This window comes from Siphateles boraxobius, unplaced genomic scaffold (assembly GCF_051911475.1).
Source record: "Siphateles boraxobius isolate OS27281-9 unplaced genomic scaffold, OSU_SipBor_1 20, whole genome shotgun sequence".
Lineage (NCBI taxonomy): Eukaryota > Metazoa > Chordata > Actinopteri > Cypriniformes > Leuciscidae > Siphateles > Siphateles boraxobius.
This window is the reverse complement of record NW_027508811.1, coordinates 16088147-16374730: the sequence shown is the minus strand read 5'-3', so window position 1 is coordinate 16374730 and position 286584 is coordinate 16088147. Positions and strand designations below refer to the sequence as shown.

The 286584-nt window shown below is 38.1% G+C and overlaps 6 protein-coding genes and 1 long non-coding RNA gene across 14 annotated transcripts; 4 read left to right on the top strand and 3 right to left on the bottom strand.

Moving 5' to 3' along the window:
* The first annotated feature begins 5511 nt into the window (after nt 1–5511).
* khdrbs2 (KH domain containing, RNA binding, signal transduction associated 2) lies at nt 5512–61625 on the top strand. 2 transcript variants are annotated; one of them, XM_077237137.1, is made up of 9 exons: nt 5512–5746; nt 21151–21278; nt 35880–35996; nt 40655–40801; nt 46650–46777; nt 48434–48632; nt 56642–56724; nt 56847–56905; nt 60595–61625. In XM_077237137.1, exons 1-9 carry the CDS (start codon nt 5656–5658, stop codon nt 60690–60692), a joined length of 1050 nt encoding a protein of 349 aa, XP_077093252.1. In that variant the 5' UTR covers nt 5512–5655; the 3' UTR covers nt 60693–61625. The 2 variants fall into 2 exon arrangements, with proteins under 2 accessions (XP_077093252.1, XP_077093251.1); XM_077237136.1 differs by lacking the exon at nt 60595–61625 and adding an exon at nt 60031–60136 and having other exon boundaries at nt 5556–5746.
* Nucleotides 61626–62571: 946 nt separating this feature from the next.
* LOC143745191 (uncharacterized) lies at nt 62572–76029 on the top strand. Of its 2 annotated transcripts, XR_013205947.1 has the most exons (5): nt 62572–62621; nt 69503–69621; nt 74286–74390; nt 74635–74708; nt 74974–75314. It is a non-coding gene; the product is annotated as an uncharacterized LOC143745191 (long non-coding RNA). The 2 variants fall into 2 exon arrangements; XR_013205946.1 differs by having other exon boundaries at nt 74635–76029.
* A 45230-nt stretch (nt 76030–121259) lies between these two features.
* prim2 (DNA primase subunit 2) lies at nt 121260–202147 on the bottom strand. Of its 4 annotated transcripts, XM_077237131.1 has the most exons (15): nt 202046–202147; nt 201516–201667; nt 201322–201434; nt 200746–200840; nt 199969–200089; nt 198785–198880; nt 198362–198499; nt 163748–163815; nt 161495–161567; nt 160466–160651; nt 132694–132820; nt 130732–130814; nt 127614–127720; nt 127116–127184; nt 121536–121674 (listed from the first exon to the last, which is right to left on the bottom strand). In XM_077237131.1, exons 2-14 carry the CDS (start codon nt 201658–201660, stop codon nt 127124–127126), a joined length of 1413 nt encoding a protein of 470 aa, XP_077093246.1. In that variant the 5' UTR covers nt 201661–201667; nt 202046–202147; the 3' UTR covers nt 121536–121674; nt 127116–127123. The 4 variants fall into 4 exon arrangements, with proteins under 4 accessions (XP_077093244.1, XP_077093245.1, XP_077093247.1 ...); XM_077237129.1 differs by lacking the exon at nt 127614–127720 and having other exon boundaries at nt 121260–121674; nt 202046–202146; XM_077237130.1 differs by lacking the exon at nt 127614–127720 and having other exon boundaries at nt 121260–121674; nt 201812–202059.
* Nucleotides 202148–209467: 7320 nt separating this feature from the next.
* il22ra2 (interleukin 22 receptor, alpha 2) lies at nt 209468–212469 on the top strand. The gene is made up of 6 exons (XM_077237125.1): nt 209468–209549; nt 209725–209857; nt 209991–210169; nt 210362–210528; nt 211064–211233; nt 211618–212469. Exons 1-5 carry the CDS (start codon nt 209468–209470, stop codon nt 211211–211213), a joined length of 711 nt encoding a protein of 236 aa, XP_077093240.1. The 3' UTR covers nt 211214–211233; nt 211618–212469.
* A 201-nt stretch (nt 212470–212670) lies between these two features.
* map3k21 (mitogen-activated protein kinase kinase kinase 21) lies at nt 212671–234964 on the bottom strand. 2 transcript variants are annotated; one of them, XM_077237123.1, is made up of 11 exons: nt 233314–234957; nt 225815–225995; nt 224107–224255; nt 223405–223580; nt 221914–222154; nt 221580–221702; nt 220995–221099; nt 220300–220450; nt 220024–220118; nt 216657–217349; nt 212671–215554 (listed from the first exon to the last, which is right to left on the bottom strand). In XM_077237123.1, the coding sequence occupies exons 1-11, from the start codon at nt 234074–234076 to the stop codon at nt 215181–215183; spliced, it is 3051 nt and encodes a 1016-aa protein (XP_077093238.1). In that variant the 5' UTR covers nt 234077–234957; the 3' UTR covers nt 212671–215180. The 2 variants fall into 2 exon arrangements, with proteins under 2 accessions (XP_077093238.1, XP_077093239.1); XM_077237124.1 differs by lacking the exon at nt 220995–221099 and having other exon boundaries at nt 233314–234964.
* Nucleotides 234965–237218: 2254 nt separating this feature from the next.
* On the top strand, nt 237219–259436 carry pcnx2 (pecanex 2). Its single transcript, XM_077237128.1, has 34 exons — nt 237219–237639; nt 238109–238308; nt 238514–238628; nt 238842–238878; nt 239475–240542; nt 240613–240757; nt 241653–241795; nt 241914–241992; nt 242086–242221; nt 242405–242547; nt 242630–242783; nt 242870–242902; nt 242988–243159; nt 243247–243357; nt 243476–243567; nt 243749–243858; nt 243953–244055; nt 244733–244825; nt 244980–245130; nt 245212–245353; nt 246706–246883; nt 247115–247238; nt 247803–247932; nt 248369–248427; nt 248632–248847; nt 248925–249178; nt 250295–250528; nt 250751–250854; nt 251597–251741; nt 251841–252071; nt 252210–252484; nt 252572–252732; nt 253048–253469; nt 256282–259436. Exons 1-34 carry the CDS (start codon nt 237487–237489, stop codon nt 256417–256419), a joined length of 6051 nt encoding a protein of 2016 aa, XP_077093243.1. The 5' UTR covers nt 237219–237486; the 3' UTR covers nt 256420–259436.
* A 1552-nt stretch (nt 259437–260988) lies between these two features.
* rgs17 (regulator of G protein signaling 17) lies at nt 260989–286286 on the bottom strand. Of its 2 annotated transcripts, none has more exons than XM_077237127.1 (6): nt 286093–286286; nt 284014–284242; nt 272911–273041; nt 265875–265949; nt 265332–265563; nt 260989–264665 (listed from the first exon to the last, which is right to left on the bottom strand). In XM_077237127.1, the coding sequence occupies exons 2-6, from the start codon at nt 284014–284016 to the stop codon at nt 264480–264482; spliced, it is 627 nt and encodes a 208-aa protein (XP_077093242.1). In that variant the 5' UTR covers nt 284017–284242; nt 286093–286286; the 3' UTR covers nt 260989–264479. The 2 variants fall into 2 exon arrangements, with proteins under 2 accessions (XP_077093242.1, XP_077093241.1); XM_077237126.1 differs by lacking the exon at nt 286093–286286 and adding an exon at nt 285131–285221.
* Nucleotides 286287–286584: the final 298 nt, after the last annotated feature.

Sequence of the window (286584 nt, the reverse complement as noted above, 5' to 3'; positions counted from 1 at the left end):
GGTTTGGGGTTGTCAGGATACTGCAGACTCACTTTTTAACCCTGCTGGCTGCGTGGACTCTTATGGCCAGGGGCAGAGCCAGCAATTATCTGCTCTGGCCTTCATTATCACAAGCCTGTATGCGCTGTCCTAAGATTTCCTTAACACGTTTTGCCTGAATGCTGGACTTAATGAATCATAATCTTTAAATGAACACTACCGAACAACTGTGCCCACCACTCACACATGTTCTACTGCTCGATTTAGGCCTAACATATATTGTGCTGTAATGAATGAAAAACCATGACCAGTGCCTTTAGACCCCTGACTGCCACAGGCTTTGACCTGCGAAAACAAAGTTTAGTAAAATTGATAGATAAAACAGTGCTTGAATTTGTTCTGTTAACAATGCAGTCCTGCTTGACTAAAGGTGCGATCACAAAAATAAGGGCCATGGTCAAAACAAAAGTTTTTTTGTTGGTGAGTACAGTAAATTTGCATGACTAACTTGAACATGAGTCCTCACGCGAAACTCACGGTTGTGCAGATTCGTATGGGAATGGCTTGTGAAATTTCACTAATTAACGGTAAATGTGGCCGCACATTAACATTCGCAAAATATACATTTGGAATTATGGTAATATCAGGCATACAGTTAATTCTGATATAATTCTTGCTTTCTTAGTTCATAGCCTTTATTATGTTAAAATATATATTTTTTAATCCCTTGCGAAAACCTATAAAAACTTCACAGGGACATATTCAGCTTTGAGGTAAACCAGAATGAATCAAACTCTACAAATAATGCATATTTAACTTGACTTATTGGTCTTGTGTCTTTAGATTGTCATGAGATCTTTTCTTAGCAAAAATTTTATTTTAATTTTAGAATGTAATGAATGTTTGATTGCATTGGCTATTAAGATTGTCACCTGACCTCTATCAATTTCAGTGGCAACAAAGTTTTATACAAACAGAATGTCCTACAAACTAAGACAGTTACCAGCATGCTGTTTATAGCATTGTCTCAATAGCTCTCTCCATGGATCTGGGTAGAATGGATTGCTTTGTGTGAAGAGAGCTTGTAAAAATAAATAAATACATAAATCTCAAGCGAAGAAGCAAGAGGTTGATGTGACACAAGGGCCTGAGATGTCATGTGATTCCTTAGTCCTCAAATTGAGCAAAACTTAATATCCCATTACCCTGTTTCTTCCCCTCTCCCGATTTCTCTCCCAGTAGTGCTGCTTAATAATTCACACTGTGGGCTATTGCATTTCCACAATCTGAGACTCTGCTAAAATACCAAAGCTGGTTACATTCACTCACAAGTGTTTGAGAAGCACAAAACTGCTTCATGAAATCTACCATAGCTCTACTTATTTTGACTAAATAATAAAGATTGATTATTCCTAACACATGGTGCTGTCACAGCCTTGCAATTCATCTTGTATTTTCCCCTGCATTTTTAAAGTCTAATTATCCCTCAGTGCTTAATGTGTCATCAATCCATAATGAATGACTGGATCGTTTAAATGTTTGTTTTTTTTTCTGAAAAAAGTGCCAGAAAAACAACACAGGAGACATATTTGATGGTTGACGGTCATATTTTGAATATTAAAGGCTTTCTCTAAAGTTTTAATGACAGATATTTTTATTTTGTTTTTAAAAGATTATTTATGAAAGCTAATATTTGTTAAATGCATCACTCTGCCAATTAAAAACTGTCCCAGCTAGTGTTGATGATATACAAGGCAAAGTGACAGCAGGGAACAAAAACAAAATTGCAAACAGCAAATTGTGTGCTGGCCTGAGTTTGTTTTGTGCTGTAAATTATTGTCTGCCAACAGGATGAAACCTCTGAATTTCAAGTGATAATTAAAATCCAAAATCATGATCAGGTTCCTGTTTAGCTAATGCCATGTTTAATAAATGTGCATATTGTCTGGCCTTATAATATGAAGGTTTTTTTTTTAATAAATGTTTTTTTTTTTAAATTTTATAAAATTAACACTTTTGGTGCTGTGTTGAGTCACTGCTCATCCAATGTAAAACCTGGGTCTTGAAGCAAAACCAGTTTAGAAGCAGTATTATCTCCTGTTGTGTTATTTTTGGCCACTAGAGTGCTGCAGAAAGCCATTCTTATTAGTTGAATACATGATGCAAAAGAGCAAATTATGCCAAAGTGTTAAGTGTAAGTACAGAGGTTGCTCTAATTGTATTTTTATTTGATTTTATTTATTTATTCGTTTATTTAACAGGGACAATACAGAAACATTGCTATAATTTCAAGCAGCCCATGCTACACACACAGGCTTCTGACCAAAGGCTAATTTGCAGCCCCAGATAGGCTTTTTTAAACAACAATAAAACAATAATAACACACAAAACTGAGCTAAAAGTAAAACATATCTAACAATAATAAAAGAAAGATAATTTTCTTGACCAGTTGCCTCAGAAGTTCAATATTAGCAGCATTTATTTATTTATTTATTTATTTCTACAGTGTCTGGTATGAACATAAAAGTGATCGGAAATGATTGATGGTGTGGTGTTATATAATAAATACCACAATATCATCGTAAATTGACATCCACTGATGTTCACTCCAACCTACAGTATATCAAAATAAAGACTCATTTTGTAAAAATGAGGACACACAGTCAACAAATTAGCCTAAGTGAGACACTTTTGATGTATCAAAATCTTTTGATGAAGCAGTAAACTCTTTTTCATCTTGTAGAAATGCAACAAAAGAAGCGTATATCATAGCAACTGACAGCTTTTTCCCTTCAGAAGCGTTTCATTATGTTGAGTGGTGAGTGATGTATAGAAGGTGTTGATCCTCCACAAACCCTTATTTCTTTTTCCTCAATCCCTTCTCATTCACTACTCAGAATCAATATCTAAAACCCCCAAATCCATTTGATTATCCTATTGCCAAACTGATTCCGTCCGGAGTGTTAAATTGTAAAATACAATATGGACCTGTCAGCTATACATGAATTGGAAACTGGAGGAAACTAAGAACCCAATATAGCCTATACATGTATATATATATTTTTTTCCGTCTCTCTCTCACCCCCCCCCCCCCCCTATCTATATATATATATATATATATATATATATATATATATATATATATATATATATATATATATATATATATATATTTTATAAAACAAATGTGGACCATATATTTTTCACAGGGCCGTGCACAGGGGCCGTGCACTGCCCCTCTGCCCTCATCGACTAGGTGCCCCTCTTCCCCACCCCCACCGCTCCGCTCAAAGCATTCCGCTGATTCCGCTAATCCGCTCCAGGTTTCCCCGCTCGCTCCGCAGCATCACTCACAGTATATTTGTCTGCGCGGCACTCTCTTGAAACTGATGACCCTTTCACACAGGCAGTTTAGTTCGGAACGGTGCACGGTTCACATGAAAAATCGCTAATGTGAACGCTGTCATGTGGACTCGGGTGCGCACTGGGGTACCGAACCCGAGACTGCCTGGAGGAGGTGGTCTGAGTTCGGTTGCTCCATACCTGTGCTGCGGTTCGCGTGCATGTGAAAGCAACACGGACTTGGGTGCGCACTTGTTCAGGAAGTTAGTTAAAATAAAATACACGTAAGGGATGAAGATATACCTTGGATACGAGCTAGAGTGAGTCTGCAGTGTATTCGCGCATAGTGCGTGCAATCAGGGCAACAAATTAATGGAAATCCACTGTCTCCTCAAAAGAGTCCAGTTGCAAACAGCGGGAAGACAGTAAACCTGTGCTGTTTACTCAGCTAAGCATAATAGCACCAAATTAATAAAAAACACAATATATTGACCCGCGTCGTGTTTTCTATCATGCGCCGTGCACGTTTGCAATGACGTAAGATGCACGCAAACGCACCAGAGTTCGATAGAATCAAGTTGAGTGTGAAACCAACAATCGCGCTCGGCCTCGGACCGCAGCAAACGAGCCCAGTGTAAAAGCATCACGAAAGCTGTCGCATGAACAGGTAGGCTATGCAAGACAGTGGTTGAATCTGCGAAATTATTCCTTTTTTTTTGTATTTATGTCAGTAATGTTTTGCTCTTGGTCTCCTACTAGTGCTAACAACTTGTACAACATATCTACGTTCTTAGAATTAGCTGCTTGTCTAATCAAATTATTGTACTCTGATCAGATCTAATACCAATAACAAAATTTTCTGTTGTTGGCACACTAGACAAAGTGGTATGAATAACACCCCTGGTTAGAGTATTCTCCTGATAAAGTCTAAAATGTATTTGAGCGTGTGCTGTCTTCTCTTTTAATTGTATATTTTGTAATAACTGAATAATTTGTGTTAACAAGCAACCACCCCCTTAGTGCCCCTTTTTTTTGGTTTAGGCCACTGCCCCTCAAAACGTCTGTGCACGGCCCTGATTTTTCAGCTTGCAAGACTTGTTTTGTGTGACATATTACACTATATTATTTTTGCATAAATCAAATATTTTATATATCCATGAGCATGCTTTATTTAAACCCATTTTATATAATGAATTATTTTGGATCAATCAATATTCACATGAGATATTTTGATGTTTTACTTTTTGATTACTTATTACAGATGTTTTATTTTATTTGTAGCACTACCACTCAACACTCTCTCTCTCTCTGCGGACCAGGATTCTGTAATTATGTTCGCAGTTCACAGGCAGACAGTAAATATGACACTTGGGGTGCAGATGTTTGCCAACAGCATGTAATCCATTCAGTTATTAATTAGGCAAGCTGGTCCTGTCCCTCTTCCTCCTTCCACTGAACCCCCCCCCCCCCCCCCCCCCCCACTTCTCTGTCTGCGTCTTCTCTACCCTTCTCTTCTGTGTCTATCTCTCCTTCCCCCTCACATGTGCTTAGCTGCTTGGCTAAGTGTTGTGTGTCTGTTTGCGAGTGTTTGCACTATCTGTGACTGTCTGTCACAACAGCTTAATCCATGTTGGCAAACTGAGGCAAATGGGAAATCCACTGATTAGTATTCATGGCCGTTAGCAAATTTCCCTTCCAACTCTGCCGTCTGCAATGGAAAACTTATGTTTGTCGTGGATATTTATTATTTTGCATTTCCAATTAACAAAACATTTTTTTTACCACTATTCATAGTATGAACCTTGTGAAGAATGATCTCCATCATTTAATGTTGATTTCAGTAGCCAAATCATAACAATACTTGCATATCCTGTTCACATACATTTGTCTGATGTCTTTCCAAAGCAAATATGCAAAGGATATCCAATGTAACTACTGCCTGAGAGTAAAAAAAAAAGAACTGATTTGCACAGAAGATTTGGTGTTCAGAACCATGGACAGGGGTGACAGATCAGCGGTTAGTTTACAGAATGTCCCCAAATTTAATCCTACACACAATATCTGACATTTGCATGCAGTTTGCTCTCTGCCATGACCAATCCAGATGTAGATGGGCGGAGTGAGAGTACAGATTTGGATTCTGAGGTGGGGGGTTTTACATGAGACTCGAGGAGATGGGTACACTGCATTGATATCTTCCACGTTGTGCGCGAAAACCACACGATCCCTCCCCGATATTACGCAGTCTATTTAAACGCAACCACACACCCATTCCATCACTCACCTCTGTGTCGTCTCACCTGCACTCGCGGTGTTCAGGAGAGGAATCCAGTGATGGATCAAGACAAGTACCTGCCGGAGCTCATTGCCGAGAAGGAGAGCTTAGACACGTCGTTCGTGCACGCGATGCGCCTTCTCGCGGAAGGTAAACTATCCTTTCTTCTGCCATCATTTTTAGGCTCGTATCTGTTTGCTGTTTTGTCGCTGCTGTGCATTGTTTGTGTCGCTGTCGCGTATACAATATACATTAATCATATGGACGCCTGTTCTTGAACCATGTAAGAATGAATCAGGCGTGTCAGGTGTTTCATTTATGTTTTCATGAGGTCATTTAGTTAGTAAAATAAGGGAATAGTCATCAGAAAGGCTTGTCTTTATAAATATTTTGTGTGTGTGTTATGTTAGTGTTTTCCAGTTATTTGTAGGCTATGCTCAACTTCGTCCGATCAGAAATTAGAAGCAACACCTTTTCAAGCACCACAAACCACAAAATATATTTGGCGGTTGTTCTTCTGTTCATGCCGTTCAAAAAGTTCATGTGTTTCAACGATGTGTCGCATCTTAATTTATCACAGAAATGAAACCCTGATTTCAAGCAAAGGCAAACGTGTAAAATAGGAAGCGTCTGCGTCACATCGTTGAAGCACATTAACTTTTTGAACGGCATGAACTGAAGAACAACCGCCTCATATTTGGTTTATGGTGCATGAATAGTGTTAATGTAGCCTAATACTAATTCTTTTTACAATTTATATGATGTTATCTCTCATCTTTATTTAATAGCCTAATCAATATGCTAATTATATAAATGACTTCCAGGGAAGTCTGGTATTTTGAAGCAAGTTTTTTTTAAAGAAATGAAACGTGCTAAATTATTAAATGAAAAAGTAATTTGCATAACAATAATAAATACAATTTGATCAAAACATTAAATACAAAACAATCACAACGTTATCGACTTGTAATGCTTTGCACGTAGGCCTACCGCCCAACCCAGCGGGTTTTTTTATTTATTATTACCTCATCTGCCTAACGAGCTTTTTTGTTGTTAACGTTGTATTTGGCTATGCCTAATTTTATTCAAACTCTGATCATAAGCTACTGATACGTTTGAAAACCAATTTTCCAATTATGAAAACACTATGAACTTGTATGAAAAAAGAAAAAACTTTTACTCCCCTTGGGGTAATTCTGCCTTTAATTAACCTCTTAGGTTATAAATATGCTGCTCTGTTGATCAAATGTTAGCCTATCTCTATTAATTTGTTGTCCAGCACAGGGAAGTTGCTTAAATATTGCTTTGCCAACCCCATTTTTCAAGAGTGTAAGGTTATAACGACAACCAAAAATGGTAGCATTGCTATGATCTGAAAATATTATAGTTGGGTAAGATAAAAGCAGTCCTTGAAAGCTCATCAGATAGTAAGCAGAGTAATTAAGAGGCAATTACGGCTATTACAAAGTACTCACACTGGCTCAGATTATCTCAAGTGCAGGGAAGCACAGTGGGGTGCGTGCTGTTGAATAAGCATGCTTAAACGACAACCGTTTTAACTGGTCTAGGTTATCAGGAAATTGTAAACATTTTCAAACTGTAAACTTCAGTTTGTTTCTTAGAAGTGTACCTGCAGCACATGCATCTGTTGTTTTGTATTAATTCTTGAAGGTTAGATTCATCTTCTTTCAAAAACAAAAAAACATTATTCAAGCTCATGATATGGCGATGAATTTGATCAGGCTAGTAATCTATTCCATCTGAGAGTTGGAAAAAGAGTGAGCTGATAACTAAGGTTCTGAAGAATTGGAAACTAAATCTGGCTGTGCATTCTCAAGAAGGGAAATGCTACCAGGGGTTTCTGTAACAAATGTGTCCAGTAAACAACCTCAAAATGGTGCAAAATAATTAGCAGTAATCTTAAAAACAAATCAAGATATGGCTCTTCACAAAAGGGATAATAAGTCATTTGTATGCTATCTTTCAAATTAACTAAATTGGCCATGGTTGTGAAGTCACCATTATTCAATCTGAATATTTTGCCTCTGCACAAAAAGGCTATTGAACTAGAATTAATGGTAATTAGTGGCAGTCTAGTAAAGATACTTAAGATATTTAATTGAAGTAGACACCCGCTGTCTTAAAAGACTTAATTTGTAGTCCTTTGCCCCAAGACATGCAGAAAAACAGTTTGTGTATTTATTTGAATCTGATTTTCTTGGTTATATTTAGCTATTGTAATGTTCAGAGTTATATAATCACGTCATAATATAAAGTATGCTATTTACTCCAAAATACATAAAAAGAAATTTAAAAAAATTACTGTATTATCTTTCACGTTGGTAGCACATTAGTAAGACTGTTTCAATAGTGGCAAGGATTAAAAAAGCAAACCTTGTGGTTCGTTAAATTTCATGCTGAGCTACTGGTAGCCTGCCAGTGTTCATCCAAGTACATTTTTTATTTGTTTCAGAATGTCGAATGATAGTACACTGCATGTACCTTTAGGGCCAGAGAACAGTACAGCCGACCAGAACATGGGTAGGAAATGATTCTGGCCCATGCTCAGGGAACATTTTAACTTGTGTTTCTTGTTAAAGATTTAAAACTCTACACTGTTTTGTTTGCTGTACATTTTGGGATATTAAAGGAATTTATATCGAATACTTTGACTCTCGACATTTCTGGGTTTAAGAAGAGTTCAGGCAAGGAGTCTCTCACAGCTTAGTTATTTTGGTACAAAATTTGTCACACCCTTTAAGAGGGAAGTGATTAATATTACAACTGCGATCAATACAAGCGTAACTTATCCTAAACACCAGGCGGCCTGGAAACAACTGACGATTAAGCACTGGAGCTAATGGCCCGTGCCTGCTGTGTAACTCTAATGTCTAGACCTCTGAAAAGACACAATTCCCGTGCAGTATATTCACTGTGAAAGAACTTGCGCAAATGATTAGAATGGCTAATTTTCTATTTTTTTTATAATGTGAAAAAAGAACTGATACTTATCAGCATATATTTTAGTGCAATAAAGCAAAGTGATTTTTTTCGAGCTACAAAAAAATGAGATGATAAAATGAAGCTTTTGATAATCTGCTCGACTTTTGGCTGTTATCTAGGAGATAATTTGACTTGCAAAACAGATATAACTGGATCACATAATAGAAGATGGCTTTTTTCAGTTAATCTGTATATTGGTATCTAAAATAGTAGTTCAAATTAAAATGCCCTACTCATTATAAAAAAAAATGCATTAATGTTTTGTGATCAAGCCAAAAATGGCTAGTTTTAATATTTTGTGGGCTCTGTGATGTGAGGTGGGCAAATAAAGGGCAAGTCATTGACAAATAGTTTTACGGTACATCATCCGACCATAGGCCACGTCCACTGGCATTCAATGTACAACTGACACCTGGCACGAGCGTCGCCTCAATAGCAAATAGAACCCATTATAATCACTGACTGTCTACACTGGATTCAGTATACAGGTGCCCGTTCAATTTCTGACGTTCTCCACTTGTGTCTGCTGACAACAGGAAACATGGATGAGTTAAAGAGCGTTCACTTCGACACGTCCTGTTTAAATGGCTCATTTGCCTCAATGTACAGACTTCAGAAGGACATTCACATGAGAAACGAGTGGATGGTTTAGTTGTAATTGCATCCTGGATTGAGTCGGAGGATTATATGTTGGTAGGTAGCATTTGACTGAAGATTGTTTTCTAAACGAGGCACAGTGTAATGGAAAGTTCGCAAAGAAACATTTGTTGAAAGACAAAGCCAATTGTATTGGATCTGACTACATCACAAACTGTAAGTAAACAATGAGATAACGCTTTGTCTGTAAATGACAGTTTTATATGAATAATGTTTTTAAAGCTTTCATACTTTGCAATGACGTTAGCCAATCATAACAGTCGCCGTTTTTTGAGCCGACCCATTAAAAACGGAGCATTTCAGACTGAGGGTTAGAATGAAGTTTGAAAATAATATTTTTTTTTTCCTGCATATGTCTATTTGTTTTTCTTTGTGCCAAAAACATTATTAACATTATAAATTAATGATTAATAAAAAATATGTGACATAACCCCTTTAAGTTCATGATATATTATGACTTATAAGTGATATAAGCAAAATGGGTTGACAAGTTTGTCTCAGAAACTGCAGAGAGATAGGGGAAGTTTGACTGAAGGAGATTGTTTAAAGTTTATGCATCGTCTCAGTCCATATGCTTTGATTTCCAGGTAAGACAGTCCTCTTCAGAGAACCACCAACCTGGAATAAGCTGTTCCTCTTGGGGGAACAAAGAGAATGCTTCAAATTCCAGTCTGTCATTTTGATCTTGTAAAGCACATTGCTGAATTGCTTTTATAGAGGTGACTTGATGCAAACTACTTACTTTAGAAAAGGACAGACTGCTACTACATCCACTTCAGAGTCCGTTTTTATAAAATAGAGCCTTTTGCCTCATAGGGACAAAAAGTGAAGCACAAAAAAAATCTGCTTAAATTAAACTGCTTATAGGAATGGATATTACAGGTGGTTTTAAAGATGAGGCAGGATTTTGCGGAAATGTTTCCTCCCTTAAGAACTTTTCGATACGGAGATGAAAACAAAATGTTTAAATCAAAATGCTTTTATTTGATTTAAACAGCTGGTCATTCATTGCTGGACAGATGTTTGTGGTAGATGGTGACTCAAATGAAAAGTGGTACAATTTTTTTTTTTATCAGAGAATGCTTTTACAGTACATATATTATATTAAGCTTTTCCACAACTGTAGTGATTAAATTGTGGTTTAAACAACAGTAATATACGACTCTTAAGGATTGCTGTGCCTGATAGGGAAAATTCTTCCACTACATCTTATATAGAACAGCATGAGTGTCATATTTCAGTAATCAATCATAGTCTATCATAACCAAGGACATAATATCTACAGATCTGTTAGTATCTCAATGGCAGTTGCTCATCTGGTGCATCACTAAGTGGTAGTATGAGATTTGGAATCGGTTTTTTGCTCATGGCAGCTCTACAAGACTACAAACAGTCCCAAAGACCTTCACAAAGCATCTTAAGGTGTGATGTCAAAGAATGCTTTCAAGAGCTCTCAAAAAGTACACTGTGTACTAAAGCGATTTTTTTGGTACTTTTTAATGCCAGATGGTGATACAACATCTACCAGCAGAGGCTAATGGGGTTAACCAACAATTTATAAAGCATTTTTGCTTCTGTCTAACAGAGATTCATAACCCATTGCTTTGAGTTTAGTGGTTGTAGAATAACTGCACATATTTGCAGTCCGTATTAACCAGGATTTTCAAGTGAATCTATTTCTGTTTGAGGTTTAATACACACATTTATCGTAGGTCAAATGCTTCCAGATGTCTTAAATTACTGATAATGAATGCAGTTGATCAAACGTGTGATCTAGCAGTAACCTTGTACTGACAAAATGAAATCATTATGCCAGAGAACTAAAGATAAAATGAATGTTTAATGATATGTTTCTTTCATAAGCAGCCTTTTAACTTGATTTAGTCCACCTGCAGAATAAATATGACCTGCGGATTGCATAGTCACAGACATTGATAGACTAACTATCGCAATCTTCCGGACATTAGTATGTAGAGTGCGAGCTATTTAAAATGGGTATGTTGATAGGATCAGCTGTTCCTAACAGCTTCCCATTTGAAACCTTATCAAGCCACAGCTCTCTATCACAGAGTAATCATGTGCAGGCTAATAGGTTAATGCCAGCTACCTTAATATTTTGATAAATATGTTGATGTTGTTCCACAGCTGAAATTGATAGATGGCTTGATACCCTGTTCTAAATAATAAGGGACGTGCCAGGTCTCTTTTATGGTTTGTAGGCATTGGAGGCCACAGGAAGACATAGCTGTGAGCTTCTAGAATTGTGATTCTAAGTTTTTATTTTTATTTTTGATACCTCCTCTCAGGCTTATAGATGTAACAAACGATTGCCAGCCACCTCACTGTATATTTGTGTCTCAGCATCATGATTCTTTAGCATGTTGGCTTCCTGGTGTGGTTGGCTGTGAAAACTGAATAATGATGCCTTCGGAGGCAGTATTTGGAGGTAAGAAGGCATCAAGGAGGAACAATGAGTAACAGTCCCTTTATCCATGTTGTTTTTTGAAGCCAGTGTAGATTTACATCCTTTGCTGTCTAAAATATCCCACAATCCTGTGCGGTTCAAGGTTGGTGGAAAGAATAATGGAGTGGCTGAAAATAGTTCCGAATTTTTCATTTTACAATTTTTTTTCAATGTTTGTATACATTTCTTCAGAGAAAAAGGTACAAAGCTCACTTTTTAAGCATTACTTATGAGGTATTGTCTTTATAAATTTCACCAGGATATTTTTAACACGATTTGAATTTTCCCTTGGTTTTCTCAGTAGCATAACTGGCACAGGCAACTTGTGTTTGCTGTGAGATATACGTACAGTGAAGTGCACTGTATAGATTGTGCCTGAAACTCCAGCTGGAACAAAGGGTTCCCAAGTGCCTTTGTTTCTCTGGCTGGATGGCAGGTTTCTTTTTCTTCTTGCTGTTGCAGCAACACATTCTAAAAATGGGATGCCTTTACACTTGCTCTGAGAGCCAGCGAGTAGCAGTCTCATGCGAGCGTGTTCGGGGACTTGATGAAATATCATTCTTTGGGGAGAATGGGAGAAGGCTGACAGCAGATTCGAATGGATTTGTCCTTGTGCTCCTGGAATAATTTGCATGTGTTTGCTCATATGGCAGATGTTAATGTGCACTTTGCCAAATGAAAATGGATTAAGTATGTGATTTAATTTTTAAATATTTGTTGGGCTTTACACAGGTGAAGCAAATGTGTGGGATCTAAAAGCTTGCAGTCTCTGTCCCTGTGCTCTTCTCAATGCTCATCTGTAGTGCTGTGTGAAAGGAGACTGAGCAAAGCTGGAGCAGACATCATTTGGTCTTTTTAGTGCATGACAACCACACACTCATTTTCTTATTCATGCATAATATGAGCCCCCCGGCAAAAGTTCAATTAAGGAATCTTCTTATGATTGGGGAGCCATTTAAGAGATTTGCTAAAAAGCATGTCAGAATGATTTTAGGCATGTTTGTGTTTTTGTCTCTGTGTTACTGTTATTGAGATCTTCAAAGCTGCATGAATACAGTCCAACTGTCTGCAGTCTGTAATATGTGCAATGTATGTTTAATGAACAATTAGTGAGTCTTTTCTCAAATGAATGTATGAACATGAGAACACTTTGTGTGTGTGTGTCTGTGTGTGTGTGTGTCTGTGTGTGTGTGTGTGTGTGTGTGTGTGTGTGTGTGTGTGTGTGTGTGTGTGTGTGTGTGTGTGTGTGTGTGTGTGTGTGTGCAGTATATCATTCAAAAGTTTGGGGTCAGTAAGATTTTTGTTTATGGAAGAAATTAATGGTCGTATTCAGTAAGGAAGTATTAGATTGATTAAAAGTGACAGTAAGACATTTATAATGTTACAAAAGATTTCGAATAAATGCTGTTCTTTTAAACTTTCTATTATGAATCCTTGATAAACGTTGATAAGTTTATCATTTGCATGTTTTTTTAAGCCTTAAATAAATATTTAAATATTCAAGCACAAGAAGAGCAAAAGAGAACTCAATTTAGCTCTCATGGGCTGTGCGAGCAAATACTGAATTGTGTTCTTTTTCATGTCATCTTGCACTTGAACAGACAAATTCACTCAAAATTGTCAAAATTCCCATCTTTGCAAGTATCCTAGCAAATCTAGGTGGTTATGTCTTAAGTGAACATAAACATTTGCGGGGGGGGGGGGGGGGGGGGGGGGGGGCGCATGTGTACAGTATCAGTATTGGTTCCATGCATTGTCTTAAATTGTCAGATGCAAAAAAAAAAATTGGGCCAGTAGAAAAAAACCCTTAGCGTCGAGCCCTGAAGGATCATGTGACACTGAACACTGGAGTATATATAAATATAAAATACCTTCTACCTGCTGGGTGAATTTGACATTCTGGTGTAAACAGGTCTGTTTATTATAGCTGATATTTTTAAAACATGATTAGATGATAATTACATTTAAAAAACCCTTTGTAATACATTAACTCTCCTGATTCGTTTAGCGCCACTCTAACTTTGTTACGGCCCCCCGAAATGTGCAGAAACCAACTGTGTTGGCATCTGTCAACCAGTTATCCTTTAGACCTGACAGTTTATTTTCCTACTTATTATAAGTTCAGAGAGCAGGGGAGAGGAGTGATGCAGCACACGTCAGGCTCACTTTTATTCTAATTATGAAGCAAGACAGGATGTTCTTTACTGTGGAGGTTAAACATTACCGTTTGGTGTCTAGAAACATCCGGGAAAAACCATTATCATTCACCCTGAATTGTTGTGTTCAGCCAATACAAAAAATTTGTTTCGGAGACATGAATGCTTAATGCCAGCGTTAATATTTGACTTAGAAGCATCTACAATCCCAAATCAGAAAAAGTTGGGACATTTTGTAAAATGCAATAAAATCAAGAATCTGTGATTTTTTTAATTCTATTTAACCTTTTATTAAAGGGTTAGTTCACCCAAAAATGAAAATTGTGTCAGTATTTACTCGCCCTCATGTTGTTCCAACCCCGTAAGACCTTTGTTCATCTTCGGAACACGAATTAAGATATTTTTGAAGAAATCTGAGAGCTGGATCACTCCTCCATAGGCTTCTTGAGGGAATGAACTTGCCGGCCTCGAAAAGTTATTAAAGACATCGTTTAAATAGTCCAAGTGACTACAGTGGTTCAATCTTAAGTTTATCAAACGACGAGAAAACTTTTTGTGCGCAAAAAAACAAAAATAACGACTCACGTGTACGTCACACGCATCACCCACATGACCAGCGTCGGCCAATAGTGAGCCTTCATGTGACGTAGCTCTACGCTATTACATTAAGTTAACTGACTAGAGGCCAACAGAGACGGGAATGTATAGTTGAAATAAAGTCGTTATTTTTGTTTGTTTTTGCGCACAAAAAGTAAAAAAAAAAAAAAAAAAATTTTTTTAAAAATAATTTTTTTTTTAAATTTTTAAAATTAAATAAATAAATAAAAAGTAAAAGTAAAAAGTTTCCGCAAGTTTTCTTGTCGCTTGATAAACTTAAGATTGAGCCACTGTAGTCACTTGGACTATTTTAACGATGTCTTTAATAACTTTTCGAGGCCGGCAAGTTCAATCCCTGAAGAAGCCTATGGAGGAGTATGGAGGAGTGATCCAGCTCTCAGATTTCATCAAAAATATCTTAATTCGTGTTCCGAAGATGAACGAAGGTCTTACGGGTTTGGAACAACATGAGGGTGAGTAAATACTGACAGAATTTTCATTTTTGAGTGAACTAACCCTTTACCTGACAAAAGTACAAAGAAACGCTTTCCAATGTTTTCACTGACCAACTTAATTGTATTTTGTAAATATGAACAAATTTAGATTTTGATGGCTGCAACACACCCCAAAAAAGTTGGGACAGAGACCAAATAAAAGTGAAAGTTTGTCCAAATTAGATTATCCAACTAATTTGAAACAGTCCACAATGAGCAGGTTATTGGTAATAGTTGAGGGTATCATGTTTGGGTGTAAAAGTGCTTCTCAGTCTACTTAAGCAAAGATGGGTCATGGCTCATCACTTTGTGCCAAATATCATGAGAGAATTGTCAAACAATTAAAAATCACATTTCTCAGTGCAAGATTGCAAAGCATTTATGCCTTTCATCATCTTCCATACATAATATTGTCACAAGATTCAGGGAATCCAGAGAAATCTCAGTCTGTGTTGGGTAAGGCAGTAGACCTCTGTTGAATGTGCGTGACCTTTGAGACCTCAGATGGCATTGCACAAGATACCATCATGCTACTCTGTCAAATACAGACACGTGCTCAGGAGTAATTTGGAAAACCGTTTTCACTGAACACAGTCTGACGCTGCATCAAGAAATGCCACTTGAATCTCTGTTACGCAAGGAGAAAGCTTCTTTCTTTCAGTTCTATGTGGAGATGCCGGCGAGTTATCTGTGCCTGAGCTCATCTCAGATGGTCTAGAAGACTGTGGACATGTCTGCTGTGGTCAGATGAGTCCATGTTTCAGCTTGTTTTTGGAAAAAAATTGACACAGTGTTCTCAGTCCCAAAGACGAAAGGGACCAACCAGACTTACACCAGCGACAGGTGCAAAAGCAAACATCTGTGCTGGTATTGAGGTGCATCAGTGCAAACGGTATGGGTAACTTGCATTATTGTGAAGGTACCATTGACATTGAGGCATGTATTTGGATTGTACAGAGACATAAACTGCCATCAAGATGACATCTTTCCTGGGAAGCAAGACAATGCCAGGCCTCATTCTGCACATGCCAAAACTGAGTGGTTTCTAGACACTCTGCACCATCGAATGGATGTGCGTGCCTGTTTACTGCAGTCAAGATATGTCTCTTATGGAAAATGTATGACCCATCACGAAAAGGAGAATCAGGCAATGATGAACACAGACTGTTGAGCGGCTGTCTTTTATCAGACAAGATTGGGCAAATATTCCACTAGCAAAACTCCAACAATTAGTATCCTCAACTCCCAAATGATTAAAAAGTGTAATTAAAAGGAAAGGTGAAGTGACACAGTGGTAAACATGCCTCTGTCCCAATTTTTTTTTGCAGCCATCAAAATCAAAATTTGTTCATATTTACAAAATACAATTATGTTGGTCAGTGAAAACACTGGAACACTTTTCTTTGTACTTTTGTCAGTTAATAAAAGGTTAAATAGAATGAACAAATCACAGATTCTTGATTTTATTGCATTTTACAAAATGTCCCAACTTTTTCTGATTTGGGGTTGTAAGACGTTTTTGTGAAAAAGATTAATGGTCCAGTGTGTTGAACTGTACGACATGTAAATATTACCTCTGACTAAACTATAAAGAAATGTCTACATTCCCGCTGGGCCAGTAAGGTTAATTAAGTAATGTAAATTAGGGTGATGGATGATGCAAGGTGATGTATGATGGGGAAAGAAATGAAAAGAGAAGAGGTTTCTAGTAATGTCTTGGGTTTGAGATCGGGAGAAGATGGAACCATCATAATATTCAGAAACGGAAATGAGTTTCCCAAACTCACCTGAAACAAATATTATGAAGCCTATTGTAAAATCATAGTGCTGGGAAGTGACATGTTCAAACATGTCAAATTATAAAGTTTTAAATGGCAAAATATTACATGAAGATCTCACTCTCTGAATATGCTGTGTTTGGTGGATAGTGTTGTGTCTGTGTTTCGATCTCTGTTATCCGTTGACTGCATTTACATGCACAAGAATATTGATATTAATAAGAATTTGATCCTATTTTGACATTTTTCAGCCAGCTTTGTGTTGTTATGGTAGAACTGTGTACACTTTTCCATGTTACCTGCACCCATATCTCCCAGTTTATTTGTCAGCTAAAGACTTTACAGCTCCATGACTGAAAGTGTCCAAATTGGGTTTTTATTACAGATCAAGCATATCCTTCAATGTGGGATTTTCATTATAAACTTATGTTGTCTTTTCTGAATGGGATTGGTACTGTGATTATTTTCCATGTTACATCCAAGGCTGGTTTGAGTAACATACAATTAGCCCAAACTAGTTTACACATTTTTCACTTTTGTCAGTTGCCTCCCCCATATCCTGTCAGTCATCACTTTTAGCTAGATTTAATCATTCTTAAAATACAACTTGGTAGCTTTGTATGAGTGTGTCAGGAGAGCGCAAAGCAATTGTGCACTGATTCTGTAACAGATTACAGAGGAAAAAGTGAACAACAAAGGAATTGTGAATAACTTTGAAATGATTTTAGGTTGACAAATACATTTTACTAAAACGAAAGGGTGATTTACCTCCCTTTTTCATAGCAGTATTATCCTAATGTGGATGTTTTTGAATTTCCATTCCTGATCAAGAGGTCAGATGATGTATTTTACAATGTGAACGTCATTTTAAGTTTCATTTTCCAGCCAGCAGGATGTTATCTTCAGGTTTTCAAAGTTCACTATGGTTGTCTTTTTGATGGATTGTTGGAAAAATGTGAATCAAGGGGTGCAAAATGTATTATATATTAGGGAACAATACTGTGGGCTGTGGCACTAATACCGGTAATATTCATACCAGCCTGTTTTTTTGGTCAATTTGTGGTAATGGATCGACCTCAGATTGTTTAGGCCCAAAGGTCTTTTCACATTTTCGTTTGTCTTAGAGAACATTATTATTTGGATGGATCCAGCATCCAAAAATTGGTTCAAGCAGAACAAGGATCATATAATTCAGTCTAGAATCTTCTTGTGAACTACAGCCGTAGAGAAACTTCACATATCCCTTAGATGTGTGAATAAATTTGACAAGTTTCATTCTGTGATGTGCACATTTTTCCTGCTTATTGAAATGTCAAGAGGATAGAATTTACAAGAATTTGTGCAGCGAATAGATTTAGCAACTTTTTTAATAGAGATTTTTTAAATTTGTTTTGGATTTGAATGCTTGAAGTTTTTTTTTATTTTTTTATCTTTGTTCATGCGTCGGTGACCGTATAGGGCACTCCTTAAACAAGCTGGGCTGAAGTTTTTTTGGAAGTGTGTAACAACAGATGCCAGAGAAAGATTCCAGACCAGAATTTAAGCTGAATCTTCCCTAGTATGCTGCGATACTCATTCCACAGGGCCACTCACCCTTGAAATTGTTATGTGTATCAACTATAAGCCCATTTGTGGACTTTTTGGTCTTTTACTCACTCAATAAGATCAGATGACCATATCCTAAAAAGCACCAAGAGACTTTTGTTAGTTAGGGTTGTCATGCATGCTTGCATGGCATACTCAAGAGTCAAGAGATGACTTTTTATAGTTTTTAAGGCCATCCAAAATCAATGAAATCCAAAAACACATGAGGTCTTACGGCACTGTTGTTAGTTTCATGTTGAATTTGTTTGTTTTTCAGCTCTCTGGCAGTTTGTATGATGCAAAAAGTCAAAGGAATACAGCAGCTTTGTATTTTGAGTGATCAGATATTTCCTGTGCAAATAAAATAGCATTCCCTGTGCATTACAACGAAATACATTTGCAGTTACTAAGTCTTACTAAGGCAGTTACTGAGGTACTTTTCATGTTTTGAATACATATATATTCATAAGCAAGAGGACAAAGAGCTTATACTTTCCTCACATTCATATGCTACAGTTTATGTCTATTTTTGCAGAAACAAATATTATTTCAGGATGTGTCCATAGGCACTTTCCCTAAAATCATTTCTCAGCATTTCATATTGTCAGGTCTCCCTTTTATGGAAGCTTGTTTCCGCCACAGAATATAACATTTTAAAAGATAATTGCCACTTTTTATCTCACAATTGCGAGTTTACATCTCACAATTCTAAATTTTTATCTCAGAATTGCAAGTTTATAACTCGCAATTCTGACATCTTTTTTCAGAATTGTGAGATATAAACTCTCAATTGCGAGTTATAAAGTTCAATTCTAAGGAAGAAAAAATTACCTTTTCTTCTGAATTGTGAGCTCACAATTCTGACTTTACAACACGCAATTGCGACTTAATATCATGTGATTCTGTCTTTATATCTCACAATTGCAATTGCGAGTTTATATTTCACAATTCTGACTTTATAACACATAATTGCAACTTTATAACACGCAGTTCTGAGAAAAAAGTCAGAATTGTGAGATGTAAACTCGCAATTGTGAGAAAAAAGTCTGAATTATGAGATAAAAAGTCGCAATTACCTTTTCAATTTTTAGTTTTTTGACGGAAACAAGCCTCCATATTTCCAAATATGCCTCATTTTCAGCCTGGTTTGATTTCTTTCATGCCTCTCAGCTAGAGAAAAGAGTAAGACGACAAGAAGAATGGCATCCTCAGGACAAAAAAATTGAAAATGCCTCATAAATCAATAATTAGAATCAACTGACTTTTACTTAAATCATGTCATTGTTTACTTTTGTGATAAAATTTTCAGCCCTTTCTTGCTGTTGTCCTTTTACTTACAGCCGCCTGAGAGTAAGTGTAAGGGCACGACCTCTGTAACTCTCCAATTCATGGATCGCCTCAACCGGGATCTGAACTCTTGTTAGTGCTAGAGAGTTAGAAAGAAGATCTTCAAGAGAAAATAGGTTAGGTTTAAAGCAGTGGTTCTTAACCAGGGGCTGGCTGAAACCAGGACACCGGGTTCCACTTGGAGGCCTTAGCAAAATTCCAAGTGGGCCATGCAGATATTTAAATTGATAAATTATTTTTAATATGTTAAAATAATCTAAATGCAAATGCTAAAAATAAATACATAAAATCAAGATAAACAATAATCAAGATTATCTTCTCTTTATTGAAAACAGTTCTGCTATACAGAACATATCTTCTAACCACAAAATTAATCTTAATTAATTTTAATATATCAATAAAACGTTTAAAAACAAGCAACTCTGTCTTAATATTGGAAATATCTTTCAATACTGAACTTTGAATATTGGGTTGGACAACAGGGGGCATTTGAGTCAAAAAAGTTGAGATATCTATCGAAATGCTGAAAATTGTATTTTTAAAAGGCACAAAGTTGCCCTACCTTCTGATTTTCAAAGATTGTTGAAACATGTTCATTGTGTTGAACTAGGCCTACACCTGTGGTTACTCTAATAGGACGCCTAGGTTAATCCTCTGTTTTTGCACATTATTCTAAAAGATTATATTATAACTGGCAAATAATTGTTTTCAAGCTATGTATTGCAAAGCTTTAAGACAATAAGCAGTTTATTTAGAAAAAAATAACATTCTGCGATCATTACAGAGGAACCATACAGAGAGAAAGTTTCCTTTAAATGTATAAGAGGACAAAGGGACCCATTCAAACCAAACGCTCCAGGACTTGAAAATGCATTGGGATGAAATTCAGGCTGATTCCTTGCTGCTACATGCATAGAAGTGAGAGTGAAACAATATGGTTTTCTGCAGATATAAGCAGCTGAGAGTCTCACCAGAGGGGAGGTGAAAAATAATGGTCTCCCTTCACCTGCTGACTTCCCTTCCCTTCCTTTTCTCGCTCCATGTTTTACACGAGTTGTACAGGTTCATAATTCTCAATTCTGCTGAGCATTAATTTAGCAGCGACAGAAGGGGTTCCCTGGAGGAAGCCAGGTGACAGCTTCATTTCAAGCCTCTTTAATGTTGTGTGGCTGCTAAGTCTCCAGCTCAATTCTCAAAAGCACCATAAAATTCCTCAAGCACAAAATATTACAGTTTTGCGCAGCAGCTTTTCAATTTGTGTTTGTCATGCGAATGAGGGCTTAGTAGGCTTACGCCGTCAAGTTACGTTGATACGTTCTACGCAGAGTGTTTATTTAATTGTTGTTAATAAATGTTCCACTGGAAGCTGAGAATATCTGAAAGCCTTTTTTTTATGTTTTTCCTGATTTTCTGGGTCGATCAAGGCAAATCTTGACATTATTTGACCTCAACACTTTGTTTTTCTTTCATTTAGAGATTGAAAAGTTCGAAGGAGACGAGTTGAGGAAGGATGGTGAGGTGAAAAAATACTTGGATATCATCAGCAACAAAAACATCAAGCTATCAGAGCGCGTGCTGATCCCGGTGCAGCAGTATCCTAAGGTAAGTCCTCGGTGTTCCATGCAACGTACAAAGGAGTGATGACGTGAATGCCAAACCTATGTAATAGTCATATGGAGATCAGAGAGGATCGAAAGCAATTCATTAAGTTTATGGGATCACTGTGCTCTTGGTAATGACTTAATGTGTTCTGTATCTGGCAGGAGCAAACTAGATGGTGTCAGAATCTGATTTGTGCTGCACTGCAAATCTGCTGTTATTTACACCTATTTCTGTCCTGGTTCCTGGCTTTCTCAGAGTAACAGGCAAGCCACAACTGTTTATAGCTGTTCAAACATTATTCTGCCTCATCTTGTAATCAGGATCAGGTTTTTTTTTCCCTTATTACCAGCTGGCATCTCATGCATCTGTTAGGAAATTTCAGCTTCTCAGTGCCAATAGAGTTGCATTTTATTAAGCAACATGGTCAGTTTTGGACCAAGTCTGTTGATTTTATTCAGTTTTATTCACATTTAACAGCTGAGGTATTTAAATGTGCCATAAAATAAGACATGTAGTGTATTTAGCGCTTGGTGGTTAAGTTTGATTTCCACTGATAGTTAGATTATAGTGATTCAGTCATTAAAGTTCCAGAACTGCCTGGTTCGATTCATCTGGAAACAATATTACATGTTGCACATCACATTTTTGCCATTAATAGTAAAGTCAGTGCTATATTTTAAATGGAAACAAAGTTTGTATTTTAGGTAACTGGTTATTTACTTCAGACTACTCTATCGTTATCACGTTCGGTGCACACGGCACTCTTTTATTTAGCATTGTGCTGCTTTAAAATAATGCTTTGAAAAGGAGTGGAAAAAGCCCATGAGCATCACACAGACGGATCCATAAAGCTTCTGAGCTTCTCATATGCTCTCTCGTTTTTTACTGTTTCTGCTTTAGGAAATGAATCCCTGGAGCACTAAAATGCGCAGACTGTTTGATGGGTTTAGTAGATTTGTGCTGTCGAAAAAGAGTACAAAGAACACGCCTTAGGTTTAGATTTTACATGTCTTGTTCGAGTTGTAACAATGGCTTTTTGTTTTCCCAAATCCCTCTTTCCTGAGGATCTTGGCTGCTTTGTAGTTATGGTAATTTTGTGGGAAAGTTCTCTTGTGATATTCCTGGAATGTGAGAAATATCTGTAAAATGTCATCGCATTGATTAATATTAAGTGTAGTTTATGTAATTTTTTAGGATATTACTTTACATATTGTTTTTGTTACAAGATAAGAGGGTGTATTTTCTCGCACAAATAAGCAGATAAAAGATGTGTGAAGAGTTATAATTTTCAGATTCAAGTTTTGTTGCGAAGCGTGACTGCACAAAATAGTGTCAATGCATGCAAGATTTATATTTTTTTTATCTAATCTTAGCAGCTTAGGTTATTATTGATCTGAGACATGACAATCGGTCAATCGGTTATAATGACATATCGGTATCATATCGTTATTGGCCAGTATATGTTTTTTTATTTATCTGTATGTCATCTTATTTTTACATTTAGATGACCTTTGCATTATAATTCACTTAGTTAATCATTAAAAACACTAATAATTTAATAACACTTTTTTATTTTATTTTGAGCAAATCTCAGATTAAATAAAAAAAATTCTTACTGTATGTTATAATGTTGTGATGCTAAATACACTTGCAGTTAATTTATACAAATGTGTGTTGTTTTTAAGTTTTATTTTTCAATTTATTTCGAAAAATTTGTAGAGTTTTAAAAATATAGAATTTTAATATCAGCCATATATCATTTATCTGCCATAACATTTATCGAATAACAAAATATAATACAAAACAAAATAACGATAAGCTTATTGTGTCAGCGCATTTAATATCAGCTCATCCCTTAAAATAAGTCCTGCTAAGAATTTTTTTTTTTTTTTTTTACTTGTCATTGCAGTTGATACAGAGCTTGCAAATACAAGCCATTTCTCTGGTGTAGACATGGCCAAAAAAAAAAGATTAGCTTAATACTCAAACCACCTCACCTCAAAATCAGTTGATCAATGAACTTGTGGACCATAACAGATAATAGCTTATAGAGTCTAGACTTTATGTTATGCTCTCTGTTACAAATCCCCAGGATTTATCTACGTGCAGTTAATTAATCCGTGTGTGACGACAGCGCTGTCTCCGAGTTTTGTTTAATCATGCTTGATGAGACCGTCTCCAAGGAAGAGCATCTCTGCTGCAGCTCAGAATAAGTGAGCTGGAGTCGATATTGGGTTTCTTTGATCCTCTCATTAAATCAGGCTAACTTTAGTTAATATATTTGCATAATGAAGAATAGGCCTTGTGGACCTTGAATGGCAGTTTGTTTTGTGTCCTTTTTTCTTATTTGTTCTAATGTTTATATTGACCTTGACCATAAATTCCTTGTAATTAGGAATAATTATTCCTCTGCATCGTTTCAGATTGAGACTTTTTATGTGTTGCTCCATTGCTTTGAAGACCTTTGTTTTACATGACAAGATATTAATTGCACATCACTGTTGTGCTATAATGCAATGACGTGTTCAATATATATTAATGGCACGTAATTTCCCCCCCAAAAAATTATCACATATCACTTTATTTAACTATTGAGAAATATGAAAGAACAATTCACGCATTTACAGTAGCACTGGCAGCAGGCTCTGAAATTCACAGGCTTCTCTGTGCTGAGAGAGTTTGACAAGGTTAGAGAAGACAGAGGAACTAAAACTTAATTCTAATTAAAGAATGCTGTTTGTTTTCTATGATTTGCATCCATATTGTCCACAATGCCTTTTATTAATTACACAATTCAGAGGCATTATGATCTTGAATGGAGATAGGTGGATAGGTGGATATCTTATAGATAGATAGGTGAATTGATTGATTAATTGATTGAATATGCACCTCACTGATTAAAACACCACATTATGTATGGGAATTGGGAAACAAGGGGTAATTGTAACATTTTTAACATTTTCTTTCATAATTCTCAGATCACTACTAATGTCTGTTTTGGTGTACAAAACTACATTACATTACATATTTTTTTTAAAAAACTGTGCTATTAATGAACTTATAATGAGAAAAACTATCACTATACCTTTGCATGAACACAGTTAAAAGGATAGTTCACCCAAAAATTAACATTCTATCATTTACTCACCCTCAAGTTGTTCTATCTAAACCTGTTTGAATTTCTTTCTTCTGCTGTTTAACGTTTGATAATCACGATATTTGATAATACTTCTATCACATGTTTCTGTTTTTCCTTCGCCTGTGTTTTGATATGGAGATTCTGTACTCTTTCAGAAGATGCGCAATAGTGCCCCCGTCTCTATAACAATGAAAACATGGATTGCCGGAAAATCCAGTCAATGGCGGGATAACAGTTAAATACAATTACCGGTAACTTTCAGTATTATTTGAGTGAAATGAACTCATTTATTTTAGTTAATTTCACTGTTTCGTTTTACAGTGATATGGAAAATTCACAACATGAGCACTCCTTTTTTTCAGTTAGAGAGGGTACAGGGTAATGTGGCACACTAAAAGTTCTCAATCATATGGGATGAGACTTGTCTCATCCCATATGATTGAGAACTTTTAGTGTGCCACATTACCCCCAGTCTCCTCTACATCTTGTTGGGAGTACAGTTTTCGCTACTGTATACAGTTTCTGCTACTTTTCTCAACAGCAGTGCAAAATATGAAAAGACAATGCAGAAAAGCAGAGCGCATTGGGCAAAAGACAAAACTTGCAGTCCATTATAACATCTACAAAGACAGCCTCCATGCTTTCAATATGGAACTAGGCAAAGCTAGACAGACTTTCTTCTCGAACATTATAAACAGCAACTTAAACAACACACGCATTCTTTTTGCTACTTTAGAGAGACTGAAACCCCCCCAAGTCACATTCCCAGTGAAATGCTCTAGGACAGCAAGTGCAGTGAGTTTGCTTCCTTCTTCTCTGAAAAAATCCATAATATCAGAAAGATGATCAGCACATCCTTGAGTTGCGCTGGGTCAGACAGATCAGACCACAACCTGAGAAAGTAGTCACTATGTCTGATTTCGAAGAAATTTATGGCAAAATTTTGGAAGAAACGCACTTCCCACATCTTTTTTCAAAAGTGTGTTAAACTGTTTAGAAGCAGATCTCCTAGAAGTGGTAAATGCCTCACTTCTCTCTGGGAGTTCTTCAAACTCCCTGAAAACTCCAGTTGTCAAGCCCATCCTGAAAAAGAGCAATCTGGATAAGACCATATTAAGCTACTAAAGACCGATCTCAAATCTTCCTTTCATAGGCAAGATCATTGAAAAAGTTGTCTTCAATCAGCTGAACAAATTCTTAAGCTCAAATGGATACTTTGACAATTTTCTATCTTGTTTCCGACCGCACCACAGTACAGAGACCGCGCTCATAAAGATAACAAATGATATTCGCTTAAATACTGATACAGGCAAATTATCAGTGCTGGTACTACTCGACCTCAGTGCTGCATTTGACACTGTCGATCACAACATACTTCTTGACAGGCTGGAAAACTGGGTCGGGCTTTCTGGGATAGTCCTAATATGGTTCATGTCATACTTAGGAGGCAGAGGTTATTATGTGAGTATAGGAGACCATAAGTCTGAGTGGACATCCATGACATGCGGAGTCCCTCAAGGCTCAATTCTTGCGCCACTCCTATTCAACCTGTACATGCTCCCAATGAGCCAAATAATGAGAAAGAGCCAAATCGCTTACCACAGCTATGCAGACAATACACAGCTATACTTAGCCCTATCGCCTAACGATTACAGCCCCATTCACTCCTTGTGCCAGTGCATTGATGAAGTCAACAATTGGATGTGCCAAAACTTTCTTCAGTTAAACAAAGACAAAACTGATGTCATTGCGTTTGGAAACAAAGATAAAGTTCTCAAGGTGAATGCATACCTTCACTTAAAGGGGTCAAACAACTAAAAATCAAGCCAGGAATCTTGGTGTGACTAGAGTCAGACCATAGTTTCAGTAGTCATGTCAAAGCAATAACTAAATCAGCATACTACTATCTGAAAAATATTGCAAGAATTAGATGCTTTGTTTCCAGTCAAGACTTAGAGAAACTTGTGCATGCTTTCATCACCAGCAGGGTGGATTATTGTAATGGATTCCTCACTGGCCTTCCCAAAAAGACCATAAGACAGTTGCAGCTCATACAGAACGCTGCTGCCAGGATTCTGAGCAGAAGCAGAAAATATGAACATAAAGCACAACATAAATATGAAGTAAAGCACTTTGAATTACCATTGTGTATGAAATGTGCTAAATAAACTTGCCTTGCCTTACTGTATTGAAAAAGTCAGCAAATATGCTTAGTTGATGTGGATGGTGTCCACTAAATGTTGAATCACTGGATATTTGTATCCTTGCTACTATTACTCATACAACTCTTCTTCCTTATATCTCTTTGCATAGATCTGTATATAGCGGTATTTCATTGTGACATCACAAAACTACACACTGTTTTCATTTTTCAAAAGTTATCTGAATGTAAAAGTGTTTGATTTACCATACTTTGCACAAAAGCAAAGTCAGTGGTTTGCAATGAAATATAGTCCCTGCTGACATAGACCTCTGATACCTGTGAGCACTGAGTGTTTCTCTCTCTCTCTCTCTCTCTCTCTCTCTCTCTCTCTCTCTCTCTCTCTCTCTCTCTCTCTCTCTCTCTCTCTCTCACACACACACACACACACACACACACACACACACACACACACACACACACACACACACACACACACACACACACACACACACACACACACACACACACACACACAGACAGAGAGACCAAAAGGGAGGCCCAAGAGATGAATGGGGTACCTGCATCACCATCTATTAAAGTCAAAGACACGGTCGCCATGGAAACCACTGTATTTGGATTTAAAAGATGGATTTGGGCAATCTATCAAAGGGCATATCTACACATCTGAGCATCGCTGCAAATTTGTTTTATGAGTGTCCATGGGTTTTTTCCCATTGGTAATAGTGTTTTTTTGATCAACAATATTCAGAAGGTATAACTGGGACATGCGGATAAACATTTTGGTAATCTTGCTTTACACTGTAGTGTACTTCATTGTGTTTGCAAGGGTTTATAAGGTAGCCAGACCGCCTTGGCGTCTGATTTGTCAGATGATTGTAATTAAGACTTAGCAAATGTCCTTTGGGTACATCTGTTTGTGCAGAGACTCATTAGAGGCACAGTTGATGCTATGCTTATTTGGTGCAGTGCACACTGATGAATCAAAATGGTACGGAGAGTGTGTTATGTAGTAAGCTATGCTATCATTCACCTGATTCCATTGGGCTGAACTTTAAATTGACAAACACATGTCCAGGCAGCAGCACATGCTAGTGGTGCAAAAAAAACAAAAAAAGTAGGCGGTTACTGCCTGCCCATATTTTCAGCTGTTTTCTGATTTTTATGCTGCATTATTTCAAACCCATGTCAAATTGTAAGCTAGAAATATTGTTGATCCTAGTTGAATTGAGTAACATGACAAATATCTAAAGAAATATTATAGGTAATAGATAGAAGGGTATAATAATGTTTACATATACAAAGTGTGTGTGTGTGTGTGTGTGTGTGTGTGTGTGTGTGTGTGTGTGTGTGTGTGTGTGTGTGTGTGTGTGTGTGTGTGTGTGTGTGTGTGTGTGTGTGTGTGTTTGTGTGTGTTTGTGTGTGTGTGTGTGTGTGTGTGTGTGTATGTGTATCAGGGGCATGCAGTCCATATGCTGCGGATGCTCTATACCCAAGCCATTAATATTTACATGCTGATTAAAATCAAGACTTTAAATTACTATAAAATCAATTGTTTGAGGTGTACCATAAAGCTTAGATTGTAAAATGTTGGTAATACGTATGTAACTGTATGTCATTTATTTATTTGCCGAACTGCGGTAATTTTTTAAAAAGCTGCCAGTTCCGGAGGGTTTTAGGTAAGCGGATCCACAGCTGCTTTGGTGCCTAATATGCTCTGTTGTTATGTATCGTCACCATTGTCCTGCATTCTCATTGGTTTGCTGGAAAATGGGGGATTTCATGCGCAAGGAAAGCTGTCGCTCACCCAAGAGGTAAAATGTGCTGTTGCTGCTAGATCTTGATCAACGAAAATCTCATTGTATAAGATACAAAACTAACTGGACTATTAATCGAATGGCAAAAAAGAGTGTAGTAGCTAACACTGTCTAGAGCGAATGCGAGCGTCTCTCTTTTAAACCTCTTTCATAGGATCTGCACCGGGGACATTGTGTGTGTGTGTGTGTGTGTGTGTGTGTGTGTGTGTGTGTGTGTGTGTGTGTGTGTGTGTGTGTGTGTGTGTGTGTGTGTGTATGTACATATGTATATGGGTATATTTATCACATATCTTGTAACAGTGATTATTGGATGTATTATATCTAATTTAGCATAATAATAATAATAATAATAATATAGGCTATGTTAAATTAGATGTTGTTATATCTATTAATCAATGTTAAAAAATTCCCTTTGTTTTTGTTTCTATTTTACATTAAATCTACAGTATGTTGCTTATCATTTACAGTGTTGTAAAGAAAATGAACACATGAGAACATGTTTTTAAGCATGAATTGTAGTGTTTTTCTGCATTATTACATTGAAATCTTGAATTCCGAATTCACAATTCTGTTTTATTGATGTGGTAAACTTCCAGCTTTACCTAAACCCTTCGTCAAAACCCAGGAGCAACAAGAAAAGATGCCTACAGATCTACCACTATGGTTTGCCTTTATAGTTCTGAAAACACAATTAATCCGTTGAGTAGTAACGTCGGTGGTTGTTGTCCCTATAGATTGTGGCTTATCTGTCTCCAGTTTTATGACCTTTACATGGAGGTGTAGGCAAGCTCTGCACACAAAGATAATCGAATTGTTGTCTTGTTAAAGAATTCCCTAGTCCCAAAGGCCGACCAACCTTGTCAAAGGTGTTTAACATAGATAAGCTGCTGAACAGATTCAAAATCAAACCGAATACAGAGGGGGAAAATAAAAATCAACAATAGTGAGGAAGTTATGTCTTCTTAATGAATTAAAAGCCTGCTGAGGCACGTTTATTTGTTTTCAGGAAGGTTATTTATATAATTGTAAACATGAGCTCGGATAAAATTGTTTTCTTGCTGTGCACAGTTGTTGGTTCAAGATTTGGAGAGACAGGAAGTCATGGACAGAAACACTGAGCCTATGGGAATATGGCTTCTTTCCTAATCGGTTTATGAGGCTTATCCCAGTATGTTTCAAATGACCAACACCCCACAGGATAACACACTCACTAAGCAGCCAGCGGAATGATGTTGGTGCCATAATCTTTAGCAAACAAATATTTTTGCACTCGGAAAACTTGTAAATGTGTGACTTTCCAATTTTTTGACCTTTCCAGGGCATATGTTTGTTTTAAGAGCTAACACCAAAGGAACATGGGAAAATGTAGTCTGGGGAAGAGAGTGGATGCTTCTCATCTGTATGGGTAGCACTCTTTTAACCTGTCAGCCTCCTGACTCTGAGATGGTCTTAATGTGCTGTTTGTTTACCCTGCATCTGTGCTGTCAGCCCCAGAGTGTCAGAGCTCAATATGGGTTCTTTAATGCAGGGGATCCATCATCAACTTTACCTCAGGCTGTTACCTTTTCTAGAGCTGTACAGAACACAATGTTCAGTATGTTGGAACATGCATTTTTAGTTTGATATCATACGTATTTGTTATGCATTCTGTCTATGTGCATCTAATTTGCCACATAAATATGCTTAAATATTTATATAATAATGTTGTAAAGTAAGTAGTTTTCTGCTTTCTGGCAAATATTTATAATTTCTTAAGCAGGAGCACATTAAATTACTCAAAAGAGACAAAAAAGACTTTTAAAGGTTCTATAAACTAATGTTATTGTTTTAAACTTTTGAATCATAAAGCATATACATTAAGCAGCAGAACTGTTTCCAACATTGATAATAATAAGAAATGTTTCTTTAGCATCAAATCAGCATATTAGAATGATTTCTTAATGATCATGTGATGCTGATGACTGGAGGAATGACTGCTGAAAATTCAGATTTGCCATCACAGGAGTAAATTACATTTTTAAAATTTTAAATAGAAAGTTTTTTTTTCAGTTGTAATAATAATTCACAACATTAATGTTTTTACTGTATTTTTGATCAAATAAATAGAGCCTTGAGCATGAGACTTTTTTTTTTTAAGCCCAAACATTTGAACAGTAGTGTAAATATATTCAAATACTCTATATTGGTCATTATTACAAAGCCCTTTGTCTTATTCTGGTGTTAGAGGTGAATATTGATGAATATTGCCCACTATTAAAGCTCCCTCTTTCTGCTAGCTCATTAGCCTCCACTAACAGCCAACACTGGCTCTATGACTCTCATCTCTATTTAACACCATAGCACTCTGCCACTGTTTAAATCATTCTCTGCTAATACCCGTGTCCATTGACTGTGGCCAAGCCATCTCTCCTGGCCATTATTACATCTCTCCCAGTCTTAGTCCCCAATAATAATCCTGTTATCAGCCAGTGCTAGACCTCACTAGCAGCACAGCTGGCTACACTGGCAGTAGTCATCTAACTCCATCTGCGGATCTTATCTGGTTTCACAGCTTATGGAAAGGGTGCTGTGTTTCAACCTCCAACTCAAACTGCACTAATGGTTATGTTATGTTTACTTCGCCAGCTTTGACTGGCAGCACATTTTGTCGTGAAGCCTTAGGAGTTTTGTGCCATTTTTTGCTGAAACAGCCTTGAGGATATTTAGAAGTTTATTGGCTCTAGACATCATAGTCATTTATAGTGGATACGATGCAGACTGTAGCTGTTTCTGCAGAGTCTATAATTGCAGGTTTAATTGCCACAGTCTGAAACCCAAATCCATAAGTAACACGAGATGGCATGTGTCTTCTGCTTAAAGGGGTCCTATTATGCTTTTTTTATACTTTTAACTTTCTTTAGTTAATGTTGCAGTTTGAGCATGAAAAAGGTCTGCAAAGTTCCAAAGCACAAAGTCCACTCCAAAGAGAGTTGTTCTCCATATCAGTAAGCCCTGTTTCTGAACTCCTTGAAACGCTTTGTAGTCTTCGATTTTCTTACTATATACACATCACAATTTCCCTCATTTAAATAATTCCCACCCAAGGCATATGCAAAAAAAAAAAAAAAAGGATAAAGTCTGGTTAAGTTGCATTAGTACTGTGTTGTCACGATGTCCAAAAGTCCCTGCACAATTTGTGCTTGTTAAGGTGTTTTGGGTTGATCAACTTGTTCTTGACTGTAATTTTTTGGACTCTAACTGATAGGACAAAACTGAGGGTGGTGATGGCGCAGTGGATAAGACGTATGCCTTTGGTGTTAGAGACCCGGGTTCGAATCCACTGTGAGACACCAATGTGTCCCTGAGCAAGACACTTAACCCCTAGTTGCTCTAGAGGCGTGCATAAATTCTGACATAAATAGGAATTGTAAGTCGCTTTGGATAAAAGCGTCTGCTAAATGAATAAATGTAAATGTAACTGATACCATAATTAGCGTAGTTACTGTAGTGTTTACAGCGCTGAAACTTGCCGATTATAATAAGGGCTGTTACATTTCTGTAACACACACTGTAAGTGGTAGTAGACCAATCACAACAGACTGGGGCCGGTCTACCAGTCAGAGCAGACTGTGCTTTTTGGAAGGCGGGTTTTAAAGAAACCAAAACATTAAATGACACAAGCATATTCTAGTAGACTGCATAAACCAAAATGTATGAACCTGTAAATGAGCAAAATTGGACCCCTTTAATCTCTCTTTAGCTCAGTAGATCATATTCAGTCATTGTAAATTGGCAGCAGATTGAAACTGTGGCTGTGTCCCTCAAGAACTCCTGTTCCAATTTTTTTGATGTGATGAGGTTCATCAAAAATAGATGAGTATACTATTGTTTTTTTCATGACAAATAAGACTATGTACATTTGCTGAATGAAAGTGCAGAATAAAATAGGACTTAGATAACTATAGAGAAGCAAATTGCATCAATTTGCATCTGGTGAGATTGGGAGAGTAGAAGAAAAATGTTCTAGAACAGCACTCTTATGCACCACAAAATGAAATGCAGCATTAAGTGCACAATACATAGAGGGTCGGAGACAGATTTTAAACTCTTGAGACTCTTTCTGAGGAAGTTTGAATTAACAAGCAAAGCTGGTCTTAGTGCAGGGATTCTCAACCTTATTTGGTCTGTGACCCATTTTTAAGTTCCAAAATTCTTAAAAATCCCCACGTCAGAAAACTTGACGATTTCACAGGCGTAATTCCTGGCAAAAAAAGGAGGGTCTATAATACCTGGAGAGAGCCATCCACTGGCATTCCTATTCATGTATATGGTAACTTCTATTCTATTCTATTCTATTCTAGTTCAACCAAAATAACATGCCAAATGTTATCTATGTTTTTGCAGGGTAATTAAATATTAGTGATTATATTTGTTCCTTGAAAGAAAGAAAAAAGAAAGAAAGGAAATTTCATGTGCATGGTTACGTTAATCCTCAATGGCGAAATATTCTTTTTGCCTGCATATTGTGTAGTTACAGCATACATGACGAGTCAACAGAAATGTCTCCGATAGGATGTCTGTCAGTATGTGACGATGGTAAAATTGTGTCTGGCGGCGATCATGCCAATATGAAGCTGATCAAGAGCTCAGTGGTCTTGAATGGCTTCTGAAAAGATTTTGACAGAGAAATCAATGTAATGCACATCAGCGTGCGCTGAGCACAGGTGAAGGTCCCTGTCAAAGGGACTCAAGTGTGAAAAGTCATTTGTTCAGCCAGCCACACACACACTCTAAACTCACTGCGGGTTCCAAAAATAAGGGATTCTGCATGACAGCACAGTGAATAGGCTTTTTAAGTTATCAATAAACACTGCAATGCAATGCATGCTTTCCCAGGATTTTTGCAGTCATTTCAGAAATATACTCTGATCGAGGCTCTAGAAGTGTGGATTAGTGATCTATTCTCCATCACAACAGCACACCATGTGTACTTTCTTAGAAGTCACATTTGCTCATAATAAGCCAATGCGGTTTGACAGTTACGCCTCCAGTTGTCAGGTTTATCATCCTCAGCCTGTCAGTGCTGCATAATGCCCATCATTCTGTGGCCTGCTTCTGCCGGGGACTGCGAGGGACAGCTTGCATTGCTTCAAACCTCATCCAGCACTGAACTGTGCCCCCTAATAAAGCCTAAATTGCCCACCATGGAGCAGGAGAGTGACTCCAGACATTCATTAGCTTAATGAAAACAGGCCACTCCACTGCAGCCGCCCAGTGAGCATCTTCACACTGTAGCTGAGGCAACCATCTGCTCCGAGGCACCCAGCCAGTTGCAGTGTATTCCTTTCATACACACCCCACTGGAGGGGATGTAAACAGCACACCTCCACTCCGAGAGAGTCGGTCAGCGCGCTTTGGCGCAGTGCTGCGGTGTTGCTAAATATACTGCCCTACCCACACCTCACCCTTTCACCTGAAACTGTTTGCATTTGCTTTGTGGCTCCAGCCAAATTCAGTGACAGTTCTTCTGCATTCCACCAGCTAGAGTTCCCTACAGCTGCTTCTACAGCCTGGCTGGGAAGAGCATGTGTTGAGGAGTTTCCAGCCATGTGCTACGCAGGGTATGTCAACATGTGTTATACCCAACTGTTTCATTCTGGCCGCCACAAATCAGCTAACCTTTGCAAATATTTGAAGGGCAAATTCACTTCCCTTAGTAATGTCTGATTTACTGGTCTGGAAACTAACAGCAACTAGTAATCAGCCATTTCTCCACACATATTGTTCCACACATAATGCTTCATGTATGTTATAGTTATGGATTGTCACAATTGTTGACTAGTCATACACAACCTATATTTATTTATTGACTTACACATTTTGCACTATAAAATTCGGTCAACTTTAAATTCATCACCATTACAACAGCCATGCACACAAAGATATTTTGCCAATTTCTGGACATTTTTTATCCTGTTTCTTAATGTTTTTCCCATTTAGTGTGTGTTTTGTAAAATGGTGTGTCAAGTTCAATATAGTGAAAAATAGCGAGTGTATATTCTCTCTGAATATTCTCTAAATATGACAGTGTTAATGTATTTGGTCTGATGGACTTGCTAATGCCAAACGATACACTGACACACTGCTGTGAGTATGTAAGTAATGCTGTTGCTGTATGAATATGCATACATAAATCCCACAGCAGATCTAGATAGGTGGAGCTAGGGGTGGTGGAGGGTTTCAGGGGAACTCTGATAGCTCGCTGCAGGGCTACCCTACAGCAACCTGAACCAGACTATTTAAATGTTGAGCAAGCAATCTCATTGGCTGCAGGATCAGCAGAGGCCAAAAAGTTTGTGCCATGTGGTAATGATGTGATTTCTTGCAGTACCTATCAGCCTGCACCATCTAGAGTTTTATGACTGAACTAGATACATGTGTATATGTAACTGATAAAGTGTAGTGTAACTGGTCATGGTATAGTATAGTGATGACCAGAAACAACAATCTGTTTAAAGCATTTTCAACATCCAAAAGATCACTATCTTATTCTGTTTTATTGTCCTAAGTAAAGACAGTGAAAAATGCCTTTTTAAAAGGTTTCTCAAAAACATATTAAATCTAAAGTGAATTTAGAGGGGCTGCTGGCTAAGGGGATTGTGGCAATACATCAGAAAAAGTGATGAACACGGAACATGAGCAGACAGTGATGAAGTGACACTGTTATAAAGGGAATTTGATGCACCATTTTATACAAGGGCACTTTTTCTTACAATGGCAGCATTTATTGACTACTTAAGATTTGTTGTTATCATGAGCATTAGACAATCCTCAGCAGCCCGAATCTGATTGCAATGTGTAAGACTCTGTAATCCCTTGAAGATACAGTTATATGATGCACAGATGTGAGTAAAATAACAGAGAGAGGGTGAAAAAAAATCAGATGACCAAGTGTTCTCAATGACCGCTGATCTGCTGTGCTACCCAAATGTTAGTTGCTGCCCCAAGGCAGTTGCTGGATAGCTCATCATCTGGGTAGTATTACTTGAATCCCCATTGGAAATGAACTCATTACGTTATGCCTCATTCAAGCTTGGACTTCTGGATCGTTTTGAAGATCCCTTTTGGCATTTGGTACATGTTATAATATCTCTGAAAGCAGTGGAGCCCAACCACTGACCCCAAACATCGATTAAACACATGAGTGGCTACAGTGCCCTACAGAAACAGGTATAGACTCTCACATATTTTTTAATTGTTTCTGATAAACTTTTTTTAAAAATGTGAAAAACGGCGGAAAAATACAATTGATCGACGACTGTCACGGATTAAATTTTAAACCAAACAAATAATTTTTCATTCTCTCACTGTAACTGGTTTTGTGCATGATGAGAAAAAACAAATGTTTTATTTTATTTTATTGACTGTGAGGTAACTGAGGCAACCGTCTAAGAAGCAGGCACTGTGAGAGACCAACCTATTGCCCTTTTCTCTCCTTATTACAGTTTAATTTTGTTGGGAAACTGCTGGGGCCCAGGGGCAATTCCATGAAAAGATTACAAGAGGAAACGGGAGCAAAGATGTCCATCCTCGGCAAAGGTTCAATGAGGGATAAAGGCAAGGTAAGATGACAGGCAATAACTCTCTTTTTTCGCCATATATACTGTATAAATGTAATGTTTCATTAATGGTTTGGGAATTGTTATTATTGACATTGATTTGTTTGTAAACGTAAATGCCATAACTAAACCAGCATATTTTCAGATATTAAGGTCCAGATTTACTAACAGCTTGCGCCAGCGCAAACCTTCTTTTGGTTTTTAAAAACTACTGTCAGGATTTAATAAATCTATAAAACTAAATATTAGCGCTGAAAAGGCGTGGACAGTTGTTTTTGCGGCTGACCTTATTGGATATGCATTTGTAAGAGTTTCCATTTAGACGCAAAAATTATGGGAGGAGTGTATTTAAATGGATGACGCAAGGTGATTTTCCTAAGGTTTGCTGGTCAATTTACTGGTATTTGTGCCATTATTTACTGCACAGAACTTTCTATTCCCATTGGCGCTTTTATGGGATTGTGCTCTCACGCTAATTTGCTCTGTTTAGTAAATATGGCCCTAAATATCTAAACTATGTATGGCAAAAGCAAATTACCTGCATTTGTCTATGAGAAACTAAAATAGCTTCTATGGAAGCCTATTTCCACCACATAAGAAAAAATAAATCTTACTTTGGTAAATCATAATTATGAGTTAAAGTCATAATTAAAGATTTAAAAAGAATTAAAAAGTCATAATTGTGATTCTTTTATCTCATGATGACTTATCTCATAATCATGTCATTACCTATTTTGTCATAATTGTTGCATTTTATGTAATTTATTAAAGCATATTTTTTTCCTCATGTGAAGGAAATGGGCTTCTAGAAGCTTGTACGTGCCATGCGCACACTGCATTTATTCCAGAGCAGAGTGCTTTATCCCTTAAATCCTGTAAACCTTTCATTTCTGTGAGTTTAACAAGCATCAGAGCTGACAGAGCAAAGTGTGAGAGGACGCTGAGACTGAAGATCATTACCTGCACATATGCCCTATAGATAGAGGGGGAACTGCTGTTTTAGCATTTACTGACGTTGTACACATTCTTAAAAAGAGAACTATACATCACACACAATATCACAAATAATAGCACACTGACCTGTGTAAAGTACAGCACATGGTAGGACTAGCACAATAACTGGATGATATTTGCATAAAAGAGTAGTTTACTAATTTCATTGTCAATGTTTTTCGCCCATGACTGAGTGGTTAAATGATTAAACATTGACTCAGAAATTGTGTAATTTGGCTGAAAATAAAGCCTGTTCTCTCTCATTCAGCTCAAAAGCTGTCATGAAATGGTTTGATTAGCACATTTTTCTTTCTTGTGTTGACATATTTCCTATTGAAACAGAAAGTTGTGGACATATAGAAGAGCTTTAATTCGGACATTGCAGTAAGGTGTCTGATAGGCTGATGAAGATATAATGAGGATATATGCCTGTTAGTGGAACATGTACATTTTTTTCCTGATGATTTTCCTGTGCATTTTACTACATTTAAAAAATGGTATCAGTAAAAAGATGACTTTGTCAATGAATTAGCAATAACACGTGGATTAAAATCCACAAAACTCACAAATCCAAAATCCACAAATTTCATAGTGTCTTTGAATGTTGATATGACGACAACTCAGACTTGACAATAATCATGTTAACACCCTAACAGGCTTATGTTTTGTGTTTTAGAAAAAAATGATCCGTGTTTGTTTGGAAGATCAACTATATCCCTGTTATAAAGGAGCTGTTGAGGCTATTCACTATATGGATCTTTCTCAGTGGAACTATTTTATACGTGCTTTGGATTGAGCGGTGGTGAGTGAAATGTTCAGCCAAACAGCTGCCCTAAGAGACATGCTGGTCATATACCTAGCCAGAGAATCGTTCCAAATTTAATATTTCTCGGTTTGCTGCTCCTATCATCTCATAATAGGCCATCCTGAATTCCCCAGTTCAATAAATTGTTCATTTTGATTAAATTTTTTATTGAATGTAACTCCATTGAATTAAAAACATTCATATCAAGCAAATATTAGTTTTCTTTCATAGTGTATGAAATAGAATAATTCAATAAGCAAAGCGAGGATGTGTGCTACAGCGATTTTTACTGCTGTTAAGGGGTGTAGTTAGGCACAAATCAGACTTACTTTTATCTCCTCTTTTGCATGCACACATACAGTACATACATGTGTGTCTCCCTTGCGTCCATTTGCATCGTCGCAAACTACAATCACGTTGTGCACGCTGCCCCTAAGTTTACCATTATCTGATTTACATAATTCCTTAAGTGAATTGTGTGCTCAAGCAATACAGATAGCATGCAAATAAAATATTATTTTATGGCTGTAATCCTTTCTTAATGAATTACTACCCCTCAGACTTTAAACATACATTATGCATATTGTTTAAAATCTGTCGTCATTGCAATAACTTCATAGAAACAAACAAGACCAATGTCTTATGATCTTATTGACAATTGTCTTATATTGTTAAATGCTAAAAAGGTGTCCAAAGAAACAAATGAGACAGGAATATGCATTGTTTTTTTCCCCAAATAGCTGTGTGGGGTTTCTACAAGCAGACAGAGTGTTCTTCTTTAAGCTTTATAAACACACTTTTCACTGGAATTTCACACTCTTAACAATGCAGATGAACTGTGGTCTGAAATCTATTTAAATTTATGGCAGAACTCAAACAAGAGCCTGTTGGATTGTTTTAAATCCCAGAGGCAATCATTAATGCAAACATATTCCATTATAAAGAGTCACCTTGAGCTAGTACAGGTTTGTTATACATATGAAATTAAGAGTCTGCCTTGCATCTTTATGGCCATAAATTTGTCTGTGCAGTATCTGAGAGTCCTACTGAGGTCTTCGTATAAAAGACTCCTCATCCAGGGTTTAACAAAGCAAAAAATATTGCATTTGGAATGATTCCCTGGCCAGGTAAATGAACAGCATGTGTCTGAGTGCAGCATATTGGCAGGGATTTGGACATTACATTCACCACCATGCAAAAAGACATTTGTGTATCACAAATCTTAATCTGGGGATAGAAACAAATATTATAGCAGAAACATTTAACTCATATACTTCATTTTTATGCAAGAAAAAAAAAGCCTGTGTTTATTATGGCCAACATTGCTTTTTCCATGCCTTTTAGGAGTAGATTTTATTTAGCTCTATAAGATTTTGTTTGAAAGTTTCAAAACTGAGCTCTTTAACTCCGTAGGGGTACTGGATAACTGTCAAGCTTATAAGTGTCAGATTCACTATTTGTACTTTACTGGAAATAAATATGAGGAACCCTTCATTTTGTCATATTTGAAGAGGATTCTGCTGTGCTTAGACATGCTTACTTGAGTGCCTTTTGAAAAGCATCTTGGGAGACAGGCCTACCTTTTTTAACAACAGAACATTTTCTTCGTGAATTGACATGAAAGGAAAGTTAAAGCTTTCAGACTTGAAACCGAACAAATGTCATCTGACGAACAGTTTTCCAGGGCTGGAAATGAGGCTGGGGCCTTTTCACCATCTCCTGCCTCCACTTCTGTCTGTCTGTCCATTTTTAAGTCAATCTGGAGACACCCACAGTGCCAACGCCTACACACATATATTTGTGTCTACTCACAAAATTACCATCTGAACCATCTCATCTACACAATTCGTCAGCTGGCGTATACCGGAGACAAACAAAATATGATTACGCCTCTCAGAAATGTTGTGAAAGCTTAAGTGTCTCCTGACCTTTTGTCCATGCAAAGCATGATGGAAAAAGTGCTTGGGTTACTTTGACATGATACAGAGATACAGAGAGGCATCAGTAAGTGTTTATTAAAGCTGAAGGGGCTACAAGGGCCCGTATCAATGATCAGGCTTCTATGTCATCAAAGCCCTTCTGTCTTTAAGAAGAAGCCACAGCCGAACAGTAATCAACACAAAACAGAAATGCTGTCTGCCGTAATTACAAGCTTTCTGAAGTTTCAAGTTTTGTGAAGAGCCACAGAACACCTTCAGCAATCAGAGAGAATTGAAAAACCGAATACCTCTGTGAAATATCACCCTTTTTTGGCTTTTCCAATGGCAGGATTTAATCAGAAAGGTGACAATGTCAATTTATTTCTGACAAAAAGCCCTCGGGCAGATTTAAGCATAATGTTTTGAATCTACGTACCCATTATCTGTGTTACAGAGTAAAGGTGTCGATAGGTTCCATTGTTCACCAAAAAAAGACTTTTTGACATTTTGTTGAAATACATTACAAGAACATCATAATCTTAAAAAGAGCTTCTTTCATAAGGGGATAATTCACCTAAACATTCCCATTCTGTCACTTTCGTGTTGTTCCAAACCTATATGATTTCATTTCTTTTGTGGAACAAAAAGATTTAAAAAAAAATTGTGCACACAATGAAAACCAAGGTGCTCCAGTGTTGTTTTAATAAGTCACTCAGTCAGTCAGTCAGTCAATTATTGTTCAACAAAAGTCATACAGGTTTGAAAAGACATAAAGGTATACGTAAATGATGGTGAACTATCCCTTTAATGCCTTTCCAGTTCACTCTCAGTTCAAAATATGCATAATACGGTTTGGAGGAAGAAAAGCTCTCTTCATCTAATTCATTAATGATATGATTAATTCTTCACACAGAATTCCTGACTTGATGTTTTTCCATCTCTAGGAGGAAGAGCTGAGAAAAAGTGGAGAGGCGAAATACGGCCATTTGAGCAATGATCTTCATGTTTTGATTGAAGTTTTCGCACCACCTGGAGAAGCCTATTCCCGCATGAGCCATGCCCTGGAGGAGATTAAGAAATTCCTTGTTCCAGTAAGTTTATATACGTGAATTCCTTGAAAGAGACGGTGAGCTGGAAGCCAAGATGAGATGAGTACACTGCTAAACTCTATTGCTCTCCTGCATGCATAAATTTGCCTATGTTTAGTGCAAGGGGGAAAAGAGATTATAGAGTTATGCATATGATTATATATAAAAGAATTGGATGTTGAATATGTTGGAATTGGCTGGAAATGCTGTACTGCTAGTTTCTGAAAATATCTTTTCAAAATTAACTTCAATCGAGGTTGTGAATTTTCTTAATTTTATTTTATGTGTGTGTGTATATATATATATATATATATATATATATACACACACATATATATATATATATATATATATATATATATATATATATATATATATATATATATATATGTGTGTATATATGTATATATGTGTATATATATATATGTGAAAATTGGACTATTTTAACAATGTCTTTAATAACTTTTTGGGGCCGGCAAGTTCAATCCCTCAAGAAGCCTATGGAGGAGTGATCCAGCTCTCAGATTTCATCAAAAATATCTTAATTCGTGTTCCGAAGATGAACAAAGGTCTTACGGGGTTGGAACAACATGACTGACAGAATTTTCATTTTTGGGTGAACTATCCCTTTAAAAAAATTGTATCTCAGTTTCCACAAAAATATTAAGCAGCACAACCATTTTCCACTGTGATAATAATAAGAAATGTTTCTTGAACACCAAATCAGAATATTAGAATGATTTCTGAAAGATCAAGCGAGTTGCTGAAAATTCTGCTTTATATAAGTATATTAAAATAGAAAATTATTTTAAACTGTAATAATATTTCACAATATTATTGTTTTTACTTTATTTTTGATCAAATAAATGCAATCTTGGGGAGCATGAGACTTCTTTCTAAAACAATAAAAAATCTTACCGACCCCAAACTTTTGAACAGTAGTGTATACTCACTAGCTTGTACTTGTTAGTAATATTAATAATTAGTGATAGTGATTTGACGCATTAATCACCTTTGAGAGCTCCAGGACTGACCTTGTCTATGCACTATAAGCAGGGGTATTCAATTAAAGTTACAAGGGGTCTGGTCTCTATCTTTCTCAGCTGAGGTCTGGACAATTTTTTTTGGAAGAGTTATAGATTTCCATCGGGGAAGCCGTAGTACTTTGTTAAAGACAAAAATCTTAAACACTCAAAATAGTCATCAAAGATATCTTGGGCCCGAGAGCCAAAGTTGTCTAAGATCTTAAGAAAAGTATAGACCGTTTTTATATTTTTTTCAAAGTAATAAACTACTAAAAACAAACAACGTACATAATCTAATTATCAAAACTCTCATCATGAGCACAAAACAAAGTTAACTAGTAATTTTTTGAAAAAAGTATTTTTGTCTTCCCTTGCAATCTTAAATAATTTTCCAAATTATAGCATTGTTTATTATGAAATGCTCAAAACATGGTTTTGTTAAAAGGTCGGAGTCATCTTTATGAATATGATAAAAATAATTGTATTTGCTGCATTCTTGTTTTCTGCAGTGTTTTAGTAAAAATATCTATTTTGCTGCTCACTGTGATTCTGTGATTGTTTTGACACAGTGCTCACTTTAAACTGTAGAAATGGTAAAATGGTGCAATTATGTCCCACGGTCCGGATGGAACCAAGCCGGGGTCCGTTTCGCCATTTGAATACCACTCCTATAAAGTCTAGACTATAAACATTAATGAAGCAGTATGAAGTGTTGGCCTCAGGAAGGAAGTGCTCAAGGTGAGATTCCCTATATTTGCCTCTTGGGCCACATCTTTGTATCATCCACAGCACTGATCTGGTTACATCCTCCATATGAATTTCTGTCAGTGGTGAACCATGTTTTATCTTTATGCCCACTGCGGAATACCAATTAGATAAGTTTTCAATCTCAATTGATCTGTTCCAAAACATAGTGAGCTAACTCTGTAGGCACGCTTCTGACATAATTATGATGCCTCCTTTTTTCAGCCAAATTCTAAGGAACTGCGTGTATCCATTTCAGTTAGCATGCTGCAATAAAAGCAGCTGCGTATGTAGGCAGCTCATTAAGGTTTGAAGCTAATGTCTTGATGTCTTTCCTTCTTTGAATGTGTTTATACATTTATCTTTGTCAGAAAGCTTGATTCCTGTCAGGATTAAAGGACTGTGCTGGCATCTCAAGATGGTGCACTTTGAAGTGTTAATAGTATCCAGGCAGCCATGTGAATTAAAATATTTCTTGATATTTCACAGCATTTGTTTTATAGAGACATGACATTACAAATTCACTATGGCCCATTTGTAATTAAGAATTTTGCTATGCCTCTTAATTCCACTGAAAACAAACCTTCATGCTATGGCACACATGACATTCTACTCAATTGTGTGCTTCTGACTTTGTTGTAATAGTTTCAGGAAGCCCTTTTCTGTTACAGCATCACAATGCCCTTGTGCGCAAAGCAAAGTCTATTAAGAAATGTTTTGCTGAGTGTAGTGTGGAAGAATTTAACTGACCTGCACCAAGCTCAGACCTAAACACCTAGCCACTGTGACTGGGATGAATTGGAATACAGACTGTGAGCCGGAACACCTCACTCAACATTATTACCTGTCATTTGTGATGCTCTTGTGTCTGGATTGGAGAAAATCCCAACATCCATGTTTTAACATCTGCTGGGAAAAAAAGCTTTTAGCAAGGGGAGACTCAACTCTCCAATAAATGCTACAGTTAATAAGATTTTTAAAGGGGTCCTATTATGCTTTTCCACTTTTTCAACTTTAGTTAGTGTGTAATGTTGCTGTTTGAGCATGAAAAAGATCTGCAAGGTTACAAACCTCAAAGTCCACTCCAAAGGGAGATATTATTATATTAACAGAATCCCCTTTTCAAGAACTACTAAGGAATTTTTCCGGATCTTATGAAGTCACAATTGTACCAATTTAAATAACCCCAGCCCACGGAATACACAAAAAAGGGGGACGGGGCCTGGTTGAGCTGCATTGGAGAAGACATTGTTCAAAGAGACACTGTTTTTTCCAAAACTCATTTGTTTGGCCTTCCTAAGGTTGACGAACTTAGATTGGTTAAAACTTATTTCCCGAACATTATAACCCCAACGTTTATTTTATGGATAACAACTTGTTTTCTGTTGCTTTTGTAAGCTCTCCCTTTTGTAAGACAGTGGCCACTTCTTAGGACAATTAACCATGGTTTTGTGATCGATTACTGTTTGTATTACCTTAGTTTTTCCGACAAATATCACGATTAAATGGTGGTTAATATCGTATCTGTAATGTACAACAAAATTACAAAAAACATACCTCTTTGAAACGTCCTGTGAAATCCGTGCTTGCAAAGTATTTGTATGAAATCCGTTCTGAATGATCCTCTTGTTCGTTAACATTGTCAGGGTCTGAATCAGCTCGAATTGGTTTGAAATTGACGCCATCCTCTATATTTACACTAGAGAATACCTTGCAGCTATGGAGGGGCGAGACATTTCTCGAATTTGTTTGTAAAAACCTATATCATTTTCATACAATAAAGCTGCACACAGATTATCTGTAGCTCTGGATTAAATTGCACTATGAATTGTGAAGTTCCATTGAATGAATTTTATAATTCCAGTTAAGCAGTGGTTAATATAGTATAAATATGTCTTTAAAAACCAAACGAACAAAATGCCTTTGTAGCCTGGACTACTGATAGGCCTAAACTTTTGTTGATAAGGCCTACAGAAAGCCCATTATGTGAATACGATAATGCAGCCTCAGACATTGCCTAAGAAAAAGAGTGAATCATGCAAAACGCAGCATCTTTAGTAGGTGTGAGTTGGTTCAGAGTGCCTCAGCGGCAGAACTGTACGTCTATTGACTGTAGTCTCATTAAAAAGGAAACTGGGTAACGGATTTTGTAGGAGGAAGTCTTCTTCATTTACCATTAATACATGAGATGATGTAGACACTCGTACAGAGACTGACCGGCTGACTGTACGCAATTTTACCTGGTGTTTCTAAGACTCACTGTTTATATCCTGAATCAATTCATTACCGTTTTTATTAAATCTGATTCAGAACCTAATTAGCTTCACCATGAGACACTCTACATAAGGAATCCATCAGAATGCTCATTACATCTGATCAGTATAAAAAACATTTCTGTCAGTCTGTGTTTTGCCCTAATTTCTCAAGGCAAAGACGGTTTAGGTGCTACAACATGGACTGCCCTGGCAACAGCTAATGCTGATCCAAGCACAAAATCCACCTCACTTACCCACACCTCCCACCTTTCAACCTGGTATAGAACTATCAAAATTCCTAACACTGGGTCTTGGATTTCTTTGGTGATTGTCTCTGTAGCTACTAAGAGGGTCTTCAGAGAACTGTGGACGGATCACCCCTTAAAAAATCATTCTCATTTGTCCTGTTTTACCAATAAGCACTGTGGCTGCTTGGTCTACACTGATGGATGGATATTTGTGTAGAGTTTTAGTGAATGCACTACTATTTAAAAGTGTGGGGTCAGTATGATTTTTTTATGAAAGAAAATAATGTTTATTCAGCAAGGATGCATTCAATTCATCAAAACGAGACAAGAGATACTGTTCTTTTATTCAAAGAATCCTGGAAAAAAATGTATCATGGTTTTTACATAAATATTAAGCAGCACAGCTTTTTTCATTATTGTTAATAATAAGAAATGTTTTTTGAGCATCAAATCAGCATATTAGAATGATTTCTGCAGGATCATGTGACACTGAATATTGGAGTAATGGTTGCTATTTTAAATATATTTAAAATAGATAACAGCTATTTTAAATTGTAATAATATTCACACAGTAAAGATGTGTTGACTGTATTTATAATCAAATAAAGGCAGCCATTGTGAGCATAAGAGCATAAGTAAAAAATCTTACTGACCACAAACCTATGAACGCTATATTTTGTTTTCTTTTTTTCACAGTCAGATATTTCTTAACGAAAAATCCTAACAAAGCAGTCAAGAGTTTGTTCTTCTGACCATTGCAATGTAATATAATATTTAGTATATATTTTATGTATGTAAAATCTACAAGCATGTCCATTTAGTGGACACAGAAGCAGCTCTAATTTGTATTGATTGTTGAGCATATCTCTGTGGAAAGGCCTTCCTCCTTCAGCTGCCATGTCTGATATTTGCCTGTACACCGCTGTTGTGCCAAACAGGAAGGGAAATAAGTGGCTGGTGGAAATGAGGCTCCGTTTATCTGCCTGTGGCAGCGACATGATAATAAAATAAGCGGTATCCACTCTGTAATCGTCCTTGTGATTCAGGGCCCTGTCATGTTCAATCAAATGAGAGAGGGACTTTATAAATGCAGAAAGTGGAATTATTCTTTCACAACAATGCACTGATAGCTGATGTCAAACAAAGTTAATAAGCCCATGCTCTATTATTCTCCTGCCTCAATCATTCCTCTTACTCTAAATGAAAGATATGTGTGCATCACAGTACCTCATTCTACACCATATTTTCAGGGTGTGTTGGTATGCTAAAATATTTCTTGTCCTCCACATCTGAAAAACACGCTAAAACAGGTTTAATTTTTTTAATCCATATTTTTTGTTTGAAGTCAGCAAAACTTTCTGGCAGTATATTTAACATTCCCGGCCAACATTCTGGTTGTCTGGCAATGCATTTAATGCTCAGTTGCTTTGACGCTGGTGTCTGCAAGATGTGCATCCAACTGGATCATTTATTTTGCAGTGGTTGAAGAGAAGCATGTCAGATGAGATTCACATACAACACCTGTGCCTTGGTATATAAATGTGTTTTTTATGACAGGTTTGTTTTTTTCCTCCCACAGGATTACAATGATGAGATCAGGCAGGAGCAGCTTCGTGAGCTCTCTTATTTAAATGGTTCAGATGACCCAAGCCGAGGAAGAACCACGCGAGGACGTGGCTTACGTCTGACCTCCACAGCCTCCACCCGGTACAGTCGCTTCACCTCACCACCCCTCTGAAGAATCATAGAAACCTTAAAGGAATAGCTCACCCAAATATGACATAATTTATTCACTTTCATGTCGTTCCAAAATTGTTTGACCGTATTTCTTCCAAGGAACACGAAGCAAGACATTTTGTAGATTCTTAAAGACATAAAAATCTGATTTCATTTAAAATAATATGATAAAATATCACTAAAAAAATTCTCAATCAGTGTTTCTGATGAAACCAAAGCCATCCAAATGTACTCCAACCGCTTTAACTCTGACTGTTAACAATTCTAACAATTCAAAACTCTGACTGTTAACAATTTTGACTCACAAACATCTGCGCTCTGTTGGATCATGAAAGTGCCCTGAGGCTCAGTGTTATTAATCAGGTTAGCAGGTGAAGCTTTAATTGTTCTCATCAAAAGCATAACTTATATATACCATCATACATTATTTAGACCTTCTTTAATGTTTATTTCATAAATTCCACACTGCACTTGTTCTGGCTTGCTGGAGCCTCTGAAGATCCCTCTAGGATTCTCCCACAACAACGACAGCTTGCGTTACCTCAGGTAGTAATAATAGATTCAAAATATGATATTTCTGTTTACCGTTCCTGCCGGATAAAGCTATAAAGTACCTCTTCCACTTGATGTGCTCCTTGTGGTGCCCTGAGAAGTCATTACCACACATCAGCATGGCAAAAACAACACTGATGAGGCCATTAGTCTCTGTAGGGTCTTTGGATTTGGACAGACTGAATTTGGATCTGGACAGACTGAAACATCTGCCATTCACCAGAGTTGCCAACTCCATCTGCCATGTTGCATCTGTAATCAGGTTGAATATTACTCTAGAAACAAACAACTTTACCCATTGATTCATCCTAAAAACAGTAAAAGATCAAAATAAAGCTGTCTCTCATCGTAGTGAATGAAACAATGTGTTCTACAGGTCGGGTTTGGATGCAATGCTTCACTGCCACTGTTATAGTGTGTAACCAGAGTAGTGCTGGGAAAGAAAAGTGAATATTGCAATAGCTTTGAAAACTCATGGTTCACAGGGCTTTAATAGGCTGTCTGTGATGAAAACACTAGCTAACAGCAACCCACTATTATAGCACTGCAGCAAATGTCTTCACACAAAATGCAAATTTTTAATCAGTAAACACTGGTGTTGTGCTGCACTAATGTTGCATAGTGATGTCTCTGCATGTGGTTCTGCATTACGGTTATATTACGGTAATGTCAAACAATTATGGGTAAATTTGGTGATGGACTACAGTCAAATTAACACTTTTACTGAAGTGCCTAAGATAATGGCTACACTGTAAATTGCATATTCAGAAGAATCAAAATGATTACACATTGAGCTAAATTGAGCTAATTGTAGACAAACTGTTTTGAATATGAAATTGAGATTTTTTTTAATGCCATTCAATTATTGACATTATTGGATTATTGGTTCATGAATAATTTTTTTTTTTGTATTTTAGCTCAATATTAAATACGCACACATATAAGTAAATAAATAAATAAATATATTATACTAATACAAATTTTTATTTTCATAAAAATAAAATATGCAGTACAAAAACAGAAAAATGCTACTTTGTGCTTAAAATCCTATCGTTCCATTTCCTTTGTTTTTAGAGGTCGAGGAGGAGCCGCTCCACCCATTCCTCCTGGACGAGGAGCAGCAGCACCCAGAGGAACTGTGAGCACGCGCACCTCCGTCACCACACCAACACTAACCAGAGGAGTCTCTGCACCCCGGACCAGAGGAACTACAGGGACCCCTGGATACAGAGCCTCTGTACTGCAGGCCACACACAAATCATATGATGACTACGTAAGTGAAGATTCATTGTTTTTAATGTTTTTTTTTTGGGAGTGTATACGTGTTTTAGTTAAATGGGGTGCATTTTCTACACCAAGAAATTGGTGAACATTTGCTGATGTTCTACTGTATATGACCAGAGTTGAGTTGATATTTATTACTGGAAGTATTGCTTATACACCCACACAAACACATATAAACACGCTCACAAAATAAAAGGCTTGGCAGAAGAAAGGTTTATGAATCCTTAAATCAAATCCACTGAGGTATATGGGCAAAAACTCAAAGTAATGGCCTTTCTATTTACCAAAGGTTGATGAATCAGTGGAGACAGAACCCATTTTGACAGATTGAATGCCTTAAGATGTTAGTCCACATGTTCACATACTGTAAAGAACAGCCATGTGGTGCAAAAATTATTTGAGGGTGGCAATGAGTTTGACTATCACTTTCAGTATTATAATTATGATTATTATTAAAAATAGTGGATCCTTTCAACACCTCCACATTGCAGACTTTTTGCACCCAGGTTATTTTTGAGAATTCTCAGCCAAGTGAACGTCGAACTCCAACCTAATGAAAAAAAGCAATATCTCATGGACTAGATTCCCTCTGAGCTTTTGCCTAATGCAAAAGTCCTATATGTGCAGCACTGTGGCAGATTGGTCTGTCTGCATGGGGAAATGTTAGAGTACAGACTCATTACCAACGTGAATTGAGTTCTGCTGGAGAGCCTCTGTATTACTGGATACATGGAAAACGTGGAAATATTTCTGAGTAATTGGGTCTTGGGTAGGCAGGTGGAGGAAAGTGGACCAGGAAATATTTAGTTCACTAGGAACACCATTCAAAATATAACCTTGCCCATCTTCAACCTCAGGGATTTTTGAGAATTCCAATAGTTATTTGTGGAAATATGTTTAATAGTATACATATCTTCATGTGTTCTATAATTTTCTATACATAATACACGCATAGAGAGAGATTTGAATCTGGAAATTACATCTTGTATTAGCTTTTCACATTTCATTGATAAGAATAATTTGATAGGATTTAATATCTTTTATGAATCATATTAAATGTGCGCGATTAACATAACAGCAGAAAAGTTATATTACAGTAATATCAAACAATCATGGGAAGGTTTGGTGCTGATGTACTAACTAGATAATTAAAACACTGTCGATTGCATAATCATAATAATGAAAATTCTTCTAAATTCACAAAGACCCAACCTGTTTTAAATATTAAGTTGAGTTTTGTTTTGAATGCCATTAAATTATTGACATTGATAAATACTTTCTGCTGTATTTTATTTAAATATGAAATAAATAAATATAACATATATGAATAATTATTGGAATATATAAATAATTAGCTTGGTAGACTTGGAGAGGATTTTTGTATGTTCAATAGAAAGAGTCAGTTGGTTTTTTTTTCTTGATGGATTTGCTGTCTGCTTTTATACAAACTTTGCTGTCATCCAGGTTTAAAATGTATCAAATGAAAGACACATGAATATCCACTGCTGTTTGGCAGTGTTCTGCTCTTTTTGTTGGTGAGCATTTGAATCCAGTTAATCTGCTCTTATGCATCAGCCGAGCCGTGCCAGACATCCTCCTCCTCTCCCTCTCAGCACAACAGCTTTACTCAAAGATCACAAGTGCTTTCTCAGAGGGCTCTCCACTCTTCTACAAACCAGTCCGACGCTCCTCTAGGAGCTGACGCCCCTTTTCTTACCACAAAATAAACAAACCTCTGAATGTGGCTTAGTAGAAAACTAGAGGGATATCTGTGCTCTAACATTTTAAAATAATGTTCAAAGCTGCTTGTTGATTTGCAAATATCCAGTTTTTCTTATCCTTTAGCCGTTGTTTGTATGTTGTTTGATGTTAAGATACTTTTCCTATCCCATCTTAATATGCAGAGTGGCAATAAGTAATTTGTAGGTGAGTATGCTGAAAAGTGTAAACACTGAGGATCAGTGGCTTTATCAAACATTGTTTTATTTGCTTGATTATTCTGACCAGCCCGGCATAGCAAAAGGGTCTCAACCAATGGTGTTAGATTGGGGGTGGAGCTATCTACTTATCTTGATCAATGGCAGATGGGGAAAACTGTTTGAGAACAATAATTACTTTTTAAGTTCGCTTGGATAACGCTAGTGTTTAAAGGGATAGTTTGGTTAGATGCCCTTGTCTTTTCCATACATGGAATTACATGAGGGTCAGAGTAAATGATGATAGAATTTGTTTATTTTTTCATTTAAACTAACCCTTTAAAATAGGGACTATATGCTCCTGAAAACACCCTAGAATTTTCCATTCATAATATACTGTTTTAATGTACGAACTGTTCAAAAACCCAATTAAAAACCGTACAGAATGTATTCCAAGGTCACAACAAGCTCAGTGTGGATAAATAAATGAAAAGGGTCAATGACTGTGAAAGAAGACTTTGAGTGTCTCGGATATCACTGTAAACCTCTTAGACACACAATCACACACCACTTCACATGGCAATAGGCGATTCAACGTGCAGAATAGAAATGTTGCAAAAAGGCTTCACTCGCACAGTTCTCACAAGCTTCTCACCATGGCTGTAATTGTTTTTTAACAATGGGCTCGCTTACACCGCTGACTTGACATTTTTGAGGTGAACTAATTATTGAAATGGAATTCTTCATGCAGAACTCCCTCGTTTAATAAAACAGATGTACGACATACACCTCGAGAAGAAGTTTAATAATTTCCTGCTGAAGAGAAGCATGTGAAATGCCTAGAGGCTCTGCATATCATTTCAGGTCTAAGAGCTGCATAAAAAATAGCACAGAAAAGTAGAACTTTTGCTTTTGCTGAAAATATCTTGAGTTATGTGGCTTGCAGTGGCGGTTAAATTGTTGTGTACAGTGCATACAAATATCAGGCCTTATGCTTTCTGTGAGCAATGGTATATTTACTGGTCAGTGATTACTGAATCAGAGCTCCTTGTCGTGCATAAATAACTCCTATTAAACATTATTGCGACATGATTCGCAAATGTGAAATAGATTGCTCCGTTACACGAATTGCGGCATCTGAAGGTTAGAAGTAATAGCCTACTAGTCTGTCATCAGCTTACTGAATTAGTTATTTTATCGGGGTGATTGTAAAAGTTTATGTAACAAGTAATAAGTGCTCCTGTATTTCTACTGTGAGATCTTTGGCAATAAACAGTCTTAGTTTATTACAGAGCTCCCTGCATACATTTCTGCTGCCACCTTCTTAGTACTGGCAAACGACTGTGCTTTCAGGCAAATCCTGTGCTTTCAGGCTTCTCTAAATTGTTATTTTAGCTCTATAAATATTCATGTGGTTGTTCTTGAGTTGGTGGAAAGAAAGTGTCTTAATTCAGTGAGCTGTTATCATATATGAATATACATATCAATTATTTGCATTTCCAGGTAATATATTTTAATTCTGTGTGTGTGTGTGTGGGGGGGGGGGTAAATAAATAAAATTGAAACCTGACTCCTGTCCACAGACAATAATTTGCTTGATTAAATTACTTGGTATATTGTTTTCCTAAAGTAAGGACTGTGTTCTGTGAAATCTGTTCTCTTGAAATTTTGTGCTCTTGAATATGTAATGATTTCTCCACATATGGATCAACACATGGTAATTGACATATTTGTATGGGGGAACTCGGAGAGCAGCTGTTTTAAAAAAAAATTTAATCAGATTGTCGTGAAATCACAATTAAATTTTACATTGCTCATGTTCATATAATAATAATTTTACAAAGAATTTACTTGTATTAGGATTATTAAATTCCAATGATCCAAGTTTATTTAATATACCACTTAATATTTCCTAAAGGTTGATCGTGCTGTTTTGACTATTGAATGTTTACCTTAATGCAATGAATTTAAACACAGACACAATTTGACACCAATGATAAGAGCATTATGCTCCTTATTCTTATAAACTGTGGTTGACTGAACATACTTAAAGGTAGGGTAGGCAATTTTCAGAGAGGCTAGCAATAGCGAGTTAGCTTTGAAACCAGAAGATCCCACCCTTCCTGTAGAACGCATTCCAAAGGATGAATTCGAATCACAAACTGTTTTAAGTATAACGTCATGGGTTTCCATCTCTTGCAAATTACAGTAGTTATGGCCTGAACGCAGCATAAGCTCTTTGTTTTGGTTCAGGTGGCTGTTTCAGTTGTGGTGTTTGCGCTGACATCTGTCTAACTCTGCATACCATGAAACGTGCTGATGAAGTGTGATGTCTACGCGAGCAGGGTGCGCAGAGGTATGGAAATACATACGTTGACAGGCAGGTTGGACATCATATTGGACAAACATTTTATGGTCCTATGACTTCCACAGGCGATATACATTAAAATACATTTAGACCACTTAACTCAGCTATCAGGATGCGAAGAGATTTTCAACCAGCATTACAAAACAAATTCTGGAACAAATCGCCTACCCTGCCTTTAATTTATCATTAAATCTATTAGTCACTAAACACCATCATTTGAATTGCAGTTTCATATAAAATTGATGTGCAATAAAATCCCATTTTGATTATGTTTGAAAGAATTATGTGTCCTTTTAACATTTGCAACAATCAGAACGGACCATTAGATATATATATATCTGGGTGGTGATGGCGCAGTGGATAAGACACATGCCTTTGGTGTGAGAGACCCGGGTTCGTATCCACTGTGAGACACCAATGTGTCCCCGAGCAAGACGCTTAACCCCTAGTTGCTCCAGAGGCGTGCGACCTCTGAAATATAGCAATTGTAAGTCGCTTTGGATAAAAGCGTCAGCTGAATGAATAAATATATATATAATATAAATATATATATGGCCTGTTGAATGTCAGTATATTTCAGACTGCTTCATCCTGTCTGGCCTTAAGCACATGTTTGCTCATACTTCAAACTGAAAGTATTAGGCCTGAACAATTGGTTGATAAATAAGGGGTAGACAATGAGACTTCATTCAATAAGCAGATGGAGCCACAGCGAAAAAGCGTTTTCGACCATTCATTTTCTTTTGCTGCTCTCCAGTGAGGAATCATATTCAGTTGCCGTCCCACACAGGGATCAGTCACTGTCAAGAGGTGTTGGTGGTTGTCAATTGATAATGAAGCTGAGTATTAAAGACCTTTGGCTGTCTGCTGTATTAATTACTCTTGCAGTGCTCTCTACCACTTGATTTATTTCCTGTTAGCTTGTTCAATAGGACCAGAGTTAATTGCTCTTTTAAATGAGTGTTGAAATGTAACAATCAAGCACCATTAACTAGAGCTTGCTCAAATTATGCGCAGTGGCTTGTAAGTGCATGGTAAAGTCATGAAGGTCAGACACAAGGACCTTTTAAACAGCACTTTGTTATTATACAAAGTAATATACTATAATTATACCCTGGTCACACAGTGTTTGCATAGATGTGCCAGGCCTCTGCATACTGTAAGATCCAAAATAGTTTTAATATCTGAAATTTCATGTAGGTGTTTTCATGTGTTCATATCGTAGTATGTCACGTTATTTTTGGCGTATATTTTTTAGGAATAGTTTTGAAGGAATGGTTCCAACCCTCATATCTTTCTTTTTTTCAGATTTTCTTTCTGGATACAATTAGTTCATTGCACAGATCGTAACTTGACATGATGATGAGTAAATTATGATAGAATTTTCATTTTTGGGTGAACTTTTCTGTTTGGTCATTAAAGGTGCAATGTGTAAAAAATTTGAGTATCTATTAACAGAAATGCAATATGACATCCATAACTATGTTTTCATTGGTGTATAAAGAACTTACTTAATAAACCATAATGTTTTTATTACCTTAGAATGAGACATTTATATCTACATAACCACGGGAATCCCCTTCTATGAAGGTCGGCATATTGTGACCTCATGTTTCTACCGTAGCCGACAGCGAACAAACAGCACTACAGAGCGCGTTTTGTAACAACCTTGAAAGAGAAGCAGCAGAAAGCTAGAAGCTAGCCATAAAAACCGTGAGTAGTGATTTTTCCCTTGTCAGTGGTGTAAAATATGTAGTTGGATTGTTTAATGTAACTTAGTTCTTCTCCCTCGCTGTGTTATGGCTTTGCTATGTGGGGATAAATGTGCTGCACGTTCGTGAGACAGCTGATTAGTAATCTTGTCACTGACCGTAAAACAGTAACGTTACAGGAATCACCAACCCGTCGATCTTGGAAGCATTTTAAGTCGATCGAGAAGAGTTTTCAAAATCAGAGAAAAAAAGCCTATTGTGTGTAGAAAATGGTGTCTAGGGGATGCGGAGGCGCGCGCGCTGTTACAATCATGCCATTTTTGCCGCGCGCACCTTTGGGCTCATGCGGACGCGTCAAGTTTAAACAAGGCTTTACGGTTTAACCAGCTCAGCCACAGTAACAGCTCATATTGAGCCAGCTAAACTTTTACTTTCCTGTTAGAAACAATATATAGTTGCATAGTTTCATGTGATTCTTCTCCCTCGCTGTATTATGGGTTTGCTATGTGGGGGGAAATGTGCTGGTTACGTTTGTGAGACAATCAGCAGATTACTATTATTATATTATATATTAAGACCCTTGATCCTCACCTGACTATGGCTTTGTAAACTTTATACATAATGTGGTTTATAATGGACTGTGGTACCGAAACAGTGACAATGTTACACACTCTTGGCTTACTCTGGCTATTCTCTGCTGTCTCAGACGACGATATGTTTGTCCAGTTTCAGGCACCGTAGCTTCTTCGAAAGGGAGGGGTGAGCAGTGGGCTGAGCCCTCAGTGCAACTCGCAGCCGAACCGCTAGATGTCGCTAAAAATCACACACTGCACCTTTAAATGTCAAAGCAGACAAAAAGGACACATCTTCATTTTCATGAGTGTTAAAATGGAATCTGTTCCTTCCGCTCTTGATGAAATGACCCTATTAAACGGGTAGGTCAGCCACTACCTCTCACTCTTCTGCTAAAATGTATTTCCTCAGAGAGTTGTTGGTATTAGTGTGATTGACATGTTCTGAAATATGCTATTAAATAGTAAAACATGCTGCCTCTTCAGCTGTATACTCTGCTGCTTAATATATGCATAGCACTCTATCAGGAGGCAATGTTAACAAACCGGTCAATTAGTGTAAGAGGACAGAACCCTGACCCTATTAGCAGGAGGAAAAACTAATAGAAGGAAACTTGTGCTTTAGATCTCCTGAACAACTTAATCCCTGGCATAATCCATGACTTTCATTTAGTCTAATCCTTTCATTTAGTCTAACAACAAAATGGAAACACGAAACTGTATGTTATGAGTTTGCATTTATGAATAATTTGGAGTTTACCTAATAGATAGTTACTTTAATCAATCCAATATAGTGTCATAGCGCCATTGTTGTAATATTGTGTATTATTTGGCATGAATGAAACACTGTTAACAAATCAGACACAAGGAACAGAATTATCATTTTATCATTTATATTACTACACAACTCTCTGGAATACTTCATTCTGGATTTCCATCGGACCAAAATATAAAGCCAGACATTAAAGCACAGTCAGACCATAAAATATCTGCTCATTCAGTATATGGATGGTAATGATAATAATTCCTCTCAATATCAGTGATGGCTCAACAAGAAAAAAAAAGAAGAGTAAGAATAAGTCTATGACACCAGACATGACTCATGTAGGATCTCTTGGACATGTTATTATGAAGTTTTAATCTGTTTATTGTTTCTTTTGTCTGTAATATTGAATCGACCTAAGCATTATCCACTTGTCTTCAGACATGGCAAATGAGACAATTGTCGCTTACTGATCAATATTTTCTGTTGGACATGATTCAACTGTGCCAGCCCACCACTCTCGGAGTATATTTATTAGAGAAATCCTATTGCAGTGTAATTAAACATTGATTTTCCAACCCTGACCAATTAGAGCACTGCTTTGAGATGGATTCAGACCTCTTACGTCTCCCTCTGTGATTACTCTTTTGTGTTTCTGTTATTTCAGGGATATGATGATGGTTATGACGGGGAATATGATGACGAGAGTTATGAGGGCTATGATGACAACTACAGCAACCAGTCGAAAAGGTGCAAATTTCATTTCTTCAAAGACATTTTGTCACAACAAAATTGTCACAAGCTAATTAATGCGTATTTTCACTTTAAGAATCTGTCAAAATGTCTCATTAGAAATATATTTTCTCTTACAGTGTCTCAGAATATTATGAATATGGGCACGGCAATAATGATGAAACCTATAACAATTATGGTAAGGAGTTTATCTGATCTACAGGTCTGCTAAAGCATCATGACTTTCATTGCAAACTTTTTTTTTTTTTTTTGCTCACAAGGGAAACTATTAGCATTTTAGGTGAACCATTTTGAATGGTGCACCACAAAGAGAAACATCCTCTTTGCATAGCAGTAGTTCGCGTAGCAGGCGGGCTGAAACTCAGTCATGGCACATTGCCCACACCAGTGAGAAACCTCTTTGCCTCATTCATTTTCCATATTGCTGTTAAATGTTTCAGAGCTAAAGGTAAGGAAAAACACCTAGCGGCATTCGCCAGTTGTTAAATCACAGAGGCCCAGAGCACAGCAGCTGCCATCTTACCTTACTAGTCTGCTTCAGGGCTGGGTTTGTTCACTTGAAATCATGGACCAGAGCCAGTAGAGAGCTGGAGGCGTTGCTGAGGCCCACCAAGAGAGTCAGAATGGCCTTTCAGCCCATACTTTGCCTTTGAATATGTGCCCTCTCTGGATGATATTTGATGCAGGATTCCCTCTGTTCTTGGCATAGACTGTTGTGTTCTTCTGATGCCAGTTTCCTGTTGTATGCATACCTGCTCATCCATTTTGCATTGTGTCAAATTGTGCAATAGAGTGTCTCTGTGAAAAGGAATTATTTGATATTTTGCCACCTTTTGACTTGAAAACAAGATGTTATTGTGTTACAAAAGGTTTTGCTTGTTAGGCATTTAGGATCATATGGATGTCTGCTTCCAGAGTAAAAAAAAAAAAGAAGGTAACTTGTGACTTTATATCTCACAATAGCGAATTCGTCTTGCATTTGTAACTTCATATTGCACAATGTTTCTTTTAGTCTCACAGTTGCATCTTCGTTTCTCCCATTTGTGACATTGTTTGCAACCTTATTAATTACTGTGTGTTCTTATATCTCATAGTATAATTTGCAATATGCAACAAAAAAAATGTATTTGTGAGATAAAGGGTTAATTCACCCCAAAAATTCTGTCATCATTTACTCACCCTCATGTCGTTCCACACCAGTAAGACTTTTGTTCATCTTCGGAACACAAAATGAAGATTTTTTAAGGAAATCTGAGAGTCTCTTTCTGTCCCTCCATTGACATCCTGCGTAACTCCCACTTTCAAGCCCCAGAAATGTAGTAAAGACATTGTTAAAGTAATCCATGTGAATCCAGTTGTTTAAAGGGACACCAGGCAAGCCTGAGTGTTTTTTTTCTACGAAGCTCCCCCTAGCTCCCCCTGCTGTCTGGTAGTAAATGCTTTCAAACACACTGTCCTAAAAACGGACTGTTGTTCCTCCCCCCTCGCCATGAGCAACCCAGCTGATCAGCTGTCAACCCTGCTGAACATGAACCGGCTATTTCAAAACCAGTTATGTCTACCGAGGTAAGTAAAGCAATATTTTCTTTTCAACTGATGGCGATTTTTTTTAATTGTGTTGTCATGCATACTAGTATTTTTACCGGGAACGAACGATATGAACGAGGCGACATCAGGCCAAGGGAAGGGGTGAGGGGAGAAATTGTGTCGGTGTGTGACCGTTTGTGTATGTGTGTGTTGTTTGGAGGGCGGGAGGGGGGAGGGGGTTGGGGTGTCACTAACAGTAACTTGATAAGCCCACGTAACTTCTATATTTGCAAACAAGACGGTGACAGAAAATATTTTGAGTCTGGGCTTCGTTGTAGCTGAGAGGATTTGTAGCATGTTATGGATCAATACAATACAGATCGGTGAGCCATCGGCTTCTACACTCTGTAGCCAAATAAAAGCAAAGTAACACCTGGATAACAAGCAAGCTAAATTAGACACATAGAAGGGCTAGATCAAGCCAAAATCTCCGCTAGCCATTTAGACACGGGTAGGATACACCGGTGTCTTGATTTGAAGAATTTGATATCTATTTATTTGCGAACTAAGTTACACAAATAAAACCGACAGAGGAACGGCCAAACAACTAACGTTACAGAAAACAAACTTGTTTGCTAATGACAATGCTAACATCAAAGTTATAGTATAGCGTACTAGTAAGCCGGTAACAGGCAGCGATCATAATCAAAACCTTTACAGACAATAGCAAACATCCTGAGGTCACAATTACTTGAAATTTAAATATTAAACAGTTTATTCCAAATATACTTACAAGTGCAACAGCAAGAAGGCCAGGTCAGCATCCGTTTTGCAGGCTTCTGTTTCTCTCAGTTCTCGCCATTCTGAAAAAGCCGGTCCGATATTTACTCGAGTCTGACTTCTAGCTCGGTCAGTCTCCCGTTTCCTCTTTCGTTGGTCCTCCGACAAAGATTTCCTAGCTTTCTGCTTCTTTTTTACAGGCTCAGCCATAACTCTATCTATCATTGCCCTTGCTTACAGCTAGTCGGCACTTGAATGGGGGCGTGCCGTCAAGCAATTCGTTACATCGCGAGACCTGATATCACGCTATAACTTCCTGACGGCGAGCCCGGCGGCCTGCAGGCCCAAAGTTGCAAGTGAGTTTTTTACGTTCTCAGGCACCAGGGGGGTGCGAAACCACCTCCATTCAACCCGAAATAAGTAATATAAACATTCCACTGACTCCGAAGCTGTTCAGTTAAGGTAAAAAAAAGTTGCCTGGTGTCCCTTTAACCTCAATTTTATAAAGCGACGCAAGTAAACAACTGGAGTCACATCTATTTTAATGATGTCTTTACTACTTTTCTGGGGCTTGAAAGTGGTAGTTGCGTAGGCTGTCAATGGAGGGACACTAAGCTCTCATGATTTCATCAAAAAGATCTTCATTTGTGTTCTGAAGATGAACAAAAATCTTACGGGTTTGGAACGACACAAGGGTGAGTAATTAATGACAGAATTTTCATTTTTGGGTGAACTAACACTTTATCTCACAATTACATGTTGTATTTTATTTAATTTTTTTTTACTCAAAGGCGGAAGCAGGCTTCCATAGGATCATTGTAAGTTGGCAAGATCAGTTTTTCACAGTGAGGAGGATGTAAGGGGAAAACATATTAAGTATAATGTGAGTAAGGGAGGGCTGTTTACGTGGTAGTGAGTATTACACAGAATACTGAAATGTAAGGGATTTTGTCATGATGTATAATGTTTTTTCCTTCTTTCTCGGTGAAATTGTAGTTAGCAACAATGAAGGTTAAGGTTCTTTGCCCTGAAGGCGGGCTGATTGTTTCCTCAATGGCCCAGCGATCACACTCCGAGAACCTAATGGAGCATCGGCTCCCAACACATACTGTATTTAAATGACAGCAGGGTCATGCTGTGAGCTCAGCCAGGATTTCATGCCTCATCTGCTCAGCCTTTGGTAACTGATAATTAGGGCAAAGTGACATTGTATATTTCTGAAATCTATGATAATGGACTGAGGCGAACATGCTCAAGATGAGATGTGTGGAACGGAGCTCTAATTATTGAAATGTATGTGTAAGATGAGCAGCTGGTGCTCAGTTTATAATTTTGTAATGCTTAGATCAAGAAAAGCATTAAAAATTGCTAATGTCACATGGAATTACATAGCCTTAGGATATCCATCCCTTGATGAATCTTCATAGCATTGCATTTCAGTCATTTAAGGAGGCTTCTCTACTTCTCTACATATCACTTGTGTTAAATTCAAATTTCAAATGAAGTTTGTTTTACTTAATTATTAGTTTTGCATTTTTTGTTGAATCATCTTACTTTTAGCTGAAGAGGACTGGATATCATCCCGGCCCAACCTCAAAGCTCCAGCATCAAGACTTAATCGAGGGGGCTACAGAGATCACCCCTATGGTAGATATTAAAGGTGCTCCAGATCATGTGACCTCCATACAATGCAAACCGCATTTACTAGGCCTAAATAATATAAAAAGGGATTTTTAAGTGATAGGTCAACCATGTTTTTAAACTCATCCTAACCTTGGGTGGGGGGATGGGAGATACATGGTCCCTTCTTTTCTTATCTGAAACTGTTGACTTCTTTGTAACCATATGAGTTCTGGCCAGAATTTGGCAGTGTACTTTTGTCACTGAATGCTCCTTCCTTTAGTTTTCCATTGTTTGTCCCCCAAATGTAAAGCATGGAATTAGCTACACATTGTGCTTCCCGGATTTTGGGAATCTTTGCGTTAAGGAAAAGTGTATCGCCACAGTGAAAAGACTCATTTTGTACATAACATCTTTCTTAATAATTCTTGATTTGATGATGGTAAATACTGAGTTTGTATATTTAATTTTGATATCAGTATTGGGTTTGAAAGCAATTGGCTATGTATGTAGCCACATCCAAGTGCTTTGCTTTGTGTGTAGCTTGTATTTGTACATAAAAATGTAATAAAAAGGATGTAAAGCGCCTTGTGCAAGCTTCTCTAAATAGGTGATTATAATTGTTAAACTTGTGTTGCTATAATTTGTTAATAAGGATGAGATCATTTTTTTGTAAAATTAGATTAGGTACGTACTTGTTTCTAGTACTAATTGCCTGTTTTGACCTGAAATGGCTAATATGTTGTTTTTATATATATTTAACCAAGAAAGCCACAAAAAGGAACCGTAGATACGTTGTCAAGTCATTTTGTGTAATAATAGATAAGCTACATTAATAGAATTAAACTTTGTTAAATAATTTTTAACATTAGCTCTAAATTGTTCATTGACTCTTGATTAGTCATTTAAATGTTTAACATGTTAATGGAAATCAACTGTTTAGATCAATAAATTGAATCTTTTTTAACACACTCTTTAAGCTTCAGCTTATTAAACAATAAGTCGGACTGACTTGTCTGCACTAACGTCACTCTGAGAATGATATGGAGATGCAGGAGGTAAGAACGTCCCCATATTCCAATAAGATGTTCTAAGTGCCTTCAGCCTTTGGTGTTAACCACTGTAGACAAATGTGAATATGGCTGATATTCACACTCATATTTCATCACTCACAGGAGTGAATGTGATCCAGTTAAATTGCTTTATCACTGCTACCTACAGTATATTTTCTTCTGTTATTTATATTAATGAACATCAGAAGGTTGCATTTTTGTTGTAATACCAATGCATTTAAATATCAGCACTATTGAAGGCCCCATAGAGACCTAAACTCTTTTTTGTGACTATTAGAACTGAATGCTGACTCGTATTAAGACTTCGAAAGGATGACTAAACGTTAAGCAGGTAACCCTAATAATAACACTAATGTTGCGAATGCCAGTCATAAATTAAGTTATTTATACTTCAAAAAGTAAACCTGCCCTCACTAACCCCAAATAAATGCCTCGGCCCTCTAAATCCGCTAATTAAGTTAACTAGTGACACCAAAAATGACTTACTAACACATAAGAAAGAAAGAAAGAAAAGGCAATTAACAATCCATCTTTTAAAACAAGCTAAAACTGATCTTTAATACCTGTCCAGCTAAACTAAGCTTTTTAACCAGAAACGCTGAAAAAGATGGTTGCTCTCAAATCATATTCTGCTCTGACAGCTTTTGTCCAGCCCCACAAATTGGTTTACTTTTTTGATAGTAACATATGCTTTGTCAAACTGTTTTCAATTCATCTGTTAATCGTGCATGCGAGTCTACGTTTGTTTTGACTTGTAGTCTCACTCATTGTCTCTTCTTCATTTTGTGTATTATACAAATAGTGCCTTAAAATCTGTATCTTAAATACGATTTATCCTTCCAACAGGTACCAGTGTCTCTGTGAGCTGAGATGCAGTGGATTGAATCAGACTAGGTAAGCTGCAAAAGTGTCTCTACACGACAAGTGCATTCAAATATAGTTTAGTTGTAGCCTATATATTTGATTTTTACTGGGGTTCATTACAACCTCTTGCTTAGACACAAGTCCATCCATTTTCCCAACGTCCCGGGCCTTAAAGGGATCATATGTTGCGATTTCTTGTTTTCCTTTTTCTTTAGTGTGTTATGGAGCTGTTAGTGCAATCTGCAGAGTTAAAAAACTCAAAGTGTCAAACCTAAAGAGATATTCTTTGTAAAAGTCAAGGCTCAGCCATGCCTTCCTAAAACGCTTCGGTCAAACGCCCCCACAAATCTACGTCAGTGAGTTACGGTAGAGTTTCATAACACCACCCAAATGTATACTCAAAGAAATAAGTTGGAACTTTTATTTTTGCTGTATTATCTCGCTGGGTTTGCAAAGTGAAACTTGCAAAGTCAAACCTTTGTTTGGCTTTCCAAAAAAGGACACAATTAGAAAACAGTGCTTAAGCTTTATTTAAAACACTGGTCCAGAACAGTACAACAAAGATTTTCGACTGTGTGCTGCGCTTTTTTTGGAGGTCTGTTTCCAGAACCTGGGAGAGTAGCTACAAGGCCAGCTGTGCACAAAGGCTGATTCTAAAAAGTTGGGAAATTCCATCTTTGCATATACATTCAATTCATTATAATCAGTAATTATGTCCCCAATTAAATAAAACCTTACCAATCTGATACGTTCTGGTCCAGTCGCGCTGGCAAAGTTGATCGATCATCTTGGTCATCTGCATTTTCCGGCCCAGATTCGGGATCAAATTGATAAGGTTGTACCGACATTATCACCTGTCATTAAGTTTGGGAGCTGGAGTTCCACATATGGTAAGGGGCGTGACATTTCCAAGGTTATTGGGCCAATCCCAATGCACTGGCCAATCAGAGCACACCAAGCTTTTCAGAATGATGAGCTTTGAAAAAATCGACGCGTTTCAGAAAGGCGGGGCAACAATAATGTACAGTATGTGTAAAATAATTACTTTTTTTAACCTAAAACATTGCATTAAACCAAATACACAAAATAATGTTCTTTTTAGAACCATCATACACCTTTAAACCCTTATGGAAAATAAGTTTACACAAGTCTGCTATTAGTATATTCTTTTAAACTAAAAAATATTTTCATATTTCATTCTTTTTCGAACTTTTCATTCTCAGAAATATACTTTATATACTTCTCAGAAATATTCTTAAAATTGCACGTAAGTATACTTGACTTAAAGCTGCCGTCGGCAACATTTTTTTGATCATATTCAGTGAAATCGACACTATAATCCGACAGAACAACATATATAAAGTGGTTTTAGAAAAAAAAACGAGCTTCTAACTCCACCTGGAGCGTGTTATTTGTTTTGCAAAAATCCACCGCTCCCAGATCATCGGGTCCAATCAGCACAGGGCGTTGTGAAATCTGACTGTCAATCACAGGTCGTGCACACGCCACCCTTCATGCACGTTACAATCACATGCACACGCCTGAAGTTTGCGCAGTAATGAAGAGTGTTGGCGGAAAAGATTCCAATTCCTCGGTTAACCTCAAGAGCTAGGGGGTCAAAAACAACACAGGAAAAGAGAACACCTACTGAAAAGAAAGAAGTAAAGAAAGAAAGCGACCGTGCCCGTAATAAAACCAGGATCAACATCGGATCGGCATTTGAAAGGTGGAGAGATTTACGTGATTTAATTGGGTTCAAGCTGGATGCAGAGCTTGCAACATTTCTTCTCAACAGGTAATTGTGCTTTATCAATCAGTTAATGTTACTTTATTTCTTAGTGTTATGTTAGTAATCTAAGTATGTTTGCCCAAATGTGTTGGTATGGATAGCTAACGTTAGCACTTTTTGGGCAGGTTCGTTAGCTTAATTTGCACTGAAATCCGTGTGAACGTAACGTTAGGTGGATAAACATGTCCAGATGAAGGGATAAAGTTCAGGTTTTTTGGAAGAATCAATGCTACTCTATCTTTCTTACGAGAGTAAGAACAGTAGTAAAGCTACTGTTATTGTATTTGCTATCTGACTAGCTCCAAATACTCCATGGTGTTGATGGATGCTGATGAGACGGGCGCGTAAAATCTGTTGCACACGCACTGACGAGCATGAACTCGGTGGGAGGGTATTCGTTGATAGTGGGGGAGGGACATGAGAGTTGTAAACATTAAAAATTTTGCCTAAGTCCACTCAATCTGCCAGACTTGCCGACTGCAGCTTTAAACTGACAGAAAAGTCTAAGTATATTTGGCCTATAATTGAACTCAACCTTTTGATCGAGATATACTTAAAAGTATAATAAAGTATTCAAAGTATACTTGGCTTGTAGTTGTGTTTAATCTTTTGATTGAGTAGGATATTAAATACTATACATTTTTTCACTTAGATTTACAGGTCAAGTCTTATAAACTTACATTGTTTGAAAAAATTGATTTATAAAGAAAACAGATATTTTTTGTGTAGGCTAGTCCACTGGTAGTGTTCTAATCTACTTAACTCTTTCCCCGCCATTAACAGAGTTTTCTGTCTATCTGTGTTTTCACTGTTATACGGTAGGGGGGTCGCTATTACGCATCTTCGGAAATAGTACAGAATCTCCTGATCAAAACACAGGTGAAGAAGGAGAAACAAGTGATAGAAGGTTGCTTACTTAAATGTAAAATAACGCAATCATCAAACATTAAGTAGCAAATAAATCAAAACTGCGTAACGTTACAGAATTAAATGTTGAACCCATGAAGAGGAAACGACCGTGAAGCTTTGGGGGTGTTGATGAACTCGATCTATTCCATCGGTGTTTTGATCATCATTCTAAATCCAATCCGGATGTAGTATTTTGACAAAAAATAAAAATAAATAATTTTCAGCTGTTGCTCCATACAGCTGTTGCTTCTTTCGTGCTGATAAAAAAGGATGCATGAAGCTATAATAAAATGTTTTTAATTGAAAGAGTTAAAGTAAAGATATATTTTAAGTATAAAAAAGGAATAACTAAATAGTCTTTTCTCACGGCAAAGTATTTTTGGTTAAATTCAATACATTTTGTCACATGTATTTACTCGTTATTTCATCTGACTCCATAAATGAAAAGGGTTTTAATGATATCTGTGCATCATTAAATGTGAGCGAATGTTTTACTATTCTTTTTAAACTCTTGAATGAAAATAATTTCAAAGTCAATTAGAATAATCAATATAACAATTTATTATGTCAGGTAAATGTATCATTACAATTTCATAATTAATTCAAAGAAAATCAATGCAAAACATCAAATGCTCTAGAACAAAGAGGAAAATGTTTCCCCGACAAGAAATACATGAGGCAGAGAGACTCGGCTCTCGACCTCACGGGCTGATCTGGATACAGAAAAGAGCCGCGAGCTCTCGCTGCATTTCATTATATAGACAATGGATATTTGCATTCAGAGGTAACACCTTTTGAGAACAGGTGGGCTTGACCATCCCACCCTCCTTTGTGTGCATGTTATCGCTACTCTTAAAAACCTTATTACCTTTTGTTTTACTTATTTGGAAATGAGACATTTGTACCAGTCGCACTGAGACATTTAAAATGATATCAAACAATGAATAAACATGGAAAGAGGGAAAGAAATGTAAATTAGCACAAGAGTGAGTTCCAATGGTAATTTCCTTTGTTTTCTCAGAGTGGCCCTCTCTTAAAGTCCTTCCAGATTTTCCAGTCTTACAGTATAGTTGCAGTACATATAAAAAAAAAAGTTTACTCTAAGTTTACTACTGTTACACTTAAAGCATACTAAAAGTGTACTTATATACTAAAAAGTGGACCAATTTACTCCCAAATAGTATTAAAACAAGTACACTTACAAGTTTACTTCTAGTTTATTGATATTAGTATGCTTGTTTATTGATATTAGTATGCTTATTACATAAAGTATACTTAATAATATACTTTGACTTTACTTAAGTATACTTAATTAAATGAACTTGAAGTATAGCCTACTTATTTCCTTGTAAGGGTAGGCAGGGAAACACCCTGGGCATATGGATTATGGAAGTTATTTAGCATCTGTCATGCTTCATCGGAAACACCAAGACAGTACCTATATGTAGTGCAGAGCTGTCTAGAGCAAGAGAAAACAATAAAGCAAACAATTTTATTTCAGAGTTAGGAGCATGCATTAATGTTTTGTTGTGACTGTACAATTAATTAGCCATTTAGCAAGTAACACAAACATCCCTTTAGGTTAGCTTGAAGACAGAATCCCTCTCAGTATGAAATAGACTTGTGAAACTATGCACAGATTAATAGCACACACCACTAAGATATTAAGGGTGATAGAATGACCTCGAGTGAAATGTGGCCTTCAGGAACAATGCTTTGAACATTTGGGTAATTAACAACTTTTTGTATTAATTACGATCCCAACATGTGGAGCATAACAGCAACAAGAGACTAAAACACAGTGTTCTTTTAGGATTCATTTAGGGGGGTTTTTTTGTTTTGTTTTTTTTTCTGCCAGAGCAGAGCAATTATGTGCATCAGAAACAAAACAAAACAAAATCAATTAACGCAACCTTTGCATTATCATTTTAGCGTTTTCGAAGATTCAAAGCTTGGAACTAGTTATTCTATTAATTTTAACCATCGGTACACTCTTTTGGTTCTCTTGATGGATGGAAGTCTTTTGTAGAGGTCAGCCATGTTTTATAGTCTAATTAAGGACAAGACAGGGACATGCTCAAACAGATGCACTTTATACTCAGAGAACCATTTGTAAAGCAACAAAGGATGATTGAATCGCTTAGGCCTATCAGATGGCTTACTTTAGAATGGAAAGGTGATAGGAACGGAAACAATGACGAAGATGTTTTAGCTGCATTAACACTGCTGTGGTTTTTGATCGTTAATGGTCTGATCGAAATAAACTATTCAGCTGCTACATTTAATTTGTGTAAAATAGCATGTCATTAAATATAACGAAAAATTGATTATGCATTATTTAAATAATATTATGGTATTTTTGTGATTTGTGGACAGGTTTGACTGAATGGCTTTAGGCTTGCTGATTAAAATGGGCAGTGTCTTCTAATCAGTGGCACACAGGTGGCAATTTTGCAGTAGTACCTGTGGCTTGAACATGTCAGCAGTGGATTTTGAAGCTTGGATTTATAGCTCATTTGTCCTAAAACACTGTTCCCTAGTGAAAGAGTGTGCAGGAGGTCTGATAATTCGACTGCAATGCAGTGAATTAATGACACTTGTTAGTAACAAGCAACTGGACTTTTTAAGCTTTCTGTTAATCTGGTCTTGTGTGATGCACAATGCATTTTTTTTTCTGTGGTGAGGAAGAATGCATTTATGATGACAATAACAGATTAATATGACTTTTTCAGCTGGGAGACTGTAATTCACACACAAGACATTCAATTTGCTGTCAAATACTAGTGGAATTTCCATCACTGTTGAAAATCACTGTTGTTTTCTGTGACAGTTACTCATCATGTAGAGAGACTGAGATGGAGAGTCATTTGAACAAAAAGGCTTTAGACTTGTCATCACATTTCTTTTCGTGTGTAAAGCCGTGGCCCAAACAGCAACTTTTAATATAGCCATGATATTAAAAACTAAGGGGACTTGCACAACAATCCAATAACAAAAATGGTAATTGCTATATAAACACCTTCCTTAGCTATTGGCAATTTTGTTAAGATATATTTTTTTAAGATTAGCTACAGTACATTTTATTAACCTCTATAACTTGTCTGTAGCCCTTTAGCATTCTACATAACCATCAGTAGCATAAGGATAAGAATATCAACATTAACCTATATTTTAAATCAAACACATAAATATGCAGATTTAACCATCTTAAACACAAGTATGAGTTAAAATGACTTTGTCAGGCAGCATGGTGCTTGAAGATGTTGAATACGCGCTGGTTCTGTAATTCAGTTCCTATGGGTTTTTAACACAGCAGGATAGCCGACAAACAAATGTTAAGGACACAGAGTTTTTAACTGTACAAAAAGAGAAACCAACAATCTCTGATTTTTAAGTAGTGTTCAGACCTTTGGAATGTTAGATGTGCAGTCTGTTGTGCTTTCCATCTTTTCAAATGTAGTCTTATTTTATTTTATACCCTTGTGATGTTGATATCCCACAACGTCAGTGTAAGCAATTGTTCAAGAATTAAAAAGACTTGTACAACTCGGGCATGAAAGGGTGTGCGAGCCTCACGGCCTAAGCCTCTTCAGAGGATCCTTTTGGAATGAACGTGTATAATGGGAAGAGATCAGTTAATCCAACCTCCATTACTTTTCCATAATCAATGATCAGTCCAGACGATGTAGAGATTTGAAAATAAATTCACTAAAATCTTTTAAATTAAGCTTGTAGCTTTCATTTTAAGCCTGGGAATGTTATGTGAGATGTAATCATTACCTACTTTAAACCTTCGAGCAGTCAGTATGGAGGAGAGTGAAAGAAGATACAGCTTTTTCTTCAGTAGATCATGAATCATAAGCAGGGTATCAAAATCTTTTACGAACAAAACAGCTGAAACAACCTCATGATGTAGCTGGTGACTAAGAGACCTCTGAGGCGTTTTAGGCTACTCATTTTTTTTTAAACTACCAGAATGTCAGACAGAATACACTGGTCATATTCCTGTTGTCTTCAGGCAAGATTTTAGACAGAAATATTATCACTGAGGAGGGTATCACTATCATCAGCTGCTTTCCCAACCCGAGTCCTCCCACGTATCCAGCTCTCTGCCTTTTATGCTGCCAAGTGTAGGATATCCCTTCTCATCCTCCCCTTAAACATTGTGTTTGTTTAACCTGAGTAACATCTATTCTCTTCCTTGTCATTGCAGGCGCTTTGTAGTCGATATGTGGAGCATGATAAGACCAATCAGTGAGAAGTGAGGGGGCTCCGTCTCATTTGGCAGAGGAAGTGCTTATAAACAGTCTGTGTGCAGATGCTGTATGCCTGGTAAGTTGAGTATTGTTTTTACTTGGCTCTTACAAGTGTACAGAAAGCTTAGTGAAGAATAAGTAGACTGCCTTACTTATAGATAGCCGTAGTAAGAGCCTAGTGTATATCAGATTATACAACAGTTTATATATCGTTTATGGTGTTCATCCACACCAATGCACAATAACGTTCTGGGCCCGGTTCCCCAAAATGTTCTTATCGCTAAGTAGTTCTTAACCTATTCCTTAACCTCTCTCTTAACGTGATGGCATGATTCCCGACACGTTCGTACGCTAAGTATATCTTCTGTAAGTCACACTTTCGTAAGGTTGGTCTGGACCATTCGTAAGCTCTCTCTTAGCGTTGTTTGAGCTCAAGACGCTAGTCGCCGCCACTGTGCAGCAGTCTTTAGAAATCAGCGCAGCGCAGTACAAGTCAAACTATGGTATGTTGACAATGTTGAGGCTCAAAAATGATTTTATGTTATGGACATTTGAAGACTTATAATAAAATATGTTCGCAATGGATACAGGCCTATTTATGAAGTTGACTTTATTTGGTATCAGAACTAATATGGTGGTAATTAGCCTACGCTATTTCGTAATGTCATTAAAGCTTTTAAATTGGCAAACACTTTTGATAATTAAAATCTGGCAAACAATTTGGCTCTAAATGGCTAAGATCTATAAATGGGTAAGCATGGTGGTGTCCAGTAAGCGACCAACTATGGCAGCGATCCAACGTGTCCTTGTATTGAATCAAAGACGGCGCCGTCCGCAGAGCCGAATGTCAAAAAAGTCAATTTTTTTATTTGCCAAAACTTAAGCCTTTTGGACATTTTGCCTGACGTCCTGCCAGGACCTTGGTGTGCCTGATCCGGAGGCAGCCATCTTCCTTGATATGTCGCTCCATAGCTCTTTTTTGTTGCTGTTGCACAAGTTATTCCGAAACCTGGAAAACAGTGTCACCTTGTGCAAGCTCACCTCGTCCAGCAAAATTTCAAGTTCCTCTGACGAGAAGCTTGGTGCCCTTTTTTTTATGTTGCTTCCCTACCATATTCAGTATCTAACTCTCTCTCTCTGTTCATTGTAGATGGGTTGCTTTTTATTTAAACAGAAGTAACTGCAGCTGCTTGCCAATCAATTATGATTGTAAATTACCTTACCATTACAGTTTTTTCCAACTGCTTACACACATTTTCACTTCACACACAAAATGCAAAATGCCTAACATCTCCTTCAAAAATGTAACACTGCATTCAAAATGCCATAAACACGTCATAAACACATTGTATTTTTCAAAAAATATAATTTTCTATTCAGTGCAAAAGCCGTATACAGGGTTTTATAAATACAGAGGTCCCAAAAGTGATCTTGCTAGGGGGTTGCTCATATTATTTTTCCACTGTAATTGTCAAAGAACTTAGGCTATGTATATCTGTGTTAAATAGGAATCCATTGCAATAAAGTTATTCTCATTCTCGCCACAGTATGCAATATTGCTCTCCTCTCTTATTTCCCTCTCCTTCTCTTGTGTTTCTTCTCTCAGTCTCTTTATCTTTACCTGTAAATATCCCCTTCCCGAAGCTGAGCTTTGATTGATACAGTCTTTGCAAACTGATTATTTATGTCGTTGTTTAAAACTTCGATCGTAAAACAGCTGTTTAGTTTTGCCACGTACATCTTATCTCCTGAACCGTCGCGTTGGGATTCGCACGCGGCTCGCGCTTCTGTGAACATAAATCATGCTTTGATCGGTCACCTCAAACATTTTGACATATCATAATTTGATAATTTAATTAATAGTCTATATTTTACTGATAACTTAAACTATGTTAAAATAAATGTTACTAGGATAATTTGAGGAATGTTTCATTTGCATAGAACGTGTTGTCTTTCTCAACGCCGTAATGCACCTTCGCGTGAAGTGCAAAATCATTCCTGAGCAATCGATGCAAACTAATTCAGCACCTTCACTTGGGACAGCGCCTTTGTAACGTCGAATGTAAGAGGCAGCGTGCTAAGAAGCTTCCTAAGGGACACTTCGGGGAACACACTTAGGAACCTAAACAACTTTGGTAAGATATATCTTTCGAGTCTTCTTAGCTCGCTAAGAGTGAGCGTTATTGGGGAACCGGGCCCTGTTAAATGCTCAAACTCAGTCAGGGGGACTCTGATTGGTTGTCAAAGTTCTTATCTTTCATCAGCTGGAAAAATTGTTCTGAAAGAGATTCCAATGATATTGTTTATCTGTGTTGTTTTCATTATTGAGTCTCAAAGAATTAGAATGATTATTAAAACGTTACAGTTATTGTCCTTGGCATGAATGGGCATTCAGTTCCGGTCTTCGAATTTGATTGGATGAGAGTCATTCCAAGAAGGCTAATAAACATCCCAGCAGCCCTGGGACTTTGAAGCACTCCACTTGTCCATGTTTGCATGTTCCAGGTAGACAGACAGTCATTCTGTGGAATAATAGTGTGAATTGTTCAACGACTCTTTCTGTAGGTTTCATAGATACGCCAATAGGAGTGGATCATTCATTAAACTGATTTGTTCAGGATCAAAACAAGTGTCTGTCTTTATGTGTGTCATTGAAACATTCACTCAGATGATTAGTTCAAACACTACTTTGACTTCCTGTGTAACTATTTTAGTTGTCGCAGGCAGCAAGAATAGACAAAGTAACTGGCAATATTGTGTGTAAAATGTGAGTTACTAAATATTATCATCGACAATATTGCATTGTAAAAATATCACACCCGCAATGATTCTATCAGTCTGAATATCAGCGCGACCCATGGCCGAATCACAGCTGTGCTTCGAAACCACAGCACTCTTGATCGTGTGTTAATGAAATATTCTATTCAGCATGCTAGACACAATGTAATTATCCTTTAGTTTTTAATGAATCTCAATTAGCAGTAGTCCCACTCTTCTCATTATAGAGAACTTTACTCTTCATTTAATAAAACACTCCATACGCTTTAGGAAGACATGCATTTGTGACTTATCCTGTCTTCTCTAGTGAAAATCACAGTCCGGAAGTCCCTCTTGAATTCCAGCATTATTGGTGCTGTTTTGGCAGACACATTACACAGAGCTATTCTCATGTTGAGCTTATAACTGTGTGAGCCAGGGGCCACATTCCCAGAGTGCCTAGCGGCTGTTTGTGCATTCAGAGTGCAGCGAGCCTTGCCGTTTTCACCTGTTTTCTTGTAATCATTTTTCCACTCACCCATTTCTTCATCTGTTTAATTCTTTGCAAATTACAGCTTTTTTAGGAAGTTAATTGTTCTGCAGTGATTCAAGGACATTTGAAAACAAGACAAGCAATGATTAATTTAAAATTGAGTGAAATCTTTGTGGAAAATGATCAGGGAGGTCTATAATACCCGGAGAAATCGATCCATATAGCATCTCAAAGGCAGTTGCATGTGCTGTGCTATAATGAAGTTATACTATTCAATATGTTGCTTTCAGCTTTTTAATTTTTTCAAAAAATGCTAATAATTGTAAAGTTAACATGAAACAGAAGTTGCGATAGTCTTTTTTTCCCTGTTGTGACGTACAGTATATCCGAGTGTAATAGCTTCTCGAACAAGAACAATGCAGGGCAGGACTTGATTATGTCTATCAGGAATTGATCAGATCGTTGGATCAATGTTGTTTGCTAATGCTGTGATCTCATGTGAGTGACAGTTTGCCCTCACTCCAGCAAACACGTCATTTTGATTAAAGATTAGTTTCCTTTAGACATTCCGTTGACTATAAATAACATTGCACCTACATGTGTGTATATATACACATCTCATTAGATTATTAGTTGAGTATTAGTAGACTGGTAGGGTTAGTAAAATACGTTGACATGTACTTGCAAAGTTACCTAAATCCAGTAGAATGTATGTTGGAGGACCATCAAGCAGTCTACTAATACTCTTGCATAGTCAGCAGAATGTCTAAAGAGGACCATCAAAATAAAGTGTTACCTATTAATGTGCATGGATAAATCATTTATAATAAATAATGCAATATTCCATTAAAAAAATAATTGTCCATTTTGATTTCATGGTGACTTTAAACCAGCATCCCTAACATGTTAACCAGCCAAACCATAGCCCCTTTGAATAAAGTGCTCTATTGCTAATAATGAATAATACTATTTGTATTCATGATTCACTTTAACAAATTAAATTTAGTCTCATGTAGGTATTTTTTTCTTCTTCTTTTTTTTTCGCACCAAAAGCAGTGAAGATTGTGTTATGATTGAAGAGTCAATTAATGCAGTCAGACTGAAAATTCGGAGGTTTGACAGTGATACAATGACACCATCTGCTTGCAGGAGTGCACTTAAACTCTCTTATTCTCTGCCATTATGGTTACGCTACACACTTGGCAAGTCGACTAAGGGATTTGTTCTGGAAACCAAAGATAATTGCAGGGCTGTAGACAACAGCTTCCAACTGACAGACGTTTGTCAAAGTAACTGTGCTTTCTCTAGGTCACTGCCAACATTGCTCGAGATGTGTTTCCGCCCACAGTGTTTGAGCTGTCTTACTTGTATGTGATAATGTTCTTCTATTGGGAGGTGTCAGTGAAAAAGCATAAGTGTAAAAGTGTACCAGAATTAGTGGTGTTTGGAACTCATAAAATATATTACTTCTCTCCATTTTCTTTCCCCAGCAGTGTTGAACTTCTCACTTCTATGGATCCCACAGCCCTTCAATAGAGCTGATCTCGACAGAACATCACTGCAGGGCACAGATGACCACTGCGTATCCATCTTGTGTAAGTCACTCTATGGACACACTTGGTTTGTGACAGATGGGAAAGGACGGCATGAGAGAGCTTTAAGAAATTGCAGTAAAATAAAATAAAAAGCTCAGGTACTGTCTGGTATGTATTGATAGATAATGGTAGAATACAGTGCTGATCTATTTGTGTTTCGCATCATTTTTATCCATTAGAAATATACATGTATGTCTTTTGAGTGACACTAAGTTAAGATGCATGTTTTTATTGTCTTTTTCAGCTAAATGAAAGCTGAACAGGATCTTATGAGGCTCACATCACTCCTAGATTGGTTCATTCAGACCACCGTAGAAGGTCCAAGAAGATACATTTCTTAAGCTGTATCACATCTTAAAATCCAGTTTGAATTCTTCAGAGATATGGTAATACATTGTTAAGATTAACATAGCAACATAAGGCATGCCACATATTGTGGTGTAATATAAGGCTATGTTGATCTTAACATTGTTTTCAGGTTTAAATTACAGCTAAATCCTTTCTCATGCATAATGTTGTGCTGTAAGGTCTTGCATTTTTTTGGTCATATATCCTCTTTTCGCTTAATCTTTTTATCCCACAGGACAAAAAAAGGACATAATTGGATTAAATAGCTGTTGAAGATGGAGTATATTTTGTCTACGCTATGTCACCTCAACGACAGCTAAATCGGAGGGTGTAACATGGTGCATTAAATCATGATAGATATACAACTACTTGAAACTAAATACCTATAAATATTTTTATGCCACACAAACAGTTCTGCTTGTTTTTTGGTTATAGAAGCAGCTTGTTTCTGTGCTTTCTGCCATTGTGACATCTGTGAGCCGATGACTCAGTTTGCTCTGCGTATGTCACTTCTAGCAATGTTGAAATACTGTGCTTTCAAAGCCTGAGGCTTCAGAAATTATTTAACAGTTAAACATAACATACAGTAAATGAATTTCACACAATCTCCAGCCCAAAACTCTTTAATGACAAACACATATTCTCATTAATGCTTTGAGTTCCTCAGCTGGATGTGTTTCTCCTTGCAATGAAAATTTCAAAACATCCAATCATGTTTTTCTGAGTGGCATTTTAACACCGTCTTAAGTGCCCTTGAGGTTATCAGCACAGCTCAGACAGAATTTTAAAATTCAATTTTCTTATGACTACAAATGAAACAATATCATTTTGAAGAATGGGGAAAGCAGAATCGTCTATAGGCGTAAGATTTTACATTTATTTCCACTGATGCAATAAAACTATAATTGTTTTTATAGTCATATATAAACAAATCTTTTTCATCCTTGTACTGCCAATTTCACTCAGCTGTTTTCAGCAAATCTAGCATTTCTTATGTGCTGATAGAGAGAATAAAGTGATTAAAATGATTTTATTTCATTTATTTTGATCACTTATCAGACCGGGTAATCTGACTCTGTCACTCTGCCACCAATAATGGGACATATGTACTCATATGAACCACAATCAAATTATAAAACTCTTCATGATAATGCTACAGTAAGAAAACATGTTCTATTAAAAATTTAATTATCTCATGTAATGTAATGCGTAGAAGTAACACTGATAAAATCCTGACCAGCAACACAGTTTTATACTTCACAGTACATAATAAAACTTTACAACACACCAATGTATGATGTCTTATGACGACTTTATTTCAGTTCTATCTATGGGACGTTTACACGACAACGATGTACTAAAAAGGAAACGTTTTTTTGCTTTTTTTCACATACAGACGGCAACGTTGTCAAAACTATCACCCGTTCACACGGATCCGCGTAAACTAAAAGCGTTGTATAATGCATGCCATGCCAGTCGTTGTCACTTTGTAAAGAACCACTAAGCGCCTAATAGACTGAGCATGTAATAACCATGTCACAGTTATCACACATGTACGGTTTTGTAGTTTACACAGAGACGATAATGGTATAGTTAAAAAAAAAAAAATCAAAAGTTTGAGTTTTCAGGCCCCCAAAACGCTGGTGTCGTGCAAATTAACGGCCATACATTTTCCGTTTTTAGTTGAAAACGGTGTCGCGTTAATGGGCCCCTAGACTTGGGCTTCAGGCTGAGATATTTACGCAACTGTTCCCATATTGCATTGTTCTGCTTCAACACTAATAAAACACACCTGAACCCCATCAGGCTTTATAGGTTCACATGGAAATCACTGGCAGGTGTGCTGGAGCAAGATCTAAACTGCATGAAAGCAGATCCCAAGGCCTTATTTAATATTTGCAAATGCCTATTTTCAGTACTTTCAATTTTGGATCAAAATTGTATCCAAGGGTGTAGACAAATTAACAGATGTTTAAAATATACCCCTCATCCAAAGTTTAATATTAATAGTTTAGAAAATGTATGCTGGGTTTTGTGTGCCAATTTGTGTTAAATATTCACGCAGTCCTCCACTTTCAAAATGATTAAAAGTGGAATGAAATTCTAAATAGTGAAATGGTTAACATGCAAAAATATGGAAGAATACTATAGAAGACAATATTTGTTTGCTTGCATATAGGAAAACAGGCAAAGAACTGCTGGATTAAAAAAAAGAATTGTCTGGAATTGTTTATTCATTGAAAATACTGAATAATTTTGCAATTAAAATTAGAAATCTTACGCTGGATTTATATTTTGAAACGATTTCATAGAATTTCATATTGAATGTATCTTCTAGGAACAAATCAACTCAAGGACAGGGGAGCATGTATGAAGTGTAAACTGGTCTGACAGGACTAGCTTCCATCCACATCCACACTACTACGTTTTAGTTTAGAAACGGAGAATTAAAACGAATACGATCTCCGTCCACACCAGCGTTTCAGCTGCGTATTAGAACTGATCTCCGTCCACATTAAAACGACTGAAAACGCGGATCACATCACCATTCACCTACACTGGGCATGCGCGTGCCGGTGTAAACAGAAAACAGATTGACTATTCCTCAGATTTCGCTGAGGTTGATAAGTGCAGATCTGGAAATTCAAAAGTTTTCGCACCATTCTTCAGGAACTACGACTTCATTGATAAAATGATCTCACCATGCGCTGGTTCTTCCCGGCTTAACCCAAAACCGCCGCTCCATGTACGGTCGATACCGCCGCTGTACACGGAGTCACAGATCGCTGGAATAATAGCTTGCCTCCGGCGCATGTAGGCAGTTATAGCATTGTAAAATGCAGAATTTACTTGCACTAACGTAACTGGTAGTCCAGGCTGTTGTTGTATGTTTTCTTCCGTTGTATGACACCCAATCAGAGAGCCGAGCGTGAGCCTCTGCGTCATCGTTTCCAAAGTCCTCCGTTTTGACCCGTCTACACTAAAACGCCCTCCGGAGATTCAAAACGCAAAACGGGGTCGGCAGCGTTTCTAAACTTCTCCGTTTTAGATCTTCGTTTTTGCCATTTTAGTGTGGCCGGGAGGTGCAAACGTAGCAAAAGGTCTCCGTTTCTAAACTAAAACGTAGTAGTGTGGATGGGTCCTCACACACAAATGCTTGCGAACATTGTGAGCTTGAGTGTGCCATCATTAAAGTGTGCAGCAGACCCTGCTGTGACTTTCTCTGAAAGTAATAAATGGTGTGCAGTGCAGTGCCAAGTACAAGCATGTCCCTTCATTAGGCAGCCAGGCCCACCGTCGACATAAGGGCCAGATGTCACAAGGGTTCTTTCCTGCACAAATCTGTCCCCAGCAGCAGAGATGTGGACAAAACGAGAAGCCCCTGTCTTACGCCGCATATGAGGGCCGTTGCTGTGACAGTGAAGAAGCGTGTCTGATGTCTGGCATCTGGCAAGTTGGAGCTAACACATGGAAAAGGCTGCAGTGATGCTTTGAGAGGTGCTCTGTCAACTGCAATGTTCAGGGATTTTCATCATGTCTGGATTATTACTGCAAGGGGGAAAATCTGTTTCTGAATGTCTAGTTATATTGCAGTGCATATTCACCGTTTAAATGGCTCAGCTTTATATCCACTGCAGCCACCATTTATGAGATTTCCAGTGTATAATATCAACCCCATCACTATAGGAACCATTTCACTTACCCTTTAAGCGAATAATGTCCCATTAATTTTTTTTTTGTATATATTTAAAAGGGAACATATCACAGCTCCTTACCTAGACAGATAAAAACACAAAAACTTGTTATTTAAGAAATCATTAATCCACCACAACTTTAGGACATTACTAAAAAATAAAAATTCCAAAAGGGGGGGTTTGCAGTGATGCCACAGAAGATGCATTTGGTTCCCCAAAGAACATTCAGTGAACTGGTCTTAATAGAAATATTGTTCCCTTTCGTTGTCACTCCGAGTTACGTCGGATGACGACGAATGGGGTTTCGCTTAGAAAGCCTATCAACTTCGAGTATTACAAAACGAGCCAATGGCAAAGAAATGCCATGGGTCTGCGGAATTTGCATGACGTAACTCCGCCCCACCTCGTGGGTATAATAGGAGGACGCCGGCAACAGGCAGATATGTTTTCGCTTCGGAGCCAAGTGTAATTCTTCACTCCTTAAGCTATCTCTGATTGTCAGCTTCTTACGAGACGAGCAACTCTCCAGTGTTGGTGTGACGGCGATCTCCCGGCGAGTCACACTTCCTGCTTATCTGAGCGTGGTTTGCCAGCGAGTGTGTTCTCCGCGGGCGCTTCAGCACTGAGTTTCTCTCACAAAAAGAGCTTGCACGCGGCACGTCTTTTTAAAGATGCCTCGCCCGTGCACTTCTGGTTGCGTCAGCTGGTGTCTGACTCTGATGGGCACGAGCGCTGCTTGGTGTGTTTGGGCTTTAATCACGCTAAAGCAGCGCTCGTGGATGAGTCATGTTCTTTCTGTGGGAACATGACTATCGCAACACTTAGATCGAGACTCAGTGATCTCGCAAGAGTGAGAGTCCCCTCATCCACACCCCGATCTAGCGCCTCCTCGAGAGGCTCTACTTCGGCTGGTGGCCAGGGTGATCTGAGGGTGACTGTGTGGAACAAAGCACCGACTATTCGTCCGTGCCCCGCAGCACCTTCTCCAGTGTTGCAACCCGCGAGCGTTCAGGGGATCCCCGTGGGACCGTCCTTTGAGGTCCCGCGGGTGTCCTTTGGCGCTCCAGAGGAAGATGCGATGTCAATCGCAGCATCACAAGGCGGGTCTGATTCGTCTGGAAGTGACGACTCGTCACAGCTGCCACCCTCGGGTGTGAATACGGCTGTGGCCCAGTCCGATCCAGAGATGACGGCCATGCTTTCCCGGGCGGCTGGACGATTGGTTTTTGGGTGCAGCTGCGGCTTCCCGTCCTCAGCCTGCCCCAATACCTTTCTTCCCGGACGTGCATGATGAAATCTCGAAGTCCTGGAAGACTCCCATGTCTTCCCGCGACCGCTCGTTGATTTCATCCGCCTTTCCTCCCCTCGATGGGGCAGCCGCCCGTGGGTACACTGGGCTCCCCCCGGTTGAGCACTCTGTTGCGATGCAGCTGTGTCCTCAGAGTGCTTCTTCTCGCGGCGAGCCTAAGCACCCATCCAAGGCCTGTAGGTTCTCGTCTACCCTAGTGGCGAAGTCCTACAGAGCGGCGGGACAGGCGGCTGCCTCTTTGCATGCCATGGCCACTCTGCAGGTCTATCAGGCCCAGATGCTAAGGGACATGCACGAGGGTAGGACGGACCCAGGGCTCTTCGATGAGCTGCGCGCCGCCACTGACCTCGCCCTCCGGGCGACGAAGGTGACCGAACGCTCCCTGGGTCTGGTGATGTCCACAGCTGTGGTCCAGGAGAGACACTTATGGCTGAACCTGGCTGACATGCGGGATGCTGAGCGCTCTCGCCTGCTCGACTCCCCCATGTCCCAGGCCGGCCTATTCGGCGGTGCGTTGGAGGACTTCGCCCAACAGTTCTCCACCGCCCAGAAACAGACTGAGGCCATCAAGCACATTCTGCCCCGACGGCCCGCTGCTGCCTCCACCCAGCCGACCGGGCAGATCCCTCAGTCTGTTCGCCGCCGAGGGCGCCCTCCTGCGGCTCCCGCCCCTCCTGCCCGGCCCAAGCAGCAGCCTCCACCCGGGCCCGGTCACGGAGGAAGCCGTAAGAAGGCGCCCCAGCCCTCTCCAGCCCCGCCCCCCGCTAAACGCCGGGCCAAGCGGCGCTCCTGAGACGGGCTGCTCAGGGACGTTGAAGGTTACTTCTCAGGAGATGGTAGCAGGACCACTCCTTCCCCCGGTGGAGGGCTGGGGGAGAATCTTTTGTTCTCCACTCCCTGCTGCTCACCCACGGGTGGGCAGCACCCTAATGTGGTTAAAGAAAGAAGTAACATTTCCATCCCTGAGCACACAGAGTTCTCGGACGACACGGTGCGCCGCCCCCGAGCCGTGCATCCCTCGTCCCCCTCTGTCCCAGAGCCGGTTGACAGTGCGCGCCGTCCCCGGACCGTGCCGCTCTCTTCCGCCTCTGTCGCCAGCCCCCTGGCAGAGCAGACCCCCGTGGAACGTTCTTCCTTCACTGGTCTCCTCTGTCAGGGCGCGGTTAATGACTGTGCCCCCACACCGGGCCGCTATGCCGTCCACGTCCGGGCCAGTCATTCCGCCCTGCTGCACCATCGGTGGGAAGTCTGTGGTCCGTATGACCCCGCTGGTACAGTTCTTGGGAGCCTGGCTAGAGCTTCCCCTCCTGTCCCGACGGGTCGCACGGACGATCAGGCTCGGCTACGTGATTCAGTTCGCGCGGTCTCCTCCCCGCTTCAGGGGAGTCCGCTCCACTTTGGTCGGTGGCAATGCCCCTATCATGAGAGCAGAGATCGCCACCCTGCTGGCGAAGGGTGCGATCGAGACCGTCCCTCCGGCCGAGATGAGGACCGGCTTCTACAGCCCGTACTTCATTGTCCCCAAGAAAACCGTAATTGGATTACGGCCAATCCTGGACCTGCGTGTGCTGAACCGTTCCCTTCACAGGCTGCCGTTCAAGATGCTCACTGCCAAACGCATTTTCGAATGTGTGCGGCCCCAGGATTGGTTTGCAGCAATCGACCTGAAGGACGCCTACTTTCATGTCTCCATTCTCCCTCGACACAGACCGTTCCTTCGGTTTGCCTTCGAGGGGCAGGCATACTAGTACGCGGTTCTCCCTTTCGGGCTAGCCCTGTCTCCTCGCGTCTTCACGAAGGTCGTCGAGGCAGCCCTTGTTCCCCTTCGGGAACACGGGGTTCGCATCCTGAACTACATCGACGACTGGCTGATCCTAGCTCACTCTCGAGACCAGGTATGCGAACACAGGGACCTAGTGCTCCGGCACCTAGCTTGTCTGGGCCTTCGGGTCAACTGGGAAAAGAGCAAACTTTGCCCCGTGCAGAGGATCTCTTTTCTCGGTATGGATATCGACTCGGTCGCCATGTCCGCGCAGCTTACGAGCGAGCGTGCGCAGTCACTGCTGACTTGCCTGAGACAGTTCGAGGGCAAGAGTACGGTTCCACTGAAACTCTTTCAGAGGCTCCTGGGGCATATGGCATCTGCAGCCGCGGCAACGCCGCTCGGATTGCTTCATATGAGACCGCTTCAGCTTTGGCTTCGCGACCGAGTCCCGAGATGGGCATGGCAACACGGCACCTTCCGAGTAACAGTTACTCCGTCCTGCCGTCAGACCTTCACCCCATGGTCGGACCTCAGTTTTCTACGGGCCGGAGTGCCCCTGGAACGAGCTTCGCGGCACGTCGTTGTAACGACAGATGCCTCCTCCACGGGCTGGGTGCCATGTGCAATGGAAGTTTTCTGAGCTTTCTGAGTCAGAAGCATCTGAGGTCGCTTCATGCCATTTATATCCCCGGAGCCCTGAACTGTGCAGCCGATGAGCTCTCACGGCTTCAGCCCCTCCCGGGAGATTGGCGACTCCATCCCCAGTCGGTTCAGCTGATTTGGGACCAGTTCGGGGACGCACAGATAGATCTGTTTGCCTCTCACGACTCGACCCATTGCGACCTGTATTATTCCCTGACCGAGGGCACGCTCGGCACGGATGCACTGGCGCACAGCTGGCCGCGGGGCCGCAAATATGCGTTTCCCCAGTGAGCCTTCTTGGGCAGACCCTGCGCAAGGTCAGGGAGGACGTGAAGGTCAGGGAGCAGGTCATTCTGGTCGCGCCATACTGGCCCGCCCGGACCTGGTTCTCCGAACTAGTACTCCTCGCGACAGCACCTCCTTGGCCGATTCCCCTGAGGAAGGACCTCCTTTCTCAGGGACAGGGGCACCCTATGGCACCCTCGTCCCGATCTTTGGAACCTCCACGTGTGGCTCCTGGACGGGACGAGGCAGGTTTGAGTACCCTACCACCAGCTGTGGCGGCTACCATCACTTCCGCTAGAGCGTCGTACACGAGACACGTCTATGCGTTGAAGTGGAACCTCTTCATCAACTGGTGCTGTTCGTGCAAGCCGGAGATGTTCGATTAGTGTCGTGCTTTCCTTCCTTCAAGATAGGCTGGAGCGAAGGCTGTCTCCCTCCACCCTTAAAGTCTATGTTGCCGCTATTGCCGCACACCATGACCCGGTCGAAGGTAAGTCTGTTGGAAGGCACGACCTGATCATCTGGTTCTAACTGCCCTGCGGAGTGCTCCCTTTGAGCCGTTGCAATCAGTGGAGCTTCAGTTCCTGTCTATGAAGACAGCGCTCCTGGTTGCATTGGCCTCCATCAAGAGGGTGGGGGACCTGCACGCATTCTCCGTTGACGAAGCGTGCCTGGAATTTGGGCCGGCTTACTCTCACGTGATCCTGAGACCCCGGCCTGGATATGTGGCCAAGGTTCCTACCACTCCCTTCCGGGACCAGGTGGTGAACCTGCAAGCGCTGCCCCTGGAGGAGGCAGACCCAGCCTTGGCACTGCTCTGTCCAGTACGCGCCCTCCGCGCCTATGTAGACAGGACGCAGTGTTTCAGACCAAAACCTCAGACCAGCTCTTTGTCTGTTATGGTGGGAAGCTGAAGGGAAAGGCTCTCTCCAAGCAAAGGTTGTCTCACTGGATAGTGGACGCCATTGCTTTGGCATACCAGCAGCAAGGTCGACCGTGCCCCCTTGGTGTGACTGCCCACTCCAGCCCGGAGTGTGGCATCCTCTTGGGCTCTAGCGCATGGCGCCTCGCTAACAGACATCTGCAGAGCTGCAGGCTTGGCGACACCTAACACATTCGCCAGATTCTACAATCTCCGAGTGGAGCCAGTGTCCTCTCATGTACTAGCTTCAACCAGCTAGTACTGGACCCGCTCAGGTGTCTTCGCTTGCTCGCCATTCCACTCCACGGACTGGATACGTGCGATATTCTCCTCAGGTGAGCTTCCCCGAAAGCCCTGAGTTCCTCCAGCACTCCTGACGTTGGCGTCAGTGTCTATTGCCTGTGCGTCGGCTAGGTGCCCCCCGTGTGCATGGTCCCTCCCCTGAGCGACCCCCACGTGTATTTCCACTGTAAGCCTCTTGAGCATGTGTCTTTCCCTTGGCAAGCCACCTTGCCACCCCTGGGGTTGAAATATTCCACCTGCGCCTGGACACCCCAGTGTTCTCCATGTCTCCTTCGGGTCACATGTGTATTCTCTAAGTCCCCCCCTCTGGTTTGGCAGTAATTGCATATTTCCCCTGAACTGGGATATGCTCCCCAGTGTACCTTGGTATTCCTGTGCTAAATAGGAGTCCTTCGTCCGTGCCAGTCTCACGACAGGGATCTCAGATTTTCGCAGGGCACTGGAAGACAGCTGAGAAGGTGGCGTGATTAGACTGGTAACCCCATTCGTCGTCATCCGACGTAACTCGGAGTGACAACGAAAGGGAACGTCTCGGTTACGTATGTAACCCTCGTTCCCTGAGTAGGGAACGGAGACGTTACGTCTGCCTGCCACTTTCCGCTGTACCGCGGGGATCGCCTGAGCTCAGTCTTGGCTCCTCAGCGAAGAAACATATCTGCCTGTTGTCGGCGTCCTCCTTTTATACCCACGAGGTGGGGCGGAGTTACGTCATGCAAATTCCACAGACCCATGGCATTTCTTTGCCATTGGCTCGTTTTGTAATACTCGAAGTTGATAGGCTTTCTAAGCGAAACCCCATTCGTCCTCATCCGACGTAACGTCTCCGTTCCCTACTCAGGGAATCAGGGTTACATACGTAACCGAGACGTTTTTCTTATTGCGAAGAACCTTTTAATCTAAATAACCTTTTTTCACTAATCTTTTGTACGATGGAAAGGTTCCATTTTTGGTAAAGTGTCTTCATGGAACCATTGATGGCAAAAATATCCTTTTGTTGTTTGAGTGTATGACTGCTTACATTTACCAGCCAATCTTAACAAATGACGTTTTCATGTTGTCTTAAAGATATAGGCCAACTCTTTAACTGCCTGTTGAAATCTGCACATGCACATGACGTCACCGTTTTCACAAATGTGCGTTTTTGTAGTTTACTCTGAGACGACATTATCGTTTTCCAAAAAAATAAAGTGTTTTCAGCCCCCCAAAACACCATTGTCGTGCAAATTTACAGCCGAAAAGCATACATTTTCCATTTTAGATCAAATTATCAAAAAAAACTAATTTAAAGGAAAAGAAAAGCAGACGGAAACTGCTAAATTAAATCACCACTGTTTTGAGGTGCAAGGAACCTTTACAGTTTTTTCTGAATTGCTAAAACACTAAACCCGATTCTCTAAACCAAATTCTCAATAGTCTAACCCAATTCGTCGAATAAATCACTCTTTCTGTAAAACCTTAAACAAGTTCAGGCAGTTAGACACCATTTACAAATCTCATGCACTCTTTTTGCAAAACTCTAAACACATTCTCACTCACACAAACACGTTTGGCACTGTGATGGACCCAGCACAAGACGTGATGCTGAGGCAGAATAAATCTCTCACTGAGTTTGATTTTGCAGTTGCACAACTCATTTAAATGTGTAACTAACAAACTTTTCATTGAGTTTTTTTTTTTTAACCTTTTTGGCTTTTGCAGTTGGACGACTGTATTTTTACAGTATACAAGTGCTGAATATACAGACATTTAGTAATGTTCAGTACAATACTAAAAAAAAGCATCACATTTTTTTTTAATGATGAGGTTACAGTAAGTGCTTACGGAAGAGATGAGTTTTCAGCTGTCTATTGAATATTGTCAAGGATTCTACATTCTGGATGTGAAGGTACCATGAGTCGTTGCTCATTTACCAATCGTAGGCTTCTGGCAGGGATGGGATACTATACTATACACAGTTTATTCACCTTACTACCTTTTTTTTGTTATTGCTAAATTTGTTTACTGTTACAAAATATATATATTTGTTTGTAACTGCATGCATTGGATGCTGTGTTCTCCATTTTTTCTTTGTTCTCCATTGTGTCTAATGAATGATTTGTAGTGTTTATATTTTGACTGGCTGTGTGTATGATCTGAAAGCATTATTTGGATTTGAGGGTTTGAAAATGTGTTTGAGGCCATTGTTTGATTTTGCCAGGAGAGTCAGATGTTCTCTGAATGTAGTTTGAAGATTTGGTTTTGTGTTTAAGCTTTTGAGGAAGTGGGTACTGGTTTTGAGAAATGTGTTTTAGCAATTCAGAAAAACTGTAACATTATAAATTGGGCTGAAAAAAAAGAGGAATATGATCCCTTTAAAAGCCTTTAAAATCATGTCTCTCTTTTTTTGCTGTCATTGTGCTTTTGAGCAAAAAATAAATAAATGTTACGGTACAGCATGACGGGGGATAAAAAAAAATTAAAATACATTTTTTATTGATTAAGGTGAGAACAGAAGCAATGGGATATCCAGCTCTCAAAATATTGATTAAAAAACTGAACTTTTAAGGTGTGCATGGCGAGTGGAAGAAAACAGTGCACTAGATCAAACAGTGTACTTCCTCCTGCAAGGAGACAGCTACCTTAAACACTAAACAGTCAATGTCATTTGATGAGCTAGTCTTATCTCAAAACAGTCTCAAATGAGAATTTCAATGATGAAACAGTTCATCAGAATTCATCTTATTTTCTTTTTTGGGTTCTGGCAAGGACCAGGCTTGTTGTGAGGATGTAAGGATGAGCTGACAGCTCAAACTGGTTAATTCCTGCACACGTTCTGACAGTATAAAATGTAAATCCGTCTTTCCAGAATTTGTACTATTTGCTACCAGCACAAATGTCAGCGATTTATAACTGTTGAGCTCAGTGTAAATTGTAATTTTCCAGACTGCAGCATCCTATAAGCAGTGTTTCACATTCTATCACACTGCAGAACTATTTAGTATAATATAACTCTTTATACAATCTTTAAAGATGGAAATCATATTTGAGAGTTTTATTACATTATTCACAATATAAATGAAATAGCAATTTATTAGGAAGTATTCCATGTGTTCCCTCATTTTATACATTCTCTAAATGTTTCAAGTTTTGGAGGGAAATGTTGATTTAATTGATAATAAATTTCACTTTCTATCTTGTTAGTCGTGTGTAATATTCCTTTAATTAACAACAGCCACTTCCTTAATGACATCATCCCTTCGGAAGTGACATCATTTTGGTGGGAAAACAGCACAAACATTAACATTAAGTATATCAGTTGATTTTTTGAATTCTGTGATGTTTTGTAGTGAAAGTTTGTTTCTCTTATACTTTAAAACTTTCTTTTCCATTTGATAAAAATGCTGAAATGGTTGTAATATTAAAACTATTTAAAAAAATCCAAATAATCTTGAAGAAGACTAATTTTCAATCAGTGCATCACTGAGCAACTTTAGATCTTTTTTCATCACCTTAAGCGTCTTGTAAATTTTATTGTCACTGTGTAAATAATCACACTACACATTTCAGACATCCTACAGATAAATGCATATAAAGTATGTATTGTATTATAATTTGTGACATGAATGCAAGTTAGTTATATTGCCACAAGGTTACATGAGTCTAAATCTCAAATACAGACATCAGAGCTTTAGCATTTCCTCCTCAAAATCTCATAAAGTTCGTTCACACTCTCATGCATGTATCTTCTCTAATAATGATCTACTCAGCCTTTTTCCTTTTGAGTTAATCAAATAAATGAATTATTTAGTAGGTTTCAAACCCCGGACAGAGATTTGTTTTAAAAATGCATATAGCACTTTATTACAGTTGTATTAAATCACTTTTGAACACGCAGGGGTTTAATACAACAACACGTCCCCTCTTCCTTTAAAAAGCCAAGAGCATATAAAACATGTTTCATATCATCCATTATGAAATATATTAGTCTTGTTATTTTCTTTCCACATGATAATAAAACCCACAAATCGGAGACATTTTAGAGCCACCCCAACATGGACTTCCTTCCAACACTATGCTTGCAAATTGTTCATATAGAGAGCACTTCTGAGCAGTTAGTACATGAAGGAAAACCTTCTCTGGTTTGTGGTGACAGCTGCTAAAAATAGGCTGTTAAATCTCACTGTAGTCAAGGACACTCCAGTGATTTACATAAAAGCAGAACTTCAAACATGTCACTGACAGGGGTAATTTCACAAAAAAATTCAAGAATTTTTGGCTCACACCTTCTTACCAGCAATGTACTTTTCTGTGAGAAGAAGATAAAAATTGAAAAAGAGCTCGGTGTGTGTTCCAACACACTGGCTACATTTGAAGGCACACTGTTATCTTCTAAAGCAATAGCAAAGTTTCCTGAATGGAATATTTTATAACACATTTAGGAGAGCTGCATGTGAAAATCTTCGCTTTTTCCTGAGATTTATTGCTCTGCTGCACATCTGAAATGAGAAGAACCTTGTGATAAGATTCAGTTAGATTTTCACCAGCTGTTCATCATTAAGGATTCATTCTCATATGCAGCAACACCACATGAACCAACACTCACACATGTAAGCATCACGCATTAACATGCCTTTATCCATCGCTAATTAAAAGCCTACTGACATTTGTTTACTTGTCCGGCTTCTGGATTGTTTTCTATAATTTAAATATATTTTACTGAACCATTAATGGTTCTATAGTTCAGGGGCATCCACTATGATAAATAGTTCCAATCCAGTTATTATAAATATATATATGTTTTAATTAAATGTATTGTTCCTTCATTAATTTTAACCCTCTCCTGTTGTTTGTGATTTTAGACCCGAAAAACACATGTTTGAATTCTTAAAAATCATTACTTCACCGGAATGGTACAAAACTCTGGGACTTTTGTGACAGTCGCTATGTGACCACAAACAAAATTGTGGACTTGATTTGAAAAAGCTAAATGATGTTGTTCGCGGTCAGAAATGACCACCACTGGAAATGAATGGGAAATACAAAAAAAATGATTTAAAAAAAAGAGCCATGATGAAGAAGAAAAAAACCCCACAGCAGTGAAGGAGTGACGCTCTAAAATATCAAGAGTGCAAAATAGACACATTACAAAATGTGTTTCTCTGTTTTTCACTGTAGTAAACTTAATGGGAAAACCTACACTTCAAATTAACATTTCAAACAAAAACTATCTAAACCGTGACAAAAAAGTAGTCTTTGAGAATGTCTTGTAATTTAGAGAATGAGACCAATTTTATGGAGCTTAAAGGGATCGTTTACCCAAAAATGAACATTCTGTCATCATTTACTCTCTGTTATGTTGTTCCAAACCTGTATGGATTTCTTTCTTCTGCTAGACACAAAATAAGATATTTTGAAGAATATGGGTAACCAAACAAGCCCAAGGCCACATTGACTTCCATAGCAGAAAAAAAACACTGTGAAAGTCAAAGGGTCCCATCAATTGTTTGGTTACCCAACATCTTATTTTGTGGAGAAGAAAAGAAAGAAGACAGAAATTAATACGAGTTTGGAACAAAATGAGGGTTTGTAAATAATGACAGAATTCTCATTTTTGGGTGAACTATCCCTTTAATAGACATGGTCACTATGAACTACAGTATACTGTATATTAAAGGTACATGAAGATTGTTAAAAAAAATCTTTTGTGTTCAAAAGAAAATATAAAAGCAAATGGATTTGGAACATACCTCTCTTTTTTTATTTTGTGTTTATTTAAATCATTCATTTGAGTACAATCATATAGTATATTTCAGGTTACATATAGTGCTCAATGCAATCACAATGGTCTTTACAAATACAGGTATGTACAATTACCTAATGTGTTTTAAATATAGATTGTACTCCAGGTTTGTTCAATTGTTTCAAAGTATAACTTTTTTCTCTTTTACAACAGAAAATAAATTAAATAAAGAAATAAGGGCACAAAAACAAAAAATAAAATAAAAGGGTAACTATATACATCCAGGGAGAGAACATGTGTCCTAGTTAGATTCCATCCTTAACAACCTCAAATGACTTATTATTATAATCTCAAATGACTTATGAGAATTATTATTACATACACAAGCAAACATATATTATTAACATATATATTATACATTAATCTTCATCTATTTAAGTATAGCAACAAAATCTGACCTTTTTTCTGATACATATTCAACCCATTTCCTCCATTTTTCCAGAAAAAATTCTTTCTTCAAATTAACAAAAAAAGTTATCTTTTCCATCACATAAATCTCAATGGTCACATCGATCCAGTCATCTAATGTTGGTCTCTCTTGTTTTAACCATTTGCGTGTGATTGCCTTCTTACTGGCTGCCAAAAGCACACCCATCAGGTATTTATTATTTGCTGCTACTATATCTGGACATACATAGCCAAAATACAGTAATTTGCATTCTAGAGGTGTCTCCTCTAAAAATATGTTCAAGAGCATCCTGTATTTCTTTCCAATATTCTTAAACATTCCCAAAATATATGATAATGGTTTGCTTCATTACATCCACAGTTTCGCCAGCATTTTGGAGTGTTATTACTGTATTTGGCCGATTGTATTGGTGTTATAAAATATCTAAAAAAAAAATTCCAGCAGTACTCCTTCCAATTTAGTGACCTAGTTGATTTCCACTGAAATTTCCATACAGTTGACCACTCTTCATCAGTAAAAATTATTCCACTTTCTGTCAACCATTTCTCTTTGATGTAACTTGTAGAATGTTTTTCCATACTCATTAACTCTTGTATATCTGAGAAACTATCGTATATCTAATACCTGATGTGTATGCCTTCTTAAGCAAGTCTATTAGTGGATTCAAATTGTCTTTGAGTTTTCCTTTTATTTTTTTGTCATTATAGCTTCGAACCTGAAGGTATCTATAGAAATCTTGATTTTGTAGTAAAAACTTTTCCTTTAATGCTTGAAAGCTTAAAATTTCACCTTTCTCAATGATTGTGCAGAAAGAAGTTATTCCCTTATTAGTCCACAATTTAAATCTGTTATCAGACTTATTTGCAGTGAAGTCTGAATCATAGGCGATCCATTTAAAAATGGAAGTGTATTCCAACAAATTAAATTCTTTTATCACAGTTGCCCAAACATTTAAAGTAAGCTTTGTCCATGGGTCTTCAAGGTTATCTATATATTGTCGTAAATTATTATCTGCTAATATTGTTTGTACAGGAATATTCTTTGTAGTACGGAACATACCCCTCTTAGTAAAAAAATGACATAGCATCCCTTCACTGAGAAGACTCAAGTAGCTTAAAGTTTGTAGAGACACATTTCAGATGCATGCACCCTTCAAGAGCCATGCCCTCACTAAAACTACTGTTTTAGTGGAGCTGCTCTCAATATTTCAACATTGTCTCAGCTAAAAGTGTGTTACAGCATAACTAGGTTTGATCCTAATGCCTACGGACTGCTGTGACAAAACATAGAGGTCAAATTAATTCATGAGATATATAGAAGGGTAAAAATAATGATTGTGCGTTCATTTAATTTGCTTTGAGACCACGGAGCTTTGAAAATGACATGAAGAAGTGTGCACACACATAGAAACCAAAAACAGCACCCATGCCAGTCAGGATAACAGCAACTACAGACACTCCAGACACAGGGGGGGGGGGGGGGGGGGGGGGGGTTGGTGGTGGAACTGTAGTTAAGCAGAAATGCATTTCCAGAAGATTTAAAAAAAGATGTAGACAAAAGCCTCATAGAGTATAGATAAATTACGTAAAGCACTCTCTTCTCTTTTTTTAGAGGGAATTTGTTTGGAAACCATTTCAGAGAGCCTCTGGCAATGGTAGTCCCATGCCACAGTCCAGATATCAGCAGATTATTACTTGCTCCGCCGAGCTGCTTTTGTTGATATGTGGAAATTCCCAGAGGGCAAGCGCCATAAGCTGTTGAAGTCGATTATGAGCTTGCATTGACCTCACCTTATCAACGTGGCAAGCCCGGCAGCCGTGTTTGTTTGGCTTTTGTCTCTTGTGAAAACACTGCACCTCAATTTCTGCAAGGAACAGAAGCGAAACCTCAGGGACTTCCAGACAGAGACACTTTGACAATTTATAACGTCTCTTCTCTCCTTTCCATTTGCTCATGGACTTCAGATCTCAAAAACCAATTTACTTTGAATTTTTTTAGCATCATATAAATGAACAAGAGGTCAGAGGGTTTTCTTTGTGTGATGAAACTATGTGGTTGGCCATTTGGTGAAGTAGTTGTCCTTTTCTCTAAATTTTTTACCTAAATATCTAATCTGAAGAGTCAAATCAAATGACAAATATTTGTCACAAAACTGAAGTAATTCACCTTAAAATTAAGTGGAATCATTTTCTGAGGCATAAATTCCAGTGATTGCACTGGAGATAACTTTATTGAAGCCTTGTCCTTGAGGAGGTGCTTAGGCAAGTTAGACTTCAGATTTGTCAACCTAAAAACTGTCCTGAAACAGTCTTTACAAAAACAACAACAACAACGTTTTATTAGTTATTTGTGCTCCTGGAGTGAGAAAATGTGCTCTTGGTATATCTCTTATTCTGTGGCTTAATTTCTTAGCATACCTCTTATTTTAAACTTGGAATAAATGACATGGAGAAATGTCTACTTAAAAGCTAAAAGAACACCTGCAAGGGTGAACAATTTATGGGGGCCTTTGGGGGTCTCGTTTTATGAAAGAACTTGAGAGTTGTGCACACCCGGCAATGGGAATAATCAACTCAATTTGAACAGAGCGAATGGAACTCAATTGACCGGTAATCTTTTCTGCTTGAACTATCTTCTTGACATTACCAATGTTATTCATCTAGCAATGTCAAGAGGACAATTACCGCTCTTTTCTCTGTTATCCAAACCGCCGATGAGGACTTGAGAAAAGTGAGAAGAAATTGAACATGTATATGCAAATCGTAAAATCACAATCAGAGATTCTGACAGAAAGAGGGATGTGGATAAGCGCAGGAAAACATAAAGATGTCAGGCTTTTGTCTGTCTGTCCAAAAAGATAATGATATAGAGGGTCTTAGGTGTTATACATTTTCATCAGCTTAATATAAAGTGTTACGCAGGAGGACGAGCTTTTCTTTAGCTAGCCAAGTTCCTCATTATAATTCTCCATACCAGCACTGCAGAAGTCCTTGTGTTGACACAGAACACATGTCAGGACAGGAGTGATAAAGTCCACCTCCCAGAGAACTTGAGCATGAGATCCAGGGAGAGAAAATGTTCATTGCGGCATATACACCACCGACGGTGCACAGGAACAATTGCTGTTCAACAAAAGCATATAATGACTCGCTGATTTTTGATTCACTAGACTCAACTCCGGTGCTTCATTCAGAGCATATTTAAGGAGATCTTTAAAAAGTCATTTTCCTCTCAACAAGATTTAATACAAAAAAGATTTCTTCACTATATGTGTTCATATTTCAAACTATACACAAGACCCTCTGCATATGTTCCTGGTAACGAGAAAGGGATAATGAAGGAAAACAATTCAGATACAACTTCTGATATTTTAAATTATAGGCAAGAATAAATCAATAGGGTTCCTTCATACAACGATTGCATTCTTCATGGCAGTTATAATGATAAGCTGATTTCATCAAATAGACAGTTAAATAAAGCAGTAAGGTTATTTAGAAACGGCGTTAGTAGGTGTATTCGCATTAATCTGCAGACTGACAGTATGATGTACATTAATACCACAATTGAATTAGTGAGTCTGTCAATCAACCTAAAAAAATATGAAATCAGTCAATTTACTTTTTAGTGCTAGTTTCATGATGCTGTTGTAAAAGTGATTTGATCCTAATTGTTAGATATTTTTGTAGTGTTTCTGTTTGCTTTTTTATTTTGTAATTTACTTTGGCTATTAGATGGTGCACATTTCTCCAAGACGAGGGGACAAAATCCAAATGTGGTTATTTATCTTGTTAATTGGAGCACTGGCTCTCTTATGGGTGCCTGTAATGCTGCTTTAATTGGTTGTTGTAAAGGTCATGAAGGAGATGTTCTCCATCTGTAATGTTATATGCAGATTTCAAATCAACAGCAGTTAGTGAAGATTTGGTGTATTACAATATGCTTTCTTAAGTCTGTTCCTCTTTCCTCACACTCACAATGTCTGTCTCCAAAACTTTTCTAAAAATGTCTTGTACTTATTTGTTTGAATCTGTAGAATTAAACAGCAGAATTAAAGAAACATTTTTGGGATAATGTTGATTACTTTATAAAATAAATGGACTCCATGATGGGCTTAGTTATTACAGTTTTATTGAAATAGGAAAACAACAAGAGGATGAGTCAGGTTTGTGATCATTGAATATTTTTGTGTTTTGTTATGGTTTTATAATTTTGGAATTTAATTTGCATAATTTGTATCATTGTGTGATGTCTTGTAGTATGTATATTTGGGGATATTCTGTAGTATTTTGGATTGCAGTTTTTATTGTTATGTGATGGATTATATGTCGTAAATATTTTACAGTTTTGGGGGGATTTTATCATATGTAATGATCTTTTGGTATGTAATGTGATTTGGTACTCTCCTGCTCAGGGACAGTAGATGACATTTAGCTTTGTAGCTAATTCTGGGGCAGTTTTTCTGTCAATTGTCCCTGTCAAATAAAGAATTAAATAAAATAAAGAGGAACATGCCATAATATATCACAACATATGCTCTCAGATGCCACCTCCGTTAAAACGGTTGGTTTCAACATTCTTCCAACACCATCTAATAAGTATAAACATTACACATATGTGCAATATTGTATCCTGTGATTATAATATCAAAGCTGTCAGCTAGGATGTCTGGTAACCTTCATTTAACTGAGGATGTAGACATGTTTATGAGCGTTCCGTCATGTTTTACATGTCATAACAAAATTAGCTGGAGATTTCTTTTCTTTTTTTATTCTATTCAGATATGCAGTGGCTGTGATGTCTATTGAAAATATTCCTTCACAGAGATAAACAAGTAACCAGAAAGAAAGAAAACATCTGTTGTTTACTTTGTTAAAGGTGCAAGGTCTGAGAGAGAAAAAAAGCAATCACACCTCCATCCGACCGCTGTGACGGTCGCCGTCTTGCCATGGAACTGTTTTTTTTTAAAAGACTTATATTGTGATGTATTAATTTACGGACACAACAAGCTCAACGCTGAGCTCTGAACATATCAGCACTGATTTCCTTTTTTCTTCTTCTTTTAATCTATCAATGTCACAGGGCAGTCTGTGGGATTATGGGTAACTGGGTAACACACAGCCTCCTGGTGCTTATCTCTGCTCCACTTAAGTCGAGCTGACTCCCCTGCTCTGTGTCGGGTTCAAACAGACACAGACACAGGCATCCCCAAATCCCAGCCGATGAAAAGAGAACGAGGAAGGCACTCAGCCAGTTGATTGTCAGAGCCATTATGTCTTCTCAGCATCCTCTAAGGACTCCACTCTTGAAATTCACTCTATTAAAAAGAGCCTTTCCCTCCTCCATTTTCTTCCTTTTGATATGTCACGCTCTGATGTAGACCTGGTTTAATACATGTGACGGTATTCACTGCAAAAAGAGAAAGAACATTTTCTATACCGGTGTTTTGGATGGCAATGTTGTGTAAATGGAGAGAAAGCATCTACTCTGTGTACTGTTGTTTGAACTGGGCTGGATGGTTTTAAAAGCTGATCATCATCAGGGTGGGAATAATTCAAACGAACGTTCATCACACACGGCTAAGAATCAGGGACAGGCAGGCCGCTGCTACATCGCCCGCTCTTCCACTGCTATTTCTGTGTGCATCACATCACATTCCAATTAAAATTAATTACATGCCCAAAAGTGAATCTTTAGGGAAAAGAGCCACTAACGGGAAAATGTAATCAATTTCACATGTCCTTTCTTGAGCTGTGGAACTCCAGGTTATAATGAAAGGAACTTCTCTTGGTGTGGTGTTGTATTGCTGACAGACTGTAACAAATTAGAGCATTTTCATTCGGATTCATGATGTCAAAATATGGCAATGGCAAAAGAAGAAAAAAGCAGCAAATTTTAATCTAATGTCACAGGAGAGCAATATGGCACAGGGGAGCAAAAATAGAAAGGATTTAGTCGACAAAAAAAGAAAATTAATTTCACTTTTGGGTTATAATCTGATTTGGGATCAGGTTAATGGATGTTAAAGGACCGATCTGGTACCACCTGAATCAGCAGATTCTCTGGTTTAATTTGATATATAGCCTTACATTTACTTAACTCTACTTTGGAAGCCCATTTGCTTTCATTTGTGGACCCACAAAGACTGAACAAAAGTGTGCAAGCCAACATTTTGCAAAATTGTGAACACACACACACACACACACACACACACACACACACACACACACACACACACACACACACACACACACACACACACACACACACACACACACACACACACACACACACACACACACACACACACACACACACACACACACACACACACACACACACACACACACACACACACACACACACACACACACACACACACACACACACACACACACACACACACACACGCCTTTCTGAATTAAAATTCTTAAAATTAAATATAGGGTTGAAGATGGGTAAAGGGTTTGATGGGGGTTGGTATAAAAATTGTGTTGAATAAGTACATTTGAGTATGAAATTATAAACTTTCATCCATGTCTTCTATAGTGTTATGATTACATTACATATACATTAAAATATGATAATAAATAACAGCTTAACAAGCTGTTTTGTACAGGTAAAATAACTGGAAGCAGATGACATCGGAAGCCTTGCACATTCAAGATAAAATTAGCCGTGTCCACTCTTACATTGAAAATAAGGCGGATATAAATTGTTTTAATTTCGTCAATTATGAAAACAAACTGAACCTTTCCTTTAAGTTTGATTCCTCTCAAATCTCTGTTCCAGATGTCTCCTTCTGCAGGTTTAATGGGTTCTGACAGCAGCGCTGCAGGTGAGGCTCACTGAAATGAGAGAGTGAGGGAGTGAAGTTAATCAAATGTGCCGGGTAGGTCATTTGGTTGAGAGGTTAATGAACCGAACCCCTGCGGAATAATGAACAGTTTACATACAGCCTCAATAAGTCCACTCCCACTTTTACTACCAGCAGGGTTTTTTTTATCATTTTTTTTAAAGTCCCGGGCTGCCCTCTCTAATTTCGTCAAGTGGGCTTCAGTGCTATGAGCGTTTCATGCAATTTGAGAGTGACAATGGCATTTTTGGTCCTAGGACTGTTATCAATCAATTAGCACTTCCATTCCACAGAAGAGGAAGAAGACAGCAGTACTGCACTGTGGGCAAACCTGTGCTACATGAAGATGCTCCTGCAGTCCTGTACAGAGGCCATATGTGAAAGAAATTAACACTTTTATTCAGCAAGGACAAATTCAACTGATCAAAAGTGACAGTAAAGACTTTTACATCGTTATAAATCTTACAGATTCCAATTGAACGGTAATGTAGAAGGAAAGAAGGAATAAGGAAGGAAGGAATACATTTTAGACAGTGTAAAATGAAAGTAAGAAAGAGACATTTTAGAAAGTGAAAAATGAAAGTAAGAAAAAGACAGACATTTTAGAAAGTGTAAAATATTTGAAAAACAATAAGAGAAAACAAAGACTTTATAGAATAAAAGAAAGAAATTATATAATTTAAGTATGGAATGAATGACTGAATATTAAAAGAAAGAAAGAAATAAGACATTTGAGTAAAATAATTGTAAGAAAGAAATAGAGAGAAAGAGACATTTTAGAAAGTATAAAATGATTGAAAGAAAGACAATGATAGAAACCAGATGGGATTTATAGAACAAAAGAAAGAAATTATAGAATTAATTTAAGTATGGAATGAATGAATGAATAGAAATTAAAAAGGAAGAAAGACATTTTAGAAAGTTTGAAGATTGAAAGAAAGAAAATGATAGAAAACAGAGCAAATTTATAGAGAACAAAAGATAAGAAATGATAGAATTAATTTAACTCTTTTCCCGCCATTGACGTACATTTTCCATATTTTCAACATTATACAGTAGGGGCGCTAGGTTCTGAAAGAGTACAGAATCTCCTTATTAAGAGACATGAGAAGATGAGGCAGAAACAAGTGACAGCATATGTAGGCAGATGCATATGTGAAATAACGCAATCATCAACTTTCATCCATCTAATTTTTGATCACCATTCTGAATAAATCCAATAAGTTAGTCTTTGACGACAAAATGATTTTCTCAGCTTTTTGCTCAGAATGTTGCTTTTTTTATGAAAATTACCCAGATTCAAGTGATAATAAAAGAATTAAGCTAGAATAAAACGGGTTTTTTGTTGTTGTTTAAAAGCAGAGTGTTCGTTCTTTTGATATATTGCATGTTCAGATATTACAACAAAATATTCTGGCGGCATACATTTTTGTGAAAATGATTAAAAAAAATGCTGGCGGTGGCTGGCAACTTTTTTTTTAAACGCTGGTGGAAAAAGAGTTAACTATGGAATGAATGAATGAGATTAAAAGGAAGGAATGAAATAAAAACATTTTAGAAAGTGTAAAATGATTTAAACAAATACAATTAGAGAAAACAGAAAACTTATAGAGAACAAAATAAAAGAAATGATAGAATTAATTTAAGTATGGAACAAATAAATGAAAACAACAGAAGAAAGAAAGAAACAAGGTTGATTTCTCAGGTGAACTGTAACAGCAGGTGATCTTGCAGGAGGACATACAGTAACAGTCATTAATCTGAATGCAGCACAAACATCTGTTTTGCTAGTGAGGATTATGGCTGTGCACTTTGGCTGGAGCAGCTATTCATTTCTTTATCCTTTGTGTTAAATCACAGCAGTCTGTCTCTACAGCCCAGAGCAGTGTCTAAAGGTGAGCAGAATGGATGAGCAATGTTATTGGTCCGTTGGGCTTGAAGTGATCATCCTCAGAGCGGCTCACAGGCACTGTTTACTCTGGGTCACTGAAGGGTTTCACTGCCTTAGTTATATGCATGCACAGTTGCTGATGCTAGTAAAACACTTTATTTTACTAAAACACTACTGTTGTGTGTTCATTATTAGGGTTTTAAAACTCTTTGCTAATTGCTTTTAAGGATAAAATGTATAATCAAAACCTATTTTAATAATTTTTGCTTTTAATTAGTTTTCCAAAAATGCTTTTCAATCTCCCTTTATGACCTTTTATTTTGTTCCACAAAAACTGACAAGCAGTATATTCTTTGCCGTAAACCACAGGCCACAGACTGGAAATCTTGCTGTCAATTGAGAGCTGTTTAAAACACCACCAGCAGCTCCTATAATGAACAATACAGAGATGTCGATTAGCAGACAAATATTCATAAATCAGCATAAGCGAGCATACTTTAGCACATCAAATCAAGGGCAGGGATAATTAACCTTTAGATATGGAATACAGTAAAGCTCCTCAAAAAAAAACTGTGTTTTTAGGTGGATTAGATTAATAACAGACCTCTGCTCCTGTATGATACTGAAATAACCATTCAATGCACTTTATTCATAATACAAGAGTAACAGCCTTAAGTTGAAATATGCCACTACTATGGGCTCTTTCAGGCTATAGAACAACTGTAAAAATGATTTCCTCATTTTGGCACTGAAAAAGCTATCATCTTTTCAACTGTACTTAATTGTAGATGCATGCTTTTGAGCATTGTGAGTAGAGTTGGGACAACTCCAATATATATATATGTATATATATATATATATATACACATATATATATATATATATATATGACGTCTATCTAAGCCAGACGTCATAAAGGGACACATATAAACAAACAAAAAAAAAACAGCTTCTCTGAAGCCATGTTTAAAAAAAATAACCCAGAAATGAGTAAAATGCAAAGATGGACGATATAAAAGTTGTAAAATTCTAATCTAATATATATATATATATATATCGGCAGCCCCCTTTCAATTAAACTGGCCCCAAACCACAAGTTGAATTGGAATTTAAATAACATCTATAAACGTTCGAATTTGCTTTTTACATTAAAGATTACAGTCATGAATTTCAACTTATTTTAATTGTGCTACATTCAAATTTGAAATGCAATTCTGCATACTGTTATTGCATACTTCACTCACATTTTAGGCCAGGCAACAAGCCATTGGCTTCTCATGAACAATGTATACTTTGACTCACCCTCAAACACTGTTGTTGTAGCAGAGGAATGGTTCCTCCGCCTGCTCGACTACGTCGAAAGTAAGCGACTGAAAGGGAACTTCTTGGTTACGTATGTAACCCTCGTTCCCTGAATGTATGTAACCCTTGCCACCATTGCTGGACCACCGCTGACTCCGAGTTACGCTCGGCTCCTCAGCGAAAAAGCAACTAGTGCGTGCTTCCTATTTATACCCACGCCACAGGGGCGGAGCTGTATGATGAAAATCACTCACACCATTCCATTGGCTCGTTTCAATAGTACTCGAAGATGACTGGTTCCCTGGCGTGATCCCAAGCAGTCGACACGTCGACTACGTCTCCATTCCCTCCTTCAGGGAACGAGGGTTACATATGTAACCGAGACGTTTTGTTTCCGATAGGGAAACCAATCACAACAGACTGGGCTGTCTGACCAATCAGAGCAGAGTATGCTCTCGGAAAGGAGTGGTTTAGAGAGACCGAATCTTTTATTGAACCGTTTCAGACACTGTGAGAATAGAGGTGATGATGCAATGTATATTATGATAAAAATCAATTGTTTTTTGACCTTGGATTCATGTAAACCAATTGTAGGAGGCATCTAAAACAAAATTAGGAGGCAATAAAATAGCATAATAGGGGCACTTTAAAGCATATATAGGTTGTGTGATTGTAATTTCAGTTTAAAGCAAGCTAATGTTTGTTTATTTTATTAGACTAGAACCGCAGGAAACATGCCAAAACCTGTTTGTTGTGCACTACACTGAATGAAAAATAGTTAAAACCAAGACTCCCATGGGAGAAGTGTGTCTGTGCAGGCCTGGTTTTGAGATGACACATAAACCGAACCTCATGAGAAAGAAAGATGAAGGAAAGAAAGACAAACACAGAGAGAGAAAGGAAAAGCACACGCTCCTGATGAATGGGGAAACACAGAGTAGCTCATTTGTTTTCTTGTTCCTGCAGCCACAGCAGGGCATCTTTGGGGATTCACAGAAACCCCCTACTCTCAACGTAACATCACAGTGATACTGGCACACAACTTGTTATTAGAGGTATTTGAGGCATATGCAACTGGCATTATGATGCCAGTCTGCAATGAATTGCCAGTGTCTATCTCAGAGCCTGCAAGAAACGAGTGGGAGGATAGAGGGAGGAGACCACTGCCAGCCTGATGCATCGTGGGTGCCAGGGGGTATGGTGGATCCGTGGCTGTTCGTTTTCTTTCCTGGGAATAGACGATGTGCCCTATTGACCTCTGCTTATGCCACTCTGCGCAAAATGTGCAGAAAATAAAGGCTTATGGATGAGGAAATCTAATTACATCCCTTGATTATTTTATTGCAGCAGTAATTTCAGACATAAATCTTATTGGAAAACTTTGAAATATACCTCTGAGGATGAAGTGAGAGTCTTTTATGTTTCTGAAATCTGCAATATCATAAAGTAACAAACTACCGTCAGAATCCGAATCGTTCCGTTCAACTGGTCGAGTGAATTTACGACTTCCTCCCTGTCATTTTGGAACTAATTATTTCATCATTAGCATATCTGAGCCTATAATTGGGTGTTAGCTGCCTATTAAATTTTGCACATGAACATTATCTGTGATAAAAAATAACTGCTAAATATCTTTTGTCACTCATCGCGCAAAATATAAAATTTTTATGCTGTTTGTCGTCACGAATGCCTGTTCAGCATGTGAACAACAATAAATAAATTACAATGCAAATTAATGCAATTAACAATTCTAAACACAAGCTATAGAAAGTGAATTTGTCACCATGAAACATAACACTGCAGATATTTTTTGTCCTAAATGCCACATTATATAAAAGTACATTTTACATACGTATTTGTGATATGATCTTATGTTACTTTAAAACTAGCCTATCAGATAACCTGTTAGATTTCTAATTAACCTAAATATTCTGCCCAAAATGAAAGCAAAAATGACATACATTAACAAGTGTTTAGTATGCAAGCTAATAAAGTGTATGCATGTAATGACACACTTAGTGAGTTTATTCAGATAAATACATTTTCATATTGACAGCAGAGGCTGCATGCAATAAAGGTAATTGCTAAGGTCTCCATAGTTAAAAATAAATTTAATCAGGGATAATGATATAGACATACAAAAGACACTGTGAACACCGTCATCAAACTAGTCTAAAAAAAGATCACATTAGTCCAGAAGCGCATGACCCCTGCTGAACAGGACAATTACTTCCTGTCCAATTGCACCATTTCTTAAAGGTCTGAACAGGACAGGTAAGAGATTGCCTTCTCAAATTTGGTATTTTCTTGTTTGGAAATTGTTAAAACGTGGTTGTTATTTCTCAAACACAGTGAATCTAACCATTATCATTCTTAGCATTTACAAGTTATTACAAAAATGAATATTCATTGCTACCCAAAAAATTTTGACTTTTTTTTTCTTTAAACATTCTCTTCACAACAGGCTGGCGTGCCAAAAACAGCCCGGATATATAATATATTAATATACTAGGTAATATTGAGGAAATGTCCCATTTAAAACTGATGAACTCATCGTCCCGGATGTCATGAAAAATTGAGTGTGTTACTTGGAGGTGCCGGGAGGGAGTTGGAAGGAACGAGGCAGTAGCTCAGAGCTCTCCCATTAGACGTATAAGTGACTCATTTACACCAGTACAGGTTACTGACACTCTACTCTTCTGTCTGGACCACTCATTTGTATCCTCTGAGACATAAAAAAGGGGGGAGGGGGAATCAAGGGCGTTAATAAGTTCCCAATGCCGCTGTCTCCCAAGTTCATTTGCATTTTTGGAACGAAAAATACACACAGAGGACTGAAGTATTACCAAGGCTTCAAACTCCCACTAGCTTTTTTTTGTCAGGGAAAAAAGCTATCCTCCATAATGGCCTACTTCCTACATGAGTGCAAGCCGTTCATTCACTTCACAAAGAAGAAACAAGTGCAGCATAGACTCAAGAAATGCTCAGGTTCACAAAGTCATTTAGTTTTGTTTAGTACAATTATTTGTAGTTGGAGAAGGATTTTGGTGAAGTTTGGATGACCATAATGTACTGTAGCTGTGATTGTACATTTTTCTGAAAGTCTTTCTACAACATCTAAAATCAAGCACTGTGTTACATTTTTGGAATAAAAGGACAGAGTTAATATAATTAATATAATATAATATAACATAATATAATATAACATAATATAATATAATATATTATATCTCATTTTCCTCATCTCCTTTTCCTCATGTGATTTGAAGTGCATTTTTTACATGTACTGTAAAATAATATTTGATATTTTTTCAACTTTGTGCACTTTTATGTAGAAGTTTATGTTGGTAAACAAATATTATTTTACAGTACATGTAAAAAATGCACTTCAAATCACATGAGGAAAAGGAGATGCATCTAAGGATGGTTGGTTTTGTATAAAACCTTCAGTTGCGATTTGTTTGATGGAGGTCACATATCTTGAAGTCTGGCCTTGTGAAATCTACTCCTCCTTTATTCCATAATTCATTATAATTTCAGCAATATTTTTCAAAGACAAGGTGTGCCATGGGAGATGGTGAACTTTGCTATTGGCATGCATCTTCGTCCTTCTAAACAAACACACTACCCCCTTTCTTGGCAGGCAGTGCAATAATCTATCAGTCCAGGCCTAGATTATAAAAGAAACACATGACAAGGTCAAAAACTAATTTTCAGAAACAGTTGGGCTCCAAATAGAGACGCATAATCTGTCCGTGCAGCGCTAAAGTTTGGCTGCCATTTGTCCATTGAGCTGAAGAATGCTTTAAATGGAAAAGGTCATGACATTGTACAATTAATAAATTGGGGCGACTGTAAATTTGCACTTTTCTCCCTCATGAGAGTTTGAACTGCCCATCCGGTGGGATGGCGCCACATTAGCACGAGCTAGTGTGATTAATGAGTATGGATGGCTACGGCACCATGGTTTTGAGAGACATGGTTTTTGAGAGGGAAAAAAAACTTTCACCAACATCTTGGAGCTCATTTTAAATGGAATGTTTAAATACGGGGTAAACGCAATCACGCATTTGTTGGCATACTTTGACAGGGACTTGGACAATAATTGCAAAGCATGTTTGAGAGCTATTTGGCATGCAAGAGAATCAAGTCCCAAAGCTCTAGCCTGACAAATTCAATTCATGAAGAGCATCTCAATGCACTATATTTAGTAAAACATTTCCCATGCGATATGGGGGTCTAATAAATGTCTTTGGGTTAGAGACGTCAAGCAAACTTCAGGGACCATTCAATTTATGTAAGACTAGTGAGTAACTCAATGCAATTTTAAATCAACGCACAACAAAATTAAACCAATACGTACGGTCGAAAGTAGAAATTTTCAGAATCCGCAGTAAAGCCATGTACATATTATAGACTTGATGAAAAATGACCCCCTCTGGGCTGCTATTCAGCATTAGAAATCCAAAGGAAATCACTACAACTGCTTGTCTTCATGGTCTAAGACTGAGACTTAGAAATTCATAAATGGGTTTTGATTCACCTTCTGCTTGGATTTTTATTAAGCAGAACAATACCTTCTGAAATCCACATGCTTGTAAATAGAATATTATCACTTTCCCAGTTTTCTGATGGGAAGATCACACATTTTGTGCTTGAAGGAACCCATTAATCTAACTGTGTTTCTTTAGGACCGCAGATGAAATAAACTGATATGATAGGTAGAGAACCAGTTGATCCTCTTTGACATTCATTTGCAATGTTTATTTAAATTTAATTTAATGTACAATCTGCTTTATATAGTAGGACAGAACCCAGGAATCACGAACGAATGAGTAATGATCGAAAATATCCTAAAATGACACGGTTGCCATCCTTGCATTTCATTCAATTCTATTCAGTCTCTCAATGGGCCTTATTATTTCACACGTACACATTCTGTTTTTCAGCTACTGTACACAACTGCTTAATACAATACCTGCATCTCTTCCCAATAACTATGGTAATAAAAATACGTGTGCATCCATGGATAATCACAGCAAACAATAAGATTAATTATGCGCTTCATACAGTAGATCAAAGTAAATGGATATTCTTTGGGCATGTGTTTGTTTTGAGGCAGTGAGATGATGATGTTGCTGCTATTGAAAGAATGAGGAGGCCATGGAATGATCACTCTTCAGGAGGAAACAGATTAGAGAGAAGTGTGTAATATGCAGCTTAGTATGAGCATGTCATTTCAACTGCTCCATTGTAGTCACGTTACACGTAGCTGGAAAGTTTGGATTACAGACTTTGAATGGATTCCTCTATTGCTTGATATCACTTGTTTATTCCACAGCTCCCTGGAATACTGATTGACCACATGTGACATTCGCAGTCAGGTGTTGACACTCACGCCAGTTCATAACTTTGACATTTTGGTTTTCAACAGATCTGATTACACCCCACTAAGGGTTAGGTTTAGGAGTGGACCTTCATGCTTATTTTTTCTCTCTTAAAATCTTATCTTCATACAAATCCAGTTGTACAAATTCATACAAAATTGCCAACATTTAAAATAGCTCACAAGATGGGAGTTGGTCAGATATCAATATAAATATATAATATATGCAGTTGTAAATGGGGAATAATGTATAACACCGGGCAACAAACCGGTGCTACTTTCATGTGTCTTGTATCACATCATAGCCTTGCTCTCCCTTTTTGCATCTTGTGTCTCAGTTATTGATTGTAGTAAAAATGACTTCAGTGTTAATATTACTATAATATTGTTGCAAAGTCAATTTTGTACATAATGAATTATATTTTTGTGGAAACTTTAAGATATCAAACAGGTCAAATAAAAAAATACATTCATATTTCATGTCCATTAATTTATTTCTTTGATATGTAGACACATATTAAGTGCGATTCGCTTCAGGGTCTGTATTTCTTTTGTATTTCTCTGTATTGTAGGGTCTGTATTTCTTTTGCAAAAATGACCTACTTACATTTCATTGGTATTTGCAATAATTACCTACTTACATTTCATTGCTATATAGCATCCAAAAATACAAAATTAGGTCATACTCCAGTGGTGGTACTGTAAATAAGGTGTTCTAAAGTAAGAAAAGATGAACATTTGGACTGCAGCACAATCATTTCTTATACATATTGGATTGTATTACTTGCAGTAGCTGTAACTTGCTCAATGCCTCTATAGTGGTTCAGATGTAACCTTCAGCACTTTAAAGTCCCCCTGTAGTGAAAATCAAGCTTTTATTGTTTATATGTCTATATGATTTTTTTTTTCATATGCTTTAAGACAAACCATGTGCAAATTCATAAGTCAGCACCATTGCTGAGTATTTTCTCCTTAAAACTGAGTGAACCAAAGACAGTCTCAAAATCGTGGTTTGAAACCGCTGGTGTTCAAACTACCTTGTAACCAATCAGGTCAACGTGTGATCGGTAACGAGTGGATCTCTGAGCTGGTGTGAGTGAATGGAGGTGGGGCTAATTTGCATATTCATAGAACCGTGTATAAATGAGGCAAGGGTGTAGGGATACATTTTAAGGCATAAAGAAAAACATTTTTCAAGGAAAAAATATTTAAATATTTAATTTTGGTGATCAAAGATGAGTTTTAAGGAATAAAATTATTGACTACAGGGGACTTTAAATACCTAGACTCTACAGATGCTTAGGACTTCAGTGTGGCTGAGGAAATGGGCTACAATACATTTAAGCTCGTTCCAAAGATTTAGACTCATCATCGATGTGCTGTGCAGATCAGAGCATCACGCCTAACCAACCACCCCCAACGCCAGGCAACGACAACTGCCGGCAGAGGCTCTAGTCTGACTGGCTTTTCTACCAGCAGTGCAGGCTGTCACTGTCACAGGCATTGTCAAAGACATGATCAAATACTCTTCCACTCTGCTGCCTGAAACACACACACTTCTCTTCCCAGCACCCACATACATTGAGACGAACTGTCAAAGAACCAAAGATTAGTAGATGCAACTCACAGCACACTTATTGTTATGCATGGATTCTGAGCAGAGAAAAGGTGAATACATTTATGAGGAACCACAGGAAGAGAAAGAACATCAGTGTGATGCGTACAATTCATTCAAGACCGGAAAATGCACCGGAGGCCCGTGCTAATTAGTCAATGTCCAGACAGATTAGGTACAAGGTGGAGTGTAGAAGTGGTTGCAGGATATTTCACATCAGTTTAATAGATCAACCCCCCACCCCACCCCAACAATCCGACAAGGCAGGATTCGTCTATAAATTTCATGCACCAGTAAAAGCAATTTAGCTGTGAAAATACACCAATGTAATGAGGAAAAAAAATGAGCCTGAATCTGTCATCTGAAAATTTCTTTGTTTGTTCAGTTTTTTTTTCTCGCTCCTTCCATACCCAGAAACTGTAGATAAGAAAAACAGGGCCAAATACCTCTCAGCCCATTCCAATTTGGAAATGTTTACACACCCATATTTATTATTCATAGATAGGACGGTTTGTTTGTTTGTTTCGAAAGACAAAAACACAAAAACCTACATGATAAACTGTTTTACCCTTTTCCGAATATCCTATGCCTGAGCATGGCTAAAGCACAGTGAATCAAAACACTTCTGTAAAAATGCCGGTCTCCATACTTCATCGCTAACACCAAGGTGGAATGCCTGAGAATACCAAATTATTCCCTCTAGGCCACAAACAACTTCCAAAAAGTGCTTATCTATGACATTTCAAGCTTACTTTCTGCAAGATTAGAGGTGGAGAAATTGCACTTCGAGTCGATAAAAGCTACCACAAAGAGTCCTACACATCAAGATAAGGGAGGTTGCTACTGGCAGAGCACAGGAAACCATAGAGGGCTTTGTCCATGAAAACAACAGAATGCTAAATAATATTTTAAATGATGGAGCCACAGTTAGAGGCTTTGTGGTCATGAGTTCAAAGTAAACAGCTGCACAGATGGGTTTAATCATTAGTGTTACACCCCTTCTTGAGCTGGAGAAAAGAAAAAAAAAGAAGCCTTTTCAAATGATATAACACAACATGAGATTCCACTAAACCTAAATTAATAAACTTGACAAACCCCCTGAGGCTTAAACAGTCACCTTTTTGCCTCATGTAACACCACAGTCCTGTCAGTATGGCTCAAATACCCAGTCATCAACAGAAATGTTTCTTGACTGATATCATGCACAAGATTATAAAGCAAGCACAGCTGTGTCTCACCAAGTACATTCCTTTCCTTTTAATAGACACCGGAACTATTTTGTCTAATCACAAGTTTCAAGAGTTTTGGGTATAGACTGTGTAGCCTACGTTATTTTAAAACGTGATGGACTGGACCATTAATGTTTTAGCGCCACAAACCGGACATTTCAATTCAGAACTGCAGTAGCTAATAAGTACAAACTCCGCAAACGTTTCCATATTCACGTTCATGTGTTCCGGAAAAAACTAAACACACTTTTAGCGCCAGCCACTCACTGGACATTTAACTTAGAAACTGTCGCGAAACGTGATAGACGCAACAGCGTTTTGCAAAAATGTTGCAACAGGTATGCTTTTCGAATAATGTTCAAAAAAGCAAATCAAAATTCTTGGTAAGTTCTTACTGCAACATACTTTTTGATATTTAATGGGACAGCTGCACCCAAAAATCTGTCATTATTTACAGAATTTAGTTTCTGCTTTCTACTGGAGAAGTGGGGGGGGAGCGGGACACAACCTAACGCATTTTGACTTTCTCCATTTCACAGTATTTGTCTCCATACAATACATCACAGTATTTATTTTTTTCTACATTAATTCCCCACATGTGCAGTACATTTTCTGGTTAATTGTGTAATAAGTATGTGGTTTTGTTTCATTAATACAGCTTAAATACTTAAATACTCTCGATTTACCCTGAAAGATTGGAAGTGAAATGTGACAACATGCCCCATAGGTGGGGTACGTTGTAACATGACCATATTACAGCTTAAAATGTAATCTGATCTAATCAAAAGAATTTACAAGAAATATTAAAATATTTTCAAAATAAAATACAAATATTACGTTTTTCATATAAAAGAATGGCATTTTTTAATAATTAAAAATAAAAAAATGTGCGTTTGACAACAAACACATCGCAAATAACAGGTATTCAGCATAGTTCAAAACATCAATTAATAATTAATCATTTCTGAACATTGACTTTATTCGCCTTTTCTCATGGCTTCTCAATAGAATTCATAAAAGTATAGAATAGAACATCATAGTTCTAATAGGGGCACATTGTAACGAAGTGTTACAACATGCCTCACCTGCACAACTGGGATTTAAACCCGGCAAATGTCTTCTGCTGGTTTTGCTCATTAAACAATCATCTCAACTTTTAAATAACAGATTGGAGATTAAAATAATTTCAGATTTGTCTAATTTTAAATAAAAACCAAACACAGAGATGAAAAATGAACGCTATTGTTAAATAAATGTTCAGTGATATTTTCCAAAGATTTCTGTATATTGGCACAATTTTTTCTGTATAGTGTTGATATGGAACAAGTAAATACACTAAGTTTCATCATGCTAGAATGTGTGGAAGTATTTAAAACAAGTGTGTTACAACTAACCCCGCGTTAGGTTGTGCTCCGCTCTCCCCTAAGTCATACAGGTTTGGAATGACATGAGGGTGAGTAAATGATGACACCATTTTTATTTTTGGGGAAATTATCCCTTTAAAGCTATTGAGATAAAGGTTGAAGAAAGATTTTGAGTTCCGAATGTGTAGAGCTAGAGTAAGTAGGCTACTTCTGTTACCTCATGTTGCCAACTGCATCTGTCCCAGTCTCAGGCAGGCCATTCTCAGATATTAACCTCATGAAAGACTGACAAATGGAACTAATTACCATCCTGTGGCAGGAGACCATTTGGTGTCCACAGAGAAGGACCGCATGCTCTGCACCCTTCAACTCATCAAGGTCATGTTTTATATAAACCACTGGGCAGGGTTCATTACAGAAAGTTCCCTATCAAATACAGCACGTCCGTCGCTAATGCACCCAAATGACTGACAGCTGACTTATACATACCTAAAAAAATACGAAAGCATAGGAGAAAGAATGTGGTTCTAAAAAATAGCATAACAATTAGGCTACATTTCACTCAACTCTATACACTTGTAAATACACGTAAACCAACAAAACCCATTTATCTCACTTTCCCAAGATTAATGGACAGAAATGATCCCTACATGCAGGCAGGTAAAAAGCATCACCGCTTCTAAGCACGGACAGGCACGTCATTGAATACATTAGGTTTCATTTCCTCCATCATATGCACTATCCTCAACTGGCCTCACTTCCACAAAGCATTTGAAGCATATTATGTGCAGAAGATATGCTTGATAATGCAGGGTTCAGGGTACATTCACCAATCAGAATTAAAACTAAGAATGCCTTTTTAAATTTGAATTAAGTTGAAATGAGGTTGCAAACAGGATGTAAAAATGTATTCATACACTGCTGTAACTATTTTCTTTTTCAGCATATTCAAACATTTTATATTCAAAAGTTTGGGGTCAGTAAGATTTATTTTTTATTCAGCAAATATGCATTAAATGGATAGTTCACCCATGAAAATTGTCATCATTTACTCCCCCTCAAGTTGTTCCAAACATGTATGAATTTCTTTCTTCTGCTGAACACAAAAGAAGATATTTTGTAGAATGTGAGTAACCAAACAGTTGATTGACTCATTGACTTCCATAGTATGAAGAGAAAAAAAAATGCTATGCAAGTCAATGTGTGGCGACAACTGTTTGGTTTCAGCAGAAGAAAGAAATTCATGTCGATATTTCGATGTCAATATTTATCTAAATACAATATGGTGGACAGTTTTGTAGCGAAATGAAAATATTTTTGTTTGAATGGATTGTTTTGTCAGTATTAACGCATCTAATAAGTAGAAATAAAAAGGCTTTTTTTCTTCTTACAAAACCTATTTTAATTAGATTCTTCTGTTGTGTGACAGTTGAATTCAACATCCCGTGGCAAATTTCAGCACATCAATGAACAGGAAATACATTTTTACATGTTGAATTTAGGTCAAATTTGCTGTAATACGGCTAATGCCTACAATCTCATCGGCTATAGTGAAAGCAGCACCAGTGCACTGGTGTAAGAGGGTATATGGCTTTCTCAAATGCAGTCAAGCTCTACCAAATATAAAACATGAAGGTCTCTTGCTGTCAATACCCCAGCTGTGCACTACTTATATCCAGATGCATATTATTTTGCACTAATCCCTTGTCTGTCAGGCTCCATTTTTAAACTCCAAAGCTAATTTAATTCCGCTAGTGTGCCATGGTGAAGGAATGAAGCAAAGCCGGCAGTGCAGCTCTACTGTCACTACATGCTTCATAGCCCAACACTATGGCCCGAGGTCGGATAAAATAAACCTCATATCTAATCAGTCTGTCATAAAGCATGGGAATAAAATTTCTTTTGCTTTCTCCATTCAACATCATTACTGTTAAGACTGAATGCAGCAATACAATGTTTTCAATGCTTTGAGCTTTTGTATTGCCTGCAATTCAAAATGAAAGGGGTATAGGTGTTACACCACTAATCATTATGCTTCGTCATGCATTGAACTGCAGGGGAGTTATTCTTTTGAAAGCAGATTGTTGGACTCATCAAATAAACGATTATGTCAACATAGAGAGACCACGGGATGTTTTAGTGATTTGGGGTTAAAGGGATAGTTCACCCAAAAATGAAAATTCTGTCAGTATTTACTCACCCTCATGTTGTTCCAACCCCATAAGACCTTCGTTCATCTTCGGAACACGAATATATATTTATTTATTAACCCAGAATAACAAAGTAGTGTGCACACATTTGGAGAATAATAATTGGGCTGAAACCATATGCACACTCAAAGGTAAGAGCATTCATTAAATTTGTCCCTTAATGGAACTATTACTTGTCTTTGCCCTACCAAGGGGACGCATTTGCATTCACAATGCAGGTCTAACTCCACGGTGCCTCTAATTGCCTCTAAATTTAGCATGTTGGCTTGTCCAGGGCACACAGTAAGAAAGAGAAGGCAAGAACTAAACCATTACGGAGGTAGCGAGAAGTAAGGCAATACGAGGAGGAGGGTTTTGATCATGTGAAGGACATATTTCAATGTTCAAGGACGTCTTCAGAAGAAAACAATGTGACTGCATAGCAATGGCACCGCCACAACAGACATTTAGAAACATTGTTTGTTGCATGCAAAGAACAAATGCTGCTCCACTTAATGATGCTTGACATTCAAAATAAATGTTCATTTCAAGCGCAATTATGTTTAAGAGTCAGAAGTTAGGATGAAGGGTTTACAGATAGCTTTAATGTGAGCACTGAATGGAAAGCACCTCCTGTGAGGCCAAAATCAACATCCTTCATGTCCTTGAGGATTTGCTGTAATATAATATAACTCCGCTTTCCTTCTTCCTCCAGCATGAGCAAGGAAGAGGAATCAAGGTTTTTCATTTTACATTCAGATTTGTCATTTAACCCTTTAGGCGCCAGAGGTTTTTTCCTAAAACGTTTGATTTTGACATCTTAATTTCAAAAGGCTATATCTTAAAAATGATAAAAGATATGGACTTTCTGTAAATTAGAGAAATATTAAGGATGACCCAAAGTTTATGTAGGGATTACACTTTCCCATCTAATTTGCATATTATGATGTCATATGGTGGCGGCCATCTTGGATTATAGAATTTTCATGAAAAGTCACATATTTAAATGATAAAATGCAGCACTTCTTTCCCCCCAAAATGTCCCTCACCTTCTGTATGCTATATTGCACAATACTGAATGCTCATGTAAATAGTAAGTAGTAAATAAACAGTGTAAATCATTACTAATAAATGGTAGAAACAAACCGAATGCATGGTTGGCCTTTTGCTGTAGAGATTTTCCATTTACTATATACAGTAGGCACTCTGATTCCATGTATGGGGCACATATATAATTCATATGACACACAAACACAAGTAGACAAGACCTGTTTAGTTCAAAAGCTCACTCGCCACGGCAAGGCACAGATCATGAGTGAGATGACGAGACAAGACGAGAGACAGTTGAGACAAGACAAGAGACAATGTTAGTATTTTTTTTTTCTTTTTGTGGTTTTTGTTGATGTTTTTGTTTGTTTGTTTTTTTTAGCTGACAAAGACGCACACATCACAAGGACATGAACACACAAAAAAGAACACATATTGTACACTACTAAATGGTCAGGGAAATAGATAGTAAATCAACAGTGTAAATCATTACTAATAAATGGCAGACAAAAAAAAAAAGAATTTATGTAGCAGGCCTTTTGCTGTAGAGATAATGACTCTCTATCCATCCAGGTGACATTTCTTGTAGTGTTTCATGGTGTGGTACCTCTCATTGCAAGGCACAACACAAAGACCCACCCCACACTGCCTGCACATGTATTTTGTCTGACGGCGGCCTTTAGGGCGGGTCCGATCAGAACAAACTACACAATCTGGGTAACCATCAGCCTGGCAGATAAAGTGGCGCTCAGTGAGTCTCTGTGGCAAGTCTCCCAGTGAGGACGACTTTCGGCCTTTGTTGCTCTCTTTCTTAGAGAAGCCTTCCAGTAAAGCAATGATGACATCCTGCACGAAGACTTTCAGGGGCTTGTGAGGAGCAGCAGTGCAGCTGCAGTAAATGATGTGGGCATTCACCATGCTTACACTGAGAATGGCATTGAAAATTCTGTGATACCATTTCCTTGACCGATGGGGAAAGAGGTAGGTCTTCATTCTCTGGTCTGCTGTGTCGACACCCCCCATGAACGAATTGTAGTCATCAACACAAACAGGCCTATTTATCTCCCTATAGCCACTATCAGTGTGTTTGGTCCTGATGCGCTTTCTGACACATGTGTTGGAATGCAGTGTAGAGAGCATTGTGAGGCGCTTTGTATCATGCCACGCACAAGCTAGCATTTTCCCCTTCCTCATGAACACTGGGTCATCTCCCTTGCTCAACGGTAACTGTTCACTAGTGAGGCCCTTTGGCATCCCCTTCCTCTTACTGCTGACAGTCCCACACAAACCCGAATCATTGCTTGCCAGCTCATCTGCTATGGCTGGCGAGGTGTAATAGCTGTCCATGTACACCTCATGCCCTTTCCCTGTATACGGGGCCATCAGCTCACGCACAATAAGGTGTGTAGCACCGAAATCGCATGCATTAGGCCTACTTTGTCCAGTGTACATGGACCACTGCAGCACATAGCCTGACTTGGCTTCACTCAGAACAAATACTTTGTAGCCATATTTGTCTGGTTTGTTTGGGTTGTACATTTTTAGTGTTGATTTCCCTTTGAACGCAATGGTCATTTCATCCAATGACAGCTGCTTAGATGGACCATACATTTCTGAAAACCGGGGGATGACCAAATTGATGATTGGGCGGATTTTGAATAGCCTGTCATACCCTGGCTGACCCCTGTCAACACACTCCTCATTATTGGTGAAGTGAAGGAAAGACAAAATCATCTCAAATCTATTCCTAGACATCACCTTGCCAAATCCAGGTGTTGCTGTTGGCCAATATTCAGCCCAATAATCCTCCAACTCTGACTTCTCTATCAGACCCATACTCAAATGCAGAGAAAAGAAGGCTTTCATTTCACTAACAGTTACGTCAGACCATTGATGAAATCTGAAGTGTGGATGGAGTTGATGGGAGGCTAAAAACTGATGGGCGTAGCGATTTGTCTCATTTACAAGTAAATTCCAGAAATCATCAGAGAGAAAGAGTGATAGAAAATCTAGGGGCGAATTGGCATTGGAGAGTTCTCTTTCCCCCAGATATCCATTTGGCTGATCAAAGGGCTTGATCCAACTTTGGTACTCATCCTCACTGGCCAAGTACTCAAAGCCGGCATTCCCATCAGCTTGCGATAGACTATGCATAATAGCCCCTCTGCCCCGTGTCACACCGCCTCTGCTCCTGCTACGAGCAGCGCGGGCAGATCTGCCTCGCGCGCGCGCCGAGTGTGCACAGCTCGGACTACTGTCATTGTCATTTCTACTTCCCACCCTGCCTCCACGTTGCCCCCTAACTGTCCTATGGATACTTCGACCTCGTCTAACATACCCAGTGGCATTAGACAAAGTCTCCACCACAATACTGTTGCCGCGATTGCGGGGAGGCACACAGTCAGAAGACAAAGCTACATGGCTAGCGCGGTAAAAATCTCCCGCCTCATTCCCCACAACACTAACACGGCTGCTGACTTTGCGATGAACACTCCGACCCCGGGAAACATTGTTCCCACCGCTGACATTGGGCAAAGGACCATCTAAATTGGGCAAAGGATTCACCGTTTGTGCTTGGTGTAGGGCTATAGTTTCACTTTCAGAATCACCGTCATCTTCTGAAGGCAAATATTCCCCTTCAGAATCAGGGTCCGCGAATAAAAGACCCAACACATCATTGCGGGTAAGCTTTATTGATGCCATTAGATAATAATAATTATAATAATAATAATAATAATTATAATAATAATAATAATCTAATGCAAATACTCGCTGACTTTGACAATATTGCTCTGATAAAATGTCTCACTCTCACACTAGCTCCGCTTTTTTTCGCACTGATTCAATGAGCTCTAGCTCGAAGATTTTGTATAGAAGCATGACGTTTTTTTGAGTCTGGGAGGAAGTATGACATGTCTGCCATCTAGTGCAGGGGAGGTCGAACGAAATTTGACACCCTATTTGACAAAATCGGCCGTTTTATTCAGTGCCGCATCTTGTCGAGTAAACTCGACCGTGGCGCCTAGAGGGTTAAATGAGAAAAGTACAGCTGGTTCAGTCTGAAAATCCAAAGTATTTGGCACTTAAATTTCGCCCACCTCATCTCATCCGCTTACTGTATTGTTTTTATTTTCTACACGGACAATCAAATAAAGCAGTACCTTGAGGCCAAATGAGCAACTGAATACTTTTGACAAGTCAATTATGCTTACCAAGGCTGCATTTATTTGATCAAACACAGTAGAACAGCAATATTGTGAAATCGTCTCGGTTACGTATGTAACCCTAGTTCCCTGATAGGGAACGAGACGTTGCGTCAAGCTGTGGGAACGCCTCTGCGTGTGTGCGTCATGAAGCACGTATGGAATCAGTCCAATGGAGAGACGGAACGTCATAGGCGGGTGACGTCATCGACCAGGAAACTATAAAGCACCCCCAAAACACAAGCGCGACAGCTTCTGATAGGCCTGAAGGAAGCGCTAACGGGCATGCTGGGAGTATGGCAAAACGACGCAGCGACTCGTTCCCTATCAGGGAACTAGGGTTACATACGTAACCGAGACATTCCCTTTCAAGGGAACTCGAGCTATGTCAAGCTGTGGGAACGCCAATACCCTTGTCGCCATAGGAGCAAATGACCGTCATGTGGGAACTAGCGCACAGAGGACGAGAGCACCTGCGCCCCAGGAGTGGAACTTAAGTCCAATTCATAGAACTTAACAAATGTATGCGGTGAGGACCACCCAGCCGCATCACAAACATCACTTAGCAATACTCCTGACAACAATGCTTTAGAAGCAGCCATACTCCTAGTACAGCCAAAGGTGAAGGCTGACCAGGAGACTCATAAGCAAGTGAGATGGCCTCAACCACCCACTTGCTCATTCTCTGTTTAGACGCGGGACACCCTTTCCTGTGTGGCCCAAAGCACACAAATAATTGTTCTGATTTCCTCCACAGGGCAGCTCTGTGGACGTAAGCGTCTAACGCCCTAACCGGGCAGAGAAGGTTAAGTTTCTCCTGATCTGATGACACAAAAGGAGGAGGATAGAAAGCCTGCAGCACTGTAGGTCTAACCGCATTATTAGGGACCTTAGGGACATAACCTGGTCTAAGGTATAGAAAAGCCTTAACCATACCAGGCGAAAACTCCAGGCACGAGGGTGCAACCGACAGGGCCTGCAGATCTCCGATTCTCTTAAGTGAGGAGATTGCAAGCAGAAAAAGAGTTTTATACGTGAGAAATTTCTCAGAAACTTCCTCAATAGGTTCAAAGGGGGCCAAAGAAAGGCCCTCTAGTACAATGGCCAGATCCCAAGTCGGCACCCTCGTACGAACTGCAGGCCTCAGCCTTAAAGTGCCACGAAGGAAGTGAGTTATAAGTGGGTGTCTCCCAAGAGAAACTCCACTGAAAGGGACATGGAAAGCAGCTAGTGCCGCTACATACACCTTTAGTGTGGAGGGGGATAACCCTGCAGAGAAACGCTCCTGCAGAAGCTCCAGCACTGCACCCACTGGGCCGTTAACTGGGTCCTGCCTGTGTTCTACACACCAAGAAGTGAAAAGTTTCCACTTCAGGGCATATAACTTCCTCGTGGACGGAGCTCTGGAGTGAAAGATGGTCTCAACAACCTCAGTTGAGAGACCAGATTCTATGAGCTGGGCCCCCTCAGAGGCCAAGCCCACAGTTTCCACAACTCTGGGCCGGGGTGAAATATCGTACCGCCCTCCTGAGAGAGTAGATCCCACCTGATCGGAATCTCCAAGGGAGAGCCGTCCAGAGATATTAGGTCCGCGAACCATACTCGGGCCGGCCAGAACGGGGCTACTAGAAGTAGGCTGACCCCGTCCCGGCGAACCCTCTCCAGAACTCCTGGTAGCAGAGCAACCGGGGGAAAAGCATACAGACGTGACCTCGGCCAAGGCTGTACCAGAGCGTCCAACCCCAGAGGGGCTGGCTGACTGATGGAGAACCACAGATGACAGTGCGTTGTCTCCTTGGAAGTGAATAGGTCCACCTCGGCGCGACCGAAACTCAACCAAAGGAGCTCCACCACCTCGGGGTGGAGCCTCCATTCCCCCGGCCTCGGCCCCTGCCTCGACAGGGAGTCTGCTACCACATTCAAATAACCAGGAAGATACATAGCTCTCAGAGACCGTAACTTCCCCTGGGACCACAGGAGGATCTGACGGGCCAACTTGTAAAGTGGACGCGACCGCAGGCCCCCCTGATGATTTATATACGAGACCACCGACATGTTGTCTGACTGAACTAACACATGATGACCTCTGAGGTCTGCTAGGAAGTGTATCAAAGCTTGGAACACCGCCAACATCTCTAGACAATTTATATGCCATGATAGATGATGGTCCTGCCACAGACCTTGGGCTGGACGACCACTCATGACCACCCCCCACCCTGTGAGGGAAGCATCCGTCGTTAGCGTTACGCGACGACAAAGAGCCCCCAACACAGGCCATTTGGATAGGAACCAGGTTTCTTTCCACATGACCAGAGCACGAAGGCAGCGCCGCGTGACTTTGATCTGGCGGAGGGGATTTCCCCTCAGGGAGAATCCCTTGGTCCGGAGCCACCACTGCAGTGGTCTCATGTACAACAGGCCGCAAGGTATAACGTTGGACGCTGCTGCCATCAGACCCAACAGTCTCTGAAACTGTTTTACAGTGAGTAGCTGGCCTAGCTTTACTTGTTTCATAGCTGAAAGAATCGAAGCGATGCAGGTCGGAGAAAGTCGCGCCCGCATCGAGATCGAATCCCAAACGACACCCAGAAAAGTGGTCTTCTGAGAAGGAGATAATAAACTTTTCTTTGCGTTCGGCCTCAACCCCAACTTTCTCATAAGAGCGAGAACATCATCTCGATGCTGAACCGCCATCTGCTCTGTCTGAGCTCAAATCAACCAATCGTCGATGTAATTGAGGATACGAATGCCCTGAAACCTCAGGGGCGCTAAAGCTGCATCCATGCATTTCGTGAAAGTGCGGAGAGATAAAGCTAGGCCAAATGGAAGAACCTTGTACTGGTACGCCTCGCCCCCGACGGCGAACCTCAGGAACTTCCTGTGTTGTGGAAGGATGGAAATATGGAAGTACGCGTCCTTCAGATCTATCGTGACAAACCAGTCCTCGGATCTGATTTGTGACACGATCTGCTTGATAGTGAGCATCTTGAATTTTAGCTTCCCTACCGAGCGATTCAACAGGCGCAGATCTAAAATTGGACGCAACCCCCCATCCTTCTTTGGAACGATGAAATATCGGCTGTAAAAACCTGACCCCAACCTGGGAGGAGGAACCCGTTCTATAGCCCCCTTTTGAAGGAGCGCTTTCACCTCTTGTTCCATTACCAGAGCCTGCTCGGGGCCCACCACTGTGGGCAGAACCCCTCTGAATTTTGGTGGATGACACCTGAATTGGATAGTATAACTCTTTTTTACTGTGTGCAGAACCCACTGAGATATTTTTGGAAGGCTTTTCCAGTCTGCCAGAAATACTACTAAGGGTACCAGTCTCTCGAGACTGGCCTCTGCTGTAACTTGAGCAGCAAACGCAACGCCCTGTAACGGCGCACCAGCAGGGAACGACTGGCTTAACTGCTCTGAGACCCTCCTCAGAGTGGGTTTGCGTCCCTCGGGAAAGCGCTCGCTAGGACCGTCTGTGCCCCGGCATGAAGGCGGGGTTGGCAGAACGGGCCCCTGAGGGCACCGAAGAAGAGCGGTTACCGTGTAATGCGGTGAACACCTCTCTCCCACGGCAGGGACCATCCTCACCCTTCCTCTTTGCCGAAGCCTTCTTAGCCATAATAACTGTCCTCAGATCAGTTTTGCCAGAAGACTTCGGCTGAGAGTGCCGCGTCTGGTCCCACTGTTTGGAAGGGGGAGCGCGAGACGCGACACTCTGCTTCTGTTACGCCCTATGTGAGGAGCTGACTGACGGCCTGGACTGCTCCCGCCCAGCAGTACCGGGGACATGAATTTTAAGAGGCATAAATTTCTGAAACGCTGCCGACTGTTTCTTCTCTTCCTGAAATCTATCTATGACAGTATTGACAGAATCACCAAAAAGACCATGAGGAGAGAGCGGAGCGTCCAAAAGAAAAGCTTTGTCTTTTTCTTTCATACCAGAGAGATTTAACCATAGATGCCTCTCTGCGGCCACCAGGGCTGCCATAGTACGGCCCATTAGCTTGGCCGACTCCTTGGTGGCGCGCAGAGATAAATCTGCAGCCTGATGCGGTTCGCGAACTACGATGCTTAATTTAGAAACAGCACGAGTGAGCACCTCCATAAGCTCCTCACTTTCGGGAGAGCGAGATGGCGAATCATCGACATCTCCCGCATTCAGACTAACAACATCCAGATCCTCAGAACTGGATAGTTGCCGTACTGGGGCCTCAGTTCGGGGGGAAGAAACCGCAGAGCGTGCTTCCGAACCCGAGACTGAGGCACTGGATCTAACAGGTAAGGGCTGGGATAGGGCAGAGCCCGTCTCAAGCCCCGCTGTTAGATCCATCTGCGATCCCCACGAATGATGTCGCCGCTCAGCCTCGGCCTAAGCGGGACTCTCCTCAAAGAGTGATCGGCGGGAGCGGAGCGTTCTAAGAGGCAAACGCTCGCAATGCTCACAATCAGCCCCCTCGAGAGCTGACTGGGCATGCTGCACTCCCAAACAAACACATAAGATGTGTGTATCCCCACTCATTAAATAGCGCGAGCAGGGAGGAACACACTTCTTAAATTGTTGTTCGCTCGCCATTGTCTCTCAATATAATATATATATAGTTTTTTGAAATAGTGAAACTCCTGCTTAGTGACAGACAAAAACACTTGAGATAGATCCACATATAGCGATTACTGAAGGCAAAGAAGCTGTCGCGCTTGTGTTTTGGGGGTGCTTTATAGTTTCCCGGTCGATGACCTCACCCGCCTATGACGTTCCGTCTCTCCATTGGACTGATTCCATACGTGCTTCATGACGCACACACGCAGAGGCGTTCCCACAGCTTGATGCAGCTCGAGTTCCCTTGAAAGGGAAATTACAATTTAAAATAACTGTTATGTATTTTAATTGATTTTTTTCAAATGTAATTTTTTCTTGTGATTGCAAAGCTGATTTTTTTTTAGCATCATTACTCCAGTATTTAGGGTCACATCACAATCTTTTAGATTTGCTGATTTGTTGCTGAAGAAACATTTCTTATCATCAATGTTGAAAACAGTTGTGCTGATTGATATTTACTTTTTTCAGGATTTATTATAACAGCATTTATTATACATATCTTTACTATCACTTTTAATTACTATAATACTTTCTTGATAAATAAAAGTATTACTTTAAAACTAAAAACTTCTTAAACTGACTCCCAAACTTTTGAAGGATAATGTATGTCAAGACATCACTGTACCAGCAGGAAGAAAGAGACTGAGCAGATGTTCATTACACTGATTACTAAATAGGTGGAGGTGAGTTATCAGTGCTGGTTATAATTAAAATAAAAAGTAAAAACAGAAAATGCTTTTATGAAAAATGAAAGTTATTTATTATATTCAATTTAAAAAAAAACACGTAATCTGAAAAATTATCTTATCACCACAAAGATAAGGAAAATACAACCAGATCAAACTTTTTGAACATTGGAAACAATTTATATCAAATATAATGAATGCAAGTAAGGGCCCTATATGGTGTATTCATCCCAGATTTTAAGTTCTACAAAATCATTCATCCTGGAAGAAGGAATCTAAATCCCCCATCTCCTCATGGGCCTGTTTGGAGCTTTCCTGAGATGGACGGGACATGTTTGATGGATTTTCCTGGCTTCTTTGTGACGTTTCAACTTCTTTCTTGATGTCCCGGCCTCCACCCAGAAGCTTATGACTCTCAGTGAAGTACTGGTTAGGGTGATTAAGAGAAAACCCAGCATCCTCAACCTGTAACAAGCAACAGAGTTTAGTATGCAAATTACTATAGCTGCTTTTGTGTAATAATGTGTATTTATTTTGTAAGCCAAGTTTGAATAACTGCATTGAACCTGGAACATTAAAAGGGTACACAGGGAAACTTAGGCTCGTAGCTTCCATTTAATCTCTCCTTTCTTTCAGCCTTGTTTATGGCAAAGCCTCTCACTGATGGATCCCTGAAAGCTGCATTGCAATCAGAACGTTGCACAATCCATTTGTTTCTAAGTGCAGAGGATATAGCGGTTTAATTATGCTTCAATCACAGCACGCCCCTGATACTCCTCATGAATCAAAGTTTCAAACCCATCTCCCTGAATCGAGTCCACAGGGGTCTCTGCGGTAGTTAAGCTGTGGACAGAAAGATCCATTACACGGATCCATCTCAGAGTTAACGCATTACTGTGGACTAGCGACTCTGTGCCAAATGAAATATGCATAAACATGAAACAATCGCAGCCGAGGCCTAGAGACGGATCAATTCAGCGGATGCGCAACAAGCTCTCCTTCCAAAGTCCACCTTTCTTGCCTCCTCCCTCCTTTTCATTATTTTTTCCTTTTCTCGATTGTTTGATTTATTGCGGTAGTGTAAATATTTCATCAGAGAAGTATTACATTTTGACCTTTAAATAAATGCTGCCAGGGAGGGAGGAATGCGAGCGTCTATTTGTTATGTGTCGCGGATGTGAAAGCGGAGGGCACATATGGCAGTGATTAAAGTCTCCTATGCTCGAGTTCAGCAAGCGTGTTTTTGCAGCTAAGATTGTTGCGGCATCGCGTATCAGATGTAAAGGAAGGCGAGGTGGTGCGGATCCACTGATGCCCCAACAAGAATGTTTTATTGTGCCTGTTAACGTCAGAGCTTTCATCATTCACCAACCCTAAAATATGAGTCATGAATTTCAGAGATGTGATTTTCATTGGGGTTGGTGGGGGGGAGGGGGCAGTTTATCTTTCAAATCCTGTTATTGCTGGCTGTTCATCAAGGAAGCCATCTTATTCATTTTCCTGCATCATAAACCGTTCGCACTGTTTGGCTCGGGGCTATTAGTCATCAGCAATGACCCTAGTCCCGAGCGCCCCGGGGCCACGAGCTAAATGATGCCCTTGGACTGCAAAGGCGCTGCCGTTTCACCGGGAGCCATTAAAAGCCATTATATCCTATCAATGACACTTTGAGTGCATTACTGCATTAAAAGAGGGGTGGCGCAGACACAAACACTGTTATAAAGCTTTCTTATTGAGGGAATAAATCTAGACGTGCAAGAGATTAGAAATTTATACACACGCTCTTTGATTTACTCATCTCGACATTGAGCTAAAGCTTCAACAACAGCAAGAACATCAGCAGATTTGAAGTGCTTACGGAGATGTGTGCGAGACTTTTACTCAATAGTGTTATTATTAATGAAAACTAAAACAAATCTAACACAACTGACTCAAATTAACTAGTTTACTACAGTTCAAATGTTTTTTATAATAAATCTGTAATTCAGCAAGGATGCATTAAATTGATCAAAAGTGTCAGTAAAGAAATTTATGTTACAAAGATTTCTATTTCAACTAAATACTGTTATTTTGAACTTTTTATTCATCACAAAATCTTTAAAAAAATATTAAGCAGTACGACTGTTTTCAACATTAATAATAATAGGAAGAAATCATCATATTTGAAGGATTTCTGAAGGATATTGTGACACTGTAGAGCGAGGCGGTTACTACATTACCCCGCTTATTACATGGCTACCTACCAAATAAATCAATAATTTGACACAAAAGGAGTTTATCGATTTAAAAACGATTGTATAGACCAATTTCGAGCCGACGTCACAATTACGTCACGGCGCTAGCTGGAGGCAAAACAAAGGGAAAACTGCAGGCGGCCAATACAAACCAGCACAGATTCGGCTACATACTAAGGAGATTAAATTACTATTATTATTATTAAATGTCATCTTGTTGTGTTGTTGGGTGCAAGAATCAATGAAAATGAATATGCTGTATCTGGAATTTTTATTTCTAGAAAATATTCACATCATTAAAATTGCACCGTAATGTCACTCTTTACATTGACGTCTTCTTGGCGCTGGCTAGGCAGAACTGCGGATCGTACCACACAAGTCTTGTACATGACAATTCATCACATAGTTATAGGCATCTAAAGATTTATATGACCCCAGTATGTCTTTACGTTTAGTTTCTCCATCGGATAGGTGTAGGACTGAGCCTAGCGTTAACGTTAATCCAGTCAGATCGTCCATCCATTGCCTGAGCGTGTACGGGTCAGCCAATCTGGTTCAGTCTGTTAAAATTAACTTTTGCAAATAACAATCGCGGTCCTGGACAGTGAGTGACCTTGCACATTAAGATAAAATCGGATTTTCTCCAGTCATTGTTAAAAAACAAGCTAACAAAACTTGCAAACTAACGTTAGGGAAGCGGCCAGAGGGATCATTCTGCAACCACCTAAGCTCCGCCCACAGAAAAACGTCACCATGTTTACCAACTGAAAATGGGTCTATACAAACCAGCACAGATTCGGCTACATAATAAGGTGCTTAAATTACTATTATTATTATTAAATGTCATCTTGTTGTGTTGTTGGATGCAAGAATCAATGAAAAATGAATATGCTGTATCTGGAATTTTTATTTCTAGAAAATATTTACATTAAAATTGCACCATAATGTCACTCTTTACATTGACGTCTTCTTGGCACTGGCTAGGCAGAACTGCGGATCGTACCACACAAGTCTTGTACATGACCATTCATCACATAGTTATAGGCATCTAAAGATTTATATGACCCCAGTATGTCTTTACGCTCGGTTTCTCTATCGGATAGGTGTAGGACTGAGCCTAGCGTTAACGTTAATCCTGTCAGATCGTCCATCCATTGCCTGAGTGTGTACGGGTCAGCCAATCTCGTTCCGTCTGTTAAAATTAACTTTTGCAAATAACAATCGCGGTCCTGGACAGTGAGTGACCTTGCACATTAAGATAAAATCGGATTTTCTCCAGTCATTGTTAAAAAACAAGCTAACAAAACTTGCAAACTAACGTTAGGGAAGCGGACAGAGGGATCGTTCTACAACTACCTGAGCTCCGCCCAAAGAAAAACGTCACCATGTTTACCAACTGAAAAGGGGTCTTTTATTTCCGCTAAAGAAAATGGTCCGTTCCGTCTCTACGGTTAGAATCCATGGCAACGCTCTGTTTTTCATGGCAACGGTGTGTTATACATAGCAACGGTCTGTTATCAAGAAATAACAAACCGCATTCTACATTAGAATTCAACCAAGCCATGTAATAAATTAAAATAGAAAACCATTCGGGTGTTTTGTGAGCGGAGCCTAGTGGCAGAAAATTACACTTCTGCATGGAAGCCACGGAATAAAAAAAATAAAAAAAGTTAATTTCAACCTATCACACAGTTCTGATTTCTCACAATTCTGATTTATATCTAACAATTCTGAGAAGAAAATTCAGAATTGCGATATATAAGCTTATTTGACTATTTATATTTTCCCACACTTGTTACCACTGTTTTTCATAGCCAACCGAACCAAAAATCATACCAAACAATAACTTTTGAATGGTAGTCTATATTTAATGTGGTCCCAAATTAATTAAAAACATGTTATATTATAAAATTTAAAAATGGCACAGATAACACTGGAGTGTGAGATGTGAAATGTAACAACATTAATTTTTTTAATGAATGATATGATATTATCTATGAATGATACCATCTAGCGCATTAACTTTGGCAGCCCTAAAATACTGATACTAAAAACAAAATAAAACTTAAAACTAAAGCTAGAAAACTAAATAAAAAAAGAACTAAAATCAACAATGATCAATTAAAAACTAAGTGAAAACACAATGAAATTAAATAAACTAACAACTAAATTAGTGAAAAAGTAACAACAACAACAAAAAAAATTATAAAAACCAATAAAATTGCTTCTGGTAGATGGTGAGAAATGGCTTCATCATGACTTTACCTGTTACTAAAGATTTGCCATTTAAAATCCATCTGGTTACACATTGCTGACAAACATCTGAAAGGTTTACCAAGCTCTCTCATATCCAAGACTGTCTTCTTTCCCCTCTTCACATTAACCTGTCACCTAGCAGATAGCGTCTGTTTGCGTGGCGTTGGTGTGTGCACATTTTCATTCTCAACCTGACAGCTGGGCTGCTTTTTTAGCCGAGGGACAGGGCATAGGTGTCACACAGGTAATCTTGACTGACATAGCTCTGAAATATTTCTCTGCTTGGCAAAAAATAAATAAAATAAAATACAGAAAAGTTGCTGCCAGAGTCCTATCTACCCCCTCCAATTTAAAACCAGGAAGAAGAAATAAGAAGAAATCTATTAGATAACCATTTAAATAGAGCTGTAATCCTTTCCTTTCTCAACCAGCTCTGACACACAATAATACCCCTGTCAAAGAAAGCATATTGAAACTGCAAAGCCCAAGTCAAATCTGAGAGGGCAATCCAAATAGAAAAAACAAAGATCCAGCACATTTATCATTTGATTTTAAAAACAAGTTTCAGCTCCCTTACCTTGAAAATATGACTATTATATCTGCCTTAAACATGTTAAGAAAATGTTAATGACCCTGAATAGACAATGTGTATCTAGCCTTCACCAAAAAAGCTTTAGATGAAACAATTTGTATATGTATCTTCTTACAAAAATATAAATGAATTCCCATTCCTTTGGTTTCTGAGAGAATTACACATCTGTCCAATGAATACTGTATATTTTCCGGAACAGAGATCGGCCAAAATAAAACTAAAAACCAATTGCCAGTGGTGTTTGGAGAAAAAAAACATCTGCTCCGAAATATATTTTGAGGTTGCACAGACTCAATTTCGAGAGCATATGCAACCAAAATGGTTGCAATTGAGCCTTGTTGGTGCATTACCATTTCCATCAGCCATGCTGAATTGATGTTATGAATAAAGGAACACTATGACATAAAGGCCCTGTCCCAAATGCCACCCTAAGCCCTCAAATGTCAAATGGGACACCCTACGGGACTGTGGACTTCTCTGACACAAGCAGCGGTCACCGCAAATCTGCAAATTCACATCAAGTGCGGCATTTGGAACAGAGCCAAAAACGACATTATACAGATTTATGGCTAAGTATTAAATGTACAGCAATCACCCATGTTGCTCATAAATAGTATATTGCTCATAATCGTGGACACCACATATCGGAGGGAAAATTAATCTTAAAATGCTTTGCAAAACACTACAAATTAAGATTTTTTTAGAGGTCAGCTAAAGACAGTTGTGTCTACAATGGTCAGGCTCTGTAAAGATTTCTCAGGGCTGTCCCTAAGCTGACAAAAGCAGGGCCAATTACAGCAGGCCAAAATGAAAAGCATCCTTACACTGTGTGTCAGCTCAAAATACTTCTGGCAGGCCAGCTGATAGTGCATTCCCTTGACCAGCTCCAGAACCTGTGAAAGAGAGAAAGAGAGATAGAGAGATATAGAGAGAGATATAGAGAGAGATATAGAGAGAGATATAGAGAGAGAGAGAGAGAGAGAGAGAGAGAGAGAGAGAGAGAGAGAGAGGTGAGCGGTTGGGGGCCCGAGAGCACAGTTATTATGAAAAAAAGAGTCTTAATTATTTATAATACATTTACATGTATGCTCCAAAAAGGTATCTGCTTACATTATTAAAGACAAAATATTTAGAATAGAAAAAAACAAACAGTGAATAGCATCAAATGTCAAAAGCACATTGAACATGTGCTATTACCATGTGTTTCATATCCAGAGAGTACCTGGGTATTCTTTAGCTGAGATCTTTATTTACACCTTCATTCTAATGTTTCTCTAGCATGATTAGATAGAGATCAGCACAAAATGGAAAAAGGCACTTACATATTGCCCTGTAGAGGTTGTGAAAACCAAAATACTGACGGAGAACTCGAAATGAGTTTTGCCATTCTGACAGATAAAAAATGTATCTGGTCTAATGTGCTTCCATACTTTAGAAACATCCCCAAAGTAAACATGAAAAAAAAGGCATATTAATGGTATCTTAAGAATTAAAATAAGATAAAAATTCAGCCTCAAAGTCAAAGTGAGAGATAATGATTATTTGTAGCACAGTGTCTCTATCACATATTCCGTGTGTAGTTAGTTTACATTAGTGTTTATGTTCTGTTGAACGTCAGAAATTTTCCCAGACCACCTCTGAACCCGATCACGAGTCTGAAGGCGCATTCATATCAGGCTTTTAATGTGGTCGTGTCACCCAACTGCGCAACAAAGGGGGCCAAAATGTCAAATTAATATCTAAGAAGTCTTTGATGAGCAATAAAGATGAATAACACCATTAACAACGCATTGTGCTATTTTTGCTGAGACAGCACGTTTATGAGGTTTCAGGTGAGGAACAGAGGCAAAATGGCATCAAAGAGAGATGGAAAAGTGGTTACAATCTGCTTCTCTTTCCTTTTCTTTTTTGCTCAGACCTCCCCTCAGGTGATACTTTTAACACCATGTATTCTCTGTAGTAAAGTATGGCATTCCACCTTAGCTAACATCGGCAAGAGCAGAAATACATAATACATGAATTTAAAGGTGAGAGACAACACCATCCAACACTAACTCGAAGCTCCGGAGACTATGGCTACTGTGAAGCAATGGTAACATATACAGCAAGACACCAGCTAGGGGTTCGACATATGCTGTGAAAAACAAGATAAAATCAAGATAATAACATGCATTACACATCTAAAACTGCACTCTTTTGACTTGTGGAAATTTGTGAGTTTGTCTTAAAATATTTTATTTAAGGTAGCTGATTTTCAGACTTTTAAATCTAATTAAAACTATCAGAATAAACATTTAAAAAACAGAGCTTGTTGCCAATTAGATTTAAAATGATTGACAAAAGAACTAAACTTGTTTCCCAGAATTACCACAAGGTTGGGTATCAGGAACATTTATCAACATAACTCAAAACATTATAATATAAGAAAAATGAATCAGAGTTTTAAATCATTTCATTGAATTGATTCACATAAATGACTTGAACAGCACCCTCTTTGAAACAGAAGTTTAAATCAGAAACAATATGCAATATTCAGGATGTTACTTAATTTATTATTGCTAGTACAACTATTGTTAATATAATGTGAATATTAAATACATAGACAATATGTCATCCTACAACCTATGCAAGTAATCATCACACTTAAAATGCAATTCCTTAACGTAAACCTTGGAGCTCAAAGCTGCACCGTACACAGATTGACTTTGTTCTGACTGCTTTATCATACCTATCACTTAGTAACTTAACAGCAAACAATCAGACAGCCACAACATAAGGCTATAATTTCAGGGAATTTTTAAGTATTACGAAGTGGCATTGAAAAATGTTGGGATTAATTTCATAACATTAATTATGTATACTTACATTATGTAAATTCACACATACGTGTGAACTCTACATGTTCTCGCTGCTTCTTGCACTGTTTGAACTGTGAACCCAACATGCGCTCCTTTAATCTGCACTTCCTGAGGTAGGAGTCACGCTGTGAAGGGCTCTAACTGTGAGTGAGAGAGGAGAGCTGAGTTTTCTATAGTAGCTCTCCTCCAGACTGGAGTCTCGCCCTTTTGACTGTAATGTCACTTTGTCAATAGACAGGTTGACTGAGAAGGTTGACGTTCTGCATTTTAATCACCCTACTGGCCAGGCTTTTCACATTTTCTGAGGTTTTTAATTATCCAGCGCACTGGGCTGGCTCTGCAGCGAGAGGGCCACGTGCTGCGAGAGCTCCTGGGGTGAACATCAAGCTGTTGCTTCACACGCCCACAGGTCTTAGAATCTGAACACTGAGAGTGTATAAGGACACTGCTTGGGGTCTCCAATGAAATTATGAATTTAATTGGATTGGAAACGTGCTACCCTTGGGCTGGCATGTCGGACTGCGTTAGGCAGCCATCAGCCATTTCCCTCAACCGCACGATGGGTGGTAGTGGATGAGCCATGTGAGAAAAAAAAAAGCACACCTTACTGTGGAAACATGCAAACGATTCTCAAATAGCTAAAAACGATTTTCATGCACCTCAAACTATATGCTTTATATAACTGAAGTTCAAAATATATAATAGCACATCAACATTGTTAAGTACCAATTATTTTTTAATACATTTTCAGTTCAAACGCACCCCACCCCCCAAAATAAGAATAACGAATAAATATGCAATATAAAAATATCATATTTTGATTTGATATCATTAATATGACAGCTACCTTTAGTCATCCACTAGAAATCTTAAGAGCACAACCAGAGATAGTATGCAGCATTTGACTTCATGAATATATTCTTTTAAAGAGCCTTTTAAAATTGAACTTAATGGCCTTATTAAAACCAACTCGTTAATTACATTAGCGTCAAAGGATTATAACTCAATGAGAACATTACAGCAAGGCTGGTCCATCTCATTTCACTGCCTGGCCCGTTGCAGCTGCTTTAATGTGTGAAAAAAAAGTCAGCTGAAATGACTTTTAAGTGTACTTTAAAGAATGCATCAAATCACTGGATACAGCAAAGGTCAAAGTAATCAACACAGAGAGCTGAAGCTGTCATTACACTGGAGAATCCAGAGCGTTATTTCTTTTTGTCATTAATATTCCAGAAGTACAGCAGGTTCATTAATATTCCAAAAGTACTGCAGGATGGGGCTTTCAGGGATGCCTTGTTAAAAATTAATTTCACCATTTTTCTATGATTATTATACAATCGTATCATTTTTATTGTCAAGCTAATGTCCTTTCTATACAATATTTGGTAGATTTTGTTTGGTCTGTGGTTATGTTGAGGGGAATTTACACAAATAATTTTTAATGCCAGATTGTTTTAAAAAGCCCTTTACACTCTCAATGACACCTCACTTAAAACAGACCCCCTTAACTCACTGGATACCCCTCTGTATTTGCACATCGTGCTGAGCCTGCTAAATAGTGTGTTTTAGTTGTCGGACAAACCTGATTGATCCCACTAAGGGAGATTTTATAGGACTGCAACTTCTGTTTCAGTAGCTCAGGGTCGCTGTGGCGGAATGGACACCCTGTGAGGAAGGAGGAGAAAAGATGGAGAAAATGGGTTTACAAGCATCACAAACAGTCCAAACCATTTTGTTCTACTGGAAAGTAGGAACACGGACCCACGTGTTTTTTGTGACCTTGAAGGCCACTGCTAGATGGGGATACTAGTTGTCGGGTTGTTTCCAAAAAGGGAGCTAAATTATTCATACTGTATGATGGTTCATATCAAGCCTGCCGCACGAGCCCTGAAAAGTGAAGCCAAAGCGTCTCGATCGCCCCCCGGTGACTGGTCCTAGTATATCTCATAAACCCCGCCTCCCCATGTTATTCAATGAGACGTGAGACCAACTAAACAATTAAATTACACTTCACATATCTTTTTTCCAAAGATAGTTTCGGTCATTTACTGTAGTTTGCATCACGCTGATGTAATTGCAAGTGTTTGTTTTTAAAATAAGTTTGTTTTTAGTTAGTTATTTGATGCTATAAAAACAGCACTGTGGCGTACATGATTGACAGCTGTGATTGACAGGTTCTCTGAGCAAAGTAGTCACTGAAGCAACAACGGACTTTTTTTCGGGATCTTTGGAGGACTGAGGAGATTGGAGCTTTAAATTTAATATCTACATTTCTATAATTAATTATTTCACACCGACATAATGGTTTGTTCTGCAGCAGAGACGCGTGCCTACGATAGATTCAGCGAAGTGAGGGCGGGACCAGAGCGGGACGTTGATTTCGCGGCTTTACTTCCTGCTCACTACTGCGCATGTCTGGTCCCGGAAATCGCAACTGCGCAGACTCAAGTCCCAAGATGTCAGCGCCATATCAGGACAATGCCGGTTTCACTTCTCGCCAATGGAAGCGAGCGAAGGGGCGTCGTCCATCTTTTTTTACAGTCTATGGTTCAAATAAGTATTTTTGCAGTTATGATCATGTAATCCTAGCAATTGATTTTGAAATTTTAGAAAATGTAAGGTCTTTCCAGGTATTTATAACCCTCAATTGAATTCATGCACCAAAAGACTACCAGCAGGAAATATACACACACATAAATCACACACATAAATAGAAAGTTCAATGACAAACATTTATTTGAGATAGACATTTTTTGTAAAATTATCAAATGTTTAATGTATTTCCTGTCATTTTTAAATCAACTGAACACATCCTTGCTAAACAAAAATATTAACATCTTCATTATATATATATATATATATATATACATATACAGTGATGTGAATAAGTTAGGACACCCATGCTAAAGTTGCCTACAAAGAGGAATAAAAAAATCATCTTTTGGAAATTGATCTTAATGCCTTAATTGGAAAAATTAGGAAAAATCCTACCTTTAGGTACACCAATTTTCTTTGTGTATGAATAATGTTTCATAAATAAATAAATGTTCTTCCTTAAAATACAGGGTGCATAAGTCAGGACAGAGGCAGGCAGATTTTTATTTTTAAAAGGCTCTAGGTATGGTGAAGGGAATGTGATGATGTGGGGATATTTTAATTCCAAAGGCCAAGGGAACTTTATCAGGGTGCATATTATCCTGGATCCATGAAATAACTGGCCTTTAAAAATAAAAATCTACCTGCCTCTATGGGAATTTAACATAGGGGTGTCCTGACTTATGCACTTATACTCAACATTAAGTTCTCAGGCCTTCATAGTAAGCAGAACAGTGATGCTCAATTCTGAATGGATTTCACCTATTATGTGCATTGCTAAAAGCAGGTGTTATCAGTTAGGCAGCATGGACTTGGGTATTTTTTAATAACTAATTCAAGACCACCTGCGTACTAAACAGTCTTTTAATTCTCTTCACTACAAAACTAAACATGGGCCTCGGGGGACCGATCGCATATAAAACCAACAGTCTGGCTCAGTAAGACTCACCGTGGTAGTCGCCTTGGCTGGGTGGGTTTGACAAAATCACCTTCATGCAACTGTAGGGGGTGTAGTCAGTGCGCTTGCCTTCCTTCCCAAACATGTGGCGGACGCTGTAGGCATATGCTTTATCAAACTGCAGAGCAAGACAAAGACGAGAGAGAACAAGAGAGAGACTGTGAGTTTGAGGGAGAGGACAGTAAAGCATGCAAGAAGAGGGGTAGGAATGGTGGGGAGGTTGTGGGTGAAACTAAGACATTGTCGTACATCAAGTGGGTTGTGGCAGGGCGTTTTCCGCTATGAAATATAGAGCTATTAGCAGGGACCTGCTGTAGCAGTGTCGCCAAAACCGCAGACAGCTGTGACTGGATTATGGATAATGTGGCTGCTCTCTCTATATCTCCCATCCCCCGTCTCTATTTCACTCTATACACACAAATCTCATGTCTCTGAGGCATCGCCATCAAACCAAATCAAAAAAATGAATGCATGCAAAGGAAAGCCATTCTTGTTGAAGAGCTACTACCTCAAGCAGAAATTTAAAATAACAGTGTAAAAGGTTAAAAATAATAACATTCTAATGTGCAATTTTCAACATATACATTTTTATTACAAATAAACTACGTTCAAATGTGTGGCGTCAGAAAGAGGTTTTATGTTTTTGAAAGAAATGTCTTATGCTCACCCAGGCTGAATTTATTAAATACAGTAGTATCATGAACTCTATATACTCAACTCAGCTTTATTTATAAAGCACCACTAAAAACAACAATTGTTGACGAAGCTGCTGTACACTATATCAAATATCATCAACATTTAACACCATGTACATCATAATTTACAGAACAGACCAGACACAGCACAAATTAACTACAATTAAAAGCCAAAGAAAAAAGGTAGGTTTTGAGTTTTGATTTAAACTCATGCAGTGTTGAGGAAGTTCTCTCTGACTCTCTGTGGTCATTAAAAATCCCAGGATGTCCTTCGAAAGAGTAGGGGTGAAACCCCAGATTTTGCCCATTGGCCTGTCTATGATAGCTTCCTAATCATCCCCATATATATATATATATATAGTCCTTAAATATATATATATACACTGATTGGCTTCATCACTCTGTCTCCTTTCCACCAGTAAGCTGGTGGGCTTTCTGGCACAATATGGCTGCCGTCGCATCATCCGGATGGATGCTGCACATTGGTGATGTTGAGGAGATTCCCCCTTCTATGTAAAGCGCTTTGAGTGCAAGGAAAAACCCTATATAAATGTAACGAATTATTATTATTATTATTAGTTCTAATAAAAACAGGTAGGCTGTTCCAAAGTTTCGGTGCAGCAACGTCAAATTATCGATCTTTCAGTCTTGCCTGAGGAACATTTAACAGTCTCTGGCTGGATGACCTAAGAGACCTTTTAGGATTGTGAACAGATAATAAATCGGAAAAAAAGAGCAACAAGACTTTAAAATCAATTCCATAACAAATTGGGAGCCAATGCAGAGATATCAGAACTGGAGTGATGTGCTCTCGTTTACACACACCAGTAAGGAGCCTAAAAGGTGCATTTTCTACCATTTCCAGACGGTTAAGAGATGCTTGGTTAATACTCATATAAAGGGAATTACAATAGTCAAGCCTTTTCGAAATAAAAGCATGAATCACCCTTTCAAAGTCCTTAAAAGAAAGAAATGATTTTACTTTAGCTAGGACTCTGAGATGAAAAAAAAATGGTTTTGACTACCGTACTAATCTGTGAGTCAAATTTGAGACCACTATCGAAAAACATGACAAAATTCTAAAAACATGTTTGATCCCAGGTGTATCGTCAGTGTAACAGTGAAATGAGATGCCGTGTTTCTTAAAAATTGAACCCAGGGGAAGCATATACAAGGAGAATAAAATTGGAGCAAGAATAGAACCTTGAGGGACCCCACACGTAAGAAGAAGCTGCATCCGAAGTAAATTCACCAATATTAACAGATAACCTTCTACTATTAAAATAGGATTTAAACCATTTAAGAGCATTTCCCTGAATGCTCATCCAGTGCCCCAAACGAGAGATCAGAACAGAGTGATCAATCGTGTCAAATGCCACACTCAAATCTAGCAATAGCAACTTTATTTATATAGCACAGTTAAAGCAACACTATGTCGTTTTTGTGGTTTTTGCTCTCGGGTCCCGCTACAGTTGGGAAACAGTATTGTTTTCTACTACTGTCGTAAAATCTGTCATGGTTACACCAGGCGATACACGTGTGCATTTGTTGACAAGCCGATACTGTCTTGACTCGCGGGCTGACTTCCAGCGTTGCGTGTGAAATGTCTTCATCCCAGGTACATTGGCATAATTTCATGGGTTTTATTTTTTTCAAACGTAAAAAGATCGCGTAGCTCACGTTTACAAGCCAGCGTCATTATAGTAGCCTATTGTCTACTGTTTTACATAACGGATATGCTAATTCAATTCAATGTTTGTGTGGAAGGCCATATATCGTCAATATTATAATATCAAGCTACCATAGATGAATCTCCAAATTTGCATAGCCTGAGGCAAGACACTTTCACCAGAAAAATAAATAAACAAACATGATTATCAGCCTGCAGACATTAGGATAGTTATCCTGAAAGATTATTTATTATAACCATCGTAAACTAGCATGTTAGTGTAGCTACCAGATTGATAATTCACTACTCTACTAGCATTACTTGATTCATGAAGATAAATGGAGGACCAGATAGATTCCGTAACATGGCCAGGCCATGTTATTCAGCCTTTTACATTTCGTGCGGTAGTCAGCTCCCTGACTCCCTGGTTTATTTATAAATGTATAAACACTTTATAGATGACTGACTGCTGCGCTTGTGACAGGGTGAAGCATAGCACAGAACGAGCATAGAGAGAGAGAGACACACTCTCACCGTCTTCAAACTGTCTTGCTCTCGCTCCAATAGTGATCCTCGTCCAGTCTTTTAATTTGTCACTCTCCCTTTTTCTTTTTTTAGTCTCCTCTGACAAAACCTTTGCCTTCTTCCTTTTAGTTGTTGCTTCGGTCATGACAACAACATACAGAGGGTATCAAACGCTAGTTGGGCTCTCACGTCAGAATTTGAGGAAGTGACGTATGCCGTAAACCAGTCGAATTTTGTAGTTTTTTTTTGTGCTCGGGTTACTACCCGAAGCCTGAAGTTACATAGTGCCAGTAAAAGCGATACAGACACTGTCAGGCTACGGCAGACGTGTCATTCAACCTATTGTAAGTCGATGTACTATCTCAAGGGTCTTGGAAATATATAATGAAGGTTGAAAAACGACATAGTGTTGCATTAAAACACCAAAAGTTGACCAAAGTGCTTTACAATGTAACAGAACACAGAAGGAGAAAAAGATCTAATCTGAAAAAGGAGCATAACACAGGCAGCACATATAGTAAAATTATCACTGATTAAAAGCTATTGAAAACAGATGTGTTTTAAGTTGTCTTTTAAAATCCTGCACAGTAGCAGTATCTCTAATATGTTTAGGCAAACTATTCCAAAGTTTAGGCGCTGCTACAGCAAAGGCGCCATTTCCTTTTTGATTCGGATGTGTCCTGGATATTTTGATTCGCTGATCTCAAACTTCGTCCAGTCTGATATTCAGTTAAAAGATCTGACAGATAGTCCGGTGCGAGTCCATGCAGGGATTTGTACACCAATAACAGAATTTTAAAATCAATCCTATAATAAACTGGAAGCCAGTGCAAGGAGATCAGGGACAGGGTAGGAGTAATGGGTTCACGTTTTTTAAACCCCATTAAAAATCTAGCAGCTGAATTTGGAACTTTTTGTAAACGAGAAATAGATGACTGACTAATTCCCGTATATAACGCATTACAATAGTCAAGGCTGGATGTTATCAAAGCGTGAATCGCGTTTTCAAGGCCTTTAAACGTCAAGCATGATTTCATCTTTGCTAGATTGCGTAAGTGAAAAAAAGTCAACCATGTTTTAAGATCTAAAAGACAGGCCATAAGAGGTTCTAAGCCATTTTCATGTGACCGTGGCAGATACACTTGTACATCATCAGTGTAGCAGTGAAACTTAATATTACATTTCCTGAAAATATTTCCCAAAGGAATCATATAGAGAGAAAATAAAATAGGAGCAAGAATGGAGCCTTGCGGCACACCACACATGATCGGTGCTGATCTAGAGGAACATGTCCCGATCTTCACTACTATGCTTCTACCAGTCAGATAGGATTTAAACCACTCCAGGACCTTCCAACTGAACCCCCACATACTCCTCCAAACGTGAGAGCATCACTGAGTAATCAATTGTGTCAAAAGCAGCGGTTAAATCTAATAAAACTAACATAGCAGAATTTCCAGCATCAATAAATCATTAAAAACTTTTACAAGGGTTGTCTCAGTTGTGTGGTGTTTCTTGAAACCAGACTGGTAGACTTCACCGATCTTGTGTTCTTGTAGAAAGTTATTTAATTGGTAAATAAACATTTTTTTCTAAAAATCGTAGATAAAAGTGAAAGATGAGATACCGGTCTGAAATTAGCCAGAACAGTCGGGTCCAAATTTGGTTTCTTTAATAAAGGCTGCACAAATGCCTGTTTCAACATGTTTGGAAATATCCCAGTATCTAAACTTTTATTTAAAATTTTTGCAAGGTACCAGGCCCAATCACCTCAATAGTTTCTTTAAAAATCCACGGAGGGACCACATCGGAGCCTGTGGGTTTTAATTTACTTACCACCTCTTGTAACCCCTGGAATGTAGCCAATTCATATCGATTAAAAACTGCAATATGCCGAACAGGACTTGATGGTTTTATAAGTCATCGGTGAGAAATCCAATCTAATTGCCTCAATCTTAGAAATAAAATAATCAAGAAAGTTCTCACATTAAGTCGGGGACAGAATTAAATTTACCTTATCAGAAGGGTTTACTACAGTATTAATAATATTAAAAAGTGTTTTCAGATTATCCAAATTTTTCTCTACAAGTTCTATGAAATATCTAGATTTAGCTGATTTTACAGCTCTCTGAAATTTTGTTAAAGTTTCCTTAATGTTAGAAAAGATTTGAAGTTTAAGCTTTTTCCATTTTCTTTCCGCCTGCCTGCAAGCTTATCTACAGCGCCGCATCTCATCATCATTCAATCAGGGATCCGACCTATTTTTACGATATTTACTTTTTAAAGGAGCCACTGCATCCAACACATCTTGACTGATCTTGACTTGATCAAACTGATACCAAAATCATTGGTAAAGTCCTTATGTTGTTTAGGTGGCCTATATATGACTGCTGTTGCCACTGGGTTATCAATGTCCAATATAATTAACTGCAGTTCGAACGACTCATATTCCTCGGTCACTATTTTTAAAGAGAAGTTTAACTGTAGATAAATAGAGGCCAACCCTCCACCTCGGCCAGATGTATTATAAAACTTACATTTCTGTGGTAGAAGTTCAGAAAAAGGGCTTATTTCTCCACTCGTGATCCATGTTTCAGTAATAAACTGAATGGTTATTTACCACTGACCTTGCGTTGATCAAGGCAATCCTCAGTTTTACCGGGTCCTTGTTTAGTTGAGATATCCGACGCAAGACCTAACATTGCACTCTCTCACACCACCACGGTTAAGTCGAGGCGGGCGATAAATTTGCTGCAATCCAGACGAGGTGGGAGGAATCAGAATGTTCCAAGCATATGATGGTTCCAATGAACGGCGTCTTATGAGATGACAGCAGTCCATTTCATTGATAGAGAAACTCCGAAAGGTATACCTCTCCCGATTTTTCGCAAGAGTAAGCTTGATCTGAACAGCAAAACCACCTCCTTTTCCTCTTCGCCTTCAGCGTTTCCTTCCCGTCAGCAAACACGGCACACGCCGCAGAAAGGGAGGCACGGAAGCCAGCAGTGGTGGTGGAGTGCCATAAGCACCTAGCGAGTCGAGAGTCAGTAAAATATTGTTTAAAACTTTTACCAATGCTGTTTCTGTGGAATGTTTTTTCCTAAAACACTTCAAAAATCTTGTTTTTATTCAGAAAGCTCTGTTGTTGGTGAAACACTATTTTGCCTAAAATTAGTCAGAACTATTAGGTCTAAGTTTGACTTTTTGAGAAGTGGAGAATCATGAGCTGAAGAGGAGATATTTAGCCGAATATGTCTCATCTTATCCACAAAAAAAAAAAAAAAAAACACATAGCCAGAGACTGTGGGGTAAAGACCAACAGATGGGTTAACCGCAGCATTTATAGTGAAAAAAAAATGCTCTTGGATCTTTTCAATCAGATCTGAGAAATACTTAAACTTTGCTGTTTTCACCACTTTCCACTGTACCAAATTGTCCTCAAGCACACACACAGTCAGAATGAATGGCATCCTGGTAAATATGATCAAATCAGATTGCAAATCAAAAACAAATCTGCATTGTTTATCCTTTTGATCTTTCATTAAAAAAAAGTATCAAAAAACTAACCATTTCATTGCAGCAAAATAATTGAATTGGGGGTGGTAACTACCATTTTCCTCACGCAGTGCAACACATCTCCTTCACATAGAGTTGATCAGGTTCTTGATTGTGGCCAGTGGAATGTTGGTCCACTCCTCTTCAATGGCTGTGCGAAGTTGCTGGATATTGGCGGGACCTGGAACACGCGGTTGTATACGCCAATCCAGAGCATCCCAAACATGCTCAATGGGTGACATGTCCGGTGAGATGCTGGCCATGCAAGAACTGGGATGTCTTCAGTTCCAGGAATTGTATACAGATCCTTGCAACAGGGGGCCGTGCATTATCATGCTGCAACATGAGGTGATGGTTGTGGATGAATGGCACAACAATGGGCCTCAGGATCTCGTCACGGTATCTCTGAGCATTCAAAACGCCATCAATAAAATGCACCTGTGTTCGTTGTCCATAACCCCATCGCCACCATGGGGCACTCGACCCACAACGTTGACATCAGCAAACCGCACACCCACACGACGACATACACACTGTCTGCCATCTGCCCTGTACAGTGAAAACCGGGATTCATCCGTGAAGAGAACACCTCTCCAAAGTGCCAGACAACCATCGAATGTGAGCATTTGCCCATTCAAGTCGATTACGACGACGAACTGCAGTCAGGTGGAGACCCTGATGAGGACGACGAGCATGCAGATGAGCTTCCCTGAGATGGTTTCTGAAAGGTTGTGCAGAAATTTTTTGGTTATGCAAACCAATTGTTGCAGCAGTTGTCCGGGTGGCTGGTCTCAGACGATCTTGGAGGTGAAGATGCTGGATGTGGAGATCCTGGGCCGGTGTGGTTGCACATGGTCTGCGGTTGTGAGGCAAGTTGGATGTACTGCCAAATTCTCTGAAACGCCTTTGGAGATGGCTTATGGTAGAGAAATGAACATTCAATTCACGGGCAACAGCTTTGGTGGATATTCCTTCAGTCAGCATGCCAATTGCACGCTCCCTCAAAAATCTGTGACATTGTGCTGTGTGATAAAACTGTACATTTTAGAGTGGCCTTTTGTTGTTGCCTGCCTAAGGCACACCTGTGCAATAATCATGCTGTCTAATCAGCATCACGATATTCCACACCTGTGAGGTGGATGGATTATCTCGGCAAAGGAGAAGTGCTCCCTAACACAGATTTGTGAACAATATTTGAGAGAAATAGGCCTTTTGTGAACATAGAAAAAGTCTTAGATCTTTGAGTTCAGCTCATGAAAAATGGGGGCAAAACACCAAATGACACCATGCCATTATTTAACAAAAACTAGGCCAAAATGGAAAAGCCATGTGTGACAAACTAAGTACACCCTTACTGATTCCATAGGATTTAAGAGGGTAAGTAGCAGTCCAGTAAGGAAGATTATTCACAAGTGGAAAACATTCAGACAGTTGTCAGTCTTCCCAGGAGTGAACGTCCCAGGAAATTTACCCCAAGGTCAGACCGTATATTGCTCAGAGAAAAATTGCAAAACACCCAAGACTCACCTCAGACTCTACAGGCCTCAGTTAACACGTTAAATGTTAAAGTTCATGGCAGTACAATTAGAAAAATACAGGACCAGTATGGCATGTTTGGAAGGGTTGCCAGGAGAAAGCTTCTCTCTAAAAAGAACAAGTCAGCACGGCTTAGGTTTGCAAAGTTGCATCGGAACAAACCTCAAGATTTCTGGAACAATGTCCTTTGGACAGATGATACCAAAGTGGAGATGTTTTGCCATAATGCACAATGCCATGTTTGGCGAAAACCAAACACAGCATATCAGCACAAACACCTTATAACAACTATCAAGCACGGTGGTGAAGGGGTGATGATTTGGGCTTGTTTTGCATCCACAGGACCTGGGAACCTTGCAGTCATTGAGTCGACCACAGACTCCTCTGTATACCAAGGTATTCTAGAGTCAAATGTGAGGCCATTTGTCAGACAGCTAAAGCTTGGCAGAAATTGGGTCATGTCACAGGACAATGATCCCAAGAACACCAGCAAATCTATAATAGAATGCACTGGTCCAGTCAAAGTCCATACCTCAACCCGACTGAAATGTTGCAGCGGGACCTTAAGAGAGCTGTGCATAAACATCGAACATCATAAATAAAAAATAAAAATAAAAAAATAAATAAAAAAACATGAACATCTCATGCGGCTATTATAATACAAATTAAAAGAGACGTGGAATCTCCTGTGAGCATTACTGGGTCTTATTTGTGCTTTGCGCAGCTCTTTCTGTATGTGAGCTGTGTACATCACAGTCCACCTTGAGAAATATGCTGTATGCTTAGGAAACCATTACACTGTTTGCATTTGATGAGGGTCAGTGCATTCAATCTCAGGGCTGAACTCAATACACCAATCATGTACACTCTGGTAACTATCCAAAAGGGTAACCTAGCCCCCTGAGCTGGTTATGTCTCAGCTAAGAGATGGAGAGAGATTGGAGAGAGTAAAGACAGCAAAGAGGGGAGACAAAGAAATAGCAAGTAATAATCATCCACATCACTAAGATGCCATTACCATAGTAATAAAACCTGTGAACTTGACAAGGTGACTATCTACAAGGCTGCAATTAAACAGGCTATAAAATCAACTTACCCCATCACAAATTAATGACATGATGGGTCTATAGATTGAGGCAGCCCCTCCACTTTTGATATCAGATCTATTTTGTTTTGTTTAAGAGTGCACATACAGGAATTGGGCTAAATGGGAGTTTGCTAAAATAATAAATAATTTTTTTAATAGCCCTTTGACTATTGGGTAACATAAATCCAACTGTTCGCACTGCGCAAGCATCAAGCACATCCCGCTGTTTAACATCAAGCACATCCCGCACTATTTTCTCATTGATGCATGTCCAAAACAAAAACATTAGACTCAAGCGCTTTGCTTAAGACAGACATATGCAACTTTTTTTTCATTAATATAGCCTATAATAAGAGTACTTCATTCTATTATCAAATGAGTAAAGGACTCAAAACAGTGGCAGGAATTCCTCTAATATACACAAATTAACATCTGCTGCAAGGAGTACAGAGGCAGGAATTCCTCCATTAAACACAAACCAAGATCTGCTGCAAGGAAATGCAGTTTCTGATGCCTGTACCGAACTGTAATGGGCAACGTAGCTCCTATGCAAGAAAAAAAAAACACGTATGCTTCAGAATTCTTTCTTTTTAAGGTTTGCATCTTGTGACATAACATCCTGTTTTTGGTTCATTTAGATGTCTTTGGTCTGTGTTGAGTTCATATTTCAGTCGAACCGAACCAGAGTTTGTTTGCAAGTAGACCAAGACCCACCTTTTCAGGGTTCTTGGTCCGCTTGTTTGGTGCACACTAGGGTTCAATAGTGGTCACACTTATTCAAATGAACCGCACTAACAGGGCAATCGCACCAGAGTGTTTTCATCAAACCAAACCTGCCAAGTGTGAACAAACCCTTATATGTATGATAGACCTATTTAATAAAATAAAAAAAGTAAATCTTTCGTTTTTGGCAGTGGACGAAAGCAGAGCAGAGCCAGCAGTGGACGAAAACACGGAGGGCCAGCAGGTGACTAGAGCCCAGAGCTACCCAGATGAAGATTTTGACCTACGGTGGAATTAATGTAGGGAGGATTCACAGTGGAGCCACGAGCTTGACCGAGCAAGGTGATGACGTGATCGTTGGTGACCGAGGTGGAGGACTAAGGCGGAGACAGAGGGAAGGAGGAGCCTGATGGAGCTGATGGTGGGAGGAATAAGTCAGTAGCAGAGGTAGAGTGGCAAATGACGAAGGTGGAACCGGAGGGACCAGGAAGCCTGTTAGAGCCGGAAGGACGACGGTCCCAGGTGGGACAGAGGGAACGAGGAGCCAAGGTTGAGGCAACTGGTTGATGGGCGAGGTGGAGTAGTGGGCTCAGAGGCCCGAGGCAAAGCCAGGGGATCCAAACACCAAGGTAGAGCTGGGGGCCAGGAGGCCCGAGGCATAGAAGCATCGCTGGGCTGAGTCGGCAGAGGGGATGGACGGGACCAGCGGAGCCGAAGCAGAGGAACTGGACGGCTTACTTGGGTGAGGAGAGAGTGGGAGGCTGGGTGGACCATCAGTGAACAAAGGAGACTTGCAGCTGGGTGGAACCAGTGGCGACGAAGAAGACTTGGAGCTGGGTGAAAATACTCTTCTAATGACCTCATGTTCTGAATCAGGTGCATTAATAATAATAGAGGCCTGTGATGTCAGTAGAAAAGTTGTAATGAATGTGCATTAAGAAAGTAAATGGGGTCAGTTTTGATTTCACTCTGACTTTAAATGTTCACAGAGAGGAATCATCATAGGGTCCCCCACCTCACAGAAGTCTGGTGCTGACTCCCACACTGTCAGGCAGTAACCTGCCAGCTCTTTAGAATGCAACTAATTACTGTATTAATGTCAACTGCCTCTCCTTTATGTATGCCAATGCACATCTGATCCATTTCATATCCGTTCCAAAGTAAACCTGGAGAAAATCTGTACCAAAATAAACTGAGTTAATCAGTCCTCATTTGCTGTAGATTATAAAACAGGCTCCTGGCGTGACCTGTTCCTCAATGGTTTCAGGCTCATCTCATTCGAGATGTTTTCTGGAAATTAACTGCTACATTATTACACTTGAAAGCTCCATCACTTCATAATGCTGTTCACTGAATGGGAGCAACAGGACCGGGAATTTGAAATGTTTCGGTCCTGCATTTTCTTGTTAATTATCATTTGATTCCTCTGTAAAATATGAATTAAATATGTTATAAATACAAAATGTTCAGGTAAATGTTTAATTGTAACTCTCACATTGAAATGTATTAAGTACATTTAAATGTAAATTTATTTACATCAATAATTATTATTTTGGTTGATCCCAAGAATTTTTTTTATTACAATTTACAAAATATATTTACAATATATATAAACATAATATATTTTGATTTAGTAAAAAAAAAGAAAGAAGTAAAGTTAAAAACAAAACAAATATCTGAAGTATGTTTGTGGTCTAACACTATATTCCAGTTTTCTCACACATTCAAGAGTGAGAGATCCTGGATATGGTCATAAAGGCACTGAGTTATTGCATGCATTTTCCTACAGTTGTTCAGAACCTAAAAATTGAACTGGCCAAACAAAAAGGAGTATAAGCACTTTGCGACAAAGGCTAGTAAAACTCGATTTAAGCTGCGACAGTCCACCCACTGTATTGAAGAGCTCAGGAGAGTGTCGAGTAGGTGATTATATTTTAAAAAAAAGAAAGAAAAAAGAAAGTCTGGCAAAGCTGCTAAATCACAGCTCACTGAATTCATTATGTGTCCTGTGGGACTACAGATAACATCACAGGAAATCTCTCTCTTTTTGTCACAAGCACACGGATGTATGTGCAGCAGACGGATCTTAGTATGACCATCGGCAAGGCGTTTTTTTGTGACCGTAGTAAAAGTCCATATTAAATTGACGCCATTGATGCCAAAAAGTGGCCAGAATGATAAAAGATACTGACTTGCTACAATGAGGTAATCTCTGAAAATGTGAAGTGTATCACAGCAATGACAACAGTGACAAATGTACATAAACCTATTGAAGTCCAAAATCACTGCTCAGGGTGATACAATCAGAATTTCATATCTCTGACAAAAGGCAATACTTTGTATTCTTAAGAAATGGAGTGTGGAAGGGAGTGAAACCCACTACAATTTCTTAAGATTGCTCTGTAAAGGGAACAGGAAAATGTGTGTTCAAAAGATGGATGTCTCGGTAGAGGCATTAGGCACAAACCCAGATGAAAAGAGAGGTTGGGACTAGCTCTGAATCTCAATGACAACCATGACTAAAGTGCCATAGATTTACTGTTGCTGTACTTAGCAAACAATTGCAATTGTGCACATTTTTCAAGTGTTTATTGTCCCATACAATTGTTGTGTCTCTTATTGTACGGATGGATGGATGGATGGATGGATGGATGGATGGATGGATGGATGGATGGATGGATGGATGGATGGATGGATGGATGGATGGATGGATGGATGGATGGATGGATGGATGGATGGATGGATGGATGGATGGATGGATGGATGGATGGATGGATGGATGGATGGATGGATGGATGGATGGATGGATAGATAGATATAAATAGTACAGCTGTTGAGATTAAAGTGAAATGTGAAAATTAATGAAAAGTGATGATTTGATTGCGGTATTTAGATTGGCTCACGTTGTATTAGATTTTTTTTTACATGTTTTTTGCATCAGCAGCACTGGGCAGTATAACCAATTGCACTGGTTTATGTTGAACTTATGAATGCAACGGCCAATCAGGGGTGTTTAGATTTCATCCCTAAAAATGCCAGAGTTTTGTTCAGGGAGCAGGCTAATTTTCTCATTATAAACAACAAAGCCAGATACAATACAAGCAAGAGATTCATTCTGCAGTGTAGACCACCTCATATATATTATATATTAGTATATATTAGTTAAGTCTCGTGTACGGCCTCATTTACCCTAACTGTCCACTTGTATTAAACCCCCTTGCTCCCAAACTTTTCAACAGTGTCAAGGCCTGAGATATCTCGCAGGGAACGAACAGAATATCATCCTAACCAATAACTGTTCTCTACTGTTTGAATGCATGCATAATGATGTCTCTTCACAGTTCCTGTCCTGCATGTTCCTCTGTTACTCACTAGCTTTTTTCTGTGTCAATTAGCGCAGTTAAGCTATTGTGGCACGTGCAGACTTGACTGAGTAAACAGCATGAACATTTAGGGGCCTGAGTGATTGAGAGGATCTGGTTTTCTCTAGACAGCGTGCAGGAGGAGTTGCGGGTCCCTTAGGGGCCCAGCACTCTAATTAAACAGGCAGATGCTGTGGGGGGGGGGGAGAGGGGGATGTTTCAGACAGCCAGACCGGTAAACAACGCAGCCACTTTTGTCACCATTACAGTTGCTTGTAGAGCGGTTACCTTTTTGACTCTAGGAAGGGGAATCAAATTTTTCCCATAAATTATGCTCCTCCGTTCCCTGAGGGAAACATTAAGAGATGGAGGTGAGAAAAAGAATGTGAGAACGTAAAGAGGCACTGAGACAGGTTTGAGAAAGATTCTCATTACTCCTTGTCAAAACACCTCGATGCAAACCACAATCTGAGACGGAGACTAAATGATACTTCCGGCCACAGTATTTCTTGTGTTTTACGATTACAATAAACCAGTTTAACTTAAAAAACAATACAATCAAATGTTTGCAAGATAGAAATGACCCACAAGAGCCAATCTGCGGGTTTGATATTGTTCCCATGTGTTGCAAATCCACAAGCTGGACTTTCTGGTGCTGAGGTCACTGGTGGATAATAATAATAAAAAGGCATCATGGTTCAATTAAATAGAAATAGGGAGGTGCGAGATGCCCCGCTCCCAGCATCCATCCTTTAAGCCCCCTCAGCATGGGTGAATAAGCCAAACAGTGATTCATGCGCATTAAAGGTTACTGGCAAAATGCTCAAACGTATTGTAATTACCTTTGTCTTTTCGTGGAATATTTTGCATGCTAATGCTCTTTTAAAGCAGATTATTCACCCCATGCGAATGTTAAATGATTCAGCGCTGTGTAAAGACTAAAAATGACTAGATGTACTTTAGAGAGAATCGAGATGACCTGCTATGTAATTATTTTAAATGTTACATCTTTAAAGCAACTCATGGCTGTATTACTCAGAAAGCAAAAGCTTTTTGTTATTGATTAAAGTCTATAATCAGAAGATAGATCATCTCTGGAGAAAAACGAAAGCCAGTTTTAAATCTTAAGAAGTTTCTCACTTTTGTCCTTCCTTTTTGTAGTTTGTTGAATAAAATACAAACAACCCTACTTGAAACTAGCTAATTAGTGAGGGAATGAATATTTCAATAGGTTACTTAAATAAATAAACAAATTAATGAATTAGTAAATATATAAATATATATATATATATATATATATATATAAAATGAGGGACAGTTCTTTAAGTGATATGTGTCTGGTCCCCGCTATGATAACAATAACTTTCTCAAATGTTTACAGAACAAGCGGGAACCCAGTGTGCCTGTATCTTTCTCTATTGCTGTTCGATTACATGATAGAAAGTCTAAGGCCTTCAAAAGCCGTACAGCAAACCCACCTAATCTTGTGCATATTACACGACATACTAAGATTGCTGTGGGGACAAAAAGTAAGACTATTAAGTTAGCACTTTTAAACATCCGCTCACTTAAAAATAAATGACTTCTAATCAACGACTTAATAACCACATACAATCTGGATTTTATGTTGCTAAATGAAACTTGGCTAGAAGACAGCTGCAGTGCAACAGTCCTCATTGAAACAGCCCCTCCTAACTTTACTTTTATGAGTGTCTGCAGAGCTGTCAGAAAAGGCGGAGGTTTAGCTGCTCTTTATAAAGATGTCTATCAATGTAAGCAAATATCATTTGGGAATTACCCGTCTTTCGAATATCTTGGTATTGTGTTAAAAGGTGCTCCAAGCATTTTACTTATTGTTTACAGGCCTCCAAAATACTCTCCAGCTTTTGCTGAGAACTTAACAGAACTGTTATCAACAATTTCCTCAGAGTTTGACTGCTTTGCCATTGCTGGAGATTTTAACATTCACATAGATAATGCAGAAACCAATATGGCAAAAGAAATCAAAACTGTTTTAAAAACTTTTGATCTGACTCAGCATGTACATGGACCCACACATAATCGTGGACACTCTAGATTTACTTATCAGTAAGGGTCTAAACATTTCATCAATTGTTATTAAGGATGTAGCACTGTCTGATCATTTTTGTATTTTCTTTGATATATTGATCTCTCCTGCCATTGAAGCTAGATCTGTGTCTGTCAAGAAGAGATGCTTAAATGAAGACACTAGTGTACTATTTATGAAGGCTATATCTTTAACACCAAGCATATCTGCTGACTCTGTTGATTTTCTCATTGATTCTTTTAACTCAAAAGTTAAGAGTGTCAGGGTTCTACGCTAAGGTTTTTCCCAAGGAGCACATGTGCTCCTAAATTAAAAAATCTAGGAGCACACAAAGACATTTTGGAGCGCAGTGAAAAATGTTCAAGCAACAGAGTTTAACAAACTGTTTATTATATATATATATATATATATATATATATATATATATATATATATATAAACACAACGTGTGTGCTCCTTCTCTTTCTGTTCAACTATGGTGTGAAACCGTCGTTTTGATGCAGAAGTATAAATCACACTTTACAATCACTTTAGTAAAACAGAACAAGGGGAACGTGTTGCTCTCAGGAGGAGGAGCACATCGGCACACCTGTGAATCTGCATCTTTCACTGCAGAGGCTTTTTCCACAACATGGAGGAGAAACTAGTTTAAATGAGAGTATTAGTATTTACTAGTATTAGTCAACTAAAACTAGACTAAAAATAAAACAATTTAAATGACTAAAATATAATGGGTTTAGTTCATTTGTAATGCATTCATTTAGAATTTCTCTAAAATGTCCAAACCCATATACTCCCGGAGAAAACATCTATTAACCTGTTAATATGAATGATTTTAAAGTTTGAACATGCAATACATATACAGATTTAACTATTGTGACTTAAAAAAATATCTTAAAATTAAATAAAACCACTTTTCCTAAAGTAGAATAGTCTTCTTTCAATGAATGATATATGCTTTCTTTATAACTACTTGCATACATCATTCTTTATTATTTCAAGCAGCAGACATATTTATTTGTAATAATGAAATATAATGAATCCTTATCAAAGCTATTAACGAGCAGTGAATGCCTTTCTCTTTTTCTTTTGTTCCTTGATAAATATTAAGGACACAGACTGCATTAGGTTTATTACTCACTGTCACTTTAAGACATCGGATCATGTCCAATGACATGCGGATCCAATTGCACTGATGCACATCCGATTCACTCAAAACTGTTTAAGACTTAACCTACACAGTTTACTGCTGCGTCCCTATTCGCATACTATCCGTCCTAAATAGTATTCGAAAATAGAATACTCTCCAAAACGGACATTTCGACAATGTTGTGTATTTGTCCATTCAGACACGAAAGAGAGCTAAATGCAGTCCTCGCACTTTGTGTGTGTGTGTGTGTGTGTGTGTGTGGCTGCACGCTTCGAGTCGAGTGTGTGAGCACAGAAAACTATGCGTCGTCGTCACTCTCATTCAGATCTATATGGCTACTCTACTCATTCTCCCAAACGTTTACATTTTTTAATATTTCATGAGATATGCAGCGCATGTGAACCCATGTGCCGCTGGTAGATCAGCAGCACGTCCCTAATACTACAGGACAAATATGCGCATCTACAAACGCAGGACATCAGTTCTGACTGGATCGCTTCCCAAATCGTCACTATCTAACATTTTTGTTTAGTTTTTAATCGTTGACGAAAATGTCAATAGATTTTCGTCATAGTTTTTGTCATTCAAAACTAGTTTTTATTTAGTTATATTCTCGTTTTCGATTGTGGTAGGTTGTAGTTACTCGCACATTGTGCTCGTAAATCATTTTTCCAGTTCGCACGGATCGATTTTTAGGGGCATATGCGAGCAAAATGGTCGCACTGTAGAGCCCTGAGTGTAATTGATGATATTGCTCCTCTGAAAGTCAGGAAGAAGAGTGACAGACAAAAAGCACCTTGGAGAAACTCAACAGCAGTGCAAAATAAAAGACAATGCAGAAAAGCAGAGCGCATGTGGCGGAAGACAAAACTTATTACTATCATTATAACATCTACAAAGACAGCATCCATGCTTTCAATAAGGAACTAGGCAAAGCTAGACAGACTTTCTTCTCGAATACTATAAACAGAAATATTATCAACACGCGCACTCTTTTTGCTACTGTAGAGAGACTGACAAACCCCCCAAGCCAGATTCCCAGTGAAATGCTCTCAGTGAGAAAGTGCAGTGAGTTTGCTTCTTTCTTCTCTGAGAAAATCAATAATATCAGAAAGGTGATCAGCTCATCCTTGAGTTGCGCTGGGGTCAGGCAGATCAGACAACAGCCTGAGAAAGTAGTCACTATGTCTGATTTCGAAGAAATTGATGGCAAAATTTTGGAAGAAACCGTACAGCACCTAAAAACATCAACCTGCGCCCTTGACGCACTTCCCACATCTTTTTTCAAAAATGTGTTACACAGCTTAGAAGCAGATCTCCTAGAAGTGGTAAATGCCTCACTTCGCACTGGGAGTTTTCCGAACTCCCTGAAAACTGCTGTTGTCAAGCCCCTCCTGAAAAAGAGCAATCTGGATAAGACCATATTAAACAACTATAGACCGATCTCAAATCTTCCTTTCATAGGCAAGATCATTGAAAAAGTTGTCTTCAATCAGCTGAACAAATTCTTAAACTCGAATGGATACTTTGACAATTTTCAATATGGTTTCCGACCGCACCACAGTACAGAGACCGCGCTCATAAAGATAATAAATGATATTCGCTTAAATACTGATACAGGCAAATTATCAGTGCTGGTACTACTCGACCTCAGTGCTGCATTTGACACTGTCGATCACAACATACTTCTTGACAGGCTGGAAAACTGGGTCGGGCTTTCTGGGAAAGTCCTAATATGGTTCATGTCATACTTAGGAGGCAGAGGTTATTATGTGAGTATAGGAGACCATAAGTCTGAGTGGACATCCATGACATGCGGAGTCCCTCAAGGCTCAATTCTTGCGCCACTCCTATTCAACCTGTACATGCTGCCAATGAGCCAAATAATTAGAAAGAACCAAATCGCTTACCACAGCTATGCAGACAATACACAGCTCTACTTAGCCCTATCGCCTAACGATTACAGCCCCATTCACTCCTTGTGCCAGTGCATTGATGAAGTCAACAATTGGATGTGCCAAAACTTTCTTCAGTTAAACAAAGACAAAACTGAAGTCATTGCGTTTGGAAACAAAGATGAAGTTCTCAAGGTAAACGCATATCTTCAGTCTAGGGGTCAAACAACTAAAAATCAAGTCAGGAATCTGGGTGTGTCTCTAGAGTCAGACCTTAGTTTCAGTAGTCATGTCAAAGCAATAACTAAATCAGCATACTATCACCTGAAAAATATTGCAAGAATTAGATGCTTTGTTTACAGTCAAGACTTAGAAAAACTTGTGCATGCTTTCATCACCAGTAGGGTGGATTATTGTAATGGACTCCTCACTGGCCTTCCCATAAAGACCATAAGACAGTTGCAGCTCATACAGAACGCTGCTGCCAGGATTCTGAGCAGAACCAGAAAATATGAACATATCACACCAGTCCTCAGGTCTTTACACTGGCTGCCAGTTACATTTAGGATTGATTTTAAAGTATTATTACTGGTATATAAATCATTCAATGGCCTAGGACCTCGATTCATTGCAGATATGCTCACTGAATATAAACCCAACAGATCACTCAGATCATTAGGATCACATCAGCTAGAAATACCAAGGGTTCACTCTATGCATGGCGAGTCTGCTTTTAGCTACTATGCCAGCCGCAGCTGGAACCAGCTTCCAGAAGAGATCAGATGTGCTCCTACAGTAGTCACATTCAAATCCAGACTCAAAACACATCTGTTTAGCTGTGCATTCACTGAATGAGCACTGTGCCACTGTTCGTCCGACTGTTTGCACTGTATTTTATTTTATGTTTTAATTACTCTGATTTCATTTGATTATTTCTGTATTTTATCTTTTATTCTAAACTGTTTTAATTATTCTCATTTCTTTTGATTATTTTAATTTCTTCTATGTAAAGCACTTTGAATTACCATTGTGTATGAAATGTGCTATATAAATAAACTTGCCTTGCCTAATCATCCTTAACAGGGGAGCATTCAAATAAAAACAACACCCTTATTATAATGTGTATCATAACCAGGTTCAATGCAGTAAAGCTATAAGATTAAAGATTTTTGCATGTAAATCTGAGTTTCTGTCCTAACCAGCCATGGCAGGACATTTTGTCAAGTTTAGACTATTTCTGTGACATCACACGGGATAGCCCCACGCCTCTATGAAATTACTGGACTCAAACATATGTATCTAGAGATCAGAATAATCTCAGGAACTTGGGCCAGTTTTTTTTCTATCCACCTTATTTTTCATGCTTCCGTTGTCATCCGCTTCCAGTTATTTTTAGCTCTACAAAAAATCTTGGTATGCTGCTTGATATTGTAAACTGGTATTTCTTACCCTATTATTTTAATGTAGTGGGTTAATTATAAACACGCTGGTTTGTAGCGCAAACAGTTTTACAATTTACTGCACTTTGTTATTCTTCTCATTATTTCCCTATGGCGGCTAATGAACCGGAAGTCTCACACATTCACAGAAAATAGCAAATACGGAAATCTGCACAGGTGTTTGAAAACATGTAAATACGGTTTGACTTCCCTCCTCCATGACAAGTAGCTGTAAATACGGTTTGACTTCCCTCCTCCATGACAAGTAGCTGTCAGAAACAAAGTTGTGCAGAGCTTTGTGTATCAGGGTATTTCAGCTCTTCTATAAACGATGCCTACTGTTAGAGAGTGAATTGCATTCAGATTTTCAACCAAACTTTCATAATGAACATCTGTGTTGGTGTGAACAGACCTTAATATGACAAATACTGTATAGCTTATATACACACATTATTAGCCAGTAAAGCCACATGTATGTGTCCAGACTCTTCCTCATGGCTGAACAATAGAATATCTTGTGCTCAAGATGTGTCCCTCGGCAGTGGAGAATGGATATGTGTGAGGAAGTCTAATGAGAGTCACCCTGGTGCACCTCACATTGTGCTACAATCAAAATGAATGTTAACAGCAACCATTTAGCTAGAGAGGCGCATGGAAGGCCATATCAGCCTGGCCTTAGCTGGCCCTGGCCCTCTGCATGAATGAGACACCAAACAAAGTCCATGCCACTGATATGTAGCAGGTGCTATAAGGGTTCCTATCTCCAAAGAGCAATCAGATTGATAGATCAGCCACAGGGTAAACAGTAATTTATTCATCCAAAAATCAATGACTCGTGACAATATTTTGTGTGTAAACCATTTTAGTGCTGCATGCAGAATGCTGTCAGGTGATTACGCAGTTGCTTGTACTATAATTATAATCATAATTATTTATCATGATTACTATTGCTTTACTGTCAACTGAAGTGAAAAGTAACACATTGCACATTATTAACCCTGGAACAAAAGAGATCTGGCAAAAAAAAAAGAAGAAAAAAGAAAGAAAGAGCATTTTATCAAACCACAAGAGTTCTTTTTTACTCATCAGGGGGTGCATAAAAGCTGAACTGGATATACAGCTACCGTTATCGTTAAGTGTATCTAAATGGCAGCATCTAAATGCTAAAGCAGAAAGGACTAGAAAGCTGTGAAAGGCAAAACAACATTGAACCAACTGCTTCATAAAGAAACGCATAGATTAGTCTATCTGCGACCACCCACACCCACTACCAAATCAAAACATGTGGTCCAGTAAGATCTTGCCACGGTTGTTTATTTGCTAGTGAAAGTGGAATGCTAATGGGAGCTTTGTGCAGTCTGATATCCTTGACATCTCGCATACATCACTCACAGAGTTGCGACCTGCATCCCACAGACTCCGCCATACGCTAGTTCGTAAGGAAGGCTGCGTTCCTTGTGAGTAGGTGAACTGAGTTCCACCTGAGAGGGCAGACTGAGGGGGACGCAGCCACCCTGGAAATGGGGCACTTTTGTGAGTGGCAGTGCATGACCACCAGAGAATGTGTTTTTCTGGATGTGTTCTTATATTAAAAAAAAAAATGTTCACCTCCTGACTTCTTCCAGAGGAATGGTTGGTGGCTAAGAGAAGGAATATTTGTAAATGGAGATCCTCTGACTGAGTCTGTGAAAGTGGCTTAGCAGTAGTAAAAGTAAAAGCACCTCTGAACTCGAGCATGTTTAGTGCTGGGAGTGTAGCATGGCAAAATGTTCTGTGCTTCATCTTTAAGCAGAGGCAGCACACTGTAAAAAGGTTTTCTTACACAAGGACTGTATCCAAAAAGATTTTAACAATTTGCACCATTACAGTAATAAAAAAACAATGTCAAAATAAATTTAAAAAAAGCACTAAAAATCTATTTAAATTTAACAATTTATTCCTGTGATAGCAAAGCTGAATTTTCAGCATCATTACTCTAGTCTTCAGTGTCACATGAACCTTCAGAAATCATTCTAATATGCTGATTTGGTGCTCAAGACACACTTTTATTATCAATGTTGAAAATGGTTGTGTCTTTTTAATATATTAGTGGAAAATGTGCCTTTTTCAGGATTCTTGGAAGGTTCAAAATAACATTTATTAGTAACATTTAACAATTCATTTGAAAAGATACAATGAAAGAAACGCAAATGTCTTTTTAATGCATCCTTGCTGAAATAAAAGTTCTCAAAAAAAAAGAAAGAGGGAATCTACTGATCCCAAACTTTTGAACTGTAATGTAAATGTTAGATAATGAGGATTTAAACTTGCTTCTATGTAGGGACACATGGATGCTGGATCCGATCACAGCAACTCAGGCCACAGGCAGGGAAACATCCTGGACGGATAGCCAGTCCATCCAGGGTTGAACTACTTTGGCATTCCCATCCAAATTTACTCATTCATTTCTATGCTCATTATATCTGTACTTGAATTTTGCTTTAGGGAACATGTTCAGAGCAAGGACAAAAACAAAGAACAAGGAACAGAGGATATGAATATTAGATTTCCCCGCTTGACTGAGCACAGAAATTTCAGATGGTTTTGCACCACAGTACTTTTAATATAACAAAATTGGCCTGGATTTCGATTTTCTGAAGGCCAGCCATTGCTAACCATTCTTGTCCTGCGAGTCCTATTTTAAGCTACTGCTGTGGAGGCAAGTGTAGAAGCGAAGCAGCAAGAACTGGGATAGCGCTTGAATACACAGCTACAGGGCATTATATCACAAGAAAATGTAATTGCTTTGCATGGGGGCACTGGTCTTTACATGTAGGGTGGCATGTGTCCACTAACTTCATCTACATACTGGAATAGGATCAAAAAAAGGGTGTGTAAAGGTCAGTAAAAATGAATTTTTAATATTTTTAATATAATATTTAATGAATTTAGACGGAGTATATGCAATACACTGGGTATATACAACAGTCGGGTTCTAGAAGTAAAAATCCCATACATATTCTCCATAGGGGAATTGATTTTTAAACATACCAAAGATAAACCTGCCATTAGCTCTGAGGTTGTTAATCAATATCATAAGCTTGTTGAAGCCATCATTCAACATTATTTCTACTTTTTATTAAAATAATTGTTTAACAGCGGAATTCCTTGTGAATATGATTAGGGGCCAAGCACTAAAATTGTGGAGGCCCCTATTGAAATCATTGGCATTCTTATTCTTATTCTTCCGCTCTGGAAGTCTATGGCAGCCCATAGAACCGCTTGCGGGAAAGTTATGAAATTTGGCACACTGATAGTGGAGTCTGAAATGTCACCATAGCAAATTTGGAGTCTCTAACTCAATCCATTTAGCACCACTCATGTTTATGCTAATAACTTTTGAACTGTAAGGGCTAGAAACAAAATTCTTTTTCCTCTGATTCCTTAGCTCACGACGATTCGATTGCATTTTCCGTCATGAAAATCTTTTCGCCATTTTGAATTCTCAGAAAAACCTACTTTTTCTAACTCCTAGGGCGTTGCTCCGATTTTAACAAAAGTTGAATCAGATCTTCTTCATACCATGACAACAAAAAGTTATGGAATTCAAGTTAATTCGTCAAACCGAGCTTGAATACCGCGCAAACTAATTTTAAGAGGCGCTTTCAAAAACAGACTGTATCTCCGCAACACTTTATCGTATTCAGACTAAACTTCATACATGTCATCACAAGCATGACCTGAGGCTACATGTGCGTTTCAGCGCAGCGCCACCTACTGGTCCGGGGATACGAAAAATGGCTATTTTTGGTTATAACTTCTGAACAGTTTGTCCAAAAATCATAAAAGTTAGATTCGACTCGTTGGATTCAGGGCGTCATGCCGAGTCGACTGATATCCAAATTTTCCATATCAACCATTTAGGGCATCAGCCATTTTGAATTTTGTACAAAAATGCTATATTTTATGAAGGCATGAACGTATTGTTACAAAACTCAGTATGGGTCATCAGTACGATGCCCTGAAAGAGCCTGAGAAGTTTCGAACCAGCGCCACCTAGTGGAAAATGAAATTTTCCAAATGCTTATAACTCTGGGTGTGGTTGACTTATTCTCACGAGAGTCATCTTCTAAGGTTTCTGAATCCTTGCCGAGTCCAACGATACCAAACATGCTAGGTTTCGCTTAACGGTTTATGTAGCGTTGTGATTTAGTGCTTACAAAACATTTGCCAATATCTTCCAAACCGTTAGACCAATCGAGACGAAACCACCATAGGAAGTTTGGAAACATAGGTCGTTGGCAAAAAGTTATCGCCCAAATTACAAAATATTAATAGTAAGTGGCAAGAAAATGCAAACAAAGTCAGGTGTGGGTCATTTTTTATGTGTATACATATAAATGTCTATAACTCCAAAACGAAATGAGATATTTTTTACCAAATTTGACCTAGACATGAATGGGTATTGGTGATACCCATTATGGTATTAATGGGAAGACTAATTAAAATGTACTTAAATAACTTATCAACTTAAATATCACTACTTTTTGTCACATCACATTCAAATTTGAAATGACTTGAAAACATGATATGTGAACCAGTGTGGACTTTGGCTGCTCATTTCAGAACATTTCATTTCCCCTGTACTCCACTGTCTTTAACAAATAATTGTTTAAAATCTGTATGGGAAAATTATTTCCAGAACCAAGGCTGCTATAAAAGTCGATGGGAACACTCAATTACATCTTGCCAATGGAGTTAACATTCGAAGAAACTTATTTAAGTTTTCCTTTGTTGAAGGTATGAATACTCGAAAAATGAATGCATTATGCATGGTTATATTGTTTGTGGTTATTTGTAGACTTTGTGTTGCATAGGTGTTTGGTAATACATTTCCCATCTTGTCTGTCCCTCTTGATATTTTCTTTCATTGCTTTTCGAAGTAAACTAAACAAAATCTTATTTCCTCCATTCTACCATTCTATTGAAAATTACCAACATCTTTCTCTCATTTTGCTACACAATGATGTCACAGTATATTGTCCGCCATTCATCTGTGACCAAGTGAATGCAGAAATGGACAGATCCATTGTGTGGCTTTATCGTTTTAGATTACTTTAGAAGCTGATATTCACCTCAATTGCAGACAAATCAAAAACTATCATGTTGTTCCAAGTACTGAATTGTTCAACAGACAAGCTGGGCTAAACTTCACCCACTGTGCATCTACATATAAATAACGCATTCATCAGAACACGGCAAAAACCGTTTCAGGGTATTTGTTTGCACTCATTGTAGTGGTAAAATTGAATCATGTTGCCTTAGTCCAAACATTTACTGAATATTAACTGCTAATATTAAAGTATGGATGTATAGCATAATCTGAAAAACTGAACTACTAAAATGCAGTCCTGTAACAGTCATGAACACTTTACATCCTTCCAAAGGATCTACATAGCTTGTAGAGTTTCAGGAGATTTCTCTTGAAGTTCTGCCATTGACACAAAAAATATGTCAGTGCTTAGCAACACTCCATCATTTGAAATTTCTTAGACAGTCATATCTGAGCTGCTGACACAAATACAGTCTAATAAATCCTGTTATGCTTTGGGGGGAAAAATGAAGGAAAACATTTAGGCACAAATTCTCAATGGTGAGCATTTCATCAGCTCGATAACAGGAACAGTAAGATATTGACAAGCATATTTACAGACCTTTTAAGACCTGCACAAATAAACTGAACACCTTATGTCCATACAGAACAAGGACCTGTGAAGACCAAGTTGGTCAGTTTGCCAATATGCAAAGTTCATTGCCCGGTTGTATAAATCAGCTTAAGTGTAATTTTCCCTAAATACCCCTTAGGTTACCCATAAACTTAAACAGTGTTGCAGAAAATAACACTTAAATGTTACTTGGTTTCTTTAGGTTAGAAAAAAACTACATAAACCCTTAGAATTTACCTTAAGTGTCTATTTTTCACTCAAGTAATCGCTTAAAAACAATTATGTGTTGCATGAAGCCCCTTAACTGTCATTTTCCTAAGTATATCATAAGGCTTAAAAAACTTCACCTTAAGTGCTACGCGGAGTGAACAGGTTTAATCCAAGTCTTCTAACAAGACACGATTGGGAACTTTATATGACAGATTTTAATTTAGGCATTTATTCTAGAGATGCACCAATCGACCAGCCAGGGACCAGAACCGGCCGATTTTCCATATGATCGCCCCAGACCAGTGATCGGACGGTCCCATCTCACGTCTTTCCCATTTCGAGACGGACAGTTTTTTTGCCAGAGGCAGAGGTGTAAAATTCAGGTTCAGAAAGTAAAAGTCCTCCTCAGTATTTTGTTCCAATCACCTGGATTTGCTAATTAGCACAGTTTTTCAGCCAGTGAATTAATTAGTCAAACTAATTAGTGAAATCAGCTGGCTGAATTCATGGGTGGAATAAACATATTACTTTCTGAACCCTGGGCTTTACACCTATGGCCAGAGGTGCCGGCAATAACGTCAGCAGCGCATTCTCGCTCTCTTCTCTCTCACGGCAAAATGACACACACCCTCTCAATTGTCTCATTTGCCCTGGTTAAATAGTGCTTGTACTGCGCACAATTTTACTAATTCACGCAGGCTTCGCGCTCACACAAAAAGCATGCGCACCACTGATCTATATAAGCGGCGCATACACACATTAGGCAGCCTCTTGAACAGCTCGCAAGTGCCAAAATGAGTGGATTACTGGGCTTAAACGGTCAAATACACACAAAATTGTGTCAAAATTACCGCCTTCGCGAGTATTCAGTGAAACACAGTCAGTTTTGGAAACCCATTTTGTCTAAGAGTATTTTGGATCTGTGCATAAACTCTTAAAGTGAAGGTAAAGAAGGTAAAGATAAATACAATAGAACAAAGATACAAATAAAATAAACAGTGCTTTATTTTTTTCAGGTATGTCTAACATTATACAGGTACAGAAATTGAATAACTAAATGTGTATTAACACAGCATAGTCTTCACTGTATACATTAAATATAATTCATCTTTGTTAAAGCTACAAAAGGGATTTTCTCTTTGTATTTTGTTGTTTGATTAACATTAATGACAGACAGCAGCAGGAATATTAGGCTACTGTCACTTTAAGACAAAATGCACAGATCCAATATAATGATACACATCGGTTTTCTTTCTCAATTTGTTTACGTTCACGTAAGCCATAAGCGATTGTGTTTATGAGGATACTCACCAAGACGGGCATTTTCACATAATTGTGCGTGTATGTGTCTGTTCAAGCACAATAGATATGGAAGAGAATGGAATTCTGTGTTCGCATTCTGCATGCCCACAGAAAACCACTTGAGTTCCAAAATGAGTTCTCTTGTCTTCATGCACTAGAATGTTTTAAAATCACATGCTTTTCTGGTCTGTACGGATCAACTACGATCCCTATCCTTGACATCGCACATCGAGCGATGTGACTATTGCGGATGCACACATTGCGATATCGCTGGTAAAACGATATATCGTGCAGCCCTAGTAATAAATGATTCTGAGCCGGTACTGAGTAAGCTCTCATGAGACCGATGATTGCATCAAAAGTTTGCTCGAAAGGGCAGCCATTCTCAGGTAAGGACATGAAATCCATTGGTTTCTCTTTGATTGAGCATCAGTTGGGAATAAGCATTACTTTTCAGAGCACAGGGAGGAGGGAAACATCGGTTTAAGATTGGGAGTGTAATTTTCTTGTTTAATGTACCATGCGCAAAAAATATGATCTCGCATGTTCCTCTAGAATTGTAATTAAAGACACGACGGAAGGGTGGCAAATTATCTCCAGCATCAGAATAGGGGAGCTGAATAACTTGGCCTTCTAATATCTTCTCTCGTTCATTTGAGTGACCCTCTCAAGAGTTATTGAGGGATGAAGAAGAGAATGACATCAGCAGAATCAAAAGTGCAATACCAAAGAATTGCTACAAACAAACAAAAAATATTCAACTAAAGTAACTGTCAGGGGACAAAAGCCTGCGGAAAAACCAGGACAATGTAAAGAAGTACGAGCTGAAGTTGAAGAGTTACCTTGTCTGCATCAACTTTCCCTTTGACAAACTCTGACCTCCAGAACTGCAAGGCCTGTTCCAGAGTAAGACCAATGCCCTTGAGGAAGAGGCCATACTGCATGCGCCCACCGTGCCGCAGGTGGTGGTTTTCTCTCAGTGCCTTGTGGAGATGCCTCATACACAGAGGAAAGGACTTGCCCGAGAGCTGGTGGAAGTGAAGAAAAGAAGAGTGGTTATTGCAAATGGCTCGTTTTATAAATCAGCCAATTTTAATGTGCAGACAGCAATCAATCAAAAATACTCTAAAATACAACAAACACACAGATCACAGGTCCACTGTGAACAGGAAACGACCATGACACAAATCACAGTCAATCAAGAGAAATTGTAAATGTACAAATATGTGTCACAAATGATTAGGACAATTGCTCACATTTACATGGAATAGCTTTATCGAACCTGGTTAGGATGTGGTAAAATAATGATATGAGGATTCAAAACGGAGGCACTGATTAAAAACGCCTTTGTTTTAATGCAAAGGCTTTGATTACAAGAGATTTCAATGCATCCGATAATGTTCAAGTAAAAGCAAAAAATGAAGGACAAAATTTGCATGTGCTGATGAGCCACTTAATTGGAAACACACACACACACACACACACACACACACACACACACACACACACACACACACACACACACACACACACACACACACACACACACACACACACACACACACACACACACACACACACACACACTCATTCCTTAGAAACATCTGTGCACATGCACTCCAACCACTAAAGTAGGACATGCTCAATGTCCTAGTAACTTGAGAATTCCAGAAAAGGAAAACTTTAACTTGAGCACAAGTCTCAAGTGACAAATATAAAGCAAACAGCGGTACAGGCTACTGAGACCAAATAAAATTTTATGCATCACAATCTTGCTAAATATTGCTTTGCGTACATATACATGCACATATACAGATAGATAAAAACATATAGAAAAATAATGCAACTTTGACAATAACTTAAGTACTTACTGAATCAATCTGCTCCAGAGAAATTTTCCCAATGTTCTTCTGAATGCTATAGTCATGACCCACATAGGCATGGCTACAACAAAGAATAAGGGAACAAATGATGAGAGCCAATCACAGTGGAAAGCACAAGGTCAGAGTAGAAAACTGACTAACACGCACATTATTCAAATGTATTCCTGTTTTCTGGAGAAGGAACATTAAACAATGCACAGCAAAAGACATGCCTTGAAACAATACAGATTCTGCAAGACGCAGACCTGACGCTCACTTAACAATTATAGAAAATTGATGAATCTAATGCCGAGGACACACTTAACGACTAGCTGAAACATTCTAAGACTGAACTGAACACACTTACAGACTGTTTTCAACGACTTGAACAGATTTTAAACCGACTGAACGCAACTGTCTCTGACTCAATGTGTTTGGGCATGATCAGTCATAAGTATCAAATGACATTCATAATCGGCCTTACAGTGGTTTAGAGTGTCCCCGGCTTAAGTTGGAGGCAACTTTGTTAAAGGAACATATATTTTTATATACAAAAAATGTGAACACAAAATTTTTAACCACTGAATCAAATTTCATATAATTTCATGCATTTTATTTTGAGACACCCTCATCTCACTTTCATAATACAGGAGAAAAAGTACTAGACCTTTGCATTAACACCACATTTAAGATCCTCTATTTAGGACGAAATGTAGTGTTGACAAAATTGCAACAATATTTCACAGTATTACCGTTTTACTGTATTTGGATGGCATAAAGGCAAGAGACTTAAAAAAAAAAAAATCTTACCACCAATCTTAAAACCTTTTGAACAGTAGTATTTATCTTAATACTGGGGACAAATATAGAGTAATAAATATTACTCTCATTCATTCTCAGTAATGCTTTTTAAAATTGTTAATAGAAAAAAGTAAATAACAATTGTGCCACCCTGTCATTTCATAAAGTCACAGACTGTTCAGCTGAATCAACAGAAATCCAGTAACAGACATGCTGAAATCATGATGATGGCAAATACTACAAAACATTTGACATTTACATAAGAAGCACATACAGGAATGGGACTGATGCAAAGAAACAGATACCTTTAGGTCTGGTCAAGTCAAGTCACCTTTATTTATATATAGCGCTTTTTACAATACAGATTGTTTCAAAGCAGCTTTACGGTGATAACACGAAAATAATGCAACAAAGTTTGTTTCTGCTGTACAGCAGATCTAAAAGAAAATAGCATCATAGTCCAGCTTAAGAAAGTTCAGTGATGGTTCATTTTTGTTTTAGAAAGTAATTAATTTATATATATATATATATATATATATATATATATATATATATATAGCTTCTCTGGAGAAAACAGTGATGTCATCGTCCAGCTCAGTTCAGTTCTCATGTAATGGTGTCAATGCAGGCAGATCAATAATATTGTTGAATATTAAGTGTCCCCAACTAAGCAAGCCAAAAGCCAAAGGCGACAGTGGCAAGGAACCAAAACTGGTCCTACCAAACAGTGCCTCATTCCACTGAGGCTGTGTGTGATGGTATGCATAATTAAGCATTTCCAGGTCCTGCTCTTTGCACATTCCCTCACTATTCAGCTCCACGCCGGCCCTTCAGACCCTCTTATCTGGCCTGCCCAGTGCTGACAAAAAGTAAAAGAGCCTACTAGCCAATCCTCCACAGCCACAACTGTCGCCTCTAAAGACACATTCAATTAAATGCTCTCATTCAGAGTCCATCAAAAAGCAAATGAATTGACTGCTGGGAATGCTGCCATTGTTTCCCTTCATGTGAGCAAGTGGAGGGACACGTTTGTCCATGCAGGCCACGTGGCCAATGACGGAGAGGCCCAGCTTTTATCTACATTGGTATCCCCGCTTGGCTGCAGCCAAAATGCAAGCCCAGGTTCACTCGTGGAAAACACTTGGTGCATCATAATGGGACTGTACCAAGACCATTAATGAAATAGACTGAATAGAAACGAGCAAGAGATAAAGAAAAGCAGTTCGAGTCACTTTGTGGAGTGAACCGTTTGATCTGTCCTCAGCAGGCCAAGGAAATTGAAATAACAACTCTGTGATTGTTTTCAATGAAATTATTTTTCAAAGAAATAAAAAAGAAAAGCCCTATGTGGATGTGTGCAAAGTTACTGCCTTAAATTGTAGCAGTTGTATTAAATCACAATGCCATAAAGAATAGTTTTATGTGAGAAGAGATGAAGATTTTTCTAATGATGTCAATTACCTGAGGTGGCTCAAAAGAGGCTGGAGTCGTTCATCAGACTGTACCGCTGGCAAGGACCGTGCAGTCATCTACAAGAAAAAAAAACTGAATTACAAATAAATTAAGTAATTTTACAGCGGTGCAGTAAAGTAAATAAAATAAAAAAGTCAATAACTGGAGCAGGAACTATGAATTTATCCAAACAGCATAACGCATAATATCCCTAGGGTAATAAAAAGTACCCAATGACCAGAAAGACTTTTAGATGCCCAAAAGATACATCAAAAAATATTACTTCAAAACCGAATTAACACAAAAGAAACAAAGTGGAAAAGTCTTCTTTAGTAGTTGAAATTGTGTCAAATAAAATCTCAGGGTTGTTTATCAGTAAATAATGTTTTTAAACATGTCTACCACAAGATCATAAATCAATTTTGCCGCTGAAGTGGCAGGATATCGGTTAACTGAAGCAAAACGGAGACAATGATGAAGAGACATAGAGGTCTGAGGATGATCAAGCTATCGAGACTGCAGTGAAACTGCAGCGTAGGCAGCAAATGTTCCAGTCCAATGACCACAGACACACAACCTTTAAAACTAAATCATCCACCATCCAACTCCACAACACGGTTTCATTAAAACAAATGTATCAAATGACGACATTCATGGATTTAGAGGAATAAAAAGGATAAAAAGTTTAGCAGTGTAGAAAAAAATAATTAGGAAAAAAAAAGCTCAAATAAAGAGTGCCAAGACTTGTGCCAGGGTTTTCAGAACAGTAGTGTGTGTGTAATCCTTCTCAAGTAGGCCAATGAAGGAAGCTTGACCATTTTTAATTATGTTTTTTTTTTGAGTGATTAACTATGTACTGGTAATGCAAAACCAAATTTTTCTCTTTTACTTGGTTTAACACGACTGAGGTGCCCTTGAGCAAGGCACCTAACTCCCAATTGCTCCGAGTATGTGTGTCCACAGTTTGCAGTGTGTGCGTTCCCTACTCAATACTCCTAATGTGTACACTAACTTGGATGGGTTAAATGCAGAGGACAAACTCCGAGTATGGGCTGCCATACTTGGCCTTCACATAATTCTCTCTCAGTGTAATACAAGCGATGCTTTGTCCGCAGAGGTTACCAGGGAAACAGCTCTATTACTGCAGTTCCATAAGTGACACCTACTGTCAGAGAGTGGATTTACATTTTCATTCAGCTTGTCTGCCATTTTTGGTCAGACCAATGCGAAAATCAGACCAAATATTTTTAGTAAATTCTAAACGGTATATAAATTCGAAAAATCTCTATGTACAATGGTTTATGGAGCAGATAAAATGCCCATCATTTATTATTTTGAGTGATAATATTTATTAAAAAATATTTAAGGGCTGAAATGTGAGGTTAATCATTTTAAAAACCTTTTTAGTCAAAACTTTATAAGCATGTAGTACCCTAAAATGTTGTTGCAAGTCACCCAAGCAATGATTTTTGTTAGTTTAAAATTCTTCCATTGCTGTTAATGTTATTTTAATGTTTAGGCAGACAAAAAATCCATAGTGCTGCTAATTTTATTTGTTGTTTGTTGATTTGCAACATAAAACTTGGTGAAATGATTTTAGTGAGTGTATCAGTACTTTTTGAACATTTCCAGCATATCTTAACAATACCGTGATATTGATATCCATGATCATTTTACTCAATATAATGGTGATATGAAGTGTTCGTACTGTTTCACCTCTAGTGGGGACAATGCAAATTTTGGCAGGGCCAGTAAAAAAAAAAATCCTTATCAGTAATGGTTGAATTAATATTATTCCAAAAGCCAGAATTTGACAAAAATATCATGAAACAGAGAGGAAAGTACTCCGCTATTTATTAATTTATTGATTGCCTTTTCTGGGCAAATCTGACACTTCTGAAAATCAAATCGTTTGAAAATAAAAACTCTATCAAACAATTTTGTGCTTTTGTATTAATAATAATGATAATTAATAATGTGTTACATTTATATAGCGCTTAAAGCTTTATACTCAAAGCGCTTTACATAGAAGGGGAGAATCTCCTCAACATCACCAATGTGCAGCATCCACCCGGATGATGCGACGGCAGCCATATTGCGCCAGAACGCCCACCACACACCAGCTTACTGGTGGAGAGGAGACAGTGATGAAGCCAATCAGTATATGGGGATGATTAGGATGCCATGATGGACAGAGGCCAAGGGGCAAATTTGGCCAGGATGCCAGGGTCTATACATCATCAAGTGAAATCCAAACCACATAACATTGGAGATAAAAGCTCAGTGCAAACTCTTTGTCAGATGGGAAGCAGCTTTCAATTTCATGCTCATTTAATGAGACACTCCCAGTAATGTCTCGTCTCTGTCCTCCATGGCCATGAAAAGCCATTACAGAAACATACATCGGCCACGACAGCTCACTAACGGCAGAGAGAATGAGGCACAGTCATTACGCCACAACAGCCATGTTGGTGATCCAGATAATTGGCAGGAAATAGAAGTCAGAAGCAGGAAAGTGGCATAGAGGGCCGCCGTGCTGAGGGTCAGCGTACAGTGCTGCAGAGAGCCTATAGAGAGATGAGAAACATGGTGGCAGTGGCCCTGAGCCAGATCCCTTCTGTCCATTCCTGAGCATGAAAAACACTTTCAGTTGAGCCTGTCAGGTATATAAGACGTTGATAGAACGCTAGATTGTGGAGCCTGATGTGATTTTCACAAGGTCATACCCATCACTTTACTACTGCAATGCAAAGCAATGCCATGTGCAAAGAAAGCCAAGCATATTAAAACTTTTACTTACTGCTAATATACATGCAGTGCAACCAATACTGTATCCTGAAGTTCATATAAACTACACATCTTCTCTTCAAATCGTATTCCTGAACATATGGCACTGTGGAATACACTCCCACATGGTCACTAACAAAGACTTTTCTCTATTAGCAACTGAATTAAACTTGAAGTAATTATTAATGGAATATATACTGTATATCCCGGAAAAAAAATCTGCATCAAAAACAATGACGCAAACAAATAGCCTACCTGTATCAAATTCAGTAGTTTATAGTAATTAAAATTGTAATACCACAGCAAAATCCAATATGGTACTGAAATCATTCCAGTATATAAAGTCAAATATTTATTTTAATATTAACAAATTCAAGTAACACTGGCGTGTAGCGTTCAAGTAGTTCCCCTTTAAATGCTATTGCATTCATTTGTTACAGTAATTATTCAGTTAAACAGTCAGCAATAAAGAACCAAAACACATAAAAACTTAATTAACAGGTCTGTTAGCACATCTTAAAAGCAGGCTGTTCAGTTGTATTCACAATGTAAGGTTTGAACAGATATGATATTTTAAAATGTTTCTGTCCACCCAGTTTACATTCACATAAGACTGTTTACATTAATATTTCACTAAAGGCACATTTGACTATTCACACACACACACAGCTGCATTACAGAAAGACCACATACACAGGAGTGTTTGAAAGATTAAAAGCCGCCTGTCAGTCAATAATATGACCAATAGTAGGGCTGCTTAATTATGGCACAATTACTTTGATTAATTCTGAGATCAGGATTATTTAACACAATTTCCCATCCACTTTTAAACTCGGTCACTTAACTTTTTTTTTTACATTATTTTTGACAGTGGACTTTGAACTTAATGTAATCTAGTTCAACAAAAACACAAATTTAACAAAATTAGTTTAGCCCCAACTAGGCTTGGGCGGTATCCAAATTTTGATACCGTCAATCCTCCTCCCTATTTTACCGGGGTATACGGTATTACCGTGACTAATTAAAAATTATGACATAAGGCTCAGACAGCGTCACCAAACTGTTGGCTTGTGCCTACACTGTTCAGAAACGGAATACCAGATCGGGCAAAAAAAAAAAAAAAAATTAAGGCCAACCCGTGCACGTTGTGTCTGATGACGACATTAAATGTAATTATGAGCCGGAGCCCTATTAAGACTCGACTATTTTTAATACGTGGGTCGTTATAATATGGTGGCGCCAAATAATTTTCTAACCCAGGTGCTGAGGGGGTGGTAGATATAAATGCTATTTATAAATGAGCAAAAATGGGACAATTAATAATATTTAATTATTTTAATTATGACAATTGTATTCATTTTATTAATTAATTTAAATTAAATTAACAAGCAACAAGCAAGAAGTGCATTTGTAAATCCGGTGACACGCGTCCATTGATTTTTATTAATACAACTTTTCTGTAAGTGCTGCAAAGATTAAGTTGACGATCGCCATCTCCTAGTGGACGCGCATATATAGAGAGAAATGCAAATCATGGATTACATAATCAGAAGGTATTTCCTTTTTCTTTTCGTTTTGAATTGTTTCGTTTAAAGAAATTGACGATTGATATCTCCGTAGTGAACGCGCCTATAGAGAGAAATGCACATCATGGATTAGTAAGAGAGTATGCTGCCTATATTTCTTTTCCTTTTGAATTGTTTCGTTTAAAGAAATTGACGAATCGCCATCTCCATAGTGAACGATAGAGAGAAATACACATCATGGATTACATAATCAGCGAGTGGCCTATTTCTTTTCGTTTTGAATTGTTTCGTTTAATGAAATTTCAAGCTTTATTTAGATATCTGTCATGTCTGTGAGACATACACTGAGTTTCGGTTAATTTATGATGAGATTTCAATGCAAGTGACGGCGGCGCGCCAGCGCACCATCATGTCATGATGTTGTCTGCTATATTTGATTCTTATTTATTATTGGTTGATAAAATTTTTTATTAAAATTAAGATACAATTTATACAAAACGAAATTCACTTTAAAGAAATGCCTTTTACAAAATGAAACTTAATTAAGTGGTCAATGACTGACTCCCGATGCATCCCATCTTACTCGTGCTGTTCAGTTTTCATTATCAACGTAAAAAAAAAATAACATTATAATATTTTAAAAAATATAAATTAATGCGCTTATTTAATGAACTCGGGGCAAAATGCATCTTCGCAGCAGTGAGTGGGTGGTTGTTTCGGAGATACGACATTAGGTTAGGGGTGTTTCCATCTCTCGCGGTCACCTTTTTTATTGCAACATTTACAAATTGCCTCATCAGTATTTACCGCCTCTCCCTTCTCTCTCTCTCTCTTTCTCCTCCACACTGTCACTTGATGACAACTACATAAGCATTTTTAGGCATTGAATAAATTATATTTATATATTATATATAAGTGCCGGTAATGACGGTATTGAAACTGATACCGTTGCTATTTTAAGACCCCGCGGTATACGATATTACCGAAATACCGCCCAACCCTAGCCCCAACCAACAGGTTCTATATATTTTTTACCTTTAGTATTAGCTTGGTACTAAAGTACTAATACTTTGACAATACTACTGGGCTTAAGAAATTCTGATAATTTACTAAATACTTTTCCACACAGAATGTGTACACAAAATGTGTAAATTAATAAATATGAAATTTAGCTTTATTTTATTATGAAAAAAAACACAATAATAGATATGCAAAACAATTCCATATACACAATTACATGAATAATGAGGCCATAATGAATGGAGATGACTAACTTGTGGTTTATGAATATTCTTGGGACTAAAAGGAAACAGACTAAACATATGCTTACCATCTTTCTGTCTGGATTAAACAACATGCAGACATTCCTCTACAGAGAGATAATTGCAGCATCCCCATCTTCTTCGAATGGAATTCTTAATAACCACTACAAGGAAATCAGGACACCATCTCAAAGAAATAAATTCATGTCAGTCCCCTTAACACGAGAACCTAAATGGTTAATTTTCTGTTACTTCACTCAAGTAAATCAGAAACACAATGTTTACAAATTAAACACTTTGTGGAGAGTATGGTGAAACTTCCTTTTTAACTGATTATCATGTTGGTTGCTTGAGACACATTACTAGGGAACAGATGTCGCAACAAAATATGCTTGCTGAGACAAATACGGGACAACTGGAAAGACAACTCCCCCATCAGGTCACAGCAAACAATGCAAGGACATCCTTCAAACAAACTCCAGCTGAGCAAATACAGTACAGTGTGTCCTTGCATACAGAAACAGCATATCTGTAACTTTCCATTTATGTTTGGATACAACATCACCACCTGACAGGCTACTGAAAAAAACTTATCAAACATGCCAACTTGAAGCTTTAAGCTTGAAAAATTATATGCAAAATTAATTTACTTGAGCTGGTGTCACTTCAGTATGGAAGCTTGTTTCCGCCATGGAATAAAAAAAATAAAAAGGTAATTGCGACTTTTTCACAGAATTGTGTGATATAAACTAGCAATTGCGAGTTATAAAGTTAGAATTGCATTATATAAAGTCACAGTGCTTAGTCACAGTTGTGAATTTATACAAAAAAACTTTTTCTCAGAATTGGCACACAATTGCAAATTATAAAGTCAGAATGGTGAGATATAAACGTGCAATTCTGAGAAAAGTAGTACGAAAGCCCTCAGAGGCCATGGATAATTATTTATCGAGATAACAATAGTGTCTTTTTTGTTATCACGACTTTAAATAAAAATAAAACCTAACTAACCGCAATACCAGTTTATAACTTTATCTAATGAACATCAGTATTAGTTTAACAATGAACTAGTATTAGCATTAACTGATATGATTAAATATCAGCAAAAACTAAATTATATCGAAATCAGTAAAGCTTGTTAAATCAAAATTGGTATCACAACTACAAAATCATTTGACTTTCACCAATAAAAATATAAAGAGTAATTTTAAATCAAATCAAGCCTTCTCTCTGAACATGTTGTACTGACACATGAGCTGGCAAAGGAAAATGTAAAATTGTCCAGACAGGAAAAGCTAATGAACGAACTGGTCCAGATGGTGATTCAACTGTGATGAAACATGCAAGACCTAATTGAGAGGCATGCTATGCAGGGACTTTATCTCCTGGATCGCACTTGTGCACACTGCTAGAGGCTACGCAAAATGGCGAGAAGACGTTGCGGCTAATTGGCATCATTGAGTTCCTACGGAGGCTTGTTGGGCTCTCTGAGGAGTGGCTAGTCACTGGATTTAGCTTGTTAGCAAAAGCACAAACAGCTTCTCTATGCATAAGGAGTCTGGAGATCTATAGTGTAGGGAAGGTACAGTCATCGCACAGCATCATGAGCGCAAGAGGCCAATTTAACAAGATTAGCAGCGTGTACATCGCATACTGATATCCTGAGCAGGTTTTATCGATGTAAAGATTACTGATGAGATTGTCACAGGCTTAATGACAGGAATTAATCGTTTGACAGGAAATGTCAAAAGACATGTGAATTCGATGTATTTGTTTAATATACTTGCATTTTAAATCGACAAAAATAACTGAACCGGCGCACGCGCGGCTGGAGCATTCCAACTCGGCCATGCTAGCGGACTCTGGCAAGGGATTGCGACGTGTTGTTTTTAAAAAGAGTTGAGTAACATTTGCTTAAGGCATCATTTTTGACCTATAATATTCTGTTATTGTTTGGTGACTACGATGATAAAGAGTCATACAGCGTTAAATAGCTAATTAAAGTGCTTATACGGTATACGGTAAGTGTATGTTCATTGCAAATTATTATTTGATTACTGTATTCTTAAGTTTTTATTAGTAGTTTTTATTTGGTGGAATACATTGTTCTCATTTTCTGTGACCTAATGTATATCAGGTGAGTTTATTGAACAAGAGAGTTTCACTTTGATTTGATTTCACACTTCCACCAGTCATTTAAACACACTGCAAAATCAACAAGAAATTTGTTTTTGTTTCACAGAGTGTGACAGAAGAGGCAGTGTTTTCTAGTGGCACATACAGTATTTTATTTCTGTGTGTGCAACATCTAGGTATAATAATAATAATATTATCTGCTAATACCAAAAACATTAAATCTGATTGGCTTACATTGGTGACATCATTTGTACATGATATGCGGCCCGTGAGACTTGCACTTGGACCATTGTGCGGCCCAGTGGAAAAAAAGTTATCTAATGCATAACCATTGCATTAGAGGAACTGTCTGTCTTGCGTGTTGTTTTAGTTTTTCAACAAACCATATTATACCTTAGATGCGCCTTCAGATTTGAGAGTTTTTTACAGAGAATCTTTACACCCCTAATATACATACACAACTTGCATTTGATTTTGTCCTCATATTAAACTCTGCTTTGGGTTTAAAGGGGAGAAATTGGACGACTGCCATTTCATACAATTTTATAAGCAGCTTACAAAAATACATTACTGAGAGTAGAAACTCAGAGCAAACCTTATGAAAGAATCACATGGTTCATCACATGAGAGAATGGCTTAATTTTCATGTCTTTAACGTCTTTATGTGGCACATGAAAGAGTCAAAGACCTTGGAGAAGACAAACCTCTCAAAACCCATAAACCTGCAACCACAATAACATTTATGTGAACGGGCAGGCTACTCTGTGCAAGCTGCTTAAATCCTGAACAGCCACGCTACGAGCTTTAAATGTTTGGATTCGATGATAACATTGAGCAGACCTTTCCGCATGTTCCTGAAGATGAATCAGTGTAAAGCCATAAATCAGAAAGCCCACTGTTGCTTTCATAAATCCCCAGACAGGCCAAATTGAGTGTTGGATTAGTATAGTCTGGAGCAAAGCTGCAAAAGTCTTCTCCCCTTTGTTGGCGGAGACATCCGCATCTTGATAAGCAATCAGCAATACCCAAACTGACCAGATTAACTGGAACCACTGAGGGGAATCTGACCAGCAAAGACACAGAGATGAAGGATGCATGTCTAACACAAGGTAGCTTATAAGATTTTTAAAAATTATATAAAAAATAAAAAAACAATTAAGCACTGTTACTTAAATGTAACTTATATTGAAATACAATGCTGTAGCTGTCTAGTACTTTAAAATGCATTTGAGAAAATGTAGAATTTGTTTTAGTCCCTGCACTCTTTAGGTACATTCTCATTTACCATTATCTAGCAAATTTTCATTTGTGAACTCCAGTCACTTCAATAGGAATCTACCACAACAAGTTGAAAAATTTACCAGCGCAGATTATTCAATGGGTTCAATTGCCGCATGGATTGAAAACACCTTCTGTGTGAGCTGACCTTCATATATATTGACAACAGACAATGAACCTTTTGTCCCGCGTATTTTATCTAGTGTGATCACACCTTTATGCTGTGACTTTTCCGCTTTAATTAAATTATAATAATGATAAATAATGGTTGAATCTTTTTATCTTTCCGTTCTCAAACAGTGATCAATAATATTATTATTAATAATATTATAATTATGCAACCGGTACAACAATACTAAAATGTAATATCAGGGTTCCCCCTAGAATCCTCCAACTTAAATTCAAGGCTTTCTAAGAACTTTTTAATACCATTTCAAATGAAATTCAATGTCACCTTCGTACCCATTCCGACAGAAGAATGAGGGGAAAATGTCAAATCTGTATACATTTTAAACCCTAGAAAATAATTATGTACAACTAGGCTACTTGAATTAAATAAAACATTTTATTTAAATTATCAGTAATATTTAATACATACGCAACAGCGTTGTAGCACGCACGTGTGTGTAGGCCAGTGTTAATTTTGGCAGCCATTTTTTATTTAGTCTTAGTCTTCATCTTCAGACGAAAATGCTTATTGGTCTTAATCACATTTGAGTCATTTTGTTTTTTTATAGTTTTAGTTGACGAAAATTCTTTGCATTTTTTGTCAACCTTTAGTCAAACTGCAGTTACTTTACTTTTGGTAGTTATTTTATAAGTAGTCTTTAGACAGAAAATGTCATAATTATTCTCTCTAGGCCAATTCAATTAAGCTTGTGAGAAATTATTGACATTGCACTCTTTAGTAGTAGCACTTGTGCAGTTCTACATAATTATCCCTTTTCCTATGTTCCTAAGTTCCCTTTTCCTTAACCAATTTTTTAGAGTGCCGTACCCCTGGAGCGCCCTCTCTTCCACTTAGACTGCACTCACACCTTTTCCATTAAGTGACAATATTTGCCCCCTTTAATCAATTTTTCCATTTCATTTTGTACCTTTATAATACCTTTAAAAAAGAAATAATGCTTTAAATAAAACGTGACCGAACACAGACCGACTGAATGACACTTTAATTCAAGTAGAAAATCTTAAATGAAGATCTTCAACTCCAGCTTGTCTGTGTTTTCAGATCATCCGCGCTTCTTCAGGAGTGTAGAGAGAGCGCGCACACTGTTGCCAGATACTATTGAAAAGACTGGGTAGAAAACATGTTCTTTTAACAGAAAAGCTCTGATTTGGGTTTAAATTAGGGCTGAACGATTATGGAAAACAATCTAATTGCGATTTTTTTAACCAATATTGCGATTGCGATTTAATATGCGATTACTTTAAGTTCTTTACCTTCTGTATTAGTCGACAAAGACAAGCAATAAATCATTGTACAGTAGGGATGGGAATCTTTAGGCAGCTCATGATCCGATCTAATTTTTATTCTTATTAATTAATCTTAACACTTAAAATATCTATTTAATTACATGTGTAAATACATACTTTAAATATATATATATATATATACACACATACATTTAATTAAACCAATTACATGTTAATAATTTTAAGTGGGCTATAAACTAATATAGCTTCAAAATATAAAAGCAAGTAAATAAAGAGGAACAAAAAAAAACATTACAAGCAATAAACAAAGAGTGCTTTCAGTATTTAAAAGTAGGCTGTCTGAACGTTTTCCATTCAAGAGCTGGAGTGATTTTCCCCCTATACGATAAGCTGCATTCACACTAATGCACATATCTCTTTTGAAATTGTAAATGTGGTTTGTCCTATTGGTTTAAGATATAACTGACCGTGTTTACATTAATTTCGCGTCAAAAGCATTTTGAGATGCAAGTACATTTAACCAATGAGTCGCTCACAGCCGCATGCACAAGCACTCTTCACAAAGCACGCTTAAGTATTTTAAAATGAAAGCAGCTTTCTCAGTGATTTTCATAATTTTAATATATAAGGCAATTGCATTCCAAAAGACATAATGCCTTTGTGGAGAATTTGTTAGGAAAATTCCGGCGGCCAAGACGCACTGCATGAGTAACATCAAATTGGCAAAACCTGTGCAATGAAGCCCGCGACTGTCCTTGTAATTCGCTTAAACCCCGAACTTTATGTAAGCTTATTTTTCAGAAGGTTCGAGCGGTGTGTGTGTGTGTGTGTGTGTGTGTGTGTGTGTGTGTGTGTGTGTGTGTGTGTGTGTGTGAGAGAGAGAGAGAAATTAGAGGCAAGCAGAATACGGTTGTTCTCTTTCATAGGTTCACTCAACGCTGCGGAAAGCGCAGTGGGATATTCTCTGAATGTGCCGATTGTCTGAAGCCTTATAGAATCACGCCAATTCATTGGCTGATGGCGTCCGCGCGATATGGCTCCGCCCCGACGCTCTTACGTCGCATCATTACATATTCGCGCGCGCGCCATCTGCTCCTCAGATTTCTCTACCTTCAGAGCGAAGCGGTCACGTTGCCCTTCGCTCGTGATTTTTCTGAGCTACAAATACATCTGGATTATTCTCGGCGCTTCTGCGACTGTTCAAGCGGAACTCTGTTTCTCCTTACTGTGAAGTTGCCATGGATTTCAGACGCTGTACTCCGCCATGTGCTCGTTACATCGCTAACGACGACCCACACAGTAAGTGCGTTAAGTGTTTGGGTTTTTCACATGCACGTGAGGCAGTTATAGGATCGTCTAAATGCAAATTCTGTGAAAATTTGTTGCTCAAAACCCTTAAATCGCGGCTCGCGGTCTTTGAGAGGGAATCATTCGTCTCCCCCTGTCGCGCTCCCGAGGCCTCTCGAGGATCCGCGACATGGGGTTCGGATGTAGAGCTTGAGGATGTGGAGTTCGAGCAGACGAGCCCTGCTCTTTCTCTCCCTCCCTCCCCTCGGCACGCGCGAGGCATGCCAGTCGAATTTTCACACGATTATTTGCGCCCCAGCCCGGGAGCACGCGACGCGGTTTCTTTCGGGCTGGAGGATATACTTTTTACCGAGGCTTCCGACTCCGAGGATTTCGGGCCTACTCTCGCCGACGAGGTTATCCCGCCGAGCGGCCAGGAAGCGCGGCCTACTGCGGCCTATGCGGAGCTCGTTGACGTGCTTTCGCGCGCTACGGAGAAGCTCACTATTGATTGGCCCGACGAGCCACGTGAGTCTCAGTCGTTGAAACTCGACGAAAGGCTTCTCAGTGGCCCTAATTCTAGGCCTCAACGGAGGAAGCTGCCATTTTTCAGTGATCTGCATCATGAGATTTCCAGATCCTGGAAGCAGCCTTTTTCTTCGCGCCTCACTAATGCGGCTGCTGCTGATTTCACCAACCTGGTAGGCTCTGTGGAACAGGGCTATTCAGCCATTCCGGCGATTGAGGAAACTTTAGCCGACCATCTTGCTCCGCCACCAAGCATACCGCACGCGCTATAGGTCGCTCTATGGCTGGTTCTGTTGCGGTGGAGCGCCACTTGTGGCTTAATCTCACGGAGATCCGTGACAAAGAGAAGGTTTTCCTCTTGGACGCCCCCATTTCTCAAACGGGGTTGTTTGGTGAGGCGGTCAACACAGTGGTTGAGAAATTCCGCTCCTCCAAATCCCAATCGGCCGCGTTCAGACAGTTCATGCCCAGGAGGGCTAGGGAACCTTCTGCTCCCGCCCCGGTGCGACCCAGAGAACGTCCCTCTCATAGACCGGATTTCTCTTCCAGAAGAAGCGAACCAGGGCATCTCCCACCTACCACGGTTTGGGGAGCCCGTGGTCGCCCGTTTCCCCGTCAACGGCCTCACAAGCGCCTCCAGTTGAGGCGGTCCGACAAACCGACTGCTCCGGCGGCCCAGAGCCGTTCCTGACCTTCCGGTCAGAAAAAGGAGAGCTCCTCTGCTTCCTCAAGGTTGGGTCAGACCGCACAAGCGTTTCTGCCCACCTCCCAGCTCTCCTTTCCTTGCCCTGTCACCTTCGCCACTCAGAGTGTCTCGAAGTGCAGGTCATATTTCACCTTCTCTACTCAGTCTGGTGCGGGAGGAAGGAGACGCTTTCTGCTTTCTCCCCTCACCCCCCACACTCTCTATAACTACCGGCCGCATCCTCGGAGGCACTTTCCGTTTTCCTCCGGAGCAGGCGGATCTGGTCACCATGACCCCAGCATCGATGCCTCCCATCACGTGCCAGGACGCAGATGGCCCTCCTGCACAGTCAACCTCTTTACTCCAGGAGCGTCAGCACGGCACCCTCACTCAGGTATGTCGTCTGCATTACAACATCCCTCCTCCTCTATCACATTTCCTTCCAGAGTGGGAGCGCTTACCAGGGGTATCGTCTTGGGTTCTTCGCACAATTCGGTTCGGCTACACTCTTCAGTTTTGCCGCAATCCCCCCTGTTTCAACGGGGTGTTTCCTACTGTAGTAGACAGCGCCACTCAGGCTTCTGTACTTCAGCAGGAAATCTCTTCCCTCCTTCTCAAAGGAGCAATAGAGGAGATTACTCCAGGGGAAACCGAGCGGGGCTTTTACAGCCGTTACTTCCTGGTCCCGAAGAAGGGCGGCGGTTTGCGTCCCATACTGGACCTCCGCCGACTGAACTTCGCCCTTTACAAAGGGAAATTCAAAATGTTGACGCTGAAAGCTATCATATCTCAGATTCGGCCAGGGGATTGGTTCGTGACGATAGACCTAAAGGATGCTTATTTTCACATCCAGGTTGTTCAGCGACACAGGCAGTTCCTCAGGTTCGCCGTTGGAGGAAGGGCGTTCCAGTACAGGGTCCTTCCCTTCGGCCTATCTCTGGCCCCGAGGACATTTACAAAGTGCATGGATGCAGCTCTGGCCCCATTGCGGCTCCAGGGCATCCGTGTTCTAAATTACCTAGACGATTGGCTCATTTTAGCCCAGTCCAGGAACCTAGTGGCCCACCACAGAGACATCGTTCTGAGTCATATCCAGTCTCTCGGTTTGAGGTTGAACTCGGAGAAGAGTGTTCTTGCTCCGGCTCAAAGCACCGTTTTCTTGGGGGTGCACATGGATTCCGTTCTCATGCAGGCCCGCTTGGCCCCTGCACGGATTTCCAGCCTGATGACATGCTTGGCTCGTTTTTTTGCTAGGCCATCATGTGTCTGTGGGCACCTGCCGCAGGATGCTGGGCCTTATGGCCGCGGCCTCCTCCGTGCTACCGCTGGGCCTACTCCACATGAGACCCTTCATGTGGTGGGTGAAACTCTCAGGGGTTCGACCCTCCGGGTCAACCCTTCGCCTACTGAAGGTATCGCGCAGTTGCTTTCGAGCCCTGTCAGTTTGGCGGGACCCTCTTTTTCTTCGGAAAGGGATCAGCATGGGTGCGGTATCTCGTCGCCAGATGATTACGACGGATGCCTCTCTCACCGGCTGGGGAGCAGTTTTCGAGGGCAGACCAGCGTGTGGGGTCTGGACCGGAGAGGCTCTCTCTTGGCACATAAATTGCCTGGAGTTAAGAGCCGTTTTTCTGGCTCTGCATCATTTCCTCCCTCTTCTGGAGGGTCACCATGTCATTGTCAGAACAGACAACATGGCAGTGGTGTCTCATGTGAACCGGCAGGGAGGTTCTCGGTCGCGCACCCTAGACAGGCATGCGCGTCACCTTCTCCTGTGGTCTCAGAGCAGATTCCTATCTCTAAGAGCGGTTCATGTCCCAGGGGTTCTGAACCTCGCGGCAGATTTTCTGTCGAGACAGAAACTCAGATCGGGGGAATGGATGTTGAACCGCCAGACGATGGCCCTGATCTGGGAGGTTTTTGGAGAGGCGGAGGTGGACCTCTTTGCATCTCAAGAGTCGTCCCAATGCCTGCTTTGGTTCTCCCTGAGTCCCCCGGCCCCATTGGGGATAGATGCGTTCGCTCACCCTTGGCCAACGCAGAAACTCTATGCCTTCCCGCCCATCAAACTGATCCAGGCGGTCTTGGCCAGAGTGAGAGAGAGCGGAGTCCGCCTCCTCCTGGTAGCTCCGTTCTGGCCATCTCAGCCATGGTTTTCGGAGCTAATTCCTCTACTGGAATCTTCCCCCTGGAGGATCCCGGTCAGGGAAGATCTTCTGTCCCAGCTACAGGGCAGGATATGGCATCCTCGCCCAGACATGTGGAAGCTGTTCGTTTGGCCGATCAGAGGCCGTCGGCATTAAGCTCTGGTCTCCCAACTGACGTTCAGGAGACCATTGCGAGTGCTAGAGCCCCTTCTACAAGGAGATTATATTCTTCCAAATGGAGGGTGTTTGAGACTTGGTGCTTAGCACATGATAGGAGCCCAGTTAACTGCCCTGCTGGTTCAGTACTGGAATTCCTGCAGGAGAAGTTTGCTGCTGGAGCAGCCGCTACCACTCTCAGAGTTTATGTCGCGGCTATTGCAGCGCATAGGGAATCGGATTCCCCTAGGCAAATTAAGGTTAGTTTCTGCCTTCATGCGTGGGGTGAAGCGCCTGAAACCGGCTCGCTCCCCTAGAGTTCCCCCATGGGATCTTTCTGTTGTCTTAGAGGGTTTGACGAAAGCCCCCTTTGAGCCCTTGGAGTCAGCTCCGGAGAGGATTCTGACTCTCAAGGTTTCTCTTTTGTTAGCTTTGTCCTCATTAAAGCGGGTGGGAGATTTACAAGCTCTTTCTGTTAGCGAGTCTTGCTTGGACTTTGCCCCTGGCCTGGTCAAAGTTTCCTTGAGGCCGAGACCAGGGTATGTCCCCAAGGTTCTTTCCTCAACTTTCCGCTCACAGGTAGTTAACCTTAACGCTTTCCACCCTCCTCCATTTTCGTCTGAGGAAGATAGGAAGCTTAACTTGCTCTGCCCAGTTCGTTCTCTTAAGATATATGTAGACCGCTCAGGCGATTGGAGGAAATCTAACCAGCTTCTGGTTTGCTTCGGTGCTAGCCGCCGTGGGCTTGCTGCATCAAAGCAGAGGATTTCTCACTGGGTCACAGAGGCTATCTCGTTGGCTTACGAGGTGCGTGGCTTGCCTTCACCTCTTAGCATTAAAGCACATTCCACCAGAAGTGTAGCATCTTCTCAAGCTCTTTTCAGAAGAGCACTTTTGGGGGATATTTGTGATGCGGCAGGCTGGTCCTCTCCGCACACTTTTGTAAGGTTCTATAGCTTGGATCTTGACATGACCCCGGGTTCCCAGGTTCTTTCTGTTTGAACTCATTTCGGTCGTTGTTTCTTTTATCTACCAGTTATAAAAGCGCTCTGGCTTGGCGAGTTTGGTAGTCCGTTCCCACTGCGCTTTCCGCAGCGTTGAGTGAACCTATGAAAGAGAACGTCTCTGGTTACTTGCGTAACCTATGTTCTCTGAATAGGGAACGAGACGCTGCGTTAGCGGCCAAGCTCCTCGCGCTGCTGACAGTTTCTTTTCGGCAGAGAAATCTGAGGAGCAGATGGCGCGCGCGCGAATATGTAATGATGCGACGTAAGAGCGTCGGGGCGGAGCCATATCGCGCGGACGCCATCAGCCAATGAATTGGCGCGATTCTATAAGGCTTCAGACAATCGGCACATTCAGAGAATATCCCACTGCGCTTTCCGCAGCGTCTCGTTCCCTATTCAGAGAACATAGGTTACGCAAGTAACCAGAGACGTTTCTAAAGCACGCGCAGCGTCATCACGCATCCGTGTTTAAAAACTAAGCTCAGATTCGATTCTGAAATTCTCTGAATCGATCCAGAATTGTTGGAGAGAGAATAAATAACATAAAAAATACTGTTCTTTCCTGTATGCCAGACCTATGCGTAGCGTGCCAAGTTGATGCTTGATCTGCAGACTGCTTTTCTCTCGCGTGTCACATGACCAGTGTAATCGCAGCTTTTGCGGTTACAAAATCGCATTTCATCATATCGCGATATTATCGCAAATGCAATTAATCGTTCAGCCCTAGTTTAAATTATTGAATTAATGCATTTGTGGCCACAGCAGATTAAACCGACACTTTCCCATTTCAGACGACAAAAAAGGCTTGGTTACTATCTTGTTCTGTACCTCACTTGCTTAGTAACCATAGTAATGGATGCGCACGCTATCGCTTTTTCTGCTATGACGTGGAGCGCGAGGTGCAACCAGCGCTGCATGAATTTTGAATTAGCCTACATTAGTAACAGTTAATTTTGTTACGGTATGAACTTAATCCTAGGAAAGGCAAAAAAATATATAAAGACCTTTGTAATGAAATCCAAGACTTTGTATACCAAATTCAAGGCTTTTAAGGCCTTAATTTGAGATGATCAAATTTAAGACTTTTTCAATGCCTTTGAGGGCACCCTGAATATGATTTGTTTACCTAAGAAACATTTTTGCTTTCTAAAATTCAATTCCAAAACATTTGCGGTTGAAAAACCTCGCAACTCCATTTGAGCTTGATTTTGGAATAATGTTAATAATATAACGTTAGACGCAAGTGTCTGACCAAACAGAAAGCCACAATACTAACTTTGACAACAAGGTGTTTAATCTTTTTAATCAAGGTGGGTTTTTTTTTATTCCTGAATAGTAACAGATCGACACTAACTTTAAGCCGGTTTCAAAACGAGCTGGATAGGATCTGTCATGGAAACATATCCTCGGATAAACTCCTGCGATCCACAGCTAATGCGAACACATTGTCTTGCGACTTGCATAGCATGACTTGACAGCTGAACGTGGGCATTTCACCCATTTTGGATGCGTCAACGGCACATTTGCAAAGGCCGTACTACCTGAGTTCATGATTGGTTGACTGCCAAATTAAAATCTTAAACAGAACGATAAAATAACATTATTAACTGGTTACGGGTAATTTCAAATTAGCGTTTCTGTTCAGAACTTTTAAAACTTGGTTTCGTTTTCATTTTTATGTTCCTGGTTTCGTTTTCATTTTTATGTTCCTGTTAAAATTTTGTTTTTGTTCCTTGAACCTGTTCAGAGCCCTGATTGAAATGCAGCTTAATACATGTTCTGGAGAGCTCACTCATACCTGTCGATTTCTAACAGCATTTGGATGAGAATTTTGCTTTAAGGACTGACTGGGGAAGCAGAGGGCAAAATCCTCAGCTCACCTTTCTGTTAAAAAAGGCCTAAAAGAAATAAAACCACATGAACACTGGAAACCCACAATCCCTCCAAAGAACGACCATTAAAGGCTTTTTTTAAAGAATTACTTTACAATGAGTTCATTAGATGAGCTGGTTCAAATGAGCAAGGAAACTTTTAACCCAAAAGGCAAGAGCAAGGAAACTTTTAACCCAAAAGGCAAGCTCCAAAATTACAAGCTGTATATCTTAATAAGCTTCGCAGGGTCCTTGAGGCAGACGCAGATATAATTCAGCGGTAACCTTGGTGACCAGCATCACACTTGCTGTGTAAGCACAATGATCTCAGGCACTTTCAATAGAATACATGTGCTGACTTCAAGAGCCTTTCACAAGCTGATTGATTGAAAACACCGGCTTCTCTTGTTAGCGTTACAGCAAAATGTCATTCGATGCAAATTCACTGGAGCTCAGGGACAGTGGCAGAGTTGCAGAGTTGGCGTTAAAACTTGGCAATCCACACAGCCGGCTGACTGCTGTGAATTGATGCATGGTGCTGGATCATTTACTTTCCTTTGGTACGCATAGATCACTGACTGGCTTTCCAAAAAGGATCCAGAGTATTTCAACACAAAAGATACTTTGTTGACACTTCAAGGATTTTAAAACTTTCACATTTTGTGAGGAGACCAGCACTGCCATCTGAACACTCAGATCAAGGGGTCATTTCTCTTATATAAAAATCTGAACCGGCCCGACTGGTCCAGTAGAAAAAGACCTTAGCATTGAGCCCTCATATATTAAATTTGACATTTATTACATGGTTTATTTGAAGATTAAATTAAAAATGTTATATATTTATAATTAAAGCCTATTAAATTAAAACATTTGAAAGCTTTAAATTACACTTTAAAGTTGAATGTCCATAATTAATGTATAATATTTAGAAAAGAAATCAATTTAATAGAGACATCAGTATCAGTACTTATATCAGTGATACTGGCCTTCATTCAGTGTTTAGTAAAAAGATGCCATTAAACAAGTATTAAAATATACTGTCTATGTTGTTTTTACATTGTTTTGGAGATTGAATGTGAAAGCATTACAATATAGAAATCTGCAAAAGGGAATATCAAAAACTTTACATGTTAGGTGCAATTAATCACGATTAAATTACAGGAAAATATGTGATTGATTAGTTAATTTTTTAATCGATTGACCTTCACTAATAAAGACATTTATATGGTTAAAAAAATCGTAACATGTCGACAGTTAAATGGAGATCGATGACAAAAGCCTGAAAACTGATGCAAATCGGTGCTTGCTCACTTGAGTGATGATTGCTATGTATGAATTTTCAAAGACTCACGAGTGCACAATAATTGTATAAAATCTGATAGGACAGAACAAGAAAGGCTATTAATAATCTTTCTTTGCGCAAAAGTATTATGATATGATTATGAAAGACAGTTATAATACAGAAATATATACAGAATATACAGAAATACAGTGTGGCACAAAGTGCTTATGTGCATCCTGAGCGCAGAATGATGCGCTTGCAGCAACACGGAGTCACAGCGCGCAGCTCTTTGAGTCCGCATTGAAAAGTTCAAAGCACAAAGGAAAGACATATCGATGCATAGTGTATTATACCGTATCTATCTATGCAATAGTTTATTCAGCCTTTTCTTTTAACAGTTTTAAATTTCAGTTACTGTGCGCGTGAAGAACGATTATAGTGCTCTCCAGTGTTGTGATCTAACAGACACATGGTAGAAAGGAACATGATTAAGTTACAGCAATAAATTCCAGCAAGATAAAGTCATTTTATGCAAAATCATAGAGGTTTATCTACAGCTCAAATATAATGATAGTAACATTGAATCATCTTGGAGAGAGTTTCATCATGTTGACTGTCGTAACCGAACGCGACGTGCCGTTTGAATGCTGAATGGAGAATGACTGACAGCCGCAGCAGAGGGAAGAGTCTATGTGAACTTGAATTTAATGACTTAAATATTCATTTCTATCTCACATTATACTATAGAATGGCTTCAGAACACTTATAATATAGTGCCAAAAACTTTATGGTGCTTTATAATGCTTTTGTGGGGCTTAATAATAACACAGAATAGTGTACGCACAATATCGGATTTGGATCGGCCTCGTCTGACCGATACCCGATCCGGCCAAGAATGGCAGTATCAGATCGGTGCATCCGTAATCATAGTTGACGATTACAGCATTTCACCAGATTTGTAATGAGACGCGTTTGTAAACTTTTATTACGCCACAATTAAAGCTTGACTGTTTCAGTCAAAATAAAACTCAAGGATTGATCTCTTGCATGTATAGAAATTAGGGAAAAACTAATTATAAAGTTTAATTTATTTTTAAGTGCATTTGTTTTACAATATATGGCTATTACTGGCATAGTAATAATATTATAACATTATTATTGCTATTATTATTATTATTATGCTAGTATTATGCAGTGTAATGTAGACTGAGACACTATAAAGAGGTTTGAGTCTCCTTTAAAGTTCAGGTACAAGTCAATGCACTTTTTCTTTGTTCAATTTTCACACTGAATATAGGTTGGAGCTCTTAATTTTGAACTCTCAAAGATGCACCAGATTTACAATTTTACTTTAAAATGTACAACATTTTCTTCCTAGAGGGACCGAGGCCCACCCATCACAGTTTCACAAAATCCTCTGGGAAACACTGCTGCCCCAAGAACATGGCCCCCTTTCAGTTATCACTTATTACATTCATGTTGAACCCAGATGGTCCCAATTCACACACTCTATTCGATCTGTCCTAGGAAAGATAAGGGCTGTGTCTGTATTTTGTACACACTGGCATGTACTGTAGAGTTTGTACTGAGGCGAGTTAGTGCGTTTATCTAACATCATCATCTTCTGTCCTTAAGCATATTCAGTGTGATATGAAAAGCAAACAGTGATACAATTCCAGCCTCCATACACTGTGCAGTTCAGTGGACTTGACTCAATGTGTGACCAGAGCCATGAGGTACTTTAGGAATGAACAGACTGAGCAAACTCAAAGGTTATGTCTCATTGGAAGTCAATTTTACATTTCCCTTGATGCCATGATCTGACATGTTCACTTTTGGAAAAACAGACCGGCTGAAGGGAAGGAAGTTAGAGCAGTGGTTCTTAATCTTTTTGACTCCAATAAAACAAAATGAAATAAGAACAAAAAAAAAAATAGTGAATGAGTATAAAACCACACTAGATATAGCTGCAATCACAATTGAACTATGGCTAAGCCACGCCCCCAAACGCGATCAGCCAATCACAGTGCGCATAGCTACCCCAATACACTCGGACATTCTCTACTTCCTCGTCCATTGAAATGCATTGCAGTTAGTCAGTTTTCATTCGTTTTTATCTGTTTTTTCTTGTCATTTTAAGTTTAAAATGGTCAAACGGTGTGCATGGGGTACACGCAATTCCGACACTAGGTATCCCGAGAGGCTGGACGACGGTGTGTATTTTTTACCCTTTCCCAAGCCACATCTCAACCGAGATAAGTGTCTGGATTAAGTTATGCGGTAGACCACAACACCAACTAAACGTGGATTAATTAAACAAGGCTGTCTACATCTGTTCTAAGATAAGTCAACAACATATTTGAATGTTATATTTAACATCTCTAACGTAACTTTGGCCTAACATTAGAAAACGTTAACGTTAGCTTTTAGCTTCATTAACGTATCTGTAAATAACCGAGATAACAAATGTTAGCTATGTTGTGCTGAATGATTCATGTAAATACTGTTGCACCAAACTAACGGAGAGGTACTCTTGGTAAAGATGGTAAAAAGGCTTGTCCTGGAAACGTATGCAACTTAAACCTGTAAATATTTATTTTGGATCATGAAGCATTAATTAGATATTGAAGCACAGCATTGTAGACAACTTTCTACCAAAATATAATCTATGTAATCTTTCTGTCTCCAAAAATCATCAATTGCCTCCTGTGAAATGTCTCCTGCTGTGACAGCTGCCATAGCGCCTGTCACCGAATGTTGACTGTTTGTCCGAGTGAGTGGAGGGGGCGTGGCTTAGCCATAGGTCAATTATTCAACCCCCTCGACCTGCAAGACATTTTGCTGTCAAGAACATTTTATGAAAAAGAAAAAAAAAATTCAACAAAGGCATCAGTAAACTATTATAGAAAGAATATTAATACAAATTTTGAATAATTCGGATCATTTAAGTTAATGAAAAATGAAAATCAAATCTTGGCCCATTCCTCGCTTGAAAAAAATTTGTTACCACTGCTTTCTGCAAATTCCACCAAATATTTACAATAAGATGTAAATCTGAAGACTGTACAGGCCACTCAAGAACATTCTACAACTGGTCCCTGAACAAAGCTTCAGTAGATTTAGATTTACACTTTGGGATGGCTGTCCTGCAGGAAAGTCCATTGAACACCAAACATCATTCTCTACACCAAAGGCATCATCACCATCTTTGCCAAAATGGCTTGATACTTCAAATAAAAAAATGTCTTTCATAGTCAAGATTCCCACTTTCTGCAATAGCAAAGCACCCCCATAACAGACTGGACCGCCTCCATGTTTGACCATAGAGATGGTGTTCTTCTGCACAGAAGCCTTTTTGCATCAGACATACTGCTGATCCATGGGTCCAAAAAGTTGCTGTTTGGTCACATCACTCCATAAAACATTCTTCCAGAACCCCACAGGTCTATCCAAACAGATTTTAGCATATTCAAGTCAGCTTTTTGTGTTCTTCTTGGTCAAGAGTGGCATTCGGCAAGATGTCCCAAACTGAAGACCATTCTTATCGTGTTCATTTTATACTCTGCATTGAAATGTTTTTTCCTCCTTTCATCAGGTCATCTTGCAAGTCTTTGGCAGTAACTGAAGGGTTTTTCTCCGTTGCTCTGATCAAACATTTTATTACCCTTAATATATAATATACTCAAAGCTGTTTGTCACCAATATTAATTGAAAACAAAAGAGAAAAATGACTTTTGCTGCTTTAACAGATTCAATCAAGATTAATCAATTATATTTAATTTATTAAGTGAAAACTATCCAGTGTGTTATTTTACATATGATTATTCAATGTCTGTACCTGAATACTGTTAAATTTACCTGAAAAACAAAGCACTGTTTATTTCATTTGTATCTTTGTTCTAAGCATTTATCTATGCTTGTAATTTGTGTATTTGTTTCTATGCAGATGCACTTCCCTACAAAATGACCCCAATCATCCTAGAATGATTCATTCTTTACAAATAGAGCTAAAGTAAAAACAACCAGCATACTTGCTATGCCCCTTACTGCTGAAACATTTACATAATATTTAGCACTGTTTTTGCTCTTTGGAAATTAAAACTTGTCATTTTCAAATATAGAGTTCGTAAAATGATATTGCAATATCACACAAGCAGCACTTTTTGGTAAACAATTTCATCTATAATGAAATTCCTATGACTTATTCTGAAATGGCAGAAAGATAATACAAAAGATATATACAATTCTTGAAGCAATCTTCTTGGCTGAATCCATCAATATGAGTGGAAAAAAAAAACATTACATGACTATCTTATCATCAACAAAAGGCAACATCCTTCCATTGAGGTGTAAATAATGTCAAGCTGGTAGATCCAGCATCAAACCAGAAATAAAGATGCTAATAAAAAAGCAAAAAATGCAATTACCCATTCATACTTGAGCAGCAATCTGATGCTGTAACAGACGTATGAGACTTTGTGCAATAAGATAGTTTGAGAGCCCATCTAAATACTGTCACAGCATACTGAGAGATGAAGCCTTTAATATTTAAACATCAATGCTTCCCCCTCAAATAATTACAACCCTAAAATATTTATATTCAAGTGCCTTTCAAAAGCCCTGGCTTTTTGTGAGAGGAAAATTGGAAAATTGAAGCGACAACCGCATTTCACAAGTGGGTGGTGTTGAGAGGCGCACAGAGTGTGTGAAGCGTTCTTCTTGGAAACATTTCACCTCCACAAAGAGAAAGACCTAACTCTGTACTTTTGCTGCCACTTCATCATTATTTAACCATCCATCATGCGTCACATTAACATCATCTCAAGGATTAAATAGAGAAACTATCTGTAAAATGCATGCAATAAAAATACCTTAAATGTTAGTCCAGTCCATAAAAAAAAAGAATAATTCACACATGACCATTATCATCGTAATGATGAGCCCCATTAATAATTCAAGGCACATTATACTGTATAATGGCACAAACATAAAATAGGTGGAACATTCCCTCATTTCTAATGGAACATTAAATACATCACACAAATAAAATCCTGTTAATTGTCAACGTGTGCTTCTCACAACAGCTGTGATATGAGACTGACGCCTATGCACCAGAGATATGTATAAAATAATTATTGCTTTTGCACTGTGGATTTGTTTTTACAAAACATGCCTGAAGGCTCCATTCTTCCCTAAAGATGGGAAACTACTTAAAGTGCTCCCTCCTCTGCATTTAAGCGAGATGGGAGACACAGAAGACTACAAGTGGAGCTTTGATAAATGCATGGAGCGCTCACATCATTACATACAAGACAAGAAACTTGCTGACAAGAAACCCAAATCAATCTTGTTATCTGGATCCCACAAGGAGGTCATCTCTCTCCTCCAGCATTCATCAGAACATTTGGCACAGCCCCACTGGACTGGACTGCAAACTTGTGGGTAGAACGTGAAAAAATTTAAAATAGAGAACTTGATGTGTTTTCAATTACACATTTACTCCACAATGCCTCATGATATTTGGTGGAAAAGGCCAGTCTAAATTTATACAAGTGATGCCTTTCCAGTTTGATGCCATTATACAATGCAAAACCTTCTTCTTAGTTTCTCATCAATGTTATTTGGCTGGTGTTCCAGATGGGAAGTGCACAGTTTGTACACCTTTTACCTGCAATAAAAATAATTGCTGCACGAACTAGCACAAAACGGCACAAGATTTTAAGGTTTTTGGAAGATGTCTGTTGGCAAAAGCTGAATTTTCAGCATCAGTACTTCAGAAATCACTCTAATATGCTGATTTGCTGCTCAAGAAACATTTATTATTATTAGTATCAATGTTTAAAACAGTTGTGCTGCTTAATATTTTGTTGAAACTGTGATCATTGTGATGCCTTTATGTAGAGGTGTTACTTCCAGCCCAAGTTATGAGCTGCCCACCAGGAATCTTCCCCATGGCCACTCCGTGCCTGATGAGAATATTCCTATATTATTAGTTACACACCTGACCATCTGTAGAACTTGGTGGCATCATTGTATTCACTCTCGTATCTGAAGCCCTGACAGGGCTTGACCACAGTACTCAATGTTATAAGTAATATACAAACACACACACTTTATATCTGCACTCCATGTATAGTCCAGCAATGTCTTTTGTGTGTGTATAGATACACACAGATTTACACAATTGATGGTGATTTGCACTTAAGTTGGATCCTTTCAAAGTCATTCAAATGCGTTTATCCATCCATTAACGGTCTTGTTTTAATTTACTGTTTAATGCACTAGCAGACAGCATTATCACATGGCTGCATATATAATTTAAGTTAATTTACAAGCCAATGGATTAATTTCCATGAGGGAATTATTTCATTTCAAATACTTGCCTTAATTAAGATACAGTGAAATATCGGTCTATTCAGAGTGAAACAGATACTCACTGGTTTGAACCGTGTAAAAAAAATAATAATAAAAAAACGCACACAAAAAGGGTAAATCCCCAAAGCTTTATTGACTCTAGTTGTTATTTGAGTCTCTTCCGCATTGATCAGATAATGAAGCGAGGAATGCATCAGCCCTTTGTCTGGACACACAACAGCCATGCTTGCTCATTAATCACCTGAGACGACAAGGGAAAAACAAACCTTCAAACTGTTCGAGATGGCCTTTCTGTTACGGAAGGACTCAGCATGATTGAAAGTTTGACATTGCCATGTTTTCCGCATGTGTCCATCCATCCATCGGCACCTCCACAACCCTAGCCAGACACGCCAGCTACAGCCAAATGGCTAAAATTACCCTCTAGATTGACAGCTTCGATTGAATTGTTGGTAGGCAGAGTGAAAGTGCCTGTGTTTTTCTACTCTAACTTGGTGACACTCAATTAGGTCAAGCTTTGGTTTCTAAAAGTGTGTGATGCCTAGCGACAAGGTATTATATTACAACCTGGTGATAAAAGAATCACTTCACAATCTTAAACGGAAGAACCTGGAGTCACTCGGTGTGGAAAAACTGCTAAAAAGTTGCCATTTACAATTGAATCACTTGTGTCAAAGGTATTGAAGGCATAACATTATTGTGTTACAGTAAATACAATTAATAATAGTAATACTATTAGTAAATACAATAGTTGCACTGCAATTTTGACCAACAGAAACTAACAATGACATTTTTGGTTGTTAGTCGAAAGAGAAAGCCGGCTGAAAACCAAGCTGTGTGATAAAGCTCTGTTTTAATTGAATCTAATGTAAATGCAAATCATGATGGATAATATATTAACAGAAAAGAGGTCACATTTATGGCTAATACAACAAACACACCTCTGTACACGGCGTGTTCAGGCTCTCAGAAAAAAAGTCTATGAAAGCATATTGTAGTCACAATGACAAAGTCAGGGTTTTCCCTGGGTCAAAAATGGTCTTTGGTGGTGGCGGACAAATACTGTCATCCAAACACACAGTGTAAGTACTCTACCCATGTGAACTGCGAGCCCAGTACTGACAATAAACCCAAAATAAATGCAAAGAAATAGTATGTAATATTCACATATACCATTTACTTATTAAATGAGTCCACTGTCAGGACAGATCATAAAATAAAGTGCTTAGAACTATTATATTGCCTATTTAAAATCTGTACATTTATTTGTAAAAAGTGACTGATTAGTTAGTAATAAAATGACCAACAGTCGCACCAAGACTTAATACACAGATCCCTTGGCATACAGTATCCATTGCTATGGTTATCACTGCCAATCGGGTTCAATTGCGCATTTAAATACGATTGCCAATCCAGAAACTTTGCAATGTGAAGTCAGAAGCATGAAAAATATATATTTTATACATAAAGCGAGCAAAGATCGCAGCCATTATGATCACTGAATCTGTCAATTTCAACACGAGGTTGAATCTTTCATCGAGTTTAAACTTTGTTGGTTATAAATTAAAGGGATCGCGAGCATGCAGAACTCGCGCTAAACAAAAAGCAGTGTTGAGCAGATTCTGACTAATTAAACATCTGATTGGCTACTGCATTCACATGTTCAACAAATGTCTGTGATTGGCTACAAAGTTGCAAATAGAAAATATTGACGCTTTTCACAGAATGCTCACACAAACATTCAAGGGAGCATTTTAAAGCAGCTGGTTATTAGCGGGTCCCTGTACTTCAGAGCGGCAGGTATCGTCACATTATGTGATTGAATAAATCTTCGGCTGAACAGATTCATTTTGGTAGCCGCCAAAATATTTTTAATGCAGGAAAACTATTAATATATTGCAAAAATAGCATTACAACTTAACATTTTATATTGTCATATACTTAGATTATTTCTTTTGTGGCAAAAGAATAGCATTTATTTGAAACTTTCTGTAAAAATGTTTTTACAGTCACTTTCAATCAATTTAATGCATTCTTGCTGAATCAAAGTATTAATTCTTACTGACCCCAAACTTTTGAACAGTAGTGTTTATCAGCAAACAGCAACCCGCATGAGAGCCTGAGAGACTGAATAAGGGGAAAAAAGTTAATCCCATTCTGTCAGCCCTATGACAGAAATGAATTAATCTAGCAGTCTTCGGTTTGTGTAGTTTCTCTTTGTTTTATAAAGACAAAAAAAGTATATTAAGGGGAAAAGATGTTTTAGAACTTATTTGATTACTTTCCAAATTATTTAAACAGAGTTAATTAAAAATGCATTAACCGTGCCAAATTAATTAAAGTAATAACTCTCGGATGAACCCACAATATTAACTTTCAAATAACTAAAACACTTGTGTCAGTTTCCCTCTCACAAACACTTTCTCTAACGATGAAAGATTTTTGCATGCCCCAAATTGCAGGTATCTATTTTTAAAATGTGAAACTTCCTTAGGCTGTCTTTCACTGAAACAGTGGGAAGTTTCACTGTTGTTTCAGTCTAAAACTAATGAATTGTAAAAAGCTTAGTTTTAGAATTCAAAATCCTGCAAATCAAGGTAAACACAAAAGATCAGACAGCAGAGGAAACTTATATTTTTAGGTTCATAATTAAAACTTGCTCTGCTTAATGAGAAAAGAAACACTAACATGATCAAGTCAGCAAACTTGGCTAGTGATTAAATCTAGAAAACATTCAGAGAACATAACTATAACTAATTACCAAATATTTTAACATTTTCTGGAGTACAAGCACCAAATCTTAAACTTTTTAAAGAAGCAAAACTTATGGACAGCCAATGGCTATTGTAAGAGATCGTCAGGCACGTTGATGGAACCGTTACTTTTCCGGGCTAGTGCTGCAATGTAACTACATCATACATTCGTAGAGAATGTATGCGTTTTATGTCATACAAGTTTAAACATTTGGTTTCCTGTTATAAAGTAAGCATTGTTGTTGAAAACAATGTCAATTTAAATATCACCAAGATAATGTTAACTGGGTAATGTGGGTGAGGTTTTGTTGAAAGAAGAGGGTCAGCTAGAGGGTTAAAAGTTACAAGTTAAAAGTGCTGCACAGTGTGACGTCATCTGCCAGCAAAAGTGTGGTTCATTACTTTTATTAATTTACATTTGTTTCATTGCACCTATTCACTATTTTTTGGTAAAAATCTGAACAACTGGCCAGACCAGCAAAAAAATATATATATTATTGAGCCACAAAAAAAGAAATCATAGGAACAGCGAGAAAGTCAAAAAGCTTTAAACCAAACCTCATTACCACTATGACAGAAAAAGAATTAGTGAGATGGGGAAGTCTTTAACATGCTTTATAAGGATCAGGCTAATAATAATTTACGTCAATGGACAGTCTCATTATATTAAAGGTCTTATTTTCAAAGTGTTGAAAATTTGCCAAGCGAGCCACTTCATCCATGATGACTTTTGAACAACGAGAGGGAATTACATTGACTTTGATGGAAATAGCGCTTTAAATGTCGGACCATAAGCCGCAGCTCAGCTTTGATTAAGAACGGATTCCCATGCCAGACGTTCTGTTTGTTCGTCATGGACACAATTAATTCTACATGTCTACCTTTGTATTTCACCACGTTTTGCTGGCTGGTGATCGCTTTTTTGAAAATCGAACATGACCTATGGCTTTTAAATTGTAATTGGCAAGTTGCCACTTACCTGCCAGGGGAACCTTTGAAACTTTCAGACAAAACCAAGTTTCAGCAGTTTTTTTAATAAGTCAATGAAACATGAGGAACAAAAACTAAAATTGCAATGTCTACCATTGAGGACACAGATCAAATTAATTTACAGAGCTATTTATAGGCCTTTTAGATTTATTGGATACAGAATAGAGAGAAAGGATAATAATCAGGAGACATTTGGAAAAAAAATTGACCCATTGCAAAAAAGATTATATAGCTGCACGCAGCCATTACGGGGCCAAGCGCAAAAGACTATAAGACATGCCAACATGGCTGGGAGTGTCAGACCAACTGCAGCAAGGAGCAATTAGGAGACATTTTAAGAGGATTTTGGGCAAATGGCTGAAAAATCATATATCAAGTAACTTATAAGATGATTTAATGGATTATCACTTTCGACCTATAGATGGCGCAGTTACGAAAAAAATGTGATTTAGTCAGGGTGAAGTGAGAATGACACATACAAAGGTTGGTGTCAATATGTCAGATCATTGCTGATATAAAGCCTGAATAGTCATTTTGGCATCATACCTCAGATTTGCTGCTGTGGTATACGAAAATCGTTTTATCTATCCTCACAAAATCCATAATTTTTAGTCGGCACGGTCTGGAGATGATACGATTCGATTTTGGTGAAAATTGGACAACCCGTCTAGGAGGAGTTCGAAAAAGTAGGTATTGAAAGAAAATCAAGATGGCGGACAGGAAGTTCCCGGCGCGTTGCAGATCAGCTCAATCCGAACAATTGTAGTTAAAAAGTATATATATATATATTTTTTTTTTTTTTTACCTATCGTTTCGCTAGATAAGACTCTCTTCCTCAGCTGCGATCGTGCACAGCCATTTCAAGCACTTCAAAGACCTTTAAAACTGCATTGATTTGGACTTCAAAATGTTGGGTACCATTGATTTTTATTTTTAAAGGCCAGTTATTTTATGGATCCAGGATAATATGCATCCTGATAAAGTTCCCTTGGCCTTTGGAATTAAAATAGCCCCACATCATCACATTCCCTTCACCATACCTAGAGATAGCTGGTTTGATTTAGATTGAGAGATGATCTTATGGAATGTGCCCCATGCCAATCTCTAGATATGATGAAGGGAATGCGATGTGGGGCTTTTTTAATTCCAAAGGCCAAGGGAACTTTATCAGGATGCATAGTATCCTGGATCCATAAAACAACTGGCCTTTAAAAATAAAAATCTGCCTAACCGCAGTCACTCCGGCCGACAGTGACATCACGTGCATAGTACCCTCTAAAAAGTAACTACATATATTTATGGCTTGTAGTTTTCAACAATTTTACTGATGTTTCCAAGATTATCATAAGTTATTTTATATTTTATCATAAGTTAGTTAAAAATGGTTTAGAGCCAAAGTTAGAAAACCTGATCAAGTCTGGTCATCTTTTAGCTCACATAACAAAAAGAAGAGGAAATTAATGCATTTTCTCACTTATGGAAATATTCACCTGTAACAATTGCTGGTCAATGGCAGCTCTACTAAAATGGTCCTTCAGAGCTACACTAGGTGATGCCTGGTAAAGGACTTTCAACCAGGCAATTGATTTCAGAGAGTCTCTCTGGAAATGATTTCGAGTATCATAAAAGACTCGTTCCGGGACTGATTTATGGAGTCAGCAAGAATATGAAGATTGACACATTTCATTTTCTTCCCGCTTGGCCATCCTGAACGCCATCAAAAAGGAAATGTGCAGGCAGCATATGTTTTCATTATCCAGGATGGATTAATGCGCAAGCTTATAAAGCTTCAATGTACTGGCAGGAGAGAGATTGTTTACTAGCGGTGTCCGTTCACTGCTTCGGTCGGACAAGAGCTTACCGAATAATAATTGAAATGACTTTTCTCAGAGAACATTCAGCCAAAATAAAACCCATCCCACCAGCTGTCCAACTGTCTGGCAGATTCACTCTGATGGCCAGCCTTGACGAGATGGCATGCAGATGACAAAAAAAAAAAAATCTGCCAAGCTGAAAGATAATTTACCATGCTGAGAAGAGCCTCTTAATTTTGCATCATCCATCTATGACAATCATAATATCCAATATTCAGGTGTGAGACAAAACTCAGAAACAGTACGGCACCGTTCCTATAAAACATTTTCAAATAACACGGAGTGTTCAATCCCAGAAGTTCAAGAACAATTTATGCAAACTACATGCCAGAACTAAATGCACAAAGCCCGTCTCTTCTCCACTTACCAGTGATCAACCGAACACAACCGCTCCCCGGTTTCAATTAAAATGCCCAATTAAACCCAAGCTGGGCAGACTAATGTTGTTAAGTAATTCAAGTTCACAAAGCTGCCCGATTTATTATTGTTCCCAATATCCTGTGCACATTTTAATTTCTCCAGTTATAGCAGCAATTAAGCATTCTGCTGCATTGTTTACCATCACAGAAACTCTCATTCGAATCTCAGATATTAATGGAGTGAAGATGACAAACAGGCGGATATTACCTTAACTGCCATTACACTGTTCTGCACAACGGATGAAATATTTAAACTGCGCTTCATATTTAGAGTGTTATTTTATACATAACCTCAAGAGATAATGGGTGAACTCATGCTCGCCAAAACCTTTATGGAAAAACTGAGCACTGTAGAGCTTTAAACTGCTTTACCTTCACAAAGTAGCCTAAACAAATTGAAATATTTTTATCTCTCATATGCTCAACAAGGCTTACATTTATTTGATCAAAAATACAGTAAAGTAGTAATATTGTGAAATATTAATTAAAACTTTAATAAATGTTTTAAATCCTGTGACAGCAAAGCTGAATTTTCAGCAGCCATAACTCCAGACTTAAGCGTCACATGTTCTTTCAGAAATCACTCAAATTCTTAGTTTTCAGTCATGTGATTTGCGCGGAGACCTAGAGGGCAAAACATTCACAGAACTGCAGCACGTCCCAAAAGAACAACAAAAGTGTGTGAACGATATGCACATTTTTCAGTATTTCAATCACAAAAACAGCAGGACATTCTAAAGCATTTGACGTGAAAAACACTTAAAGTGCCTTGCACTGAATTTGGTCTTTTGATATCGCTGTAACATTTGATTAATTTAATGCATTCTTGCTGAACAAAATATCCTACTGACTTCTTACATGCAAATGTAGCATATGAAGTGCAGTGCCTAACTATATTCCTATTCAAAAGATTAATAAGCCTGTATGATCCTGTGATTTTTTTAATGTTTGTGCTTGTGCTGCTGAACAGAAGACAACAAGTAAGCACCAAAGGCTCATGTTACACATCAATTGAAAAGACCTCAATGTGCGGTCTACTGGGCATCTCCTGACACACATTACATTTACATGTGTTATAAATATGATGCAAGGGGAGAAACTCAATGGCAGGAATATAAACACAGGCCTTGTTTTTCCAAAGGATAATAGCATATCGCAGGGAAGCACATTTTGCTGCCATTTGGCAAGGTTAAGGGAAAAAATAAAATCGAGTCGCCTCCACGGTGGGTACAGCAATCTTGGCAGGAGCTAACAGAAAAGCTGCTTTTGATTTCCTGACCAACAACCCTCCCCGTGACCTCCTCCGTCTCCTAGCTGCCTTTTAATCTCCGTCTGAGGGTGGAAATGACCCATGACTTCTCAGTGTGTGCCATCAAGCACTTTACGTTAAACCTCTCCAAAATATCATCTCTGACGCCCACTCTTCTACAACTTAAAAAAAAAAGCAATCTCATGACTGCTATAACCTCCCCATCGCGTTACCTTTCTAGTCATCCAAGACCACCTTAATGCAGCTCCCCCATCAACTCTAACTGTGAGCTACAAGCTTTATTTCTGTAGCTTACAATAACTCCCCATGAACCCTTCAAAAATAGGAAACCTTTGAATTTTAGTAAAGGAACAGTAAATGTGGTGTTTGTATATATATAATTAAATTCAGATTGAATCTCAAACCATTCCAAATCTGGTATAAAGTAACATCCCTCACGATAATGCCTTCCTTTGGGTCATTATCAAAAACGAGGTGACCGTGCTTTTGCGACTGCTGGCCCAAAACTCTGGAACAGTCTGCCTCTCTATATCAGACTGGCTCCCTCAGTTTCCATATTTAAATCTTCTTTAAAGACTTTTTTATTTTCTCTTGCTTTTAATTCTCCCTGAGTGTTATTTGCTTATTTTTATGGTCCTGTGCATCATATCTTCTGCCTTATACAGCACTTTGGTCAGCCCTGGCTGTTTTAAAATGTGCTCTATAAATAAATATTGTATTGTATTTTGACCCAAAACTCATTTTTTAAAATCGTTAAAAAAATAAAATTAAAATAAAAAAAATCAGAGTGGTCCAAGACCTTAGGACTTTTGTCACACTTGAACCATGAATAATTTTTTTTATATATAAAAGCTTTAATTAAAACTAAAAAATGCTAAATCTTTACCAAAAAAAGATTTTATAATATCTACATGTGTATCTGAATGCATACTGAACAGAAGAACTCAAGAACTGACTTTAGGGCCCAGCGAAACAGCTCATTTGCTCTTCATATAGAACCATAAGGCCATTAGTGGCAAGAGTTATGAAATGTGTTATATATATTTATTTATTTTCCACAAGAGGTCGGCAGAGACACCCAAATTGACCCAATGTGAGATATTTTGAGTTGATTTAAGATGGTTATTGCATGTACTGGATAGTTATTTTGAATATAAGTTGAAGGTGAAGAAAGTTCTTAAATTATATTTATTGATAAATCTAAAAATTAAAAAGGTACCTAAACAAATAGAAAAAATATTTAAAAAATGGAATGATAAGCTTTTTGGACTAAAAAAGAAAATAAACAAAAGTATAATTTTAGGCCTTCTGGTCATTTTGACCCACGAGAGAAATTGTTGTGGATGTAGGGTTAAAGTAACATAGCACAGGCCCTGTTTACAACATCAATCTCGGTCAGCTTTTTTACATTTCTAGTGATCACTGATTGGTGTGGGAAAGGTCTCAATTTTGTGACTACCGGTATATACATCACTTAATTCCTCAGTGTGTCATTGCACGCACCATTTAAGAAGCATCGATAACATTGGACTCAAAATAACCAAGTTACTTACCGCAAGGGCTTTGGACAGTCTTGTGCGGAAGTCATTCAGAACAATCGTGACAATTTCATTGTGGGGAATATAAGCATTGCCAGCCAGCAAGTAGACTTTCCTTGTGCGCACTAAATCCAGGGCATCCTGAAATGGGACCTTTGACACAGAAAAATACTTTGTTATTTACAGATATTTTAAATCTATTGCACATCCGTAATATTGAAGTGTTACATCTTATGCTTACTTCAAAAGATTTACAGGCAGGTCAATTAATAATGTTAGACAAACACTTATAACCCATAGAACATGCATTATAAACTTTAATGATTTGAAGTGGATCTTTCAGCATGTCCTCTTTTACAAAGTTTCAGAGACTCAGCATGAAATGGCTTTTCATAACTCTGTACCACTTTTATAATTAGAAAGTTATAATTATCTTACTTTGAAGAAATCATATTCTTCCACTGTGATTCCACTTAATCCATAACTGGAGTTGATGAGCTTGTCTTTTAAGCTTGTCTTTTCCTCTGCACTAACCTGTTAAGTGAAAGGAAAAAAATATATATAGCACAGTTGACCGACATTTAGTTTCAAGAAACTAAAAGAGATAAAGCAAGGACAACATTCGGCGAAGAAAAAAGCATTTATCACCACAATTCAGAAATCAACTTGAAGGAAAACAGATCATGGAATTATCATGTAAAAAGGTTATGACAAAACATATAATTTAGCATTTATTCAGTGACATAATGGCATTAGCGTTTATTTACAGCTACAAAACAAGCATTTAGGCACCGCTCTGAAATCATATTAGGAGATGAGTGATATTTTAAGTGTAGAACAACTGCCCCCTACAGGACTGTATGTGAAAACACATTTAACTTCCACTGGGCCCTGTACAGGTCTAAAACATCAATGATCATGATGGAATCTTTCAAATTAGAAAGTTAAATCAAGGTTTTAGCAGGGACGTGTACTAAACAATTCCCATGTTTCAGTTGCAAGACAGAAGGAAGTGATCTGTCAGTAATATGTTGGGAAGCTGGAGAATCACAAGAATTCTGAATCAGAAACACCTACAGTCCAGATGAGAGAAATAACTATATATTGTGTCTGTAAAAATACACACTGCAAACAATGGTAAAAAAAAAGAAAAAAAAGAAAGAAATAAAAAGATTAAGAATAGATATAGTTATAGTAATTACTTTTCAGGTTTATATTTTTGTAATCTAAATTAAAGGGTTAGCTCACCCAAATATAAATCATTTACTCACCCTCATGTCATTCCAAACCAATGAGACTTTCATTCATTTTCAAAAGACAAATGAAGATATTTTAATGAAATCTGAAAAATGTCTGTCCCTCCGTTGACAGTCCACACAACTACCACTTTGTCATTTCAAAAAGCCAATAGAGAGATCATAAAACTAATCCATATGAATTGAGCAGTTTAGTTCAAATTGTCTGAAGAAACACGATCGCTTTATATGATGAACAGATTAAGGCTTTTAATATCAATTAACGTTTGTTTTTGGATGAACTAACCCTTTAAATGAACAATTCAAGTCAAGGAAAAGGCATTGGTGAGGTTTCAACAGTGAGATTAATATGTAAAATAGCCTCACCGTCTCGTACTTCAAATTATTTTTATGCAAAAAGTCAGTCTTGTAATTTGAAGAAAGGTCATTGAACCGGTAACGGAAAAGATCCATTTCCTGTTGGATAAACCATCGCCTGAGGTCCTCCCTAGAATTAAATAAAAGTATAAGGCTTACTTTATACTTTAATTAATGTTCATTTCAAAATTTGTCTATACATGATCTTCAATATATACATTTTAAATGAATAGGGCTCGGGAGTAAACCCCAGCATAGTTGAAGCCATTATGTTTAGCTTTAACTAAAGGCAAACTCCCACTACACAACTTTTGGACTGATTTTGCTGCTGACAGATTTACCTGCGACAAAATCCTTGGATCGCGGCCTAATTGAGTATGAGGTCTCTACAGAACAAAAGTGGGCTTTTCTAAATTTGTGGGTGTTTTCAAGCTTGTGGGTGTTTCTATATCATGCAAAGAAAATTATGCCCCTTACCTGACCCCATCCCTAAACAACTGTCACTGTGACGTGAGGAAATCAGGTAACGAGGTTGAAAATGCCCCTCCATTTTGGCTTTGCGCACCGATCTGGTAAATCCCATTAATGTCCTGCAGAGAACTATACTTGGCCAAATCGGCTTGTCTTAAGATTATTAATGCCTATACACATATTCATAGCATTCAATTTAGCACACTAACAAAGACAGATTAGAGTAAATAAGATACAAAAATACAAAATTAAGATAATTGGCCATTTTAATTTTTGTTTGTCTGTATCAGTACCTCCTAAATTAAGAATACTTACGTCTGGCAATAAGCCAAGCGTAGAATGAAATGTGAGATATGGTCTTTTCTTCTTTTCTCATATTCAGATGGTCCTCCTTGAACCTTTTGGTCAGCCTGGGTTATTAGGACAGATTGTTGAGAGGGGGATATAAAATACATGGAGTGCACTCATTTAAAAAGAGTTTGCGTTAAAAAAGAATTCAAAGACAAAGTAATCTTAAAATTAATAATTTTTCTATGACTAATGACCAAAGCATCATAAAATGAAAATATATTCCCTCTTCTTAATTTGAGGAGGTGTAACATTGTATTGGGTGTGGGATAGTTTCATTATAGACTCATTAAAATCCAACATCAATGAAGTAATGCCTGTAAAGAAGAAAAATATTTTTAACAAAATGTATTAATTCGGCTGGCACACACAAGTGCTGAATGTCCCGTGTCCGTGTAGTGTTGCAAAATAAAATGTATGCAATAAACATTAAACAAAGCACCACAAAATCTCAGCACCACTGCATCCCCGTAGGCAAGTAAGTGAGTAAATAAATAAATAAATAAATAAATAAATAGAAGTGTATATGAAGAATGTCCTCACCAATTCCGTCCTGATTGGGAAGTTTAGACTTTTAAATTCAGTTTCCAATTTCTTCTTGTACTGGTCTGAAGTTTTCACATAGCTCACACCAAGATTTTCCACAGTCTTGAGCACTTAATTAATTATATAAATATATTAGAAGAATATTAAAATAGTTCTCATTTAAAAACACCTGTCCCATGCAGATGACTCACATTTCAACCTCTCCACTGCCAAGGTTTCAAACTCGGTGAGAGAGATGTTGTCCAGCGGAGGCTGTCCGTAGAACTGAAGACAGTGATCATACAGATCATTCTGAGAGCTGCCGATCACCTTCTTTCTTCTGCCTGGAAACTGCATTGCAATTCTGGACACAGTGTTAACAATAAGATTACAAAACTGGATAATGTGACATGTTTTAAAAACATTATGATCTGATCAATATGAAATTATTAATAACGTTAGACCTATAGCAATTCAATGAGAAAAGAGGTTGACGATCAATACATACACAGAAACAGACCCACATTACAGTAACGTTACAGCTCGCATGTCACTGCAACAATAATTTAACGTTACTTAAATAATGAATTATAACTTGATTCACGCTAAGTTAACCAGCTAACACAGTCCATAGTCTGCCAGCAGTCAAAGTCCTCATGCGTATTTAACGTTAAAATACGTGCATGCCAATATTTTCATGTGTCTTTACGAAAAACACATATTTACTACAAAACAAACTCACACTTTAAAACAATCGCTGCTTGTCTCTTCCTGCGCGTGAATCCCGCCAAAGAGCTGACGTTCCAAACAAAGCGCGCCTATATGACGTCACTGTCAAAATTCACCAATCATCTTCTGCGTAGGGCTGTTTCCGGGGGCTGTTTTGTCCTGTGCTTTATGGTGGTGTAAAGTCAGAATCATTTCCGCTAATCGGTTCTTTTGAACAGCTCGATTCAAAGAATCAACTTAAGGTTAAAAAAAAATCCGACTCAAGCTACTACTACTAGATCAACCATCCTTTTACATCGTGGCGTATTAGTTTTCCACGTGGTCACTGTCGTTCAAATAAAGCCATAGTTATGACACAAAACTGTCGTACACTAAAGTTGTAAACACATTAGGGACGTTTTATTTGTAACATTCCTGTCAGTAACTTTCGCACTAACAGTCAATTGTTCGGTTCAACCCAAATGCTCACTTTCGATTCTCGTTTTTTGGTAACAAACTCAATTGATTCATTGAAAAGATTCTACTCAAAAGACCGCATTTTTGTGAAACTTGTGAGATGTAGGCTAACGTTACATGATTGAGATCTTCTGCTGTGAGCAACAACTACACTTTGACCAGCAATTAAGTGTTGCCTGTTTTATGCACAAACTTATTTATCCTTTACTTAAAATGGTACGTTTTAAAATACCTTTTTAATTTTCTTAGCTAATGTCACTAAGGAATACCTTGCCTCTAGCTAGACTATATGAAAAGGGTTTATTTGAAATGCAGTTATGTTTGTTTGTTTGTTTGTTTGTTTGTTTGTTTGTTTGTTTTCTGAATAGAAAACAGCATTAACTTGAGTAAAGCTGCTTTCAAGAAAAATTGTGATTCCATTTAAATGATTGTAATTAGTATTGGCTACTAATTATAGAGCACACAATTGTCCATTTTACATTTTCGTGTTTTTTCCCTCACTTTTTTGTGGTCACAAAGTTCTTTCTAGCTCTTTTCATCTTCATGCATCTGTAACATGTTTTTGCTGAAACTTTTTATGATGCATACTATCTGCTATTGTTGTAATCAAATAAGAAAGTTTGGGCATATTCCATAAATGCACTCCATAATTGCACTGAAAAAAAACTCCATAATTGCACTGAACAAAAATATAGGCATACTGCTTGTCAGGTACTGCACAAAAAAATACACTATAGTAAGAGATTGTTCATTCTGAACAAAAAGACACTTACTGTACTTCCTTATCCTACCCACACATGCCATTCTGTAAACATGTGACTTGTGTGACTAAACCAGCTGACTGTATCATTCTTATCAATGGTTCTTGTGAGAGAACTCATTGTGCTTTCACCTCTCAGGCAGAACGGCTCAATGCTTTCTTCCAGAAGGCCTTGCTCTAAATCACTCTATTTGAGCCAGCAGTTTTGTGTCCAGAACTTATTTGTTTAGACGTCCTTTTAATATTATTTAAGATCCAAATACAAATGGATCTGTACGTTCATAATTTGTAGCCTGCTTGAAATACCAGCATCTGCCCAAGTTGCTTGATAGCATGCAGAAACACTTGCTCAGTGGGATGTTGCTTTTGGCTTAGACTGCCCTCCATGGGCTATAGAGTAGTAGTGTTTATTTTCTTTAAACGGTCTCCTCTTGAAAAATAAATATTATTACAAATGTAGCATTATGTTAATGCAGATAGGAACTAAAAGAGATTACTGGCATTGTTGGAATATGTAATTGTCAACAATGATTACATGGATATTCAGCAGGCTGTTTCGGAGCTTTCATGGACCTGGTGAGAAACTTAAGTATTTGACACATACACTAACATTCAAAAGTTGGAGTTTGTAAGATTAAAAAAAAATTAAAGTCTGCTATGCTGCACCAAGGCTGCATTTATTTGATCAATAATACAATAAAAACATGATAAAGTATTACAATTTAAAAGAACTGCTTTCTATTTAAACATATTATAAACTGTAATTTATTCCTGTGATGGCAAAGCTGAATTTTCAGCATCATTACTCCAGTCTTCAGTGTCACATGATCCTTCAGAAATCATTCTAATATGCTGATTTTCTGCTAAATAAACATTTCTTATTATTATAAATGTTAAAAGGATTTAATTTCAGGATTCATGATAGATTAAAAGTGTAAAAGAACCACATTTATTTCTATTTTTAATTATCAATTTTATGCGTTCTTGTTGAATAAAAGTCTAAAATTTCTTTTAAAAAAACGTTTTAATGGTAGTGTAAGTTTAATGTAAAAGTAAAGCAGATCCAAATGAGACTAAACAGCAGGGGTGTAAATACTTGAGTGATACTTCATGCTTATTATTTTAAAGAACTAAGTAATTTACTCAAGTTCTATTGAAACCGAAGACTGTGCTTTTACTCAATTACATTTCTATTTCAAGTCATTGTGACTAAAATCTTTTCTCTTTTACTAAGCTAACAATCTGATCAAATTACAATGCGAGCTGAACTTCTACAGCCAATGACATCAATTTAATTCTAAACTGCATCTGGACACACCTGAAGACATTTAATTAGTCATCACAGCACAATCTGACCGAAAACTATATGTTTTAATTGCAGACTTTGATGAAGATGGACAAACTTAACTCAATATACACATGGTCGACAATCAGTACTCAACTCAAATCTTAACTAAAACCATTTGCTCAGTTTAATATCTGGTGTGTCCTCGAGCCCTAAAGTCATGCAGGATTTTTTGAGAGACACTTTTGATACTATATATTCAATCTTTTAGCGATTTGTCAACACCGCATGTGTCAGTCAGTGTAAAAGGGCATAGAACAAGGAAGTTCAAGCACACAAAAAAATCTGAATGTCAAGCACTGCGAAAGCCTTTTATTATCTGCACATTCATTATTCATGGGAAAAAAACACATGCATTTTAATAAAGAAGGGAGGATATGCAGAGATGCAAAGGATGTTAATGCAAATATAGCGCACTATTTTAATAAATTACATAAATTTATTTGAAAATCACTTGTTCCTACATACATGGTTGATAAATGCATGCAGATAAAGAGATGTGCTTACGTTCACTCTTTTGTTTGTTTATTTGTCCATATGGTAAATGTAAATCATAAAAGTGAAAGTGTGAATGAATAAAATGGTAACCAGATTGCTTCAATATGATTCATGCACGATATTTTTAACTTTGTGAACTTGCATTTTTGAATTACGGTTTAGGGAAGTAACTGGTAACACATGACACTAAAGTGAGACACAAGATAGCACATTTCTGCAGTAATTCCTCAAAATGCAGTGACTCAAAAGCAGTGTACAAATAATTTTTTGCCAGTTCTTTTGAGATTTCTTTAACTAAAGGCGAGGGGACATACAGTAGCCTTTGTTGTTCCTGGGAAATGATGTCAAGGGAAGCCTATAAGTGCTCACTGTGAGTACACCAGAGAGGGGGGTAAATCTGATGGAGGAAAATGGGGAGAACAACAGTGTGGGGCAGGGTCGTCTGAACACAATGATAATGAAACCATCATGGCAACTGGGTCAAAGGTAGTTTGATAGACCAACAAAAAGAGTCTTGACCCTTCCCATCTGGAAGCCCATCAGTGAATGAGCACATGGTGGGCATATATACAGGAGCTGAAAGACACATGACATCTGAAGGCAAATGTTACCTCAGTCTCGATTAAAGAGTAGTATCATATAGCAAGGTGTATGTTATTTGAGCATATTTGTGTTCTGATGGTCAGTTAGTGCTTTAATCTAAATTATTAAATTATATAAACTTTCAACATTTCTTCACCTTTGAAACAAAAGAAATGTTGAAGTTGTATTGAATGTACTCTTGTATTTCAAATCTTGTTATCTGCGCCTGCAAAATAAATAAAATGAAATGCCACTTAAGTGTAATAAAAACATTAATGTCAATGTTCCCTAATACACCCAGACATAAAAGGTGTGCTTTGTTATCATGTCTTGTTAACTGTCAATTCCCGGCAGTGGGAAACTTGGCATGCTTTTCTAACAATTTTAGGTTCCAAATTATTTTGTAAAATATATATTTTCTTTAAAATAAAAATGTTTAGATCAGGGCATTTGCTTCACAGCAAACTTAAATGTCTAGTACCTTTTCACACTTTCATTTTTGGAGGTCTGTATTTCATGAATTACAATTTAAGTTCACATGTATGCTCAAAAGGGAGGTGACATGTAACAGGTTAAATCATTATACTTTAATAATCTTTTTTTTTGTGCCTTAAAGAAGTACACTTATTTTGATTTGGGACCAACATATTAAAGCTTACTAGTAACTTGTTTATACAGGTCCTTCTCAAAAAATTAGCATATTGTGATAAAGTTTATTATTTTCCATGATGTAATGATAAAAATTTAACTCTCATATATTTTAGATTCATTGCACACCAACTGAAATATTTAAGGTCTTTTATTATTTTAATACTGATGATTTTGGCATACAGCTCATGGAAACCCAAAATTCCTATCTCAAAAAATTAGCATATTTCATCCGACCAATAAAAGAAGTGTTTTTAATAATAATAAAAAAGTCAACCTTCAAATAATTATGTTCAGTTATGCACTCAATACTTGGTCGGGAATCCTTTTGCAGAAATGACTGCTTCAATGCGGCGTGGCATGGAGGCAATCAGCCTGTGGCACTGCTGAGGTGTTATGGAGGCCCAGGATGCTTCGATAGCGGCTTTAAGCTCATCCAGAGTGTTGGGTCTTGCGTCTCTCAACTTTCTCTTCACAATATCCACCAGATTCTCTATGGGGTTCAGGTCAGGAGAGTTGGCAGGCCAATTGAGCACAGTAATACCATGGTCAGTAAACCATTTACCAGTGGTTTTGGCACTGTGAGCAGGTTCCAGGTCATGCTGAAAAATGAAATCTTCATCTCCATAAAGCTTTTCAGCAGATGGAAACATGAAGTGCTCCAAAATCTCCTGATAGCTAGCTGCATTGACCCTGCCCTTGATAAAACACAGTGGACCAACACCAGCAGCTGACATGGCACCCCAGACCATCACTGACGGACCCCAGTCTTCCTCCAGACTCTGGCACCTTGATTTCCGAATGACATGCAAAATTTGCTTTCATCCGAAAAAAGTACTTTGGACCACTGAGCAACAGTCCAGTGCTGCTTCTCTGTAGCCCAGGTCAGGCGCTTCTGCCGCTGTTTCTGGTTCAAAAGTGGCTTGACCTGGGGTATGCGGCACCTGTAGCCCATTTCCTGCACACGCCTGTGCACGGTGGGTCTGGATGTTTCTACTCCAGACTCAGTCCACTGCTTCCGCAGGTCCCCCAAGGTCTGGAATCGGTCCTTCTCGACAATCTTCCTCAGGGTCCGGTCACCTCTTCTCGTTGTGCAGCGTTTTTTGCCTCATTTTATCCTTCCCACAGACTTCCCACTGAGGTGCCTTGATACAGCGCTCTGGGAACAGCCTATTTGTTCAGAAATTTCTTTCTGTGTCTTACCCTCTTGCTTGAGGGTGTCAATGATGGCCTTCTGGACAGCAGTCAGGTCGGCAGTCTTACCCATGATTGCGGTTTTGAGTAATGAAACAGGCTGGGAGTTTTTAAAAGCCTCAGGAATCTTTTGCAGGTGTTTAGAGTTAATTAGTTGATTCAGATGATTAGGTTAATAGCTCGTTTAGAGACCCTTTTCATGATATGCTAATTTTTTGAGATAGGAATTTTGGGTTTTCATGAGCTGTATGCCAAAATCATCAGTATTAAAACAATAAAAGACCTGAAATATTTCAGTTGTTGTGCAATGAATCTAAAATATATGAAAGTTTAATTTTTATCATTACATTATGGAAAATAATGAACTTTATCACAATATGCATTTGATATATGCATAATTTTTTGAGAAGGACCTGTATATATATATATATGTGTGTGTTTGTGTGCGTGTGTGTGTGTGTGCGTGTGTGTGTGTGTGTGTGTGTGTGTGTGTGTGTGTGTGTGTGTGTGTGTGTGTGTGTGTGTGTGTGTGTGTGTGTGTGTGTGTGTGTTATTTCTATATGTGTGTGTGTGTGTATATAATTCTCAAAAAAATATATTAATGTATGTTTATGCACATATATTATTTAAACAAAACATTTATCTTAGATGCAATTAAACGTGATTAATCCTTTTGACAGCATTATTTACATTTAAAGTTAATATATATTTTAGATTAGCTTTGAATATAAGTTTAAACTATAACATTTACATTTCATTGAAATTAACAAACATGGAATTACATACCAATTTACATAATGTTCCACTGTCAAACTCTAATTTCAGTGGAAATACATAAATACCCTCCATTGCAAAATGGCAACAGGTAAAATGTGGTATTTAGCTGGTAATACGTGACACTTCGTCATATCAGACATGCAAATGCCCTTTAAAAAATAAAAGTGAAGTGAAAAAAACAAAGGCTAGGGAACTGCAGTGAAAGGTCAGGGTCTTAGATAGGTCGTACAAGCAGGTAGATATATTTCAAACCATACATGAAAGAGGAAATGTGGTTACTCCGTTTCCAAAAAATAATGTAGGTATCAGCTGATCTTGTCTTGGTATCTGATCTTATTAAATTTATAGTGCATGTATTTCCCTTTCCTATTAAGAGCTGCACTGTGAACAGGTGTGAAAGAACCAGTGCTGTGATGTATAAGCACAAGATAAAACCACTATTTTTGTTTCCAGTCAACTCATGCTTTCAGTATTGCTTTAATATGACTTCAGCATTTTGTCCACATCCTTACAGAGGAACTATTTAAAATGAAATGAAACTTTTTTTTCCTAATACAATAGTTTTGTGAATGTATTGTTATGGCTTTGGATCGTCATAAAACATATTTGATCAATGAACAACTCTCATCATGATAACATCTAATATTGAATATTATTTACAAAAGATATTCATTTATTGTACATATTGAAGTATTTAGACATCATTGATTCAAGAAAAAAAAATATAATGGCAACACTTTACAATAAGGTTCATTAGTTAACATTAGTTTACAACATTAGTTAGCATGAACTAATAATGAACTACACTTATACAGCATTTATTAATCTTAGTTAATGTTAATTTCAACATTTACTAATACTTTATTAAAAGGTTGTTAACATTAGTTAATGCACTGTGAACTAACATGAACTAACAATGAACCGCTGTGTTTTTATTAAATAACCTTAACAAAGATAAACAAATGCAGTAACACATGTATTGCTCATGGTTAGTTCATGTAAGTTAATACATTAACTAATGTTAACTAATGAACCTTATTGTAAAGTGTTACCAATATAAGGTAATAATATGCACTGTACAGGATGACACTGTACAGAAAATGTATGTGACGTAAGCAAAAAAAAAAAAAAGAGGAAATTGTGAGGTTTAAAGGTCTCAGAGATGAACAGCCAAAATGCCTTTCATCATGTTTGCCCTGACTGGACCTCAATGGCTGGACCTTGTTTTAGTGATGTCCCTTCTCTGTTGGGCAGAATGTAAGTTCAATAGCTTGTCTCTTGCACTGTAATTGAGCGCTTTTAATATTACCTGCAAACTTTTTATACTAACAATTCTTTAGCTTCAAATCAAGCTTGGTACAAATGAAGTCATTGGCAGCCTGCATGAAAACAATGAACCATCCATGTGAAGTTCCACTTTACTGTCTTTAAGGTAGTCCTTCTCAGCAGGATGATATGGCTCCCCTCGAAGTACAATTCCATTCTTTGGACTTCAGAAATGTCTTGCACTGGAAACATCCAAAACAAGCTGCCAAAAACCTGAACTATTCTGTTCAGTATAAAATGTAAGCGTGCACAACTTTCTTGTCAAAAATTTAAATTATGTTTGCAACTTTAACTTAAGATAAATGGTATGATGAATCCTCACATTTTTGTAGCAATGGACCTTTTCATATTGGTGACCTCTCTTGATTTTAGATACGGAGACAAGGAGTGGACTAATTCTGATCACTGTCAAAAAATCCACAAGCTGGAGTGTGACCTGAGCCAGGCGACATCAGATCCCAGAGAATGGTACTATGCCCGGGTCCGTTCCCTCTCCCCTGAGGGCTTCTCATCATGGGTCCTTAGCCACAGGTTTTATCCTCAGTGGGAAAGTGAGTATACTACATTGTTTTATTTATAATTCTAGTTTATAAATTTGTCTATATCTGAAATGATCTTCTATACAGGTAATTTGGTTGATGTTGGAATAGAGGTGCCAATCGAAGATTACACTAAGACCTTTGTGATGGCAATGGCATAACATTACCTCGAGTCCTCACCTAATAACTTTCTCTCAATTACAGCCAGTTTCAGCCCACCCCAGATAAAGCTGACTGTGACAGGACAGACCATTAAAGTACAGATCCGACCTCCGAGGACACCACTGCGAGGACAGAAGGGCAGAATACGAGTGACAAAACTACAGAAACTGACTTTCAGAATATACTTAATGCACAATGGCGTAGAAGAGGTAAGACATTATAGATTTAAACATATCACACAGTCAAGAGTGGTGTTGTTCAGATTATATACGCAACTTCAGTTCAATAAAAAATACAAAAATAATATTGAATATTAAACAGTATTGCCAGTTACTTTGTCTGATTTGCTGTATGACTTTCTTTCTTCTGTGGAACATATTTTAGGAAATGTCTCAGAGTATTTTTTTTTCAAAATAGAATGATCATCAAATGTTTTAGTTCTTCAAAATATCTTTTGTGTTCAACAGAAGAAACAACTATTTAATATTCTGATAGAACAAATGATGGGAATTAGTTAAATTACCTGGGGTTTTTGTTGTTGTTGTTGTTTTTACATTGTAGCAAAAAAAAAAATCTGCATAGGAAGATTAACATGTGCAGAGCAAATTGTGCTTCATTTAGCCTATTTCCAACCTGGACATTTTCTGGCCGACTGCCCAGTTAATATTATGATTATTATGAATTACTCCAAACTCCTCAAATTCAGCATGCTAAACCTTCACAAAAATCATCTTTCCCAAACAGGAAGTTCATGAAACAGACAGTTGCTCCAAGGAGCTTGTGATTGAGTCGCTACGTCCGAAAACCACCTACTGCCTTCAGGCTCTGTCCGTTACTCCTCGCTCAGGCCGCAAAAGCTCACGGAGTTCCAGCACATGCGTCAACACTCATTGAGAGTTTAGTGTCTCCCACAGGTAAGCCTTACGTAACATGTGATATGGTTTCTTTAGTAAGGGGAACACCTGTGATAAGTGATGGTGTCCATGACAAGTTTCCGCCTTTGTGCTTTCTCTAAGTTGCCTTCTGGGCATTGATGGTTGTTAGACAAAAAGACGGCAAAGTGAGCACAGACACGCTATTTGTTATTCGAGACAGAGATTGCACCCTTGAGACCCTCAGATCAAGTTCCAACCACCTTAGGATAAATGAGTGATTGTCTACTTTCCTAAGAGTTTCAAATCTGAGAATGTTGAGTGTTCTCTTCTGACATATATAAGATGCACTAGTATTTTTGATACTATATTTAGAGTTGCCATATTATTTTTAGTTTTGATTATAACTGTTTTATCTGCCTGCAGGGTGAGGCTGCTTCTGGACCTTTATTCAACATGAAAATTACACAAATGCACACTACATAGTGGAATGTCTGCAAATGTTCACCAAGGTCATGTTTACTATAAGACAGACTATAAGCCTGGCCTAGCCTTTTGGTTAAATTAAAGCTGATGTGTGTAATTTCTGTTCCACTAGCACAATCAAAGGCACTGTCAAAAATAATGATTGTTCGCATACAGGTTTCCTGAACACTCATCTTTTATTGGCCAGACAAACGGATAGTCCCGCCTCCAACTCACACCCTGGTTTGAGTCAACAGCAGTGTGGAAGGTGGAAATCAACAAAGAGCTTACTTGAAGTAATTTATTATTTAGTGAGGGTAGGAGACAGTACTTTAAAGGGTTAGTTCATCCAAAAATAAAAATTCTGTCATTAATTACTCACCCTCATGTCGTTTCAAACCCTTAAGACTTTCGTTCATTTTCGGAACGCAACTTAGGATCTTTTTTATTGAAATCTGGGAGCTTAGTGTCTCTCCATTGACAGCCTACGCAACTACCACTTTCAAGCCCCAGAAAGGTAGTAAAGACATCATTAAAGTGGTAAATTATGTTTTTTTTTTTATACAAACAAAGCACTCAAGTTGCTTCATAAAACTGAGGTTAAACCACTGGAGTCACATTAATTACTTTAATGATGTCTTTAATACCTTTCTGGGGCTTGAAAGTGTTAGTTACGTAGGCTGTCAATGGAGGGACAGAAAGCTCTCAGATTTCATTAAAAATATATCTTCATTTGTGTTATGGGTTTGTTCGTTTGTTCATATGGGTTTGGAAGGACATGAGGGCGAGTAACTAATAAAAGAAATTTCATACACACTTCAGCTTTAAGGCTAATGACTGTTGAAAATAAATATATGAACTAATAGTCATGTTTAGGGCTGAGCAACGAAACACCAGACAGAAGTAGTTGAACATGATACACAATGATGGAACACAACAATACACAACAAATAAATGTTTACAGCACATGACAGAAAATAAAAAGTAAAGAAATGATGAAAAAGAAACAATGCCTAATGTTGTATAAAGGTTTTATTGGTCACTTGTGTAAAGTAAAATAGTAGAATTTGATAGAAATGAGATGATTCTGGGCTCAGCCCTTTTATTGAGCCCTCCTGGAGCAAATAACCAGTCCGCATTTAGAACTGAACAGCTTTTAACATTAAATTGGTCACATGGATAAAACATTAGAATAACTGAGCTCAATACAACATACACTGTGCAGACACTAAAAAGCAAAACCAGTCAAACTATTTGCAGTGCATGTGAACCATGTAACAATCTCTCAAAACCATTTTACAATACAAGACTTCAACTTTAGTGAAAAATGAATATTCTGTTGCTTAATTCCAAACTAAAGGTTTTCTGTCTTTTACACATCAGTGTCCTTCATGTTTGGGAATCAGTCCAAATGAAACTGCTTTAAAAGTTTGATCTCTGCAGTTCTCCGATAACAGGAGAAATGATTGTTCTTGGACAATAACACCAAATTAATTCCTCAAAAACGGGCATCATATTATTGTTACTTCATCATAAAAGTAATGTTCATCGCAAGACATAAAAAAGAGGCACCACAATGTCTCTTGAGTCCTTTGTTCTTATAAATCTTAATGTGCAGTTGTATTTCTAAACTAGTAGTTATCATTTCTTCTTTATATATAATAACAGTATAAATGTAATGAACAATCATCATTACATGACTAGAAAATTCCAGTGCTACACAACATATTTTGTTCTTCCTTTAAAACATCTCCACATACTGGTTATTTTTAAACAGGAGTCATTGTAAAACCCTGTGATCTTTTATGAACAAACAGCACATTTACTCTGAATATAATTACCATAAATACAGTAAATCATTCTAGTTCACAATACAAGGAAAAGCTTTTCAATACTGTATGCAAGTTGTTTCTCAAACACATCTTCACCAACAAACTAAGGGTTTTAGTACTCTTCCATGTGACAGGCTATAACCACAAAATAATGTTTCAATTTGTTCAATAGTGCATGTTCCAAGTCAGTCTCCACATCTTGAAGATACAAAACAGTATTTTCAAATGTCACACAGAGAGAACGGAAAAGCAAGATACTGAACTACTTCTAGTCTACAATAGACGATGAACAAGTTAATAATTCAGTCTTCTACACAGGGTAATGATTGAGAAAACTGTTTGAAAGACTAGCAGCTAGAAGAGCATTGGGGTTTTGCGGCAGCAGTTTAAATCACTAAGAAACAGTATAATGCTGAAGTATATTTAAAATAATAACTCTAAACATTCTGTGAACCTAATGCAGCTTAAACTCAAAATCAAGCTACTCAGATGGTAACCGTTTTAAGCAGCATCCTGGTGCTTCAATTCATTTATTAGTGGATTAAGTGAAACTTGAAAAATTTGAATATCGCGCAAAAATTATAATTTTGATGATTATGGCTTATAGCTTACGAAAACTTCACATTCAAAATCATGATGAATACTGTTCATGAACACGATATTCTAATTTTTCGAGTTTCACCTGTATAATGTGATATTTAACAACATTAAATTAAGTTTTTTAAGGAAAGGAATGATCTGTAAATAAAAAGCATTAATGATAGACCCCATCAATATAGTTCATTCATCACTATTTGGCAGTATAATGCGATGTTTATATATAAAAATATATTTATACTGGATATTTTTGCTCCCCATTAGGGTTTGATCAACAATACTGCCATAATTAGTTATGCAATCTAAAATATATAGACATGTATTCACTTCTAAAAGACATAATTAGTACAAATGAATTTGAATTAAAGCTAAAAAAGGAGAGAGTCCATTAGGTGGGTATCCAATATAGCTTTCAGGGGGGGGGGGGGGGGAAAGAAGAATGTTAAGAAAACTAGCAGAAATAAATTGATTATTGCAATGCTGACCACATCATGGATCTGGAATCAATTTCAAAAGGTCATTAAAAAGAAAACCTTTTTAAATATCATGTATTAGTATAGGACAAATAATGAGCAATGAGAAATTTTAAGCTGCTCAATGAAAGCGCTGTTTGAGCTAGCAACATAAGGTCTGTTAGTTTGCTCAATCGCATTCGCGATGGAACTTCATCTGTACAACTATTAATAATTATACTATATAAACACTGTGGGCCCTGTTTATGACTTTCATGTGACATTACATGGTACCGAATCAAACGACAAAAACGCCTGAACACTAAAAAATAATAATAATAATAATAATTCAGTAGTTTCTAACAGAATCTGAGATTTTTTTCATGTGTACTGATCAAATCACTGCAATTCTACTGTAAGTTCAGTGGAATGTTGATCATTCACTTCATAAACGTCACTTCATATTAAATTACATATCAAAGTAAACAGCATATAAATAAAGGTACTACAGAACATCTCCAGCAGCAATGGCTCAAATATTGGTCAAAGGTCATGATGTTAATCTTGGAAAAACAAAACAACTAAATGTCATGTGGAACAGATTCAAGACGAAAGTATGATTGTGTTCCAGATGCAGCTTATTTCAGGATAAAAACTCTTTCTCCAGTTCAAAGACAGATGTCCGACCTGGTGTGCTCTGTATTCGACAGAGCGGAACCGTGCAGTCTCGTTTTTGACCCTCCGTGTCCATGTCCAGTAAAGAGCAGCCCATCTTGACCTCTGAGGGGAGGACCACGTCCAAGTTTTGGGCACTCTTCTCCCCAGAGTAGTGCCCGAGTGAATAGCTCTTGTTGCGACTCTTTAGAAGACCCCAAGAGTGAGATTTGCTTCTTAGAGAAAGCGGTCTGGGTCTCGATACTGGTTCCTTCTCTTGAGCAGGCTCTCGGTCAGCCTTCTTTTTTGCGGTAGTGGTAGCAGAATCAGTTGGACTGGCCTGGCAGTTACTGCTGCCGTTAACTAAAGCAAAGAGAGTAACATGGTTAATAAACAATATTTGACAACAAAATTTCACTGATATGGGTTGATGCAGTAATGAGCAAATCTGTATCGGCCGGTATTCAGTTTAATTTTATACACTCATTTTCATTTGTTTTTACATTGAGTTCAAATACAAGTGCAAGGTACAAGTGAAATACCTCACAATTTTATAATGTACAGCATGGAAAATTTATATTGTAGATAACAGTGTTATCAAATTAGCAGTGTTTTTAGTAGATGACAGCAATGGTAAAAATAGATGCTTGTCTGCTAATATTAGATATTTTAAAGTGTATCGTATCTGCCAATATCCACTAATTTTACATTTGTTTTTCCATCTATGTTTACATCTAGACAAGACACTTATTAAATATATAATCATTATAAAACCATTTTAAAAGCTACAAGTGAATTTAGAGTAGACCTCACAACAATATATATATATATATATACACACACATATATACAGTATTTACAGCATGAAAGATTTATATTTCAGATAACGTAAAAAAAAATTAAGGGGTTATTAAAAAGTATATATTTATTATATTTTCAGCTTTCTTTTGTGTGTAATGTTGCCGTTTGAGCATTAAAAAAAGGTCTGAAAAGTTCCAAAGCACAAAGTCCAAAGTATTATCTATATCAGTAAGCAGTTTTTCTGAACTCCCTGAAACGCCTTGATTGTAGTCTTTTTTATGTCAGAATTATTTCTAATTTAAATAATTCTTGCTCAAGGCATACACAAAAGAAAGGCGAGGCCTGGCTGAGTTGTGTTAATAGTGTGTTGAAACTTGCAGGTGTGGTAGGTGAAGTGATATTTCCAAATTTTCGTGAGAAGTTCTCCTGAGCGTACAAATACTAAATGAAAAATCTAAAATATCCATTTTACATTCTGTAAATAATGAAGTGCGGTCTAAATTAATGTATAAAATATATTATCAATATAAAATAGATTGTTTAAATGCTACAAGTTTCATTTTTTAATTATTTAGACAAAATAGAAAAGATTGGCCATTAATCGGTTATCAGAAATAATTCTAATATCGTGATCAACCCTAAAGAATATCAGCACATGACTCACTGGTCTGACACACAGCAGGACTGGACTTCTTTCTCCTAAGCCGAGAGCTGGATCCAGAAGCGAGATCTTGCACAGGGGTTGAGGGGAGAACTTCACTAGTGCCTGTATTCTGATGTGTCCGGGAATTGCTAGTTGGAGTATTGTTCATTAGGTTGTGCACAGACCCCTCACAATCAGACTGCAGGAGGCACTTGGTAGAGTTGCACTCAGAAATCGATGACATGGCGAGCAGGTTTACGGGCCCAGCGGTCACCTCGTCCTTGCGTGAACGGCCACCAGGGGGGCTGGTGCTGCGGCGGAAGCGAGTAGCACGCTGAAACAGGCCCTCACGCTTCTTCTTCTCCTCGCGTGGCTCCGGTTCATCATTGGTAGCACCCTTACAGACCTCTCGCAGGTCAAAGCCGAATGCGACAGATGCCAGGATGGAGGCACAGCCATAGAGAACAGAGTCTGTGCGGCGGCATGTGGTGCTGCGCTTTAGGCTGTTGGTGGGTGTGTGCTGAGGTGTGGTGTTGGTGGAACTTGTGGATGTTGTTGGATCGTCCTGGCTCTCACCTCCACCAGCCGGCCCCTGGCTCTCCCCCAGTTCATCTTTCCACAGAGGTAGATCGATATACACCTGGTTGGGGAACTTGAGTTGCTTTGGTTTGTTGTCAGATCCATCAGCAGAGCATACTTCATCTTTACTGGTTCCTGGGGGGGGGGACAAACTAATGTTATGTCGTTTCATGATTTGTTAAGTAGCTTTAAATGTGACTTTGCCAAAGCACACTTTGCTCCCTTTCCTCACCAGAAAACTTTGCTTGAAGATATAATGTAACTTCCGAAATCACATAGCCATATAGACCTTATGGACCAGAGAAATAAGCGTGCAGCCATCTTTTAAATTTTGTCTTTGAACTGTTTTTGCGGTAGCTCTGTATATTTCTATGGCATCACTGTCAAAGAGTAATTAGCTGGTAATAAAGTGGATTTACTTATTGTAGAGGTAACAAAAGGTATCATGAGGATTGTAATGTTTGAAGTGAATGTCATAACAAATGTCAGTAGACCAGGCAGATTTTAAAATGAGCGGTTCATTCATAAATCCGTAAGATTTTACCATCATGCTGTGGAAATATAAACCGGAAGACGGAACACAATGAGCACAGCTCTGAACGGGGGCGTTGCTACATAAGGTCTATAGCCTCAATATATGACTTATGCTTCACAATTTCCCCCTCCTTCTGGTCTCAAGAAAACTTCGGAAAAGCAGCTCGGTCTAGAACTTGACGGGGAAATACATTGGATATTTTCACGGCTGTCTCAAATTTTTCTTGGTTGAAAGTCCTAATGTCCTCTCTATATTTGGAAAATATTAAACAGACAATTAGGGATTCTGTTAAATCATTTTATAAAATGTTTCTTTATTTTATATAATTTTATTTGTTTAATTGTTATTAATTATTAATATTATATATATATATATATATATATATATATATATATATATATATATATATATATATATATATATAGGGCTGTCAATCGATTAAAATTTTTAATCTAATTAATTACATACTCTGTAATTAATTAATCTAAATTAATCGCATACACAATCTTACAATGTTTACATGGTACAATTTCTGGTAAGCTACGTTTTTATTATTATTGCTTGACACAAATGTCACGATTTCAATTTAATTTAATTATTGTGATTTGATGCAATATTGACTCATTTGGATAAATATTAGGTACACAAGATAGGCATTCATTTTTCTCAAGAAAAAAAAATCTCACCCAATGCTGTAAAAATATACAGAGAGCCATATCAGCTGGTAGTATTTAAGGTTAAAAATAGCTCAAATTAAATATAATGCTTGTTTATTACAAATAACAATTTTGATATAAGTAAAAATATAATCCATACGTAATATACTAGTAGGCTACATAAATTTGGAAAAATACTCTATATAGCTCTTTTTTATAGCCAACTATAACATGCTATATGGTCATGAAATGGCTTTCCTGAGGTAGGCTAACTTAGGGCTAAATGTTATGTGACATAATTGTTCTCCAGCTGTTTTATTGACCTCTTTTCGCGGTTGAAAAACACTGATTGATCGAGGAATATACATTTCGGTAAGTTTTAGGCTGCCCTACTGTATCTTTCAACATTGGTCATTCGTGTTTATTTACTATTAGCTAGAGATGATCGGTTCACGTGCCGCTATAGGGATCTGTCATTTCACATTTACAAGCGCCAAAACGGTATAGTTTGATTTTCGTAATAAAATTAACAGAATCTGAGAGCTGAGATTTTTTTAATATCATAAGTAACGTGCTCTGTCTTGTCTGTTTCCGTGTCCTCTCTTTGGTGCGCGATTTTTCTGTGCGTGAGAAAATGGTTGTGTGACGTGAGAGCGCGTGAAAAGTTACAACACACACACACACACACACACACAAGCGCGCTTTCTCTCAGACACACTCGCCGACTCACGCACACACTGACTCCTGGATGCTTTTCATTGATGTTGTAGGCCTACTTTAGAGTTTGACGAACTCCGTTTGTTAAAAGTAAATGTTCCAAACAATGATCCAAGCAGCGCGTTCTTGTCTCCCTCCTTCTTTTTACACGAATGCTAGAACGGCTCCGCAAAGGTCAAAACGGAATGGATTAATCTGCGTTATTTTTTTTAACGCGTTATTTCTTCTCAGATTAATTAATCGAAATTAACGCGTTATTTTGACAGCCCTAATATATATATATATATATATATTTTTTTTTTAACCATTTATTTTTCTCCCCCTTTGTTTTTGTGGGATACTTTGGGATGGGTAGGGATAATGGGGCTGTTCTGGTTATTTGCAGTTTGATTAATCTAACTTTATGGATGTTAAAAATAAAGTAGGTTGTGATGATGTTTGCCATGCAAATAATGTCAATTAAGAATCTGCCTAAAAATATATTTTTTAAATATATCACGGTTTCAACTTTCTACAAAGTAGCACGACTGTTTTCAACATTGATAAGTATATGAAATGTTTCTTGAGCACCAAATTTCTTAAGGATGGCTAGTAATGGAAGTAATGGCAGCTGAAAATTCACGTTATTTATTCACAGGAAAAATTACATTTCAAAACACATAATACATAATGTATTTTTGATAACCTCGATAAAAGATGCTAAAAGAAGAATGCAGTGAACAAGCAATTTGACAACAAATAAAACTTTAGATTCTGAACTGCGCAGACAGTGATTAATGTCATGTCAAGAAGGTGGTTTTAGGGAACATGTTCTTTGTTACTTGATTTAAAGATACAACAAAGAGCGATGAAAACTGAGTACATGGAAAAAGTAGATGGAAGATGAGCTTTCTTTACATACCCTGCTCTGCAAATAATGCAGCCAATGGAACAGATTTCTGGGATTTCATAAGACTAGTGGACCAGGGACTGCTTCCATCTGAGAGAGGTCGAACTCTGAAGACAAAATAACAGTGGCACCAACAATTAATAACTCAGGAGAACACACTGAAGTATGCATACTAAAGCAACTACATGCATTCGTTGAATAATTAAAATGTAACAAATGGTGCTTTAAGATAATATTTTTGTCTAGGCTTTAAGAAAAGGAACACACAAAAATAAACACTGTTCCAACCTTTCAGCACAATTTCCTCTTTCCTTGGTCTGCACAGAGCTCGGCCCCCATGTGCGGCCCTTCTTCTTGAACCCTTTCTTAACATCTTCAAACTCCTCAGGTTTGTAATTGGTGCTTCGACCCCATGTTCTGTTGCTCTCGTCCAGGGTCACTAGAGATGAAGATATATATAATTTGAAACAGAATTGCTAATACCAATGGAAATGTTCTTAAACTGACAGTCCCAATATCTGCCACACCGCATACTGAGATTGAATCTATTAGTCCTTCACAGCAGAACAGAAACAGCGTTTTTAGACAATTAAGGCAACCTCCACCACCCAGCAAAACAACTGTTAGATCATTACAATCATTCTCGAAAACAGTTAATGGAGCTTCAGGAAGAACATAGTGAGAACATTAGCTTTAAATCTTTTTGGATTTTATACACTTAAAAAAGTGTTACTATTGATGCAATCATCAGATCGAGTTTGGCAGCACCAGCTCAAGGTCTACAATAATGTCCTTGATTCCCAAAGCAAAATCATTTCAAACAATTAAAACTTCATCTAGTAATGCGTTAAGACAATATTTTGTAACCTGAAGGCATCAAAACAAAAAGAGATGTTGTGAAGTAAGAGCCATAGTAATCAGCAATCACACAAACACACAGTTAGATGGGGCGGCTTTGTCTCACAGGACCACAGTGTCCTTGCCTTTCTTCCTAAACCCGCTAGGAGGTTTACACTCGCTTGTGATATCCACATCCTGGTGATACACAAACATACTGCCCCTCCGGCTAGTCTCACCTGGGTGGCTCACTGATGGGAAAAAAATAAGTTATAAATGTGTGACAAACACAGGAATCAGCAACCACTGGCTATGACCTGGATGCCACTTTTTTGTCAAACTGAGCTATTCACAAATGGATTGATTAGTGTGACTGCTCTTGGTACATAATGTTTTTACTTTATTGAAACTGGCAAACATTTAAACAGGAATGATATAGACCAATCCTGATATTAGCTAATTACAATGGAAGTCTGTTTGAATTTCAGATCCTTGTTTAAGTACTTAGATATGTACTTTAAGATAATTTCTTAAAATTGGAAGATAAAGGGAGCAAATTCCCTTAAACATAAAGATAATATTTAAACTTCTAAACCTACTTGGAACCAAAAGTATGTCTTATATGTTAAAAAAACTTTTTACCCAAAATCTCAAAAATATTGGAAAAGAGTGGTAAATTGTAAAATAAAGTGGAAGATGCTGTACGGATGTGTAAGAGAGTGGGCACTTACACTGAATGGCTCTGAGGCGAGGGATCAGTGTAGGGCTGCTGGGAGGGCTGGAGTTAGTGCTATTGAGGCTTCTCCTCTTGTCCATAGTTGGAGAGGCCTGAACTGTGATTTTATGCTGAAAATCTGATGAACAAATAAGGTTACCCATAAGTAATATTTACTAAAATTACTTTAAACATTACAACATTTTACAATAACATTTGCACATCAACCTTCTTTACAACTCTAATACTACAAGAAAAAAAATTCTGTTAACAGTAATTAGAAACAATTTACTGAGATTAATTAATGTGACAACAAATTCATATGAAAACTAAGATAGTACGGCTCTAACCTGAGGGTAAGCTGATGCGGTTGCCATCTTTGAGCTTGAGGCGACTGCGTTTGAACTTGCCCTTCCGTTTCTTAACATTGGGCTTGTCCTTGTTGAGTTGGAATATGAGGATGTTGAGTTCACGCTCAAGCACATTAATTTCCCGTTCAGCCAGCTGCTGTTCTCTCCTCTTCAACAGCTCTTCATGAGACTTCTGTTGAAGGGCTGCTCGCGTCAGTTCCTCCTCACGAGAGCGAAGCTCCTGTTGGTGTCAAGAACATTTGTGATCAAACACATCTATCTATTCGCAAGGAATCTATCATTGGAAGAGTTTATCTAAAAGCTACATGACGGTGAGTGAATGATGACAGAAAATGACTATTCCTTCAAACTATATCCAAACAATTACCAAATAAATATAAATATTTGTATATACTAAATTACTGCCTAAGGAAGCAAAATCGGATAGTTCTCATGCTTATGAAACAACTCTTTGTCTATGAGCAAAAAATACATAATTGGTATGAATGGCAGTTTCACTTCCTTTGGCCCTGGAGAACAGAGCTCAGATTCCTCTCTGCCTTGAACTGCTCATTTCAGATCAGCCTTCTGTTCTTGTTTTTAACCCTTGAGCACCATAAACACAATAATAATACTAGACCTGTGAGTGAGATATCCACAAAACAGCAGCACCGTTTATAAGCTAGAAAAATAAAAACTAAAATTTCTTATGTTCCCTTTCTCTAATTTTCACTTCTGCTCTGGCCAACACTTCAATCTTAATACTGTGAATATGTTAATGGCAATCCTGCCTTTTGGTTAAAATAATAAATCATCTTTGTGATAGAGTTAGTTTACTCATTCTCTATATCTCTTGAACAGAATAATCCACATGTACAAAACTTGCAGACAGAATTGTGAAGCATTAATCAAAACCGTTTTCCGCCCACATGGAGTAATCTCTTATGAATAAGTTCTGTAAGAAGCTTTGGGGCACTCTGCCAAGAAACACACTTGGGCAGATGATTTAGACAATTAATTAATGAATTAACCATTTGTTTATTTACAATCGAGTAAAATTTCACTTGGTGCATCACTTAACACGGAAGATATTTATGTGACAGGACTGTTCCTAAAGGAGTGGAAAAATTCACTGGTCAAGAATGACTTGCACGTGAAACACAATGTCAGGATTTCTACATTAAGTTTTAGCTGACTTGCAGGAAAAGGCATTCTTGATCAACCAATGACAAACCCTTTCCAACATAAAAAGCTGCTAAGATCAGAAGCAGCTTATCATATTAACTTCATTGAATACTTAAGGCCATTTCATTGCTAACAGCTAGCTTTGTTAAGAGGATCAGCACAACCAAATACAGCTAACCTAATAAAATCTGAACCATATTTGATTAGAAAACAATATAGGCCCACTGTCTCATAACAAAACAAATCAAAACTATACGCAAAACAAGCTCAGAAATGAAAAAGAGTCAAAATCTTTTATCAACAGACCTTTTCTTTAGTGCGTAGCTCATCAAACATTTCCTGGATCTCCACTTTCCAGTCCTCCTGCATTGAATGGAAGGAGTCCTGCGGCATGGTGGCCATCACAGCCTCTTCTATGGCAGTCAGCTGCTCCAAAATGGAAGCAAAGGACGGACGGATATGGGGATCCTGCTCCCAGCATTCTATGAACAAAAAATATGTTGGAACTCTTGTAGGTTATCATTACAATGGCCATACGTTTTAATTCATTGCAGAGGGACTGGTTTATACTCAAATCCCATTCATTTCAATGAGTTTTCATAAAGTTGAACATTTCTCACAATGGTCACTGGAAATTGCAAAGTTAAATCGGGAGTGAGATCTGTGTCATACATTGATCATTTTTGCTGATTATCCAGCTTATTTTAACATAGCGGAAGTGGCCATTTGTAACTTGAATGTGTTACCATAGTTTTACCATCAATACACATAATCTGTGATTGCCTTTTTTAAAGATATATCCAGATGTGCAGTCTACCAATAACATTAGAGTGGCAGCACTGGGAATGCCCACGAGCAACTTGAGGTATGGAGACAAGCCACATGCAGCGAGAACGCCATGTGTGAATGGGGCATCAGTGGCTAAATGTAAAAATCTCATGGAGTGTTTATAACATATAATGAAGGGATAAACAATGAGTAATATCAGTAAACCACAAGCAGACCTACCCTCCATGAGCTTGGCAAAAGGCTCGGGGCAGGTGGATGGAATGGGAAGGGTTAATTTGTTGACAGCAACTCCATAGGCAACTGCCAAACCGTCAATGCCACGGTAAGGAACCTCTCCAGTCAGTAATTCCCAAAGGAGGACTCCATAACTGGACAAAGAACAGAACACAGGGAAGTGTCAGTGTGGTATGGGGGTTGGTACTAATCACACCAATTGGCTGAAAGAATAGTGCTTAAGTATAATATCAACCAGGCAGGCAACTTTGGGGCCCTCTGTAGTTTTTCCATAATCAAAGATTGTACACTGATTGCACTTTTAAATTATTAAATTACGTGTTTGTATACATAAAGCATCTCAGAGGCAAATTCTTAATGGATCCCAAAGCAAACATTGTATGATCGCTAAAAAACATTACTTCTCTTCTTAACCTCAAAGAAAGGCAAAGAAATGAAAAGACAATGTTCTAGTAATGTTAGGAAAGAAAGAAGATAGAAGTGAAACCAATCATGTGTCTGAGCAAAGTGGCATGCGAAATTAAAAAAAAGAAAGACTGGACTTCACATTTAGCTTTCACAAACAAGGTAAAAGGGCAGTTGGAACACCACCAAATGCTGTACTGATTGAAACTGACCCAAAGATTCTGTGAACCTAAAAACTAAATCAAACACTAGGTATTACATTTAAGCTCTGTTCTAAAACGTAGGCCCTGTTTACACCTGGTATTATAATGCGTTTTGGTCAACCAGATCACAAGTGGATGATGCTAAATAAATACAGGTATAAACGGGGTCTAAAACGTTTTGAGCTTGTCTACTTTTCAACCACATCCAGAGATAGTCGAAAATGCGTTCGACGGGATTGCTTTCGTAGTGTAAATGTGTTCAAACATTCACAAAACTAAGACCACCTACTCTCCACCTAATGACTTAATATTAATAAATATTATGGGAAGAGCGCTAGCCAGAGGGGATTTAACTTTGTTGGCTGAAGACCCAAGTTTGGTTGGAAGACGAAAAATGTACCAAGCACAATGTTCTCTCACCATTCCTGATTTCTAGCAAGCAATCACAGCTTTCACGGTTGTGGCTATCAGAGCAGAATAGAAAGCTGATGCTCTCTGTATGTTTTTCTGTCGTCTCCGCCTGTGTTCATATGTAAATTGAACAAGCTTATTTTGTCCATTAGATCAAAAGATCTGAAAAAAAAACATACATTTACCCCCAAGCCCCCCCCCCCCCCCCCACCCCCGGACAAAAGAAATGGATTAAAACATCAGGTGTAAACGGGTATGTGTCTCCCTCATCTACGATCATGATCCGATCGACCAAAATGGATCTTAATATCAGGTGTAAACAGGACCCTAGGGAGCTACCTTGCAGTGCAGTCTATCGCCCACATAGAGCAGCATCCTAACAGCATCCAACTGATTCCCTTTAATGACTGATTTGGAACACTTCCAATTGCTTTTGGAGTTTGCAAGCTACAGACACAATATTCAAATGCATTACACATATATTCAGTATCAATGAACAATACGTTACACTGACTTAGAATTTGGCCTAAATGATGCGTCATAGAAGTATAATTATGCCTTTTGGAAAAGCTTAAAATTATGCCTAAGCATTTGTGTCTAACCTCAAGTAACCAATTCACTTTAATAACAGGCTTTGATCCAAACATTGCAATTAACTTAAAATAACAGCTTACCTCCAGACATCACTCCCTTTAGAAAACAGAGAGGACTTGATGACCTCAGGAGCCATCCAGGAATAAGTGCCAGCAGCACTCATTTTGGTCGTTTTATGCCACTCACGAGCAAGGCCAAAGTCAGTGATCTTCAGGATTTTTCGACCAATGTCATCATTCTCAATTTTTTCAAGTAATAAAACTAAAAAAAGAACAGAGACAGGAGAAATGTTTAAGATATTTGTACTAAATTACTTATGAGTTAATGGTTAAAAGTCTGCAGTATTTTCAAGATGAATAGCACAAATTGAGCTAATTTAAAGTGTGATGGGAATGTTTTCAACACGTGAGCCTTAGCTTTTGAGCATTTATGTCAATGAATAACAATACAGGAATGCTAAGAGGGTAATCATATTTCCACGCTTTTATCATGAAGTGGAATCTTCAAGGACACAGGTCTGCATGAAGAACTCAGAGCGACATACAAGTCGCTGTAATTTACAATACAGCCTCGTACCAAATAACAAATAACATGAGAATGTAGGCCAGCTGTCTTTGAAGTCCGGAACATCCTGAGGTCAGGAGTAGTATTTCTCACCGGTTCTGTCCTTGACAATTTTCTAACTTGAGACCTTTATCAACATCAGTATGTAATAAATAAGGAGGCCCTCAGTTGATAACTACATGTCTAATTAATCTGACCTTGACTCCCTTTCCATTATCATGACCTGAGGGGGTAACTGAGTAGTGTTAGTTGTGGAGATTTCATTAAACACTTTTAACTTTCCCAGGCTTCATCAAGCATACATTGGAGAGCACTGGCCTTGACTACACTCCCAGTTCATGTAGTTGTTACAATTTAAGACATTTAGTATAACTGTAACATTTTCATTTGTTCAGTACAATATACAATAGTGCACTGAAAATAATCTTTTTTTATTCATTAAAGCAACGAGCCAGAGAAAGGTAAAACTATCAGTTCCATAATGAGAATTTAGATCCTTTACAATTGTCTTTAAGGGATAGTTCACCCAAAAATTTAAATTACCCCATGATTTACTCACCCTCAAGCCATCCTAGGTGTATATGACATTCTTCTTTCAGACGAATACATTCAGAGTTATATGAAAAAATGTCCTGGCTCTTCCAACCTTTATAATGGTAGTAAATGGCCATTTCTGTTTTGAAGTCCATTAAAGGGCATCCATCCATAAAAGTAATCCACACGGCTCTGGTAGATTAATAAAGGCCTTCTTAAGTGAAGCAATGTGTTCGTGTAAGAAAAATATCCATATTTAAAACTATCAACTAAAATAATTAGCTTCCGCCACACGGCCTACGCACCGATTTACGGCAGAAGAGTGACACTTGACCTTGACGGACAACGTAATGACGAATGCAGAAGCGCAAAGGATAGAGCAAAATTATAAAGTGTCATATACACCATAGGATGACTTGAGGATGAGTAAATCATGGGGTAAATTTCATTTTTGGGTGAATTATCCCTTTAATTTCTTTTAAACCCATAAACATGCTGGACACTGGGAATAAAAAGAACCAGACCGTTTTACCTGTGAACTTTTACAAGTCTCTTTTTAAGACAAAAGGCTTGCATGTTAGCAAGGTCTCAGGTACAATTGTCGACAAAACTATCATTTTGGGACAAACATGAAGATTGGAATTCCATTTCGAACAGGTTGGACCTGTTTGATGCTTTCAGGTTAATCTCAGCTGTCGGTTTCTAGCCCTTTAAGGTTTCCTTTCCATTAAGTAACAACACATCACCAAACAACAGCTTAAATATAATGAAATAATAGACATTTCTACATACCCACAACCTATTATACAATCAGTTATAATATTGGATACATTTTAGCAAACCAAAAATTCAAGTTGGATGTGAATGGTTTCTGATTACTAGAGAAAAATCCACTTTTCTGACAAAGATGTTCTGGTCATATGTGAACCTGAAATAAATTAACTTCTAAACTAAAAGTACTTTGCTACAGTCTAACTTTCATTCATTCCCACTTTTGTAACATGTCTTTTCTTGGCTCAGATTTCTATGGTGTCCATTTTATGGAGCAGAAAATCACCTTTAGATCACGAGACAATAACCTGTTTGCCATGGTCCTCCATCTCTCCAACAAGGCAATCGGGTCTCATTCACTGAGCATGCGTACGCACAATTTTGTGTGTGAAATCCACATACGAACGTTTTCACGAACAAATCATGATTCACCAAAAACTTGTGTACTAAAATGTATTCAACATTTTACAGGAAACGAAAAAATACAGGAACTTACACTGTGCGGGTCTGTATAAAAGTAATTTGAACTGGTTTTGAGAATGACACACTTGGCATTGCTCGAGGATCTGGCGAGAGCGCGTCTGCAGAGAGTGGCATATGTTTGACGAGAGTGAGAAAGGCTGTAAAGGAAAGGTTGTGCAGAAAGCCCTTATATGGGGATGGCTTGGATGGGGTTTGGACGCGGCCACTCATTTAGAATATTTCAAATTCAATAACATTAGAACGAGATTAAGAACAAATTCATGTGCATATGAACATGTTGAGAATTAGGTGGAGATTTGTCGTGAGAAATTCCACTGTGCGTATACAAAACAATCCATGTAATTATTAGTGAACAAGACCTATTATTCTCTACACTGTCAGTTAGAGTATGTGTTTGTGTGTGTGTACGAGATAGTATTTTGGAGAGCACACATGCTTGAGATTCCTTAACATTACACTTCATGTGGCTGAAATTGCAAAACCGAGTTTTGAAGTGTGGCACAGTGCCGAGTTTCACAGGGACTGCTGGCAACAGTTCTGCAATATTCTTTACCCCCAATCAGGGGAAGCTCCCCATCTTGGAGAGAAAACAGCAGCCATTGAGGAGATTAAAAATAATGAAAATAAGCCTTTCAGGCCCAGGAGTCGGGGCATTCTCGGGTTGGCAGTCACCTAGCAACCAGTGCTTGACCATTCCATTGTGCAAACTTATGTTAAGCTTTTGCCCCCTCGTTAGCGACATTCCTTTGAGTGAGGTATTAAAAGATTAGGGCACAAAAACATCATTTCACTCACTATTTGCTATATCTTAAAGATAATCATTGATCAGATAAGCAAGACTGGGCACAAAGCAAATCTTATTTCAGTTCTTATTTTTGAGAGAGAGAGTATTTGACTTTGCTGTTTGTGCCTCCCTAAAATGTACCCTCCACCTTTAACTGGCTAAACAATGTACCGCCGCAACCTGAATGGGTAAGGAGTCCCCCTCAAAAACACAGCAGAAAGGGTCTGGCTCATGATGGGTTGCTGTTCTGCACTGAGCAAACACACGTTATTTTTTCAATTAAGGTCAGCAAGCTTCCAATGTTGTTTGTCACAATCCTGTGGAGAGATGAACAAACTGAGTTGCGTTAACAGTAGCACTGCCATGCTGAACGGGGGCAGGGTGCCACATTGCATCTATTGTTGATAGTGGAATGCCCTCTTTTTTATTGCTCTAGAAATACTCTGCTAATTTAACAAATAGTAGAATGCTGTAAAGAATGACAATGGCAATGCGTTTGCAGACAGAAATAATCTACACTACCATTGAGTATGATTTTTTCTAAATAAATTAATTTATTCAGCATTAAATCGATCAAAATGGACAGTAAAAACAATGCTGCAATAAATGAAATTTATATTTCAAATAAATGCTGTCCGTTTGAACTTTCCATTCATCAAAGAATACTGAAAAATAAAAAAACTTATGATTTCCAAACAAATATTAAACAGCTCAACTTTTTTCCACATTGATTATAAGAAATGCTTCTTGAGCACTGTATTTTGAGTAACATGTTTTTTGTGAGGATTAATCAGAAAGCTAAACTATTCTGTTAACAAGTTACTTAACTTCTAAAAGCAATATCTGAAATGTGTAAGGGTCTTTCCCAACTTCATATATGACTGAGAAACATGATAGGACAATCCCTAGTCATGCAGTGTCCCCTGCAGCTATAGTAATGTTTTAGAGAAAAAAAACATTAGCATGAAGGAAACTCTTTCAATAAACTTCTGTAATACGTGAAGGGCAAAAAAAAACAAAAAAAAAACACTAGACCATTTCAAATGGTCTAATAATTGTTCCTTGGCAGCACTGAAACAATACAACAAAATAATACTCACCACCAGTGTATGTGAAATAGACTTTATAACACCAATTATTTAATCATCAGAAAAAAGATTTATATACAGACTTGGTGCTTCTTTATGCAGACGTATTTTCAGACCAGAGTTTACTGAACCTTGTTAGCAGATAGCCGGTTTCTCAAGGACACCAGCTGTTCAAACTCTAACCTCTTAACTTCACAACCTGCCTGTGGGCACACTCATTCAGAAACCATCATTCCCACAGCTCCTTTGAAAGGTTTGAAGATAGCCACTGTTTTTTTTTTTTACTTGTTGGCTGTGTAACTTTAGACTCGAGACTCCGCTGAAGCACATGACTCAAATCCACTTTTGAAATGCAGGTGCAGTTTTCAAATAGCCTGCTCTTTAGTCAGGGACAATAGGGGTGTGGAGAAGAAGAAAAAAATGCAACCTTAAATATCTCTTGATGACTCTATGGCCGCCAACATTTACAAATGTAATTTTATCTTAGTTTAGTAGTTAAGCATTTTCACCCAGATGTACACATTGTGGTTTAACCACAGATTATTTTATACTTGGTGCATTTTCAAGAAAAGAAAAAAAAGAAAAAAACAATTAACATTTGCATTTATTAATTTAGCAGAAGCTTTTATCCAGTAACTTCTTATAAATGAGAAATACAACAAAGGATCCATCTTAACCCTATAATGCCTACTGTATTATATTTGATACACAAAGGCCTCTATTTTTAAACCGTCAACATGATCAAAACTTTGCTGTTGTAAAACGCTTCTGTCATCTGATTGATACTTTATACATTTTTAGCAAATAATAGGCCTTTTAGTATAATTGTAAAAATGTCCACCTTCAGATCCTGGTACACATGCCTTTTTGCTGTGAACTCTTTAATGATTTTTATAGTAAACAACAAACATAAGAATAACTTTTGTATTGTTAGTAATATGTCAAGATGAACACTTACTGGACTGAACCAGCTTAGCTTTACTTGCTAATCCATACATAATTAATTTTTTGCAAAATCATGTTAAAATGTAAGTATCAAATTCAAATATGATACATCAGGCTTTTAAGGAATGTTTATTTATACATATCTCAGTCATCATTGTATTGCATTACATTATAGGTAACAAATACTGAGTTTCTTTGATCATAAAACTAAGCATTTAAAATATCTCACTAAGACATTTTATTGAGATATAGATTGACAACGGTTATTTATATGCATTTTAAATATTCTGAATTAGGCTATTTCATTGATTTACATTACAAACCATCATATTTCAACTTGTTAGACATGAATAATCTTTTCAAATGGTTCAATAAACTGGTTCATTACAAACAAAATCATATGTCAGGCTTTACAGGATTAAGGATATGAGAAATGCTGGCAATGTTTCATCTAGAATAGTACAGGCAAGAACAGGAAAGAAATGTATGCTTTCCATAAGTTTTTTGTTATAAATTAAATATTTAAAGTTTTGCCGCCAATGTTGTACTCTGAGATAAACTAATGCTGAAGTTGCTAGAAGGACTTGGAAGGATCCAGTGTCTTTAACATTAACTACAAGGCTCTATTCAAATCTAAGGGCATCCATCAATTTTATAGCTTTTCTTCTAGGGTTAGATTTCATTAGCTAGTGGCTTCCTTTGAGAAGCATATTGCTTTTAGCGAAAAGATACAGCTCCAATGGCTACATATAAATGAGACATTAAAGGGATCATATAATGCCATTTTCATACAAGTTCATTTGATTCTTTAGGGTCTAAATGAAAAGTTTGTAATATACTTTAATTAAAAATTTTCGTTAGTATTGTAAGAAAACACAAATTTTACCTGGTCAAAAACAGCTCTGTTTTCAGCACGCCATTTCAGTGCATATGCCTTTAAATGATAATGAGCTTCGCTGACTCAGCCCCTCTGTTCTGTGGGCGTTCATAACAGCGTTATGACCATAGACATAATAAATACATTTATTTATTATGTCTATGGTTATGACCACACCGCACGTGGAGTGTTTCCTTGACAACAGTTGAGGGTACACGAAAAAAATGGCAGCGGGAGTCTATGGAGGACACATCTGTGCAACCGTATCAGTTTGAACCGGAGTCGGAACAAGATGACGGCCCGAAGAAGTTCGACAATTAAGGCTCGAACATGACGTTTCAGAATGGTTGGTTATTATATTGTCACTTTGATCTATCTTTGTGTACTGGCAGGGTAGAGTAGCTTAGTGAGATGTACGAACGCTATGTGTTTACTGATGTAACGTTAAGTTATACGTACTCAGTTTGTAATAACACAATAACTATAACGCGTTGTTCATTATAAACGTGGGATTATGAATTATATTGAGAACGTCGTAGCCTACATAGAAAACATGCCGTATGTAGGCTACCCTGAGTGTAAACCTTAGCCGCATTCATCGTGAAGCGATTTGCAAATATTAATATAAAGGTTTATACAATTTTACACTTACTTTTTCTGGAGGATCAGCAGGGGGACATGACTAGTTGGTAACGATTCTTTTTTCAGGAGCAGCTTCTTATCAAAATCAGCTTTATAAGTTACTTCCTTCGTTAATAAAGCAGTCTGGTTATAAAAGATTTGCGAATCGCGCAAACATGAAAGCATTGACGTTGCTCGTTGGGAATATTCCCTTCGAAAACAAAACTCAGCCACTGCGTCTTCAGCGGTTCAGATTTAGGAACATCAAAATTACTGCCGTGTTCATTATTACACCCAAGAACAGAACACCACAATCGTATAGACGCAATTCTGCTCCAGCATATCAACAATGACGGACTGTGATGACTGACAGCTCGCTCAGGGCAGGGATCTGTTGAAACGCTGCTGTCAATCAACAATCTTGGGCGGGGCGTCCGATTTAGTGACGTCACAAAATCGAACGGCTCAATTTGAGGCAGGGGAAAACATATAAGGAGATTAAAACAAAAACACTGGATAGATTTTTATCATTAAATGATGGTTGTGTACAGGCACTGCCAACACACATTTCAGTACAATCAACTTGAAAAAGTGCATGTACCATTACATGACCCCTTTAAATGTACAGTTAGACTGGCAGGATATTCCATGATGACCTAGGTTATAAGGTCTTTCAAGAGCACGTGGTGTTCTGTTCCCTTCCTTTCAGGTACAAACACAGGCATATATGGGAAAGGTTGATGTGCTAATGATAAAGCTTTGTAAAGGAGGGTGGGGATTAATGATTAACGTGCTACTTGCGAAAGGAAATACCAATGTGACAGCCAAGTGTGTGTTTCTACAGTAGAGCAAATACCAGCAATTCTTGGTCAAGATAAGGAAGCATTAATGAGTGTGTGGTAATTATCTTACTGTTGCTGGACTTCAGGTCTCGATGAATAATGGGAACCACGGCTTCCTCGTGGAGATACTGCATGCCTCTGGCGATCTGGACGGCCCAGTTCACGAGGATATGAGGGGGGATCCTCCTGCTCGTCAAGGCGCGGTTCAGAGTCCCTCCTCGGGCATATTCCATGACAAGACACAGGTTGGGCTCGTCCAAACACACTCCCTCCAATTTGATAATGTTGGGATGTTGAAGCATCGAGAAAAGTTTGGCTTCTTGCTTAACACTGTCTGCAGTAGCTGTAATGTCCTCGTCGGGGTCCTGTCGAGCTGCCTTCACCGCGACCTCCTGGTCCTTCCAGGCACCCCGGTATACTTTGCCAAACCCTCCGACGCCGATGATTTCTTGTAGAACGAGTTCAGAAAAGGGTATCCTAACAGGGGCGGGCGGGTCACTCTCGCGAGCCCCTACCGCTCTGTAAATAGCTGGTTGGTAAGTAACATAATTAGATGGGAAGATTCCCACGCGATGGTTAATTTTTCCAGTCCACCAGCCTTCGTCTCCCGAGATGGCAGCGTCCTTAGACAGGACCTCCACCACGTCTCCTCGCCGCAGGCTGAGCTCGTCCTCCCCGCTGGCCTCGTAGTCATACACCGCCGTCCAGAGCGAGCGGGGGCACACGGGGGCAGAGTGAGCCCAAGCCCTCGAGTTGGAGGACTCCGTCCAGACATGGTCTTGGAGGCTCAGGCGCCCCTCACCGTTTGGGAAAACGGCCTGGGGAACATCCATGTCTCGGTGCCCGCAAGAGCACCATAGGGTGCCGTGATGTCAAATCAAAGTAAACTAGTCCAGTAGTCGTATTCCCCAATGACACACACACGCACAAAAAAAATCCTAACAAACCCAGCCAGGTCAGTTCATACCATTAATGGAGAGTGGGTCACGTCAAGTCCGGCTTAATAGAGGTTAAAAGACGCATTTCTTTGTTTTCACGTAAGCCAGCTAACGTTAACCAATCTGGGAATGCGAAATGTCTCTGAAGAACGGACATCAGCTTTAGCCTAAATACTTGCTTCACGAACTTTTTTGTTTACATTATAGAGTAAAAACTACATTATCAGCCTGTCGCTTCATGCGTCACCAAAAGCACAAATACAAGTAAAACAACATACCTAACCAGGAAAGTCGAGAAAGTTTTCAAGCCGTGAGGCTACAGGTGCAGTAAAAGTACCTGCTCATCCTAGACGAATGAATCAAGCTAAATATATACACGATTATTTCTACCCAAGATAAGTTACTTATTAACTTACGTGTCTATTAGTACAAAAACCCCTCGTAGCCATTCTATGGCTGGTTAAACACATTGCACAAACAGGCTAAATAGCTGTGCTAACGCGTTAGCTTTATCTCTCCTCTCTCTCTCCGAAGTTCACAAACTAACCGCGGCTCCCAAAAATTCTTCCGTCCCCAAGTACAAGTCGCGCGCGCACAGCAGTAAGCGTTTCCTGCAGCCAGGCTCCCGAGCACTTCAGTCGTCCGCCAGCTTTACAAAAATTGATGGCTTTTCCCTCTCCTGTGGATCTAAAGACTTTTTCTGAGCTACGAAAACTTTGTTTGGTCAGTTTATGTGTACACCGCCATCACTTCACCGCTTCTCCGACTCGACTGACCCTAGAGGAGGAGAGAAGGAAAAGGTGGAAATCGATTGGTTACAGGAGTTCACGTGACACTATGCGTGAGCGCAAAACAAGTGGGAACTGCGAACCTTTCTCTTTTTTTCAATCTGCGATGTTATGGTAGCCTAGGCTACTTCTCAAGATGTATAATGTATTTTTGGATAAACCAGTCTGCTTTACCCTACAGTTTATAACATGCAGCTTAAATATAACAAGATATAAAGATGCGCCTGATTGGCCTTGTTAAACAATTCAGGATAGTTTATAGGCCTACACCTGTAATGATACACTTATCAGATTATTTAAATCGAGGAAAATAAACAAACAATTCCAATAGCTTTAAGCATATTGGAAATACTTAAATATTATTGGCTAATGAGATATAAAGAGTAGCCTAGGCCTATAACTTTTATGGTTTATTAATTCACTGACTATTAAAAAAGGGAAAACGTACTAGCATATTTATAAAAAAATTAGCCTACACTCATAAACACGCATCTGGCTCAATGAAGAACATTTAAAATCCATGAAACCTTTCCATTGCACAAAAGGTTCTTTATAGTAAAAAAAACGTTCTTTAGATTATTAAAATGTTCTTCACACTAACAAAAAAGACAGTCATGACCAAGCTATTGTGAGCCTCAATGCTTATATATATATATATATATATATATATATATATATATATATATATATATATATATATATATATATATTAGGGCTGGGTAAAAAATATCGATTTCTCGATTTTAATCGATTCTCATTTTTACGAACCGATATCGATTCTTAAATACGAAGAATCGATTAGTCATCCTGTTTTCAGTTGATGAATGAATGGAACATTGTAGCGCGCATCCCATCCAATAAACGCAATAATCTTTGTGCTTTGTTACTATTGATATGAAACAAAGTCTCAGATTTCAAATTACGTCCATTTTCTTACGAAATTCAACAACATAAATACCGTTTTGGCGCTGTGGCGTGAGATCGCTCTGGCGCAGCTCAAGAGAAGCAGCAGCGCCGAGCACACATAATCTTCTCTTCCGCCTTAATATTACCAGTTACAGCGTGAAATAAACATGAATGAGCATCTGAAAGTGTGTTAAAAGATAGAGTATAACTTATCGAAATCCTTGTTGTCACATGGAATCGCTCAATCATTGTTTCAACCGAGGAAAGACGTCAGTGAAACAGCTTGTAAACAATGTCATGTAACGTCACATTTACCTCAGAAAAACCATATCCAGTGACCATGAACTCGTTAGTCAGCTAGAAAAATTAACTCTAGAGAGGAGCATTTTGCTAAATATATGCACCATATTACATATGCATTTTATGTTATTTTATAATTATTTTATGTTTTTCAATGTTTAATGCATGTTTGAATAAATCTGGCAAGTTTTTATGACAGCCACCATTAAAATATTTATATTTTATATAACTTTATTATTAGAAAAATAAATAAAAGTGTAATTGTTTGTATACAAATCAGTAAATCTTTACCTTTAATATTAGGCTATAGTAGGCTAATGAAACAATTTTAATGATACAACTGACTCCCATAGTTTACAGCATTGGTTAAGAGATTTGTTTTCCTTGAGAAAATTTGCCATGTATTGTACCTGATATCCAAAATAATCAATATTGAATCGAATCGAATCGAAATCGAATCGAATTGCAAGCTTGTGAATTGAAATCGAATCGAATTGTGAAATTTGTGTCAATACCCAGCCCTAATATATATATATATATATATATATATATATATATATATATATATATATATATATATATATATATATATATATATGTATATAGGCTATAGGCTATATATTAGTGCTGTCAAATCGATTAATTGCATCTAACATAAACACATATTATGTAAACAAATGCTTGTATGTTAGATGCGATTAATCAGTTTGACAGCATATATATATATATATATATATATATATATATATATATATATATATATATATATATATATGGACATTTTTAATTTTGTGCATTTTTAATTTTTAACTTATTGTGTACATAATACATTTTTTAAACATTTTAGCTAAGCCTACTTAAAATGTTCTGCTATTTATGTAAGCTCAAGATGCTGTCCCGCTTCCCTGGCTCCATCTCAGAACAGTTGATTGTCCACGGCTCTCGTCTTTTGACTGTATCCTCACACACACACACACACACACACACACAGGGTGGGGGCGCATGACTCAGTGAGCAGAAGAGCATCGCTATGAATCAGTCAATTCCTCCCTCCTATCCGCTCATGTGAAGCAGGCGCAGAAGGATGCTGCTGCTGGGAGCCTTTCACCGCACAAAACCAATGCATTTATGTTGGGAAATAGGGAGACAAGGCGTGGACGATGAAAAAGAAAAGTAAACGGCTTCAAGGAAGGATGTAGAGGCAGCTTCTGTAAATATGTAATCGCGCGTTGGGGCAGCGAGTCCAGGACGGCAGTGGTGTGAATTCGCAGCTTGCAGCATGATATATTTGTAGCGACCATTATTGAAAATATGGGCTCTCAAGTCGTGCAAACGCTACGACAAGGAGTCTGGGCTTCACTGACCGGTGGATGGTATCATGATCCAGACCAGAATAAATTTAACAATTCATGTCACCTGTATTTATGGATGTTTTTGCTTATGCTTCCATTATCTCTTCATTTGGTGAGTGATACAATGTCGCAGGCCGCCGACAATATTGTGCTTTGCTGATATGAAGCACTGAATGCGTTATACTGTAGCTGAAGAAACCTCACACGAAATATTTTTTCTAAATGGATTTACGCTTTAAATGTTATTGAATATTATATGAATTTAGGTGTGTATGCTCCTCGTAGCTCCTGGCACTGTCGCATTTTTTTCTTCTGCATAGCTTCCTTTCAAAGTGATTCACGCATGGCAGCCTGTATCATAGCATTGTTGTGCATTTACAGTAGACAAAAATATCAATAGGCCTATTTATTAAGTGCTTTTTCTAGTGGTCATGAATTTTTTTATTGTTATTATTGTTTATTCAGAAAAAACATCATAATAATGCAAATCCAATAATCTAAAATGATATTTTACAGTTGATTTATCTGTCAATTCATCTATTGCTCCAGGGATGTCATGGCTCTAATGTATTTTCCCCCAGGCTCTTCCACCCACCACTACTACCCTCAGTATCTACTGCACCTCAGTGACAGTTTTCTTCATTGTCATTAAGATGGTGAATTATCGCCTCCATCTGATGTTCGATCAGGGCGACATTGTAGCCCAGAATAGTGTGCCGGACATCAGCAAAGGTGTAGACAAGAAAAGCAACGTATCTGATTCCGGTCTTCCATCCCTAAGGTAAGATCCAAAATCAGTTGTGCCATATATTGATTTCAATATCCGTTTGCAATATTATTTCCCCAAATTATGTCAAAGGCTATGTTTTGCCTACTTAAACAAAACATATGCTTCTTGTTCTCAAAGCTCATAAACTCTACTGCCAAAAGTGTTTTTTATATTTGTTTTGTAACCAGGCTAAAGTCTGAATTGTTTTAATCCAAAGGAAGAGCAGCACAGTTCCTGACAGTGTTGCCACATCAGTATTGACCAAAAACAGACCAAGTCCAGTAATACAGGTCACAGTGAAACAGACTGAAACAGACCCTGGACTGATTGGAGTGAGTAATACTTTCAAGATTTTATATACTATAATTATTTATACTTGAAAAAAAGTATTGTTACAGAAAATGGTAATCAGTGTAACAGCAGCTATTTGAATGCGGATCTTGCACAAATCTATCTGTGAATACTGTTATGTATAAATAATGTATTTTTTGTGTTTTAAATAATAATTTCATTTTTTGGTTAACCTACTTTTCAAAACTGTGAAGGAGTGTCCAAAATCCGAGGAGCTGAAAAACATAGAGGGTATGTACCAGCTTTAATTTTAGCACTGGCCTGGTTTCACTGCATTGGAAGAGATCCTCAAAAATCTGGGAACATGCTGTGCAGATACACTACTCTAAGTTTCAGTCACAGAGCCTAGCATATGAACTGAGAAATAACTTGACTACTCTCTATCTTGCCTCAGTCACACACCACACTGAGTGTGACATCCTGCCAGGACCTCTCAAAAAAAGCTGTCAGACAGCTTTGCATAAACACAGCTTTACACTTACATTGTGAGGGTCTCTGACTGCATCTAAAAAACAGACATTTCAGAATATTTTACTGAATTAAAATTTGTTATTTCATATAATTTTATAAAATACATTTTAAAAAATGATGTAGCCTAATGTTGGTCAGCACTGGGAAAAACTTTTTTGCAGGATCAATCATGTATCAATACACCCTTAATTACTGTCTAATCAAATGTCAAGGAAGAAACAATTGGTGTATCATGGTTTCTGACATAAACCAACAGGTTTCAGGATCTAGTGGCTAATTCATTTCAAATCTATCATAAACCATATGTCCATCTGACATTTTAAATATGCTGTTTGTATACTGACTGACATTTACAGGTCAGAGTGATGCTATCTGTAATGAACGGTCTTGGCCAGACGTGGAGGAGAGACTCACCCCTGAGGATGTGTTCAGTCCCAACACTGACCAGTCTGCCCCACTCCTGCAAGGAGAGCAGATTCCTTCATCCCACAGAGACAAAGCTGACAATGATCTTCCGCCTTCCCCTGTGAATGAAGCGGACAGTTTAGAGGAGAAAGACAAACCCCCCACTGACCCCAACAACAATAATACCTCTCTAGAAATCACACGAGGTGGCGACGATGGAGAAAGACCTGAGGAGAATTATTGCTCGGATGAAATTGCTGTGGTGATGGTTGACAACTCGAGTCCCTTGTCCCACCTGGACGAGAGTGATACGGTGAAGATCATTATCACAATGAGCTGTGACCCACAGACAGCAGCTGAACTGGAGGAGTCTGTTAAACTGAGCATCTTAGAGTCAGCTCAGTCCCACCAGGGAGAATCCGACTGTCCTGTCAAAATTCCTGTCATCACCTTTGATTCACCTCACGAACTGGAGGAACCCTCTGCCGATGATGAGAAAGAAGATACGCCGGTTCCAGAAGACAACTCGGTTCAGGAGAAGTCAGAGCATCAAGACAGTCTTCTTGCCAAAGAGCCAATCAGTTCTGACTCTGCTCAAGAATGCAAAGAAATAGAGAGCAATGAGCATGAGATACCCAACCTGAGCCCCCAACTGACCAATAACAGCTCTTCTGGCATTGATGTCAACTCCCATCCTGATGAAAATGACCCTCCTGAGCTTAAACTGGATGCTGATGGATTCTTGCAAATTCCATCAGCATATATGAGATGTACTCAGAGTGGAAGAACACATGCTAGGGGACTCAGTATTGACAGTGGACGAGATGCTGTCCTCATTAGCCATAGAGCTAAAGATAAGCTCAGTACAATGACCTCCTCTAAATCTGACCTAGAAGCCAAGGAGGGACAGATACCCAATGAGTCCAACTTTGTTGAGTTTGTGTCTTTGCTGGAGTCTATCAACAACACCAGATTTGGGGGTGGAAATGAGGCTGAGGAGGAGAAGGAAGAGAGAAATGGTGAGTGTTGATTAATGCATGAGACTGCATTGAATATCTCTACTCAGATTAATGGTCTAACTCCTTTCAGAGCAAAGCATGACAGCGGAGAATAACTCTGACGTGTCAGAATCCACAGGACAACAACATGAGCGTCCAAATCCCCCAAACAGTCTGGCTACAGATACAATGAAAACTATTAAAGGGACTCTCATTCCTATTGTCTCTCCAGAAAGGTGGGTAAACTATAAATCTCAACATAAGCATGATATTTAAATTGACAACAGATTAAAATAATAATAATAATGATTTTATATATGTATGTATAAAAAAATATATACACACACACAAACACACAATAACATTCAAAAGTTGTGATCAATATTTTTTTTTTTAAAGAAATTTAAGTTTTTATTTAGCAAGGATGCATTAAAGTATGAAGACCCTAAAGGGATATGGTGATGGGGAAAAAATGAGATGGGAGGAAAAATTATATGCTTTTGTGCTGTCGTAAAACATTTGTGCTCCCACGAGAAACTATGGATTCACTCGCAAAACTTTTTGTTATGGAAATAATATGAGTTGGAAGAAAAAACTGCTTTTGAAAATGAACCTTTCTTGGGGGAACATAATATTTTTGCAGCGTTTCTCAGGGAATAGAGAATACAAAAGCTTTGCGAGTGAATGCAAAAGCATTTAGATATAATAAGCATAAAATATAAAAAGCAATAAAATATAACTAAAATATTAAGCAGCACAACTGGTTTTAACATAATGAGAAATGTTTCAGAGAAATGAAATCTGAAGGATCATGTGACACTGAAGAATGGAGTAATGGCTTATGACAATTCAGCTTTGCCATCACAGGAATAAATCACATTTTAAAATATATTGAAATCAATGATCAAATAAATGCAACCTTGAAGAGCATACAAGACTTCTTTCAAAAACATAAAATCGCACAGGCACCAAACCTTTGAATGGTAGTTTGTGTGTACCCTCATGAAAATCAAGAGTTATCAATTACAGACTCACAATAGTATAAACATACCAAACGGAATTTTCAGGGATGTTCCACTCATTCTGGAAAAAGTACACATTTTAGGGTACATTTTTTCCTTGTGTTCACAGTCCGCAGACAGATAAGGAGAGGGACCCTGATTATGATTCTCTGGCCTCACAAACGTCCCAGTCAGAGAGCTCCATGCTTCAGGTCATCTGCAGACCAGAGGCTACATCCAAAGAGGAGGCTTACACTTTTCACACTGTTCACAGTGAGTACAGTGGACAGACAGAAATGACTGTAGTGCATTAAGTGTAATGTCATATATATATATAGGAGGACTAGTAGAGGAGCGTTTGTGATGCTTTTAACATGTACAATATATACAGGAGAGAGACCTCGGAAACTGTACAATGAAAGAGCTTTAAACTTACCCCTTGGTGCCGAGCTCATCACGGGCAACATATGGTACTGTATCCTATTTCTCTTTTACAATCACAAAATTAAGTGAAAAATAAAAACAGTTGTTATAGATTTATAATGTTACCATATCTTCATTAGTGACCTCCTCTCCACATCCTCGAACTCTGAGTGCCAGGACGGGTTGGTGGGAGGACCCTCTGAATGCCCATTCCAGCGACGCATCCTTCCAACTCGCCGACTCCGGCCCAGGAGAACCCATCCGGAAATCTTCCAGGTCTGGAACCCCTCTTTCCACATATTAAGCTTGCTCTCACACAACAGAACAAACAGAACACATAGAAAACATGGTTGGTAGGTTTTGGTTAAAATACTGTATCTTAGAGGATAGATCGCCCATAAATGAAATTCAGTCATTATTTATTCACCATTTGAGGGCTTGAATATTTCTCATGCACAGGAGGAGGACTCCTTAGATGAATCATCCGAGACATCAACCCAAGAGAAACCCTCAAGAAAGCTGTACTACAAATTAAAGGTTTTTCCTGGGAAATGGGTGAACATATTGTATGATCGGCTAACCTTGCTGGCATTATTTGACAGGTGAGTGTGACAATGAAAGTTTTAGACATTGCAGTGCTATTCAAATACCATAAGCACAGAAATATGCTAATTGTTTTTGCAGGAACAAGGATATGACTGAGAACATGGTGGCTGTCTTCTTAGCTGTCTTGGTGGCTTTTCTGGGGTTTGTGCTTTTGAACGAGGGCTGCTTCAAAGACATCTGGGTCTTTCAGTTCTGCATGGTCATTGCTAGCTGTCAGTATTCCTTACTGAAGGTACCTGATTCCTCATTTTATAGCCTGTCTTTGCTGAAAATGAATCTACCGCTAGGCTGCCTGCTAAAGCATCTTGTGTTTTATAGAGTGTTCAGCCAGATGCAGCTTCACCTACTCATGTGAGTTTACTAGAGAAGCATTCAAGAACATTTCACATCATTGTTGTGTTTAACAGTATGAAAAAAGCTGTCTTTTTTTTTACAGGGCCATAATCAAATTGTAATCTACAGTCGTGCTGCATATTTCTGTATGTTCTGTGGCCTTATTTGGATTTTGGAGATAGTGTTGAGAAGACCAGATCTCCCTGTGTCCACCGTCTATGGCATCACAATAGTAACGTCAGACGCCCTTCAGTACGTGCAAGACATTTTAGTCGGTATGTTGTAAGTAAAAAAGTATGTTTAAAACATTACAAATGGAAATTGTTGTAAATTTGATGGATATGTTGATCTGATCTTTTCAGGGTTTACGTACTGCTTTCCGGTAACGTTTCTTCTGGGCCTTTTTCCGCAAATCAACACATTTTTTATATACTTTTTAGAACAAATCGACATGCACTTTTTTGGAGGTACAGGTCCGTATTCATGATAAATCATTTTTGAACCGTTTTTTTTCCTCCTCAAAATGCAGACAATTATAAATGATTAAAGGTCAACTGGAGGTAACTTGTGTTTCTCTTTTTTTCTGCTTAGCTGCAACTGGACTCCCATCTGCAGTGTACTGTATAGTACGGAGTCTTATAGCGCTGGCTTTACTTTACGGATTCTGTCTTGGCGCTTTGAAGGTATGATCTGTTGGGAATGGGAAAAGTATTTTTAATGACAACATGCATTTAATCTACTGGAATAAAAGGGTGCAGTACACTCCAAAAATTAGTAGATCATCAGTAAAAGATATACTTTATTTTATGAATGCAATACGAGATAGATTATAAATTTGTGATGGCATTGGCATCTTCTGTGTAGGAGCCTTGGGATGAACAGCATATTCCAGCACTTTTCTCTGGTTTCTGTGCCCTGCTAGTGGTCCTGTCCTATCATCTTAGTCGACAAAGCAGTGATCCATCTGTGTTATTGTAAGAACATTGTGCACTTTCCACAGATCAAGAACATTTTGAACTTCTGTCATAGTTTGGACTAAAAAACGTATTTGTTTGTCTTTGATCTTAGCTCATTGATAAAGTCCAAGCTGATGCCATCACTTGGACATGGTGAAGGGGAGGAGGATGAGGAGATCATAGACCCTCTTCCTGAGAAACTCAAAGGCTCAGTGGTGGGTGCCTTTGATTTATTTAGTGAATATTCAAAAACACTTTCATTTCACTTGGCCATAGACAAGAATAATCAGATTTACACTACCAATCAAAAGTTTGCAAGCCAGTAAGATTTTAAAATGCTTTTTAAAGAAGATCCTTATGTCTCTCATTTATCTTATTAAAAATACAGTAAAATTGTGAAATACTATTACAATTTAAAATAACGTATTCTGTTTTAATATAATTTAAAATGTAATTTATTCCTGTGATGGCAAAGCTGAATTTTCAGCATCATTACTCCATTCATGATCCTTGAGTCACATGATCCATCAGAAATCATTCAAAAATGCTGATTTGCTGCTCCAGAAATATTTATTTTTTATTTTTATCCAATATTATGTTCTGCTTAATATTTTTGTAGAAACCGTGATAACATTTTTTTTGATGAATAAAAAGTTCAAAAGAACAGCATTTATTGTGAAATAGAAATATTTTGAAACATTATTAATGTATTTACTGTCATTTTTTTATCAATTTAATGCATCCTTGCTGAAAAGTATTAATTTCTTCAAAAAAGAATACAATTTTACTGACTTTCACAAATTTTTCATCAGTAGTGTAGTAGTTGCATCTAAGGATCCATGTATTAATCTTAATTTATTACTTAAAATACATGTATAATTTTATGTTGCAGAAAGAGATTTTACTGTCAGATCTGGTTATCTGTATTCTCGCCTCAGTTTTGACCTTTGCTATTACTGCCAGCACGGTTTTCCTGTCTCTAAGGGTGAGTTTCTCCTACTTTTAAACTTCTTATACACGTCATTAAAAAAATCATAACCAAATCTAAACTATCATTGAGAGACAAGAGTCAATGATTACATGTTCAATTTAGTTTGCAGCCTACATGTCAATTAACACTTTGTTTTTGTCACATACAGCCATTTGTGTCCATAGTGCTGTATGCATTAGCAGCCACTGTGGGCTTTGTCACCCACTATCTCATCCCTCAGTTACGGAAACACCATCCCTGGCTGTGGATCTCTCATCCTGTGCTGAAGAGTAAGGAATACTCACAATTCGAACCCAGAGGTCGGTTAACTGCTCATCTGTGACGTGTCTACAGTCATTGACATTCGTATGAATATTAATGTTAGTATACTATCTTTTTAGAGGATGCTCACTTGATGTGGTTCGAGCGTCTCTATGTGGGGCTGCTGACTTTTGAGAAGTATATTGTCTACCCAGCCATTGTCCTCAGTGCACTTACCAACGACGGCTTCGCCCTCAGCCATCGTAAGAAACTAGGAATACAGTAAGTATAATTCCACTAATTCTTATTGGCAATTCAATACAGATATTAAAAAATATTGTACATTTTTTACTCATCAGTCAATCCCATAATTTTTATTTTAAACTAAACGTTTTGCTTTTAAATATGTCTCTTCTGCTCACCAAGACTATATTTATTCAATCAAAAATACAATAAAACTGTAAAAGTGTGAAGTATTATTACAATTTAAACAGAATTCCTGTGATGGCCAAAGCTGAATTTTCAGCATCATTACTCCAGTCTTCAGTCTCACAAGATCCTTCAGAAATAATATGCTGATTTGGTGCTCATGAAACATTTCTTCTTTTTGTCAATTTTGAAAACAGTTGTGCTGCTAAAAGTGTAACTTTTCCCGCTTTGTATTGTTACAATGTATGTAGTAAATGTAAATGAACAATGTTTACTCATTCTCCGTGTTACCTGGACCGTTTATTTGTCTGCAACTTTGACAGCTCCGGGCCTTTCGTGAAAACTACAGATTATACTTCTGCATTTTTGTATCCCCACACATGGACTGTTGGATTGACAGAGGGTTATGAACAGAACAGTTATTGTAAGGGTAGGTTTATCACTGAAAATCTTCACTTTAAACAGCATCATAGTAAATATGGATCACTATGGCAGCAGCTTTCTTACCTGTACCCTGACAGAACGGCAGTTTATTTTATTCCCCCCCCTCCATTTGGCCTAAAACACTGTTCGTGGTCATCCAGTTTTTGAAATGTTGACTGCAGTACAAACATGGAGGTTTTTTAGATTTTCCGTCACAACATTCTCTCCATATATATATATATATATATATATATATATATATATATATATATATATAGCCTATATATATGATAATACTAAGACATTTTTCTTTGTGACACTGAAGACTGGAGTAATGGCTGCTGAAAATTCATTTCACTTAAAAAATATAATTCAATAAAAAAGTAGTAATAGTTTGATTGTTTAATGGTGTATTAAACACAATGATTGTGTTTCACACACGCACACACACACACACACACACACACACACACACACACACACACACACACACACACACACACACACACACACACACACACACACACACACACACACACACACACACACACACACACACACACACACACACACACACACACACACACACACACACACACACACACACACACACACACACACTGGTAGAGTACTTTCCTACAACACATTTTCCTGCTCATTGTGGTGGTTTTATCAGAAGTTAGCATCTGAGCTGTGTGAGAGCCACCTGATTAGTGTTTGCTGTGCTTGGCTGTGTGCTGCCTCTGCACCTGAGTGGCTCAGGTGTCTGTGTCTCGCTCCAGCTGTGATGTCTTGTTGATGACAGTTGCTGGGATGAAGCTTCTTCGTGCCTCCTTCTGCAATCCCAGCTACCAGTTCCTCACGCTCATCTTCACCATCATCTTCTTTGAGTTTGACTGCAGCAGTGCCTCTGAAACATTCCTGCTCAACTTCTTCCTCATGTCCATCATCTTCAACAAGGTCAGTGCTATATAGGTTGGATGGACATTAGTGCATTGAAATGCTCATCATTCCCTGCCCTTTGTGTTCATTTAGTATTCATTTTCCAACTTAGATAAAAATGACATGTCAATATTGTGCCAGACTACCTTATGAAATAGCTCTTAGCAGACAGTACATTTAGTAACTAGTCCCAAAATAACTGCCTTTGTTGTCCTGCTGTCTTACAACAGCTCTTTGTTTTGTCTACAGCTTTGGGATCTTCTCCACAAGCTGCACTTCATTCTGGTGTATATCGCCCCCTGGCAGATAGCATGGGGTAGTGCATTTCATGCATTTGCACAACCTTTCGCTGTACCTCATATCCTTGCAATCTGTCCAGCTTGAGTGTGTATATTGGTAGTACAGACCTTGTACTATGTTTACTCACAATTTTAATCTGATCAAGTAAAGGTGCCGTAAGTCAGTTTTCAAACTTTTTAAGCCAACGACCCCTAAAAAATAATGATCCCCTTGCGAGGGACCCACTTTCTAAAATACTATAGCAACTATATATATTTATATATTCATATGTATAAAAAACTAAATTTCTGCAATGAAAAAAAAAGAAAATATTTAATAGTTATTATTATTTCTATTACGTTTACACTTTTTATGTTTATACATCTTTTTGTCAACAAAATTAAATATTTTATGAGTAATCTCAGGATTTCGAGCCAGCTCTTAGAAAGCAGACTGAAATGGCAATAATGTAAAATTCGGTTAAATGTAATTTCTTTATTTTTTTAGGTGTGATTTCTCAGGACACTTATTAGAGTGTCAGATAGCATGACAAGAAATGGCTTATAGCACCTTTAAAGAATTATTGCAATACGGTTAAAGCATCATAGCTTCAAAAGCAGTGCAAATATTTGGGTTTTTCCTTGACGGAGCAGCTCAGATTCTGCCATGCTCCTGCTGCAGACGTTAATCACGACGCTCTTCTACACACCACTCAGCCCTTTCCTCGGGAGCGCTATTTTTATCACCTCTTATCCACGGCCTGTGAAGTTCTGGGAGAGGAACTACAAGTAAGTTGTCTGTTTTTTCCACGAGTACATAAAACATGCATGTAGCTTCAGAGTGACGTAATGCACTGTCAGTTAACTGCATACTTGAGTGCGTTTTTCTATCTTTAAGAGCACTTGAAAGAACAAATGCATATTTATTGATTTGAAAACAGCTGTTGATGCAAGATGTGTTTGACATTGTTTGTTTCCATTGGGACAAAGGTCCTTTATGGTTGATGGGCTTTATCTGAAGTCCAACAGCCTGTAGTAGCAGAGAGAAAGCCACACAATGTTGAATTATTGATGTAGATTCCAACCACAAATGTGATGACACAGAATGTTTCTGTTGTTGATATTAAACATGAATGGTGGCACAGGCATCAGATTAAATGGGGTTTTTGACATAACTGTGAATATTGCACTTCATGAACATTTGATTTGATTTTGACATTTTCAGCACCAAACGAATTGACAATTCCAACAGCCGACTAGTGTCTCAGGTTGACAAAGAGACTGGTAAATACTGTCTTTATCTATTCATGTCTTACCACACACTTTCGATTTCTGTGCAAAACACTCCAGTTTCACTGAGTTTAAACTTTTTTTGAAGTATGTCAGACATTGTTTAGGATGCCATGTGTCTACTGTTGCAAAAGACACAATGGTGTCCTCTTACATTTTTAAATAAAAATGTTGAGAGATTATATGCTCACCATGTAGGCTGTGATGACAACAACCTCAACTCAATTTTCTATGAGTACCTGACGCGCTCCTTGCAGCATTCTTTATGTGGAGACCTGATGTTGGGCCGCTGGGGGAATTATTGCGCTGGAGATTGCTTCATCCTGGCTTCTGACTACCTTAATGCACTTGTTCACCTCATTGAGGTCGGCAACGGTCTGGTCACCTTCCAGCTACGAGGTCTGGAGTTCAGGGGTAAGTGGTTTTAACATTAAATTGTCATATTGTTGTAAATGTTCCTTCTCCTCACTCTGGCCTTCTCATTTCCTCAGGTACTTACTGTCAGCAGCGGGAGGTGGAGGCCATCACAGAAGGTGTAGAGGAGGATGATTCTTGCTGCTGCTGTGAACCGGGTCATTTGCCCCATGTGCTGTCCTGCAATGCTGCTTTCAATCTACGTTGGCTGGCCTGGGAGGTGACCACTACTAAGTACCTGCTGGAGGGCTACAGCATTAGTGAAAACAACGCTGCCACCATGCTGCAAGTTTATGACTTGCGCAAGCTGCTCATCACTTACTACCTTAAGGTACCAGCAACACTATTATGTGACCTTTATATTTCGGAAGAAAGTTGTAATAGTGGTAATACAGTTCCAGTTCACATTCCTCTTAACAACTCTGTTTCCTTAATGGTTTAATTAACAGTTATTTTTGTGCTATTAGTAAAAAATAGATATTTGAAAGAAAAGAAAAAAGAAATGCAATTGCATTGCCAAATGATGATACAGCATTTAAAACAATTCTTTAGAGGTTTTAGAGGTATGAATTTTAGAGGTAGTTTTAGAGGTATGAATGCTATCTAATCATTTCTCTTTTTTTATACTACTGACAAAAAGCTCATAAAGATATTGTAAAACTAATCCATATGAATTGAGCGGTTTAGTCCAAAGTTTTTGAAGAGACACGATCGCTTTATATTTTGAACGGATTGAATTTAGGCTTTTATTCACATACAAACATTCATTTACTCACATCAGCTGTGGTAAACCAAGGGAAGCTCAAGCATTCTCTGAAGCATCATTCTCGTGTCACGCAGCACATTTGAGCTTCCAAAGATTTGTTCTCTCACGTTAATCAGGTTCGGTTGTGCTTCTGTTTATGTTCGCTGATCAATGTTTATCAATGCTCTGTGGAATACTTGATCCTGATTGGTCAATCGCACCTTCCAGCGGTTTGTTATTCCACTATAACAACCGCTGAAAACAAATAACGCAGGCTCATCCGGGTTACTGAAGTCAGCAGCGCTATACACTTGCAAGAAGCGGTTTTTCTTTGTGGAGGTTTTGCATTTGGTGAGCTAATAAAATATTAAAACTCAGTCAAATCAATATTTTGTGTACAGTTATTTAATTAGGTCATCCAGACCAGTATCGTGGACTCGCTCTCTCTTTTTTCATACAAACGCAAAAACTGTTTGTTCTAAGATAACAATCGGCTGGATGTTCGTTATCCCTTACATAAAGGAGTAAATTCAATCTGTTCATCATGTGAAGTGATCGAGTCTCTTCTGTCTACTTAAATTTGATATTCTACATTTCCTCAAAGGATAAAATAGCTATAATGTTCTTGATTTACTGTGGTAGTTTTATTTTTTGATAAAATGACACTCACATCTCTGTATTTTCAATTATTTCTATTTTTAGAGCATCATCTACTACCTGGTGATCAACCCCAAGCTGCAGATATGGATTAAAGACCAGTCCACGCAGGAAGTCCTTCAGTCTTACACTAAATGGCATCACATTGAGAAGGATCCGGCTGTGTTCAGCATGAAGATTGATGAAGACTATGTCCACTGTCTGCAGGGGGTCACCAGAGCCAGCTACTGTAACGTCTACCTGGAGTGGATTCAATACTGTGCCAACAAGCTGGAGGAGGTGAGGAGACACAAATGGCATTCATTAGAGTGAGTGAAAGCTGATACACTAAGGCACGTCTTTGAGAGTGCAATAAAAAACAGTGTCTGGCTGATTTTAAAATGGTGCATTAACTTGGGATGTACCTTTGGTAGGACAGTTGAACACTTCTTTGCATTTCCACAATGTTAAGGTGATCTAAACTTGCATCTTATACCTAAAGTTCATTTTTTTCGTTCTCAGCCAGTGGACAGCGATGAAGATTCTCCCTTGGTTACTCTGTGTTTCGCTCTATCTGTGGTTGGACGGAGATCCCTCAGCACAGCAGCACATAACAGGTCCAACAGGTACACTTCCAAAATTTGCGATGTGCACTTAAATATTTGAAAGTTAAATACTTGATAAAAGTGGTTTTATCAAATGGTTTGTTTGATGGATGCCAATCAGAATCAAGAATACCACATAAAATGTGTACCGCCACACGAAATACTGTTTTGCTTTGAAAAGCACAATAATTGCTTTGAAGAAACGGGCAGTGGAATAGGGGAAAAATTTAAGAATTTGAGACACATCTTTTAAAAGTTGATCTTATTTTAATTTGAGCGCCACGTTTATGTCCGATTAGCGCGTTTACTTAGAAAAACAATGGTAATGTAGTGCAGTGGAATTAAAAAACAAGTTCTCGGTGAGAGATTTTACGTTTTAAAGTCGGCATGAAATGAAGTTACGAGAGTTTTTTCTTCTCTATTGTGATGTATATACGACTGAAACGTCTTTTCAAACAAAAAAAATGTAGGAGGGGCATTTTTTTTATCTGGGAATTGAGAGAATTGTAGTGGTTTGCTATTGCTGTGATCTCATGTGAGTGACGGGTTGTCCCGCCCTCATGCCTGTAAACATGTCATCAGAGAAGAGATGTCTCTGCAATTAGGGAGGGGAAGTTATTTAAATGAAAAATTATGAAGGCACATGGATTTTAAATAATAATGATTTGCATGGATAAATCATTTATAATAAATATTCCAATATTCCTTAAAAAACAAATTGTCAATTTTGATTTCATGGTGACTTTAATGGTTTCCTCCACAGTCTAGAGTCATTCCTCTATGGCTTCAACACGCTGTTCAAAGGTGACTTCCGCATTGCCGCTAAGGATGAATGGGTCTTTGCTGACATGGACCTGCTGCAGACGGTTGTGGCCCCAGCCGTGAGAATGAGTCTGAAACTCCACCAGGTGAAATGATTGGACAATGTTTGGATATTGCACAACATGACGAACTATTCACAGCCTATTTGGCTTTTGGTATAATTTCAATAATTTCACGTTATACAGGACCATTTCACGAGCCTGGAGGAGACTGAGGAGCCTGCTGTGCTTTACGAGGCCATAACCAACTACAGAACCAGTCTAGTGATCTGTCATGAGAGCGATCCCGCCTGGCGAAGAGCAGTACTGTCCAGCCAAGACACACTTCTCACGCTTCGTCACATGGTGGATGAAGGCGCAGATGAGTATAAGATCATCATGCTCTACAAACGACATCTCAGCTTCAAAGTTATAAAGGCAAGAGAGCAAAAACTATGTATGAGTTTTATTTTCGACACTTTTTTTTAGTTTGTAGTGTAGGCTAGCTTTAGTTTGTACGTTTATTATGTTTTAAGACTGATTGTTATTAATTTATCTCGTCATCTTTCCATTCAGATGAATAAAGAATGTGTGCGAGGGCTGTGGGCAGGTCAGCAGCAAGAGCTTGTCTTCCTCCGGAACCGCAATCCTGAACGCGGAAGCATCCAGAACTCAAAGCAGGCTCTGCGAAACATGATCAACTCCTCCTGTGACCAGCCCCTGGGTTACCCCATGTTTGTGTCCCCACTCACCACCTCCTATATGGGAACTCACAAGCAGATCAGGAACATATGGGGCGGCCCTCTGAGTTTGGACAGCATTCGCACCTGGCTGCTCTCCAGGTTGTTTCGGTATGTACAAGGCATTAACAGGCTCTTTTTCTGTTTCTATTCTATAATTATTATATATTTTTTAAAAACCTTTCTTGCATTTTCTAGGGTGAGGAAAGATAATCTTACCAGCTGTAACAGTGGCATGAACATGGAGGATGTGGATTGTGCTGGTTCCTCCTTAAGTCAAAATCATAACTCTGCCACATCCCAGAGCCTAAGCCTATATCACGGCCGTCCTCGCAGCTCCCAGTCTAGAAACCACGGAGGTCAGAACAAACCATGTACACTTTATACATTTCTGTACAGTTTGTTGCCCTAAAACCTAGAAGAACATTTTTGTTAAAGTCATTTGAAATTATAAAAAAATTAAATCAGTAATTAAAAATATGAATGAAAATTAAATTAAAAAACAATTTGGTTTACTTTTTCCTAGATCGAAAACCATACAAAATTAAAAATGGAAATTTACTTTCCATTTCAGCACAAAATGAATTTTATCATTTTGAAATGAATGTTTCCCATAAGAGAATCAGAAAAATGTACATTCTTCTGTCTGTGCTGACAGTCTCCTTTCCCTGTAGCTCACCGGGAGTATCGCAGTCGCTCAGTGCAACCTCATGGCCAGCGGCCCCCCGTCACCAGCCGATCGGGCCCCATCCTAGACAGCCAGCACGGCTCGGGCTCTGGAGGCCCCGGACTGGTGCAGCGCCTGTCCAACAGCCAGCTGTCCTTCAACACTTCCTCCATTGCCTCCGTCTTTTCCCAGGTGCCTCGTTTGTCCACAACAGGGCCTCTGGCTTCAGCTGCGGGTCACCATCGCTCCAGTCAGGTGTCTTCCTCCAGCTCCACGCTGAGTCTGCTCTTTGGCAAGCGCAGCTTCTCCAGCGGCTTGGTCATCTCGGGCCTCTCTGCAGCTGAGGGGGGAAACACCAGCGATACGCAGTCCTCAAGCTCTGTCAACATCGTCCTGGGACCATCCTGTCGCTCCAGTCGTGCAACACAGGTGAGGGGACGTATTTTCAGATGTTTTTACAATGATATATGAAACATTTGGGTTTTAAAAGCATTTTCAAGAAACAAAAGCTTGCCAGAATAGACCACTATTTAGTCTTCAGATGATATACAGGTACTTCTCAAAAAATTAGCATATTGTGATAAAGTTCATTATTTTCCATAATGTAATGATAAAAATTAAACTTTCATATATTTTAGATTCATTGCACACCAACTGGAATATTTCAGGTCTTTTATTGTTTTAATACTGATGATTTTGGCATACAGCTCATGAAAACCCAAAATTCCTATCTCAAAAAATTAGCATATCATGAAAAGGGTCTCTAAACGAGCTATTAACCTAATCATCTGAATCAACTAATTAACTCTAAACACCTGCAAAAGATTCCTGAGGCTTTTAAAAACTCCCAGCCTGTTTCATTACTCAAAACCGCAATAATGGGTAAGACTGCCGACCTGACTGCTGTCCAGAAGGCCATCATTGACACCCTCAAGCAAGAGGGTAAGACACAGAAAGAAATTTCTGAACAAATAGGCTGTTCCCAGAGTGCTGTATCAAGGCACCTCAGTGGGAAGTCTGTGGGAAGGAAACAGTGTGGCAAAAAACACTGCACAACGAGAAGAGGTGACCGGACCCTGAGGAAGATTGTGGAGAAGGACCGATTCCAGACCTTGAGGGACCTGCGGAAGCAGTGGACTGAGTCTGGAGGTAGAAACATCCAGAGCCACCGTGCACAGGCGTGTGCAGGAAATGGGCTACAGGTGCCGCATTCCCCAGGTCAAGCCACTTTTGAACCAGAAACAGCGGCAGAAGCGCCTGACCTGGGCTACAGATAAGCAGCACTGGAGTACCCACAGTCAATGATGGTCTGGGGTGCCATGTCAGCTGCTGGTGTTGGTCCACTGTGTTTTATCAAGGGCAGGGTCAATGCAGCTAGCTATCAGGAGATTTTGGAGCACTTCATGCTTCCATCTGCTGAAAAGCTTTATGGAGATGAAGATTTCATTTTTCAGCACGACCTGGCACCTGCTCACAGTGCCAAAACCACTGGTAAATGGTTTACTGACCATGGTATTACCGTGCTCAATTGGCCTGCCAACTCTCCTGATCTGAACCCCATAGAGAATCTGTGTGATATTGTGAAGAGAAAGTTGAGAGACGCAAGACCCAACACTTTGGATGAGCTTAAGGCCGCTATCGAAGCATCCTGGGCCTCCATAACACCTCAGCAGTGCCACAGGCTGATTGCCTCCATGCCACGCCGCAGTTTCTTTCTGTGTCTTACCCTCTTGCTTGAGGGTGTCAATGATGGCCTTCTGGACAGCAGTCAGGTCGGCAGTCTTACTCATGATTGCGGTTTTGAGTAATGAAACAGGCTGGGAGTTTTTAAAAGCCTCAGGAATCTTTTGCAGGTGTTTAGAGTTAATTAGTTGATTCAGATGATTAGGTTAATAGCTCGTTTAGAGACCCTTTTCATGATATGCTAATTTTTTGAGATAGGAATTTTGGGTTTTCATGAGCTGTATGCCAAAATCATCAGTATTAAAACAATAAAAGACCTGAATTATTTCAGTTGGTGTGCAATGAATCTAAAATATACGAAAGTTTAATTTTTATCATTACATTATGGAAAATAATGAACTTTATCACAATATGCTAATTTTTTTAGAAGGACCTGTAAAGCAGCACATGCTAATTCCCTATGTTTGTCATTAATCTACACTTACAAAGCAGAGGCTCATAACCTTTAAACATTTCACATTTATTTATAACTTAGAGCAAAGAAAATTTAAATAATACTTAACACTATTATATTTTAGCTTCAGAAAAAAACATAAACATGTTCTGTTTGATAATATTAATTTGCAGTGTTGTTTAATTTCTTTGCCTTATTTAACTCTTAAAATGGTTGGTGAATTCAGAAAATGAATTGAACCTTTAATATTTCATATGCATTTATATATAACCATTCATTCATTTTGGTGACTTAATTTGTTATTATACGCTACCATTCAAAAGTTTAGGGTCAGTAACAATTTAAAAAAAAAAAATTAATACCTTTATTCATTAAGAAAGCATTAAATTGTCAAAAGTGACAGTACAGACATTTATAATGTTATAAAAGATTTGAATTTCAAATGCTGCTCTATTGAACTTTCCATTCATCAAAGAGTCCTGGAAAAAAAATGTTTCAATAAGAAAAATTAAAAAATGAATTACTGTTTCCATAAAAATATATTTTTCTTAACTTAACAATAATAAGAAATTATTCTTGAGCACCAAATCAGCATATTAAAATGATTTCTGAAGGATCATATGACACTGAAGACTGGAGTAATAATGCTGAAGTTTTAGCTTTGTCTTCACATAAATAAATTACATTTAAACTATAATAAAATAGAAAACAGTATTTGTAAATTGTAACAATATTTAAAATTCTTACGGTAGTGTATAACTTCACAAGTTCTGGAGAAAATTCTAGATTAACCTTTCATGGTAAAGTTTCCACACTGGTAAAGGTTAGACGTACTGTTGAAAAAAAGTGTTTTCTTTAGTAGTTTTTCACATCTTTTATTTAAATAATGCATTTTGTGTTAATTCTGGACCCAGAATGCACCTAATCATCCTAAAAAATTTTCCTCACTCACCTTTGATTCTGTATTTTTGTTCCATTCTGTATCTTTGTATTATAAATAAGCTTCCCAATGATTTTGAGTCTTACAGATTAGGAATCAGCATCAAGTTATTGCTGAAATTTTTACAAACCAAACTACATTTTAAGCTTGTCCATTCTTTTCAGCAGTGGACATCAGAGGCGTACGAGAGCATAGATGCCTCCTCCACCATTGCCACAGAACCCAAGGTCCACAGCACAGACAAGAGCCAAGACGACTCCACTTCAGCCTTCCACGACGCTCCGGAGCAGAAGACCATATGAGACCACGATCACTTAATGCCTCAGCCCAGCATGATCTCCTGAGCTCAAGTAATGTACATTACAGACATCTTTTTGTAAAACAAAACATCTGCCATGTGTAGAAAATGTAAGTATCCTATTTAAGGGAAAAGAACCGCTCTTCCAAAAAAAATTATATATAATAATAATAAAGAATACAGGCAAAAAAAAGTGTTTATGAGAGTGAACAGAAGCGTGTTACTCTCCATCTATGAGATTAAACAATGGAATTTGATGACTAAAATAATTTATGTTTGCGCCTTGAGTGCACGCACTTCATGAACACCACTCACTGCAGTGATTATTTTTATAGACTTGCAAAATAAGAACTGTTGTTCAAGTATAAGTAATGTAAGATCACATGACTAAAGAAGGTGTCAGGAATGATTGCATAGTAGATTTCTTGCACACTGCTGTTTTGAAATGTGTTGTGATCCAGATGTGTCATTGTTTTATACTAACATAACAGCACTACAAGGATTCTGAACTGGTTACTGATGCATTAAAAGCAGTGACAAGAAAATGTAAATCTGTAAACCTACTAAAACAACTAAAAGTTGCCATATTCACTCTTTGGCACATATTGTATATACACTTTTTTCCTCTAATATTTTACCATTAGTAAGATGATTAATTGGCCCTTGGAAAATTGTTGTAAACTGATCTTTACCTCCCGGAGTATGGCAAGCACAATCTAAGAAATAAAGAATGTGTACTTTATAAAGAAATTCCTCCAAGAACTAAAATGAGTTTCATGGATCTGGAACTATACAGTAGTTGCCAAAAGCAAAATGTTGTGCGTTTCTTTTTTACTACGGGAAATGTGGGGCTTTCAGTTAATTTATTTTATGACATGGGGGTCTGTATGATGTGTTGTAATATCAAATATTTCATGGTAAGTTTAGACCTATATTTGCATATTATAATGCTCCCAAAAATAGGGAGACATCAAAAACTTAAAAACCCACTCCATAACACAACTTGAATAATTAAAACAAGTTAAAAAAGAATCTGAATTTTGTCCTTATTCATTTTTATATCTGTGATTCTGTGTACAGTACCAGTCAGAAGTTGCACCATTACATCTGACAAATGTTTAAAAAAAATCGTAGGCACAATTTATATTTGTTTACAAACTCATTTTCTCTTATTTAAGCATATGTATGAATTTCACGAATGTGTTTCTCATAATCCTTTCCGGTCTAAAATTTATTGCTTAAATTATTGAAAATTATTTTGTAAAGAAATATAAAAAGTCTGTACAGTATGTATGAATTTCTTTACAAAAGTACAATTTTGTTTTAATTGATGAGGATTAATTATCAATCTTCCATTTGTGTTATTTCATAGTTTTGATGACTTAACAGTTATTCAGAATGTGGAAAATAATAAATAAGTAGGCGTCTCCAAGCTTTTAAATGGCACTGTCTAATTATAACTAATTTAGCAGAATTGAAAAAGATTGTACTGTACCTGACTGATACTCCCAGCAACATTACTGGAAACAGACATGCTGGAGTGCAATTAGACGGAAGATTTGCTCGTCTAGAACATGTAAAGCTTTTGAAACAACCATTCAATGTCACTTTGTGTTCAAAATGCTAACTATAAAATATACTGTGTAGACTACAACTAGCATTTTGAGCACCCATTTATGAGACAAAATGCATCAATTCCTTTGAACACTTCATTGAATATCTTTTTACAGAAACATGCTGCAACAATATTCAAAAAACACTTAATTTGTGACAGGCTGCTGTTACTTTATGGAACATGCTATTATAACATGGAGTTCACAGAAAAAAGATATGATACCCATGACTTTTTGAGGAATTTGTAAATCTAAGTATTTTAATAATTTTGGCACGTTAAGCAATCATTACAGAAAACACGAGAATGCCAGTACTTTCATTGACTCCAGAGATTATGATATTGTTGTCTGGGGAGTAAAGACAAAAATAGTTCAACATTGCACACATTGCAAGCAGGAAAAAAATCATAATTTAAGCGAAGAGCCTGATGTGGAGATCTTCCAGAAGAAACAATCAGAGCTCATGTGAATCCTCCAAGGAGAAAGTAATGTGAGAACAGTTCTCATGTGTGCGAGGCTGAAAAAGTCGATTACTTGATGTGTCATTACTGTGATCTACGAGTTAAACTGCAAAACCACTATTGTAACAACATGCTACAGGTCAGGAGATATTTTCTTTTTCTTTTAAACTTTGCACAAGACATTACAAAAAAACTTTTAAGTGAGTATAAAATCCCTTTTCCTTTAAGTGTCAAACATTTTTTCCACAAATTAGTTATTTTGCTCTTCAGCTATTTGGTACAGTATGTTATTATGTGTTAGACAGACAGAAGAAGCACCATATTGTAAGTCACTTTATTTGATGTCTACAAATACATTTGTTCTCTCTTTTAATAGTGTTCATGCAGGATTACATGTGATCTGAAAGATGCCCATTCGCTTGGGCTCACTTCTTAATAAACCAGTACTGCTGTTCTTGTACTGAACTTCATAATTTACAATAAACTAATTTCATTAATAGAAGTCAAATTGCAGTCATTCCACCAAGTTTTCAGAGTTCAGCACAGAATACTGTATTTAAATACAATTATAAAGAAACTGCTAGTATTTCCAATATATGTCAATTTCCAAAACTCTTCCAGGAGATTCAGTGTTACTGTCTGCAGATTGCAGTACTTCTATATATACCTGTACAGTATTGTGTTAACTAAACTATTTTGAATAGCAAAAGCATGCCAAATATAAAAGATTCTTTTTTTTTCTATCAGTAATAATTTACAAAGGCATTATAGTTTGTCCTCTGGTATTAAAAACAACAGAATTATAATTAAATATTAGGTCATTTTAAAACACTGTATTAAATAGGTGATAGTATTTATGAGGTCTCATAACAGGGCACAGCTCTAAAGAAAGCCTTCAGTGAAGGTCTGATCTGTGTCTGATCTGAGAAGAAGAAAAAACAGGGCAAGCCTATATTCTGTAAGGGAAAAAATATTGTGACAGTGGGACGAGTGGTTTGAGATTTCATTGTGTGACATATAATAAGCACCAAACACTTGATGATCATGATGATGATGATGATGATGGTGGTGGAAAATAAAAAATAGCTTTTTGTTTGTTTGTTTTTTGTGTGCAGAGGACAATGACAGAAGCTGAAAGGCTAAAATTTCAAACTTATTTCCAAATCTTGGCATTAATAGTTTACTGCATGTGCAAATGTCTCTACTTACAGCGTGCATCATGCATTCGATCACAGAGAAGAGCACAAAATTTATAAGATAAACATCTTCTCTTGGGTTAACTAAATCATAGATCATGGCCTAAACATTCAAGGCACTTCAGGGTGACTGTGATAAACTGTTTGCCTCCAAAGCCTGTGAAAGATGCCTTAAAATGATCAGTTAATAATTCTTACTTTTCTTCATAGCATAAATGCGCAGAGGGCTTCTCTATCCCTTCTAACGATTACGAAATAGTTTGGAATCTTTATATTTAAATATCTGACAACTGTAACTGGCAGGTTGTTTGTGATATTGGAGCAATAAAAAATAATAGCATGTTTTGTTAAAAATATGTAAAGTGACCAAATTTGAGGTACACAATAATCCTATAAGAAATAATTCAGTAGCGCTCTGCAGAGTAAATCGTAGTCAGGCTGTTTTATCACGAAAGCGGTTGGAATGTAATTGTGAACTTGTATAAAGACAAAACAAGTGAGCATGACGAGGTTATAGAAACACAAATCATTGAACTATGAATTATGATTTTAAAGTCAGGCGTCAAATGTTTAATAAAAATATTACCTGACCTCTTTCCAATTCCATGTGATGTCAAAAAAATTATTTAATGAAAGAAAAAAGCTGATATACATGAAGCCTTCCTCCTTGTTGCAATATTCATACAGTATATTGAGGGTCACCGCAAGGTCATTTAAATTCACATTACCCTGCATGACCCATCAAATCAGTGGCATTAATGTCTTATGAATGTAAAGAGCATATTCCATGTAAGCACAATGAAGAATTGTGAAGGGTGTGCAGTGCAGCGCACAGAGTATTACTTTTTTTTTCTATAATTACAGCAATCTGTTATATGTTATGTTATTTAGATCACATAATGCAAGCACATGCAGGTAACAGACACTAGAATAAATGAGTATTATTTTTTAAACAGAAAATATATCTTTGCTTGGGCACAAACTGCTGATCTTTTGTTTAAACAAAGAAAACCAACAGAACTAAAGGATGAGAAGTTTAATCGATGGGGTTGAGCTAAAAATGCAGTCCTTAAAAAGCGCCCGCCAATTCACGTGTGGCTCCAATAAGAATCATAACAAACAAAATGTGTGCAAGCTACATTGTTTTTCAAGGCTCGATCTTCTATTAAGCATATGGAGAGAACAGAACCAAGAGGTAGATATTCTTGTTCTTGAAAAGCTTGTTTAAAGTGCCCAAAGTAGCCCTTCAACCTTTGCAAAAAAGACTGAAGCACCCTTAAAAAAACCAAGAATAGACACTTGCTTCATCTACAAATAATTCAATTACTTCCCTCCTGCCATGTGTGGCTCCAGTTTTCCATCACTTGAACAAATAAACTTTAGCAAGCACAGTATCTTACATTCAGTGTGCAGTTTACATCAATAGTGAACTGTCAACCCACAGTAGACACAACACAGATTTATTTCAATCTTAAATGAGTAGCTTTTTCATCAAGAAGGATTATATATATATATATATATATATATATATATATATATATATATATATATATATAATATGACATATTAAGTGACTGAAGAGACTAAGAAATATCAGAAAAGGGCAAATGTAAACCAGTGTTCCACCCGATTTCAGGAAAACATTCTTCAGTCACTAATTATTCCAATATGACAATTAAGATATTTGCATAGGCAATATGGGATTAGCCCTTAAATAGTATGTTTCCTGAATTCTTTATGAGTATATATCATAATTATGTTGAAAAGAATTCAACAAGCAAACAAACAGAAAATGCTACTCTTCTTCATAAACCCTCAGTATACCAGCATACATCTCAGTGACAGTATTAGGCTTCAAGTAGATCAAAATAAACATTTAACATTAACAAATAGATGAGAAAAACTAAGCATAACGAGAGGTAGTGGAAAACCAGTGAAAACGAGAGACAGTCCGTGCGGATGGCGCTCCTACAATAACATAGCACAGGCTCCACTTCATTTGCTTAGAAAAGGAGCCTTTTGGCAAGAAAGATTATTATTTTTCCAAGTCATACCATGCTGATAAAATCATTATCAACAGCTGTTAGCCCTCACTGTGACAGCAGTCAAGTGAAAAACTCCTAAACTCTCTAAATCTGATAAAACATTAGCAGCAAAAATGAAGTTGAGGCAGAGATAACTACTCTCAAAAATGATGGTTAATTCTAAATGGGATCAAATGTGACATGACATGTTGTTGGAATGAGTGAAAATGTCAAATTTATTCTAATTTACAGGATGATACTTTGAATAATACCTTTGTCTGGTAAACTTTCTGTTGATCAATAGATGTTGATGCATTTTAAAAGTTATTTTATTTTATTTATTTAATGATTCCGCCTGCAGCAAAATATAGTACACAATACTTTACTAATTTCCTTGCTTCATTTGCTTCAATTTTTGTCAATATTGAGAAATAACTTGTTACCTTTGAGTGATACACTTCAAAGGTATGATTACAATTTCTCATAATTTAAATCATGATGATGTTCTATTGTGAAAACATAAAAAAAATCCATATATATTCACTCTGTTCCCTGTCCAGTAGTTTCAGTGACCTCTATGATGTTGGACTTCCCAGATTACTGGCTTGTACGGATTGAAATAGTCATACAAATAAATTACTTATCATTGACACTTCACTGCGACTCAATATGTCAACATCTGATTTCTCCCCCCTCAAAGATAGTAAATGTCCATGTGTCATGCAGGGTCTTTTTTTTTTTTTTTAGAGCAAGACAATTTTGATTTATTGCTCATTTTTTTAATGACATGATTTTTATTTTAAAACAAACAAGAAAATTCAATAGTTTTGTTTTATAAATGTGGGAAATCCAAGCTTCCCATGATGGTTCGCTGCTTCAGTAAGTAAACTACTAGGTAACACCTATTTGGTTCGTAAAACATAAATGAAGGACCTACTCACATTGGCTGATGCTCAAAAACACAAATACTTCAAAGAAGGATATCTATGCACTCAGTAAAGTGACAAAGGTCTTCAATTTAATGTGGTAAACCTGCAGAGTGAATGGCACTTAACTCTCAGAGCACCAATAAGAAAACCCAACAACAACACACTTGATCATGATTTACTTGACAAACGTTCGTTCATTCATTGGCACAAGAGTTCAGGGTAAGTGACACTATGAGGTTGGGTATGGTGACCAAAAAAATGTCAGTTTAAATGCAATTCACTCTTGAATTACTCTGCTAAAAGGTGAGAGAGTGGTTTAACACACCGGCATTTTAAATATGGCGTTCTCATGCACTGGCTGCTGCGATTGCAATAGCACATAAATGTCTAGAAAATTTAACAGCAACATTCAAGTTTGAATCCAACAACACAGAGCTGAAAAGCTGTCGTTCTTGAGGGACACGCGTCTAAACCTCTAAAGAAAAAAATCATCTTTATAGTATCGTCTTCAACATGATGCTTCCCACGGAGGTTCACATCACATCTGGGTTGAGTATTGCAATGTGTACATGACACAACAGAAGAAACGCATGCTGGAAAAAAGTATTATAAAAAAGACTGACTTGTTTTCGTTTCCGATAACCTGCAGTTTTCCGAGCTGTGAAAATGACCGAGACCGCTCCAAGTTTCAAGTCGCAAAACAAACATTTGGACTCGGAGGCAGAGAACAATTACCCTGATGGATCCGACTCCGTCGCACTACCTCATCGAGCGGGTCTCGGCGAGCACAGTTATTTTAAATAGACCTAGTGTAGCTCTCAAAAACAAGGCATAGTGTTCACTACACTTTTGTTTAATAAAATACATTTCTTTAATGTGTAAGACAATTCCAAGCTCTTTTAAGAACGTCCAGAACGTTGGTGAGTGATTTTCAAGCAATTCTCAGTCAATCCAGCGAAGCTTACAGCCCATGATATACAGTACCTGTGCTTCTCTCTGTTAGTAACGGACTGGGAGGGGCTAGGAGGACTCGCACAAAAAAATGGTGTCATCACCAGCATCAGCAGCTTTTGTGCCCTTACTCAGTGTCGAGGCATTGTGATTTTTGCAGAGAGAAAGAAATCTTCATGATTCATTTAGCTGCCCAATCACAACACTAGCTAGCCCTTATGTTTCCCAGTTAAAGAACTGTCGACACGCAAAGAAAGAGTTTGGACGGCAAGATGGCGATTACGCTTCCCAGCTTCTCTTTTACAACACAATTGGCACAGCTAATTTTCCCTTCGTTTACGAGAGCTTTACAATGTTCTCTCCTCGTGACAGCATAAAAAACGTTTTCTTTTTTTTCCAAAAAACATTGTAGATCGGGGCTTGAATGTCAAACTGGAGTAAATTCCATAACCTTGTATCATGCAAAGGTTTTTTAGCTCAACATCTACCGCTTATCTGTTTGTTTTTTTGATTTTCTTTTAAAAAAAATAGCATTATTCAGCTGTCCTCAGACATGTGAGGCATAAAAGATGGAAAGGATCAGGTAGAAAGAGATATGAGAGAGAAGGAGAGAAGGAGAGAGAGAACAGGTGAGGTAAACAGGAAAATAGGTGAATGAAAAAGACAAGTAAGTTGAGAGTAGGAAGTATGGGTCTGTCGGTTTTCCTACACGTTTTTTTGTGTGTCACAGTTGCCTGAGCAGCTCATATTGGCACTTAAACAGAACTCAACTTCAGGGTCACTAGTGGATGCTCAGAATTGCTTAACTACTCACTCTTGAAATAAGAAACATCACACCTTTTGAAAGTGGCACCTTGGGGCTTTTTTGTCTCAAATGTTCTTGCTGAAACCTAGGTGTCTAAGCAGGCCCTCTTGCTGTTAAGGAGATCCCTGTAAACAGACGAATTGAGAAATCGGGGAAAGGAGTCTCTGTGCATGAGGGTGTAGATCTGTAGCTGGGCCTCCTCATACATCGTACTGCTGGGTTCTGCCAGGCTTTGGTTGATGCCTTCCCTCACCCGTGAATCCAAGCTGACCTGGCGACCGGAAAAAAAAAAAGAGAAAAAAAACTTAGCACAATGCCCCCCAAAAAACATTTATGTGAACAGATGTGATGTCATGACATGCTCTTCTTCAGACTCAAGCTGTACTGTACATATAAAAAAAATATACCCTTATTATATACTCAGGAATACTATTTTTTAATTGACAGATGACAAAGAAAAAAAAACCTATTCAGAGAATTTGCATACATTTGCATTAATTATGAATTTAATATGCATTTCTTATATTTTTATGTTGCCACGCAAAGTCATTGCGTCACTTCAGCTGCCTTTAGAAGCTCCGGTTTCCATAGAAACCTGAGACTCGAACTAGGACTACACATGCGCATAGGCACGTCTAGCCTGGAAAGTAATATTTTTTAACGCTATTTGAGCATAATAAACAATCATGGGACAGTTCATGTCAGATTTTGTTGCTGATTGAAAATATGTAATTTAATGCTGAGTTCGGCAAGCAGTTTTTGAGTTTTCAGGATTCCCCCATTCAAACAGATAGGATTTGGTCTTGGATGACCGAAATAGCTGCCTGGAGGTATTGCAAATATGGCCGCTGAGTGAACAGACTTTCCTTGAAAGGGATTTTGATGCATTGCAGCCACAGACAGCATTGTTTATTTTGGATGCACCCCATAATCTAACCTCTTTTGGTGAAAGAATGGAGACGTAGTCTTCATAAATGATCCTGGCTTTTTCATCGATAACGGATGGGTTGGTTTCTTTCTTCAGCTCCTCACAGGAGATCCAGAACATCAGGTTTTCTTCGCTGTACTCAGACCGTAAAAAATTCCGGAAAAGATCCCTCCCCTCTGGAGAGCGCATCATCATCTCAAAGCTCCGTGACCAGGCAACCACTTCATCCAGTGTGGGACACCTTAAACATTTGAAACAATGAAAAAAAGCAGGAACTACCCATATCAAATAATTATTTCAGGTGTCAGTAAATAAAGTGCATGTAAATGTTATTAAAGGATTGATTAAAAATTCAATTGCCCCAAAAAGTACTTGCTATGTGAGATTTTTAGATGATTTCCCTCATTTTTTTATTCTGTTAACAAGACTGCAGTTCCATTTTAAGGGAATGTAGCTCATTTTAACAGGACGCTGGAGAGGTTTCAGCAAAGCATTATAAAAAGCCTCAAACATATTGTCCATAAACAATAATAGATGTTTCTAACAACTCACTGTTCCTCTGTTGCTTCTATGCTATCCATCTTTGTGCATGTTTGCCTCTCTGAACGTTCCCTTCTGTCTGCATTCCTAGGGTGAGGAGAGAAGTGTTAGAAGGGGCAAAGTCTCTGTGGCATTTGAAACGTTGTGTTGGTCGTCATGCAAGGTTATACAGTTATGGTACAACTAGATTTTGGCGCCTACCAGCTGATATTACACTACAAAGCCATTCAGGTGTTTAAAGGGTCATATCATACACTGTAAAAAATAAATAAATATATAATATATCCTGTCAATTTTAAAAGAAAAAGAAAATGGCAGCTGAGGTTGCCAGAATAATTCTGTAAAATATTGTTGAGCAACCTGTTCATTTCTACAATGGGGTCCTTCGGTCCAAATGGACCCGACGCATTTAAATATATATATTTTTTTAAATCATAGCTTCATCGGAATGGTCTGACATTTGGTGACTTTTTTGGTACTTGGTATATGAACATCCCAAAAAATTGGGGACAGGATTTGAATAATCTAAGTGGTTGTAAAAAAAATTGTCACACTCAGGACCTTCGGGTCCAAATGGACCCGGATAGGAAATGAATGGCAAATTGGCAAAAATGTGAAAATACCGAGTTTTTTTGTGCGTACAATCTACAAATCAGCCACGATCCAGAAAAAAAGCACACAACAGTGAAGGGGTGAATCAATAAAACATCAAGAGTGCAAAACAGACACATCCACAAACACACACACACACACACACACACACACACACACACACACACACACACACACACACAAACACACTTTTATACATAAACAAACTAAAAAAATTCAGATTTCATATGTGTTTTGCATTTTTTAAATGCTCAGTTTGTCCCCCAGATGGCATCCATCTCATATCAAAAATTGCTTTCATGAGGTCTAGGCTTGACTCTAAAATGAAATACAGCTTTAAAAAAATATTTTCTTTAAATAATTTTCTATTATATTCAATGGGGGGAAAACTGGGGGGAAATGGGTCATATTTATTGCATAAATATTAATTATAAATCATAAAATTCTCAAAACACCAAAAAAGAAAAGAAAAAATATTACAAAAAATAAGTAAAAAAAAAAAATTATGATTTTCTTTTAATAAATATGAATCCCACCCTTCCGGCCCATTTGGACCCGAAGGTCCTGAGTGTGACTCTGAAATGAAGGACCCCAGAGGGTTAAAACTGTAATTTACAAAAAGGGAAACCTTTTTCTGCTGACTTAAAGGCTATGCTGCTACTAAAACCTGTTTTGTACTTTTAACATACTGACATCAACGATAATAATAATACAGGTGGTAATGAGAAAACCATATGATGAATCAAAGTTATATATTAAAATAAAATATTAATAAATAGAAATGCACTCAGTTATGCACACAAACACAAAACACCATCATGGTGACACACATGACACTAAAATAATGCAATAAACATTAAAGCTGCAGTCCGTAACTTTTGGCACTTTTGACTTTCTTGCGGAAGAACATTGTATCCAGAGCTACTTCTCTCTGTTTATGTCTATTACGAGTCACACGGGTACTGGGTTACTAAGGTGACCAGAAGTCCCGAAAAATTCGGGACAGTCCCGAAATCTAAGCTGTTGTCCCGAATCCCGAATCCGGCCCTGATTGTCCCGAAAATTATACTAAAGCAAAATCTTGAGTAGCCTAGTTATTTGTCTGCTAAAACTTTAAAAACTGTCCGTGGAGGTTGAGTCGCAAGTTGCAGCAGCGGCGAGCTCAATGAATGAATGTGCAGGCAGCCAGTCATAAAGGAGTGATTGATTTGTCGCAGCAAGAAAAATACTTCGGCAATGAATAGAGACAGAGCGTTTTTATTTAAAAGCTGCTGTGTGACAAGGTGTACAGCAAACAGGCTAAATAACCCAGAAATAAATTTTTATAAGCTGTCGTCCCCAAAAAACGGTTTGTTTCAGGACATAAAAGTGGATCAATTGAGACAGAGCGCAACTAGTTCTCGAACTGCTCTGAAAACTACGCCCACTGGAACGCGACATGATATTGTAAAAAAATTAAAAAATAATTCATAATTTTAACCATGTCGATTGCTTATTTCACCACCCTATGTGAACCTGAGAGGAGATATATTGTGCATACGTAGCCATACTGAGTGTCAGGAACCCACAATTTACCTATTCTTCCTGCTGATGCTTCACGTCTTATTGCCTGTATCCACTTTTGTCTCCTTAAAGGTTGGCTTTTACGGTTTGGAAGCTTATAAAAATGTATTTCTGGATTTTTTAGCTTGTTTGCTGTACACTTGTCACACAGCAGCTTTTAGGCATTTTTCTGTCTTTTGTTATGTCATAAATAACAAGAAGGCAGCCTCTCGCAATGCAAAGTCAATGGAGACGGTTGGATTGTTTCTCCCCCCGGTGGGCGTGGTCTTCAGATTATGGTGCGTTGCGCTCTGTCTCTGTGACTACATATCATATTAGACCCCCCCCCCCCTTGTCCCAAATTTCAGCCAATCTCATTTGGTCAGCCTATGGGTTACTCTGCAGAGGTATGACCCGAACAAGTCTAAAATAGTCAGAATATAAACAATTATTATAAGAGTACCGTAGTGATTTAGGATAAGACAAAAACACTGTTTGGAAAATGGATTCATGATGTAATCTATTATTATATACATTTTGTACATTTTGAACACAAAAAAGTTATGAACTGCAGCTTTAATTTAACAACATAAAATAGCATAAAACCTTATTGCACATAACTGATATTAAAAAAACTAAGAAGAAACATAATTATTAAGATCAAAATCCATCAAAACAATGTTAAAGTCTAGGGCCATTTGTAGAATAATAAGTATGATGTTATAAAGACAATATACTGTTTCCAAAAATAAATTATAATGAAATGGACATTTAGAAATTAATAATATATAACAGAAATAAATATTTTATAGAAATAAATAAATATAATTTAAAATTAAATAATAATAGTCAAAAAACTATATGTTTTTCTTACTGTTAATTTTTTTTCAAGCACCCCCTTCTGGCACCCAATTTGAGAAGTACAGAACAAGTCTAATACTCATATTCTGAGTAATAACATTTATCCTCTAGTCCAAAAACAGCATTTACTGAAACTAAGCTACAAATTACAGGTGAACATCCACTGCGTTTCTCAATCCAAGTCTCTGTAAGGCAAGTATAATTGGGTTTGTTAGCCATGGGGTTCGACAAGCTGACAAGACGCTAAATATATAATATGTACTACACAGCTGTTTTGCATGTGATGTGGGACAGAAATAGCCGTTTACTGAGCAGATAATGAGAGTGTGTGTGGGGGGATGGCTGTGGAAACCCGAGGTTACAGAGTAGGGTGCCTCTTCAATGTTTGCTTTATTTCATGCAATATTTGTATTCATTCATGTTATTTTTAGTCCCCCTGCAAGCTGTGCTATGGCCTTTCCAATCTTTCTTTGTTTTTTCACAAGCTAATTTAACTCTTTAAGAAAGACTGACTTGATGTTATGTGTTACTAAATATATTTGCATGCTTAAAAGTGCACTCAGTAATTATCAAATAAACGCACCATGTAAGTTTGCAAACTGAGACAAAGCTTCTTCCAAAAAGGCTATGCAAACCAACAACAATGCCAACACAAAACAAATAAACGACTTCCCCTGGGTCATTCCTGTTACGCAGTACCTTTTGAAATGTTAGAAATGTTTGAAATGTTAGAAATGTAATGTTAGCTTCCTGTGTGCATGAGTACTTTGCTTATTGCACCTAATAACATTAAACATGTCACAAGTATAACAGTCATGTATCCAGTCTATTCTCTGTTGTCTGCAACAACCTAAAACTTGGACTTTTTGTAATCTTTTGGAGTATTAAAATCATGCACTTATCGCAAGCCGTTGCAATATGCATATCGCAATATGTACATTTGCTATATTTCGATATATCGTGCAGCCCTATTGTAGGACCAAATGATTTCCGCGATGCGGACGGAATCGCGGAATTGGCAAATTAACGCGGAATATACTGTTAATGCGGAATTTCGCGGAATTTTACATATTTGGAATGAAATTCTGTTTTTGTGTGGGAGAAGAACGTATGCCTGGGGAAAATGCAGACCGGGGAAGCAAATATGGGCGACACAACCTCTCCCGTCATTTCAGCTGCCTCTCCCCCTTCAACACAACGAAAGTATGGCGAAGCGGCACTCCACGGCTCTGCTTTCGTCGGCGAAAAAGTTAAGGAAACTTGACACGTCAGTACCGAGGCGAGCAGTTCCCACGTGACTGTTATGCAGTGTTTCCCACACATAGACTAATTCGTGGCGGTGCGCCACAGAATCAACACGGGCCGCCACATTTTGCGTTTCGTTATTCATTTTTTAACGCTATTTAAAACACGCAGTAGGGCTGGATGATTAATCGAAAAATAATCGAAACCGAAATTCAGAGCCTAGAACCGACGTAATTTTACCATGTCGGTTATTTCGTTTTTTTAATCCAATTAATATTTCCGCCCACTGTGTGTTAATGTACTTTCCCCTTAAAACATATTACCGCGTGTGTAGTTACGTAACTCCGCCCCGTCCAGTCTGCGACATTGAAGCAACATGAGCCCCTTTCACACAGCGCGTTGATCCCGGGAAATTGCCAGAGCAAACACCTTCTGTGTGAACGCAAACACGACCCGGGATTGATGCCAGGTTGGGGACATAGTAACATTGCCGTGTTCAGTCCCGGAACGCGCGCTGTGTGAACAAAAGCCATAATCAATGCAGTGTCGTAATGATGGCGCTAAGCCGGGATCGTTTATGATCGAATCAGAGAAAAAAAATGCACAAAAAAATGCACAAGCTGGTTTCTCAAGAGAAATCGCAGCTCATAAGCAAACTATAGACGCTGCTGGGACATGTCACGTGTCTTTGCGGGTTGTGCGTGTCTGCGTGAACGCACTCTGTTGATTCCGGAAAATCACTGGCAGTGCCTCCACTCCACAAAGCAGGTTTCGATAACACAAGCATTTACAAATGCTACACAATATGAAAAGGATTAGTTTTTTTAGTTTTATACAAGTTATATTTTACTTTTAAGATGGCAATATTTACAATAATTTATTTTGTTTACAAAAAGAACTATTTTCTACATTTTTAGGAAACTTTCTTTTTACATTAAAACTTAATTACTTTTTTATAAGACGTTTTTATTTCAAGCATTGTACACTTTGTTTGATTCAATTGTTTGAAATATTTAATAAGTAAGCATTAAAAGCTATCTGTTCGTTTCCTTATTTTAGAATCGCAAAGATAGGATTATGCATTCTTTCATTAAAAAAATAACCGTGAATATTTACAGTATAAGCCTTGCCAGTGACACATGAGAAATAATTTATTTTAAATAATCGTTCAATAATCGTAATCGAGGTAACTTGTTCGATTAATCGCAATTATGATTTTAGCCAAAATCGTCCAGCCCTAACACGCAGCGTATTCTTTCAGTTGCATTTCCTTCCCCTGCTCTCCCTCCGTCTCTGTCACTCACGCGCCTCTCTCACACACACACACTGCGCGGGTGAGACCGAGTGTGTCCGAGAGCGCGCTCGACAGTGCGCGAGAGAGACTGAGTGTGACTTTTATTTAAACTTAAATTAATATAATGTATTTTACTGGACAGTTTAAAGCTCAAAATCATTAATATTTTGTTGTTACATGAAGTACTTCGAGTGCAGTGTTTCATCATGCAGTAAATGTGATGTTTATTACCTCAATAAATTTAAGGTCATTCCTGTTTTATGTGTGTACATTTTAATCATTAACATTAAAAGCTCTTTTTACGACTGAAATAACAGTAAAGGGTAAAAAAAATTAATACCCAAAATTGAAAACGGAAAAAAACGAATTTGGAAAAAAATAAAACAGAATTTGGAAAAAAATAAAACGGATTTCATAGGGCCCTACTTATTGATAATAATAAAAAAAAAATCTTGAGCAGCAAATCAGGATATTAGAATGATTTCTGAAGGATCATGTGACACTGAAGACTGGAATAATAACTGCTGAAGCTTTGTCATTATAGGAATTAACATTTTAAAATATATTAAAATGGAAAACAGCTATTTCAAATTGTAATAATATTTCACAATATTACTGTTTTTAATGTATTTTTGATCAAATAAATGCAGACTTGATTATGAGCACAAGAGACTTTTCAAAAACCTTATTGACCCCAAACTTTTGAACCTATGTACCTGAGGCAGGTGATGGTGATGAAATACTCTAAAACAAGAGCTTCACGATTTTGGATCAATTGTAAATTAAACATTTTGTTTAAAATAGAGATCATGATTATCCCGCGATTCTGTACAAACAACTAAACTAAATAACATTTTATAGTATAAACATTTAATTAATCAAATCATTATTTTTAAAAAAAAGTCCATGAATGAATGATTTAATGACTCATTCATAAAGACTTCACTTGTTTCCTTACTGGATGAATCAGCATTTTTGAACAAATCTCTTTAATGAATGATTCAATGACAAATAAATTTTTTAAACAGTCACTTGTCACCACCTACTGGTACAACGACGTAATTGATATAATCTTTATTCGAAGTGTCAAGACTCAAGTTCCTTTCAAAGGGTGATTTACTCTATTTTGATTGCTACTGTAGACATCAGTTTTTATAACCGAACCATAAACTTTTATTCAAGTACTTCTGTGATAATCTGAATTATTGTAACAGAGATATAATGAAAAGATTGTTTGTATGAAACGGTTTCGTACCTAAACATGACAACAGCTCTCTCTGGCTCAGCGGCAGCGCCAACGCAGATTTGAATGTTCCACTGTGATCGTACTTGTCAAAGGTTTAATAGACTTCGCCGAATCATTGTCATTTAGGTATAAGAAAGCATGGGTGTTTGAATTGCGCAGCTCTATGTAAAACTAATTTCTAAGCAAATATCTACGTACAATTACATCTTTTCACTGACAGAAAAACATAATGAAAAGATGTGGCGTACCAGAGGCATTTGCAGCATCCACACCAGCAAAGACAGCAGGTGTTGGGCCTCGGGTGACCAGGCGCCTGTGGGGGTCCTTCAATACGTCCCTGCTGCCTTTTCCTCATTTCAACTCCACTCACACTCTGAGGCTGTGAACAGACACATCTGATTAGAAACAAAGCAGTCGGAGCTTGGGAGCTGTGTTAGCTAAAGTATCTTGTTAACTACAGATGCTTCTAAATCTAAAGTAAGCTTGAAAGGCATGATTAATTATTCTGAGTTTCTAGGAGAGAGATTAATGGTAGGGTTATGGCAGCTGTTCCGATGTTAGCGATCATAAGGATGCTCAGAATCTGGGCATGTTGGACTCCGTCCTTCTCTACTGTCAGAGGCTTAGGCCTATTCAGTTCAAATCCATGTGAGAGTGTGTCTGTAGAGATTGAACAAAAGAGAGGCCGACAGACAGACAGAGAGTAAAGAAATACCCTCTTCAGACTACACATTCTGGCAAGATGCTAAATTAGTTTGAGCTGTGAGAGAGAGAGAGAGAGAGAGAGAGAGAGAGAGAGAGAGAGAGAGAGAGAGAGAGAGAGAGAGAGAGATGCAGTCACTCCCCCACCCCTGAACACAAACAGGCTGTAGTAGTGTGGGATTTCACATGTTCTGACACAAGTGCAAATGCAACGGATTTCCTTTTAGGAAGTAAACGGTTTATAAAAATCCAATGGCTGTCACTACCTGTTTCTTAAATACACTAAATAAAAGCATATTTCCTCCCTAAAAGATGTATTCTATAAAGGAAAACTAATTACGTAAATAGATAAGATACATTGCCAAGGAAAAATGTATTTGACGAGTATTTGGTCCGTTTTCCTGGAAAAAGAAAAACTATACATCAATGTGTGATTATTGTCAACATTTAGGAGCTCGCTTTTACATGTACGTTTGATTTTAAAATTCTCATTTTGATTTTATAATGTCTTTACTTTAAAAGCTTGGCTCCATATACGAATAAATATATGCAATCTGTGCAAATCAAAATTTTTACCAGTAAATAGACAACTAGGGAGCAGACGTGAAATAAAATGGTTTTCAATAAATTCTTCCATGTTGGGTTCCCAATATCACTGGCTTGTTAAAAACAACATCAGAGCACAGATCGTGACCACAAACATTTTAACGGCATGTGTTTCCAAGAAGCCCTCTCTATCAGGAAAGGAAATAAGCAAGTGTTTTTCTCTGAGCTCTGCTCTACTCTAACTGTGATCCATCAACGTACCATTAACATGTCATTGAAATACATGACTGACTATTCTGTTTGACAGTTTTATTAAAGTGACCATAGGATCTTGGTAGGTACTATTGAAGCACCTTACCTGCATAAATATGAACATTGTGATTCAAAAGATATATTTTGTCATGTGTGATTCTGATCACTGAATATTTCAATTTAAATAAACATTCAAAATTAAAATGTGTTACTGTAATTAAAACTATTAAAAATAGTTAAAGCTAAAACCAAACAAATTATAAATATTAGATGAAAAACTAACAACAGTGAGAAATCTTGCCTTGGTAACTAACTGAAATACTAAACTGAAGTAATAAAATTACTAAAACTTAAATCAAAATAAACTAAAGCTATTAATCTAAACAGAAGAAAAAACTAATAAAAATAACAAAAGGACGTAATAAAATTACTAAAACTTAAACTAAAATAAATGAAAAATCTTAATAAACACTATAATAGTATAAATGGTACAACAACAAAAAAAAACACTGCTTGCACACTATATAACAAAGTGTTCAGAAGCCTTAAGCCCCGGGTATACTTCATTTTCCGTGTTCCACTCCATCTCGCGCAAAGATTCAAAGTATACCAGGGCTCGATAGTTTCACTCGCATTAGCGACTAATAGACGTGTGAACTGTAAAATGTATTTAAGAGAGAGTGAATAAAATGTCTTAAATATATTAAATGGTATAACAAACGGCTAAATAAGAGGTCGGTCAATAAAATAGTGGATTTTATTGATAACGATAACTAGGTTGGATCGCACTGGTCGATAACGATTGCTCAACCAATACTGAATGAAAACAAACAAAATAAAACTTTGCTGAAACTTTATAACACAAATAAAATAAAATACAGTGCTGAACCATGAAAATGTACTGTACTTATTAAATAAAATAAATATATAAATATTAATGTATTAATTATACATTATTAATTCATGTTCATTCATAGTGCATTAACTAATGTTAACAGACTTTAAAAATTAAAAATGTATGAGTAAATGTTGAAATTAATGATCTAACAATGAACAATACTTCTACAGCATTTATTGAAGACCCCCTGTGGTAAAAAATCAAGTTTTTAATGTTGTTTATATGTCCATTTGGTGTTTTTAGTTTGCTCTAAGACAAACCATGTAAAAACCATTGCTGAGTATTTTCTACTTAAAACTGCAGTGAACCAAAGACAGTCTCAAAAACGCAGTTTGATATCGCAGTAGTTCTCTGCATCACAATATCCAAATAACCAATCCTGTCAACGTGCGGGCGCGCTTTAGGAGAACATCAACTATGCTGCGAAGCAGGGGAGTCTCAAGAGAAGGTTATCCCTGTATATTTTTCTGTTAATATGAAAAATCGGGTACATTTAGCAATATAGACCGTTAATTCTGTATAATGAATATTACGATGTTATGATGAACTACAGTATGCCTTTCTCCACTGACGTTCTAAGTTGTTCAAAGCATTTCTAAGGATACTCATTTTTAGAAGGCAGACTGAGATGATAAAAGGGAAAATGGTTTGTGTAACATTAGAGCATGAAGAAATTATTTTAACAGGAAAAATCCTTTTAATATGTAATTTTTGTGATTAAAGATTTGTTTTGGGATACAATTATTGACAGCAGGGGGACTTTAACCTTAATGTTACAGACTGACTCTTATTGCAAAGTGTTCCATATTAATCCAAACAGTAATTAAATATCTACACATTTCAATAAAAAGGCCACAGCATGGAAAACAGGTTTATGTATATTGTATCTACACTCTCAAACATTATTTGCTTCTATTTTTTAACACTTGACTATCTAATCAAAATACGTATGCATTACATTGACGATAAAAAAAGAACTGAAATCGGATGCATTTCTGATTTGTTTCTGTTGGCTGCATGAACATACAGTGCTGGTCAGAATTATTTGCCACTTTGGTAAATATGCTCAAAGATGGCTTTAAAAAATAAATCTGCATTGTTTATTTTTGTGATATTTTATATAAAATAAAAAAAGCCAAAATCTAACCTTTTATTGAAGTAAAATAATTGAAAGTGGGGGGAAAATCACATTATGAAATAAATGTTTTTCTCCAAAACATGTTGGAAACAATTATTTGCCCCCTTTTATTAAATACTTTTTGCATCCTCCTTTTTCCAAGATAACCGCTCTGAGTCTTCCCCTATAATGCCTGATGAGTTTGGAGAACAACTGACAAGAGATCAGAGACCATTCCTCCATACAGAATCTCTCCAGATCCTTCAGATTCCCAGCTCCATGTTGGCGCTTCTTCTCTTCAGTTCAGCCCACTCATTTTTTATAGGGTTCAGGTCAGGGGCTGGGATGGCTATTGCAGATGCTTGGTTTTGTGTTCAGTGACCCATTTTTGTTTTTATTTTGATGTTTGTTTTTTGATCACTGTCCTGTTGGAAGATCCAAACATGGTCAGATGAAACAAAACAAAAAAACTGTTTTTTTGGCAGCAAACACTTAAGAAGGGTTTGTTGCACACTAGAGATGCGCGGATGGGCTATTATTTCATCCGCAACCGCATCACAAAACTCATCATCCGTCCGCCATACATCCACACCAACGCTTTTGACCAATTTTCAAAACCGCACCCGCCCGCCATCGGCTGATACAAGGCGCTGCTGATGACAGCCGCGAGACTAGAAACCGCCCACCACCCGCCCGAAATTTAATATAACTAAAATATTTTTTTTCGTCACGTCATCCGCCCGATCCGCGGTTTATCCGCGGCTATAACCGCCAACCGCGCATCTCTAGTGCACACAGGGATAAAAAGTACCCCATGTGTAAAATGAAATACTCTGCTGTATCTTTAATACCGTGGGCCTAATTTTCTGCCAGAGGTCCTGGACATCTTGTTCAGATACATGACATCATGGATTCGATCAAATACCAACAGGTAAAAAATCAAAACCTTACAACCTCTGCTAGAAATCTTATAATTGGCCATGTTTGGATTTTCCAACAGGACAGTGATTCAAAAACAAACATCAAAATCAAAACAAAAATGGGTCACTGATGTAGCGTCTGGACGAAATCTTACCTATTCATCCTAAGCTTCAGAAAGCTTTTAACCTATTGGACTCTTTCATGTAAATCACAGGCCTAGCGCCAATGAGTCTGCATCAAATTGTCCCATTGTCACTTTAAGTGGCATGGCAGAGGTTAAACAGAAACCCCTCCAAACTCTGTTGTGAGCTTCAAAAAGATCTTTATCAACACAACTTCCCTCCAACGGCAGGCACTGAGGCCAGGTGGCATGGATAGACATCGGAGAGATGCACCAATTTACATACACAAACATTCTTTTAATTAAACTCATAATATAAGTCATTCCAAAATGTATATGATATATTCCTGTGTGTATGTATGTTTCCCACCTCATATTACCCTAGTTATGACTGTCTAGTTGTATTAGTTGAACTCTAAACAGAATTTCCGGCAACTATGCTTTCAAGTAAACCCTTTAAACTTCCTGCGAACGACACACTCTCAGGAAGAACTGAAAGAACGCTTCAAACTCACGGGCCCAGCGAGGATCATCACACACAGACACACGCATTCTTGCTCAGCACCAAAGATCCATGCAAGTATTATTTCTATTGAGATTTAGGTGCGTTTAAGAATGTTTGCCCCTGCTTTAAGGTGATTTGATTCTTTGCTGGCTCTCAAAAGTTAACTGTTTGTGAAATTTGCCATTCAGTTATTCTCTCTCTTTTTCTTTCTTTTTATTATTCTGATGTATATATTCTTTGTTTAAGTATAGTTGTATGTATTTGTAGTTTAATGTATTAAAACTAGGGCAGGGAAAAGATTAATCGCGATTAATCTTTTCCCAGCCCGAATTAAAACCCATTAAACGCTTGATTGCCTCTGTCTCCTGCTCACCTAGCAAAGTCTCTAAAATGTTAGATTTAAGCTACAGGCTTTTATATTGTTGAGTATTTCATAGTAATCTAATATACTGAACAAAATTATAAACGCAATATGCTTTTGTTTTTGCCCCCATTTTTCATGAGCTGAACTCAAAGATCTAAGACTTTTTCTATTTACACAAAAGGCCTATTTCTCTCAAATATTGTTCACAAATCTGTCTAAAACCCAGAAAAACGATCAGTATGGATTTAATTTTTTTTTTTAACTAATGTTAACAAAGATTCATAAATACTAGTTTTGTAACTTAAAGGGCATCTTGCAGGTTAAACACCAGTGTCGATTAATGGGTACATAAAGCAGTCAAGATATGTATATAAAGTTGTTAAAGACAGTTTTTGTAGTTTTTGGTAAGTGACGGGGTTTTTTTACGCAACTCGGCGATGACGTCACATAAGGTAGACGTGGTGGATAGCCTCAGCCTTTCTCAGCTACTAGAACTAGTTCTACCACTGACTATGGCGTCTAACTGGGATGAGGAAGAGGTGGCAAGACCCACAGTTAAAATTTATGATGGCCCACAGCCATATAATTAATAAATAAATACATGGTCAGAGGAGAATGACTGGAGAGTTGGTGGAGTGTCCTGGTGAGTTGCTACCATTTAGAAACACAGCAATGACCGCTGGAGCTAGTAGTCTATGAACAGCAGTGCATACAATAACAACTTTTTTTTTTTACTTTCAGTGAATAGCATTGAGTGAAAGTCAACGTTTTCTTTATATCTAGTGATTCATTGTTTGCGAATAAATACTCCAGCATGGCAGTGCTGATAGTGATTATATCGTTGTGCTAGCAATGGGCTAGCTTTACAGTCCCACCTGTGAACCCCTAGTGTTTTTTATTCTAAGCTTTTACCTTTTTCTCCGGTGAAAATGTTGTTTGCAAACGTAGCTGACGCCGAGTAGGCTGGTCATGTCTTCAGTGTGATTATTGTTGATTGTGCCAACTAGTTTTCCTCGTGATTGATAGTCATTGACACCGTCAGGCTTACCGGGAGAGGGAATGAGTAGTAAGCGTCTGTGTCGCTGTGTTTGGCAGGTGTCTGTGTGGGCGGTGTCGTCCCATGGAAACTGTGGTGGAGAGCTTGTGTTGTAGGGAGGTGAGCGCGTTTTTGTCGCTGGTCGAGGACCTCGCCCAGCAGATGTAACGTGCCTAACGCAGCATCCTGGATTTGAGGCATGCTGCCTGAATCCGTTTGTGCTACACATAGCATACTCACACTTCAGGCAGGAATTTACCATGACGATGATAAATTAAAATACAAAAACTACCGGAAACACTGACTCATGACCGCTCTTACTGAATACCAACCTACTCAGCACTGAGCTGACGCAGAGCACACATACAACTCCCTCGTTTGACGTAAAATGACGCGATGCTGAAAAAAAGCGTTTTTTACGAGCAGTCAAAGAAACGCTCACTTTATCTACTAAATTGGTGCCCTTATTTTGTTTTAAAAACATTTTAAATCCTGCATAAACTTTTCATATGGTATTTTCATACAAGGTTATGTATTAATTTAGATTTTTTTTTTTTCCTGCAAGATGCCCTTTAAGGCGAGACACTACAGGTAAATAGAGTAATTTTTTTAACTATCAGATATCACCATGAAACTTTGCCAGTCGATTACCTACATTAAGATGAGAAAAAAAATGTATTACACGTTTTTCTGTAATTTAATGTTTAAATATGCAAATGAGGCATTGTCTAATTAAATATGCGCTATTTTGCATGTATTTTAAAAAACGAAATCTGAGTATTGGACAAAGCCAGGTTCAAAATAATTTTTCAATTGTGTTCACATATTAGATGGGGAAAAATTACAGAGGGATTTATGGATATCTACTTTTGTTATCCTGTAAATCAGAATATACTGACAATAGCCTAAAAAATGATTTTCGCCATGTTTTTTGGAATAAAATATTATATAAATCAGGCTAGGAATAATATATTTACAAATCCCTCAGTAAATGTCTTTATAATATAACTAGGTACAAGACTAGAACGTTTGGTGTATATAGGTGCTACTGAACTGGAGATTTCAGACTTGGAGTATGAGAGAAAAGTCATTTTGAGAAAACGGACTTTTAAGATTTAGCATCAGCCAATGAGATTGCGCATTTAGAGTAAAATCCCCCCTTTTACTTTCACGATTTGTTGCTGATAAAAAGGAAATGACCATATTTGGATCCGGCAGTACTGTACAGGAGAGAGAGAGCTTTCTAACGGTGTGTGATATGACAGGGTGCAGATTGCGATCGCGGAGCAGAGGGATGATTTATAACGACAACTTTTGATGAATTTATGAGAAATCTAAACGCAAACAGACAAAGTGTAGTAAAATAAAGAACTAAATGTGTATTTTGGACTTTTTTTCACCACAAGTCTGAAAGAAGAAATGTTATTGAAGACAAATATCCCAAAATCTCAAAATTGACCAGTGAAAAAAAAACGATTTTTTTGCATGCCGTGTCTCGCCTTAATTCAATACCGCAATAAAAGCTTCAGCAATTATCCTGATATGAACATTTGATACTGTCACATGCCTAATATATATTCAGTTTAAAGTTGGCCTATAAAGAATTATATCATTAAATAGGCTTACAGTTTGAAGGAGAAATATATAAAAACCTTGTGTACTTTTTGTATTCTAATAAATGAAATAATTTTGCTAATAAATGTCTCCTTGTATCCCTTTATTAAGATAAAACACATTTTTTGATAAATAATGTGCATCTAAAGTTTTTTAATGCGCTCCTAAATTTTCCAGCTTAAGAGCACATGGGCTCCTATTACAAAGTAATCGTCAAGCCTGGTATACTCCTTGGCCGTAGAAAGCCGTGTTCGGTGTGTGCACAGCACACTAGTGGACTTTTGTTTTCAAGCTATCTAAAGCCGGTGTGTATGCACTGTCCGCGTATCCTCCTGATGATGAAATTTACGTCACAGGTACCATCATGGAACGCGGATGGCCGAAGTATACTTTAGGCTTTATTATAGACACATTACTGATATTACATATTCTATATTTTGTTTGTGAATCTCTAAATCCACTCTGATTAGGTATCTATAATAATATTATTACATTTTGGAATTGTTGTAGGTAAATTATAGTTAACCAGAGACATTGAAACAGAAACCTTACCTCTAAATTCATCCTTTCACTTAAAACATGTGTTGTGATAAACAGCCCTTCTACCTGGAGATGAAAACTCAGTGTGTCAGGGATGTAATGTGAACACCCTTTGAGAGTTTACCATAAAGGAGCCATATAAACCAAATATGCAAAACATAACTATCAGTTATTCAGTGCCAGGCAATGGAAAACATGCATCCTGATGCAAAACACACTGAGGAGTCCCTTTGTTCACATCTATAGCACTCACCAACAACTCTGCTCAATATGTAAAAGAGTAAGTTGTGTATTGAGGAAAATGATACAACCAGACTCTGTTCGATTTTATAGGAAATCATATATTCAATTTTTATAACGATAAGCTAAAAATAAATAAATTGGCTAAAAACTAATATCAGTGTATCAGCTAATATTTAGCTATTTTTAGATTATTGTTTAATAAATCTGACAATAACTGTATTGGCTGTTTAACAGATGCATTGGCTCTACCTTGTGTCAGTTACAAGACATTTTTGTTGAATTTCGAATATTCTGTCAAAAATGTTTATTTAATACAAGTTTATATCTGTGCATCTCCATGGCAAGGATAGTTAAAAATAATTATGTCGTCATAATTAACTCAACCTCATGTCGTTTCAAACACGACTTAAAAGAAGATAAAAGGTAACAGTATTGCCCTGGAAAACAGCCACCATTGACCATTCAGAATTAAGTGTTTCAGAGAGCCATGTAATAATTTACAAAAAAAAATAAATAATAACTTTACACTTTAAACAAGACATGGCTACAACTGATACAAAACAACAACATTAATCTGACTGGGATATAATTATTCGTCAGATATCTAAACAAAAACAAGGAACTCCCGCACACTAGCAATACTAGCAAACGAGTATCACAATTTTATTAGCAACGGTTCGGTCAGTGATCAGATATATAACTAAAATTTCAATTTTAGACAAACAAACTGCACATCTTCAAAGCAAAAATCTTTTTCTATTAGAGTAATGACTGCTAAATGGATTATAAAAGCTTTTTATAATCTGAATGTATTTTTAACAATTAAAATAACGAAATATGTTTCTTTAATTGTGCATAATTCTAACAACAATTATTTGAATGCTCACTCCCTCACTTAAAATACATCAGTCTGCACTCAGGAATTACATTACAATGTGTGAATATGCCTCTGCGTGTGAGCATGCTCAGATGCCGCATTAGTCCTGCCTCTAACTAGGGCTGCAACAACTAATCGATAAAATCGATTATAATCGATTATGAAAATCGTTGTCAACGAATGTCATTATCGATTAGTTGGTCTGCTTACGTCACGGGGAGCGTTTACTGGTACGCACACACACGCAAGGTCTCTCTCCCTCAGGCGCTCTGCCGAGCGCGCGCGCTACACGGTTTGGAGCAGTCTCTTCTGTCTCGCATGCGCGCTCTTGCTTGCGCGCTCTAGATTTCGGGAGTTTGAACTAATTCGCGGGCATCAGGGAGCCGCAATCAATATGCGGGAGACTCCCGGGACTTCCGGGATGTCTGTATTTTGTCTCGAGCATCAGGTTGTGCAATCAGTTCGCTCGCAACGTAAGTGATGGATTAAAATAGCGCTACCGCAGAAATAGGTTAAATTAAAACGGTCTTTACAAAGCGAAGCACTAAATATAAAGGCAGTTAATAACAACAGCAGTAAAATATTGTTTTTTAGTCACTGTACTCAGTGGTTTTCAGCGAATGCTTGTGCACTAATGCATAATTTCTCCTGTCCTTTACTCAAGCCTGTTAGCTTGCTGGGTAACGTTACCTCCATTCCGTTCTCTTTTTATAGCATTTGTCTACTAAGTTTTAATTGTTTTTCAAACGCGATCTACTGCGGCTCTACATTCACACAATTGTTTTCAGTCTTTCTATATTTATTTAATCAATTTATCCTTATATTATTCTTTTATATATTATATATAATATATATTATATTCTTTATCCTTATATTCCTTATATATAATTAATTTTAAATAAAAATTAAATGAATTATATATTTTAGATGTTTTTAGTTTGTTTTTAGTTCAGATATTCACATCTGAACAACATGTCTGTGTAAATTTGTTTTAACAAAAATTGTGTTAAAACATAATATGTTGGATATCATTTTTTTAACAATAATCATGTTTGTCAACTTGCCATCAGCAATTATCATTAAAAACAATGCAAATATTGATATTAGTAAAACTCAATGTGTGGCTTTTGCACTTTTTAAGGTACACTTTTACACATAAATACCCTGATTTACGGTTTTATTTAGTTATAATAAAAAAAAAATCTAATTTAATTTCTATCCGATTAATCGATTAATCGAAAAAATAATCGTCCGATTAATCGATTATCAAAATAATCGTTAGTTGCAGCCCTACCTCTAACCCCGTTCTCTCACTGGAAGTCTTGTGTGTCCTTGTGCACTTCCCCATACACATTCTGGGGCAGCAAGTGATGCATAGCACAGGCCATGGCTGGCTGCACAACAGAAGCCTCCTAGAGCCATTACCCACAAAGCCTAGCTTGAGAAACATGTCACACCACACTTCCGATACATGTGATAATCACACCGGGGCCAAATTCGCCCACATTTCTCACCTTACGCTGCATCACATCACCGCTCGGAAAACACATCTTGTGATTTTCCACATCATCAATGGACTTGCAATCAATCTAGGAGAGAACCACCTCTAACTTACCATGCAAATTAGCAGCGATCCATCCGAAGATCAGGTAAGAAAATCATGACGGTAATGTCAAACGTTGAGACGGGCAGAGTGCTGGAAAACAAAATGTGGCCTCTTGTATCTTCTCTTATCATGCCTGATGAAGAACGCAGGAGGTGGGTGGAGGTAGGTTTCAAACACCTGGTATTTGCAGGCACACCCTTTCCTTGAGTCACGGGCTAAATGATCCAGGATAAGACATCTGAAAAATTGATCAAAACACAAAGAAAGCGTCAGAACTGCTTTAATCTTGGGCTACAAATTCACTCTGTCCAGATAAATTGTTCCCAGAAAATCTATAGCCTAAGTTAATTAATTTAAAGGGGCATGCGGCAACTATTTCAACTTAATAAAACCGGTTAGAAATCATTTGGATGGTTTAATAACCTGTTCTGGTGAGAATGGTGACTTTCCCCAACGTTCCTAATCCTAGGCGGAAAACCAACATTTCAACATGGGGACTAACGTCCCGGTAAGTTGGAAATAGGAAGTCTCGTGAGAAGCAAGAACGAACGAGAAACACAAACTGCTTTACAGCAATTTGACATAAACACACACGCCGCCCTCAATGTGTATGATGTATTACCCACCTCGGTAGACATAGCTCCACATGATAAAGTTGGCCGGCTCCGATAATAACAAATGCTAATGAGCGGTAGAAAGGGGGAGGAGGGTGCCACAAGTGAGTTTTTTTACGACATTGTTGTGAAATATACGCCTCACAGCCGTAGGGGGAGCTCGTTGAGAAAAGATGCAACAACAAAAGAGAAAATCAGCGAAGAAATAGCTAGAGTTGCCAAATGCCCCTTTAATTATATGCATTTTAAAATGTACTGTTCATGTCCCCCATTACTATTTGACACTAACCATTAAACCTACACTTTCAAACTACTAGATAAATTTACAATTTTGGTTGTTTTAACCAGACACTGTGGAAAAATAAAAACAAGTAAATACTTCGCCAAGGCAATAAACTGCAGTACCAATTAATCTTACATTATCTATTACAGCAAATTGCAATACACCTGACTATATCAGCAATAGAAGAAAATAATCCCAAGAATAATAAAGTATATAGTATACAATTCACCGACTCATTTTCTGTGCATTTTGAGTGTTCAAAAGTAAAACAACGCTGTAGTTACAATCTGTGCATTTCATTGCATACATCTTTCTTGACACACAGAATGTTCCCCATATTAGACAGAATGTTTCACACAACCAGCTGCATATTAAAACCAGAAACACACGTGAATGGGAGGAACTTGTACGTATGATGATGAACGGTCGAGCAATCAGCCCTCCTCCGGAAGGAAACTCTTAATATCACGTAGGCTGTCATCAATAACTGAATGCAAGCAAAACAACTACTGGCAAGACCGAGATATAAAAACAAACTCAACCCTTGCGACTCATTTAATTTAAGGTCAACCGTGAGGAAATGGTCGGCTACCATAATCGTAAATGTAAAAGATAAATTTGGACTAGTCACAGTTTAACGTTTGATATATAACAAAATAATACAAGGCTCCGTGATAATAGATATAAACGGCTGTCATCCCGCTATTCGCCTTCATTCCCCGTTGCAGTGGAATCAAAACGGCGGTGTGTCAAAACCTACAGAGGATCCTACCTAGACAGCATTTTTAGATATCGTTGAAACACCAACGATTGTTTGAACGCCCGTATAAAGCCCCCAAACGCTGTCGAGCGTTACAAATGCACTTGGAACGTTCCAACCGCTCGAATAATGTCCAAAAATGCTGTCTGGGTAGGCATCTCGCTAGGTTTTGCGACACAGCCAGCATCTTTACTAAAGTCATCGCAGGTAAAGCCCAAACCATTTCTATCAAAAAACACAACACAGTGCAATTGAAAGTAAACTGCAAACTGTTCGCTAAAGCAGGGCTTTTTTAGACAAGTGTATCTTCCAGTTTATTACATTTTCGCAGTGGCTCTTTGATTTTCTAAGCGCAAGGAGGCAACGGCTAGCGCGTTAGCTGGCGAGCTAGCAGTACCACCGAGACCGTAAAAGAGCATATGTCGCCTTACCCCTTTTGTTCTAGATGTCAGTCTTCTAAAAGGGTGTCGTTACACGTGTTTATGGGGATATTAGGGGTATCACGCGTTGAGATTGCATGTTGCCGTTTTATCTCCATCAGCGGTGTTTTCCGTCCATCCGCCCAACTTCAGCACCGAGCGAGCCAGTGGAGACGCCCTGCGCATGCGCGGCGGAGCTGTCAGCTCAAGGAGCGCGAGCTGCGGACAGGGTGCAGAGCAGAGGTGCAATGACAGGCTGAGATTCTGCTATCTCACAATAACTGCCTGGCTGCACTATATACATGCACAACACATAGTATACGTAAAAATGCTCTATGACTTACTATAAAACATTGTTTAAAACATTGTCAAAAAAAGTATTTTGTTGTAAAAAGAGAAATTCTCCAATTGAGACTATAATTTAAGCATTTGGTCTGCTAATGGTTACCTTGAAAATAATATTACAACTTTAATGTTGTATCAATAGAAGATTAATACATACAA

Bases quoted from the DNA above. Each gene is read 5' to 3' on its own strand.
- khdrbs2 (XM_077237137.1), top strand. From the start codon at position 5,656: ATGGATCAAGACAAGTACCTGCCGGAGCTCATTGCCGAGAAGGAGAGC. The intron at 40,802-46,649 runs GTAAGTTTATAT...TTCCTCCCACAG, and splicing joins TTAAGAAATTCCTTGTTCCA to GATTACAATGATGAGATCAG. The intron at 56,725-56,846 runs GTGCAAATTTCA...TTTCTCTTACAG, and splicing joins TACAGCAACCAGTCGAAAAG to TGTCTCAGAATATTATGAAT.
- prim2 (XM_077237129.1), bottom strand. From the start codon at position 201,660: ATGCAGTTTCCAGGCAGAAGAAAGAAGGTGATCGGCAGCTCTCAGAAT. The intron at 200,841-201,321 runs GTGAGGACATTC...CTAATAACCCAG, and splicing joins TCCCAATCAGGACGGAATTG to GCTGACCAAAAGGTTCAAGG. The intron at 161,568-163,747 runs GTAATTGACATC...TCTTTGTTGTAG, and splicing joins CCTCTTTTGAGCCACCTCAG to CCATGCCTATGTGGGTCATG.
- il22ra2 (XM_077237125.1), top strand. From the start codon at position 209,468: ATGCCTTTCATCATGTTTGCCCTGACTGGACCTCAATGGCTGGACCTT. The intron at 209,550-209,724 runs GTAAGTTCAATA...ACTGTCTTTAAG, and splicing joins CCTTCTCTGTTGGGCAGAAT to GTAGTCCTTCTCAGCAGGAT. The intron at 209,858-209,990 runs GTAAGCGTGCAC...TCTTGATTTTAG, and splicing joins TATTCTGTTCAGTATAAAAT to ATACGGAGACAAGGAGTGGA.
- map3k21 (XM_077237123.1), bottom strand. From the start codon at position 234,076: ATGGATGTTCCCCAGGCCGTTTTCCCAAACGGTGAGGGGCGCCTGAGC. The intron at 224,256-225,814 runs GTAAGCTGTTAT...TTCTTTGTCCAG, and splicing joins AAAGGGAGTGATGTCTGGAG to TTATGGAGTCCTCCTTTGGG. The intron at 223,581-224,106 runs GTAGGTCTGCTT...TTTTGTTCATAG, and splicing joins TTTTGCCAAGCTCATGGAGG to AATGCTGGGAGCAGGATCCC.
- pcnx2 (XM_077237128.1), top strand. From the start codon at position 237,487: ATGGGCTCTCAAGTCGTGCAAACGCTACGACAAGGAGTCTGGGCTTCA. The intron at 241,993-242,085 runs GTACTGTATCCT...TATCTTCATTAG, and splicing joins CTCATCACGGGCAACATATG to TGACCTCCTCTCCACATCCT. The intron at 248,428-248,631 runs GTAAATACTGTC...CTCACCATGTAG, and splicing joins TCAGGTTGACAAAGAGACTG to GCTGTGATGACAACAACCTC.
- rgs17 (XM_077237127.1), bottom strand. The intron at 265,950-272,910 runs GTACGCCACATC...TCCTCACCCTAG, and splicing joins GGATGCTGCAAATGCCTCTG to GAATGCAGACAGAAGGGAAC. The intron at 264,666-265,331 runs GTTAGATTATGG...TCCGGTCGCCAG, and splicing joins CCATTCTTTCACCAAAAGAG to GTCAGCTTGGATTCACGGGT.